General features: G+C 34.7%; 3 protein-coding genes and 1 long non-coding RNA gene across 6 annotated transcripts; 3 read left to right on the plus strand and 1 right to left on the minus strand.

Annotated features, from left to right (window-relative positions):
• Window positions 1-22,593: 22,593 nt before the first annotated feature.
• Window positions 22,594-23,340, plus strand: LOC148942407 (putative E3 ubiquitin-protein ligase makorin-4). Its single transcript, XM_089103315.1, has one exon. It carries the CDS (start codon window positions 22,594-22,596, stop codon window positions 23,338-23,340), a length of 747 nt encoding a protein of 248 aa, XP_088959441.1.
• Window positions 23,341-32,595: 9,255 nt separating this feature from the next.
• On the plus strand, window positions 32,596-100,126 carry scf (Calumenin B scf). The gene is made up of 7 exons (XM_089103732.1): window positions 32,596-32,733; window positions 43,447-43,573; window positions 64,244-64,371; window positions 74,586-74,822; window positions 78,228-78,421; window positions 90,738-90,853; window positions 96,572-100,126. The coding sequence occupies exons 2-7, from the start codon at window positions 43,466-43,468 to the stop codon at window positions 96,758-96,760; spliced, it is 972 nt and encodes a 323-aa protein (XP_088959858.1). The 5' UTR covers window positions 32,596-32,733; window positions 43,447-43,465; the 3' UTR covers window positions 96,761-100,126.
• Window positions 100,127-121,349: 21,223 nt separating this feature from the next.
• LOC148942409 (glycosaminoglycan xylosylkinase) lies at window positions 121,350-188,330 on the plus strand. Of its 3 annotated transcripts, none has more exons than XM_089102957.1 (8): window positions 121,350-121,505; window positions 136,725-136,889; window positions 142,095-142,267; window positions 147,900-148,096; window positions 151,036-151,207; window positions 173,665-173,847; window positions 179,494-179,550; window positions 188,105-188,330. In XM_089102957.1, the coding sequence occupies exons 1-8, from the start codon at window positions 121,350-121,352 to the stop codon at window positions 188,292-188,294; spliced, it is 1,293 nt and encodes a 430-aa protein (XP_088959083.1). In that variant the 3' UTR covers window positions 188,295-188,330. The 3 variants fall into 3 exon arrangements, with proteins under 3 accessions (XP_088959083.1, XP_088959084.1, XP_088959085.1); XM_089102958.1 differs by lacking the exon at window positions 121,350-121,505 and adding an exon at window positions 121,535-121,585; XM_089102959.1 differs by lacking the exon at window positions 121,350-121,505 and adding an exon at window positions 121,627-121,645.
• Window positions 188,331-190,913: 2,583 nt separating this feature from the next.
• On the minus strand, window positions 190,914-235,383 carry LOC148942410 (uncharacterized). Its single transcript, XR_016143131.1, has 3 exons — window positions 235,286-235,383; window positions 230,651-231,322; window positions 190,914-193,310 (listed from the first exon to the last, which is right to left on the minus strand). It is a non-coding gene; the product is annotated as an uncharacterized LOC148942410 (long non-coding RNA).
• Window positions 235,384-284,645: the final 49,262 nt, after the last annotated feature.

A 284,645-nucleotide genomic window follows, 5' to 3' on the forward strand; every position in this document is an offset into this window, starting at 1 on the left:
CGTGGTGGAAATGTGCCAAATGTGGTTGGAACTGTACAGATCCCGTGGTGCTCCAAGATGCACACTAGGTAGTGCATGCTAAGCGAGGGCGAACTTTGTTTTGTGTGTGTGTGTGTGTGTGTAAAACCTATAATTTTCACCTTTTTCTTCATTAAGTATCAATTACTTCAAGAAATTAATTCCACATTTTTGCAGATAGGAGCTTGAAACTTCCGAAGTAGGGATATTAGTTTTTAGAGTTTCTGTTACTATTGAGTCGTGTCGCTCCTTACTTACAGTTCGTTAGCACAAACACAAAAATGTTATCACTCTTAACATTTAAATCCATAGCAAATCCAAAACACTAGTGCAGTGATTTTGCAAGTGCGTTTAGGTGTTAAATTCCAATTAATAGGTGCGTAACGTCAATAAAACCTCTAGTAATCAAAATGTTAACGTCATTTGAATTATTAAAGGTGTAAAAGTAAAACCATTTGTATTTTTTCAGTAAAGCGTAAATTTTGTTCGTGTCTTGGGAAGGCATATGGAGTTTAGCGTCCAACTTATGTTAATTTCTGCTCGTTTTGAGATTGACTCGGTTAATTATTATAGTTTTTGTTCGCTTCGATTTCATTTATACGAGTTGCACTTTACTTTCACCTTGTTTCACAAAAAACTGTTTAAAATTAGGGTTTTTTTTTCTTTTTGTTTTTGCTTTACTGTTCGACTTGATAGGAATTCTGAAACTGGATTTGAATTATTTCAACAAATACACGTTAGCACTGTATAGAGAAATTTGAGTCGTATAAGATTGGGTTATTAAGCGTTTGAATCTGATGAGAAGAAGTTTTAATTTCTTTTAATCCCCAAGATACAGATTCCTCTCCCGTATGATTCTCGTAATAAAACTCAGAAATACTAAGCCTTAATAGCGTGAATCGTGCTTCAAAAATTCCGGCTTGCTACAGGATTAATTAAAAATAGGACGTTAGCCCAATAAGTTTTATCAAATAGTTCATAGTGTTAAATTGTAATGAAGGAGCGACTTAGCTCAATTGTAACCAAAACTCAAAAATGGAATTTTGATAACAATTAACAAGAATTGGATTTTTATGCAGATTGCAATTATATAAATTTCATTACGTTTAATATCTAGCCACCAAATGCTCCGAGCCTCAGAAGAAAAAGGGATTTTGAAAACAGGGAGCCTGATTTTCGAAAAAGGGGGAAACACCCCCCCCCCAAAAAAAGTCAATAAATCTGAATGTAAATCAGACCTTCAGATTCAGCGATGTTTTTCCTTACGCGATAGACTTATTAGAGTGATTTCTGCTCGTTTTGAGTTTGAATCAGTTAATTATTGTAATTTCTGTTCATTTTGGGTTTCATTTATTTATCGATGCGGATTTGTGGCAGTTTCATGATTGGTAGATTATTTGATGTTATTTTTGCTAATTTTTTATTTAATGGAGTTCTTTACTTTTCTTTGAAAAACTTATTTTGTGGTAAAAGTGTTTTTTTTTCTAATTAAGAACGAAAATCCTTTTGTGGGAACAACTTGTGTTTTTGCGAGGAAGGTCACTTTTGTAATGAAACCCAGAAAGCGTTTCAAAAAAAAAATTCTTCCTGGATTTGCCATAAATTCGCTGCTTACGCTGAATAACCAAGTAAGCAAATATATCGAAGAAAAGAAGACGCCTGTAAGGGTATTTCAGTCCTTTACGTACACGTAAAGGAACCAAAAGCTTCCCCAAAAAGAAAATTTTCTAAAATGGTTCACATTTCAACTGGACTCAGAAATACTAAGCTTTAATAGCGTGAATCGTGCTTCAAAAATTCCGGATTGTTACAAGATTAATTAAAAATAGGACGTTAGCCCAATAAGTTTTATCAAATAGTTCAGAGTGTTAAATTGTAATGAAGGAGCGACTTAGCTCAATTGCCCTTTTGTATAAGTTTCAAATATTTTATATTATTATAATGAATACATCGAAGAGTTATTATAATGAAAACATCGAAGAGTCATATTTTGCCTTTTTGTTTTAAAAGGATCCTTGCTAATGGAATTGATCCTAAGCTTTAAATTACTTGATCAGATATCTTTTGATCCTAAGCTTTAAATTACTTGAATAGATATCTTAGCGTTTTAAAGATGAAATTTGAGTTGCATATGCTTGAGTGGGTCGCACATGGTTGAGATATTAGGCGTTTTGAATCCGATAAGAATAAAAATTCTTGTTTTAGATGTTAATGTATTCAGTTTCTTTAGTATATAATGTAGTTTCAATTTGGATTTTTAAACAGTTTTGAATACCCATTCTATCAATATAAGTTCAAAAAGGTATTATTACTTTACTAAAATAAATTATTACTTTACTAAAATAAGTAATTACTCTACTAAAATAAATAATTACTTTACTAAAATAAATTATTACTTTACTAAAATAAATTATTAGTTTACTAAAATAAATTATTACTTTACTAAAATGAATTATTACTTTACTAAAATAAATTATTACTTTACTAAAATAAATTATTACTTTACTAAAATAAATTATTACTTTACTAAAATAAATTATTACTTTAGTAAAATAAACTATTACTTTACTAAAATAAATAATTACTTTACTAAAATAAATTAGTACTTTACTAAAATAAATTATTACTTTACTAAAATAAATTATTACTTTACTAAAATAAATTATTACTTTACTAAAATAAATTATTACTTTACTAAAATAAATTATTACTTTACTAAAATAAATTATTACTTTACTAAAATAAATAATTACTTTACTAAAATAAATTATTACTTTACTAAAATAAATTATTACTTTACTAAAATAAATTATTACTTTACTAAAATAAATTATTACTTTACTAAAATAAATTATTACTATACTAAAATAAATTATTACTTTACTAAAATAAATTATTACTTTACTAAAATAAATTATTACTTTACTAAAATAAATAATTACTTTACTAAAATAAATTATTACTTTACTAAAATAAATTATTACTTTACTAAAATAAATTATTACTTTACTAAAATAAATAATTACTTTACTAAAATAAATTATTACTTTACTAAAATAAATTATTACTTTACTAAAATAAATTATTACTTTACTAAAATAAATTATTACTTTACTAAAATAAATTATTACTTTACTAAAATAAATTATTACTTTACTAAAATGAATTATTACTTTACTAAAATAAATTATTACTTTACTAAAATAAATTATTACTATACTAAAACAAATTATTACTTTACTAAAATAAATTATTACTTTACTAAAATAAATTATTGCTTTACTAAAATAAATTATTACTTTACTAAAATAAATTATTACTATACTAAAATAAATTATTACTTTACTAAAATAAATTATTACTTTACTAAAATAAATTATTACTTTACTAAAATGAATAATTACTTTACTAAAATAAATTATTACTTTGCTAAAATAAATAATTAAAGTTAACAATCTTTATTAACTTAAATTTAATTTCCATTTCAGGAAATACAAAATGACAGAAAGATGTTTCATTAGCCTCGCTTAAATACCTGGAATTCGGAGACAATTGAAGTCCTCTATAGTAGTGATAAACAAACTAACAGAAAGTGATTTAAAGTCCTGTGCTCTGCTGGCATCAGGGCAAAAGCTGAAAAGAAAACTTAGAAACTCTGAGGCTACGGAAACGAAGTGGTCGGTTGAAAAAGGAAAGACAGGTGGTAATGAAGAAGACAGGAGCCCAGTAAAGAAGCTGAGGCTAAAAATAAGTTCCACAAGCGATACAGCTTCAATGGCACATTCTAAAAACTGCATTCCAATATCGGATAACCATGGTGAAACATAACTCTTGCCAGATACTTCTACTTGTATAAGTGAAGTAGATTTGTCTAATATTCGTTCAATCAAAGTTTAACAAGAATGGTAAATTATATTTTTTATATAACGGAAAATGTTGTAGGACTTGGCCAGTGAGACATGGGTTGACTTTGTTTACTTTTTAAGTTTCTTTTGGAAGATATTAAACTTTGTTAAGATTATTTGCTTATGGTTTCTTTTTTCAATTTGAAGTGTTTCTTTTAAAAGAATCTTTTCATAGGTGATGTTTTGCATCAAAAACTCTTCTTAGGAAGTTTCCCGGAGTGTTTAGATAGCATTGAGCTGGTAAACAGTTAAAAGAGCAAGAAAAAAAAAGCTCATATCTTCAAAAATCCGCAACTTTGTATTTTTTGCCAAAAGAAAAATAGTCGAATATAGCAGTTAGTTACGTAAATTAATTTGTAAAGACATCCATTTAGCAAAATAAAATTAAAATTTTTATGCAAATAAAAGCTTTATTAACTAAAAACTATCAGAAATTAAATAAAAAAAAGTTTTTTAAACTGAAAGTATGGAACGTCATTAAAACGAACAGAAATAAAATCTGCAACTTTGTATTTTTTGCCAGAAGAAAAATAGTCGAATATAGAAGTTAGTTACGTAAATTAATTTGTAAAGACATCCATTTAGCAAAAGAAAAGTAAAATTTTTATGCAAATAAAAGCTGCATTAACTAAAAAACGATCAGAAATTAAATAAAAAAAACAAGTTTTTTAAACTGAAAGTATGGAGCGACATTAAAACGAACAGAAATTATTCCCTATATGAAAGGGACTGCCCCCTCCTCAACGCCTTACTAAAATAATTTATTACTTTACTAAAATAAATTATTGCTTTACTAAAATAAATTATTACTTTACTAAAATAATTTATTACTTTGCTAAAATAAATTATTACTTTACTAAAATAAATTATTACTTTACTAAAATAAATAATTACTCTACTAAAATAAATAATTACTTTACTAAAATAAATTATTACTTTACTAAAATAAATTATTACTTTACTAAAATAAATTATTACTTTACTAAAATAAATTATTACTTTAATAAAATAAATAATTACTTACTAAAATAAATAATTACTCTACTAAAATAAATAATTACTTTGCTAAAATAAATTATTACTTTACTAAAATAAATTATTACTTTACTAAAATAAATTATTACTTTACTAAAATAAATTATTACTTTACTAAAATAAATTATTACTTTACTAAAATAAATAATTACTTTACTAAAATAAATTATTACTTTACTAAAATAAATAATTACTCTACTAAAATAAATAATTACTTTACTAAAATAAATTATTACTTTACTAAAATAAATTATTACTTTACTAAAATAAATTATTACTTTACTAAAATAAATTATTACTTTACTAAAATAAATTATTACTTTACTAAAATAAATTATTACTTTACTAAAATAAATTATTACTTTACTAAAATAAATTATTACTTTACTAAAATAAATTATTACTTTACTAAAATAAATAATTACTTTACTAAAATAAATTATTACCTCCAATTCGCTAATCCCATTACCCCTTTTTTTTTGCAAAGGTTAATCAAACATCTCCGATTGTAAAAGCATTAAAAAATTTTCCAATCACTAATTACCCCTTTTTGCAAATGCTAAATAATTCTGATTATAGTGTCCAATTTTTTGTCTGCTTTTCAAAATGTTCGTATTTGTTTAGAATGAAGTGTTTTTTATAGCAGATGCCCTCCGTGCAACTGAACCCCCCATGTAACTGAACCCATGTATAACCGAAACCCCGTACAACTGAACCTCCTTGCTACTCAACCCAATTTAACTAATCCCCGTGTAACTGAATCCGTATGTAACTGAATCCTCGTGCAAGTGAACCCTCGTGCAACTCAACTCCCTCAAAACACTTTTCAGCCATTTCTTGTTAATTTTTTTTATTTCTAAACTATTTAAAATTGACAACACTGTGCAAATCATCACTTGTGTATTATACAATACACATTCATTCCATCTCCTCCAAAACACTTTTCGGTCATTTCTTGTTAAAATTATCCAATCGCTATCTCCGATTGCTTCTTTTTAAATTGACAATACTTTTCAAACGTTACTTATGTATTATACAGACCACATCGGCGAGGTAAAGCTAGGTCAAGTCACAATGTCATTCTATCGTTACTTTTCAATTAAGATATTGAATACTTTCTAACAATGTTTCTTGTAAGCGTCAAATCTATTAAGTATCTGAGCTTATTCTTTGTATTGTTGATGCAAGCACCCCATTCTTTAATTACCCGTGAGGCATTCTTAACCATCGCAATACTTTTACGCAAATATCTTTTCGCAAAAAATTCGCAAATCTCGTAAACTAAAGAAGTAATTACGTTTTTCAAAAATTCTTGTTAAAATTATCCAATTCCTTTTATTCAAATCCTAATCACCAATCAAGTTATACTCGTTCCTCTCAGAAAACCCGTCTGGTAAGGTAAGTATCGTTCATTGTAATAGGCAAATGACCCTGGTAACCCAATGCATTGAAAACCTACACACATATCCATGCCTCAGGCTTTTGAAAGTGCGTGTAAGTTTTCAATGCATTGGGGCTTTACTACTGCTGATTCGACCTCTTAATAGTCTGTATACACATAACTTGTTTCAATTTAATTCTTTATCAGACCCCTCATCATTTTCTGAAGATTTCTCCTTAATACCCTTAGCCTTAGTAGTAGCAGCAGAGTTAGATTTAGTAGCATGCATTTAGTGTCTGTGGTTGGTTTGATGTACTCATCACCACGCACTATAAGTCTCAACCTAATTCTCTAAGTTTTTCCTGAGATTTAGCTGTTGTGCCCTTTTAAAAACATGGTATTCACATATTCTTTCAATTTTTTTCATTAGCCTTCTCGATATTTCATGAAAGTTTCGCCCTAATACTCATGGTTTCTATAGTACTAGCAGTAGTCGTAGTATTTTCTGTAGTAGTGGTTACAGTTATACGAGTGGCTGTAGTAGTAGTATTAGTATATTCATGGTGCCTTTTGGCTAGTTCAAAATCCACCTAAACATACCCAATTGAACCTAATAATCTAAGCAGTTTGTGAGATGTTGTTGGTACAAGCTTTTAAAAATCTATATGCTTATAGTATATTTTGATTTAGTTCAAAATCCCCCTAAACATTCCGTGAAAACTTCGTCTTAAAACTCTTAGCTTCACTATTAGCATTAGTTTAGTGTTAATAGTAGCATTAGTAGAAGTATGCACAAATTACCCTTTTTTTACAATATCTCCCTCAACGAACGCTGAAACTTTCAACCTAATACATTCCCTTAGCTTCACTATAAGCATTAGTATTAGTAGCATTAGTAATGCATTAGTAGTATTAGCATTAGTAGTAGCATTAGTCGCGCTATCCACCTATCACCTTTTTTAACAACATCCCCCACAGCATATGCTGAAACTTTCAATTTAACACCGTAAACGGTTCCTTGGGCATTGCCCACATGCCCTTTTGACAACCTACATGCACATAACGTGTTTGTTTTAATTCAACACTGTTTCAACAGTCCCTAAAATTTTCACCTTGATTCTATTAGCTTCACCATAAGCATTATTTTTAGTATTAGTAGTAGCATTAGTAGCACTATACACATAATATTTTTTTAGCAACATCCCCCACAGCATATGCTCAAACTTTCAATTTATCACCGTAAACGGGTCCTTGGGCATTGCCCACATGCCCTTTTGACAACCTACATGCACATAACGTGTTTGTTTTAATTCAACACTGTTTCAACAGTCCCTAAAATTTTCACCTTGATTCTATTAGCTTCACCATAAGCATTATTTTTAGTATTAGTAGTAGAATTAGTAGCACTATCCACATCATCTTTTTTTAGCAACATCCCCCACAGCATATGCTGAAACTTTCAATTTAACACCGTAAACGGTTCCTTGGGCATTGCCCACATGCCCTTTTGACAACCTACATGCACATAACGTGTTTGTTTTAATTCAACACTGTTTCAACAGTCCCTAAAATTTTCACCTTGATTCTATTAGCTTCACCATAAGCATTATTTTTAGTATTAGTAGTAGCATTAGTAGCACTATCCACATCATATTTTTTTAGCAACATCCCCCACAGCATATGCTCAAACTTTCAATTTAACACCGTAAACGGTTCCTTGGGCATTGCCCACATGCCCTTTCGACAACCTACATGCACATAACGTGTTTCGATTTTATTCAACACTGTCTCAACAGTCCTTAAAATTTTCCCTTTAATTCCCTAAGCTTTAGTAGCGGTAGTAGTAGCAGGAAAGGTAATCGTAGTATTAGCAAGTAAATATTGCGTTTTGGCAAGTTCAATATCCCATACAACAAGCCATGTAAGTTTATACTTCATACTTCAAGCGTTCCTAAGATATTGCTGTTACGCCCTTTTGATAATCTGTATGCACACAGTCCATCTTCCCCCTCAATTTTACCTTAAATGTTAACCTTCATACCTTAGCATTAGTTTTAGTAGTAGTTCCAGTTGCAATAGTAGTAGTAGGGTTAGCAGTAGCACTAATACTAGTAGCAGTAATAGTTTGCACATATTACCTTTTGGTCAGTTGAACATCCTCTTTATCAAACCCTGGAAGTTCCAGCTTAATACTTTCTATTATGACGATGGGATTAAGATCTTATTCATCATGCCCATTTATTTTTTTTTGTAGTTAGTTTTTACTGTTAACTTTAGCCATAATAACAGTTGCGATCCTTAAATCAGTTTCAAATGGTGATTCTTCTTTTTTTTACAGAATTTTTCAAAACAGGCTTTCATTTTCAGTGGTTTTAGGCTAGGGTTTGCTTTTTACTAACTTTTAGCTGTTGGTGCAACAATGATGCCAGAAAGGACTTTCGATATACGTTCTTGCTAAGCGAGAAATCTAGACCGACAAGGGAGCAAATTTTCTAAAGAAACGATTAACTCCATTCTATTAAAACTTTATTTGTTCTTTAGTGGTAAATATTAAGCTAGTAAAAAGAACAAAAATATTTTTGATCAGACTATTTTTCATAAGTAAACCTTTCGTTTTTCTGTGTACCGAGACTTTTGATTGGTACTCGTCGGAAGATATGCCGGTGTAGCAGCAAATAAAGACGATATCTAAGTTCGAGCTTTGCTCACCCTGACTGATCTCTCGAGCCAAGGTATGTCTCAGGATCCTCTATGGAATAGTTCTTGAGCTCAAGAACTTCTCGAACAAACCAAAACTTTGCTCAAATTGTGATCATCTCGAGCAGCTTCTGCGATTCATAAAAACTCATCTCATGGAAAAGGGAAAAGAGGCAGGAATTTCCTCCGGGGTCAAGACTATACCGTAACTCATGCACTTTTTTTATTTACGGCACCTGACCCACACTCTCTCTTCTACTAGTGTCCAAAATAGCAATAAGTAATCTTTACCAGTATTTCGGCCCTTGTTGAGTTGGATTGACGTTAGCAAGACTGTAGAAAGAGGGGGGGAGAGGGCTCATGACCCCTTCCCTCAGCACCTTTCCCATGACAAATGCTATATGCAAGCAATGGATGAATTGCATAGCATAGAGCCCTTGCCCTGAGGGGTGTGGTGGCGACATCCTCAGAGACACAGTTATTGGCCCCTTCAATTATGCTGAACATAATAGCTGTCTCTCAATTTCAATTAGATTTGTTTGAGGAATAAAGTCACTAAAGGGGGGCTGGTTGCCCTCCCATCACCTTTGACTCTTAAAAAGGGCACTAGAACTTCAATCTCCAATCAAATAAGCTCCACCCGAAGTTTCTGCTACGACTCCTTCTATACGAAATGCCTTGGTGAAAAAAATTCATTTTGCCCACTTCTGTCTCTGTTTAGGCAGTGTACTTGTGTTGCCTATGAATAAACACTTATTAAGACACAGAAAATAGCCTTCAGTTTTGTTTTTATTTTATTAGCTGGAACCTAGTAAAGAGCGAACCATGTTCTGAAGGCTATCGCTCCGCATGGTTGTAGCGGCAGCTGCAATCTAATAAAGGACGAATCATGGCACATAGTAACCCAAAACAATTAAGAAGTAAGGATTTCATGGGATCATTCCCGAGTTCTTTCTTGTGTTCGTTACCCAACAGCTCTCTTTGATGTTCCTGTTCCCTGCTAGCAGTGGAGACAAAAGAGAGTGGAGTGGAGCTAGCAGTGGAGTGACGCATCAGTGCTATTCATGCAAAAAAGTAATGTTCCTTTTTGTTCAGGCCAGGAGACTGCAAGTCTCCTGTATTATGTTTTTGGTCGTGGCAGTTCCAGCAGTGTATTTTTTGTTTTTCTAGGGGTTTTAGGCTGTTTATAAAATTCCCATAGGTTTGTTTTAGAAATAATGTAAAGGCAAAACAAGACTAATCGAGATAATAGTTAGGCCCACCATTTCTGAATTAGCTATAAATAGTTATTTTTTTCTCACTAGCCAGTTTTTTTTTTTGGTTACTATGGACCAGAGTTCATTCTTTACTAGGTTGCAGCTACCGTTTTTACCATGATACAATGTAAGAGATACTATGAAAACAAGTTTATGACGACATTTCAAGGAAAAAGATGGTATTTCAGCGAATAAGGCAACAAAATCACTCAAATATGACATAACACCCCAGAGCAGCGACTGTTCAATAGATACCCATGTTAATTTAATCTTGTATGTGAAGGTATAGTTTCGTCAAAAATTGTTCTACAACTCTCTTTTGCAACTTAAAAAAGATGCAAGATACGGAAATTTCTGTTCAGTACGGGGGGCTGTAATTCTCCTATGTGCGGTTTTCTAAAATGAAGATCCTCAATGGTGCATATTTCATCTTTATCCGACACACCTTTTGATGGGTTACAGGCTCTTACAAAATTCTCATTAATTTGGTTTTTCGATTAATTTTTACTGTTAACATTAACCAAAATAACAGTCAAGATCGCTAAATCAGTTTCAAATGAGAATTGTTAATCTTTTAACGTAATTTTTCAAAACGTGGTTTTAATTTTCGGTTATTTTGGGTTAGGATTCGCTTTTGACCAGTTTGTAGCTAATACTGCAACCATGATGATAGAAAGGTCTTTTGATATACGTTCTTGCTAAGCGAGAAATCTAGACCGTTAAGAGAACACATTTTCTAAGAAACAACTATCAATTAGAAACAATTGTTTATAAAGAAACAATTGTTTCTTGTTTTAAATATGCCGAAAAACTTTAGCTTGAAGAGCGAAGTGTTTAGGAGGGAGCAACCCCCCCCCCCCCTCATATACGTAATAATTTCTGTTCGTTTTAAGTTTTAATACTGCTCTTTAGTTTTAGTTGAAAAAACTTTTTTTCATAAAATTGTTCTAAACTATATAGTGCTACTTAAAAAGGCACAAGATTTGGCGATTTCTGTTCGGCATGGGAGATTGTAATTCTCGTATTTAGTGTTTTCTACAATGACGATCCCCAATGTACCTGTTTCGTTTTGATCCGACACAACTTTTGATGGGTTTCAACTATTTTCAAAATCCTGATTAATTTATTCTCGCTGTTAGTTTTTACTGTTAGTATTCGCCAAAATAACAGTTACGATCGCAAAATCAGTTTCAAATGTTGATTCTTCTTCTTTTGACAGAATTTTTCAAAACACATTTTTAATTTTTAGTTATTTTGGGTTCGCTTTTTACCAGGTAGTAGCTATTGCTGCAACCATAATGCCAGAAAGGCCTTTTGATAAACGTTCTTGCTAAGCGAGAAATCTAGACCTACAAGAGAACACAGTTTCTAAGGAAATACTTATCAATTAAAAACAATTGTTTCTAAAGAAACAATTCTATTAAAACTTGATTGATTCTTTAGTGAGAAATATTAAGCTAGTGAAAAGAACAATTGTAAAGTGATGAGAGCTAGTGAAAACAGTAAATATATCTAAATATCTAAAGTGTCTAGTTAAGTGTCATCTTTACTTTTATTGACAGTGGCGTAAAATCTAGATTAGACATTCACTTGTAAGATTGCCCTACTTATTTAGGACTGAGAGTGGTAGCCTATTAAAAAATGAGGCTTTTGGTAAGAATCGGTACTCAAAATTCAGTGACAACTAATATTTATTATTAAATAAAATAAAAGGATAAAATGTTGCAATTCTTATTGCTATAAACCCTTCCAATAGATCTCTTCTGTGTTGGGTAATCATGCATTGTATATGTGTCCGTTGTTCAGGAGATCTCCTCTATAGCCCACGTCGTTCACCGAAAGAAAGGGCTTATTTTAGTTTTAAGGCGATCGAATACTTCTAATTGTATGCGTTACACTTGAATAGCTAGGCAAGGCTTGAGTTCTGGGGTCTTAAGATCATTTAGTTCAAATTATTGTTTCTTGGGTGAGCCAAAAACTAGGAATAACTTTAGCCTACTTGATTAGATATCAATCTATTTGCTTAACCTAAACCAAGATATCCTATGTTTATATTTTGTAAAAGAGATAAGTGTTCCTTGGAATTTTGATAAACCTTAACTTCAGCAGGGAAAACTATTAATTGAGTCATTATGGACAGAAAGGACTTGAAATTCTTAGTTTGACAATAAAATTCCCCTTTCTCCCTACTCTATCTGTATATACATCGAGGTCGCCTTTGTATACACAGTCGGCACGGGTTAACGAAATGAAAGAGTAAATAAAAAGAGGAATAAGGTCCCCTTTTGTATACACGTCAGAGAATAAACAAGGAGGAAGTAATGTTAGTGTCCGATATACCCAATTTTCTTATATGTAAGATTTTTATAAATGCCAGGTTAAGTTCGAAGGGTCACTAGGCTGGAAAAGGGAAGCACAAAAGCTCTCATAACGTTGACTTCTTCGTTAGGGTGTTTTCCCCCTTTCTAAGCCTTTGGTTATTCGAAGCTTCCTCTACAAGTTTAAGTTCTGGGAAGAAATTAATTTTATCTTATTTTAATCTTTAAAATGCTGCCTTTTGTTTAAATGGCCAAAGTCTTGGCTAGTTAGGATATACTAACCGAATTATAAACTAATCACCAAATAGAATAAAATCTTGAGTCCTACGAAGCTATTTACGCGCGTATTTTTCCACTTCTAATCAATTTTAGATTACGCATCCTTTAATTAATAACAAAAGTCCTCAGGGTTACCTCACTAGCAGTAAGAGTCAAAACCCTTTAAAAATATATGAACTACCCTCAAAGGGGATTTTAAGCCCCGACTCAAATTTCAGTTTAAATGCCTCAAACGTAAGTATTAAATTAATTCAAAGTAGGATCTTGATTTAGCCCAAGCGACAGAAATCACTCTGAAGTTTATTACTTTATTTCAGTGTTATTCTCAAAGGAAATTTAACCAGGCTAGTGGAAGCTTTTTATCACAGTTAAAAAGAAATTCACTTACTCAGTTCCTAGGCTCCGAGATAAAACTACCCCGATTTATCTTTGATCCTTACATTTTATTCAATTTAGCACTTGATTCGCTTAGCGACCTTTCCCCCGTCTTTTTAGCCAATCACTAAGCTTTTTGTTAAAAAGTTATTTTTTTCCAGTGTTTCAAAGCCTTGATTCTAAAACTTAAAATGTCGTAACAGTTAGGATGTTCCTCTCTCTCTTATACGAGACTGGTCTAGATTGGGTCTTCAAATATTTATTACGGGTTCAAATGTCGTTCGACGTTTAAACAAAGAAATGTCTTTTCAAGATTTACGATTGCATACAAAGAGAAGGTATTTCCACAATTAAGCTAATTTGAAATAGTCGGTTTACTTATGATCTGTTGGAGCAAAGAAGATTCCAACTTTTACTGAAATTGAGTTACCCAAGCTATACAAAAATAAGGCCTCCTTAAAATCTCCCCCACCTAAAATCTTAGTATAATTTTTGTTTTAAAAGGAATAAAAAAAAGAAACACAACTTTACTAAGATCCATTGTAACTCAGTTTCTCCTTATACTACTTCTAAATGGAACCCCCGAAACTTTTTGTCTTGATAATCTGTCTATAATTTTCTTAATTTTTTTGAATGTCAGTCCTGTTAAACGAAGTCCTATTATAGATATAAAGATTGTAAAAATATTAAAAGTCAATGTCCAATTTGTTGTTAGATCTTTTCCTTTTTCCTTCTTCCAAGGAAACTTGTATTTGCTTAACTTCATCCAGGCCAATGGTTGAAGTAACCTTATTCTGAAAGTAAATAGAAAGTAAATATTCAATTTCGTCTTCCAAAATTCAGTAGACTGTTTAGTCCTTTATCCTGAATATGGTAAAAGTTATTAAAAAATATTTGGGTACAACTAGGTCTTAATAAAAGCTTTCCAAACTATGCTTCAGATGTTTAAGATTTTCCTTTAGCTTTTATAGTTCAATCGTGGTGTCACCAAGTAAAATGACGGCTCAGTCATAACTCTTGTCCTTTATTGACAATCATGACTACTTTGGTGAGGATATTAGACATTTTTCCAAATTATAATGGAATCTTTTAAAGAGTGTTTAAAGATGCCAAAAGGTCCAGCAACAATGGAAGACTTGAAAAACCAAAGGCGATAACAAAATATATTGTACGAGGAAAATATTCTACACCCGTTCTCTATGTGAAAAAATGCGACTTATAAAATTCTTTAGCTTTTTAAGATTCTGAACTCATCTCTTTTGTTAGATAAAGAAAATCGCAAATTATTCCCACTTTAAGTTGGTGTGCGGCTACGTTACAAGGAGTACCTTTGTATAATTTTCATAATCCATATCCTATTTTTGACAGATAATTTAAATCCTTTCGGCAGTGCCTTTTATTTTTAACAATATTCTAAATCCTATGGGCAATGTGATTTAGTCTTATCAATGTTCCTTAGATGGTGCTATTACTATATTTTTACCAATGTGCATTGGTCAACATTCGCCCTAAGTTGCGATTTTCCTCTGGTACCAATTAATCGAATATCAAAAAGGTCACGACTGAAAATATTTTTTCTGTAGGGTAACTACCACTAACATTATCTCCTCTCTAACAGAGGTCATACTTCTTTAGTGCCTCTTCAACCTGTTAGCATTTATTTCCAAAGACGCCATATTGTCTTAAATTATTTAAGGTTTTCACAGCTCCCATCTCTCCACCCCCCTCAAAAAAGGACTTGAATGCAGGAAAAGGATGACTCCATTAACTAGTTTTTTTATAAAATGACCTTAAATTGACGTCTTTTTTTCTTGAAAGAATCGTCCATTGTATACAATTAGCCATTCACGGGAACCAAATGGAGATTTCCTAACCTTTTCCTAAAACAGGGATTTCCTTTCTTTCCAAAATTCAAGATTTCTGGTTCTGATCTCCACCCAAAATGTCAAATTTTGAAAATTTTTCGGTATCCTGATTATTTTACAAACCATTTTAGTAATGTGCTTGCTTTCTTTGTCTCAATTTTTTAGCCTGGGAGACTTCAATCCAGGTTCATTATCATGAACACTCTGTGATCATATACATATGTAACCTTTGCGTGCTGGGATGCAACCCTTTTGTGCATCCCTATGGATGTAACCTTTTTTGCTTCCTTAGGAAGTGGACACAACCCATTTTGCATCCTTAAGAGCTAGACGTAACCCATTTTGCATCAATAAGGGGTAGACGCAACCCTTTTTGCATTTTTAAGAGGGGCCTCATCAACTCCCCTCTGAATTACATGACTCCTTGTCATGACTTGTTCGTGACTCCTAGTCACACTAGGTCTACTCCTAATGATTAAACTATCTCTACAAACTGTGGAATCTGGGCCTGCGCCTTCTGGTGGTTCCCTAACCATTGCCCGGAGGCCACAGTACTTTCGGCAAAAATTGTCCTAAACATTTTTTTGGAGTTGGTTTATAGGTGCTGGAGCTAAACAACATTTTGCTTTGTGTCCTGTTTCACCACAGCGAACACACGTTGGAGGTTTTTGACATTTTGATTGTCTATGTGGACCCCCGCAAGTTCAACATTCTTAGTGAGAGTTTTTTCTTTTAATAAATTTATTCCTGGAATAATTACCCCTAGTTAGTCTGAAATATCTATCCTAAAATAGCAGGACTCTCCACAGTTCAAACATTTCTTTGGGTTGTGATTATAATTTCCTATGTTTTAGAATTCTACTCTAGAGTCGTCTCTTTGATCTTCAGGAAAAGTCTTGTCTCTTGAGTCAACCACCGCTGCTCCCTAGACATGTCTGAAAAGTCCCTATACATTAAATCAATCGATTCAAATCTCTTTGCCAGCGCTAATAATTCATCTTTGTCGTCTGTTGCTTTAGTTTGTTCAAAAACTTTCCTTCCAATTGAAGGGAGCATACCACTTTTAAAAATACAAATAGTTATGTCATCTGCCCTTATACCAGGAGAATTTCTTGCATACTCTAGTGCCTTTCTACTAATTCGGGAGTAAAATTGGTGTACCAGCTCGGATGACCTGTGTTTCACGGAAATGAGTTCTTGTAGTTTTTGCGCAGCTAGTTTTTCACGTAAAAAAGCTTTTTTTGAAAGTCTTTCTAAATGATCTAGATACCTGATTTTAGAAATATCTAAACTTGTTGCAAATCTTTGAATTCCTCCCCGTGTGTAGCAAATAGGTTGATAATCATAGGAACATCTTTTTTTCCTAAACTCCTTTGTATGTGTTTAAGGGTCGTAATCCAGGAGTGGATCTCATTTGGATATGTTAGTAACGAGATGGGAGGTGTCAGTTCTACAAATAGATTTTGAAGCCTATACGTGATAGGGGCGTCTCTATGTTGCTCTTTTAGAGCGTTTATTCTTTTTCCGCTTGTCATAGTGGAATTTCGAATTCTTTGATTTTGTTTTCATTTTAACTCATGATGGCTCTATGTTTTTCAACTCTTAGTGTGGGAAACGTTTAGAACCCTTAATTTTTTTTCAAACACTAAAATGAATTCGTTTATAAATTGTGTGAGAATTAGCTCAATATCTCGATTTAAATTAACCCTCAAGACAGATATTATGATTACACACTCTTAAAGATGATTAACCTGTGGCCCTATCTCTTTTAAAAGGAGTTAAGTAAGTTACAGACGAGACGCTTATTGGAACTTGTAACAAAGAGAAAGAAAAAGAGAAGAAAGAAAAAAGTTCTAGGAAGGTAAAAGCTGTCTAAACTTCCTTTCAAGTCAAGTTATATAAATGTATTGCTTAAATGAACCATTTTTCAAACTTTTCTGTCGCTGCTAAGCTTGAAGATAATCGTCGGACAAACTGAACACACACCTTCTTGGGAGGAACAGAGGAATAAATTTTACCAAAATTTATAATTTTTATTAATCCACCCCCTGAAACGAAAACTGTACTGAACTTGAGTACCGATGACACCAGTTGTAAGATTGCCCTACTTCTTAGGACTAAAATTTGGTAGCGTGATAAAACTGAGGCGTTTGGAAAGAATCGGTACTCAAAATCCAGTGACAACTAATATTTATTATTAAATAAAATAAAAAGAGAAAAATTTGCAATTCTTATTATTATAGACTCTTCCAACAGATCTCTTCAGGGTTAGCTAATCATATATTGCGAGCGTGTCCGTTGTTCAGAAAATTTCCTCGATGGCCCACGTCGTTCACTAAAAAAGGGATTATTTTAGTTTTAAGGCTATCGAATACTTCTAATTAAAAGCGTTACACTTGCATAGCTAGGCAAAGCTTGAGTTTTGGGGTCTTAAGATCGTTTAGGTCAAATTATTGTTTCTCGGGTGAGCCAAAAACTAAGAATAACCGTACTTGATTAGATAGCAATTTATTTTTTTAACCTAAACCAAGATGTTGCTTGGACTTTTGATAAAATTTAACTTCAGCAGGCAAAACTATTAATTGAATATGTCTTGACAGAAAGGACTGGAAATTCTTAGTTTGAAAATATAACTTCCCTTTCTCCCTAACCTATCTGTATACACATCGAGGTCGCCTTTGTACACACAGTCGGCAGGGGTTAACGAAATGAAAGAGTGACTAAAAACCGGAATAAGGTTCCCTTTCTTATGCACGTCAGAGAATGCACAAGGGTGGAGTAATATTAGTGTCCAATAGTCCCAATTTTCTTATATGTAAGATTTTTATAAATGCTAGGTTAAGTTCCAAGGGTCACTAGGTGGAAAAGGGAAGCTCTAAATCTTTGGTCATTCGAAGCTTCCTCTACAAGTTTGAGTTCTAGGAAGAAATTAATGTTATCTTATTTTAATCTTTAAAATGCTGCCTTTTGTTTAAATGGCCAAAGTCTTTGCTGAGTAAAATACACTAATCGAATTATAAAACCAATCACCAAATATAATAAAATCTAGAGTCTAAGTTATTTACACATGCATTTTTCCGCTTTTAATTTATTTTAATTAGATTACACATCCTTTAATTAATAACCAAAGGCCTCAGGGTTACCTCACTATCAGTAAGATTCAAAACCCTTTATAAACCCATGGACAACCCTCAAAGGAGATTTTTCGCCCTGACTCCAATTTCAGTTTAAATGGCTCAAATTTAAGTATTAAATTAATTTAAAGTAGGATCTTGATTTAGCCCAAGCGACAGAAACCTCTCTGATGGTTATTACTTTATTTCAGAGTTATTCTCAAAGGAAATTTACACAGGCTGGTTGAAGCTTTTTATCCTAGTTAAAAAGAACTTCACTTACTTAGTTCCTAGGTTCCCAGGCAAAACTATCCCGATATGTCTCTGATCCGTACATTTTATTCAATTTAGTACTTGATTTGCTTAGCGACCTTTCCCCCGTATTTTTAGCCAATCACCAACCTTTTTGTTAAAAAGTAGTTTTTTTCAGTATTTCTTGATTCTAAAACTTAAAATGTCGTAACACTTAGGACATTCTTTTCTGTCTTATACAACACTGTTCTAGATTGGGTCTTCAATTATTTATTACGGGTTCAAATGTCGTTCGACGTTTAAACAAAGAAATGTCTTTTCAAGATTTACGATAGTATACAAAGAGAAGGTATTTTCACAATTAAGCTAATTTTAAATAGTCGGTTTACTTCTGATCTGTTGGAGCAAAGGGGATTCCAACTTTTACTGAAATTGAGTTACCAAATTTACACAAAAATAAAGCCTCCTTACAATCTCCCCCACCTAATATCTTAGTATAATTTTTGTTTTAAAAGGAATAAAAGAAAAGAAACACAACTTTACTAAGATCCAATTTAACTCAGTTTCTCCTTATACTACTTCTAAATGGAACCCCCAAAAGTTTTTGTCTCGATAGTCTGTCTATAATTCTCTTAATTTTTTGAATATCAGTCCTATTGAAAGAATTTCTACTATAGATATAAAGAGTGTAAAAATATTAAAAGTCAATGTCCAATTTGTATTTCTTGATTCTAAAACTTAAAATGTCGTAACACTTAGGACATTCTTTTCTGTCTTATACAACACTGGTCTAGATTAGGTCTTCAAATATTTATTGCGGCTTTAAATGTCGTTTGATGCTTAAACAAAGAAATGTCTTTTCAAGATTTGTGACTGCATACAAATAGAAGGTATTTTCACAATTAAGGTAATTTGAAATAGTCAGTTTACTTCTGATCTGTTGGAGCAAAGGAGATTCCAACTTTTACTGAAATTGAGTTACCCAAGCTACACAAAAATAAGGCCTCCTTAAAATTTTCAAGATTTACGATTGCATACAAATAGAAGGTATTTTTACAATTAAGCTAATTTGAAATAGTCGGTTTACTTATGATCTGTTGGAGCAAAGAAGATTCCAACTTTTACTCAAATTGAGTTACCCAAGCTACACAAAAATAAGGCCTCCTTACAATCTCCCTCACCTAAAATCTTAGTAAAATTTTTGTTTTAAAAGGAATAAAAGAAAAGATAAAATAAGAATAAAAGAATAAAAGAAAAGAATAAAAGAAAAAATAAGGCCTTACGCACCAGAGTCTAGGTAGTTAAAAAATAGTTTTTCTCTTCGATTGTGGTATGATCGCTTGACAAGTTAATTCCAAATTTACTCGTAAAAGAATATGCCATAAAACTAACCAATGTTTCTACGGATTTGTATGCCATAGTTCAATGTTTATGCAGATTTTAATTTTGTTTATGAAAGCATCTATGGTAAAGAACCGTAAGTACAGAGTGACTTCTGTCAGTAGAATCAGAAGCCATGGTTAAACAGAATCTATTTATTGAAAAAAGTTATGTCTCAAAACTTTCTGTTCTTTTTATTGGCTCATAATTTCATACAGCAAAACCAATGACGTGTATCAATTAAGAACCCATTATGAAGTTTGGTGTCTGCAGTAGAATCAACGGAGATAGATAAATGAATACATCGACAAATACGGATTTATATAAGCGTAAAAGTTTGTGAAAACTGCATAATAATTCGAATAATATAATAAGTTTCTTCTGAACTATTATAATCTTTGAAATGAAAATTTATAATTCTTTATGTAATAGACGTTTTTTTCTTAGCAATTATTAACGCTTCATCTGGGTTGCACTGGTAGCTAGCAACCTAGCAAGAGAAGATCGCGTCCCATAATAAAAATTACGATAACCCATAACTATTAAAAATAGAGTCAGATCAAAAAACAAAGTACACTATTAGAGCCGCCTTGTCCGAAACCCGTATGTGGGAAAATTAGCGTTCCTTGTCTCGACCAACAAAGGAAATATATTGGCTTGAAAACCAAGAAAAGCGGCTGAACGGCTGAAACCACGATATTCTGCATGAACGGTATCTTTTTTCTATCCTTTTTTTCTTTTCCTCGGATAGCTTGGCACTGGAAGACCATAGAAAGTTGTTTAATGGCTCATTTTAAAGAAAATTGATGTGGATAAAAAAATTGTAATTTAAGAAAGTTATTTTTAAAATAAAATCAATTTTTTACGAAAAACTGCATTTTTCTATAACGCTGGTGTAGCTCGTGTTATTATAACACCAGGATATACATAAAAGATCGATACAGTTCATTATAAATAAGGGCATATGCTAGTGTCATCGGATATAGCTGAGACCTAGTAAAAAACAAACCACTGCACATAGTAAATAGAATTTATTTTCTACCAAAAACTACATTTTTGTACAACACTGTAGTGGCAAATGTTAACATCATCATATATATGAAGCTCAAAATAGTGTTTTTAAAATAATCAAAAACATGTAGATATAGTTATATAGAATGCAGTAATCCATTTAGAGTCTTAACAAAATATCTCATTAGTGAATTAAAACTAGAGTAATTCCTAAAAATTTTAAATTGCTCGCTAAAGTTATAATGTAAACTTCAAAAATATTTATGTTGTCTGAGCAATAATTCTATTTTTTAAATTAAAACTATAAAAATACCTGAAAATTTAAAAATTAGTTTTATTTTTTGCTAAGTCCTAATTACTTAATTCCGTTTTTTCTCCTCAGCTAGCTCGGCACTGGAAAATAATAGAGAGATGTTTAATGGCTCATTTGAAAGGAGATTGATTTATTTAATTTTATAATAAAAAAACAAACTCTTGCCTATCTGTGTTGCAGCAGTAGCTAGCAACCTAGGAAGAGACGATCACGTCCCATAGTAAAAACTACAATAACCCATAACTTGTAAAAATAGAGTCAGATAAAAAAAAAAGTACACTATTATAACTGCCTTGTCCGAAACCCCTATATAGGAAAATTACTGTACCTTGGCTTGAATAACAAGGGAAACATATTGGCTTGAAAATCAAGAAAAGTGGCTGAAACCACGATATTCGGCGTAAACGGCATCACTTTTGTTTTCTTTTTTTCTTCAGATAGCTTGGCGCTCGTACATCGTATAGAGCTGTTTAATGGATCATTTGAAAGGAAATTGATGTGGATTTTAAAGGAAATTATTTTTTTAATTTTTTTAAATATAATCAATTGTTACGAAAAATTACATTTTCCTACATCACTGTAGTAGATTGAGTTATTATAACTTCGGGAAATGCATAAAAGATCGATACAGTTTATTATAAATAGGATATATGCTAGTGTCATCGAATATAGCTGAAACCTAGTAAAATACAAACCACTGCACATTGTAAATCGAATCGATTTTTTACTAAAAGCTACATTTTTGTACAACACTGTAATAGCAAATGTTATTAACATCATCTTGCATATGAAGATCAAAATAGTATTTTTAACATAAACAAAAACTAGATATAATTATATAAAATGTAGTAATTCCTTTAGTTTTATCAAAATATCTGATTGATGAATTGAAACCAGAGTAGTCCCTAAAAACTTTAAATGGATCGCTAGAGTTATTATGTAAATTGCACAAAAATATCTATGGTGTCTGAGTAATAATTTTGATTTTTTAACTAAAAAAAGAAAAATATCTAAAAATTTTAAAATCAATTTGATTTTTGATAGGTTTGATAGGTTTTTAAGATTTAACATAATCCACAGCATGTAGATATAGTTATATAAAATGTAGTTGTTCCTTTAGAGTCTTAACAAAATATCTGATTGGTGAACTGAAACTAGAATAATACCTGAAAATTGTAAATAAAACAATTTTATTTCATGGATAGCTGGAGCTATTATGTAAACTGCAAAAATGTTTATGGGGTCTGAGCAATAATTGTAAATTTTTAATTAAAACTAGAAAAATATCTGAAAATTTTAAAACTAGTTTTGATTTTTGATAGGCTCTTGCTACTCGACGCGAGATTTAGGACCACATACTTAATGCAACAGTAGGTGGCTTCTCAAAAGTTTAAAATGTTTGGTATGTGGATGCAACAAAATGAACAAAAACTGGCTTCTCAAAATGTTTCTCAGAACTCTCAATCAAACCATTTTATTCCTAAACATTGTCAATTCACGTACGAAGGAGACAAAAATGATGAAGATGTATCCTTGCATCCGTGCCAAAATAAATATGAATTTCCTGATGAAATAATATTGTGTCCTTTCAATCTTTTGGGGTCTTGTCGTTATGGTGAAGAAAATTGTTTTTATATTCACGGTGAAATATGCAAGTACTGTGACATACCCTGCATACTCCCTGGGAATGAGCAACATAAGGCGAAACATATCCATGAATGTCTAGGGCTGCATGAAAACCATATGAGATTTTCATTCGATGTGGCCGAGTCTGAAGACAAAGTCTGTGGCGTATGTTTGGAAAAAGTTTGGGAAAAACCTTTATCGAGTAGACAGCGCTTTGGACTTTTGCCTAATTGTAGTCACACATTCTGCCTTGACTGCATCAGATCTTGGCGACAAACGCAGACTCTTGATAAAAAAGTGGTAAGATCTTGTCCAGAGTGTCGTGTTCATTCTGACTTTGTTTTTCCAAGCTGTTTTTGGATCGAGTCGAAGGAAGAAAAGAAGAGGCTAATTAGGAAATATAAACAAACTTTAAGAACTAAAACTTGTCGATACTACAAAGAAGGAAGGCGCAAATGTCCGTTTGGTAAAAAATGTTTTTACCTTCATGCCCTTCCTGGTGATAAAACAAATTGATGAGAAAATAAATCTTAATGAGAAACTGAACATTAATGCTTCTGTTCCACTTGATAGTGCCATTAGGGTTTAAGATAAGTTTCATTAAAGTATCATCAGGTATATAAAAAGGAAAACGTAAATGTCAAAATAAAAACAAAAAGATAAATAATATTCGAGTTTAAAATATGTCATTAAGGTTTCATCAGGTATATAAAACGGAAAAGGTAAAAAGGTAATTAGGGTTTAAGATAAATCTTATTAAGGTTTCATCAGGCATATAAAAAAGGAACGTGTCAAAATAAGAAGGAAATGGTGAATGTCATTATGGTTTACGACTTCGAGTATACAATAAAATAAGGGGTATTTTGTGCTCGGATGTGGTTAACAGCAGAAACCACACCGGGGAAATATGTACCCAACCGGGGAAGCATGAAAGAGGAAGATAAAAAACTAGAAAATACTGTTTCAAAGATGACGTCATATCATTTATCATTCATGGCTCTATCATTCATGGCCTTATTATAATTCATGTGACCTTTTGTAAAGTATACACAACTTCTGAAACTAAGAACTTCATATCCAAATTATTGACCAGAATTTTTTAAGAAAAAAGATTAGTTTTATATTATTTTTATTTACTATTTAATTTTTTATTTATTTGCAAACCTACTATAAAAACACAAAGAAACAAGTGGAGTATATAAGAAATAAGAAAACAATTGGACATCATAAATTACTTAAAGAACTATTCACACAAAAAAGAGGCACGATGCGTGACATCGCTGATGCTGATTTATGCTTAGGATGGAGCTCAATACTATCTAAATGATACAAAGGATCCTGGAAATGGAAATTCTGAATTCTTTGGAATTACTGTGCGTAGTAGGAGGATATAGGAAATATTTACAAAGCCTAAATTCATTTTTTCTAAGGCGTGACATATCTCTTCCTGTCAGGTCACCGCAACACAGGGCGAGAAAATCTTTCCAAGATCTATCCAGCGAAATCTACCCCAATTCGGTACAATCGAATCATAACTATATTGGAGACTTTTCATTATTTGACAACATATTGCCTCTCTTGTAAAAAAAAATAGAAACGAAGACCACACTGTTTTGAGTCTTTTTTCCTTTATTTATTTTTGTCTTGCTGAGGACGGCCCTCGGACATATTCATATTCATACAAATTATCTACACTGTCTTACAAAAAGATTTCCCTATAGCTCTTCGCGCTTATGTTGTTTGCCTCTTGTCTGACGTAACTTACAAGCGAACCATGCTCCCAGATTCGGGTTGCAGTAATAGCTAGCAACCTAGTAATACATAAATAAATCAATGAAAGAAATAGCAGAAGTACCGATATAAACAGAAACTGAGTAATCAGAGCTAAACGCTAAAAATTCACAACTATTAATTCGCAGACCAACACTAGAAAAACCCTACAAGAGCCTATCAAGAATTGATTTTGTTAATTCCCGCTTTAATAAAAGAATTAATTGCTTAATGATGATTCATAATTGAAGTATTCTTGTATTATGCACGAACAAGGATATTGGACAGAAGTTGATAGGCATGTTGACAACCAGGACACTTCAAGAAACCGATTTGATTTGCACCGCAGTCTTCAAAAGTGGTAATGGGCATTATTACATACTCGAACGCTGTTCACATTAAAAGCAACTGTGATTTGGCTATATTATTCACAATAATCTGGAGATTTACCTCTCTTTAGCACAGACAATATATGGCCAATTAGAAAACCATTTGGCACGATTCGATTGCATAAAACATTTGAAAAATCAACTGGAGATGAGAATGAAGTTCATTCTGTGCTCTAACAAGGTGTTAGAGCACTGAATGAAAACGAGGGTTTCAACTTCAGTAAACCATTTTGGATGCTAGTGATTGTAACAGCAGGAATATGTGATTGCGTGAATCGAGCAGGCAGTAGTGAATGAACACAAGCAGAAAATTTTGCACTGCTTGAAGGATTCTTATCAAAAAAAGGTTCCTTATAACATTCTTCCCATGCTCTAAGTGAGAGATTGGAAGGTGGTTGGCCGTACAAACCCTGTTTAGCTTTATGAACTTAGCGCCGTGATTTCTGTGAACCAGAGAACTACAAAATTCCTTTCAGGCAAAACTTACGGAGTTGTTTTTGTAGTTACACTTTGTCCAGCACCTCAGGTCAAAAGTATCTCCACGATGTGGTCTTCTGTAGGTAATACACATGCGCAAACAAGACTTGGCGTGCGTTCTGTAATCTCAAAGAATTAGGCAGCTATGTAAGTCAAATATGGCACCGTATTCTAGAAAAATAACTGCTGAAAAGATGAATGTTTCATCTTAGCTTTTAGATACGATATGCCGAATTTTGTTCTTTACTCAGATTCAGCATAACCATGATACAGCTTAAACTTACATAAGGCACATTTATAATGAACTATACAGATCCTTCTTGTACTTTGGTTACTATTGGCTGTGTTCGTCTTTTACTAGGTTTCAACTTCTACTGTAACCATGATGTACCAGCATTTAGTTTTATTTGTAAACAATATATAACATGAACGTACTGTCAGAAATTTTCAGTCATTTACCACTGTTAAAAAATAATCTTGATGACCACGCTATTTGCCATAGTTTGTTTTTTTAATATAATATTTGGCTATGTTTTGTTACTATGGGTAATTAACGTCTCTTACTAGGTTGTACAACCGTGAAAAAATAGTTACAAGTAGGAAATAGCCTATGGCTTTTCCTTAGTTTGAATATTAAGAGAGGAACCACAAAGAACTGGGCAGCTAAGTAAGGCAATTATGGCACTATACCCTAGAAAAGCAACTTTCTACTGGTGAAATCTTCCAATGCCTACGGCTTTTTCTCAGTTGGAATCGTAAAAGACATTTTGGTACCCCGTGAGACCCACCACTTGAGAATTAGCACTAAAATGCAGTTTTTGTAAAATTTTGATTTTTTTTTTGTTAATTGCAAAGGAACTAGATGTAGCAATTCCCTTTAAAATAAGCAATTAAACCACTCTCTATGATGTTCTGCTGACCCGCTTGCCCTGGTAGAAAAAAAAAACAAAGATGCTTTTGATGCAGAATATCGTGTTTGAGGCAACTTTCCTTATTTTTCAAGCCAATGGATTTTCCTTGTTGTTAAAGCCAAGGGACTGTAAGTTTCCTTTATAGGATTTTCGGACAAGGAGTTTGTAATGGTGTGCTTTGTGTTTTAACCTGACACTATTTTTAGGAATCTCGAGCTATTTTTTTTGTTATTACGAGACGAATTCGTCTCTTACTACTGCTAAAATCACAAATTCAAATGGTGAACAAACGCAGGTTTTCGTAGAAAATTGATTCTATTTTGAAATTTATTATTGATAATTACGAAAGATTTTTAAATACATCAATGTCCTTTAAAATTAACCATTAAACAACTCGATATGATTTTCAAGTGCCCTTCTAGCTGAGGAGAAAGAACGGAAAAAAATGCCTCTGACCCTGAATACCATAGTTCAAGCCACTTATCTTGTTTTCAAAGCCAACATATTTTCTTTGTTGTTCAGGCCAAGGGAGAGTTAGTTTCCCTTATAAGAGTTTCGGACAAGGTGGTTCTAATAGTTTACTTTGTGTTTTGATCTGATACTACTTTTAGGAGTTGTGGGTTATTGTATTTCTTAGTATGTTCAGTGTTCGTCTTTACTAGGTTGCTCCCGCTGCAACCATCGTCGATTGTAATTTTTCTATTGTGCATAACATTCGGTTTATTCATCAAGGTTAAGGTCAACAATTATTATTATTATTATTATTTATTGAAAAACCCGTCATACAAAAAAGAAAAAGACGGGGAGCAATAAACGAAAAAAAAGAAGAAGAAATACCCATAAACTTAGCAGTTATACATGATCTAGTGACGAACGCTGGAGCGATGATCTAAATCAGATCTTATAACAAATTACAAAATCACAAAAATTACAAATTACAAAAAATACTTTCACAAGCCTTGAAGAACACATCCTTCAGCTAGTGCATCTTTAAATATATTACCTCGACACGGTTTTTCAAAGATAAACACAAAAAAATACAGTTGAGTAAGTCAACTATGTTGTAATTCCCCAGGAAAGCAACTATTCAAAAAATTACTTTTATTATATTAACCTTTAGTAACTATATGCCTTGGTTTGTTCTTTACTATGTTTCATGTATCTCTAAAAACATAATACCGATGAAACTTACATAATAATCTGCATTTATAATAAGCTGCACCGGTCCTTCATGTAACATTTTCTTAAATTCTGGATCACGTCCTTATGCGTGCTTGAGCCCTCTTCCATTCAGCAGCCTTTCTATCTAATTTAAATATGTTTTTTTTATGTTTTAGAATGCTACCTCAATTTCTTCTGTGGTGATGTTTTCTTGAAATAGACATTTTGGTTGCTTGGCTGGGATACATTTTTCAGTTTTTCTTCCGTTTTTCTCAGTTGTCACTATAATGATGTACTTACTTATACTGGTTAGGCACTGTAATCTAGCACCGATTTGGCTGTATCTAGAATCTAGCACCAGAAATGGCTGTATCTAGAAACATTTTGTTATTAATAAACAAATCATAAAATCAATTTTTAGTTGCATTAAAAAAATATATATTTTTGTAAAACACCAGAGTAGCGAATGTTATTAGCATCATCTTGCGGTCGAAAATCAAAATAGGATTTCATTTTTAATATCATAGGGAGCGCAATAGCGCTGCCTAAGGAAAGAAGGGTGTTCGCACAATGTATTATTTTGTTTTTGTTTTTTATTTGTTTTTTTCCTAGGTCTTAGACCAGGACACTTCGTATCGAAGGAGTTGTCTTAGAAACTTCGAAAAGAGCTCATTCAATTGGAAATTGGAGTGGCTTGTCCTTTTTAATAGCCGAAAGTGATTGGAAGGCAAATAACACCCCTTTCACCCCCACCAATTCCCCAAACACATCCAATCAAAAATTTGAGATAGCCATTTTGTTCAGCATAATTAATTTCAAAATAGAAATTAGATTTTTGAGGAGGACACTCCCCCACAGCCCTCAGGGCAAGGGTTGTAAGTTATGCCCTGGGGGCATACAAGGTTTCTATAGAAAGCTTTGTCGTAGAAACTTCAAAAAGTGCTCAGTCGATTGGAAATTAAAAGGGATAGTGCCCTGTTTAATAGTCAAAAGTGATTGAAGGGCAACTAACCCCCCTCTCACGCCCAAATCTCCCCCAAACAGATCCAATCAACTTTTTAAGATAGCTATTTTGTTCAGCGTAGTTGAAAGGTCCGGAAATTATATCTTTGAGCAGGACGCTCCCCGAAAGCCCTCAGGGCGAGGGTTATAAATTTTGCCCTGGGGACATATAAGGTTTTTATGGAAAGCTTCGTCATAAAAACTTGAAAAAAGGCTCAATCGATTGGAAATTCAAAGGGCTAGTGCCATTTTTAACAGTCGAAAGTGAATTGAGGGCAATTAGCCCCTCCTCTCACGCCCACCTTTTCCCCAAACACATCCAATCAAAATTTTAAATATCCATTTTGTTCAACGTAGTTTAAAGTTTTGAACATTAGGTCTTTAAGGTTGACAACCCCCCCCCCCCCTCCCCATAGCCCTCAGGGCAAGGGTTGTAGGTTATGCCCTGGGGGCATATAAGGTTTTTATAGAAAACGGTGTCGTAGAAACTTCAAAAAGGGCTCATTCGACTGGAAATTGAAAGGGCTAGTAACCTTTTTAGTAGTCGAAAGTGATTGGAGACCAACTCATTCACCTCTCACGCCCACTATTTCCCCAAACACATACAATCAAAATTTTGAGATTGACATTTTCTTCAACGTATTGAAAATTCTGGACATCAGGTCTTTCAGGATGATATAACCCCCTCACACCCCTCAGGACAAGAGTTGTAAGTTATGCCCTGCGGGCATATAAGGTTTTATAGAAAATTCTGTCGTAGAAACTTCAAAATGGGCTCATTCGATTAGAAATTCAAAGGGATAGTGTCCTTTTTAATAGTCACAAGTGAATGGAGAGCAACAAAACCCCCTCTCACACCCACCATTTCCCCAAACACTTTCAATCAAAGTTTAGAGCTTGCCATTTTATTCAGCGTAGTTGAAAGTTCTGGAAATATTTGAGGATGACAAACCCCCGAGAGCCCCCAGGGCAAAGGTTGTAAGTTGTTCCCTGGGGGCATATAAGGTGTTTATAGATAGCGCTGTCGTAGAAACTTCAAAAGGGGCTCATTCAAACACATGCAATCAGAATTTTAACATAGCCATTTTGTTCAACGTAGTTGAAAGGTCCGGAATTGTGTCTTTGAGGATGACACTCCCCCCACAGCCCTCAAGGCAAGGGTTGTAAGTTTTTCCATGGGAGCATATAAGGTTTTATAGAAAGCGTTGTGGTAGAAACTTCAAAAATCGCTCATTTTCTTTTCTAGGCAAAGAAAATATAATTTCTTTGCCTTCCCAAGGGCATAACATAATTTGCACTTTACTGAAAAAAAATGCAAATGAATCTGCATTGTCAGTTTAATATATATACTGATATTTATTAATCAAATTGTTAATATCATTTGATTTATTTAAGTTGTAAAAGGAAAAAAAAATTATATTTTTTTCAGTAAAGTGCAAATTATGTTCTACCCTTGGAAAGGCATAGGGGTTTTAAGTCCTACTTATGTTAATTTCTGCTCGTTTTGAGTTTGACTCGATTATTTATTGTAATTTCTCTTTGTTTTGGGTTTCATTTATTTATCAGTGCTGACTTGTGGTAGTTTCACCGTTGGTAGATTATTCGATTTTATTTTTGTCCATTTTTGGTTTAATGGAGTTCTTTACTTTTCTTTGAAAAACTTATTTTTTGGAAAAAGTTTTTTTTAATTAATTATCATAAAAGGCACTCAGATATAGTTATAAAAAGGATTTCAATTTTAACATTATAAAAGGCACGTAAATATTCTTATATAAAATAAATAGTTTTTTACATTATAAAAAGCTAGTAGACATAAAGTGCAGTAATGTTTTTAGAGTTTTAACAAAAAACCTGATTTTTGAATTAAAACCAGAATCATTCCTGAAATTTTTTAAATAAAATAATTTTCTTACGTCTCTCAGTTCAAAATTACTATATAAAATGCAAAAATATTTATCTTAGCAACAATAATTTTACTTCGTGAACTGAAACTTATAACATAAAAGAAAATTTCAAAATAAATTTTATTTTATTGTAGTTATTATCATAAGGAAGAAAAAGAAATCTCACAACCAAAATTCTCCAGACTTTTTGATTGTGAAGAATTTTTGAATTTTTTGCTATGATCAAGGATATTCTTCTTAATTAATATATAAATGACGATCTAAAGATATCAAATGTCGTATAATTAAGAAGAATGTCCATGATTAAGGTTTTCGCCAACAAAAGTTAAAACTTTGTCCGGGACACATTTTTCTTCTTGTGGTATTTTGACGATGCGCTTCAGTAGTTCAAAGACATAACACCTTTATTGCTCTAAGGCTGTATTATGAACGACTGTGCTAAATCCAGTGATCGAGGCTGATTCCCCCCCTTTCCTTTAGAAAAATCAAACCACGCTTACTATATCTACCAGTAAAGGCTCTGAGAAGTTATTTTGAGTCTCTTGGAAGTTCTTTTCTGACTCACGCTTAAAATATTACCTCAACGGCTCATTAAAATTTCCACTGGAATATTTTTTGTGGGGCCACTATTGGTTCATTAGCATTTACCATGGCTTTCAGATATGAAGTTTTTTTTGAAAACCTGTAGAACTTAGAATAGTTTGTTCATTAAGATTTTAATATTACATTTATCACTCAAACAGTAAGTCATCAAACAGTATCTCAAACAGTAAGCTGTACAAAAAATGTGGGTTGTAAAGAGATTTAACGCCCGGGTCTGTAGAAACAGGAATGGATGGTATCCTAGCCCAGGTAAATTTGGTTTAGGAAAAGAAAACACTAATGGCTACAGACTGCTGCAATTTTGTAAACATAACAATCTAATTTTAACCAAAACGGTGTTTTGTTATAAAATTGCCCATAAGTTAACATGGTACTCGTGTGACGGTAAGACAGCAAACCTTATTGATTGTGTTATTGTAAACCGAAGACTGGCAGGATCAATGCATAATATTAGGGTATATAGGAGCGATGTTATTGATGTTAAAAGAAAAGATCACCATCTAATAGTGTCTAGGGTTGATCTAAAGCTGAAATTTCACAAGGGTAACTACCTCCCGGGGAATTATGATGTTGGTAGACTCCAGGATGACAATTTTAAGAAACTTTCAAGTAAAAGTGGAATACTAAGCAGGAGAGTTTAAAATTTAACAATATAGAAGAGGGATAGAATAATTTTAAGAAAAATAAAGTTTGGAGAAAAACAGGAAGATAAGTCTGCAAACCAAAGTTAGAATTTTGGAAGCTACAGTGACGACAGCGCCAACTATGGCTCTCAAGCATGGGGTCTCCGAAAAGTGGATAAAGATTTGCTAGATGTTTTCCAAAGAAATGGCATACAGATTGTCCTGGGTAACCGGCTGACTGACTGTATTTCAAACATTAGGCTGTATGAAATATGTGGTTCAATCCCACTTTCTATGGCTATAATAAGAGAAAGGTTGAGATGACCAAGGCACGTTTTGCGGATGAAGGATGACAGATTGCCAAAGATTGTCCTTTTCGACCAATAGTCTAGGGTTAAACGAAAAGCATGTCGTCCCTCGTCCGCGGTTGGGGTGGGAGGATGTCATAAAGAAATATTTAAAGGAAATGAAAAATGCCTGGGATAGTATAAAGAGAGAGCCTTTGATTAGATTGGGATGGAAGAGGAGCGTGCTTAGCTGAGTTGGCCTCAGGCGAATTGGTGCTGCGGTGAGTTGTTGGTAGGTTTCAAACAGTGTTGTGGAGCTTTCGGTTTTCTCTTTCTCAAGCCCCTATAAGGTTTGATCTTCTCCCTTCATCCAAAGAAATTACTTAGAGAATGATTCGGCTACTTTCACTGCTGGGCCATTTTTTATGTTTCATTTTCGCAAAACTGTTAAGTTGGGCAGTCAAAGAAAGCTCATGTTTATTAAAATAAAATGGAAATATTTTGGCTAGATTTGCTATCAAAACATCCTTAATGAGCGCATAGCCCACTCGCACCTGGGAACTTAATTAGAACGTTCCATATTATTCAGTTTATTTATGTATAGGCTAGTCACGTTTTCACTATTCAAAAGAAACGCCCTAATTTCTGATTGGCCAAAATTCCAAAGATTGACGTGCTACTGGACGAAATTTCCTCCCTGCTGAGTTGGAACTTGCAAAAAGCATGCAAATAAATCAGTGAAGTTGGCGGATATTTCTAAATAATATTGGTCTCCTTTTCAGGTAGGTACACTTTTTCTTTCAGCCTAGCTCTACTTTTCTAGCTGGACTGATCTTTCCTAGGCTACCCAATTAGGCCTAGGTTATTTACACTTCAATTAGCCTATGTTGTCCATTTTCCATCCGTAATAGATGCATGTTTACTTTTGTTTGTGAAACATTGGTAAAGATAAAATTCTGCTTTAGCTTATTTTGGCTAGGCCTATCTTGGAAAGGGATTAGGTCACAAATGGATTTGATTAGGTCACAAATGGGAATGGTCACAAGGGATTTGTCACAAATGAATTTCATACCCACCCCTATATATACCGATTCAGGGTATATATTTGCGCATTAGGGGGATGGGGGTAAAGTTTATTTCTGATGCAAATGAAATGAGAGGTAAGTTTAAACTTTTTTATGCTCTTTCCCAATATGATGGGCTAATTACTTTACTCAGAATTTGCTTTCCCCATGTAATACATAGAGCAGTCTATATTTCTGATCAACAAATAAATTAGGTAAAATTCTACTTTAGCTGCTTTTGGCTATCTTGGAAAGGAGTTTGGTTAGGAAAATGAAACTTTCAGGGATAGATCTACAGGCTAAAGTATGTCCCAGGAAGGTATTTTGAAGTACCTACCTCCACTCCTTCTCCCTCTAGTGGGGCATGACCTTTAAAAATTGGTGTGTTATAAAAGTGAAACCTTGTAATATAGATCTTCTGCTTAAAATGAAGTCCAACAAAATTGTTTTCAGCTTCAAAACTTTGCTCAATCCTGATTTAGCCTATAGAGTTTTAAAGATATGCAAATACATTTCCTAAATTTTGAAAATTAACATTGATATGGCTTAAAATACCACTCAAATAACAGGAATTGTATTTCCAGAACTAAAGCCAGAGAAAAAGAATCTTACAACTGAAAATTAAGGTAAAATGTTGTTTTGTCAAAATATCAAGAGGTATAGACCTGTCATGTAGGCAAATTTCAGGATCCTCTAAAGGGAGAAGGAGAGGAGATGTGTACTTCAAAATACCTTCCCAGGACATACTTTAGCCTGTAGACCCATCCCTGAAAGTTTCATTTTTCTAGCCTCACCCCTTTCCAAGATAGGTAAAAGTAACTAAAGTAGAATTTTACCATAAATTAAACAAATCCCTCAATGCCTTTTTTTATGCTCTTTTGAATATAATAATTGGTAGCCTATAGATGTATGAGCAGTCCACCACATAAGGAGACATGCTGATAAAACAGTTCTTACTTCACAATATGCACAATAATCTTAGTTAATATATTTTGCAGCAGGATAACCTTTTTATTCAATTCTTTCCTTGTCTTTCCAGTTTTTCTAAGAAATTCATGAATTTCTTAAAACCTATATATTAACAGAGTATATACCTTCTCCCAAGGCTGTACCCAGAACAGGGGGGGGGGTAGGGGGGTTCAAACCCTGATATCCTAATTTGGATATATTTAGGGGTAGGGATAAAGTTCATTTTCAATGCAAATGAAGGTTATATTTAGATTCAGAATGCAATTCTGGTTATATAGGCCTATTTGCACATTAGGGGGGTGGGGTATATAGCCTACTGTGTCAATATAGAGGTTTAAAATATTCAAGAATATCTTAAGAAAATGAGCAAAGGAGTAAAGGTTAAGGTTCACATACTGCAAAATATATTAACTAGGATTATTGTGCATATTTTGAAGTAAGAATTGTTTTCTTAACATGTCTCCTTATGTGGTGGACTGCTCATACATCTGTAGCCTACCTAATAATTGTTTTTTGGAGTAAATTTAAACCTAACATAACCTAAACTTTCTAAGGTAAATCCTTGTTTAGCCTTTCCTATCTTGGAAAAAGGAGAAAATGGAAACTTTCAGCAATGAATCCAAAGCCAAAAACATACTCTAGGAAGGTATTGCCAATCTTTGATGTTAACCCTCTTCTGATTTCTAAGTCTTAGAAATCTGATACAGCATTAGGAATTTGAAACACCTATTGAAGTTTTGGATACCTGTATGATCTACACCCTACCTAATATTTTTCTGACACTCTATCCGAATGAAATATACCCAAGTATGATAAAAATCAAATAAAAAAAATATTAAATTTGTAACCAAAACATTTATTATATTCAGAAAGAGCATAAAAAAAGGCATCAAGTTATATGTTCCCTTTATTCTTAGGTTAGAGACATGGGCTGCTCCATATTTACCAGAAATTCAATCTTAAGCCCTTTACAGGCCCTCAAAGATGATACCTTTTTTTCTTATTTCAACTATGGTTTAAACACCTTTAGGGCTGCTTTTTCACTCATCAATGTGCTAAGATCTTACATCTTTTGTCAGAAAATGCTTAAAAGTGAAATCTTTGAACTAGGATCTTACATCTTTTGTTGTTTTATGCAAGACATCTTTCATCATTCTGCTCTGATCAGTGGTCTGAGAATAATGATGAGTATATCATCAAAGTTTTCTATATGGCAGAACAGTGGCAGTCTTCACACTTTTTGCTAATATCAGTGAGCTGTTAGACCTTAGAACAAAGATGAGTTAAAAAACGATAATCTTTACAGAAAGATGTAAGATCTTAGAGCTAAAAAACAGGCCTTTTGTTAGCATCACTCCTGTTTAAACTGGTTTATCTGTATATTGAATTGACTGCAACAAAATTGAGAATCAGAAAACAGTATAATTCTAGTTATGCTACTTTTTGCTATCTTGGAAAGGGGTTAGGTTAGGAAAATGAAACTTTCAAGGATGGGTCTACAGGCTAAATTATGCCCCAGGAAGGTATTTTGAAGTACCTATCTCCACTCCTTCTCCCTTTAGAGGGTCCTGACCTTTGATGACCTTTAAAGATCTGTGTATTATAAAAGTGAAACCTTGCAAAATAGATCTTCTGCTTAAATGATATACAACAAAATTGTTTTCAGCTTCACAACTTTGCTTAATCCCAATTTATAAGGTTTTAAAGATACACAAATACATTTCAAAATTTTGAAAAAAAGAACATTGATATGGCTCAAATATCCAAATTATATATATTTCCTTTCTATTCTGTCACTTGCCTTGTCTTATGCTAAGCTGAAAGAAACTAACAAAGAAACTAGTTTTTTCTTGAGTTTTAGACAGTATACACTTGAGTGAGTGGCATAAAATACACAAGTACCCAATGAAGTTCATACTTCATGTAGCTACACGTAGTTACATGTAGCTACACATACTTCATGTAGCTTCATGTATCTACAGAAGGAGCTATTTCTATGAATTAGATTATCTTGTTCTTTCTATTGTTGTCTACATTTTTAAAAGCATTTTAAAATATCTAGTAACATTCTAGTTTGGCAGCTCCACAGTTGAAAAATTTTTGATGAAATAAAAATACTACCATTAAATTCCTTATTTTATGCTTTTCCCAAATATCATGGTTGCTTTTCTGATGGTCTCCCTTGATGGTTCCACTTATGAAACTAAGGAAAACAACCATATTATTATTTTATAATATGTTGGATGTTTCTGTTAATCAGATTACTATGTTTCCTTCCAATATTATCTGTTTATCCAAATGATTTCAAATAATATTTTCATTCACAATTCTGTTGTAATCACTAAGACAAAACCATATTTTATCAAGTCAAGAATGCAAAAACCTTTCCTAACATTGAATTCATGAAGTGTCACAAAATTCAAAGTAATGGAGAAATATATAATTAGGGCTATATGTGAGACCATCATGGGGGGAGGGGTAGAGTGATGTTACAGAAAAGCAACCATAGTAATTAGAAAGAGCATAAAGTAAGAAATCTGTTGGTGTTACTTTTATTTTATTTGCATTTTCTTTAGATGTGGTCAACCCAGTAGCCTAGTGGTTTTAGACCTCATAATCTGGGGGGGGGGATGGTGCACAGTAGGAGTGTCAATGTCAGATTTCAGAAAAACGGGGTAGTGGCTGCCCCCTCCCCCAGCATGAACTAAAATTCACCACTGAGTCAGCCACAACAAATTTACTAAAGGGTTTCTTGCTATCTTGGGAGGTAGTTGAGTCATGTGTATGGAACTCTTAGGAATAGATTTAGAGCCTCAGTGATCTTCCAGGAAGGTATTTTCAAGTAACAGACAAAGGATCTAAAGTCTAGCATGCTAACCACTTGGCCAGGATGGCTTCATAATATTTGTTTGTTGTGAACTTCCTCAATTTGTATCTTTGTTCCATCATAAAAGAGATAAACAATACATAATTAGCTTGAGTATGTCATTCATCTCACTGCTAAGAAATCCCTAACTAACAATTTTTTGTTTCATCAAGCTTGATTCCAGTCTGCTTTGAAAGAAAAATAAGTTTAAAATCAAACAAAAAGTCTCAAACAGATTTGCTTCAATCTTGGTAGTCATCCAGCTTCTGCTTTGTTGCAAGTTTTAATCAAGCCTTGAAACAAACCAATAGTAAATTCTTGAATCATGCTTGGTTCAATCCTGTTGTAATGAAAACATTTTTGGAATTGGTAGAATACCCCCCACCCCTGCCTCATCCGCCCACACCATACCTGATGATCTCAGGTATGGCTCTAGATAGGCTATATAAACTAAATGAAAACATTAAAAGAATTATATTCTTAGACTACTTTATAATATGCAGGATGTTTTTATTAATTAGGTTATCATGTTTCCTTTCAGTGTTATCCACTTTTTAAAATCACTTCTAATACTTTTTTATTCAATGTTATAATCAATTGTAGACAAAGCTAGATCACATGGAATTGAGACTGCTGAAACCTATTTTAACAAAGAACCTATGAAATGTCACCAGATTCAGTTACTATGATAACTATTAACTCACTGCAGCCAACACAGTTACACATACTCTAGGTCCATCCCAACTTGCTCAAAGTCTTCGTCCTTATACCCTCCCAGGAGGTTCCCATTTCCCTCAAATGTTTCATTGCAACTTCCTCTCACCCAACCATTGACAACCTGCTTTCTGGTTAGCTCAAGACAGTTGTCCAAAAAAGACAATCTTTGGCAATCCTTCATCCACAGAACCTGCCCTAGCCGTCTCCTCTCATTCTAGCCCTTAAAAAGCAGGATTGAACTGTACTTTTTATACAGCCTACTGTTTGAAATATGTTTAGTGAGTTGGGTGCCCAAAACAATCTCTAGGCAATTTCTCTGAAAAGACCTTTATCAAATCATCTTCAATGACAAGGAAATCCTTGAAGTAAACATGCAACTTTGAAAATATACTAAAAAAACAGTCTGTAACAACTTTCAACAATTCCAACAGCTCTTAATTTCAAAATCTGTTATAGACACAAAATGTTCACATTGGTCAGCATAGCAGGGGCTAGTAATGTGCTGTGTTGGGGACTTGAAAGTAAAAATTGGCCAAAGCATCATCAATTGGAAACAGCTTAGAAAGCTGAGTTGTAGTCTACATATTATTACAACAGCTGTCATAGACACAAAAAATCACTAAACAACTAAAATTGATTACACTATAAAGGACATTTAATTTTAGTCTTTCATAGACGCTTGTTAGAAAAGCAATATAAGAGTTGCTGAATCAGTTTGTGCAGCTTCAGTTTATTTCTTGTAGATGGTCACATAGGCTGACATAGCAGGGGCTAGTAATGTGCAGTATTGTGGACTTGAAAGTAAGAATTGGCCAAAGTATTGTCAACTGAAAATAGCTTATAGACTCTTGGTAAATTTGGAGAGCTGAGTTGTAGTCAACATATTATTCAACATGGATAAACATTAGAGCTTGCTTCTGTACACCCTCCAAATCATTGCTAAAGTACTTAAGACTGTAAACTTGTGGGCCTTTTACAATGCATTCATATTCTAGAGGGGTTCAATATATAAAGTAATACCCTTAGTTTTACATTGAAATGTATCTTCCATAAACATGAACAGTAGGTTCCTAATTTTGGATATGATGTACATAGTCTTAGACAGTTGGGACTTGGCTAATCAGGATTGGCTAACTACAATCTGGGAAGGCCTTTTTTTAAATTCAAACTGTAACAAAAGTCACCCTTCTTTGTTTACATACAACTATTCTGTTTCACAAAAATTGAACTGGCTTGCTACATCCTTAGTAGAGTTTGTTTATGATTTAGATATTTTGTTCTAACTTTAAAATCCCATGTCTAAGATTGGACAGCATTTTCAAAGTGTAAGCTCAGCCTCAAAGTATTTAAAAGTACATTTGAAAATGTTATTGCTGTATATGTTAAAATATTCAAGCTAGTCACATACTTATTAAGGAAATTGAGACACATCCAGTGTAAACAATCCATTTTATAGTCTTTAATCTGTTGAAATGGTGATTAGCTGTCCGACTACTGGGTGTCATACTATCTAAGTTAGGCTGCTCAGATGATAAACCAGAAAATATAAGCAATGCATTGCTATACGTGTCTGCAAAGCCTATTTTCCCTGCTTCTGCTTCCACAGGGTATAACATAAAAACAAAATATGCCACTGGACTTCACAGTCCCTACTTTTGGTACTGATCTTGTTTTTAGGGCTTCAGCCTGGAAGTGCAATGAACGAGAGGGGTAAGAAATCATGTTTTAGAGGGTAGAATCACACAATTTTGAGTTGGTTTCATTGACTTGAAAGATCTTTGCCATGCTTGAAATAGTCAAATAAACTGGTTCAGACTTAGTTGCTGCCTGAGAACCCCCAACAAGATATTTTGGAAGTTCTTGTAGTCAGGGCTGCCACCAAGGTCACTATTTTTGAAAAGGTCTTTATAAAGTCACTATTTTGTTGAAAAGTTCCTAAAAGTCAATTTTTTGAAGAAGAACCTTGAGAAGCACATCAGGCTAATGAACTGCATTCCCCTCATAATGCGTAGTGGTTGGCCATGTGCAAGATTATTTTGTTTTATTCTATGGCACTTGGGCTTTTTTTCATTCCTTTTCCAAATAATGCTTAAACGTGCAAAAACTGGTAATAAAATGTTTTTTTCAGATACACATCTGACACATGTAGACACATAGCACATATATAGTGTAACAAAAACATGATTTGTGTTTTACCTGATCATTTTACAGTTGCAACCATACTATTACTTGTCTTAAGAATGTCCAGGACACAGTTTTGGTTGTTTCAATGGCATGGTAATGAAGGCCATGGTAATATCCACTTTGTAGCACTGTTAGATATTAATGTTTTTTTTTTGCAGATTTTAATGCTATTCAGTGTCAAAGGTTCTGGTAATAGGAAAGTGTAAGTTCAACTCCATTTGGTTAAAAAAAGTCAACAACTTGGGATGATGCGTGGGTGACTATTGTGCATCCACTAAGAGTGATGAAGAGGCTTTTTGTAAAGTTTGATGCAAGACTTTCAGTTGTGTTAAAGGGTGGCAAGCAACGCTACAACATTTCCAAGGAGCAAAGCACGTAGAAAATGTGAGAGCTTTGCTGAATCCCTTGCAGCTAATTCTTCAGCCAAGATTTGCTGCCTGTGAACATTCGACTCTTGCTTCTGGAAAGGATCACCAAGTTGAACTGCAAATGATTGCAAAGAGAGATGCGTCGCTAAAGGCAGAACTGATTTAGGCTCTAAAGAATGTGGTATCAGATATGTCAGCAGCTTTGTGTGATGGTCGTGGTGATGTTTTTAGAGCAATGTTTGGATATCCTGCTGCTAAAGACTTCAGTCTTGGGCAAACCAAGCTCGGTTATATAATAACAGAAGTATTGTATCCCTATTTTAGAAAAAAGGCTCCTTCAAGACATTGGCTCTTCCTTTTTCACATTGCTATATGGTGAAACAACAAACGCCAAAGGTGTGAAAGAACTGAATGTCATGATACAATATTGGTCTTAGTGGGCAGAAAAAGTTTCCTGCTGTCATTTGGAGACTTTCTTTGTTGGAAGAGCCACAGCAGAAGATCTGCTAGTACATTTGCAACAGTCCTTGGCTAATGCTGATGCTAATCTTCTTAGCATCCTTAGCATCTTAGCATTCTTGGCTACCTTCTGCTAATCTTCTGATGTTAGGCAGCAACAGTTCAAATGTCAACAAGAAAGTGTGGTGACTTTTTAATGAAAAGGTTAAGTTGCTACGAACTGACCGAGGCCTCAGTGAAGTTGACACCTGTAATATTCATATGATTCACATTGCTTTTTTGAAAAGCTTAGAAGTTCACGGACAGGCTGTTTCTGACCTTGTAATTCGTGTGTGCTAATTTTTTCACGGGTGGTCCCTACGTGCAGAGGAATACACGAAGATACAATGTTCCCTTGGGCTTCCGGTTCATTGTTTTATGAAACATGTTACCTCCCGGTGGCTTAATCTTGGAGAAGCAGCGAGGAGGCTCCTTGAGCAGTGGGATGGACTTACTGAGTTCTTTTTGAAGTACATTCTGTCAAAACAGAAACAGTCCAGTGGATATACTGAAATCGTTTCGTTGCTGAAATCACCTGCAACAAAAGCTCTGGTTTTGTTTGTCATCTGACTGGCTGACCTGTTTGCTGGCTTCACTGGAATGTTCCAGCTGGAGGATCCTCTGGACCATGTTCTATACGAAGAAATGAGCAGGCTTTTGCTTATCCTGCTGAGTAGGTGCTTGAAACCTGATATTCTAGTGGATATTCACAGGAGACGGAGCGTTGTGGTTGCAGATTTAAACGAGTTTGATAACTTTCTTTCCTTAGAAAATGTAGAGTGTGGCCAAGGAGTTGGAGAATGCCTTACAAATCTATCAGAGTTAGAACGTGCTCAGTTTCGTATCAAGGTCAAAGAAACCTACGTTCCTGCGTCCAAGCATATTTTGCAAAAGATGCCTCCACCTGGATCTGTCTTGAAATATTTTTGTTGCCTTTGCCGTGAAAATCGTAAGCTTCCCAGAAAACCTCTGACTTGTTGAAGATCTATTAAGTGATCCCTTTCACTGTAAATTGTGACAGAGTCGAAGATGAGTGGGCGCTACTACAGCTTGAGCCTGAGCTGACAATTGCCACACATAGTGTTGAAGAATTTTGGAAGTATTTTTTTTTACCTGAAAGACAGTCAAGGTAACCCAAAGTACCCCCAGATCTCTGGGGTAGTATAGGCTAGTTTGTCCCTGTCACATGGCAATGCCGATGTCGAGAGAACCTTCTCAAAGTCAGGTCGTATTTTAACTGAGGATAAAACCTGCATGGGATTGAAGATGGTAAATGTAAGCCTAGTGATTTGTGATGGTATGAAGAGATACGGAAACCGACCTGAATTTTTGCCAATTACGTGAGAGGTGGTTGATCTTGACCGGACTTCAAGTCAGAGTTACAAAGCCCATCTTCAAAATGAGCGTAGGAAAAAAGACGAAATGGAAGCGCGTCGAAATGAGGAAGAAGAGAAACTTGCCAAGCAGAAAGAAAACAAGCAGCTGATAGCAAGCAAGAAGAAGAAGATTGAAGCATTGGAAGAAAATCTCAAAGACATAAAATCGAATCACACTGAACAAAGAAAAGTTACTGATAAGCTGATCGAGGAAGCTAATGAAAAACTAAAGAAGGCGATAAAAGCGAAAGACCTCGTGGAAATTGGGATTGCCCATGCAATGGTTGAAGCAGCAACGAAAAGGCTAAGTGAAGAAAGAGAAACCGCCAAGAAAAACGAGTGCATTCAGCAGAAAGTGTCGAAAAGGCAGGCAAGCTTCATTTCGTTGCTCCTCCCCAAGAAAAAGAAGTGATTTGAAGGCAGTGTTTTCTAAAGTCAGTACTGTGCAATTTTCAGCTTTTGTTTTGTGTTTTCTTTCCTTTTTTTTCATTGTATCCTTGTATATGAATAAAGTCAATGTATCTGAGAAAAAAAAACTAATGATGATCATCTAGACCTGAATTCAGTGTCTAGTTTTCTAGACACTAAAAAAGAGAAACTGCCAAGAATCACGAGTGCATTTAGCAGAAAGTGTCGAAAGGGCAGGCAAGCTTCATTTCGTTGCTCCTCCCCAAGAAAAAGAAGTGATTTGAAGGCAGTGTTTTCTAAAGTCAGGACTGTGCAATTTTCAGCTTTTGTTTTGTGTTTTCTTTCCCTTTTTTTCATTGTATCCTTGTATATGATAAAGTCAATGTTTCTGAAAAAAAAGCTAATAATGATCATCTAGACCTGAATTCAGTGTCTAGTTTTCTGAAGCTAACTTGTAACGGTGCCAAAGCTGGTGATCTTGACCAGTCATTATTATTTGTGGGTCCCTAAATATGGTCACTTTTTTTTTACTTTTGGTTACTATTCGGTCTCTTTTTTACTTCAAAAGTACCTAAAGTTACTATTTTTATGGTCAAGACTTGGTGGCAGCCCTGAGTAGGTCATTTTTGCAGAATTCCAGCACCTTCCCATAGCCAAGTTCAGGCAGCTTATATTCCAAGGTCAGAAATTGGGCAGATTTCCATAGTAATAATTTGGTGGATTGTTTAAAAAACATTAAGTTCATGTGTACATGACGAGTTTTGATTTGCATGGCTTTGCCATATCAGTTATAATTCACCTGAATTTGTTCTGTGTTTTTTTTATGGGGGGGGGGGGAGTCACACCTCTTCCCTTCAGATGGCCCTGGTCATATGACCCATATTGGCAAGAAAAATTATATTTCGGGCTAGAAGGGAGGTTTAAGGCTGGACCACCCAGGATGGTGACTATAACTGTTGCTCTAAATGCCAGAATATTTACTTTATTGAAACTGGCACTTTTCCAAACTTATACATTGCTTTAATAAAAAGCATATATTTTTCAGCCCTCAAAACTTCGAAAGCATGGATAACAAGTTCCTTCTTACTCTAGTCATTCTCATATGTTCAGCTACAGCCTTGGCTTTCACAGTTGCCACAGATGTAGATAACAAGGGTAGAGTCTTAAATAAAGTAAGTGGTTTTTATTTTAATTTATTGATAATATTGAATATGTGTGGTCATTCTTCTTAATGCTGCTATAGAAAAGGGGCCAAGACAAGAAATAGGTGTGTTTTCAAGCTGCATATTTTAGTTCCTCAGGGGGCAGGGGTTCCTTGGACCAATCCTGGGAGGAAGGATCATAGCCTCCTATATTGGTGCTGGTATATTTTGAATAATTTTTTTTTCTATTAAGTCTGGTAGGTTTCCTTGTAAAATTGTATCATAGGCAGCGCTGCCTAAGTAAAGAACGGTGTGGGCACAATGTTTTTTTTTTTTTTTTCTTCTTCAACCAGGTACTTTGTATCAAAGTAGTTGTCGTAGAAACTTCGAAAAGGGCTCATTCGATTGGAAATTGGAGTGGTTAGTACCCTTTTTAATAGTCGAAAGTTATTGGAGGGCAACTAGCCCTCCCCCCCCCCCCACGCCCATCATTCCCCCAAACACATCCAATCAAAATTTTGAGATAGCCATGAACTAAAATGAACTAAAAAGTTTAAAACAAATTTGTATGACCTAAAAATACTATCTAATCTCCGTAAAGATTCATCCATTATTGTAACTAAAGCAGATAAAAGCAATTCTCTGGTTGTCATGGGTAGGACAGATTATGATACAAAAATTTATTCTCATCTAAATGACGAGACAACATATAGAACTACAACCCACAAATTGCTCTTCTTTCCGGGTATTTAAGTGTAATCTGAATCTTAAAGACTTGGGAATAAGATTTTCAATTTTGCAAGATTCTAAGAATTTTTGCTGGTTAATGATATTAGCGTGTTTTTTTTCCTAAATTAATAAAATAAAAGATATCATTGGTCAGTTGCTCCCCATAAGCGAGACGAAAATAGCGACGAAGACCACACTGCATTTCCATAACAAACAAAAGTACGAAGAACAATAGGGAAATCTTTTTGAAAAACAGTGGAGATAATTTGAATGAATATTTCTGCCCTATGGCCAAGGGCCATCCTCAGCAAGAGAAAAATATATGAAAGAAAAAAGACTCACAACAACATGTGACGAATAAAACCAAAAATTAAAACAAATTTCAAAGCAGTCCTAGCATCCTTACTTCAGCAAAGTTCGACCAGTACCGATAAAAAGTGAGTTAAAATAAGGCAATTCAGTGAGATGAAAGAAATAACATTAAAACCCCCGTTTTTATTGCTAATCCAGCTTTTTTAGCAGCTAGCCTTAAACATCTTTTCGTGACCGGTTCTGTGTGAATGTCTATCGGTTTTTTAAAATATTTTGTAAGATCATTTTTAATTAAATTTGTGTATAGAGCATTTAGTGTATATTCCCCCAAGTCCCTATTTAAGGAAATATTATTATTAATCTTAAATCTGATTTCAATTGATTCTCGGACTACCTGCTTTATGCCTAGGTCATAAAGGCTGCCTAATGCAGAATCAGATGAAACAACGGAAATACTAGAATTTAGAGCTTTGACTATATCATTTTTATGCTGTTGTATGCGCTTTTCTAAATTCTGGTGTGTTCTACCTACATAATATTTGCCACAATCGCATGGTATTTGGTAGACCCCTCTTTGGCGAGTAACTGGGGTTTTATCTTTACCAGAATTTAAAAAATTTATGATTTGAAAATTATTTGTGAATACTACATACAGATTATTTTTTGTGCAAACTTTTTTAAGATTTGCAGTGATTTTTGGGATATAGAGGAGGTAAATTATATTTAAGGGCTTGTCAGAAATATCACATGGTAAACTATCATTAATTTTACGGGAATGTCTCTTCAGTCTACAATTAATTACACTATTAATAAATAAATTAGGATAATCATTTCTTAGAAGTATGTCCTTGATAAAGTTTAATTATGCTGTTATGTGGGAATCAGAACAATTGTTTAGGGCACGATCGACGAGGGATATTACAACTGCTCTTTTATCTTGTGGGGGGGGGTTGATTTAAAATGCAAATATCTATTATTTTGTGTTGGTTTTCTATAAATAGTAAAATTGAGTTTATCAAAGCTACAAATAACTAACACATCTAGGAATGGGATTTTATTTGTGATTTCGATTTCTAAAGTAAACTGTAAGTTTCTATCGTATGTATTAAGGTGATCTAAAAAAAACCTTAAGCTCATTTTCCCCATAGTTCCAGAGTGAAATTACATCATCCATGTAACGTCCCCAAAAGACATGTTTTAAAAAATACGAATCTAATGCCCAATTTTCAATGTGTTCCACATAAATATACGCCAGTAACCCGGAGAGGGGCGCGCCCATTGCTAAGCCATTAATTTGCTGGTAAAAAGAATTACGGAATTGGAAATACATTGAGTACTTGTTACAAAGTTTAAAGCAGGGCACTTCATATGGAAGGGGTCGTCGAAGAGACTTCAAAACAGGCTCATTCGACTGGAAATTCAAAGGGCTGGTGCTCTTTTTAATAGTCGAAAGTGATTTGAGGGCAACTAGCACTTCACACCCATCATTCCCCCAAACACATCCAATTAAAATTTTGAGATAGCCATTTTGTTCAGCGTAGTTGATTTCCACATAGAAAATGTGTTTTTGAGGAGGACACTCCCCCACAACCCTCAGGGCAAGGGTTTTAAGTTATGCCCTGGGGGCATATAAAGTTTTTATAGAAGGCGTTGTCGTAGAAACTTCAAACCAGGCTCGTTCGATTGAAAATTCAAAGGGCTAGTGCCATTTTTAATAGTCGAAAGTGATTGGAGGGCAACTAGCCCCCCCTCCCACGCCAATCATTCCCCCAAACACATCCTATCAAAATTGCGAGACAGCAGTTTTGTTCAGTATAGATAATTACTAGGTGGAAAATAGGTTTTTGAGAAGATCATTCTAACAAAATCTTCAAGGCAAGGGATTTAATTTAAGCCCTGGGGGCATATAAGGCTTTTATGGAATGCTGTGCTGTAGAAGCTACACAACGGGGACATTTAATTTGAAATTCAAAGGGCTAGTGCCCTTTTTAACAGTCGAAAGTGATTGGAGGGCAACTAGCCCCCCCCCCACGCCTATCATTCTCCAAAACACATCCAATCAAAATTTTGAGATAACTATTTTGTTCAGCGTAGTTGATTTCCAGGTAGAAAATATGTTTTTAAGGAGGACACTCCCCCACAATCCTCGAGGTAAGGGTTTTAAGTTATGCCCTGAGGGCATATAAGAACAATGTTGGCACAATGTATCCTTTATTATTTTTTGCCTTTACAGCAGGGCACTTCATTTGGAAGGGCTCGTTGTAGAGACTTCAAAACAGGACTGGAAATTCAAAGGGCTAGTGACCTTTTTAATAGTCGAAAGTGATTGGAGGGCAACTAGCACCCCACGACCATCATTCCCCCAAACACATCTAATCAAAATTTTGAGATAGCCTTTTTTTTCAGCGTATATGATATCCTGATAGAAAATATGTTTTTGAGGAGGACGCTCACTAACTGCCTTAATTGCAAGGGGTGTAAGTTTTCAAATTTGGAAATGCAAGGTTTTTATAGAAGGTGTTGTCGTAAAAACTTCAAAAAAGGTTCGTTCGATTGAAAATTCAAAGGCCTAGTGCCTTTTTTAATAGTCGAAAGTGATCGGAGGGCAACTAGCACCCCACGCCCATCATTCCCTCAAACACATCCAATCAAAATTGTGAGATAGCCATTTTGTTCAGCATAGTTGATTTCCAGATAGAAAATATGTTTTTGAGGAGGACACTCCCCCACAACCCTCAGGGCAAGGGTTTTAAGTTTTGCCCTGGGGGCATATAAGGATTTTTTTTTGAAGGCGTTGTTGTAGAAACTTCAAAAAAGGCTCATTCGATTGGAAATTCAAAGGCCTAGTGCTCTTTTTAATAGTCGAAAGTGATTTGAGAACAACTAGCACCCCACGCCCATCATTCCCCCAAACACATCCAATTAAAATTTTGAGATAGCCATTTTGTTCAGCGTAGTTGATTTCCAGATTGAAAATGTGTTTTTGAGGAGGACACTCCCCCACAACCCTCAGGGCAAGTGTTTTAAGTTATGTCCTGGGGGCATATAAAGTTTTTATAGAAGGTGTTGTCGTAGAGACTTCAAAACAGGCTCGTTCGACTGGAAATTCAAAGGGCAGTGCCCTTTTTAATAGTCAAAAGTTATTAGAGGGCTACTAGCCCCCCTCCCACGCCCATCAGTCCCCCAAAGACATCCACTCAAAATTTCGAGATATCCATGTTGTTCAACGGAATTGATTTCAAGATAGAAAATATATTTTTGACAAGGACACTCCCCCAAAATCGTCGGGGCAAAGGTTTTAAGTTCTTCCCCGGTGGCATATAAATATTCTAAAGAAGGTATTGCTATAGGCACTTCAAAAAAGACGCATTCGATTGCAAATTAAAAGGGCTAGTCCCCTGTTTAATAGTCGAAAGTGATTGGAGGGCACATAGCCCCCCCCCCACGCCCATCAGTCCCCCCCGCCCATCCAATCAAAATTTTGAGATAGCCATTTTGTTCAGCGTAGTTGATTTGCAGATAGAAAATATTTTTTTGAGGAGGATACTCCCCCACAAACCTCGGGGCAAGGGTTTTAAGTTATGCCCTGAGGGCATATAAGAACAATGTTTGCACAATGTGTCATATATTATTTTTTTACTTTAGAGCAGGCCACTTCATATGGAAGGGGTCGTTGTAGAGACTTCAAAACAGGACTGGAAATTCAAAGGGCTAGTGACCTTTTTAATAGTCGAAAGTGATTGGAGGGCAACTAGCCCCCAACGCTCATCAGTCCCACAAACACATTCACTCAAAATTTTGAGATAACTTGTTTGTTTAATGTAGTTGATTTCCAGATAGAAAATATGTTTTTGTAAAGGGCACTCCCCCACCGCCCTCAAGGCGAGGGTTCGCGGTTATGCCCTGGGGGCATATAAGGTTTTTATTTAAGGTGTTGTCGTAGAAACATCAATAAAGGCTCATTTGATTGGAAACTAGAAGGGCTCGTGCCCTTTTTAGTATTTAATAGTGACTGGATGGCAACTAGCCCCCCACGCCCATCATTCCCCCAAACACATCTAATCAAAAATGTGAGATAGCCATTTTGTTCAGCATAGTTGATTTCCAGATTGAAAATGTGTTTTTGGGGAGGACACTCCCCCACAACCTATACTCCCCCACAACTCTCCAACCTACACTCCAACCTACACTCCCCCACAACCGCCTTCTATAAAAACCTATAAGGTTTTTATAGAAGGCGTTGTCGTAGAAACTTCAAAAAAGGCTCATTCGATTGGAAATTCAAAGGGCTAGTGCCCTTGTTAATAGTCTAAAGTGATTTGAGGGCAAGTAGCACCCCAAGCCCAGCTTTACCCAAAACACATCAAATCAAAATTGTGATATAGCCGGTTCTAGTGCCCTTTTAATAGTCGAAAGTGATTGGAGGGCACCTAGGCCCCCCCCCCCCCAAGCACATCATTCCCCAAAACACATCCAATCAAAATTTTGAAATAGCCATTTTGTTCAGCGTAGTTGATTTCCAGATAGAAAATATGTTTTTGAGGAGGACACTCCCCCACAACCCTCAGGGCAAGGGTTTTAAGTTGTGCCCTGGGGGCATATAAGGATTTTATTGAAGGAGTTGTCGTAGAAACTTCAAAACTGGCTCATTCGATTGGAAATTCAAAGGCCTAGTGCCCTTTTTAATAGTCGAAAGTGATTTGAGAACAACTAGCACCCCACGCCCATCATTCCCCCAAACACATCCAATTAAAATTTTGAGATAGCCATTTTGTTCAACGTAGTTGATTTCCAGATTGAAAATGTGTTTTTGAGGAGGACACTCCCCCACAACCCTCAGGGCAAGTGTTTTAAGTTATGTCCTGGGGGCATATAAAGTTTTTATAGAAGGTGTTGTCGTAGAGACTTCAAAACAGGCTCGTTCGACTGGAAATTCAAAGGGCAGTGCCATTTTTAATAGTCGAAAGTGATTGGAGGGCAACTAGCCCCCCTCCCACGCCCATCATTCCCCCAAACACATCCAATAAAAATTTTTAGACAGCCATTTTGTTCAGCATAGCTAATTTCAATGTATAAAATATGTTTCTGAGGAGGACACTCCCCCACAACACTTATATCAAGGGTTGGACGTTATACCCTGGGGGCTTATAAGGTTTTTGAATCACGACGTTATTGTAGAAACTTCAAAAAAGGCTCATTTGATGTAAAGTTCAAATGGCTAGTGCCCTTTTTAATATTCGAAAGTGACTGGAGGCCAACTAGCCCCCCCCACGCCCATCAGTCCCCCACACCCCTCCAGTCCAAATTTTGAGATAGCCATTTTGTTAAATGTAGTTGATTTGCCGCTAGAAAATATGTTTTTGCGGAGGACACTCCCCCACAACACTCAGGACAAGGCTTGTAAGTTATGCCCTGAGGACTTATAAAAACGATGTTGGCACAATATGCCATATATTAATTTTTTCTTTAAAGCAGAACACTTCATTTGAAAGGGGTCGTCGTAGAGACTTCAAAAGAGGACTGGAAATTCAAAGGGCTAGTGACCTTTTTAATAGTCGAAAGCGATTGGAGGGCAACTAGCACCCCACGCCCATCATTCCCCCAAACACATCCAATCAAAATTTTGAGATATCTCTTCTGTGCAGTATAACTTAATTTCAAGTTGAAATTATGTTTTTGGAACGAACCTTCCCCCACAGCACTCAGGGCACGTGTTTAAACATATGCTCTGGAAGCATACGAGGTTTTTATTGAGAGCGTAGCTGTAGACACTTCTGATAAGGCTATTATGAGTGGAAATTCAAAGGGCAGGTATGATTTTTCATAGTCGAAAGTGATTGGAGGGCAACTAGCACCCCACGCCCATCATTCCCTCAAACACATCTAATCAAAAATGTGAGATAGCCATTTTGTTCAGCATAGTTGATTTCCAGATTGAAAATGTGTTTTTGGGGAGGACACTCCCCCACAACCTATACTCCCCCACAACTCTCCAACCTACACTCCAACCTACACTCCCCCACAACCGCCTTCTAAAAAAACCTATAAGGTTTTTATAGAAGGCGTTGTCGTAGAAACTTCAAAACAGGCTCATTCGATTGGAAATTCAAAGGCCTAGTGCCATTTTTAATAGTCGAAAGTGATTGGAGGGCAACTAGCACCCCACGCCCATCATTACCCCAAACACATCCAATCAAAATTGTGAGATAGCCGGTTCTAGTGCCCTTTTAATAGTCGAAAGTGATTGGAGGGCAACTAGGCCCCCCCCCCCCAAGCACATCATTCCCCAAAACACATCCAATCAAAATTTTGAAATAGCCATTTTGTTCAGCGTTGTTGATTTCCAGATTGAAAATGTGTTTTTGAGGAGGACACTCCCCCACAACCCTCAGGGCAAGTGTTTTAAGTTATGCCCTGGGGGCATATAAAGTTTTTATAGGTGTTGTCGTAGAAACTTCAAAACAGGCTCATTCGATTGGAAATTCAAAGGTCTAGTGCCATTTTTTAAAGTCGAAAGTGTTTGGTGGGCAACTAGCCCCCCCCCCCCCCCTCCCACGCCCATCATTCCCCCAAACACATCCAATCAACTAAATTTCAATATAAATGAACCTCCAAAGACCACAGCTAATAAACTCAATAAGTTTCTGGCTTCTATTGTCCAGAGTCTGCCACCACTATCTTACGCATTTTCAGATGTTCCTGATCCTTTTTCACTTCTACGTTTTTCTTCGCTTGATGTTGTAAAAAAAATTGAAAAACCAAAACGATCAAGCATTTGCCCTTTAGATATTCTTGATCCTCTGACTAAAGCTTTCAGTGATAACCTCTCAAAATCTTTATCCACCCTGCTTAATGGAATTACCGAATCTGGACAGTTCCCTTAATATTGGAAACAAGACTGTATTACCACAATCAAAAAGAAAAATAGAAAGCCTGGCTTTGATGGCATTCGTCCTATTACCCTCACCTCGATTTTTTCAAAATTGTATGAAAGTTTTCTTGCAGGCTTGCTTAAGATGAAAGTCTTCCCCCTCATTGATCTTAGGCAGTTTGGTAATCTCAAATCCATATCAACCTCTCATCACCTGATCCATTTTATTCATACCATGGGTAAACTACTTGAAACACCCAACACTTGGCTTAATCTGATTTCTGTTGATCTTCCAAAATTTTTTGATTTGATTAACCACAATTTACTCATAGATAAACTTATAAATGAATTCCACATTGAAACTTTCCTTGTTAAGCTCGTTGCCTCTTTTCTTTCTAATAGATCTCAAGCAGTTAAATATCTAAATTGTTTCTCAGATCATCTCCCCATATTTAATGGCCTTCCTCGGGGGACTATTCTTGGCCCTCTCCTTTTTTCTCTTATAATTAACAGCCTTTCAACCCTTTATGACAATAGATGGAAATTTGTCGATGAATTGACAGTTTTAGAGATATGTCATAAAAACATCTTTAGCAACCCAATGGGCATACTCCAAGATATTGCCTGTCAGGCCTCTTCCCTTGACATGACAGTTAACCCTTCTAAATCCGCAACAGTCTCAGTAACTTTCCTTAAATCCCCTCCGCTTTTTCTTGCTTCTATTCCTCCTGAAACCTCTGTCACATCTCTTAAACTCCTTGGTGTTACAACTTCTTCCAATTTGAAATGGGATGCCCATATAAATAATATCCTATGACAAGCAAACTCCTCGCTTTCCCTCTTTAAACTTTTAAATAAATTCAGTTGCCCCCAATCACATTTATTACAAGTATACATTTCTTTTGTGCGTCCCATATTAGAGTACGCTTGTCCTGTGTGGCACCCTTGTCTCTCTAATGAAGCAACACACAAAATTGAAAATGTCCAAAAGAGAGCTCTAAGAATTATATTTAAAGAGGGCATGATACCATGTTTGCATTTGTTAAATATCTCAAACCTAGAGACCCTCGAGAGACGAATAATTAATTTATGCCTCCGTTTTGGTAAGTTGGCACTTTTGAACCACCGTACTGCGTCCCTTTTCCCTGATTACAATGTAACTGATAGAAATCGTCCTCCACGAACTGTGTCCCAGCCTATCCCCACCTTATTTCCCATTCTTTGTACTACCTTGCGGTATAAGAAATCCTTTATCCCTTTTTTTACTGACATAATAAATAGTGGTTAATTTGTACATAAATTTTGTCTTTTCTCTTATATAATAAAAGAAACAGCTCGTTTTTCTTTATACTCTTTTTTTTGTTCCCTATCTCCTTTTTATGTTGTTTTTTAAACATTTGTTAATGTATATATTATTTATTTTTTTCCGTTTTTATCTTTTTAATTAGTTGCCATTTTGCAGTTTTTAATATAAGTGACAAAGGAATTATATAGCATTCCGATGCCTTTATGTATCGCTCTTTTTTTTGTGTATATTCGCTTATTCTCCCCCCCCTTCCTTTTTTTTACGTATTCGTATTTGTGTAAGTTTAGTTTGACCAGTTTTTACCTTTTTAACTTTTTAATTGACTTTTTACAATTTTAATTATTGACTGTTAAATGATTGTTCATAATGATTTTTCTATTTCGTTGTTGTTTTGTGCATTTTGCCAGTTTTAGTGCAACGATTTATAATATCGACTCCGAAGTCCGAATTCGGCCCTTTGTGGGCTTGTGATAGTGATCTTTTTGAAATAAATATCTAAATATCTTATATCTTATATCTCTCAATCAAAATTGCGAGATAGCCATTTTGTTCAACGTAGTAGATTTCCAGATAGAAATTATGTTTTTGAGGAGGACACTCCCCCACAACCCTCAGGGCAAGGGTTTTAGGTTATGCCCTGAGGGCATATAAGAACAATGTTGGCACAATGTACCCTTTATTATTGTTTTTCCTTTAGAGCGGGGTACTTCATATGGAAGGGGTCGTCGTAGAGACTTCAAAACAGGCTCATTGGATTGGAAATTCAAAGGCCTAGTACCCTTTTTAATAGTCGAAAGTGATTGGAGGGCAACTAGCACCCCACGCCCATCATTCCCCCACACACATCCAATCAAAATTGTGAGATAGCCGGTTCTAGTGCCCTTTTAATAGTCGAAAGTGATTGGAGGGCAACTAGCCCCCCCCCAAGCACATCATTCCCCAAAACACATCCAGTCAAAATTTTGAGATAGCCATTTTGTTCAGCGTAGTTGATTTCCAGATTGAAAATGTGTTTTTGAGTAGGACACTCCCCCACAAACCTCAGGGCAAGGGTTTTAAGTTATGCCCTGGGGGTATATAAAGTTTTTATAGAAGGTGTTGTCGTAGAAACTTCAAAACAGGCTCAGTCGATTGGAAATTCAAACTTCTAGTGCCCTTTTTAATAGTCGAAAGTGATTGGAGGTCAACTAGCCCCCCCCCCTCCCACGCCCATCATTCCCCCAAAAACATCCAATCAAAATTGTGAGATAGCCATTTTGTTCAACGTAGTTGATTTCCAGATAGAAATTATGTTTTTGAGGAGGGCACTCCCCCAAAGCGTGGCAAGGGTTGTAAGTTATTCTCTGGGGGGCATATAAAGTTTTTATAGAAGGTGTTGTCGTAGAAACTTCAAAACAGGCTCAGTCGATGGGAAATTCAAACGGCTAGTGCCCTTTTTAATAGTCGAAAGTGATTGGAGGGCAACTAGCCCCCCCACGCCCATCATTCCCCCAAGCACTTCCCATCAAAATTTTGAGATAGCCATTTTTTTCAGCGTAGTTGATTTCCAGATAGAAAACATCTTTTTGAGGAGGACTCTCCCCCACAACCCTCGGGGCAAGGGTTTTAAGTTATGCCCTGAGGGCATATAAGAACAATGTTGGCACAATGTATCATTTATTATTTTTTTCCTTTAAAGCAGGGCACTTCTTCTGGAAGGGGTCGTTGTAGAGACTTCAAAACAGGACTGGAAATTCAAAGGGCTAGTGACCTTTTTAATAGTCGAAAGCGATTGGAGGGCAACTAGCACCCCACGACCATCATTCCCTCAAACACATCGAATCAAAAATGTGAGATAGCCATTCTGTTCAGCATAGTTGATTTCCAGATAAAAATATGTTTTTGAGGAGGATACTCCTCCACAACCCTCAGGGCAAGGGTTTTAAGTTATGCCCTGGGGCCATATAAGGATTTTATAGAAAGCGTTGTCGTAAAAACTTCAAAACAGGCTCATTCGATTGGAAATTCAAAAGGCTAGTGCCCTTTTTAATAGTCGAAAGTGATTTGAGGGCAACTAGCACCCCACGCCCATCATTCCCCCACACACATCCAATCAAAATTGTGAGATAGCCGGTTCTAGTGCCCTTTTAATAGTCGAAAGTGATTGGAGGGCAACTAGCCCCCCCCCCCCCCAAGCACATCATTCCCCAAAACACATCCAATCAAAATTTTGAGATATCCATTTTGTTCAGCGTAGTTGATTTCCAGATGGAAAATATATTTTTGAGGAGGACACTCCCCCACAACCCTCAGGGCAAGTGTTTTAAGTTATGCCCTGGGGGCATATAAGGTTTTTATAGGTGTTGTCGTAGAAACTTCAAAACAGGCTCATTCGATTGAAAATTCAAAGGTCTAGTGCCCTTTTTTAAAGTCGAAAGTGATTGGAGGGCAACTAGCCCCCCCCCCCTCCCACGCCCATCATTCCCCCAAACACATCCAATCAAAATTGCGAGATAGCCATTTGGTTCAACGTAGTAGATTTCCAGATAGAAATTATGTTTTTGAGGAGGACACTCCCCCACAACCCTCAGGGCAAGGGTTTTAGGTTATGCCCTGAGGGCATATAAGAACAATGTTGGCACAATGTATCCTTTATTATTTTTTTTTCTTTAAAGTAGGGCACTTCATATGGAAGGAGTCGTCGTAGAGACTTCAAAACAGGCTCATTCGATTGGAAATTCAAAGGGCTAGTGCCCTTTTTAATAGTTGAAAGTGATTGGAGGGCAACTAGCTTCCCACGCCCATCATTCCCCCAAACACATCCAATCTAAATTGTGACATAGCCATTTTGTTCAGCGTAGTTGATTTCGAGATAGATAATATGATTTTGAGGAGGACACTCCCCCACAACCCTCAGGGCAAGGATTTTTAAGTTATGCCCTGGGGGCATATAAGGTTTTTATAGAAGGCGTTGTCAAAGAAACTTCAAAACAGGCTCATTCGATTGGAAATTCAAAGGGCTAGTACCCTTTTTAATAGTCGAAAGTGATTTGAGGGCAACTAGACCCCCTCACGCCCATCATTCCCCAAACACATCCAATCAGAATTTTGAGATAGCCATTTTGTTCAGCTTAGGCTAGTTGATTTCCAGATAGAAAATATGTTTTTGAGGAGGACACTGCCCCACAACCCTCAGGGCAAAGGTTTTAAGTTATGCCCTTGGGGCATATAAGGTTTTTATAGAAGGCGCTGTCGTAGAAACTTCAAAACAGGCTCATGCGATTGGGCATTCGATGGGCTAGTGCCCTTTTTAATACTCGAAAGTGATTTGAGGGCACCTAGACCCCCTCACGCCCATCATTCCCCAAACACATCCAATCAGAATTTTGAGATAGCCATTTTGTTCAGCTTAGGCTAGTTGATTTCCAGATAGAAAATATTTTTTTGAGGAAGACACGTCCCACAACCCTCAGGGCAAAGGTTTTAAGTTATGCCCTAGGGGCATATAAGGTTTTTATAGAAGGCGTTGTCGCAGAAACTTCAAAACAGGCTCATGCGATTGGGACTTCGATGGGCTAGTGCCCTTTTTAATAGTCGAAAGTGATTTGAGGGCAACTAGCCCCCCCCCCCACACGCCCATCATTCTCCCAAACTCATCCAATCAAAATTTTGAGATAGCCATTTTGTTCAGCGTACTTGATTTCCAGATAGAAAGTATGTTTTTGAGGAGGACACTATCCACAACCGTCAGGGCAAAGGTTTTAAGTTATGCCTTGGGGGCATATAAAGTTTTTATAAAAGGCGTTGTCGTAGAAACTTCAAAACAGGCTCATTCGATTGGAAATTCAAAGGGCTAGTGCCCTTTTTAATCGTCAAAAGTGATTGGAGGGGAACTAGCCCCCCCCCCACGCCAATCATTTACCCCAACACATCCAATAACAATGTTGAGATAGCCAATTTGTTCAGCGTAGTTGATTTCAAGATAGAAAATATGTTTTTGAGGAGGACACTCCCCAACAACCTTCAGGGGTTTTAAGTTATGTCCTGGGGTATATAAGGTTTTTATAGAAGGCGTTGTCGTAAAAACTTCAAAAGGGGCTCATTTGATTGGAAATTCAAAGGGCTAGGGCCCCTTTAATAGTCGAAAGTGATTGGAGGGCAACTCGGCCCCCCCCCCGTGCCCATCATTCCCCCAAACACATCCAATCAAAATTTTGAGATAGTCATTTTGTTCAGCGTAGTTGAGATCCAGATAGAAAATATGTTTTTGAGCAGGACACTTCCCCACAACCCTGAGGGCAACGGTTTTAAGTTATGCCCTGGGGATATATAAGGTTTTTATAGAAGGCGTTGTCGTAGAAACTTCAAAACAGGCTCATTTGATTGGAAATTCAAAGGGCTAGTGCCCTTTTCAATAGTCGAAAGTTATTGGAGGGCACCTAGCCCCCCCCCCCACGCCTATTATTCCCCCAAACACATTCAATCAAAATTTTGAGATAGCCATTTTGTTCAGCGTAGGCTAGTGTATTTCCAGATAGAAAATATGTTTTTTGAGGAGGGCACTCCCCCGCAACCCTCAGGGCAAAGGTTTTAATTTATGCCCTGGGGGCATATAAGGTTTTTATAGAAGGCGTTGTTGTAGAAACTTCAAAACAGGCTCATTCGATTGGAAATTCAAAGGTTTAGTGCCCTTTTTGATAGTCGAAAGTGATTGGAGGGCAACTAGCCCCCCCCCCCCTCACGCCCATAATTCTCCCAAATACATCCAATAAAAATTTCGAGATAGCCATTTTGTTCAGCGTAGTTGATTTCCAGATGGAAAATATGTTTTGAAGGAGGATACTCCGCCACAGGCCTCAGGGCAAGGGTTTTAAGTTATGCCCTGGGGGCATATAAGGTTTCATCAATAAGATTCAGCATCAATCAATCTTCTTGGATTAGAACTACATTGCCAGCAAGTCCTATCATACCTATGTAATCTTTATTAATAAGTACTCACCAAAAATCATAAATCATCAATAAGATTCAGCATCAATCAATCTTCTTGGATTAGAACTACATTGCCAGTAAGTTCTATCATACCTATATAATCTTTATTAATAAGTACTCACCAAAATTCATAAATCATCAATAAGATTCAGCATCAATCAATCTTCTTGGATTAGAACTAAATCTTTCCAAGACATTATGGATATTTACGACTTTTATTCTGTCATTCCAGCAGTTTATTTCCACCTTTTAGACCATCTACTTTTTATCAACTGCTTTTTAGCCATCTACCTTTTTTCGACTGCTTTTTCAACCGTCTGCCTTTTCAGCCATATCAAGTGTCAATTTGAAGTTCTAGGGGGGCAGCTGTCCCCCTCTGCCCCCCTTCTGTGTGCCCATGGGTGAAAGTAAGATCATAAATGAATTGTAGTCAACTGTGCTTTTTATATAATTAAACAAAATGGCGAATGTTTTTCATATTCCCAGGTCAATTACCCTTTTTTTAGAATGAAAAACTGGGGGAGGGAGCAGATCTTTTTTTTAAGACTCAATTCGTAAACAATATCTGAATTTTTTTGCAAATGTGACCATAGGTGCAAATAGCAAAATTATTGTGAGAGGGAGGGAAAGTTGGGAAATTATTAGGGGAGAAAGGGAGGGTTGGGAAATTATAGGGGGAGGGAGGAAAAGTTGGGAAATTATTAGAGGGGGGGTTGGGAAATTATTGGGGAGGGAGGGAGAGCTGGGAATTTATTAGAGGAGGGAAAGAGAGTTGAAAAATTATTAGGGGAGGGAGGAAGAGTTGGGAAACTGCTATTTGGTAAGATATAGTATGCATCTTCGGCCAAGAACCTCACAAATTTAAACACTTCAATAAGTTTTTCACAGCTCTTTTCTTGGGAAGGGAAATCTTGGTAGATTCTTATGTGGATATCCCCTTAGTTTCATTACGTACAAGCTGTTCACAAAGATACTGTCTCAGATAGTTAAGTAAAGGTACCTTTTATTTATTTTATTATATTTTTTTACTTCACTTTAGTTTTGGTGGAAAAGCAAACCAAAATTCATGGGGAGTAAGTAGAGTTCTAAATATTCTTAATTTTTTCTAAATGTTAAACTGAAGTATTAACTGAAATTACATATAATCTGTGGTGGGTCAATGGCCAAGGCTGAAAAGGGTCAGAAATCCCCATCTCTAGAGATATAAAACTGTTTTTTTCTTTGGTGAATTTAATGAATAAGGTTAGTGAAAGTATACTTGCTTCAAATCTGGAATTTCTCTAGGATATTACTTTTTTATTTAGTGGAAGGGTGAATTTGTCAAAAATAATAAGTTGTGTGAAAAAAATTGGAAATCATAAACAGTCGCAATACTTTGAGGAAGTTATTACTGATTATACCTTATTTTGTAGTTTACTTATATGAATGGCTTGTTGGATTGCTAGATGTAAACCCTATTTCATTTGGTAACTATTGTAATGGAAAGCCGCCTGCACCACTTATTGTAATAGAACCAACACTCGCACCACTTATTGGACTGGGAAGCCTCGCGGCTACCACTACTGTAATATAAATATAGGGTATGGTACTACCCTATTACGGCATACCCTGTTCCAGGGTATGGTAACGTCATCGAATGATCAAAAGGGCCAAACTCTAGGCGAAGGTTGCAACCATCTGTATCATTCCTAATATCTCTAGCTATGTCTTTGAGGAGTAATCAGAGCCCCCTATTGTTATACAAATGATGGTATTTCTTGCGAACACTTGTGTCACCCCGTCTGGGTTCGTGGAAAAATAATCTACACGGTTGTAAAAAGTAACTCACTTGTATTCTTCCAATGCTCCAACTCTCAACTCAGACTCTGAAAATGGACTAAAATAAAATCACCACTTCTGTGCATCGAACTTTTTGTTAGGGTGGATCCTGGATTGACCCTGGCCAATCCTATAAATGAAAACTACAAAGTCAAATATCATTAACTATCAGTCCAGGAAGACCAAAATAGAATTCAGCTTGAAATCTTGCTTATTGAAAAATCACGAATGCTTAGCAACGAAACTTTAACTTGTCACTGAAAACCATACTATAGGCAAATCCAAGAAAACGCAATTACGGAAAGGATAACAGGTCATTTATCTTAAAAAGAAAGGAGACAGGGATGGAACCCCATCAGTAACCCTATTATTCTTGCTGATACTGATTTGCACCCTGTTTCATCTGTGTCAATAGCTCTTAAATAATGTTTCAGTTTTGTGTTCTAGAATTTGTCCTTAACATTGAAAAAGGGAAATGAAATTTATAGCCATTTCTATGACTCAGAAAAAGGAATGTGCTGTATTAAAAAAAAAAACAAAAAAAAAAACAGGCATATAGGAGAAGTTAGTATGCCTATTCAAGGAGAATAGTAGCCAACAGTTTGCACTGAATTGCTAGCATCCAACAAATAGTTACAATTTACCAACTTATCTTTGTTAATAAAAAACAAAAAAAAATCATTCCTAGACTGGTTAGGTGATGTGTAACTGCAATCGTAAATTTTTCCGAATTTCTAGACGCTTGTCATTCAGTTTATTAATAATTTTTTTTACTTTTTTAAGTTTTCAGTTTGTTAGATTGCTCAGATTCGTTTATATTTTTACCTTTGCTCAGATTCTTTACAAGAAGAAATAAACCACATTTTGCCATAAGCAACGTTATATGGAGTGCTGACAAATGGATAGCTTTTTGACTTGGTGGCCTGAACAAAATCTTACTACTTTATATCTAAATTAATTATTTTTTTTATGTCTTAATAAATATTTACTTAAATAAGAATTTTATGTCTAAACAATATTTTTACTATAAATTTTAAATAATGTATAATGTATTGAATTTTGAATTATTAAATATTGTATACATTTTGTCCGCGGAATTTGCTTATGTCTTTATCCAGTGCTATTTTTTTGCAGAAATAAAAGAGTGCCTCAAAAAAGGTATCCATTTTCTGGAATTTATTTTGATTAGATTCATTTTAGGACCTCCATCTCATGTGTACACAAATTTTTTAATTGCGCTTTTAATGAATTCAAGTAACAAGGAGAACAAAATGAAGATTGTGACTGCGAGGCCTTTAAAGGCAGCGCAGCAGTTCGAGTTTCATTTCCTGCTTACTGTCAAGGCACTCAGTCTTTTTGGCTGAGTCAAATCCTGAAAAATTTTCTTATGTAATATTTCTGAAAATTTTATTATGAAATATTTTTATCGAAATATTATTGAGATTTTTATCGAGCTATTAAATTAGGTGCTCAAATTGAAGCCCCTTGTTTAGAATCTTGATATTTTAAAGAGTTTGTAAATACAAATTGAGCGTCGATCGCGCAATTTTTTATATACCGATGTGCTTATACTCAAATGGCCAGGAGGTTTGAAGGCTATCATTACAAAAAGCTTGCGTTTCCCGCTAAAATTTGAAGTATTCACACATGGTAAAGTGGTGAAGTACTAAGGTGAAGTATATAAAACTAAAACAACCCATCTAATATATACACAATCAATACTCACATATACAATTAACCAGCTGCTTCATTAAACACACCAAGGAAACTGGCAAAAATAAGATAAATAAAAAATGAGGCAAAAATAAAATTTTTGATTTATTATCTTATTTTTGCCAGTTGCTTGTGTGTGTTCACGGAAGTAGTTGTGTCGTTTCCATATATTTTTTTTGTTATGTCAGGTTAGGTTTTGTTATGTCAGGTTAGGTTTTTTGTTATGTCAGGTTAGGTCAGGTTAGGCTAGTCAGTTTCGATTTAGACCTTTGATTAGTACTGTTGTGCGCTATAAGGTGAAAACAATCAGATGGGAAACCTGGTCAGTCACTTCACCTGTCTGATAAAAAAAATCTTTGAAGTAATTAGTACAAAATTTATCAAATTACACTTACTAAAATATTTATTTTTTGGAGTTTCTCATGGCCTAAAACAAGGTTTGACCTGTGCGTCTGTCTCATCTCAATGTATTGCTTCACATTGTTAATAAATATTATCCATCATTGTGTGTTTAGTAAGTTTATTTGTTATTGACAAAAATCGTTTCTTTGAATCCATCTTGAACTAAAACTAAACGTGTGAACCTTACTAAAAGGCTAGTGTAGTGGGTTTTCTCATGTACAAAGGTTTTTAATATTAAATGACGAACGTTGATACTGTTATATTCTATATCTGTTTCGGGGATTTAGATTGAAACGTTGTGGATCTAAAATTCAGTCTCGAATAATGGGCTAAAAGCAGGGCACTGTGTTAAATTTAAGTCATGTTTTTTATAGAATTTAAGTCACAAGGCCCATTTTGATCATGGAGAGCATAATGAAGATTATGACCACGAGGCCATAATGCTGTATAATAATACTTGAAATTGAAGTTTTTTTTTTTTTTTTTTTTTTTTAGAATTTAAGTCACAAGGCCCATTTTGATCATGGAGAGCATAATGAAGATTATGAGCACGAGGCCATAATGCTGTACAATAATGCTTGAAATTGAAGTTGTGTTTTCTTTTTTTATAGAATTTAAGTCACAAGGCCCATTTTGATAATGGAGAGCATAATGAAGATTATGAGCACGAGGCCATAATGCTGTACAATAATACTTGATATTGAATTTGTGTTTTTTTTTTATAGAATTTCAGTCACGAGGCCCATTTTGATAATGGAGAGCATAATGAAGATTATGAGCACGAGGCCATAATGCTGTACAATAATACTTGAAATTGAAGTTGTGTTTTCTTTTTTTTATAGAATTTAAGTCACAAGGCCCATTTTGATAATGGAGAGCATAATGAAGATTATGAGCACGAGGCCATAATGCTGTACAATAATACTTGAAATTGAAGTTGTGTTTTCTTTTTTTTATAGAATTTAAGTCACTAGGCCCATTTTGATCATGGAGAGCATAATGAAGATTATGAGCACGAGGCCATAATGCTGTATAATAATACTTGAAATTGAAGTTTTTTTTTTTTTTTTTTATAGAATTTAAGTCACAAGGCCCATTTTGATCATGGAGAGCATAATGAAGATTATGAGCACGAGGCCATAATGCTGTACAATAATGCTTGAAATTGAAGTTGTGTTTTCTTTTTTTTATATAATTAAAGTCACAAGGCCCATTTTGATCATGGAGAGCATAATGAAGATTATGAGCACGAGGCCATAATGCTGTACAATAATACTTGAAATTGAAGTTGTGTTTTCTTTTTTTATAGAATTTAAGTCACGAGGCCCATTTTGATCATGGAGATCATAATGAAGATTATGAGCACGAGGCCATAATGCTGTACAATAATACTTGATATTGAAGTTGTGTTTTCTTTTTTTATAGAATTTAAGTCACGAGGCCCATTTTTATCATGGAGAACATAATGAAGATTATGAGCACGAGGCCATAATGCTGTACAATAATACTTGATATTGAAGTTGTGTGTTTTTTTTATAGAATTTAAGTCACGAGGCCCATTTTGATCAGGGAGAGCATAATGAAGATTATGAGCACGAGGCCATAATGCTGTACAATAATACTTGAAATTGAAGTTGTGTTTTTTTTTTTTATAGAATTTCAGTCACTAGGGCCATTTTGATCATGGAGATCATAATGAAGATTATGATCTCGAGGCCATATTTCTGTACAATAATGCTTTTTATTGAATTTGTGTTTTCTTTGTTTATAGAATTTAAGTCACGAGGCCCATTTTTATAATGGAGAACATAATGAAGATTATGAGCACGAGGCCATAATGCTGTACAATAATACTTGATATTGAAGTTGTGTTTTCTTTTTTTATAGAATATAAGTCACAAGGCCCATTTTGATCATGGAGAACATAATGAAGATTATGAGCACGAGGCCATAATGCTGTACAATAATACTTGAAATTGAAGTTGTGTTTTCTTTTTTTATAGAATTTAAGTCACGAGGCCCATTTTAATCATGGAGAGCATAATGAAGATTATGAGCACGAGGCCATAATGCTGTACAATAATACTTGATATTGAATTTTTGTTTTTTTTTTTATAGAATTTAAGTCACCAGGCCCATTTTGATCATGGAGAGCATAATGAAGATTATGAGCACGAGGCCATAATGCTGTACAATAATACTTGAAATTGAAGTTGTGTTTTCTTTTTTTATAGAATTTAAGTCACAAGGCCCATTTTAATAATGGAGAGCATAATGAAGATTATGAGCACGAGGCCATAATGCTTTACAATAATACTTGATATTGAATTTGTGTGTTTTTTTTTATAGAATTTCAGTCACGAGTCCCATTTTTATCATGGAGAGCATAATGAAGATTATGAGCACGAGGCCATAATGCTGTACAATAATACTTGAAATTTAAGTTGTGTTTTCTTTTTTTTTAGAATTTAAGTCACGAGGCCCATTTTGATCATGGAGAACATAATGAAGATTATGAGCACGAGGCCATAATGCTGTACAATAATACTTGAAATTGAAGTTGTGTTTTCTTTTTTTATAGAATTTAAGTCACAAGGCCCATTTTAATCATGGAGAACATAATGAAGAATATGACCACGAGGCTTTCCTGGGAGATGAAGCGAAAGTGTTTGACCATCTTTCACCTGAGGAAAGCAAAAATAGACTTGGGTAAGAATTAAAATTTTTCTTAAATTTTCCCTTAAAATGTCTCCTTAAATAAACGTCCCCTAATTAACAAAATATAGAATGTGCTGATGAAGGCAACATCAACTGATTCTGGAAGTGTGGAAGAATTTAAAAGAAGCAGGAATTGCAAGGGAAAAAGTGAAGAGTGGAACTCTGAATAAAGGGGGTTTTAAGGGTGAATGTGCGCAGCTATGTTGGCCTGTGTGTTGGCTGTGTTGGGCGCTACGATTAGTAACACTACTAATAGCTGTACTTGTTAGAGAATAATATCATTTCAAACATTAAATAGTGTTAAAGAAAATAAATTAATAAAGAATAATAAGAGTAATAATAAAAAAAACTTGAATCGAAAAATACATTTTCTAGCAAAAACTCTTATTGGACTATTAAAAGAGTAAATTAATTTCTGTTTATGTAGGAGAAAACAATGTCCTTGGTCTGCTACATTTTGTTTTAATATATTGGCTAACTAACAGGTTCTTTTTGCTATAAATAATTTCTTAGACCACACTGCTTTTCCATTTACGACAAATTAAGCGAGAAAAACGGGTTTTAATATAAACAAACCAGTGACAAAAACTCAAAAAAAAAAAAAAACACCTTAATTAATAAATAAAATAAAAAGAATTAATTATATTTAAACAATAAATAAATTTGTCTGTTCGTTTTTAATCTTTGTCACTCCTTTGTTTAAATTAAAACCCGTTTTTTTCGCTTAATTTGCCTTTTTGCTATAAAATAGGATGCTTGTCCTGTTTTCTAGTCATGTATATTACGACGCGAAAAAATATATCGTGAAAAAAAATCCACTGATTTTTTTTTCTTCTTTTTTTTATTCGTTTATACAAGTCGGACAAAATTTCGGGGGGAGGGTTCAAATCCCCCACCCCATAGATACGGTCCTGCTTTCATAAGAGCCCTGTGGATTTTTCATGTCAATTGATTTTAACATATTAAGTTAACTTAAAGCTTTAATTGCCTCACGAGTTTTAGGTAGTAGCTTTATATGCTATTATGCCATCTGTTTTCTGTCAGACATAGATGGTGGTGGCAGACCATGATGGGTCATCAATCTGGCCGTCTGCATCTTTTTCTATCAGTAAAATATTTTTGTTAGAAGCAACATGGCATTGTTACTGGAATAGGGAATTATTGTGGGGTTGTTTATTTTCGGATGTGTTTACAAAAAAAAACTTCAAAAAACGCATGCAGTCGTTTATTTGGATTTTTATTAATTTTTTACGATTTGGACAAAAAAATTTGTGGAGGGGGACAACCACTTACCCCAAGCCACGACCTTTCTGTCATAACTCCTTCTTTGGAGGTTTTGTGTGAATTGATTTTAACATATTGAGTTAACTTGAAGTAATTGCCGCACGAGTTCCAGGTTGATCTTGATCTGCTTGATAGCTTGATCTGCAGCTATACCATTTGTTTTTTTCTCGAAGGCGATGGGTGATTACGATCAGTCATCAATTTGTTTCAGAAAAGCTATCTTCGATTCTTGTTATACATAATCGGGATCATATAAAACTATTGCAAATGAGAAATTTCTCTCACTGCTCCAAGATTAGTCTCCCAGAAAAGAATTCGCCTGTCCACCAAATATTGTCCATTTGCACCTATTTAAATCAATATAGTATTCATCTCGGAAGTAACAGGGAATTGTGTTAATCGGTTTTACGTAAATGTGTTCTCCCATCTAGGATTAACAAGGGCGAAGGTAAATAAGCAGTACACTGTCTCTTAAAACATAGTTCTGATTCAATACACAGCACAGAACACTTGTGAAATACACGAGGGACATTAGGGCTCGAAATGAAAACTGTCACATTTCCAATGGGTTTTAGCGGTATTTTAGAATTGGATGTTTATTTTTTTATCAGTTGATTGTATGGTTATATTAAAGGCTATTATATTAAATTTATTATATTATAGTAAATGTACTGTATTATATCGAATTGTATTAAATTATTAGTATATCATATAAACCATTTTATATATTATGTTATGATAATATATTTACATGTTATATAAATTATTAATATATTATGTAATAAACTGAATGTATTATATTATATTAAAGGATATTCTTATGCTTCGAAATTCTTTATCGTTTTTATTTTAGTTTAGTGTGATCTGTACGCCAAAGTAGCAAATTCAAAATTGTGCGCTATTGGGTCACATATTTTTTCTGGGACAGGACCTACTCCTTTTCTACTCCCAACTGCGAGGGAAAAAGATCCTTAGATAGAAATGTTTCTTCAAGAACTCCATTTAGAGTACTTTATATAAATATAAAGTATTATATTATTTAAAAGTAGTATATTATATCAAATACGTTATATAAATATGTATTGCATTCATATCTACGGGAGATGGGATTAGAGATTTAACCTACTAAAACAGAATTCCAAGTGACAGGCAATAACAGTGATTTCCAGCATCACTCAATTAGGGTGAGATCACTTAATATCTTTCATAATGATTCTACTAATTACCATGGCTTGCCTTTTGGCCCAACAATAAAAGCTACGCGGGAGTTGGTATTATCGTCTGCACTGGGAAAACTTAGGAAACTTATGGCCTGCTACTCAGGGTGAAAGATCGTTTTGATAAACAAACACTTGCTATAATTTATAATTCAATGTTTGCACCTCATGTATTTTTCATTGTTCTATTTTTGAAGTTTTTAAGTAAAAGTGATAAAAAGAGTATCCATGTGTAGTTTTTCCGGTTTTGTAAATATTTCCTTGGAATTCAACTGTGGTTCAAAAATAGGTATATTATTCAAAAATTCGGAATATTTGATATTAATGTTAAAATGGATCAATAATACGACCGATTTCTTAGACGATCTAGAGAAAATAGAATAAATTTTCCCCTTATTTGTCTTGTTGAATGGAAAAATAGTTTTGTCACTATTGCTTTAATAAAACAGCTATTTCTGCGTTATGTATTATGAGTTTTTATGCGTTATGTTTTATGAGTGTTTTTAGTGTTATGCACTAATGAGCTATCATAAGCTATGTATTATATATTCATGAATTATTGAGTATTATGAGCTACTTGTTGTCGTCCTTTTTGTTAGAAGTTTAATTTTGTATTTTTTCAGTTTTCTTTTCATTTATTTCCTATACTCCTCTGTGTACATCATGTATGTATAGAGGGCATAAATAAATTATTATTATTATTATATAATGTGTTAAAAACTCCATTTGGTTCTTTAACTCAGTTGAATGCCAAACTAAATATTCGTTTTCAATTGCTTTTGAGTTTCAAAACTAACAAATAGCATGTACGAATTTCCAATTTTACATAACTGTATCAGGGATATCTTTTAGACAGATCTTGGATCTGTCTTGGAGAGTCATACTTACTCTCACCATTATACCCGTGCCATTTAAAAATTTTTGCCAAAAAATGTTTAAATGGGACGGGTAATTGGTGGAAGTGAGTATGAATGACTTAAAATGACTGGTTGTGTCTCCCGGAATTATTTTAAGAATACTAAAGCAAAAATTGAGGACCTACATACAAACATCCATAATTCAAAAAGATTTTGTCCATTTTATTGGCTTAGATTTTTGCAAAAAAGAATCTATCAAATAGAATTTAATTTTTCGTTTTAATACTGGCTTTAAAGTTGAAAGGCGATTTGAAATACCAATCAGGATTTAAAAACAGTTTAGCACTTGATAATACTTGTGTTCTTTTAAACTTGGGCTCATGGGCACTTTTCCGTTAAAGCTCATGGCCACTTAAAAAGGGTTAAACTAAATAGCTGCTCAACTCTTTTTTCTATTTGCTGAAATGATAAACAAGCAGCTGTATTATTAATCTGCTCTTATTAGCATATTAGAAAATGAGGCTAAAGTAAGTTGACACGTAGTTTCTTCTGATTGGCTAGAAGCTTGTATCCCAAAGTCTTTGGCCCTTGGGGTCCCAATGTACAAAAAAACTAGTTCGCCTGAGAATTGAATTCTAAAAAGGGAAAACATTTTCTGGACGGCTTAAAAGTTTCATCTGCAAGTTTCTTTGCTAAAAAAAACCCCTAATGTTCAGAATTTTTTAATTGGGGTATGGACCCCCTCCATCTCCCCCCCCCCCCCACACACACACACACACAAAAAAGAGGGTGAACAAATTATTTTTTCGATTTGTTTGAATTTGTATCTGTGATTTTGCAAAAAAAGAAGAAAATTGGTTCATCTAAAGATAGGTGACTATCAGATGTTGTTGGCAGAAATTCTTTAGTATAAAGACTTCTGAGTATATGTAGAAACTTAAAAAAGGAGAAAATTTTTTATTTTGAGAATGGGTTAGGTTATTTTACTGTCGGCTTCTTAGCTGCATGAGAGTCAATGTTTCCGATTCCATCCCAAACAGGGGACATTCGAGCTTTCAAAAGTTTAGAAAGGCTAGAAAATTCTCTGGTATGCTTGTGAAAGCTGCCGTGAAAATTGCATGTTGCAAGCCCAATAATCGGCATTAGCTCAGAAAACGATACAGAGTTCTAACAGTTTTTATTTTATTGTTGTGTTGTTTTTTTTCAATTTTTTTTTTACCAGCAGATTTCAAACATCTTCTTTTTATCATTACTGCAATTTCTCTTTCAATGCTTGGAAACTTGTTTTTATTTTTCTTTATTTGTCTATATTATTTGTTTATTATTTATATTATTTATATTATTTATTATTTATATTAAAATAATTGACAAAAATTGACTCGCAATCTTGTTATTAGAGCTCTGCTCAATTGAGGATTTCAATATGCATTGAAACAGTTTTTGTAGAAAACTTTACAGAAGGATATGCATAATCCAGAAGTTAAAATCATAAAAAGTTTTAAGATCCTACTATTTGAAGATGACTCGAGGAAAAATGTAGGACAAATAAATACGGAAAAGCTTCAGCCAATGAAAACCAGAAAATGCATGGGCAAGACCTCTGCGTTTTTGGAGTTTCATTTTAGCAGCCAAGACAATTCCAATGGTTACTTTTTGTTTCGATCCGACCCCATTTTTAGGGTGTTTCTAGCTATTTTTTCAAATTCCCTTAGATTTTCTTCAAAATAACATTTTATTATTAAGATTCATTTAAATAGTAGTTACCATTCCTGAATCAGCTAAAATGTAAATTTGTGTCTCACATCCCCTTTTTTAACGCATTTTAATTTTTGGTTACTATGGGCTCATTTTCGTCCTTAGCTAGGTCGCAGCTACCGCTGCAACCACAATGAGAGCTATTATTGAATTTATTCTATTACCAGTTCTTCATTTATCTATTGTATTACCGGACTTTTTTCTATTTGTTTTTGTATTTCAAAATCCGTTATCATTTATCTATTTTTATTTTTGTATTTGAAGGGTTTCATTTTTGCAGTTGGTAGGATCATTTGTTTTTGGTTTCTTTTTATTTCGTTTTCTTGTATTACGTATTCCATGTTAAATGTTTCTCTTTTTTTGTAGTTTTCATTTTTGCGTTTTGTGTTTTTGGGTTTTCATTTTTGCAGTTGGTAGGATTAGGATTAGGTAGGATTTGTTTCTTTGTTTCTTTTTTTTTGTATCTCATATTACAGAATTCAGCGGAAATATTTATATTATTTTCTAGTTTTCATTGGGTGAAAGTTTTTCTTGTTTATTTGCTCTAGCTTTTTCATAACCGTCGATAAAATCAAGTGGTTTATTGATTTTAAAAGTATTTTGGGTGTCAGGGACGACCTATTCTCTTGGCATGTGGTAGGGGGATAAAGACCTTTTTTCTTAGGGCGGGGTCTCATGCATTAAAAAATACGTTTTGAAGTAAGTCTCATGCATTTTGCTGTTGAAATGAAATTATCCTTGGAGGGGGGGGGGGTATCGTCACTAGAGATTTGTCTTGAATGACCTATTCTCTAGACATCGAAGAGGAAGAGGAAGAGGAAGATTGAGATCTTGTTCTGAAGGCAGATCTTGTTCTCCTCCTTTGAAAAGTAAATTTTCCAATTTTCCAAAAAAAGTAAAATATCCAATTTCATCGGATCTTCAAGAGAATTTTCTTGAATGATCTATTCCATTGGTAGAGAGAGGGAATAAAGATTGTTTTATGAGGGTTTATGCTTTAAAAGTGCAAGTAAACCTTGTACATTTTGTTGTTGAATTCATCCTTGGGAAGCGAACTTCGAGAGGGATTCCTGACCCCTCACTTACAAAAAAGGCCTTGTCGTTATGTATTCATTTGCAAGATTAACTTCAACTTTTGCTCTATGCTAAAACTAGACCCCGGCGCCGCGCCGACGGATTGACCGAACGCCGCCGACGAGAGGCCCCGTCGAACGCCGCCGAAGTGTCGTACCGCCACCGGAGTGCCGCAGGCGCACCACCGCTGGCAGAGGTGGCGGCGTTCGGTCGACTTCAAATTAATTTTGCGGCAATTCTTTATTGCGTCAACCGCAAAGTCGGAGCTTTTTCTTCTCGTGTGGTTTAGTATTTCGATTTGCCTGATTAGAAATCAAGCAGGGCTTGCACTATCCCCGAATTTTTGGGTATTTTACCAAAAATCTATGCGTAACCCCGAAAAAAAATTGGTTCCTCGAATCCCCCAAATTCATGCAATCACGGTGTCACCCTTAGCAATTTATCACCCCTGACTTTCCAACCCAAGTATTACTTTGCATTCCATAATTATTTAACTCTATCTTTCTCGGTAGTTTTCGCTTCTTTTGTTACTTGTCAGAAAAAACTGACGGATGCAATATGCAAGTGTCAATAGTGTAATATGTACAGTTCTTCACGCGCTGACAAAAAAAGACTCGTCTTTATGATATGAGTTTAAGTCATTTCGAATGCAGTTTCCTAATCGCTATTTCTTACATCATTCGTAGTCAAGAATTTGATTTTCAAGTTGAACAGAATTATAGAACGCATTCACTATTATACAGCTTCAGCCTTAAGTTGGATTTTGAAATTGACAGCCGCCAGATTGTTTTTACAGCTGAATTGTAAATTTGCAGATTTTTTTTTGCTGTTTTAGTATAAGATTTTCTTAATGTTTAATACTCAATTGTTGAACCCTGATAGAAAATACAATCTTCTTTCTGAAACATTTTACCCCCCGCCCCCCCAAAAAAAAAAAACTTCTATTGAGACAAAATTTTAGCTATAGCCTAAGCTATGTACTAGGTTGGGGAAGTAAAGATTGAACCGGAAGTTACCCCAAAAATATGCTTCATAAATAAATTGTAAATTATTGCCTATAGGGGGGGATATGGGGCTATCATTTTTAAATGATAGTACCTCATTTTTTTGTTGAAAACAGGGGTGCCAAAAAGATAATTATTTTTTTCATTTAAAATGGAGACAGAAGGAAATGATATCAAATTCCCTGGGAAACCATTGAAGTATTTTGATAGAACCAGGGCCCCCCCCCCATTAGGACTTGTTCATTGTCTTGGGTATTTTGCGATTTCTCATAGGCTACTGGCCTAATTTGGCTTTTGTGTGTGCTCCCTTTTAATTAGATTCTTTGGATCTTATTGAATGCCACGGCGAATCTATGACTCAGTTTTTCAGTAATTTGAGGTATATCAGAATAATTTCTGAATAATTATCTGAATAATATACCTGAATAATTTTTGTTGTTGTCTTTGTACCCCTTTGCTCATACCCTCAATTTTTTTTTCAAGGAACACTAAGCTGTTTAACGTTATTTTGCGTGTTTCTTTGAACCATACAGTGACCTAGTTAATTATTAAGTAAATTATTTTTCTAATGAAAGCTGAGACGGTATCCCATCAAGGTGGTATCCAGTGGGGAGGGGGGGGGGGGGGTTTGGCAGGTATTACATTTAAATGATAACATCTCGAATTTTTTTTTTTATTGAAAGCAGGGATCCCAAAAAGTTTTTTTTTTTTTTATTTAAAGCAGAAACGGCAACCTATCAAGGTGGTATCCCGGGGGGGGGGGTAGTGAGCTATCATATTTAAATGACAATACCTCGATTTTTTTGAAAGCAGGGGTGCAAATAAGTTAATTATTTTTTTACTTTATAGCAGAGACGGTATCCTATCAAGATGGTATCACGAGGGGGGGTGCATAGGGAGTTATTATATTTAAGTAATAGTACCTTGATTTTTTTTTTATTGAAAGCAGGGATGCCAAAAAGTTGAAAAGTTGACAAAAATTAACAAGATTTTCGTGAGTTATACTTGATACAGCACTCGAATGATTTTGTCGTCCAAAGGGAAAGGGACATATGCGTCCCACCCGTTTTTTTTAACCTTGTTGAAATGAGTTTACTTTGAAAATTTTCATTCATTTGTACCATACAGATTAACATTAAAACAAATTGGTGGGACAAATTCAATGTAGACATCCCCACCTAACGTTGCGCTCGACTGACAATGGCGCCCTTGGTCCAGTGCCCAAGTTAAATTAAAAGGCCAGGTAAAAGCTTTCAATTTGGGAGGTTCAAGGAGGAGTCTTTGACAGTCTTATGACATCAGGGTACTAGATGTTGCAACGTTCTTAAGTATCTACAGTGGTTTAAAAAATTAGATCACCCGACAAATGATTACCAAAAATATGCACAAATATAACAAATGTAACATTTGGAATATTATAACACTTTTTTCAAAGCTTTGAAGAAAAGCAAAAAAAAGCTAATTACCTCTAACTACGCTTAAAAGCTATTTTAAAAAGAAACTCTTTGGAGATTTCCATGGAAATGACCATAGCAGAAGCTTTGAGCCTGGATGGGAATCAAAAAGGAGTCTTTGACTATTTTGACCACAGGTGACTTATTTTTGTGACTTTCTTAAATTTGGTAATTTTTGTGAGCATTTGGAAATCAAAGCTTAAACTCAATAACTGATACTAAGTGTCCTAACATTTCGCTTGGATTAAAAGTGACGAACTAGGATTAAAATCCCAACATCTTCCTGGAGCTACTTCAGTCTGTATATTATTTCATTTAATTACATTTAAAACGGATGAGATTTTCATTTTTTACCGAAGAAAATAGCTGGCACTTCATTTTTCTTCATACCGAATAAACCATTAAGTGTTTTTTGTTTCATTGTAATTGAAGTGTTCTCATGTGAAGTGTTTATCAATTATTATTCACTTTGATAAATTTACTCCTTTTAGATGCGGTTTATAATTTGACTGATATTAGGTATTTATATGTTTAAAATTTGGAATGAATCCCCGAAAGAAAAAATGAATAATATCCAAAAGAGCAGCCAAAACCAATAAAAAAGCAGCAGTTCAGCCTTAGCCTACGTGAAATACTCTATAAAGAAGCAAAAAAAACTTTAAAATGCATTTTTTTTTAAATAGTTATTAAAAACCAGTTTTTAATACAAGAACGCTTTTTAGAAATCCAAAAGAGCAAAAAAAAAACAATCAGTATCAAAGTCACTCATTTCAACTGTTTTAAAGGTGACAAAATAGATATAGGCAAAGGGTATTATAAAAAAATTCAGCTTCTTAGTTTAATATTATATGCAAAGTTTTTAACCAGGTAACTGATAAATATTGTGATAAGATATTTAACGTTTTGTATGCAGTAATGCTCAATGAAAGAAACTACTAATTTTGATAATTAATTATGTTAAGAATACATAGCTAATAGATACTTCAACTACTCGTATTATGCAAGGGTTCTGAAACGTCACAACCATTTTGTTTCTACCAGATTTCTACTTCTCTTGATGAATAACGAAGAAGTTTCCAGCCAGCGACTTGTGGATTTTTGAACTCATGAATAGGCTCGAATCTGTTGTAAATTTAAGTTGTGATTTGAGAAAGACTAAGGAAAACATTAATGTTTGCGGTCAGCATTGATCGCACCGCCGGCACCTTCCCGGCGGCACGGCTCCCACATCTTGACAGTGGCATGGTGTGACGCGCGGTTTTTTGCCCCCCCGTCGCCGGTATACGTTCCTCGGCATGGCACCGGGGTCTAGCTAAAACCCATTGGTAGAATCATTGAATCTTATGAAGAGAGTAGAAGTAGACCCTTCAGACACATATTTGGGTTTATTCAACCAGTACAACATTTTCCAAGTTCATGAAAAGCTAGTACCCTTGAGGGGGAAGTGAGCACAGGGGGGCTTCTTGAAAACACCCTTTCTATCCCTAATTGGGGCTTTAGAATAATTCCTGGGAGATCAATTAGCCTCTTTCATATTCCTCCACCAACTTTCTTTTCCAGGAAAATCGTTGACAAAATAGACCGAGATAATGACGGTTTTGTGACAGAGGCAGAACTCAAATCCTGGATACAATATACACAGAAAAAATATATTTTAGAAGATGTTGAACGACAATGGAGTCAACATAATGCAAAAGACAAAATTATGTGGGCTGACTATAGGAAAACTGTCTATGGTTTCTTAGACGATATGGACCCCAATGAACTGGAAAAGGACGACGAAGGCTATTCGTACAGGTGCGTTTTATTTCCTATCAACTACTTGCACGGAATAGATAGATATATTATTCAATATATTATTTCTGGTATTGTTCTTCTGAGTATTGTTAATATTATTCCAGGTATACTAAATAATACGATGCTATCTATTTATTGAATGTATAGCGTTTTCATCCAAGGCGGTTCCAATGGTATACTTTTGTTTCGAGTTGACGTCATTTTAAGGGGGTTTCTGGCTATTTTCAAAATTACCTGAGATTTTTTTTTTTTTTTCGAAATAACATTTTACTATTAAGAATAATTTTAGATAGTAGTTACCATCCCCGAATCATCTAGAAGGGCAATTTTTCTCACTTGCCCTTTTTTCAGCGAATTTTAATTTTTGGTAAAAAAAAAAAATTAAGCAAACAAAGTTTAACAAATTTAAGCAACAATTTAACACAAAAAAGAGACAAAATAAAGATACATCACCCATGCAAAGGATAATTGAATTAGAGAAAATAATTAAGCTGCACTATTTAGCCATATGTTGTAATTTTTCATTTTGTTGTTATATTTTAATAATCATTATTATAATGATTTATATAATGATGAGTCCATAACAGCAAATGCTGTTACCGTAGGAAACTTTAAACCTATTCTGTTATTTTCTAAAAGTTTACAAAATTTTGGATTTACCCTTTAATTTCGGGCGTACATTAGTTAGGCTCTTCCTGAAGGAAACTATTACTACTACTAAGAATTCACTGTTGCACTAAGCATCCAAAGGCCATTACAGCTGCACACGCTTCTCATCCGTCCAAATCTACCAAAGCTTCACACTTTCCCTCCTCCCACTCCACTCAGGGACTCAGGGATTGGCTAAAAAATAAATCATTAACAGTCTGTTCTTTGTCAGTGAAACAAAGCCTTTTAACCTTTTTTCACTTGGGATTGAACAACATTTAGTTTTTACAGCTTATTGCAAAGAGTAAAGGTAATGTATAAGAGTGGAAACTGATGCTAGTATCTGCAAAAAAAAAATTTATCAACGCCATCTAACATTTGGCGACACTCGTGATTTTTTCAAGCTTTGTAATCGTTTTCAGTAAGGAACTGAATTCAGACACTTACTACTGCACAAATTTTGCCAACTGCAGTAATCTTGAAAGCTGCGTGCCTACCAACAAAGATGGTCAGCCTCTTTAAAGAACTCTACAGCAGCACAGAAAGCGCCGTCTTTGTTAATGGGAAGCTTTCTTCTTCCTTCCCCATCAAAAACGGTGTACGGCAAGGTTGCGTTGCTGCACCTGAACTATATAACTGTGTCATCGATCACATTTTGAACGAGGCGCACCATTTCCACCCTTTTGGTATTAGTTATGCGGGGAGGGATTTTTCTGATGTTGATTTTTCCGACAATGTAGCCGTCCTTAGCGAAAATCTCGACCAACTTAAGTCTGCACTCGAGACGCTCTCTTCCACTGCCTCCGGATTTGGGCTACAAATCCACTGTAAGAAAACGAAGATCATGCCCATAGAAAAGACTGCATCGGGCATCATCCTTAACTGTTGCGATCAAAGGGCAAGCTGTTGATGTGGTAAGGCAGTTCACTTATCTTGGATCAATTATGTTGTCAAATGGCACACTTGACGCCGAAATCTCAGCTAGATCAGCCAAGTTAAACTCTGTATTCAGATGGCTCCTGAGAGCAGCCTTCTACAAATCGCAAATTAGTCGCCATACAAAAGCCCGAATTTACAACGCCACAGTCTCAAACAGCATGCTGTACTCTTCTGAAACATGGCCGATAACCTAGACACAGCTAAGAAAGGTCGATGCCATCCAAACTAGACACCTGCGTCGACCTGATGTTATAAATCAACGCCTCATCAACCGCAACATCGACCCAAATGAGGCCCCATCCTTAGCCCTGGACAGGCCTGCTTGGAGAAGACTGACAGCGCTTTCAACAAGTTCCCTCTACGCTGGTGACCCTGCTGAGCAAGAGTGTTAAGTCAAGTAAAGTAAGTCAAATTATTGCACTGAACAAAATTTCAATTGCCGCCTTGCGCTAGATGGCGTTGATGTTTTTTGTCGACACTAGTGCCGGTCCCCACTCTTTTAAATTACCCATACTCTTTGGCTTATTGTTTGATATACAGTCAGTCAAACTAGAAGCTAAGGGGCTTTTGGACAATTTTTTTTGTTTCTTTTTCTCTTTATGCCCTACATTTTCCCTTTTTCCCAGAATTCATATAATGTTTGATATTATGTTGTTCTTTATTTTTTTACGTATTTTATTTAGTTATATTATAAAACCTATTTTAAATCAATACTTCATTTCTTTTGTCGAATTTTTTTTTCAACTTTATTTTTGAATTTAATATACTCCTCGATTTTAAGGGAAATAAATAAAAGATTTATTTTAAAGATTTTATTTTAAAGATTTATTTTTAAAGATTTTAAAGATTTATTTACTATGAAAAAAGAAGAGAAAATATCTCTGGAAAACATTTGACAAATCTTCCTAAGGCTTTCAAAGCGTCTCCATCTCTTTCGCTACCTTTCGTCATTATTCCCCACTTTCCTTTCTACTTTTTTTCTATTGCTACCTTTTTTGTTATTCGTTTTATGGGGTTAGTAGATTTGGCAACTGAGTCACTAAGATATTCATATCAAAATCTAACTAATAGATAATCACTTTCAAGGGCAGCTAATTTTATGAATTATAAGTGAAAAACAAAATTCTTAACTTTTTGCTCGACAAAATGATTGGTATATTAAAAGTGAAACAAGCAAAGTATACCTTTCGGTGCCTTACTTATTTCCTAGTTATCTTTCCACTTTTCTCCTTAACATTTTTGCCGCTTTTATTTGTTCTGAAACACTGAATCATTCTTTTTAATGTAACAAATATATAACCAAACAATTAAATGATTCGTTTATTGGGAGTATTATGGCTTTCTTCTGATCCACACAAAAACTCGATTTGGGTGAAGCCCAGACGTCCCCTAATTTTGACATGGTGAGTCCAATGGCATAGTTAAGATATTTCAGTTTCCAATTCTCTCTGTGGTATACTAGCATCTACAAGGGGTAAAAACAAGTTGTTTAATGTTAAAATGTAGAACAGACATTTAGAATCCCAGAGTGAAGTATCTACATCAAGCAGAAAGTGGGTAACAAAGACCTGAATAAACGGATTGGGGGGAAGTTATTGTGATATCCTGTGTCTTTATTTATTTCTCCCTTTCTCAGAACGGGAAAAAGTAGTTTTTTTGCAATTCTCTCAAAAACTTAATAAAAAGGAGGTGCTAGTTTTGGGAGGAAGCGGCTGAAATCACGCCATATTTCTTTTAGCCATTTTCTTTTGCTGCTTGTTTCTTGGAGTTGGTAGATTTGGCGACTGAATCCGTTGATTATTAATCAATTTTTATTAGGGATATGCAACGACGGGATAGACGAAGATGGTCAGTTGCTGATGGCGACGGTGACGATGCTTTGACAAAAGAAGAGTTTGTCAGCTTTTTGCATCCAGAAGATGTTCCTCAAATGCACGACATTGTCATTCTAGAAACTATGGAAGATATTGACAAAGACAAAGATGGGAAAATATCCCAGGAAGAATATATTGGTAATTGGGAAAAGGGTTTTTCTTATCGTTGTTTGATCGCATCACTGAGTGGCGAGACTTCTTCTGGCTGTGCTAACCTGCCGCAAATATTAAAGCTAAAACTAACCTCGAATATTTTTGCAATATAGGGGGAGGGGATTGGTAGTGTAGTTTTGAAAAAAATGTTTTAATTTTTCAAAAAAGTAGCGCAACTTTTTTCCAAGTCTATTAACATTTTACGATTATTCTAAATGTTTGACCTTTTAGATTAATCAAAATAATTAGTTTAGATAAAATTAATTATAATAAGTAATTAAATTGTAATAAGTAAATTAATAACTAAAATTAATTAGTCTTTTTTTTTTACATATTTTGCGGATGACATTGCCATCACCCTTTCTAGTCAAACATTGGAGGATTTTATGGTGAAGTTCAACAGGGTTTTTAAGTCATTTAATCCGTTTACAAGCTTAAGTCTTCTTACAGTTAACGATAATAAACGAATTTAATTGTATATAGGAGAGTTGAAAGTCTGGCAAATATTGATAAAAAGGTGTTTTTAAATGGTAAAGCTTAGGTGAATGAGGTATGTTGCTTAGGTTTCTCCCTTGATGGCAGCATATCATAATTTTAGATAAAATTTAGATTAAATTAGATAAAATTAAATTTTTGATCCATCATAAGAATTTAAAATCTGTAAATTTTGTATTTCGTTCCATGGTCTCGCTATACTGCTAGAGGTGCTCGAGATTTGTATTCTTATTACAGCCATATTACGGATTTTATCCCTTGTGAAGGATGCACTTTTGTGAGAAACCTACAGATTTAGCTTTTACTGAAAGAGCAGGATATTTATATCTTTGAGTTCGCTAGTTTCAGATACATCGAGCAAATGCTAAAGCTCAAATTAACTCGAAATATTTTTTAAGATGTGGTGATGACTGGTGGCGTGGTTTTAGAAGAATGTTTAAATTTTTCAAAAATTAGCAACGCATTTATTTCCAAATGTTGCTGCATTTTACATTTTTGTAAATTTTTATCTTCTAGGGTATTGGAGCTAAAGTCTCCCATAAAAAGAATTTTAAATTTAAAAATTTGATTCGATCCTCGGTACCTCTATACTGCCTGAGGCGCTTGGGTTTTTGTTCTTGTTACACCCATTGTATTGTTTATATTTTCTTTGAAATTCGATGCAGAGGGCATTTTGGCAACAAGTCTATAACTCGCGTGTGCTAAAAGAGCAGTGTTTTGGGGTTTTTGTACTAAAAGAGCAGCATTTATGTTTTTTTGTACTAAAAGAGCAGTATTTTGGGGTTTTTTTTACTAAAGGAGCAGCATTTTTGGGTTTTTGTACTAAAAGAGCAGCATTTTTGGGTTCATATCGGTATCAATATATCGTCATCCCTCTAAGTTGTGCTCTGGTATAAAAATTTGATATCGACAGAAAAAAAATTTCAATATCGATGTATCGACGTTATGTCTCAACAATATACCGTCTTTCAGATATATCGATAGTTTAAGATATATCGAGTGACCGAGCAGAATTGTAATATTACTTCAACTTTCTTCCATAGAATTATATACGCTTACTTAAAAATAAGAAAATTTTCTTGTTTTTTCATTTCTAATGTGTTTTTAATCCAAGAAGATGTAAAGCAAATTTCAAGATATAATTTGGTAGATGGATAAATTATAAACTCGGCTATCGATTGATATCGAAATTGTCCTTCTACATTGCAACATTAAGATATAAGGACATCAGAAAAATAAAACGCCAAGTTGCACAAGGAACAAAAAGTCTTAAAGCGCGATATTGCTCTTCAATATTATATTTTCCATATTATATTATTATATTTTCTATATCTTTGCTGTTTAAAACAATTCGCTCCTTTACCTTAATGCTCATTATATTTTTTTAATGGATATGCATTATATTAAAAAATGCCAAAAAACACCAAACGCTAGATGGTGTTGGTAATTTTTTTTCATTTATTTTTTGTGCATTTAATTTTTGACAATATTATTTTTTTTGCTGCTACAAAATGTGTTGGACCCTTTACCTTAAAGCTCTTTTTATATGATCGTATATCATGTTCTCCTATGTTACAGCACAAACTTTTACATTAACAAGCTTTAACACAAGCTTTCCGATGTCGGTCAATATTATATTTTCTTTGTTCTAATATTTTCCACGCCTTCATCTTAAAGCTCATTATACTTTTAAATGATTATTTTTTCGTTCTCTGATGCTTAGTGTGTTTTTTTTTATTATTTTTATTTTACTTATGACCAAGTTCGTATCCGATTTTCATCATTATTATTGTTCTACTGTATAAAATGTTACACTCGTTTACGTTAACGTAACGTTAACTCGTTACGTTATTATAATGTTTTTAAATTAACATTTTTTATTTCCGCGCACATTCAGTGGATTTTAATTCGAATTTTGTTACGCTCAAGATAAAGTGCTAAATATCAGACAACCTTTAATTTTTCTTTGTCCTGCTATTAGAAGATATGTTGCCTTTTTCCGTTGATGATTTAGGTTCTTGTGAGTTTAAATAGTCCCGAACTGAGATCTTTGTGGATGCGATCTAAATAACTTAGTCAGTTATAAAAATAATCTTAATAATAATAATAATAATAAACTAAATAATGAAGGACGTATGCAACCTTAAATAGGGCGTTCCTTTAATTTTTGAGTAAATAAATATCTAAAGAACTAATTTATATATGGCAGAGATTTTATTTACGAATGTTTAGCACGTCAACGGGGATGTTTAATGACACAGGTTTTGGGGGGCTCATGTGCCATGTTGATGTTCAGAAATTTCAAAGAAAAATTATAGGTTTTTTTGCATTTCCATGAAGAATAACGAAGAGTTTGTCCGATTTATTCTTTTTTTCGAAAAATGCCAAACATTACAAATACTTGAGAAGCAGCAAAAGCATAACGATAGCTTACTTTCATACGTAGCCGTGGGCTAATTACCTGCAAAAAAAGAGTTTATGCTAAGTCTTAATGGGGCGGATATCATCATGGAGCTTAAAATTTCCCTACACTTATCCTTTTTTCGTTTTTATTTAATACACCTTTTATGTACATCCTCTACCTTTAGATTTATCAAAAATTTAAATTGACATGTGGATTAAAAGGAATTTAATTACATTCGTTGTATATTTTTTTTACAGAAAAAATTATAGTTAGAAGAAAAAGGATTATATTCTCTATGTTTATATGTTAATTAAAAAAAAAACTTTACGAAAAATAAGTTTTTCAAAGAAAAGTAAAGGCCATTTTAAACTTAAGCTCAGGAGATACAAATACCTGTTAAAATTCAAACTCAAAATGACAAGAAATTACTATTAAAGAATAAATGATACTCAAAACGAACAGAAATTAAATAAACAAGCATAGCAAAGAAACATACAAGTAATAATATAAATGAATAAATAGATGTTAAAGCAAGGAATGCTTGGACTGAACATGAAGATCAATATTAAAATTAAAAAGGGTATTTCTTTATCAAAGCATAAATGAAACTTAAAGTTGGCATAAATTAAATATATAGCCAATTCCAAAAAGCATGCAATATATATTAATGTAAATTAATAAACAAACCTTAGAACGGGGAAGGCTTGGACTGAATACATAAATCAACTTAGCAACGAATAAAAGTGGCTACAAGCAAGAACTTTGTCATCGTATTACGGCAGAAGCCTCAAACCTACAGCGTCATTGGTGCTTTACTGAAAACAACTCTTTGAAATATTTTCACTTTTATAACTTTAAGAAATCAAAAATTAATTATGATTTTAGGGAATAAATATCAGCATATGTATATTAAATTGACAATGTACATTTTTTTTCAGTAGACTCATTTGAATTTTTTTTCAGTAAAATACAAATTATATCCTGGCTTTTAGAAAGCATGGGGGTTTTGAAACCTACTCATATTAATTTATGCTCTTTTTGAATTTGAGTCTAACGTTTATTTTAATTTTAGTTCGTCTTGGGTTTCATTTATTTATTGAAACTGATTTGGGGTATTTGTATGCTTGGTAGATTATATGATAGTCCGGACGCCAGGTGTTGAAAATGTGAACCATACCACGACGGAATGAGGCTGCTACGAAAATTAGCCGACCCTCCACCCCCTAAATTGACCATGCGAATTCAAAAATACCAATGGCACTTGCTTGCGAGTGGTGGAACACTCCGAAACTTCACATTTTATTATATTTTGGGGCTCCATGCAAGAAAATGCATGTTCCACAAAGTTTGAGGTGCAGTTTTCCGCTCAAATAGAAATGCTTAGAAGCCAGAGAATGTTTTCATAACAAACTAACACGATTAATTACAAAAAATGGCAGAGTTAAAAAAAATGGCAGAACTATATAAGTCTTGAACAGTCTTGGAAAGTATAAACAAAATCAAATTGAATATTAGATATTTAATGATATTAATTGTTGACAGATCCATCAATTCAAGATTGTTTTTCACTGTAATTTTTATTTTCATTTTCAATGCTGTAAGAACTGGAAAATAATAAATTTGTAATATACGAGTAATTCGTTTTCAGTGAAGCACCAGTGACGCAGAAGGCTTTAGGTTTTTACAGTTAAAGAAGGGGGCAGTATCCAAATTTTGCTTGTAGTGAAACTATATTTGTCTTGACTAATCTTGAAAACAACTAATAAATTAAACTGAATATTTGATGCATAATGATATTAACTGCTAAAAGCTCATCAGTTCAAAATTTTACTGTAATTTTAATATTTATTTTCAATATTAAGTACAAAAGAAAACTTTTGTAATATAATTCGTTTTCAGTAAAGCGCCAATGACGCAGTAGGTTTTAGGCCTCTGCAGTGAGACAAGGCCCAAACTCTTGTTTGTAGTTACTTTTATTCGATTCCAAAATCATTTGCATATTCAATTTAAGTTTTACTCGTTTGGAGGTATTTTTATTCATTTATATTAATATATATTGTATGTTTGTTCGCATTGATTGTTATTTAATTTCTGTTTGTTTTAAGTTTCATTTATACTTTAATAGCAAAATATTTGTTTTCGTTTTAAGCTTGATTTTCATATTCAATCTAAGCATTACTCGCTTTCAGATCTATTTATTCATTTATATTATTACTTGTTGTGTGTTTTTTGCTATGATTGTTTATTTAATTTCTGTTCGTTTTGGGTTTCAGTTATTCTTTAATAGTAATTTCTGGTCGTTTTGAGTTTGAATTGTAACAGGTATTTGTATCTCCTGAGCTTAAGTTTAAAATGGCCTTTACTTTTCTTTGAAAAACTTTTTTTTCGGAATTTTTTTTTTTTAATTAATTTATGTTCTTTTTTGATTGCAAAAAGTTTCAGGTTTTTATGACAATGGGGGCGGGGGGGTGCTTACGGGCGAAGTAGGCGGGCCTGTAAAAATCGGATCTAAAACTTTAAATTGATATCGAATGAGACTATTTTTAAACTCTATACGATAACCTCTTGATAAAAACCTAATATGTTAACAATAGACAGCTTGCATAACTTGTGGACAGCGATTGACAACAATGAATGGATTGAAAAAATAGCTCCAATAAGGGGGTTTAGACCATTTCACTTGCTGAAACAAAGGGATCACGATTGTTTGGAATTGACCTTAATAGGAATTTGTGTGCCAAAGCAATTTTGCATCTATCACAGAGTATATATTTTAACGTTATAATTGGATAATTATAATAGATTTCTTATATGTTCTTCCTATACAAAACCCCTTTCCACTAGTTATAAACCCCCCTTAAAAAGATATGCCACAGCGTATAACTTACAATGCCTATCCCTGGGCCCTGGTGGGCTGTGTCCACACCGGAGTTTTTTGTTATCAGAACTTTGAACTATTTTAACAAAATGTATATCTAAAAAGTTTTATCTGATGCATTTAGGGTGTGGAGGAGGGAGAGGGGCTAATTGCCCTTCAATCTCTTTTGACTCTTAAAAAGTGAACAAGAACTTTCAATTTTCAATCAAATGAGCCCTCTCTAAAGTTTATTCGAGCACCCCTGCCATAAGAAATAATATGAGGGATTCGGAGAATCCTTAAATTACAACCCTTGCCCTGGGGGCTTTGGGGGAGTTGTAATCCTCAAAGACATAATTTCCAGAACTTAAAACTACGTTTAATAAAACGGCAGTCTTAAAATTTCGATCGGATATGTTTGGGGAAAAGGTGGACATGATAGCGGGGTTAATTGACCTTAAATCACCTTCGACTATTACAAAGGGCACTAGCCCTCGGAATTTCCAATTGAATGAGCCTTTTTTGAAGTTTCTACGACATCGCCTTCTATAAAAACCTTATATGCCCCCAGGGCATAACTTAAAACCCTTGCCCTGAGGGTTATGGGGAATGATGGGCGTGGGTGGGGGCTAGTTGCCCTCCAATCACTTTCAACTATTAAAAGGGTACTAGCCCTTTGAATTTCCAATTGAATCTGCCTGTTTTGAAGTTTCTACGACAACGCCTTCTATAAAAAACCTTATATGCCCCCAGGGCATAACTTAAAACTCTTGCCCTGACGGTTGTGGGGGAGTGTCCTCTCCCACAACATATTTTCTACCTGAAACTCAACTAAACTGAACAAAATGGCTATATCAAAAGCCTGATTGGATGTGTTTGGGGAAATGATGGGCGTGGAGGGGGGGGCTAGTTGCCCTCCAATCACTTTCGAATATTAAAAAGAGCACTAGCCCTTTAATTTACAATCGAATGAGCCTGTTTTGAAGTTTCTATGACAACGCCTTCTATAAAAACCTTATATGCCCCATGGGCATAACTTAAAACCCTTGCCCTGAGGGTTTTGGGGGAGTTTCCTCCTCAAAAATATATTTTCTAACTGGAAATCAACTAAGCTGAACAAAAATGGCTATCTCAAAATTTTGGTTGGATGTGTTTGGGGAAATGATGGGTGTTGGGGAGGGGGCTAGTAACCCTCCAATCACTTTTGACTATTAAAAAAGGCACTAGCCCTTTGAATTTTCAATCGAATGAGCCTGTTTTGAAGTTTCTACTACAACGCCTTCTATAAAACCTTATATGCCCCCAGAGCATAACTTAAAGCCCTTGCCCTGAAGGCTCTGGGGGAGTGTCCTCCTCAAAAATATATTTTCTATCTGAAAATCAACCACGCTGAACAAAACGGCTATCTCAAAATTTCGGTTGGATGCGCTTGTGGGAATGATGGGCGGCTGGGGGGGGGCCTAGTTGCTCTCCAATCACTTTCGACTATTAAAAAGGGCACTATCCCTTTGAATTTCCAATCGAATGAGCCTTTTTTGAAGTTTCTACGACAACGGCTTCTATAAAAACCTTATATGCCCTCCAGGGCACATCTTAAAACCCTTGCCCTGAAGGTTCTGGTGGAGTGTCCTCCTCAAAAACATATTTTCTATCTGGAAATAAACTACGCTGAACAAAATGGCTATCTCAAAATTTTGATTGGATGTGTGTGGGGAAATCAGGGGCTTGGGGGGGGGCTAGTTGCCCTCCAATCACTTTTGACTATTAAAAAGGGCACTTGTCCTTTAATTTCCAATCGAATGAGCCTGTTTGAAGTTTCTACGACAACGCCTTTTATAAAAACCTTATATGCCCCCAGGGCATAACTTAAAACCCTTGCCCTGAGGGTTTTGGGGGAGTGTTCTCCTCAAAAATATATTTTCTTTCTGGAAATCAACTACGCCGAACAAAATGGCTATCTGAAAATTTTGATTGGATGTGTTTGGGGAAATGATGGCAATCGGGGGGGGGGAGGGGGCTAGTTACACTCCAATCACTTTCGACTGTTAAAAAGGGCACTAGCTCTTTAATTTCCAATCGACTGAGCCTGTTTTGAAGTTTCTACGACAACGCCTTCTATAAAAACCTTATGGGCCCCCAGGGCATAACTTAAAACCCTTGCCCAGAGGGTTGTGGGGGAGTTTCCTCCTTAAAAATGTATTTTCTATCTGGTAATCAACTACACTGAACAAAATGGCTATCTCAAAAGTTTGATTGGATGTGTTAGGGGAAATGTTGGGTTGGGGGGGGGGCTAGTTGCATTCTAATCACTTCCGACTATTAAAAAGGGCAATAGCCCTTTAATTTCCAATCGAATGAGCCTGTTTTGAAGTTTCTACGACAATGCCTTCTATAAAAACCTTATGTGCCCCCAGGGCATAACTTAAAACCCTTGCCCAGAGAGTTGTGGGGGAGTTTCCTCCTTAAAAATATATTTTCTTTCTGGAAATCAACTACGCTGAACAAAATGGCTATCTCAAAATTTTGATTGGATGTGTTTGGAGGAATGATGGGCGTGGGGGGGGGGGCTAGTTGCCATCCAATCACTTTAGACAATTAAAAAGGGAACTAGCTCTTTGAATTTCCAATCGAATGAGCCGTTTTTGAAGTTTCTTCGACAACGTCTTCTATAAAAACTTTATATGCCCCCAGGGCATAACTTAAAACCCTTGCCTTGAGGGTTGTGAGTGAGTGTCCTCCTCAATAATATATTTTATATCTGGAAATAAACTAAGCTGATCAAAATGGTTATTTCAAAATTTTGATTGGATGTGTTTGGGGAAATGATGGGCGTGGGGGGGGGAGGGGGCTAGTTACACTCCAATCACTTTCGACTATTTAAAAGGGCACTAGCCCTTTAATTTCCAATCGAATCAGCCTGTTTTGAAGTTTCTACGACAACGCCTTCTATAAAAACCTTATATGCCCCCAGGGCATAACTTAAAACCCTTGCCCTGAGGGTTGTGGGGGAGCTTCCTCCTCAAAAACATATTTTCTATCTGGAATTTAACTACGCTGAACAAAATGGCTATCTCAAAATTTTGATTGGATGTGTTTTGGGGAATGATGGGCGTTGGGGGGGGGGCTAGTTGCCCTCCAATCATTTTCGACTATTAAAAAGAGCACTAGAACTCTCGATTTCCAATCGAATGAGCCCCCTTTGAAGTTTCTATGACGACCCCTTCTGTATGAAGTGCCTCTGGGAAAAAAATAAATACATAATCAGAGGCAACGCTACAGCGTTGCCCTATAGTAAAGGACATACGGCTCCAATGTTTTATTATTATTTATTTTTATTTTTTTCCCAGAGGCACTTCATATGGAAGAGATCGTCGTAGAAACTTTAAAGGGGGCTCATTCGATGGGAAATCGAGAGTTCTAGTGCCCTTTTTAATAGTCGAAAATGATTGGAGGGCAACTACCCCCCACGCCCACTATTCCCCCAAACACATCCAATCAAAATTTTGAGATAGCGATTTTGTTCAGCGTAGTTGATTTCAAGATAGAAATTATATTTTTGAGGAGGACACTCCCCCGCAACACTCAAGGCAAGGCTTTCAAGTTATACCCTGGGGGCATATAAGGTTTTCAAAGATGGCGTTGTCATCGAAACTTCAAAACAGGCTCTATCGTCTGGAAATTAAAGGGATAGTGCCATTTTTTATAGTTGAAAGGGATCGGAGGGCAACTGCCCCCCCCCCCCACGCCCATCATTTCCCCAAACACATCCAATCAAAATTTTGAGATAGCCATTTTGTTCAGCGTAGTTGATTTCCAGATAGAAAATATGTTTTGGAGGAGGACACTCCCCCAGAACCTTCAGGGCAACTGTTTTAAGATATGCCCTGGGGGCATATAAGGTTTTTATAGAAGGCGTTGTCGTAGAAACTTCAAAACAGGCTCATTCTATTGGAAATTAAAGGGCTAGTGCCCTTTTTAATAGTCGTACGTGTTTGGAGGGCAGCTAGCCCCCCCCCCCCTACGTCCATCACTTCCCCAAACACATCCAATCAAACTTTTCAGATAGCCATTTTGTTCAGTGTAGCTGATTTCCAGATAGAAAATATGTTTATGAGGAGGACACTCCCCCAGAACCCTCGGCAAGAGTTTTAAGTTGTGCACTGGGGGCATATAAGGTTTTTATAGAAGTCGTTGTCGTAGAAACTTCAAAACAGGCATATTCAATTGGAAATTCAAAGGGTTAGTGCCCTTTTTAATAGTCGAAAGGGATTGGAGGGCATCTTGCCCCCCCCCCCCACGCCCATCATTCCCCCAAACACATCCAATCAAAATTTTGAGATAGCCATTTTGTTCAGCGTAGTTGATTTCCAGACAGAAAATATATTTTTTAGGAGAACACTACCCAAAAACCCTCAGGGAAAGTGTTTTACGTTATTCCCTGGGAGCATATAAGGTTTTTATAGAAGGCGTTGCCGTAAAAACTTCAAAAAAGGGTCATTCGACTGGAAATTCCGAGGCCTAGTGCCCTTTGTAATAGTCGAATGTCATTTGAGGGCAACTAACCTCCCTCTCACGCCCACCTTTTCCCCAAACACCTCCAATCAAAATTTTAAAACAGCTATTTTATTAAACGTAGTTTTAAGTTCTGGAAATTAGGTCTTTGAGGAATATAACTCCCCCACAGCCCTCAAGACATCGGTTTTAATTTGAGAGTTTTCCAAATCCTTCACATTATTTCTTATGGAAGGATGCTCGTATAAACTTTAGTGAGGGCTCGTTTGATTTGAAATTGAAAGTTTTTGTTCACTTTTTAAGAGTCAAAAGAGATTGAACGGCAAATAGCCCCTCTCCCTCAGACACGCCCTCAATGCATCATATGCAAATTTTGAGACAGACATTTTGTTAAAATAGTTCAATGTTCTGATGACAATAACTCCGGTGTAAACACAGCCCCCCAGGACCCAAGGGTAGGCGATGCGAGTGATTCTCTGAGGTAAAACTTAATAAAGAGGTTTTATAACTTGTGGCAAGGGATTTTGTATGGGACGCACACATAGGAAATCTATTATAATTATCCAATTATAAGGTTAAATTACATACTCTGTGATACATGCAAAATTACTTTGGCACACAAAATCCTATTAAGGTCAATTCCAAACAGCCGTGATCCCTTTGTGTCAGCAAGTGAAATGGTCTAAACCCCCTTATTGGAGCTATTTTTTCAATCCATTCATTGTTGAGTCGCTGTCCACAAGCTATGCAAGCTGTATATTGTTTATATAAGTTTTTTATAAAAGAGGTAATCGTATAGACTTTGATAATAGCCTCATTCGATATAAATTGAAAGCTCTAGATCCGTTTTTTAAAGTCAAGAATAATCGAACCGTAAGCACCCCCCCCCCCTCCCATGCCAAAAAAATTGAAACTTTTTGCAATCAAAAACGAACAAAAATTAATAAAACCAACAATTCCGAAAACTAATTTTTTAAAATGAATGAAAATGTATTTCTAATCCTCACCCAAGGATAAGCTATTACCTGTTAAAATGCCATCTCTAAACCGTCAAACATTTTTGTTCAATAATAAGCAACTCACAAAACGAACGGAAATTAAGTGAGCATTTACTGCAAAAAACATGCAACAAGTAATAATGTAAATGAATAAATAGATCTTAAAGCGAATAATGCATAGATTGAATATGAAAATATAGCTTAAAACGAAAACAAGTATTTTTCTATTAAAGTAAAAATGAAACTTAAAACGAACAGATATTAAATAAACAATCAATGCGAAAAAAGCATACAATATATATTAATGTAAATGAATAAATAAATCTTAAAACGAGTGAAATTTAAATTGAATATGCAAATCAAGTTTGAATCGAATAAAAATAACTACAAACAAGAGTTTGGGTATCGTCTCACTGCAGAAGCCTAAAACCTACTGCGTCATTGGCGCTTTACTTATATAATTAATATTATATATTTATAATTAATAATAATAAAACATTGGAGCCGTATGGCCTTTACTATAGGCAACGCTACAGCGTTGCCTCTGAAAGTCGTGACCAATAAAATACTCCGTATATTTAGGTTAATCCATCTCCTCAAATGTCTATTTTTTTCTGAAGAGATCCTGCCTTCTCCAGGACTGCTGTGGTTCACCCTTTATAGTTACCTTGGGTTTAAGGACCCTGCCTGCGGTTTGAGTAAGGTTAGTGCCGCAAGTTAAAGTCCCTGAAAGAGCTACCTCTGTTGAAAGTAAAGTCAAGGTTATTGGTAGTTCCTTGTCTTAGGTTGGGTTTTAATGGGTTTTAAATTTGATTTCGTCAGCCAGAATCCTCCTGGCCTGACTAGTATCTGACACTGCCCGACCAGTAAAGGTTTTCCTTCGGGTCAGCGTTTTGTTCGCTTGTTTCTTGGATCAAAGTAGAAAATCGGGTAGTACGGTAGCGGGTAGTACGAGATACCCGCTCCGATCTCTTTGAACCGAATGAGTATTTTTGCTAAATATTAGTGCGAGATCATATGTCCTTTTTTTTTTAGGGGATATGTACCGTGGAACCTCTGAAGAAGACGAACCTGATTGGGTTAAGAGCGAAAGAGAACAGTTCAATGTATATAGAGACCAAAACAAAGATGGTTATTTGGACCAGAATGAGGTACGCTTTCACATTTATTGTAAATTCTTATAATTTGAATTATATAATGATTAATAAATTATTAAAAATTATATAATGTAATTATATGTAAATTCATTGATATAACCTAAATTGTCATGGATATCTGAAAAGTTTATTGAAGAAGAGGGGAAAGGGGGGTGGAGGATACCTGAAAGGTCTTAGAAAAAAGTATGTAATAACACAATAAACGTTCAAATGAGGATAAGTCTATTTATTTAGATAGTGAAATTTGTTTCACTGTTTAAATAAATGGACTTATCCCCGTTTGAATGTTTATTTGTTCGTCATAGAAAGGCAGTGTGGTCTGGGAAAAACATACCTAATTTAAGGTATTGCACCGAGGATGTGTCGTATATATGGGGAGATGAGACCAATCAAATAAACAACTATAAATTCGACATTTCTTTTGTAATTAGAATTATCCCCCTTTGAATGTTTATTTGTTCGTCACAGAAAGGCATTGTGGTCTGGGAAAAGCATACCTAGTTTAAAATCGATAAAATGTCTCTTTTTCGATCAGAAATGGCTTGGATATTTCCTGTTTTTGTATAAAAGCAGTGCTTAACAATGAGCTAAAAAGCATCCAGACCTCTATTTTAAGCAAAATTAGGGACAATACCAAAAACGATACAATTGTTATAATCTTATCAATTATCTTACACTTGAAAGAAGAAAGATGTTGTTTTGGGCCTAACTTTGGCTGAGATGCTGTTGCAAATGGTAACTAGCTGTTGGATGTGGCCTTTCAATAAATAATACAGCCAAACTACCAATGTTGTGTTTCTTTTTCTCTCTGAAATGACATTGGATATTTTCATTCATAAAATTAAAACCATATTTTAATTTTATATGTTAATATCATATTATATTTTAAAATCATATTTTAAGATCATGTTTTAATCCAGTTTTATGTTGTGCCTCCATATGGAATTCCTGATAAGTATTGACCCTAAGCTTCAAGAGCAATTCTGTGTTGATTTCGGTGTCCCTCAAGGGTCTATCCTAGGATCTGTTTTATTCCTTATATTCATCAATGATCTTTTTATTGCTGTATCTAAACAAACTAAACGAAGTTGCTGTAGTATTTGTGATCAAAATTTTGTCCACCTAGTGGCGCAGCTCTAGATCCAGTGCTATTTGTATTTGCAGATGATAGTACTCTCGGGTGTTCAGAAATTAATAATTCTTCCCTTATCAAGAAAGTATATTCTTTTCTAGAAAGAACCTTTGCTTAGTTCGATCCAAATCGCCTTGCCCTAGCTAAATCTAGTCTACTTATTTTTTCCAGATCAGGTACTTCTTGTCCTTTGTTTCAAACTGTTTCTACCACTTATGGTGATACAACTCGTCCCCCTGATAGAAATTCTCAATTCCTAGTTATTTTATTGGACGAAAATCTTTCAAACATCACTGTGCTCTCGTGAAACTTAAGCTCTCCAGAAACCTAGAAGTTCTTTGGAAGCTTCGTCATTGCTTCCTCTTTCACTATCTCATTCAACCTTATATATACTACTGTCCAACAGTATGGCTATCAACATTCTCTTCTTTTACCTTTCCTGTTTTCAAAATATATAACAAAGCAATTAAATTAGTGTCTGAGGTGACAGACCAGCTCAGCATGAATCTATTGGATGGTCTATCCACTTACATCTTTCTTTCCTCTTGTTTTATTTTTAAGTATTTTCATGAACTCCTCCCTAATTTCTTCGAACAATTATATCTTTAAAAGTCCGAATTACGAATTGAATCTTGTATTTCTTTTCCTCTCCGATGTGACATTGATGTTTGCCTTCATAAAACCAAATTCGTAAGATCAAATTTCAATCCAATTTTATTGTGTGCCTCCTTCTACGATAGGATACGAATTTATTATGTCAAATAACAAGAATTTAATGAGACACAAAATGCTGTCGAAAAGACAATCGGTATCGGTTGGTAGCCATGGGCTTACAAGGCTCGGGTTTATTCTGGTGCCTTGTATTACACCCTGTTCTTGCCGGTTCAGGGAGCAAATCTCGATGCTTGCTCGACTCCAAGAGCTTCTTTCCAAAGGCCATTGTAAGCTGGTGTCGCCTGGCATCAAGTCTCTCTAGGCCTAGGATTTTAAGCCTATCATCATAATTCGTGAATTCCGGACCTGACATCACACGGGTAGCTCGTTTCTGCACATTCTCAAGGTTATTTCTTTGCTCTTTGCTTAGCCCCGGATGCCACACAGGGCAAGCATACTCTAAAATACTCCGAATGTGCAGTTTATAAAAATTCAACAGTGAAAATCGAGACTAAAACCGAATCGCCGAATTGTGACTAGATTACGCAACGCTATATTTGCCATCGTGGTACAATTATTTACATGACCCATCCATGACATTTTTGAGTTAAAAGTCACACCTAAAATTTTCATATTATTTACAATTGGCACATTTATATCACTTTGACTAGGAACTTTTTTTTTCAAAAGCGAGACTCAAAAGTTCTGACTTTTTCTTATTAATTGAAAGCCGTTTTTCTTGACAGTCATCCTCAAAACGGCGAATTATGCCATCCATACTAATAATAAATCCTAGCTTATGAAGTATCAGCAATGACCAATCATCTGCAAACTTTGCTCTGTTTTCATGCCAAGTCGCAATTTTGTTACACAGTATTAAAAATAAAACAGGTCCAATTTTGGTACCTTGGGGTATTCCACATAAAACCTCAAGAAAATCTAATTGTACCCTATCAGCACTAACACATTGTTGCCTTCCGTGTAAAAAACTATAAACTATCCGAATTAAAAAAAGCTCTAAAATCAGTCATTGACTCAAGAATATCCGGATGACTTGATTTGTCGAAAGCCTTTTCTAAGTCTGCTTGGAATATTTCTACAAATGCATCTTTATTTACTAGATGCTCCAGGGCTTCTTCCACAATTTTGATGGGATAATGTACTGTGCTAGATTCTTTAATAAACCTATACTGACAGGGATCTATTTTATCACAGAAATCTTCTAGTAACCGTTTCTTTAGAAAATGATCGAAAACTTTAGATACAATAGGGGTCAAAGATACAGGTCGTAGGTCACTCAGCCCTTTTGGATTCGAAACTTTAGGTATTGGCGTTACAACTGCCTTTTTTAAATCATCCGGAAAGGTACCACTCAAAATAGATTGGTTTAAAAAGGCAGTCAGAGGTTCAGCTAGAAAGGCTGCGTTTTCTTTGTACAGGGTTTTTGGAATGTCTCCATGGTAAGTTGCCTTATTGGGGTCAAGTCTCTCAAGAACCTTTGCAACTTCATGAGGGAAAATCACAGGTATTTCAGATGGAACAGCCAAAGGGGGAACACTGGAAATTGGTGGATTGCTTCTGCAAATACTAGCAAAATACTTATTAATAGCGTTTGCGTCGAGCTTATTCCCAGATTTGTCGTATACGCTTACACTTTGCCTTACAGAGAAGCGGTGAGAAGCCGTATTCCTTTATAGTAACCGGCTGGGTTTGTGGTCATGAGCTCGTTCATTTTTGAACCGTAGGACTTCTCAGCCAATCTACATTCATAGACCATTTGATTTCTCAGCTTGGAAGCTTCACCTATCTTCCCCTTTTTATGGAGCCTGTTGGGTTTACGCATCAGTCTTTTCAGGCGCGTGTTGACCCAGGGCTTGTCAGCTGAGTTTACTGTGACTGTCTTCTCTGGAAACTATACATCATAAGCTATCCGTATTTCAGTGGAAAATATTCTATTCATGTCGTTGACATTGCAATTTTCGTAGAAACTTTTCCAGTTTTTCGAAATAGCCATTTAGCGAATAGCTCTTTTCCAGACTCAGTCAGAGGCCGGCTTAAAAAATTTCGCTTGGTTCCTATTCTGTTTTCCTCCCTGGGACACCAGTGCACACAGAAGTGTGTACTTTTACCAAGACTCGACGACGTCACTGGATCACTATAGAAATCGGAAGTATCTGTGAAGATGAGATCAATGACAGAATTTTGAGTTGTCTTTTCACGAACAACTTGCTTCAAGCTTAGCGATCGTTCAATCCAGCTGGGTAGTAGGTCGTTGAAGTCGCCCATAAGAACCATAGAACTGTTTGGGTGTTTCAATATAATCTCATCTAAACATGCTTGTAGATGGGCTATGAATTCCCTACCAGTTTAAATTTGGCTATGTCGTTCTTATGGACAATTGAAAAAAGAGCTAACCGAACATCTCTCATGCCTAGAGAGTTAGTTCTCTCCTCCCTTCTCCCCCCCCCCTATCTTTCCTTTTCATTTTGTTTAATCTGCTTATTTTGATTGGCATGGTATTTTTTGTTGTTATTGTTTAATTTTTTCTTGTCCTTCTGTTTGATTTTAGTGCTTTTATTTAATGTAATGTTTAGTCTCCCACTCAAAGAGCCTTTGTGAGGGGTCCAAAGTTATGTAATTTTTTGCTGTTTCTTTAAATAAGTTCACTGGTTGATTCACAAAAGCTGAAAAATAATCCTACATTATTGCATTCTCCACATTCTCTTACACATACTGCATCCGTAGTCCCTCAAAACTGTTTGTATCCGGACAATTGGGATTCGCTGTATATGCCAATAATATTTTTTCACTTTAATCAATAATATTCAAGCGTTTAGCATCAACATGAAATATACCCTACCAGAAGAAATGAGAAAGTTGTTTAACATTTGTATGTAGATGAAAGAATGTAGCTGATAGTTGGTAGTAGCTAATCTACTACTACTAATAATAACTCACTGCAGTACCAAGTAGCCTGAGACTAACACAGCGGTGCACGATCCTCCTCCATTCCATTCTATTCAAAGCTTCTTCGTGGTTTGAAGGAACTCTTAAACGTCACAAGATATCATGAGAAGAAGTGTAGATCAGGCACAAAGAATGTCAGCTGATATGTCCCTTTTATACTATCGTAATTTATTCATAAATCCTGAATTCCTGCTGAAGTCAGCAATATATTCAGAGAAAGTCTGTGCATCCTAAGAATTCTCGGATTCTTAAAACTCCTGAATTAAATCTTACCGAAGTCCAAAAATCGTTAATTTCAGGATAAATCTTTTAGAGTGGAAACACTGGCAATAACAAAGGCAGTAGCTTCGAGCTATTTTGATAGTTCCTGGCTATTCATATGGGATATGTCTTAAAAGCGTAGAACCTACATAGATGCATGATAGGGAACAAAAACTTGTAACGAAGACACATTTTGTTGACGTGAGGTGCGTCAAATAAGTTATCAAAACATACAGCCAAAAAACGGGTGGCGGCTTCGAGCAAGAGGTTAAACTAAAAAATAATAGGGTATTTTGAATTGGCGCAGGCCCCCCAACCCTCCTCCTTAGGTGATCTGTAGATTCGTCAAAGGGTCAATGCAGAAAACAGAATAGTTGAAAAGGTCACAACTATGCCTATTCAGCGCTTTTGTGAAAGCAGCTATTTTATCTTGCAAAATAAATGCCGAAACTGTGTTTTTCAAAATTCCGGAAGGGGGGCCAATTTTGTTATTTTTTTTTGATAAAAATAGCAATAAAAAGCCATTTCTCAATGAATGCACTTAATAAAGGTATTTTTCAAAATGTAGGAGGAGGAGGGCAAAGAATTTCCCCAAGGCAATGCCAGTGCATATTTATGCTTATCTAATAAATGACAGTTATGCTTGACTTGTATATCTTCATTAGAAAAACAGTAAATAATTCTTTTTTTCCCCTCAGGTTAAAAACTGGATCATTCCACCTGATTTCGACCACGCAATTGCTGAGGCCAAGCACCTAATATATGAATCTGACACCGATGAAGACGCCAAGCTTACAAAAGAAGAAATTTTGGACAAATATGACTTGTTTGTTGGCTCTCAAGCAACTGATTTTGGAGAAGCTTTAACAAGACATGACGAATTTTAGTCCTGTTTTTAATTGCATGCTTCATTATAGTTTTCATAGGAGTTTTTTTTATAAGTTTAATTTTTCCTTGCAAGCGGCCAGTTTTGTATGTGTAAGTGATTATTTCTAAGATTAACAATGCAACTCTGAATTTAATCTTTCATTTCAGCTTCTTCTATGGGCGCAAATTCATTTTCTAGGTAGGAGAAAAATAGCCGTAAAAACTTTTTATATCAGTTTTGCAGGGTTCTATTTTAGGGGGTAGGGTATTATCCTGCTTGCTTTAAAAACGATCTTTGGGCTATTTTTTTGCCCCCCCCCCCATGAATTTATGAACTTTGTAAATCCTTATTTCAAAAAAAGAAATCCTTTTGAATGAATCTGTTAAATCCGGAAATTCTGTTCTTCTGAAAAAAAATATGAGATTTTGACATGTGTTAACTCTTGTATCTTAGATTATTTTGATTATTTTAGATTATATTAATTAAGATTAAATTAAGATTAATTTAAATTAAGAATTCTTAATTTAATGCATTTTTTCAGCTTTGTTTTCTTTTCATCATCTCGGTGGAATCACTATTCTAGAGAGGAGAAGGCTAGCCGTGAAAGCATTTTTTTAGTCAGCTTGGCAGAGGTGCTATTTTAGGGGGGTAGGTTATTACCCTGTTGGCTTTCAAATTTGGCCGGTAGGTTCACTTTGCCAACTTCCCCTTCCCCAAGAGAATTTTTCAAATCCTCTCTTCAAGAAAGGAAATCTTCTTGAATGATTCTGTTAACTCCTAAAATTCACTTTTTATAATATGAGACTTGACATGTGCTAGCTCTTGTATCATAATTGAATTAGATGATGCACCTCTAAATTCACTTTATTTCAGATTTCTTTCCTTTTCATCCTTTTCCTTTTTTCATTTTTCCTTTTTCATTTCTTTCCTTTTCATCATGTCTGTTGAGCCACTGTTCTATAGATGAAAAGGCTAGCTTTAAAAGTGTTTCTTAATCACTTTGGCAGAGTTGATATTTTTTGGGTCAGGTATTTCCTTGCTTGGCTTGAAAATACAGTGTGCAGGCCTACCAAAAAGGAATTTTTAACAAGGATTGAAATACTATAGGCCTTCTTTGCCCCCCCCCCCCTCAAGAATTTGGCAAATACTCGCATTTCAAAAAATAAAAGGACATTCTTTTGGATTTATCTGTTATTTGTTACCCACTAGGGCTTTTTTTTTTAGAAAATACGATATCCGGTGTGGGTAAATTCTTGTATCTTACTCCCTTCTGGGGAGGGGCGGGTTCTGTGGGGAGGGAGGGAAAGTTTTGTTATGAATCTGGTGCCAGCTGTGCTCATCCAAAGATATTAACTTATTGCGTTGCTGAAATGGCACAAATTTGAATATTTAATGAACTTGGTCTAGTTTGCTGCTGCCTTTCCTTTTTGTGTTTTTATGTGTTTATATTCCTTTGAAGTTCTTTATTTGACACCTTTTTTCAATTATAAACACTGAAAGCTGCACTTAAGATTATAATTTATGAATTTATATATAACCCTTTAAGGGAAAACTTGTTCAAAAATGGCATTAATACATCTCTACCCTTATGAATACTGTTCCAATCTTTCCGTGTGTGCTTCTATTACGTTTTGACCTTGCTTTTGCTTTTTATTTATTTATTTTCTTTATTGCTTTTTTTATTTATTTTATTTATATTATTTTATTTGTATTAATGTTATTTGTATTATTTTTTTTTATTTGATCTTGCTTTTTATTCACATCAGATATGTAGAATAAATTTTGTATTGTTAAGTCTTTACTGACAGTTTTCAGAATTAGAACTTAATCTAATTAGAATTGAAAGTCATTCAGAACTTGAACCATTAATTATGTGCCAATTTTTTTCATTTTCTACTTTAATCAGAAGTAAGGTATGATACATACATGGAAACCATTTTGTATTTGTAATATTTTACTGACACTTCTAGAATCTGTGCAGACAAACTCTTCTAGAGTTTTTTCTGATCAGTCTATGTCGAGCTTTTTCTCATGCCAAAGTTTTTTTTAGTTTTTTTTTACTCAGAACTAAGCTATCGAATACGCACAATTTTGCATTGGCAATATTTTACTGATACTCAGTTCTTGGGTATTTAAGCCATTCATTTATATGTGCCAAAAGTCTTGTTTTTTTTAATATGAAGTAATCATCTAGGTCATGGGAATTCTCTTGTATTGTTAATATTTTATTGACAATTGTACAATCTGAACTGCTCCCGCTGACCCTTTCATCTAAATACTTTTTTTGTATATAATTAAAAGACAATCCTTGTAATGTCACCTTGCAAGTTCATTCGCAATTAGATATTTTCTGTGCGAATTTTTGTTCTCTAAACTTCAAACTGATATTATTGTTGGGATCGTGTAACCAGATAATATTGTTATTGTCATTGGCCTTATTTGTAATCAGGCCACAAAAAGCTTTAAGTATCAATTCATCCCCTTTGCCATCCCCAAGTTCAATGGAATTTATTGTAATTAATTGTAGTGTGTTTTACAGTGAAAAGACTTCTGATTTGTTGGAAGTGATCACTTGACATTATTTTCAACCAATGAGGGGCCTTTATAAGGTATAAGCTGCATGTTTCCTTGTTTGTCCTGCCTGAATTAGCTAGGGACGTACATATGGGGGGGGGGGGGCTGGAGACCCAGCTCTCTTCTGAAATCCTAAATTTCATTGAATATTTCAACACTTTATTCAAATTGTCAAAAAAATTTTTTTTTTTTATTACCCCCCCCCCCCCGAAAAAAAATTCCCAAAAAACCGACGAAAGTAATTGCAGTAAGCTCTATTGGACCTGGGTGCAGGCTATATCTCTGAAGGGAGTGGGGAGCTTAACCCCAATTTTCATGACATGTTTTGCTATTTGAATGAAAAAGGGCTTTTCTGGGAAACTTGGCTAATTTTCACTAAATGCTATTTCAAATTGAAATTCTGATATTCTAACTTAATTTTTTCCCAAAATAAAGTTCGGTGTCGAACTTTCCAAACTTGATATCCGATGCTGTTTGGCATATTAAATACAGTATAAGCTGCATGTTCTCTTTTCTGTTCTTCCTAAGTTAGCTAGGGACGTACGGGGGGGGGCGGGTGAAGGGCTTGAGGTCCGGTCCTCTGAATTCTAAGTTGTCCTGAATTTTTTAGTACTTATTATTCTAAATATCAAATAAAATGTCTTTTATTATTACCCCTCCCCCGAAACAAAATGCCGGCGTACGTGCCTGAAGTTTGCATATGCATCTGAAATATATTAGTGTTTGTTTTAATGAATTTTGAAACTGTGTGCCTTTATTGTGTTTTCTAGTTCTGTTTGTTGATTAACTTTTAAATAAATTTTAAAAGAAGTTCCTATTCGCAAGCCAGTATAATTCAAGCAGGAAGTTTTTTCCATATTTCTAAGATTATAATAATAATAGAAACTCGAATATTTCAGCTTGCTACCCGAAAGCCTTTATCAGTATCCGTTGTACCTTTCTAAGATCTTTTAGATACTATGTCTCATTAAAAGTAATTCGTTGAGGAACAATTATTTTCTTAGTTGGTTATTTGAATAAATACGCATTTGAACGAGGTTTCGACGTTTCGATGTTTCGACGCACTATTTCAAACACCTAGGACAAACGGTACACGCAAACAGTAAACCAAAGAGTAAGATCCATGGACATGCAAAATCATAATTAGTAAATATCATAAAATCAAAAATAAAAAGCACCTCTTTCCAATAAGTTATTATCCAGTATTTAATACGAGATCTGAAGCTCTCTTCGTCCATAATAAAGCAATACATGACTATTGTTAAATTGACTGCCTCCCCTGATATGGGCGATTCAGCGATAGCGAACTACGAAGCACCTATTTGTACTGTGATCATTGAAACTATTATTGGAAACTGTGACTATGAACAGGGGCGTCGTTTGGAAGGGGCAGGGGGCTGTTACCCCTCCAATAATGTGGAGGAAAAATTTTTATATAGCCCTTGCTCCTTGAATAGCCGGATATAGACCCCTCTTGCCCCCCCCCCCCCCTAATGAATATACTGTAGGTTCGCCCCTGACTATGAAGTTAACTATAATTTATTTGTTTAGCGAAAAGATATGAAATCTTGACCATTTAAATAAAATGAGACACACAGAAAATTTGTCGTTTTTTCAATTATAAACACTGAAAGCTGCACTTAAGATTATAATTTATGAATTTATATATAACCCTTTAAGGGAAAACTTGTTCAAAAATGGCATTAATACATCTCTACCCTTATGAATACTGTTCCAATCTTTCCGTGTGTGCTTCTATTACGTTTTGACCTTGCTTTTGCTTTTTATTTATTTATTTTCTTTATTGCTTTTTTTATTTATTTTATTTATATTATTTTATTTGTATTAATGTTATTTGTATTATTTTTTTTTATTTGATCTTGTGTACCATTGAAGAATTGATGTGGTAATAGAAAAGATTTGCTCGTGGCGATAGAGATTTCTCCTATAGCGCCACTTGGAGATCAGATTCCTTTGGGAGCATTTACCTTGGAGACTGGCGAACTAGTTACCTATTATCGGACTAGACTCAGACATATAAGAGAAACAAACACATATAAAAAGATAATAGATTTATTAAACTTACATGCTTAGTTGTACAGCAATGGGTCACTTCAAAGACAATAATAATGGTGACCAAAATAATTTCGTACTAAACGTTTCAGATCTCACTTTCATATTAAAATTAAAAACACATTTTCCCTACTCCCAAACGCAGTTCTTTCGTCCTGCGCTCTAGGGGCTGCTTGCCATTGGCTCACGGGCCCCAAGGACGCGAACCCTCGTCCAATAATACGTCTTAAATATTTTTGATGATTTAGGCGTTCACACGGTTCTTATCGTTTAAACTTCCTTAAAAATATTGTGCGTAGCACTTTTCTTATTGCTCACTGTCTTAGCGAAATCCAAAGATTGCAATTTCTTTTCTTTGCTGATTAAAGACTTTTTCATTTTTGAAACTAGATTTAGCTTAATTGTAGGAGTCCGAATTAAAGAAGGAACTTTATTTTGGTATTTCAAATATATCGTGTTTTACTCCCGGTACATATCACCCTTCCCATGAAATAATGACGCCCCGTCATTAGTTACTGCCCATCAGGAGTTTTAAAATTTTTCAATTATTTTTATTTTTTTATTCTACATCCCTATCTAAAATTCATCTACCGGACTAAGATTTTTTTTGGTTCTAGGTTAGCTACTATACTAAGGATTTTTTTTTTTTTTTTTTTTATATATATAACAATGTTTAATTATACTTTTTCAATAAGGTTGGGAATATTCTAATTTTACATTAGTTCTCTTTTTTTTTTTGATTTTGCTGTCTATATGACGTACTACATACTATCTACACAACGTTAAATGAATAACATAATAATATTACACCTAATTCTACTTGTGGTACACACATGAATGATTTATAACATACAATATTTGGTTCAACATATTCACTGATGACATTAAAACACTTTCACTATTGAGATTTTTGCATTGTCAAAGCTGTTAGGAGGTAACACATGTAGCTTCACATCTATTCATCACCTTTCGTGTCCTTAGTGTACTACAGCCTTCTGTTGTAAATTACTGTCCTTCACTCCTTTTGTCCTGGCAAAAATTTCGAAGCACTTACGTTATGGTTTCTTCATGGAACAGTTCGAGTCTAGTTGTCTTTACACGGTAGGTTTTTCCTAATAGTCAACTGGGAAATGACCGTTAAATATCGTTCTAATAGTCAACTGGGAAATGATTCTTCCCACTACAGGTGTTGGTGTTTTTTCTTTTCAGCATATCATTTTTAGGATTTTTGAGGCACATAGAGAATGTATTCTCGCGTAAAATTGTTCATTTGTGCCTTTTGAAACGGGTTGTCGTCATATTATAGTGACTCTCTTAATATATTGTCTTTAAATTCAACTTCGAACCTCTTCAACTATCATCTAACTTCAAATATCGTTAAATATTGTTTATCTTGTCCTGCTCGATGGTGTTCTCAGAGTTAAAGTTCAAATTGTCTTTAATTTCTGCTTCAAATATCCTCAAATGTCTTTAAGTGTCGTTTAACTTCAAATATCGTCTATCGTGTGCTGATTGATGGAGTTCTCATAATTAAACTTCAAATTGTCTTTAATTTCATCTTTAAATATCTTCAAATGTCTTTAAGTATCATTTAACTTTAAATATTGTTTAATATCGTTTAGCTTCAAATATCATCACTATACTGTCAAATTATTATGGGGTCCATAGTGAGTATCGACACGATATCTACGTATTTATATCTTGTACTGGCCGATGGGTTTCTCAGCTTTTATGCGATTATATAGTTCGTTAAAGCACTTGATACTGAGGTTCAAATATAGTGTTACCTGATACATAATATGGTTCATAGTCGAAGAAACGACGGTCGAAGGTAACTGTTGTTTTCGTAGACGAAGCTGGGATGATAGTTGCCTGGAGTTATGGTGAGTACTCTTCGTTGGTTGAGATATGATAAAAATAGATGTTACTGGGTCGTATCTGTACTGGGCAGCTTATTGTAATACTCAATGACCAAAATGTCCATTTACTTTCCTGTAATAAAGACAACGCGGCAGAATCACATGTTCTTTGAAGAAAATACACATACAATAATTCACGAATTAATTGGGTTATAATTTCTTAGCTATGAGACAGAATTAAATAAATACACTAATGTTAGCACTCACAATGAAAATCTAAAACAGAAATGTCTTCAATTTGTTTTGATAACGAAAATATCGATATTAAATAAACATAATTTACCCTACATTATTAAGTTTGAGGTCTGTTTTTACAATATTTTTCGTGCCTGCATTGTTCACGGAAGTCCGTGCTGTATAAAAAATGCCTGTGCAGCGTCATAACCGCACAGTTTTACGCAAACGATACTACAATGAGGGACCAAGACATAACAAGGACGAGTGGAGACCTCTATACCAACTAGTTTTCTGATGTCTTCCCTATTTCTTGGCTTAGACGTTCTTATGGGGCTCCGGGTTTAACGGCTGAAATGCCGAGGTTCTTAGTCTCAGGATTTTCCGTAATTGCAAGTCAACATTGGTGCCTCGTATTCGCCTTTCGAATAAGGTCATTAGATGCAGGATTTCCAAGCTTGCCTCCGTAGATTTCAGTTAATGCTTGGCAAAGGATATAAGCATAATGAAGAACTGACATCAATATCTTTTTAGAATGCTATTGTTTGAGCAAATCCTTCAGCACTAAATAAATAAATATTATATTAAAGTCTTATTAGAATCCGTTAAGCGAGAAACATCTTCACATTGATAGGGAATTCCTTGTGGGTTTTACTTAGTCGCCATTGGACATTCACAGGGTTTCAATCCATGTATCTTAACTGTTCAAATGGTTTTAAGATTTTACATATTATTTTTGAGATATAATTTCACATCCGCCGTGAAATTCTACATATAAACGTACCCATAGGTTGTTTGGTTATAGTTACCAATAGTTGGCTATTAGTACATATATTACTCGAGTAAGAAACACATGAATGAGCATTGTGTAGGCCTAAAATAATTATAATCTGCAATAATACAAAATATTTAATATAATTAGACGCTTCTGTAGTGGTAGTTTTTTTTTGATTTTATAAATCTTTCAGATATAAGGGTCTATCCTACTGAATTTCATAGTTTAAAAACTAAACTTATTTTCAAAATACCCGACGCTCCGAATTAGTCGTGTTTACTTCAGCTAATAAAAACAAGTTCGCTCTATCAAAATATACTGAAAACTGGCTGAGATTTGTACGGGTATAATGGTGGTGAAGAAATATAGGTTTCAAGAGGAAATTTCTTTAGTATTCACTATATCAGAATTGGATAATTTGATATACATGTTGCTCAAATAAATTTCTCATAATCTAAAAAAAGGGGAAACAGGAAAATTTTTTTTTTACAAAAATAAACGTTTTTCGCTAAATGAAGCACAGTCTTTTCAAGTTAAACATAAACCTTAGTCTAACTTAAATAAATTATCAGGTTCTAAATAGTTTATTGAGATAATTAAATTTTAATTAATAACTTATTGATAAATCATATTTTAATAAATAATTAAAGTAAAAATTGAGTACTGATTGATTATTATAATAGTTAAATAAGAAATTGACTGATATTTTAAGCAAGAAAAACGAACAACACTGCGGGTAAAAAGGAAGATTAAACACTAAAAACCTAAAAAGAGATCGAAACACGATTCAGATTAAGCTATATCTAAGATTAGTGTCAGATTATAGAATTTTTAAGTAAAGTTAGGCGGATTTTATTTATTTTTGATTAAATTTTTTTTTTTCAATATTCACGTTGAAGGCAATTTCAGCAGGGATTCTACATCTTAGAAAACTCTTATGCTCGTTGTAGAGAGGAGATTTTGCCTCGACTTAATCCATGTATAAAACCATTAGTAAAGACATCACCGTCATCACCTTGCAGTCTTCTTATTGGTAGAAATTAAACGATAAGTAAAAAAATTTTTGTTTTGTTTTTGATGACATCAATTTTTGTTTGGACCTGGGTCGAATTTTCATAGAAAATTCGAGGGGACCAGAGTCAGTGTAGGTAAGATATAACGTGACTGACTTGAGAAAATCTGCCACAAAAATTAGAGCAAAATATATTTCATAGTTAAACCAATGAAATTAAAGAACATTTTTGTCACAGAACTATAGAACGGTGATCTCTCTGTTATTGTATTACGTCATAGATATAAACTAATGAAATTAAATTTTTTCGTCAAGGAGCTAAAGACATAAACGCCTTTGTTTCTCTTTGAAACTAATGTTTAACACAGCTGTAGGACAGCATACTTCATGGATATAATATAATTAAATTAAAACGCTTTTTTTTTCTCGTAGCTATAAGAAAGTAAACTCACTGTTTCTTTTTCAAGGTATTCTGATTCAAAAACGAAAACTTATGTAGCTCGCTGAAGTTTATATTCAAACTTTAAGTATTGTTTTGACTGGCCCTGGTTGGCATAAAAATACTAATTTCTTACACTTGAAGGACTGAGAAATATCCCTTCCTACGGTCGTTTAAAAAAAAATTAAATAAAAAAAACAAGGGCCATGTGGTCCTCCCCCGGCGTCCCACAACTAGTGGTCCAACGCGAGTTGTCGTTTTCGGTAGACCACTAGCTTCCTACCTTTGGCTATTGTATGTTACAACCTTTCTAGTATCCTTTGAAAGGGCATAGAAATAACACTAACAAAAATAAAACATTCAAAACTTAATCAAATCCTTACTTGGTTAACTCTAAATGCACACTGTTGAATTTATTACGGTGTTAAATTTATTATCTTTGAAATTTGTCTTTACGTTAATTAGGGATATTTACATCTGTCAGGTTTTTTTAACCGTTCTACCTGACTGTGTCGTTATTTTCTCCTCTGTTTCTTGTGGTTTTTTCTTTTTCGGGTTGTCTAGCGAGATAAGGTCAAATTTTTTGTATTGCTTTTTCAAAAACTATTGCCATGCTAATGTCGAGTTTTTCCAGTGTTAGGTTGCTGAGGTAGTCTGAAAGTTCCCTATTTATTTAGCTACGCTATGGCCTGATTCACCATCAGACTCTTCAGAACTGGTTTCCGACGAATCCGGATTAGCACTTTTAGAGGTGTCACCTGCCCTTCCTTCGTAAATTTCGTCTCCTCTGGAAGTAGAAGGTTTATTCTCTAAGTCCTCGCCTTGAGTTCTCAACTCGGGGGATTTGAAAGATTCTTGAGAGTTTTGGGAGGAATCGAGAGTTTGAGCGGGGGTCCTCCAGTGTTGGAAGGCCATGTCTTCATGGGGATGGGGCATTCTTTGAAGGAGAGATTCTCTCCGTGAAGTCCATATCAAGTCGTGTTTAGGTTTTAACTTAGACACCGTTCTATAATGCTATCTACCTTGCTGGTCATCCCTTGGAGTTTTATTCCCGGGCAATGTACTTTGACTCGTTTTTATGGGAAAATCTATTAAATCCATAGCTTCTCTCAGGTTTGTTTTAGTTAAATCTTTGGGGGGAGTTTTCTTTACAGTAATACCGGGGGTTTCTACAGCTCTGTTTAATTCCTCTTGTAAGGACAGGGGCCTTTCTATGGGTGTTGCAGGGGAAACCATATCGTCTGGAAATCTTGTGGGGGGACATGGGGTCGAAATTCTATCGGGGAAGAATTGGGTTTTTGGAGATATTGTATAATCTAAATCTCCCGCGCTCGCCGATGAATAACTTTTTGGGCTTTTTGGAGTCTTTATTTCAGGAAAAAATCCTGGTATTAGGGATTATTTCTTAGGAACAACTAGATTTTCCATTGCTAAAAATTCTTCAAAATTTTGTCCATCACTTTCATTTTCAAAATAATCTTGTTTGAAATTAAAGGGTTTTAGCTCTGCCAGTCTTGACCTAGGGGTCTCATTTTTCGAATCTGACGAATCAGTAGAAGAGGGATGTGACATCCATCTCTCTGGAAATTTTGTTCTTTTTATTCGGCTAACATGCGCCTTGTAAGTTTTTCCACTATCGGGGTTCTCCATTTTAAAGGTATATTCATTATCGTACTTTTTGACTATTCTGTACGGCCCAAAATATTTGTTGGAAAGTTTTTTTCCTTCCGTTTTTGACTAGTTCTTTAGGTAAACGAAGTCTCCTACTTTGAAATCTATATTCACCTTAACTTTGGGTTGGTTTCTTAGCTCTTGGTTTATTTTACATTTTTCCAACTCTTGCCTAACTATTTTATAAGTTTTCCTCATCCTATTTATGAATTCTTGTTTATAATCTTCTGAGTCGTTATAATACTGCTGAGACTCAATAATTTCATCATATGGGACTCTAAAATCACAACCAAAAAGTAAATAAAATGGATTGTCTTTGGTTGCTTTGGAATAAGCAGTGTTGATTATGTTAGTTAAATAAGGTAAGAATTTATCCCAGTCGCTCCTATTGTCTTTTGTATAAATACTTAGAACGTTCGAAAATATTTTATGCCTTATTTATATTTTTACAGTAGCTTGTGGATGGTAAGGCGCTGTCACCATTTTATCTATATTAAGGAAACTCATTAAATATTTTGTTACTTTTGCAACAAAATTGCTCCCGTTGTCGCTCAAAATTTTATTAGGAATGCCAAATTGTAAAAATAATTTTGCTAATGCCTTACTTGTGGCATAAGCACCTTGATTTTTTAATGCTTTTGCAAAAGTAAATCCGGAAAAATGATCTACAACCGAAAGAATACAAGTATGGCCTCTGCTAGAAACAGGTAAGCCTCCATTTGTCCCGTACAGGTCAAATGAGATAATATCGAAGGGGTAATTTGCTACCGGGACCCTTCCCATTGGAGGATTTCGATAAGCTGGGGGGATTTTTCTCAAGTTACATGCTTTGCATGTATTTACAAATTCTTTAAGTTTTGTCAGTGCCGATTGTACGTAAAAGTATTGTTTTAACTTATGGAATGTTTTCATAACTCCTAAATGTCCACCTGTGTCCGAATGAAAATATTCAAATGCTGGCCCTACCAAGTTTTGTGGCAACACAGGTATGATCGAGGTTTGGTTTCTATTTGTCTCAGCAGTCACAATTCTACACAGTATTTCTTCATCAAAGTCGTAGTAAAAATTATCTATCTCTTTTCTAAGAGTTTTGAGTTTATCCGGTAAAGCCTCATCATTCACAAAATAGTCAATTAGTGCTACGAACATTTCGTCCTTTTTTTGCTTTCTTTTTATATTTTCCAAAGACAAGTGACAATAGTTAATCTTATTTTCTTTTACTGCGTCTTTGACTTTGTTTTTCTTATATCCATGTTTGGTTTTATCATTGATAGCATTAACTTCATTTTTTTCAGTTTCCGACGGATCATTTTCTGGATATCTACTCAAAAAGTCGCAAGCTGCGTTTTGTTTTCCATTTAAATGTTCAAATTCATAATCTAAGTCTTGGATTTTCATAATCCATCTAGCTAGAATGCCCGTGGGGTTTTTAAATATGTGCAGGTACTGCAAGCTTTTATGGTCTGATCGTAGTATAAATTTTCTACCAATTAAATAATGTCTAAATTTGTCCAAGTGGTATATAATAGATAGTAATTCTAAGTTTGTGGCGGAATAACTACTTTCGCCTTTTGATAAAGTTTTACTTTAATAGCATATAACTTTTTCTATTTGTTTAGGTGTTCCCTGTAGAGGGTTAGGGTTTTCTACTGGGATTGCTTGCGAAAGGATAGCGCATATGCCCTTTGAGCTAGCATCAGTGGTAACGATGAATTTTCCGTTTTCGAAATCAGGGAGTGATAAAATTGGTTCAGAAGTGAGCGCCTTTTTGAGTTGGTCTAGGGACGTTTGAGCTTCCTGGGACCAGGTAACACTATGGGAGTTTCCTTTCGTTAAGTCCGTGAGAGGTTTCGCAATTTGGGCATAAGTGCGTACGACTTTTCTAAAGTAGCCAGTAAGTCCTAAAATTCCACTTAATTCTTTCATAGTTCTGGGGGGCTTGAGGTTTTCAACACATTTTATTTTATCAGGGTCTGGGGAAATCTTGCCCTGGGTTACTACTACTCCTAAAAATTTAATTTTGGATTGAAATAAATTTACTTTCTCGGACCAGCATTTTAAATTGCCTTGACTGAACATATCGAACACCTTAGCTAAAGTTGCTAAGTGCTGCTCAGTGTTTTCACCCACGCATATAATATCATCGACAAAATGAATTATATTCTTTAATCCTCTTAACAGGTGCAATAGGGGTCGACATAACGCGCTTGAACTTGTTTTAAGCCCAAATGGTGCCCTCAAGTATTCATAAGATCCATATTCGGATGCTGAAAATGCAGTTTTATGGACATCCTTTTCGGCTATTTTCACTTGGTGGTAGCCTTGGGTAAGATCCAAAGAAGTAAACATTTTGTTTTTGCTTGAAATTGAGTCAAGAATTTCGTCTATTCTTGGTAGAGGAAATTTATCGCTAACTACTTGTTTGTTGAGAGCCCTATAATCTACAACGAGTCTAAAATCTCCATTCTTTTTTGGCACTAAGAGTATTGGTGCACTATACGGACTTATACTTGGGCGTATAATCTCGTTCCTTTCTAATTCCTGGATTTTATTTTTTAACCACTCTTTGTGCTTATATGGCACGCGATATGGCTGTTTTGCTACGGGATGACCAGTCGTTAAAATTTAATTCTTGTAAAATTGGATAATACCGATGTAATTTTAAGATGCAGAAAATACATACTTAAAAATACATAAAAAATAGCATAATTTTTTATTAAGGTCCGTATCCTTAATATGATCCATTTTAAATATGAAATAGAACTGATTTTCAGTTAAGGGGTCTTTATTGATTGTGGTTTTGATGATGCTAAAAAGGTTTTGGTTTGAATTGCCATCGTTACTTATATGAATATCCTTTAAATTATGGAGTTTGAATAAAAAAGTCACCTTTTTAATTGTAATTGTATCATTTTCATGGTTATTGGGTACCCAAATAAAACCTTCTCCTTTGTCATAATATATAATCTGGTCCTCGTATAGCAGATTTTCAGGTATTTCAGACGATGTTGCAAACCGTATTTCTGATATTCTAATTATTGGCTCGATCATTTGTGATATTTAAACTTTTTGCATCGTTTTGGGAGGGATTTTTGTTTTCATTATCGCAAATCCGAAATCTTTTTCTTTATTTTCCTTGTTTATTAGATTCATACTGGCGCTATGCTGCGCCATTGCGGCATCTTGTGGCGTCACGTTGGGTTTTACTATGTTTTTCCACAATTCCACTATTTTCTTAATTTCGTTTGATCTGTACTGTCGCGTATCTCCTATTTTTATTATCGCAGATTCAATGTTGTTATTATTTAAATTTACTTCATTTCTGCGATATCTTTCAGGATAATTGAATAAATTTCCAATTATGCCATGTCTTTGCGAGACATGAGGTTCAAAATACTTCGACATTATACCATTAGAAATTTTGTTTACTGTTATGTTATCTTCGTAACCTCTGTTACGATTTCTTAAGGTAGAAATTTTTTCCCCCACCTTAGCTGGGTATACAAACTTCTCGTTGGCTACGTCTAATAGTATTTTATTAGACCTTAGAAAATTTGCCCCTATTATATCATCATATGGGAGATTATCGCATATGATAAAATTTGTCATGAAGGTTCTGTTGTCTCTTTTTACGTTTAGGCAAATTGACCCTTTTGCGTTTAATTTATGGCCTGTAATACTTGTTAAATTGGGATTATTGGGGTTCTTTTGTCGCCTAATGTGCAGAGGCAACGTATTAAATACGCAAGAGTTTATGATATTTACAGTAGCACCACTGTCAACTAAGGCCGTAAAGTAAACGTTTTCTACACAAAAATCATTAAAGATAGGTAACTTGTTAGTAATATCACGACAAGAATTCACTAGGCGTGTTCTGGACCTATTAAATATCTTTGGCACCCTCTGGGTCCAACTTATGTTTCTGATGGGCATGAAGCGAGTCACTGAGACTTTATTCCATTTCTCGGTGCCTGTACTAGGTATTCAGACGTATTAGGTTCCGTAGGCATATTTAAATGATTTACGTCTGCCTGTCTTCGCCATGTATTATTATGGTAGCGTGGATGTCTCGTGTCAGTGCCATTTGCTGGCGCCGTTTGCCAGTGCCGTTGGCTTGTAAAATTTTCATTTCTCATCGGCAAATTTTCATGATGTTTATATTGCATTCTCGCATTATATTGGCCTTGGCGAGTATTTGGGTTTTCAGACCGGTAATTAATGTGCCTGTTCGGGAAAGGGTTATACAGATTTAGTTGGTATGCATTTTAAGGTACTGATTGGCGCAATCCCCCCTTGCTATAGCCTATTGCACGACCGGTACAAAAATTTGTTCTTCTGAACAAATGGTTGACGTAATTTTGCGTATTACTGACAGCATTTCTTGGTATGGGATTGGTGACGTAGTGGCACTCTCTTGCTATGTGGCCAACACGATTGCAGTTATAGCACCTTATTATTGTAGGGTTAATGGGCTGAAAACGTACTGTTTTATGCATAGCGGGTTCTGGCGTTTTTTTTCTTTTTTATACATGGGAGTTATACCTTTGATATAAAATTTGTAATTCATTATATCACTTTTAGAGGAGGGTCGCTTTTGTGTAGCAAAATTTACTTATTTTCTCATTAATATTATTATAGTCAATTTTGTAGACTTAACTTAATATCTCTAAATCTTGGACTTAAAGATTACGTGACTGAATGTTCTTGGATATTACTACTCGATATAGTTTTGGGGGTAGCCCTTGCAAAAAGGTATTTAGTATGACTTTTTCATACAGTTGCCCCGAACCACTTCCGTATTTTGCTTCTACAGAAATGCGTATATTATCCAGATATTCCCTTATATTTTGTGAAAAATCAAAGTTCACTACTCCATGTTTTAATTTATTTATTGAACTAGTTTCTATAAATCTCTCTTTGAATGCTTGTAACAAGTTATCAACCGTATTTATTGGCAAGTTGGCGTTATTTCCAACGGTATGCTCGACCTGTTTTAGAAAGGTTAAGGCCTGGCCTCTTAATCGTAGAAGCAGCATGTCTTTTAACGCTCCAACGTCTGTTTTTGTTAATTTTACAAACTGGGTCAATTGTATATTAAATTCGTAAATATCTTATTGACCATTGTTTTCCGGGATATTTTTAGCAATATATATATTTTTTGCTAATAAATTTTGCAATAACATTAATTAATTTATATCGTCCATGATTTTTTTTTTTTTTCTTTTTTTTTTTCCGTTTAAATAAAAATATAATTTTAATTAAACTATTTTTTGTTTTGCTATTATATACAATTAGATAAAATGGGTTTACAATAGTAGCCGAGCGGTTATAGGCCTAAACAATTTTTTTATATGTCTGTATCTTTCCAAAATTTAAATTTGAATTACAAAGTTTAAACAGCCTAACTAGTTCGCAGTTTTCCTCCAATGTCCGACCGCGCCATTTGTACCATTGAAGAATTGTTGTAGTAATTGAGGGGATTTGCTCGTGGCGATAGAGATTTCTCTTATAGCGCCACTTGGAGATCAGATTCCTTTGGGAGCATTTACCATGGAGACTGGCGAACTAGTTACCTATTATCGGACTAGACTCAGACATATAAGAGAAACAAACACATGTAAAAAGATAATAGATTTATTGAACTTACATGCTTAGTTGTACAGCAACGGGTCACTTCTATGACAATAATAATGGTGACCAAAATAATTTCGTACTAAACGTTTCAGAGCTCACTTTCATATTCAAATTAAAAATACATTTTCCCTACTCCCAAACGCAGTTCTTTCGTCCTGCGCTCTAGGGGCTGCTTGCCATTGGCTCACGGGCCCCAAGGACGCGAACCCTCGTCCAATACTACGTCTTAAATATTTTTGATGATTTAGGCGTTCACACGGTTCTTATCGTTTAAACTTCCTTAAAAATATTGTGCGTAGCACTTTTCTTATTGCTCACTGTCTTAGCGAAATCCAAAGATTGCATGTTCTTTTCTTTGCTGATTAAAGACTTTTTCATTTTTGAAACTAGATTTAGCTTAATTATAGGAGTCCGAACTAAAGAAGGAACTTTATTTTGGTATTTCAAATATATCGTGTTTTACTCCCGGTACACTTGCTTTTTATTCACATCAGATATGTAGAATAAATTTTGTATTGTTAAGTCTTTACTGACAGTTTTCAGAATTAGAACTTAATCTAATTAGAATTGAAAGTCATTCAGAACTTGAACCATTAATTATGTGCCAATTTTTTTCATTTTCTACTTTAATCAGAAGTAAGGTATGATACATACATGGAAACCATTTTGTATTTGTAATATTTTACTGACACTTCTAGAATCTGTGCAGACAAACTCTTCTAGAGTTTTTTCTGATCAGTCTATGTCGAGCTTTTTCTCATGCCAAAGTTTTTTTTAGTTTTTTTTTTACTCAGAACTAAGCTATCGAATACGTACAATTTTGCATTGGCAATATTTTACTGATACTCAGTTCTTGGGTATTTAAGCCATTCATTTATATGTGCCAAAAGTCTTGTGTTTTTTTTAATATGAAGTAATCATCTAGGTCATGGGAATTCTCTTGTATTGTTAATATTTTATTGACAATTGTACAATCTGAACTGCTCCCGCTGACCCTTTCATCTAAATACTTTTTTTGTATATAATTAAAAGACAATCCTTGTAATGTCACCTTGCAAGTTCATTCGCAATTAGATATTTTCTGTGCGAATTTTTGTTCTCTAAACTTCAAACTGATATTATTGTCGGGATCATGTAACCAGATAATATTGTTACTGTCATTGGCCTTATTTGTAATCAGGCCACAAAAAGCTTTAAGTATCAATTCATCCCCTTTGCCATCCCCAACTTCAATGGAATTTACTGTAATTAATTGTAGTGTGTTTTACAGTGAAAAGACCTCTGATTTGTTGGAAGTGATCACTTGACATTATTTTCAACCAATGAGGGGCCTTTATAAGGTATAAGCTGCATGTTTCCTTGTTTGTCCTGCCTGAATTAGCTAGGGACGTACATATGGGGGGGGGCTGGAGACCCAGCTCTCTTCTGAAATCCTAAATTTCATTGAATATTTCAACACTTTATTCAAATTGTCAAAAAATTGTTTTTTTTTTATTACCCCCCCCCCCCCGAAAAAAAATTCCCAAAAAACCTACGAAAGTAATTGCAGTAAGCTCTATTGGACCTGGGTGCAGGCTATATCTCTGAAGGGAGTGGGGAGCTTAACCCCAATTTTCATGACATGTTTTGCTATTTGAATGAAAAAGGGCTTTTCTGGGAAACTTGGCTAATTTTCACTAAATGCTATTTCAAATTGAAATTCTGATATTCTAACTTAATTTTTTCCCAAAATAAAGTTTCGGTGTCGAACTTTCCAAACTTGATATCTGATGCTTTTTGGCATATTAAATACAGTATAAGCTGCATGTTCTCTTTTCTGTTCTTCCTAAGTTAGCTAGGGACGTACGGGGGGGGGGAGGGTGAAGGGCTTGAGGTCCGGTCCTCTGAATTCTAAGTTGTCCTGAATTTTTTAGTACTTATTATTCTAAATATCAAATAAAATGTCTTTTATTATTACCCCTCCCCCGAAACAAAATGCCGGCGTACGTGCCTGAAGTTTGCATATGCATCTGAAATATATTAGTGTGTGTTTTAGAGAATTTTGAAACTGTGTGCCTTTATTGTGTTTTCTAGTTCTGTTTGTTGATTAACTTTTAAATAAATTTTAAAAGAAGTTCCTATTCGCAAGCCAGTTTAATTCAAGCAGGAAGTTTTTTCCATATTTCTAAGATTATAATAATAATAGAAACTCGAATATTTCAGCTTGCTACCCGAAAGCCTTTATCAGTATCCGTTGTACCTTTCTAAGATCTTTTAGATACTATGTCTCATTAAAAGTAATTCGTTGAGGAACAATTATTTTCTTAGTTGGTTATTTGAATAAATACGCATTTGAACGAGGTTTCGACCTTACGCACTATTTCAAACACCTAGGACAAACGGTACACGCAAACAGTAAACCAAAGAGTAAGATCCATGGACATGCAAAATCATAATTAGTAAATATCATAAAATCAAAAATAAAAAGCACCTCTTTCCAATAAGTTATTATCCAGTATTTAATACGAGATCTGAAGCTCTCTTCGTCCATAATAAAGCAATACATGACTATTGTTAAATTGACTGCCTCCCCTGATATGGGCGATTCAGCGATAGCGAACTACGAAGCACCTATTTGTACTGTGATCATTGAAACTATTATTGGAAACTGTGACTATGAACAGGGGCGTCGTTTGGAAGGGGCAGGGGGCTGTTACCCCTCCAATAATGTGGAGGAAAAATTTTTATATAGCCCTTGCTCCTTTAATAGCCGGATATAGACCCCTCTTGCCCCCCCCCCCCCCCTAATGAATATACTGTAGGTTCGCCCCTGACTATGAAGTTAACTATAATTTATTTGTTTAGCGAAAAGATATGAAATCTTGACCATTTAAATAAAATGAGACACACAGAAAATTTTTCTCTATTTGATACAAAATATGACTGAGGAGGCAGGAAAAAAAACGATAAAAAACTAATGATAAGTTTCACCTTGTAACGCCTAATTTCGCCTTAAATTAACATTCGCAAACACGGTAAATACAGAAACGTTAACACGAAATCCAAGTTGTTAATTTTTGGGGATATTTTGAAAAGATCAGTTTTTTCGAGTATGTTTATGGGGGGGGGGGTAATCTGGAAAACTCCAAAAAAGTCGGGGAATGGATAACCACTAAGAGAAAGTATGGTTCGTGTTGGATGCTATAAAATTGAGTCGCTATAACATTTAGTTAACTTCAATTTCAAGATGTAAAACATGGGGTCAGGCAACTTAGAAACAATAAGCTTCAAGTTAAATTTAGTGACATTGTAAAATCCAAAGCCTTTTGAAGGGAGGCTCTGTGAGTTCTTTTTGCAAAATTACCATGTGGTAGCCAAAACAGCATCAAGTGCAACCTTACGGAAGAAAAATCGCTCGCCGTTATAAGAGGACTTTCTGTGTATGTGGATTCTAATGAATTGGCCCAGTATAATCTTACCCTTCTCGAGGGAGCTTTCCGTTTTATAGTATATTTTTATTTAGGAGCATATGCTTTCTGGGCTGAATATTAATTTCTTAAACAGATCCCGGTCTCAATATGTCTTCTTACAACCCGTAAGATGTACGGCAGGGCGTCTGTCTAGAGGTCTGGCAACAGGGGCGTAATTTGCTACGGGGCAGGGGGGTAACTGCCCCTTCCAGACCCAAGTCTGCCCCCCAGCTGAAATTTTGTTTCTGCAAGAAAAAGTTGTCAAAATTAAGATAAGCCTGCATAATTCAAGTATCCAGAGAAACCGCTCAGTTTTCTTTAGTATATCCTTGCCGTTATCGACAACACTTTCAAGAGAAACATTAGAGGCCCTTAGGCTGTAACTTAAAACCTGTGCCCTGTGAATTCGGGGAGCATTGTCCTCCTTCATTGCATAGTGCTCAGAGTTTCAAATTACGTTGAACGAAATGACTATCTCATTGTTGTGATCGGGTATTTTTGGGGAAAAGATGGTTGTGAGAGGGGAGTCAATTACTCTCTGCTCACTTTCAATTATTAAAAAGGCCAATTTCAATTTCCAATCAAATTAGCCCTTTTCGAAATTTCTATAGCAACTTTGTACATAAACCTTATATGCCCCAGGGCATAACTTACAACCCTTGCACTGAGGACTCTGATAGGGTTATCATCCTAAAAGACCTAATTTCCAGAACTTTCGACTACGTTGAACAAAATGGATATCTCAAAATTTTGATTGGATGTGTTTGGGGAAATGTCGGGCGTGAGAGGGGGGTTAGTTGCCCTTGAATCACTTTCGACTATTAAAAGGGGATTAGCCCTTTAAATTTCCTATTGAATGAGCCCTTTTGGATGCTTTTTACATCATCGCTTTCAATAAAAATCTTACATGCCCCCACGGCAGAACTTATAACCCTTGCCCTGAAGACTGTTGGGGGAGTGTCCTGCTCAAAGGTATAATTTCCTGAACTTTAACCTGCGTTTTCAATTGAATGAGCCCTTTTTGATGTTTTTACAAAATCCTGAACTATAATTTCCTGTTCAAACGACGACGCGTTCAGTAAAAACCTAATATGCCCCCAGGGTATAAGTTAAAACCCTTGCCCTGAGGGATGTGGGGGAGTGTCCTCCTCAAAAACATAATTTCTATCTGGAAATCAACAACACTGATTAAAATGGCTATCTAAAAATTTTTATTGGATGTGTTTGGGGAAAAAGTGGGCGAGAGAGGGGGACTAGTTGCCCTCAAAGCACTTTCGACTGTTAAAAAGGGCACTAGACCTTTGAATTTTCAATTGATAGAGCCCTTTTTTCAATTTTTTAGAACAACACTTGCAATGGACACTTGTACGCCCTCAATGCGTACCTTAAAGCCCTTGTCCAATAGACTGTGGAGGGAGCGTGCTGCTGAAAGCTGTGTTTTCCAGAACTTTGAACTACGTCGAACATAATGACTATCTCAAAATCTTTATTGGATGTGTTTGGGGAAATGCTGGGCGTGGAAGGGGTGTTAGTTTCCTTTTAATTACTTTCGACTATTAAAAAGGGCACAAGCCATTTCAATTTTTTAATCGAATGAGCCCTTTTTGAAGTTTCTACGACAATGTGTTGTATAAAAATTTTATATGCCCCCAGGGCATAACTTACAACCCTTGTCCTAATGGCTGTGAGGGGGATGTCATCCTGAAAGACATAATTTCTAGAACCTAAAACTACGTTTAACGAAATGGCTATCTCAAAATTTTGCTTGGATGTGTTTGGGGAAAAGGTGGGCGTGAGAGGAGGGTTAGTTACCGTCCAATTACTTTCAACTATTAAAATGGGCACTAACCCTTTGAATTTCCAATCGAATGAGCCTTTTTTGAAGTTTCTACAACAACACTTTGTATAAAAAGCTTAAATGCCCCCAGGGCATGAATTAAAACCCTTGCCCTGAGGGCGGTGGGCGAGTGTCCTCCTCAAAAAGATATTTTCTATCTGGAAATCAACTACGCTGAACAAAATGGCTATCTCAAAATTTTGATTGGATGTGTTTGGGGGAATGATGGGCGGGGGGGGGCTAGTTACCCTCCAATCACTTTCAACTATTAAAAAGGGCACTAGCCGTTTGAATTTGTAATTGAATGAGCCTTTTTGAAGTTTCACCGACAACGCCTTCTATAAAAAAACCTTATATACCCCCAGGGCATAACTTAAAACCCTTGCCCCGAGGGTTATGGGGGAGTGTCCTCCTCAAAAAGATATTTTCTATCTGGAAATCAACTGCGCTGAACAAAATGGCTATCTCGAAATTTTGATTGGATGTGTTTCGGGAAATGATTGGCGTGGGGGGGGGGGCTAGTTGCCCTCCAATCACTTTCGACTATTAAAAAGGACACTAGCCAATCCAATTTCCAATAGAATGAGCCCTTTTTGAAGTTTCTACGACAGCTCCTTCGATACGAAGTGCCCGGGTATGGAGAAGAGAAAGAAGAAGAAAAAAGAAAAATAAATAATACATTCTGCCCACATCGTTCTTTACTTAGGCAGCGCTATCGCACTGCCTATGATATGACTCAGTTTTCACTTGATTTGGGAAAATCGGCTCCAACTTTGCCCCCCCCCCCCAGGATTTTGACGAAGTTACGACACTGTCTGGCAATATACGCTAGGAAACAATTTTCGGTTAAGCAGTTAGTTAGGAGCAACCTTGTATTGTGTGTCTCTGCAGAATGAACCGAGTTCATCAATGTATACATGCCTACCAACTTAAACAGCTCTGTCTCTCTAATAAAGCTCACAAAAGCAGCAGATGAACTTGGATGACAAATGGAATCTCATGAGCGTAGTTGGAGTAAGTGGCTAATAGCTGTGAACCTCAAGTGTGACTCTACCAAGAACCATATTGTATCTAATGTCTTTCTGAACTGTATCTAAGCCGTTTCAACCCATTTCTCTTTACAGCTCTAAAAACTGGGAGTGAACCACATGACTGTTTGAAATACGGCTAGTCAAAGGAGTACCCTAAACAATCTGCAGGCAATTCATTTGGAAAACATCCAATAAATCCTCCTTCAATATTCCGAAACGTCCACGTTTTAGAACCATGTTTGACCACCTTTAGCATTGTAACTTCCCGTATTCTAACATTGGTTTGCAGACTTGTCTTCCTATTCTCCCAAATTTTTTTCAACTGTAAAAAAAAGAAAGAAAAAAAAACACTTTGCGCCTTGGCTATTCTAATTTTAAGGTCTTCACTGCTTCCACTCTCTTTACTAGTAACACTACCCAGGTAAGTGAGGCCATCCAATCGATCTTCTCGTCACCCAACATCAGCTCTTCACCTGGATTCACTACTCGTCAAAGCGCTCTTCTTGCGCCCTGAACTCTCAAAACCCCCAAAAGATAATTCGAGTTGCTTAACATTTTCATCTATCTAAGTCCAGTCATCTGAATAATTTAAGTCTAGGAAATTCTTATCTTCCCATTTGATTGAATGCTCTTCCATAGCCTTTGCCGTGTTCCTTAAGCGGCGTTGACAAGCGTGTCTAGCTAGAATCCCATGTCTAGACACGTGTCTAGCCAGATTCCAATGTCTAGGCAACGACCGTTTACATGTAAAATTCGGTGCTTAGCTAAAACTACAAATTTAGTTTCAAATTGTCATTTCTAGCCAATCAACAGAGCTTATGCGGGCAAAACTTTCAAAATTGTAATCCCTATTTTTACTGTCACAAGATAATGGATGACATAAGCCAAACAATTGCCTTAGTGTGCTTCACTATTATGTCTAGTGTTGTATATTTGCCTAAAATGAAAAAACAATTAATGAGAAAACAAAAATTAAATTTCAGTTAACAAATGTAAACAAAACTGATGAAAATAGTGGATCTTGACACATTCTGATTGGCTGTAATCGAAAATCCTAGACATTGAGTTCTAGAATCTAGAACCCAATGTCTAGCCAAGCGCTGTGTCTAGTGTGTCTAGCTAAGCGCCGAATTTTACTTGTGAACAGTCGTTGCCTAGACGTTGGATTCTGGCTAGGCACGTATCTAGACAGGGGATTCTAGCTAGATACGCTTGTGAGCGCCGCTTTAGGACTACCTTTATCAAAATCATCCATATACAAGGCAACCTTTCTTAAATCCTGATTCCATACGAAACCAGCCACTAACCTCATTTTCTACCTTAGATGCAGCCATGTTGCTTTGGTACATTTATCTAGTCGCGTCAATGCATTTATCTGTCATTATGGTTGCAGTGATGGCTGCAGCCTAGCAAAGATTGTAGGCCTAAAAAGGTTCAGATTGTAGGCCTAGTAAAGATTACTATAAGCCTAGAAAGGCTTATAGTAATACCAAAAAATGATAGGACGTTTTTTAAAACTATTGTATCAGCTGAATCAAAGACTGGCTCATAACCTAAAAAATTAAAAACCAAAAAATTGGTCTGATGATACCAGTGGCAGATCTGGAGGGGGGGAGAAGGGCGCGTGCTCCCTAACGTAGTGTAATTTATTTAATTACTGCAAATTTACGTTAATTAAACTTGCTCCTAACGCAAGCTTATCGGATCAATCTATTTTGTCCCCCCCCCCTCCCAAAAAAAATCCTGGATCCGCCCCTGGATGACATAGGCACTTCTCAATGTCTGAAAAGTACCGTCATGCTAAGTAACCTGCTTCCTTCAAAAACACATATAAGGCCTGTGTGATCACCGAACTCACTCTTATCTCCTTTCTTATAGAAAATTTAATTGGAATTCTCCTTAAAATTTTTTTGTTTCCCATTTTCTATGATTAGTCCTTCAATCCAGATTGGGATAGTCACGGAAAGTCAAGTGGAAACTAGGGATCCTGGAACGCGGTGTGAAAGCGGTAAAGTTTGAAATGAAAAAGCTTGGGAAATCAATTTTCCTTTTTATTCTGGTGTTAGTGTTTTATGCAGGAAACTTTATCATTATTAAATCCCTGGATTGGACGGAAAATGACGAAGAAAATATTTTCTTTGTGAATACTTCAATTAATAATAGCAAGATGAAAAGAGTAAGTGAGGCTTACTGGCTTAGCCAGGACCTGTTTTTTCCTATTAAATTAAAAAAAGAAAGAAGTTTTTTCAACTCATAGTAAGGAGCATTGGTAAAATTCTACTTACGCTAGTTTTGGCTATTGTGGAAAGGGGTTAGGTTAGTAAAATGAAACTTGTCATGCATAGGTCCACAGGCTAAAGTGTGGTCCAGGAAGTTATTTTGAAGTACCTACCTCCACTCCTTCTCCCTCTAGAAGGTCCTGATCTTTGATGACCTTTAAAAATCTGTGTGTTATAAAAGTAAAACCTAGAAAAATAGATCTGCTTAAATTATTTTCAGTTTCACAACTTTGCTCAATCTCAATTTAGCCTAGGCTATAAGGTTTTAAAGACATGCAAATACATTTCCTAAATTTTGAAGAAAAACAAAACTTAGATTGCTTAAAATTCTACTCAAATTACAAGAATTGCATTTTAAGAAAAATGCATGAGAAAAAGAAACTGATAGGCTAACTGAAAATTAAGATAGAATGTTGTTTTGTCAAAATTTTGGTAAATTTTTTACTTATAAATAAAGTAGACTAAACATACAACTCAATGCCTTTTTATATGCTCTTTCCAAATATAAGCCTAATAATCATTGTTGATGGAAATGAATTCTACCCCACCCCAATATATACCAATGTAGAGTATATATTGGCACATTAAGGGGGGTGGGGAGGGGGAAAGTTTGGTAAACTTCTACTTTAGCTGCTTTTGACTATCTTGGAAAGGGGCTAGGTTAGGAAAAAGAAACTTTCATGCATGGGTCTACAGGCTAAAGTATGTCCTGGGAAGGTATTTTTAAGTATCTACCTCCACTCCCTCTAGAGGGTCCTGACCTTTGATGACCTTTAAAAATCTGTGATTTATAAAAGTGAAACCTTGCAAAATAGATTTTCTGCTTAAACGAAGTACAACAAAATTGTTTTCAGCTTCACAACTTTGCTCAATCCCAATTTATAAGGTTATAAAGATATGCAAATGTATTTCCTAAATTTTGAAAAAAAAACATTGATATGGCTTAAAATTCTTCTCAAATAACAGAAATTGTATTTTCAGAACCAAGTCCAGATAAAAAGAAACTGGTAACTGAAAATTAATGTAAAATGTTGTTTTGTCAAAATTTCAATGGGTATAAACCTGTCATGTAGGCAAATTTCAGGACTCTCTAAAGTTCATTATTTTAGATCACTTAAAAAGGGCACTAGAACTTTTGAATTATGATAAAGTAACCCCTCTTCCAATCTTCTAGGATAACTGTTTTGATACAATCACCCCCAGGAAAAGCAAACAAATAAACACACATCCATGATCTTGCTTTTGGCAAAAAATGCAAAATTCCACATTTTTGAATATAGAATCTTGAAGCCTCTACAGTAGGATTCTCTGACATGCTGAATCTCATGGTGTGATTTTCATTAAGACCACTTGATGTTTTGAGGGTGTTTCCCCTCTTTTTCCAAAATTATTTAAACTTTCTCAGGCTTGTAACTTTTGATAGGTAATATTCAACTTGATGAATTTTAAACATTTTGAATAAGCATCAGCAGTCAATTCTTTTGATGTATTCATTGTCATCAAGACTCTGTTTCTTAGAGTTTCGGTTACTATTGAGCTGCATTGCTCCTTATTTACAGTTCATTACCACAAACTGTTTGATGAAACTGCTAAGATTGTAGGCAAATTTAGAGATGATTATATTGCTTACATAGGACAAGGTAAACACACTACTTGATGCCTTTTTTGTGCTCTTGGTAAATTTGGGGGAGTTTATATTACTGATAAATTATTTTTATCCAGGTTTATGATAGAGCCAATATGGGGGACAATCAGTAGGCTAAAGGGTATAAAATTAAATTTCCAAGTAAAGCAATTATTATATTCAGAAAGAACACAAAAAAGCACTGAGTGGTATGTTTGCTTTAGTTGTAGGTCAGTAACATAAACTGCCCCAAATTTACCATGCTCTTTCTGACTGTGACAATCATTGTTTTACTTCATAATATGCACAGTAATTGTCATTAACAGGTTTCTGTATGGAAACCATTTTGATTTTCTTTTTGAAATTATTTTTGGTAAAGGTGGAGATCTTTTGACCACTGAGCCACAAATAAGGTGAACATTGGCAACCATTGGATGCCTTTTTATTCTCTTTCCAAATATGATCATTGCTTTGCTTGGAAATTTGATTTTAAGTAGGCTATGGTTCTTTAAAAATTATACCCTTTTCTCTTGTTTTTTCCCATAGAAAAGGATTAGAATATTGGTTAAAAATTTAGGCCTATTTAAATATTATTCCATTTTGCTATTTTTTTTATTATTCTAATATTCACGGTGCCAGGTACTTCAAAGTATCTGATATGCCGCCATTCATTTACCTCTTTCAATGGCCTCAAGGTTTTAAATGTCTATTGAACCTTCTTTTGAAGGTGTCGACAGAGGGATTTGCAGGAATAACATCCCCAGGAAGATTTTCCAGATAGAATTGCAACGCCGGATTAAGCTGTTCCTCAAGTACTTGGTTTTTGGTGTATCCTCCTTTAGATAATTGGACCGAGCTGTGTGCCTTTGTGTCTGCCTAGTTGGCTGGACGAAGGGGGGCACAATTTGAGAGAGCTTATCTGAGGGAGGCGAATTCATGTACTTGTAGAAAACAGCCATCAACGCTATATCAAACCTTTCATTTGGAGGTTGGAGCAATTCTTGTGTAGAGGTGCAGCCCGCCCTATTTTCCCTACTCTGGATCTTCTGAAGTGGTGCCAACAGCGTTTTCAGAGCACCAGCAAATAGCAGGCATCCATATTCAGCTATGGGTCTGATGCAAGACTTGTAGAGTGGGATGATTGAGCTTGATGGAAAAAGGTTTTTGCAGCAAAGAGTAACTCCCAGCTTTCTTGTGCAGGAGGTTCTCACCCAATCAAGGTGGTTGTTCCAAGAGAGATCAGTGGAGAAATGAATCCCCAGTAGACAAAGCTCGTCAACTCTCTTTATAGCTTCATTTTTGAAGATGAAACTGGGGTGTTCACGTGGCACCTTTGATTGGGTAATTAGAAGCTCCTTTGTTTTCAATGCATTGAAGTTGATCGTCCATGCATCAGACCACTTTTGAATTTTCAAAAGATCAATCTGTAGGCAAAGGGAGGCTTGTGTTGGGTCTTCATGTTTAGGGACAGCTGAGTGTGTTGTGGTATTGTTGGCAAAGTGATGCAGAGAGTTTGCGAGGTTGTCTCCCATGTCGTTTATGTAGATAAGGAAGAGCATAGGTCCCAAGACACTGCCCTGGGGTACCCCTGCTTTCACTGGATATTTGCAGGAAATAAACCGTCAAGAACAACCCGCAGTGAACAACCGGAAAGAAAGCTCTCAATCACTTTTAACAGACATCCACGAACACCATACACATAGAGTTTCTTTAGCAGGCCACGGTGCCATACTCTGTCAAAAGCTTTCACAATGTTGCAGGATAGTAGCCTGATGTTGTATCCCATTGCCAGTAGTTCTATCCACTCCTGATACTGGGCCACTAGGCAGTTTAATGTTGAGCATTTCTGGCGGAATCCATATTGGTGATCGCCTAGAAGGTCATTTGATTCCAGGTACTGATGAAGTGTTTTATTGGAGACGCTCTCATAGACTTTGCCAACACAGGAGAGAAGGCTAATAGGCCTGTAGGAGCCCATGCTCGTTGGATCGCCTTCTGGCTTTAGAGTAGGTATAACATGGGCAAGGTTTAGAGTAGGTATAGTTTTCGAGGTTGTCTCCCATGTCGTTTATGTAGATAAGGAAGAGCGTAGGTCCCAAGACACTGCCCTGGGGTACCCCTGCTTTCACTGGATATTTGCAGGAAATAAACCATCAAGAACAACCCGCAGTGAACAATTGGAAAGAAAGCTCTCAATCACTTTTGACAGACATCCATGAACACCATACACATAGAGTTTCTTTAGCAGGCCACAGTGCCATACTCTGTTAAAAGCTTTCGCAATGTCAAAGGATAGTAGCCTGATGTCGTATCCCATTGCCAGAAGTTCGATCCACTCCCGATGCTGGGCCACTAGGCAGTCTAATGTTGAGCGTTTCTGGCTGAATCCATATTGGCGATTGCCTAGAAGGTCATTTGATTCCAGGAACTGTTGAAATGTTTTATTGGAGACGCTCTCGTAGACTTTGCCAACTCAGGAGAGAAGGCTAATAGGCCTATAGGAGCCCACACTCGTTGGATCGCCATCTGGCTTTGGAGTAGGTATAACATGGGCGGACTTCCATGTTCGTGGGAAGGTTCCGGAGCAAAAGCACAGCCGGAAAAGCAATGACTCCGGCTAGTTTGGCACTGCAGGACTTGAGGACAACATTTGGTATGTTGTCAGGACCCGTGGCTTTGGTCACATCCAGATGTTGCAGAATGCAAAGGATCTTGGGAGCAGAAAAATTCACGCGTTCCGGGACAGTGTCGGTTCGGTCAGAGAATTTTGGCACTTCTCTACCGTCATCGTCTAGATTCGAGAGTTCGGCAAAAGCCTTAGCAAGAGCTTCAGCCTTTGCCGGTGGATCTTGTACCACTGTCCCAGTACTCTGGAGAGAAGGAATTGCGGTCCCCTTGGACGACGGTAAAGCCTCCTTGACAATTTTCCACCAACTCTTTGCCGAAGCAAGTTGAAGTTTGGTGGCGAATTTCTCCTTATACTGAACCCGGGTCTGCCGAATCGCTCGAACTGCATCTTTGAGCACATTTATGAATGCAATTCTGTCCTCTTTGCTCTTTGAAAGTAGCCATTGCTTGTGTGCCTTTTGCTTTGCTCGGATTGTCTTCTTACACTGGGCGTTGAACCAAGGTTTGTCCTTACTGGACACCTGGATCCACTTTGAAGAAATATGCTTTTTGACAGAGTCAACTATGGCCTGCTGGTACTTATCTGCAGCTTTCTCTGGGCCTTCCAGGAGGAAGGCTCTCCACTGCTGAGAAAAAAGTGTTTCTCAAACCGTCCCAATCACCTCTTTTGTATAGCCAGATTGTTCGTTCATGCTTTACTGGAGGCAGAATACGTAGGTTTCCACGTGCAACGTGGTTATAGTGAAAGCATGAGCGTCTACCTTAAAGGAGTCAGGGTGATCTGTAAGGAATAGGTCAAGACGAGATGATCTACTTGGGCCATGATACGTGTCGAAATTGACAAGTTGTTCCAGCCCGTAAGAGAGAGATAGATCATACACATGCGACACTTCCTTATCAGTACTTTTACTTCGAAGCCACATTATATGATGGACGTGGAAGTCTCCATGGAGGATAATGGCTAACGTAGCGTACTTGCCACGAATATATTCAAGGGAGGCTTCAAGTTAGCTGGTAATCTGGTAAGTTGGAGGGTTATACATGGTGCCGACAATCACGGATTTATTTGGGAAGGTCACCCTGACCCACAGAGCTTCCTCGCCTGCTGAATCTGGTATGTTCAGGCATGAATAAGGGATATGGCTCTTAAGATAAACAGTGACACCTCCTACTCCGTATCTAGTGCCTTCAGTACGCTCTTAATCCCGCCTGAAGAGCATGTATCCGTGTATTGCAACCTCACTGCTCTGAATTTCTTGGTTTAGCTTGGTCTCAGTGATGCACATGATAGATGGCTTGACCGAGTTCACTGAATGTAGGAACTGGTCAAACTTAGATCTGAGACCTCGTACATTGCAGTGGGCTACCGTAAACAGGTCCGTTTGGATGGTCGGTGGACGTGCTACAGGTCGTTGTCTAAATGCTAAAGTTATATAATCCACATACATTGATTCATCATGATCTAAGTGAATAAAGAATTTACGAATCTTTAAAAAATTGTCATGTTTACTTTAAGCTTTTAGTGTCACTCTTGTTTTAAACATGTGTATCTGTACTGTGACTGAGACAAAATCACAAACCAGAAAACACAGGGGAAATATATATGGTTCAGGCTGTTTATTTGTACATTAGGGGGCAGGGGGTAAAGTACAGTGGAGCTGCAGTTGGAATGTTCTAAATAAAATTATTCTACACATAATGAATAAGAATTGCTGTTTTAAGCCCTTTGGTATAGCTAAAAATAATCAAAAATTCTATCATCTTTGAGGGTCCACAAAGAGCTAAAGATTGAATTTCCAATAAAAGCAATTATCATATTTGGAAAAAAGCATTGGCTGGTATGCCTAATAGATCAGTAATGGACAGATCTTCATTTTTACCTTATTTTTGTGGTTGGCCTCTAAAGAAGTAAACATGTTCAATTCTTTAATTGAACATGAATTAAAATAATAATTTAGACTTAAATAACTTGAACAATCATTTTTTTCACAACATGCATAAAAATTATAGTCCAAAAATGTTCTATATGCTTCAAGTTTCATTCACTTTTTCTTATTTATTATAATTTTTTAGTTCTAGTTTAGCTGTTTAACTCTTCAGAAGGAAACACTGTATTTCTGTGAACTACTGTAAAAATTCTAAAATACTTACTAATAGCATTCCCAGAAACACTACACTTCACCAGGGGCGTCCCGAGGGGGGGGGGGGGACGGGGGACGTGGAGGGGCGCCCCCTTCCCGCCCCCTGATTTTTTGGCATTTGGAAATTCCCCCCGAAATTTTGCAAAATTGGCCAAAATTTAGCAAAATTCTTGATTTCCGCAGAAAATTTGGCATAAATCAGCTAGCAATTTGGTAAAATTTACAAAGATCCCTCCCCCCTAGTAAAATGAGCCTCAGGAAGCCCCTGCACTTCACTACTCCTCCCCCTGATGGTGCATGTAGCACAAATTATATATTTTCAATACATTGTTCTTTTCTTCTAATTAATCTAATGGCATAGAATCAAGTAATAGAAAAATTTGCAGAGAATGTATAATTTGGTCTATATACAAGGTCTGTTTTTTAAGCAAGTTCCATTTGAACATAAGTATACAACAAAAAATTATTTCAAAAAAGCAAATTTATTTTCAGAAACTGTATACTTTACTGTATTTTTCGACATAATTGCCAAGTTTGTTCAAACAGTTATCATACCTCTCAACCAATTTTAAAATACCTTCTTCATAAAGACTTGCTGTCTGCTCTGATAACCAAGGAGTTCACTTACGTTTTTACGTCGTCATCATCACTGTAACAGTTGCCACTGAGGTGTTGTTTGAGGTGGAGAAATGGATGGTGATCACTTGGCACAAGATCAGGACTGGAGGGTGGTTGGTCTAAAACTTCCCAGTCAAAACTGTCCAACAAATTGTGAGTCTGACCTGTAGTGTGAGGTCTTACATTGTCATGGAGAAGGACAATTTCCTTTGTCAGCATTCTGTGTCTTTTGGTTTGCATTGCTCTGCAAAGTTTTCTCAGGGTCCGGGAGTAAGGTTCTGCATTAATAGTGGTTCCTTGGTAAACAAAGTTGGCCAACAAAACACCATGCCTATCTCAGAACACCAATGCCGTGATTGTGTGCTTGGACAGAATCTGTTGGCCTTCACCTTTGCAGGCAAGTGTGTGTGTCTCTGTTTCATGCTTTGTTGCAAACCCATGTTTCATTTCCAGTTATAATCTAACCCAAGAAGCCATCACCTTCTTCAGGATAACGGGTTGAGAACTTCATTGCACACTCAAATCTTTGGTTTTTGTGGTCCTCTGTTAAAAGTTTTGGGACCCAACAGGGGTACAATTTCCTAAACTGTAGTTGTGCAGAAACAGTTTTATAAGTACCTGTTCTCACGAATCCTCACTAGAACTGAACTCACCAAATTGTCAGTAATCAAAGAAGGGCAACCAGAGCAGTCCTCATCATGGATGTTGTCATGGCCATCTTTGAATTCTTATACCCACTTACTCATACACTTTGCTTTCACTCATAACAGTATCACTGTACACCCTGAAAATCTCTTGATGAATTTCTGCACCAGACAGGCTCCTTGCTGACAAAAACTGTATCATGGATTTTGTTGAAGAGACAAAAGTCTCTGCTGATGAATGGTGTTTCCTTAATCCAGTCTGATTCTGAGGAGGCCTGTATAATATAGAATCATGCTTTAGGTTGTTTCTGTTTAAAATAGGTAGGAGGGATGAGCACTTCCAGATATTAGGGAATACTGATGTATCTTATGCAAGATTAAGGCAGGTCAAAGATGATATACTTCAGAGTTGGTTTTAGGAGGGGGGGGGGGGGCAGTGGAGACAATTGCCCTGGGCACTACAATTTTATGGGTGCACAATTTCAAATAACTAATCTAACATTTATGATCATTTTTTAATTTTTGAAATTTAATTTTTTATTAGAATAAAGTAGGGGGCAAAGATGGCAGTAAGTATAAGCAAATTGAATCCATAATTTCATTTTTTCCATATCTTTTTCCATATAAAGTAAGAAAAGTCAGATTTGAGTAAATGTTCATAAATGAAAATTTTGTTCACAAATGAAAATATTCTTAAAATGTAGCCTCATAATTTTTGGGAGACAGGGCTGGGACACTAATCAAGATTTATCCCCAGGCGCAAGAGAGGCCAGAACTGCCACTTTAATGCCTTAAGGTTTCTCTTTTGACCCCTTCAAAAGATGGATCAACAGTTATCCAAAACCTCATTATGGAATGATGTGAAAGACTAGTGGCAAATTAGATATTTAAATGTACCTAGCAACACTAATTTGGGAATTAAAAAAAAAGGATAAAGTTTTACAATTTTTTTCAATTAGATTTTCTGGTTTCATGCCTGCACAAGATATTTTTTATGTGCATGTTTTCATTTAATTTCGAATTATGGAAGCATTATTTATTCCTACTTCCTACTTCAATTAAACCTGAGATTGAGGATAAATTTGATATTTTTATTAATAATTTTATTGATACTGATATTATTTTGCTAAACGAACCTTGGCATTTAGCTGATCTTACAATATTGCATAAACTCTTTTTTATTATTTTTTTAAATTACAAACTATATATTCCGCTAACAACTGAGTTCCAACCTATAAAGTTAAGACAATACTAGACAAATAGTAGACAATACTAGGCAAGTGTAGTGTTGCAAATAGTACTTGGTAATTATTTATGAATGACCCTATCTGCATACAGGGGAGATGGGAGATGGGAATTCTTTGCCATGAGATTGGTTTGAAAGACCACTCTCTGCAAAAAAAAAAAAAAAAAAAAAAAAAAAAAAAAAAATGGGAAACGAAATATGCCTTTTTACTTTTATTATTTTGAATCCTTATCTACTCCCCCCCCCCCCTAAGCTCACACATGGGCAGACACGACTAAAAATTATATGATTCCAGCCAAGGGGTAGCACCTGTATGCACCTCCATGGAAGCTGATGTTCCTGGTCCTTTTCTCACTTTGATGCTAGATTCCCTTGCACTTTTATCCTAGATTCCCTATGCACCTCTATAACACCTGTATGCACCTCTATGGAAGCTGATGTTCCTGGCCCCTTTCTCAGTTTTATCCTAGATTCTCTTGCACTTTTATCCTAGATTCCCTATGCACCTCTATAACACCTGTATGCACCTCTATGGAAGCTGATGTTCCTGGTCCTTTTCTCAGTTTTATCCTAGATTCTCTTGCAGTTTTATCCTAGATTCCCTATGCACCTCTTTAACACCTGTATGCACCTCTATGGAAGCTGATGTTCCTGGTCCTTTTCTCACTTTTATCTTAGATTCCCTCTGCACCTCTATAATACCTGTATGCACCTCTATGGAAGCTGATGTTCCTGGTCCTTTTCTCACTTTTATGCTAGATTCCATGTATGCTACAGATATGTTAATCAATAAATAGTTATCACTTTTTTCTTAGTTATAATGTAGCTTAAAACATTTAAATATTTTTTCACTAAAAGCAGAATGTCTTACAATTAAATTTAATTTATCTGTTACAAATTTCCTATTGGTCTTTTTACTGCTTATGTTCAGACCTCTGCTTATGCTCATGTGTTGCCATTAATATCTCCTTAAAAATATATTTTATATCTTCTGTATATGGCATCTCCTGTATGGCACCGTCGAATCTCCCGCAAAGAATAAGAAAACTCTGATCCATCCAAATAAGAGCCCTGTAAATTATTTTTAAAGAAGCTAGGATTCCATACTCTCTTCTTCTAAAAAAATGTGGTACTCTTCTTCTTCTTCTTCTTCTTCTAATTCACAGCTGGCTCTCTTGTTCTTCTAAGCTTCTTCTTATTCTTCTTCTTCTTCTTCTCTCTTCATACTCTCTTCTTCTTCTAAGCTATGAGAGTATACTCATAGCTAGGATTTCATACTCTCTTCTTCTAAAAAAAATGCGATACTCTCTTCTTCTTCTAAGCTTCTTCTTCTTCTTCTTCTTCTTCTTCTTCTTCTTCTTCTTCTCTCTTCATACTCTCTTCTTCTTCTAAGCTATGAGAGTATACTCATAGCTAGGATTCCATACTCTCTTCTTCTAAAAAAAATGTGACACTCTTCTTCTTCTAAGCTTCTTCTTCTTCTTCTTCTCTCTTCATACTCTCTTCTTCTTCTAAGCTATGAGAGTATACTCATAGCTAGGATTCCATACTCTCTTCTTCTAAAAAAAATGTGATAATCTCTTCTTCTTCTAAGCTTCTTCTTCTTCTTCTTCTCTCTTCATACTCTCTTCTTCTTCTAAGCTATGAGAGTATACTCATAGCCAGGATTCCATACTCTCTTCTTCAAAAAAAATGTGATACTCTCTTCTTCTTCTAAGCTTCTTCTTCTTCTTCTTCTCTCTTCATACTCTCTTCTTCTTCTAAGCTATGAGAGTATCCTCATAGCTAGGATTCCATACTCTCTTCTTCTAAAAAAATGTGATACTCTCTTCTTCTTCTAAGCTTCTTCTTCTTCTTCTTCTCTCTTCATACTCTCTTCTTCTTCTAAGCTATGAGAGTATGCTCATAGCTAGGGTTACATACTCTCTTCTTCTAAAAAAAAAACAGATTGGAAACACACAAGAGTTCTTTTGTGTGTTGTTTTTGCAAAAAAAAAAAAAAAAAAATGCAATAGCAAACCCTCACACGGAAAATGTTTTCCCCAATAGACCCCCCCAGCCAGATTCCGACCACTTCGGGTTGTTTCTGAACTCCTTTCTGTCTTGTCCCGCATTTGCTGCTTTACCTCCAGATATAAGAAAACATTTGTCCACTTCATTAAATAAAAATATCCACAAAATATCCCGGTAGTTTTCCCATTGTAATTATTTCATACTGGTGTTGCCCAAGTTTTGTATTTTTTCACTTGTTTTTCCCCCTTTTCTTATATGTCCCTTTAATGTTTTTTTCAATTTTAGGCTGTATATTATCTAATTATTTTTTAGCTTTACCAGTTTTTTTTACCTTTTTAACCTAATCCGACACTGCATTTTAATTACTTTGACTAAGGACTGATTTTTCATTCTGCTATTGTTGTGCTGGCATTGTTTGGCAGTTTTTCAGTTTTCTGTTTTTATTTTTTTTTTGCTTGTTTTGTTTCTTTCTAACTCAGAAATTCGAATTCACCCCTTTGGGGCTTGTGATAGAGATTGTCAAAATAAATATCTTGTATCTTCTTAATGTGTATAATGGATGTGTATTGCAGTATTAGAATACCATATTTAATTACCTTAAATCGCACTTGCTAGGAATACGGACAAATCTGGTGTAGGCTAGTTAGTGATGATGGGGCTGCGGGACATCTGCTGCATCCCATTGTGTGAGCCATGGTTTTGTTGCTCAGTCCTTGTCAAGGTATGATTTGAAGCTATCAATTGGTGTAGATCCCACCGTCCTCTCTCTTAGGCCGTTTCACAGACTTATGATTTGATTGTAGAAGAAACTGTTTCTTTTTCTTGTCTTGCCACGCTTGCTTAACAGCTTTGCTGAATGACCTCTGTTACTTGATGACCGGGCAGGTTCAAACAGATCTTTGTCGTCAGACTTTAGCAACTTATAGGGCAGTATCATATCTCCTCTGCATCGACGGTATGTCAGAGTTGGTAGCTTCAGGCTCTGCAGTCAACATCCATACTCTTTATCTTTGAGACCCTTTACACATTTTGTCGCCCATCTTTGAACAGATTCGAGAGCCATCTGGTCTGTTTTATTAATTGGCGTAGCGCCGCACATTCAAATACTCCAATCTGGACATCACCAGGCTATAATATAATACAACTAAGTTACTTAGACTAGGAATAAATGAAAGTGAAGAGGTTAATTGGGCTACGAGATTCACGAAATGGACAGCTTTACTTAAGTGGATAGTATCATTAGTGAAGATGGCAGAGTTGAAGTGGAAGGTGTGTTTTTTTTTCGTAGTTAAAAAATTTTGAAGAATAGAAAGATATGCCTTTGAACCAAGATTGGAACATTGGATCCTACAGCGATGACATTGGTTAAGTATGGTTTGGAAACAGAGTGCTTTGGAAGGTGGAGGAATAGGCCTATTTGTCAATTCCAAAGGAATTGTCTGTATATAGTCTTAGCTACCTGTCTAACTGACCATATGTCAAGCAACAAGCTGTAGGAAAAATGTGGTTCTTTCCATCTTTCTTGGGCTACAACTAATAAAAAGTTGAGAGGGCTGGGCCATGTGTTATGGATGGAAGACGACAAATTGCGAAAAATTGTTCTTTTCGGCCATTCATATGGGACCAAATGAAAAGCAGGTCATCTCCAAATGTGGCCATAGAGAAGGTAGATCTTCTTTTGACATATTAAAGAGTGGTACTTTGAATAGATTAGGGTGTAGGAGGAGTGTATGGAGTTGTTTTTGCCTCAGGTGACTAGGTAATGCAATGAGTTGTCAGTATCACCAGTAGTAATATCTTCTTGAATTATCTTCTTTTCTCATCAAACAGTTCGTGGTAACGAACCGTAAGTAAGGAGCGACCCAGCTCAATACTAACCGAAACTCTAAAAAACGGAATTCTGATACCATTAGCTATATCAATTTCATTAAGTTTAGTCTTACCCATCAAAGGTTACGAACCTGAGAAAATTTTCCTGATTTTCGAAAAAAGGGGAAAACAGCCTCTAAAAGTCAAGTGATCCTAATGAAAATCACACCATCAGATTCAGCGTATCAGAGAACCCTATTTCAGATGTTTCAAGCTTCTATGTGCAAAAATGTGGAATTTTGCATTTTTTGCCAGAAGAAAGATCACTGATGCATGTTTTTTTTTTTTTTTTTTTTTTTTTTTTTTTTCCCAGGGGTGATCGTATTGACCCGTTGGTCCTAGAATATCGGGAGCGGGCTCATTCGAACGGAAATTAAAAGTTCTAGTGCCCTAAGTGACCAAAAAAATGGAGGGCAACTAGGCCCCCTCCTCCGCCCATTTTTTCCCAAAATTGTCAGATAAAAATTATGAGATAGCGATTTTGTTCATCTTAGTTTAAAGGCCCAATAACTATGCCTTTATGTATAGACCCTTACAGCCCCAGGGGAAAGGTCTTGAAGTTATAAATTTGCGCATTGTTTGTGCATAATATTTGTTAATGGGATGTATGCATACATTTTTGGGTGGGGGGTCAAATTTTCTGCTGAGGGTTTTTCCAAGGGGGAATTTTTGATGGGGAGGGAAGTTTCCAGGGACTGAACTCGTCAGGGGAAATTATACGGTGGAGGAATTTGCCAGAATTCTTACAAAAAATTCTTTTGTATGTCTTGCTTTCTCTTTTCCGTCTCAATTTTACGCGCGGAGTGGTTAACTGTGATTGTCTGGGGGAAATTTGCACCGGGATTGAATTGTGTAGAAAAATTTTCCTTGGAAAGGGATCAGAACTTAAATAAAAAAAAAAAGTTTTTTCAAGTGAAAGTAAGGAGCAACATTAAAACTTAAAACGAACAGAAATTATTACTTATATAAAAGGGGTCGCTTCCTCCTCAACACGCTCCTTACGCTGAAGTTTGATTTTTTTTTCCAATTCTGTAAGAATGACTCCTGAAACACAAGGGCCGTTTAATTAGAACAATAAGATACTTTTTCAAAAGTACTAAAAAACTCTAGCGTAAAGAGCGAGGTGTTGAGGTGGGGGCAACCCCCTTTATATGCGTAATAATTTCAGTTCGTTTTAAGTTTTAATGTTGCTCCTTACTTTCACTTGAAAAAACTTTTTTTTTTTTTTTATTTAATCCTGTTTCTGGAGCCGGATTAGTGTAGTAGTGTGCCTTATGGACCAACTTTAGCTCTATGCCATGCTTCTATTTCTAAAGCAGTTAAAAGTAGAATAGCGTCTAGTTTCGGGGCAATAATTTGTCTTCGCGATCTTCTTTCTCGGAAATCACCGGCTCGGTATATAATACTGTCGCTTTGCCTCAGATTGTTTTTTCATCGCTTCTCCCGTTTTTTAGAATTAGTAATATTGCGCATGTAAAAACCACATGTTTTAATGTTGCCAAGTTCCTTTGCCACTTTTCTAAATCGGAATCAAATACTTTTTTAATGAATATATATAAAATAAAAAACCCTGTTGATGTTTTGGAGAAAAAGCAAAATAATTTTTATCCAAATTACCACTTTTTTCTCATAATTTATATAAAGCTGCGCATGAAGCTTAATTAATTTTTTTTAATTATTTTTTTTTATTTATTAATTAGTGAATGAATTGTTAATTTTAAGTGTTAATTTATTATTTATTGAATGAAGTGTTAATTTGTGTGGTGAGTTTGATTGAAGGCCTTTGCGTACTTGTTGTTACATAGTTTAAAAGAATTTTATGGCCTGTTGATTAGCGTTTTTTTTTTTTTTTATTTTTACTCTTCTTATTCAGAGGAGATAAAAAGATTGAATTGAATTGATTTAAAGCGTTGACGCTTCTAGGCACAAGTGTTTTTTCCTGCTCCGTTTTTGCGAGTTTTTCTTGGAAATCCTCGGAAATTGGGGGATAGTGGAAGCAATGAACAAAACGCAACTGATGAGCCAAACGCAATGAAAGAGAGAGGTGATACCGAAATCTCAGCAGCCATTCTTGGGAGACATCTGACAGTTTATAAGTGGCCATTGAATTTCTTTGTTGTTTTAAAATCACTTTTTTGTGAATAGGTGCAGTGCGTACTACACCTGCCATTCTACTATTAATTACATCAGCCTAGTTTTTGTTAAAAAAAAAAAACTCAGTGATAGTTTATTGCGTCCCCTGGCATTGTGCGCCCATAGGACCGGCCCTAGTCGGCCTATGGATAAATCCAGGCCTACCCGTTACACCTTGATCATTTTATCTTTGTCTTTTAGAAATTTTTAACAATTGATGATGTCAGAGAAGCAATTATGACCTTGAATACGGAGAAACTAGACCAAAAACAACTGAAAAGGTTTCATTTCTTCAGAAGACAGATTTCAGAGGAAGTCAAATCTAAAGGAGTGTCTATGTTGGACTTTTCCAGAGTTCCTGATACAGTAAACTTCTAGTTTTTTTTTTTTTTTTTTACTGCGTATTCTTAGAATGCTCTGTATATGTAACAATAGGTCAGGTACAATGGTCTCTTAAAGGGTTGTATAATTGTGGATGATATTTCTGAAGCCCTTATGACTCACATTGAGACGCAAGCTGAAAGATATTATGCAAAACAGTCTGGGAGTTCTTTTTTGTGCTGTAGCAACATAAAGTTTTACAGACATAGTTATTTGATATGGGATAAGATGACCCTCAGAGAAATAAATTTGCCAGATGAACCCTTTTCATCTTGAGTATTGAAAAGTCGTGACCTATGAAATAATCTTTTGCAGCTTCCCTCCTCCCTCCTCGAAGCATGTTTATATTAGTATTTTATGTTGAATTTATATTCAAAAGTTAAACCGCTTTAAAAAACAGCAAAGTGTGGAGAGGACCTCCCCAAAATAAAACCACTAAAACCAAACAGCTTTTCAGAACAAAAGCTGTTTTTGAAGCCTTTTTCAGAACCAACAGCTGTTTCAGAACCAACAGCTGTTTTTGAAGCCTTTGCAAAGTGCTTAAACTCTTAGATCTGCTCCCTAATACATAGGATAGCTGTTTCTCTTAAATTCAATAAATTAAAAAAAAAGCTTTTGGTACAAAACAAGTTTAAAAAAAGTAAAATGCTAAATTTAAGCCAAGATGAGCAGAAATAAAGTCACATGGTAATTCAAGTTTAAATAACATAAAGCATTATCGATAAATAAGGGAAAGTCAATACAAACAGAAATTACTATAAATAATCCAGTCAAACTTAAAACTGATAGAAACTACCCCAAAAAGAAGTAGGGCCAACGCCCTCTCCACCTTGTAAAAACCCTAGCGTCATTTGCACTTTACTGAAAACAGTTTTTATGTCAAGCTGTGTTTTTTTTATTCGTCTGACGTCAACAATAGAAAAAAAGATACAAAATCAGCATAATAGACAAAATTACTGAAAAAAGCTAATGTAAATTGACATTTTAATATATAAATTGACATTTATTCCTGGAAGTCTTAGGAACTTTGTATTTATTAACCTTGTAACAGAGAAGACGTGTAAATATATTTTGTTTTCAGTAAAGTGCAATTGACTGTCTGGTCTTTAGAAGGCATAGGAAGTGTTAGCCCTACTAGCAGTAGTAGTAGCAGAAGTAGTAGTTGTAGTGGCGGTAGTAGCAGTAGTAGTAGTATAGTGTCTTTTGGTTAGTTCAACATCCTCCTCACCATGCCCTGAAAGTTTCAACTTAATATTCTAAGACGTTTATGAAATTTTGCTGGTACGCCCTTTTGGAACCTGCATCCACATAACGTATTTTGGTTTAATTATACATCCCACTCTGAGTTTTCTGAAGGTTTCGCCTTAATACCCTTCGCCTTAGTAATGGTAGCTGCAGAAGTAACACTAGTAGTAGCAGTAGCAAAAGAGGTAGTAAAAGTAGTAATGGCAGCAGGAGTAGTAACATTGGTAGTAATAGAGTTATGCACGTAGAATTTTCTGGTTATTTCAACATTTCCCTTAACAAGCCCTGAAAGTTTCAGCTTAGTACCCTAAGCCGTCCCTGAGATATTGCTGATACGCCTTTTTGACAACATGCATACAAATAGTGTTTTTTGATTTAGTTCAACAGCCCCCTCAACCTTTCCTGAAAGTTTAACCTTAGTATTCTTGTTCCTTTTGGAAACCCAGGATCAGCCCTCCCCCATGGGCTGTGGGGAGCTGTGTCATCGCTGGAAGCATAATTATTGGACCTTTCAACCTTTCTGAACGAAATTGCTATCTCAAAATTTTGATCTAATATCTTTGAGGGAAGGGGAGTGAGGGGGAGGGCTGGTTGCTTTTCAGTTACTTTGACTTTTAATAAGGCTATTAGAACTTTCAATTTCTGATCCAATGAGCCCCCTCCATACTTTCTATGACAACTCCTTCTCTATGAAGTAGCCCAGAGAAAAGAAAAAAAAGACATACATTGGATCCTTATTGCTATTTACTTAGGCAGCGCTGTAGCGCTACTTGTGATAAAGCTCTCAATTTTTATTCAAAAAATAATTTTTTAGTTTTATTAATATAATTTAAGTTGTTGGTAACACTTAAACTTAGATATTTCCTTTTGGGGATCATAAGTCCCCCTCCAGCTTTGATGCAGGTCATATGATGCAGGCATATGAGTGTAAACTTTTCTTTTTCATTAAATTATTTCTGCAATAAGATGGAAGGAATCACCCAGTTGCACCAATAGAACTTAGTCCAAATATATTCCTCAGAATGAAAGAAGTTTAGGGATTAAATTCTCCCCCCCTCTACCAAATCTTTTCTGGTATTTTCCGGAGGCTCACTAAAGCTTAGACAATCTGGAAATAAAAGCGCGCTTTTGTGGCTTCAGGTGACGTTACCCTCACTCACCCACAGAAAGATCCACATCATTCAGCCTTGAAGTGTAGAGAAGAAAATCCCCATCAACCACTGTCTTTTATGTAGAATTTGAGCATAACAAAGCCGTTTTAGGATAAAAATCCCTGTGGAAACTGATTATCTACTTTTTTTTGAAATTTAATCTTCTGGGTAATAATTTTTACCTCATTGAGGTTGTTTCTTTGGCAAAATCTTACTTTAAGGGAACGTCTTCTGGGAAATTATTTGGTTTGAATAATATTTCTTTTGACTGTATATGATCCCTTGTTCGACGAGTTCACGCCGTGGGAAAAGACAACCATGCTTAACCATCCTTCCTGTGAAAAATTATGTTTTATTGTATATAGTAGCCTTTGGCTTCTCGTACATATTGAATTTCATCCACATTATAAATCCCTTTCGTTGGTGTCTCCGTTTTATAAAACCAATCAAAGAATTTAATCCATCAGTTATCTCAGAAATCTCACTTGACATATTATCGGACCGGAAGTGTTGTTTTGCCTCACAAAATGGCCTAAAACCACATTCTCTTACAGCGCCATCTCTTTTACTACCTCAAAACTGAACTAGTTTTAACGTGTTCAAGAGTAAAAGAAATATCTTATTGTTTTCTCTACAACCAACCGTTTGATATCTCAAAAGCGAAAGGCTCATTATCAAAAACATTTACCTACGGTCATGACAGTAATGAAAAATACATTAGAAATTACAAAATTCGCCCTATTACACCTCGAATTAAAAAAGCCAAAAAGGAGACCATCAGCATCGATGACCAGGAAAAAGAGCAATTCGATACTCCAGAACGAACTGACGGTCTGAATCCAATAATTTACTAAATTGGCAAGTTCATTTAAAAATAAGAGTGAAAAACAGAAAAAACACGGAATGCCGGTGTTAGATTTTTTTTTGGGGGGGGGGGGGGAGCAATGAAAAGCCGGTTTATAATAGGCCATTAAAAAGAGACAAAAGAACAGGTCACTGCTGCCAGTTCTGCAAATAGATTTTTCAAGGTTTTCAAGATGGGGGGTTGTGGCGGAGCCTCTAGTTTATTTTTGACGCTGGGGTTTTTGAATATGTGCTTTATTTTTGAAATTAACTCCATTATGAAAGGGTTTCAGGCTCTATTTAGAATATCTCCAAATTTGGTTTTCTCAGTTATAAATTACTTTAATGTAAGTAATTTCTTAGACCACACTGCCATTCCATTTACAATGAAAACGAAATGAAAATATTGTAAAACGGGTACCGTACAGATTTTCTATAGAATGGGGGAAAAAAACTTGTTGTACAAATAATGATAACATTCCTAATATTTTGGCTTCAAATGTGGTATCAATTATCAATGAAAAAAAAAGAACACAGAAAGATAAAACCTTAGCTTAAACCGACCTATGAAAGACTGAGAAAAAAAGCGCAAAATCTGTAGAAAAATAAAAACAAAAATGAAAGTTTTATTTATATGCGGTTTTTTTTCTTTGTCTTTTTTTTATTTTATGTTTTTTCTTATGTGTTTGTGCGTATACTTTTGTGTTTTTCCCTCTCCCAGTAGAGGATGGGTGGTTTCCAGATATCCAAAAAGTCTGATTAGGAGGTTCACCCCTTGGTCACAAATTTTGATTGAGTTTTGATAGCCCGTTTTAGTAGAAATTCTTTTGAATAGATTAAAAGACCCCCTCCTTAAAAATTATGTCTTAACATAAAATCCTAAGAACTAAAACCGGGATAAGTAGTCCTACTTTTTAAGAGGTTTGGTTTGACAGCTCTCCTGTTTCATGTGGTGAGAGTAATAATTTAGGAGTCACGATTATTTTCCAGTCAGATATCATAAAAGAAATATCTTATTAAATCTCACTTTAAATCTCTTTCTCTCTTTAAATCTCTTTTCTCTCTTTTTATCTCTTTTTATTTCTCTTTTAATTTCTCTCTTTAAATCTCTTTTAGAAATATCTCTTTAAAAAAGTGATGTTTTTCGAATATGAAGAAAAAAAGGATTCTATTGATATGTCAATAACCAACTAAAGTGATAAATACAACAGAATAGGATAGCCTAATTGGCCTTTCTAAAATATTCTCGGTTAGGTAAGTCAATTAACTAATAACTTGAAGTGTTTAATCCTGAAGAGTTTCAGTAATAAAGATACTAATTCATAGCTTAGACTTTTATCTGTTCAATGATATATACAATTCTTTTCAATTCCTATTTGGAAACAAGACGTTAGGGTTATATTCTTGTGAATTTTAATTCACTCAACGTTCTGATTCAATGTTCTTCATTCAGAATTTTAATTCACTGAATGTTCTGAAGTTTTAATTCACTGAATGAGTTTTAATTCATTCACTGATTTTATGGTTTGTTTTACCCTGTCTTTTGCCAATGAATGCCAGAGTGTGTCATCTTCTACAGCAACCAGGAATATTACATCTCTTACATCTGCATGATGGTCTACTTTTCTGCTTAATTTCTGCTGATTTTTCACACACATTCCTTATTTTTAAATTTGATGCCCGCTAAACGTAAAAACTGAATGCCTGCATCCAACATATTTTTTATAAAAAATGGAGTTCCCGGGTTTTCCTACTTTTTTAAGACGTAGTGTGGTTGTTTATGTTTGTATATTTATGTTGCATATGTATATGTTTCCATCTAACAAATTTAAAGAATAAGATTTCATTTTAAGTTTTCTTAGTACTGTAAAAGAACTTTCAAAAAAGTTCTTTTTCAGATATATTGACAGAGTGCTGCACCAAACGCTGACGAAATCTTGTGATTTTTCAGTGGTTCAATGGAGTTCAGGTTGTTCCTAATCCTGTTGATTCCTTGGGAAATGCTTTAGATTACCTGGCAAGTGCTACCATAACTAAAGCTCATGCTACTCCTCGAATCGGTACACAACTAAAAATACTCCTCCAACTGGATGGCAACGTGAAGGCATTATTTAAGCCCAAATGGTAAGCTCACATAGAACTTTTCTTTTGGGTGTTGCTGTAAGGGTCATTAAAGAACCTATATAGACAAATATTTTTATCGATATATTATTCTTATACATAACTATAGATAATAGTAAAATTCTAGACAAGTCAGTTTTCTTAGAAAATAGTTCGGTTAGGAAAATGAAACTTTCAGGGATGGATCTAAAGACTAAAGTATGTCCTTGGAAGGTATGTTTAAGTACCTATCTCCACTCTTTCTCCCTCTAGAAGGTACTGACCTTTGATGAGCTTTAAAAATCAAAAGAGAAACCTTTCAAAATAGATTTTCTGCTTAAATTAATTACAAGAAAAGTATTTTCAGCTCAACAACTTTGCTCAGTCCCAGTTTATGAGGTTTCCAAGATCTACAAATACATTTCCTTAATTTAGAAAAAACCATTGATATGGTTTAAAAGTTAGTCAAATAACAGGGATTGCTTTTTAAGAACTAGAACCAGAGAAAAAGAAATTGAAAATTGAAAATTAAGGTATAATTTTGTTTTGTCTAAATTCCAACCTGTCAAGTAGGCAAATTTCTTTGACTTATAAATCAGAAGAAGGTTAACATAGTAGCTTTGCAATATCTTCCCGGAGTATGTTTCTGGCCCTGGATTCATTACTGAAAGTTTTATTTTCCTAACCTAACGATAATATAGTATAACTGTGCATTATAGATACTATTTGGCATTTAAAGCATAAAATGGAATTTAAAAAGTTGAGCTCTGATATATAGAGAAGTAGATATTAATTTCATGTATATTAACTAATATATTAATTGCTAATTTTATTATTACTAATTATATTATTAACTAATTATATTGTATGAACTGTTATGCTAACCTTATTAACTATTTTATTTATTCTTGCATTATAAAGTGGAAAATGCTCTCTAGAAAAGTAAATTTTGTGCAAGGAGACCGCTTTGTTTTTCAAAAGATCACCATTAAAGATCACCATTATCTTGATCATATAGATCACAAAGATCACATAGATCATCATTTCCAAATACAGTACAATTTTATTTATTTCTAATTTTTTGGTTTATTCTTTTTATTTTTTTCTTTATTATTTAGATTTTTATTAGTGTTTTGATTTACTATTCATTGATATAGTTATTATTTATTTATCACTTTTGTGGATATTGTTCATCTATTTCCTTTTTGTTTAATTCTCAAGATTAGGGTCGCACCGACACACGGAAGAAGTCCTTCTGGCGTTGAAACCCACGGTCTTGCATTTTACTTGTAGACATGTCTACGAGAGGGGTTGAGTTAGGGGTCAAAAGAAACCCTAATCCCAAATCATAATAATGAATCTCCAATATCATCTTGGTCGCATTCAGGTCCATTTCTTTATCTTTATTTGGTCCTTTGTGGTCCTTTGTTATCCTTTCGTCCTATGTGTCATTCCTTGCAGTTCATGGCTGGTTAGAAGTGGATTTTTTTTAGACGGAGTTATTCGTTCTCCAACAAGTGAACCTGAGCCAGGAGAGCCAGTGATGGTGGATGATGGTTTCAAATTCCCTATTAGGTAACTTAAATTTTGACTGACGTGGGTTTCCAAGTTTAGAAAAATAATGATGTTTGTAGTTAATCAAAGCAAACACAAAGATAAAACAAATTTTTCGATAATTGATGATTAATGTTTTTACTGGTTGATTACTTATTACCCTCATTTTTCTTCTTTTTTTTCTGTTTGTTCTGGAAAGCAATAGATTTTATTTGAATTCAATTTTTAAACAAAGACCTTGTCAGCTTGATGATTTCAAAGTTAACAAAACAAACAAAGAAAGACAACTTCCATATCATTGATGAATTTTTGCTTTTACTGGTTGACTACTTTAGCACCCTTTTTTTTTGTTTTTTTTCTTTTTCTTTTACTGTTTGTTTTGGAAAGCAATGGCTTTTATTTGAATATCATATTTAAACAAATACCCTGTCAGCTTTTTGTTATCAAAGTTAAAAAAACAAACAAAAAAAGACAATTTTCATATCATTGATGAATTTTTGCTTTTACTGGTTGACTACTTTAGCACCCTGTTTTTTTTTTCTTTTTCTTTTACTGTTTGTTTTGGAAAGCAATGGATTTTATTTGAATATCATATTTAAACAAATACCCTGTCAGCTTTTTGTTATCAAAGTTAACAAAACAAACAAAAAAAGACAATTTCATGTCATTGATGAACTTTTGCTTTTACTGGTTGACTACTTTAGCACCCTGTTTTTTTTCTTTTTCTTTTACTGTTTGTTTTGGAAAGCAATGGCTTTTATTTGAATATCATATTTAAACAAATACCCTGTCAGCTTTTTGTTATCAAAGTTAAAAAAACAAACAAAAAAAGACAATTTTCATATCATTGATGAACTTTTGCTTTTACTGGTTGACTACTTTAGCACCCTGTTTTTTTTTCTTTTTCTTTCACTGTTTGTTTTGGAAAGCAATGGCTTTTATTTGAATATCATTTTTAAACAAATACCCTGTCAGCTTTTTGTTATCAAAGTTAACAAAACAAACAAAAAAAGACAATTTTTATATCATTGATAAGTTTTTGCTCATACTAGTTGATTACTTTAGCACCCTCGTTTTTTTTCTGTATGTTCTGGTAAGCAATGGTTTTTATTTGGATTTAATATTCGAACAAAGACCCTGTCAGCTTGATAATTTCAAAGTTATTTGAATTTAAGATTAAGGCAAAGAACATGTCAGTTTGACTTTTTGAAGTTAACAATATACATATTTTCAAATCATTGAGGAGTTAATATCTTTTACTGATTGATTACTTCAGCATCCCTATTTTCTTTTTTCCGTCATTTTACTGTTTGTTCTGGACAGTAATGGATCTTGGCTGAGTTAATTTTAAAAAAAATTCCACAAAATAAGGTATTCAAAGAAAAGTAAAGAACTCCATTAAACCGAAAATGAGCAGAAATAAAATCAAATATTCTACCAAGCGTAAAACCACATTAATAAATAAATGAAAAAAATGAAACAAAAAAAAATGAAAAAAATTACAATAAACAACCAATCCAAGCTCAAAACAAGCAGAAATTACCATGAGTAGGGCTGACAACCCCCATGCCTTCTCTAGGCCAGAACATAATTTTCATTTTACTGAAAAAAAAACATTTTAAAGGTTTTCACTCTCATCGCTTCAATAAATAAAAAATTATTAAGGCTTTAAGGAATAAATATCATTATATGTATGTTAAACTGACAATGCACGTTTGTTTGTATTTGTTTTCAGTTTACGTTTGTTTGTATTTGTTTTCAGTTTCTTTAATCATCGATGGGTTAATTTCTTTAGTAGTTGATTACTTTTGCACCCTAACTTTCTTTTTTTACTTCTTTTTTAAGAAAGTAGTTGCTTTTATTTGAAATTAAGATTAAGAAAAAGAGCCTGTCAGCTTGAATTTTTTGAACTTAGAAAAAAAAAAAAAAAAAAACACATTTTTCAATCTTTAATGGGTTAATCTCTTTATTGGTTGACGAATTTAGCATCCCGATTTTTCTTGCTTTTTTTCTACTTGTTCTGGAAAGTAACGGCTTTTATATGGATTTAAGATTAAGACAAAGAGCCTGTACGCTTGACTTTTTCAAAGTGATCAAAAAAAAGTTTCAATCATTAATGAGTTAACATCTTTACTTGTTGATTGCTGTAGTATCCCCCACTTACTTTTTTTGCGAAGGCAACTGCCGTGAACTTTGCCTTCGAAAATAACTTTTGGCAGTTGCAACTTCTCTATCCGGTGAGCGTGGCCCAGATATCTAAGTTGTTGTTTCCGCACTCTCTGGAGTATTTTAGTTTTTCGTTTCAGCTGTTCCCGAAGTAGAGACTGTCGAGGTATATTATACCGGTTGTACGGTGAAGGTATCTTTTTTCGAATGCTGAAATTTTTCGCTTGTCCTCCAGTTTCAAGGTGCACGTCACGCAGGGGTATAGAGCAAAAGGAACTATTAAGGAGTCAAAGAGTCGTAGCTTTAGTTGTGTTGATAGATGTTTATTCTCGAAGAGGTAGAACAGCCTCTTAAAGCTTGCACCTTCTATTTCAAGTCTTTTTTTTGTGTTGTTACTGCAACTATTGTCCGATTTGCAACTGAGACCGAAAAACGTGATTTTTTTTTTGTAATGAAGAATAAAAACAACCTATGATACTTTGTCCATTGACAGGCAAATCTGTGACACAGAGGAGATCCTTTCTGTTCCAGTTTGGCTCTTATCGTCTTTCACCTGAGAATTAGCTGAGCAGTTTGCCTCAACCAAAGTACAACAAACCTGATTTTTCTCGAAAACAGCTGGTAGGAAAGGGAGATGTGGGTGGGGACAGGTGGGGACATTCTTCCCATAATTCAATGCTAAACAAGAATCAACATGCCTACCCTTATGCAAAAAACAGGCGGAAAAGGGGGTGGGGTAATATGCTGGCGGTTCCTTCATACAAATTGGAAATATTTGTATGATTCTGGTCCAAACAAGATGCAATTGGTCATTTCTGCTAAATTATTGCTAATGAGTTATTTAGGGGGAGAGCTATTTAGGGGGCATCGGTAAATTTGGTCCTTGGGCCATGGAGGCTGAAAGTCCTTGAATAGTTTTGGCTCAAAGTAGGTAGAGGTTGATGAGCCTACCTTTGTGCTAAGAATTTAGTAGTTGAAGGGGACGGGGGGAATTCAAATGCTCCAACACAACTTCAGCTCTCCATAGGCTGGTGAACGTCCTTCTACGGTGCAGGTTCTAACATGCCTATTCTTCTGGGAAGAAGACAGTGAGAGGAATGGAGGGAATTTTAGGGACACGGGTCAATTTTCAGCCTCCAATAAAAGTTCAAAATTGTAACTTGATTTCAGTTCAAATCAAGGTTGAAGATGCCTGCCTTTCTGCCCAAAAAATGATGGGAATGGATAAGGGGTGGGTGGGTTGGTGTTAAGGGTCCACTGACCTATGTTGGTTTTTCAAACATACAAGTTGTATTTTGCGTGATTCTCTTTCAAATAAGGCCCATAATTTCTTCCTTTCTGCAAAAATTGGCGTTAGCAGGAGCAGGGTGGGGCCCAATGCCCATTTTTTGCCTCTAGTACAATGCCCAATGTACAATGTACAATGCCCATTTTGTGCCTCTAGTACAATGCCCAATGCCCATTTTGTGCCTTTAGTACAATGCCCAATGTACAATGTCCAATGCCCATTTTGTGCCTCTAGTACAATGCCCAATGTACAATGCTCAATGCCCATTTTGTGCCTCTAGTACAATATCCAATGCCCAATGTACAATGGCCAATGCCCATTTTGTGCCTCAAATACAAAGCGTATTCGTGATTCTGCATCAAATAAGTTGTAACCTGTCTCCCTTTTCTTCCTAAAGTGTTTACTATAAAAGTTTGGGGTTACAGGGTGGGCACGGGTCCATTTTGTGCCCCCAGATTGAATTTTGCTGAATCAGGACTTAGCTCACGACGCTGCTTCAAATGCAATACAACCTTTCTCCTTTTCCTTCTTAAATGTTTATTGTAAGAGAGGGTAGCAGGGTAGATACATTTTGCGCCTAGATTGTTTTTATGCTGAATCAGGACAAAGCTCACAACTTTTGTGCATTGATTTTATTTTATTTTGAAGGTATCCGACCAAAGAAGTCATCCAAGGTGAAGTTTATTCTGGGAAAGACAGGCATACATCAGAAATACTAGGATTTTACATAGGACTCTTGCTTGGTCTAAGACGGTCACCACTTGTTTCAGGAAGAATAGTTGACCTCTCCAAGGAAATACTTCCAGTGGCCTCAACTAGCTTGAAAAATACGTTTTTAAAAAATGGTAACATTCTGGTAGCTATCCTGTGTTACTAGATAACTGTATTTAGATGGACAAAATCTTATCAGTAGTAAGGGCAGTGTGACTTCAAACCATAATTTCTATGCTCTAGTTTTTTTCCTTGAATTTCTTACCTTTAATTTATCTATCGCATTTTTATCACCCCAATATTGCGTCAAATAGGGTTATAAGGAGCACATTTAAGGCCCAGGGTGGACAAATAAATCCTTTTAAAAGATGTGTTTGACCCAAGCTGGATTTCTGTAAAGAGTGATCGTCGGCAATCTGACATCCTTCATCCGCAAAACGTGTCCTAGCCATCTCAACCTTTCTCTCATCATAGCACTAACAAGTGGGATAATTCTGGCTTCCCTATTCTGACTTTTCCAAAGTTCTGGTTTTACTAATAATCTCTCTTATAAACACTAACACGGCTTTGCGCCGTGTTGACCTCAGGTGTGTTTTTAAGTGATCAATTGTTAGTAGCAGTAGTAGAAACCTTTCTAAAGTGCAAAAATTTTTAACCCTTAATACAACTAAAGGCAGTTTAAAATTCGAAGTCCCAAGGAGCGACAGCCCGAGTTCAGGTAAATTAAACGAAGAGTGGCATTTAGGAAGAGGTAATGCTGTCCCTTACCATTCAATCTGTAAGAGGGAAAATGTTTTAGATATGTTTTCAGTAAAGGGCGAAGGTTTGCTTTTATTCTTTAATCCCTCCTATGGTTTTAATGTTTTTTCACTCTGCATTAAAATTTTTAAAATACCCCATCCTTCTAAGAGTCGGTTATAAGATATATATGGCGGTTATTTATATACAGCCGGCTATATATATATATATATATATATATATATATATATATATATATATATATATATATATATATATATATATATATATATATATATATATATATGTATATATATATATACATATATCATATACATATATATATATATATATATATATATATATATATATATATATATATATATATATATATATATATATATATATATGTATATGATATATATATATATATATATATATATATATATATATATATATATATATATATATATATATATATATATATATATATCATTCTCTATTTTATTATTTATTTTCTAGCCTCGTTAAAATGCTACGCTAAATCGTTTGAAATGTCAGGCTTCTTATTTAATATTATTTTTAACTAACTAGAGATATTTTGCCTTTTGGCTCATGATGTGTTTGTGCTATATTGTCAAAACCTTACCCATCTACTCACATTTTCATAGCTGCGAATTTTTATTGTATTCGGCCCCAGAGGACCAGAGTGAAAGAAAACTAGCAAAAAATGTAATGACTCAAACAGTTTGAGGTTTAAGGTTATTGGGTGTGGTTATTCGTGTTTTCGAATAGTAAAATGCATGGATTAATTTTATTTTTCTTCGAATACGGTGTACAAATAATAAGATTTGCCTGTAAGTAAACGTCTCAAAAGTGGGAGTGAAACACGGACAGTTTTTTTAGGGTATTTAGGACAGTTTTTTTTAGGGACAGTTTTTTTAGGGTAGGATTCAGATTTGTCTGGTCCTCTATGATTCAAATATTTCTATTATTTACAGTGATAAATGTAAATAATAGAAATAATGTAATTATTTACAGTGCTTTTTAAATTAAATATAGATGTATTTATCTTTCATGGTGATTTTTTTTAAAAACTCAACATTTTAATTACATGCATATAAGATTTCATTTTTTTTATTATTTTAATATTTTTATGCTTAAATAATATTTAAATTAAATATTTTATATTAATATATATTTAAATATTTATACATATATTTTAAATAATATATAATACATATTTTACATAACATATAATATATATATATATATAATATATATAATATATAATATAATATATATTTAAATATTATTAATTTTATATATTTAAATATTTTAAATATATAAAACCTGTTCTTGTTTGTATGCTTAAGAAAAGCCAGTAAAACAAAATAGGAGTCTTAAGTTTTTAGGCATACCACAAAATGTCAAGGAAAATATAATGTCTGTCAGGCTTAGGCTTAAGCCTGATAGAAAAAAATTGCCTGAATTTGCCTGATGTGGTCTAACACTCTCGTAGGTCAAGCCATCACTGAAAAGGGGGTGTGTTATTAACCTCCTGTTCAAAAGAAAAAGAGGAAGCAAAGGGGAAAGGTAAAGACCTAGATTATATTTTAAAAAATGTAAAAAATCTAAATATTAAAGAAATGCTAGAATATAATGGCTTACCCATGCCCCCGCCATAAAAATTGAATATAGTTAATTTTCTAGCAATAGAGATAGTAAAAATATAATGTCTCATAAATAAAAATATAAATAAATTTAATAGTATATTTTTGTAATTATAGTAAATTTTATTATAGTAATTATACTAATTAATTACTAGAACTAAAAGAAAGATTTAAGGGAAATGGGAACTTCCTGGGAGCGTGTAAAGAGGGAGGCTTTGAATGGATTGGGATGGAGGAGGAGCGTGCGTCGATGTGTTGGCCTCAGGCGACTTCGTGCTGCAGTGAGTTCTTAGTAGTGGTAGTTGTAATTATAGTAAATTTACATAGTATTTATAGTAAGTATTTTCTTATAATAATTATAGTAAAATTAAAAAAAGAATTAGTAGATTTTTGAAATCTTATAGTAAATTATGGTGAAATTTATACTAAATTTTGACCTAGAAAGAGATTACTACAGAAATATCCCCAAGGTACATTATTCTGTCAATGAAGTTTAAATTTTGAATGACGTACTTAATAATTCATGGTAATTTCTATTAACAATTATTTCCTTATTTAACAATTTTATTTGTTTATCAACTATTATTAAATTAAACAAGCAACTGTTTTTCGGCTCAAATGGTTCCGCAGTCTGATACAATTGGTAAATTGATGTTTTATAGGAACTGATATATGCTTTTACGGGGTTTGCTATTACTGCCACAGCAAAGATTTAATTTGTGGCGATGGGTCACAGATGGAAGGTGCAGTTGTTCGTTGGTTGCCGGCATCTGTTAAAATTGGGAAGTTTAGAAGCCCGTGGGCAAGGACTTATTCTAAGAAGAAAAAAGCAAAGTAAGAATTTATTTCAGAAGTTTATGTTTTTTTAGTTTCTGGCTTATTGGTATTGGGTTATTTTTTTGGCCTTTTTTTGATATTTATTAAAGTTTCACTAATTGCTTCGGTATTGAACTTTTTCCACTGCCACTAAAGGGTTGATATTCGTACATTAAATCGTGTAGAATTTTGTGTAGAATTTTGGTATTGAACTTTTTCCACTGCCACTAAAGGGTTGATATTCGTACATTAAATCGTGTAGAATTTTGTGTAGAATTTCGGTATTGAACTTTTTCCACTGCCACTAAAGGGTTGATATTCTTACATTAAATCGTGTATAATTGTGTGTAGAATTTCTGTATTGAACTTTTTAAACTGCCACTAATGGGTTGATATTCGTACATTAAATCGTGTAGAATTTTGTGTAGAATTTCGGTATTGAACTTTTTCCACTGCCACTACAGGGTTGATATTCGTACATTAAATCGTGTAGAATTTTGTGTAGAATTTCGGTATTGAACTTTTTCCACTGCCACTACAGGGTTGATATTCGTACATTAAATCGTGTAGAATTTTGTGTAGAATTTCGGTATTGAACTTTTTCAACTGCCACTAAAGGGTTGGTATTCGTACATTAAATCGTGTAGAATTTTGTGTAGAATTTTGGTATTGAACTTTTTCCACTGCCACTAAAGGGTTGATATTCGTACATTAAATCGTGTAGAATTTTGTGTAGAATTTCGGTATTGAACTTTTTCCACTGCCACTAAAGGGTTGTTATTCGTACATTAAATCGTGTAGAATTTTGTGTAGAATTTCGCTATTGAACTTTTTCCACTGCCACTACAGGGTTGATATTCGTACATTAAATCGTGTAGAATTTTGTGTAGAATTTCGGTATTGAACTTTTTCCACTGCCACTACAGGGTTGATATTCGTACATTAAATCGTGTAGAATTTTGTGTAGAATTTCGGTATTGAACTTTTTCCACTGCCACTACAGGGTTGATATTCGTACATTAAATCGTGTAGAATTTTGCGTAGAATTTCGGTATTGAACTTTTTCCACTGCCACTACAGGGTTGATATTCATACATTAAATCGTGTAGAATTTTGTGTAGAATTTCGGTATTGAACTTTTTCCACTGCCACTAAAGGGTTGATATTCGTACATTAAATCGTGTAGAATTTTGTGTAGAATTTCGGTATTGAACTTTTTCCACTGCCACTAAAGGGTTGATATTCGTACATTAAATCGTGTAGAATTTTGTGTAGAATTTCGGTATTGAACTTTTTCCACTGCCACTAAAGGGTTGATATTCGTACATTAAATCGTGTAGAATTTTGTGTAGAATTTCGGTATTGAACTTTCCACTGCCACTACAGGGTTGATATTCGTACATTAAATCGTGTAGAATTTTGTGTAGAATTTCGGTATTGAACTTTTTCCACTGCCACTAAAGGGTTGATATTCGTACATTAAATCGTGTAGAATTTTGTGTAGAATTTCGGTATTGAACAGGGTTGATATTCGTACATTAAATCGTGTAGAATTTTGTGTAGAATTTCAGTATTGAACTTTTTCCACTGCCACTAAAGGGTTGATATTCGTACATTAAATCGTGTACAATTTTGTGTAGAATTTCGGTATTGAACTTTTTCCACTGCCACTAAAGGGTTGATATTCGTACATTAAATCGTGTAGAATTTTGTGTAGAATTTCGGTATTGAACTTTTTCCACTGCCACTAAAGGGTTGATATTCGTACATTAAATCGTGTAGAATTTTGTGTATTGAACTTTTTCCACTGCCACTAAAGGGTTGATATTCGTACATTAAATCGTGTAGAATTTTGTGTAGAATTTCGGTATTGAACTTTTTCCACTGCCACTACAGGGTTGATATTCGTACATTAAATCGTGTAGAATTTTGGGTAGAATTTCAGTATTGAACTTTTTCCACTGCCACTAAAGGGTTGATATTCGTACATTAAATCGTGTAGAATTTTGTGTAGAATTTCGGTATTGAACTTTTTCCACTGCCACTACAGGGTTGATATTCGTACATTAAATCGTGTAGAATTTTGTGTAGAATTTCGGTATTGAACTTTTTCCACTGCCACTAAAGGGTTGATATTCGTACATTAAATCGTGTACAATTTTGTGTAGAATTTCGGTATTGAACTTTTTCCACTGCCACTAAAGGGTTGATATTCGTACATTAAATCGTGTAGAATTTTGTGTAGAATTTCGGTATTGAACTTTTTCCACTGCCACTAAAGGGTTGATATTCGTACATTAAATCGTGTAGAATTTTGTGTAGAATTTCGGTATTGAACTTTTTCCACTGCCACTAAAGGTTTGATATTCGTACATTAAATCGTGTAGAATTTTGTGTAGAATTTCGGTATTGAACTTTTTCCACTGCCACTAAAGGGTTGATATTCGTACATTAAATCGTGTAGAAATTTGTGTAGAATTTCGGTATTGAACTTTTTCCACTGCCACTAAAGGGTTGATATTCGTACATTAAATCGTGTAGAATTTTGTGTAGAATTTCGGTATTGAACTTTTTCCACTGCCACTAAAGGGTTGATATTCGTTCATTAATTCGTTTATAATTTTGTGTAGAATTTCGGTATTGAACTTTTTCCACTGCCACTACAGGGTTGATATTAGTACATTAAATCGTGTAGAATTTTGTGTAGAATTTCGGTATTGAACTTTTTCCACTGCCACTACAGGGTTGATATTCGTACATTAAATCGTGTAGAATTTTGTGTAGAATTTCGGTATTGAACTTTTTCCACTGCCACTAAAGGGTTGGTATTCGTACATTAAATCGTGTAGACTTTTGTGTAGAATTTCGGTATTGAACTTTTTCCACTGCCACTAAAGGGTTGATATTCGTACATTAAATCGTGTAGAATTTTGTGTAGAATTTCGGTATTGAACTTTTTCCACTGCCACTAAAGGGTTGATATTCGTACATTAAATCGTGTAGAATTTTGTGAAGAATTTCGGTATTGAACTTTTTCCACTGCCACTACAGGGTTGATATTCGTACATTAAATCGTGTAGAATTTTGTGTAGAATTTCGGTATTGAACTTTTTCCACTGCCACTACAGGGTTGATATTCGTACATTAAATCGTGGAGAATTTTGTGTAGAATTTCGGTATTGAACTTTTTCCACTGCCACTACAGGGTTGATATTCGTACATTAAATCGTGTCGAATTTTGTGTAGAATTTCGGTGTTGAACTTTTTCCACTGCCACTACAGGGTTGATATTCGTACATTAAATCGTGTAGAATTTTGCGTAGAATTTCGGTATTGAACTTTTTCCACTGCCACTACAGGGTTGATATTCGTACATTAAATCGTGTAGAATTTTGCGTAGAATTTCGGTATTGAACTTTTTCCACTGCCACTAAAGGGTTGATATTCGTACATTAAATCGTGTAGAATTTTGTGTAGAATTTCGGTATTGAAATTTTTCCACTGCCACTAAAGGGTTGATATTCGTACATTAAATCGTGTAGAATTTTGTGTAGAATTTCGGTATTGAATTTTTTCCACTGCCACTAAAGGGTTGATATTCGTACATTAAATCGTGTAGAATTTTGTGTAGAATTTCGGTATTGAACTTTTTCCACTGCCACTACAGGGTTGATATTCGTACATTAAATCGTGTAGAATTTTGTGTAGAATTTCGGTATTGAACTTTTTCCACTGCCACTAAAGGGTTGATATTCGTACATTAAATCGTGTAGAATTTTGTGTAGAATTTCGGTATTGAACTTTTTCCACTGCCACTGAAGGGTTGATATTCGTACATTAAATCGTGTAGAATTTTGTGTAGAATTTCGGTATTGAACTTTTTCCACTCCCACTAAAGGGTTGATATTCGTACATTAAATCGTGTAGAATTTTGTGTAGAATTTCGGTATTGAACTTTTTCCACTGCCACTAAAGGGTTGATATTCGTACATTAAATCGTGTAGAATTTTGTGTAGAATTTCGGTATTGAACTTTTTCCACTGCCACTACAGGGTTGATATTCGTACATTAAATCGTGTAGAATTTTGTGAAGAATTTCGGTATTGAACTTTTTCCACTGCCACTACAGGGTTGATATTCGTTCATTAAATCGTGTAGAATTTTGTGTAGAATTTCGGTATTGAACTTTTTCCACTGCCACTAAAGGGTTGGTATTCGTACATTAAATCGTGTAGAATTTTGTGTAGAATTTCGGTATTGAACTTTTTCCACTGACACTAAAGGGTTGATATTCGTACATTAAATCGTGTAGAATTTTGTGTAGAATTTCGGTATTGAACTTTTTCAACTGCCACTAAAGGGTTGATATTAGTACATTAAATCGTGTAGAATTTTGTGTAGAATTTCGGTATTGAACTTTTTCCACTGCCACTACAGGGTTGATATTCGTACATTAAATCGTGTAGAATTTTGTGTAGAATTTCGGTATTGAACTTTTTCCTCTGCCACTACAGGGTTGATATTCGTACATTAAATCGTGTAGAATTTTGCGTAGAATTTCGGTATTGAACTTTTTCCACTGCCACTACAGGGTTGATATTCGTACATTAAATCGTGTAGAATTTTGCGTAGAATTTCGGTATTGAACTTTTTCCACTGCCACTACAGGGTTGATATTCATACATTAAATCGTGTAGAATTTTGTGTAGAATTTCGGTATTGAACTTTTTCCACTGCCACTAAAGGGTTGATATTCGTACATTAAATCGTGTAGAATTTTGTGTAGAATTTCGGTATTGAACTTTTTCCACTGCCACTAAAGTGTTGATATTCGTACATTAAATAGTGTAGAATTTTGTGTAGTATTTCGGTATTGAACTTTTTCCACTGCCACTAAAGGGTTGATATTCGTACATTAAATCGTGTAGAATTTTGTGAAGAATTTCGGTATTGAACTTTTTCCACTGCCACTACAGGGTTGATATTCGTTCATTAAATCGTGTAGAATTTTGTGTAGAATTTCGGTATTGAACTTTTTCCACTGCCACTCAAGGGTTGATATTCGTACATTAAATCGTGTAGAATTTTGTGTAGAATTTCGGTATTGAACTTTTTCCACTGCCACTACAGGGTTGATATTCGTACATTAAATCGTGTAGAATTTTGGGTAGAATTTCGGTATTGAACTTTTTCCACTGCCACTAAAGGGTTGATATTCGTACATTAAATCGTGTAGAATTTTGTGTAGAATTTCAGTATTGAACTTTTTCCACTGCCACTACAGGGTTGATATTCGTACATTAAATCGTGTAGAATTTTGTGTAGAATTTCGGTATTGAACTTTTTCCACTGCCACTAAAGGGTTGATATTCGTACATTAAATCGTGTACAATTTTGTGTAGAATTTCGGTATTGAACTTTTTCCACTGCCACTAAAGGGTTGATATTCGTACATTAAATCGTGTAGAATTTTGTGTAGAATTTCGGTATTGAACTTTTTCCACTGCCACTAAAGGGTTGATATTCGTACATTAAATCGTGTAGAATTTTGTGTAGAATTTCGGTATTGAACTTTTTCCACTGCCACTACAGGGTTGATATTCGTACATTAAATCGTGTAGAATTTTGTGTAGAATTTCGGTATTGAACTTTTTCCACTGCCACTAAAGGGTTGATATTCGTACATTAAATCGTGTAGAAATTTATGTAGAATTTCGGTATTGAACTTTTTCCACTGCCACTAAAGGGTTGATATTCGTACATTAAATCGTGTAGAATTTTGTGTAGAATTTCGGTATTGAACTTTTTCCACTGCCACTAAAGGGTTGATATTCGTACATTAAATCGTGTAGAATTTTGTGTAGAATTTCGGGATTGAACTTTTTCCACTGCCACTACAGGGTTGATATTCGTACATTAAATCGTGTAGAATTTTGTGTAGAATTTCGGTATTGAACTTATTCCACTGCCACTACAGGGTTGATATTCGTACATTAAATCGTGTAGAATTTTGTGTAGAATTTCGGTATTGAACTTTTTCCACTGCCACTACAGGGTTGATATTCGTACATTAAATCGTGTAGAATTTTGTGTAGAATTTCGGTATTGAACTTTTTCACTGCCACTAAAGGGTTGATATTCGTACATTAAATCGTGTAGAATTTTGTGTAGAATTTCGGTATTGAACTCTTTCCACTGCCACTAAAGGGTTGATATTCGTACATTAAATCGTGTAGAATTTTGTGTAGAATTTCGGTATTGAACTTTTTCCACTGCCACTAAAGGGTTGATATTCGTACATTAAATCGTGTAGAATTTTGTGTAGAATTTCGTTATTGAACTTTTTCCACTGCCACTACAGGGTTGATATTCGTACATTAAATCGTGTAGAATTTTGTGTAGAATTTCGGTATTGAACTTTTTCCACTGCCACTACAGGGTTGATATTCGTACATTAAATCGTGTAGAATTTTGTGTAGAATTTCGGTGTTGAACTTTTTCCACTGCCACTACAGGGTTGATATTCGTACATTAAATCGTGTAGAATTTTGCGTAGAATTTCGGTATTGAACTTTTTCCACTGCCACTACAGGGTTGATATTCGTACATTAAATCGTGTAGAATTTTGCGTAGAATTTCGGTATTGAACTTTTTCCACTGCCACTAAAGGGTTGATATTCGTACATTAAATCGTGTAGAATTTTGTGTAGAATTTCGGTATTGAACTTTTTCCACTGCCACTAAAGGGTTGATATTCGTACATTAAATCGTGTAGAATTTTGTGTAGAATTTTGGTATTGAACTTTTTCCACTGCCACTAAAGGGTTGATATTCGTACATTAAATCGTGTAGAATTTTGTGTAGAATTTCGGTATTGAACTTTTTCCACTGCCACTACAGGGTTGATATTCGTACATTAAATCGTGTAGAATTTTGGGTAGAATTTCGGTATTGTACTTTTTCCACTGCCACTAAAGGGTTGATATTCGTACATTAAATCGTGTAGAATTTTGTGTAGAATTTCGGTATTGAACTTTTTCCACTGCCACTACAGGGTTGATATTCGTACATTAAATCGTGTAGAATTTTGGGTAGAATTTCGGTATTGAACTTTTTCCACTGCCACTAAAGGGTTGATATTCGTACATTAAATCGTGTAGAATTTTGTGTAGAATTTCGGTATTGAACTTTTTCCACTGCCACTACAGGGTTGATATTCGTACATTAAATCGTGTAGAATTTTGTGTAGAATTTCAGTATTGAACTTTTTCCACTGCCACTAAAGGGTTGATATTCGTACATTAAATCGTGTACAATTTTGTGTAGAATTTCGGTATTCAACTTTTTCCACTGCCACTAAAGGGTTGATATTCGTACTTTAAATCGTGTAGAATTTTGTGTAGAATTTCGGTATTGAACTTTTTCCACTGCCACTAAAGGGTTGATATTCGTACATTAAATCGTGTAGAATTTTGTGTAGAATTTCGGTATTGAACTTTTTCCACTGCCACTAAAGGGTTGATATTCGTACAGTAAATCGTGTAGAATTTTGTGTAGAATTTCGGTATTGAAATTTTTCCACTGCCTCTAAAGGGTTGATATTCGTACATTAAATCGTGTAGAATTTTGTGTAGAATTTCGGTATTGAACTTTTTCCACTGCCACTAAAGGGTTGATATTCGTACATTAAATCGTGTAGAATTTTGTGTAGAATTTCGGTATTGAACTTTCCACTGCCACTACAGGGTTGATATTCGTACATTAAATCGTGTAGAATTTTGTGTAGAATTTCGGTATTGAACTTTTTCCACTGCCACTACAGGGTTGATATTCGTACATTAAATCGTGTAGAATTTTGTGTAGAATTTCGGTATTGAACTTTTTCCACTGCCACTACAGGGTTGATATTCGTACATTAAATCGTGTAGAATTTTGTGTAGAATTTCGGTATTGAATTTTTTCCACTGCCACTAAAGGGTTGATATTCGTACATTAAATCGTGTAGAATTTTGTGTAGAATTTCGGTATTGAACTTTTTCCACTGCCACTAAAGGGTTGATATTCGTACATTAAATCGTGTAGAATTTTGTGTAGAATTTCGGTATTGAACTTTTTCCACTGCCACTACAGGGTTGATATTCGTACATTAAATCGTGTAGAATTTTGTGTAGAATTTCGGTATTGAACTTTTTCCACTGCCACTAAAGGGTTGATATTCGTACATTAAATCGTGTAGAATTTTGTGTAGAATGTCGGTCTTGAACTTGTTCCACTGCCACTACAGGGTTGATATTCGTACATTAAATCGTGTCGAATTTTGTGTAGAATTTCGGTATTGAACTTTTTCCACTGCCACTAAAGGGTTGATATTCGTACATTAAATCGTGTAGAATTTTGTGTAGAATTTCGGTATTGAACTTTTTCCACTGCCACTACAGGGTTGATATTCGTACATTAAATCGTGTAGAATTTTGTGTAGAATTTCGGTATTGAACTTTTTCCACTGCCACTAAAGGGTTGATATTCGTACATTAAATCGTGTAGAATTTTGTGTAGAATTTCGGTATTGAACTTTTTCCACTGCCACTACAGGGTTGATATTCGTACATTAAATCGTGTAGAATTTTGTGTAGAATTTCGGTATTGAACTTTTTCCACTGACACTAAAGGGTTGATATTCGTACATTAAATCGTGTAGAATTTTGTGTAGAATTTCGGTATTGAAATTTTTCCACTGCCACTACAGGGTTGATATTCGTAAATTAAATCGTGTAGAATTTTGTGTAGAATTTCGGTATTGAACTTTTTCCACTGCCACTAAAGGGTTGATATTCGTACATTAAATCGTGTAGAATTTTGTGTAGAATTTCGGTATTGAACTTTTTCCACTGCCACTACAGGGTTGATATTCGTACATTAAATCGTGTAGAATTTTGTGTAGAATTTCGGTATTGAACTTTTTCCACTGCCACTAAAGGGTTGATATTCGTACATTAAATCGTGTAGAATTTTGTTAAGAATTTCGGTATTGAACTTTTTCCACTGCCACTAAAGGGTTGATATTCTCACATTAAATCGTGTAGAATTTTGTGTAGAATTTCGGTATTGAACTTTTTCCACTGCCACTAAAGGGTTGATATTCGTACATTAAATCGTGTAGAATTTTGTGTAGAATTTCGGTATTGAACTTTTTCCACTGCCACTACAGGGTTGATATTCGTACATTAAATCGTGTAGAAATATTTGTAGAATTTCGGTATTGAACTTTTTCCACTGCCACTAAAGGGTTGATATTCGTACATTAAATCGTGTAGAATTTTGTGTAGAATTTCGGTATTGAACTTTTTCCACTGCCACTACAGGGTTGATATTCGTACATTAAATCGTGTAGAATTTTGTGTAGAATTTCGGTATTGAACTTTTTCCACTGCCACTAAAGGGTTGATATTCGTACATTAAATCGTGTAGAATTTTGTGTAGAATTTCGGTATTGAACTTTTTCCACTGCCACTAAAGGGTTGATATTCGTACATTAAATCGTGTAGAATTTTGTGTAGAATTTCGGTATTGAATTTTTTCCACTGCCACTAAAGGGTTGATATTCGTACATTAAATCGTGTAGAATTTTGTGTAGAATTTCGGCATTGAACTTTTTCCACTGCCACTAAAGGGTTGATATTCGTACATTAAATCGTGTAGAATTTTGTGTAGAATTTCGGTATTGAACTTTTTCCACTGCCACTAAAGGGTTGATATTCGTACATTAAATCGTGTACAATTTTGTGTAGAATTTCGGTATTGAACTTTTTCCACTGCCACTAAAGGGTTGATATTCGTACTTTAAATCGTGTAGAATTTTGTGTAGAATTTCGGTATTGAACTTTTTCCACTGCCACTAAAGGGTTGATATTCGTACATTAAATCGTGTAGAATTTTGTGTAGAATTTCGGTATTGAACTTTTTACACTGCCACTAAAGGGTTGATATTCGTACATTAAATCGTGTAGTATTTTGTGTAGAATTTCGGTATTGAACTTTTTCCACTGCCACTATAGGGTTGATATTCGTACATTAAATCGTGTAGAATTTTGTGTAGAATTTCGGTATTGAACTTTTTCCACTGCCACTAAAGGGTTGATATTCGTACATTAAATCGTGTAGAATTTTGTGTAGAATTTCGGTATTGAACTTTCAACTGACACTACAGGGTTGATATTCGTACATTAAATCGTGTAGAATTTTGTGTAGAATTTATGTATTGAACTTTTTCCACTGCCACTAAAGGGTTGATATTCGTACATTAAATCGTGTAGAATTTTGTGTAGATTTTCGGTTTTGAATTTTTTCCACTGCCACTAAAGGGTTGATATTCGTACATTAAATCGTGTAGAATTTTGTGTAGAATTTCGGTATTGAACTTTTTCCACTGCCACTAAAGGGTTGATATTCGTACATTAAATCGTGTAGAATTTTGTGTAGAATTTCGTTATTGAACTTTTTCCACTGCCACTACAGGGTTGATATTCGTACATTAAATCGTGTAGAATTTTGTGTAGAATTTCGGTATTGAACTTTTTCCACTGCCACTAAAGGGTTGATATTCGTACATTAAATCGTGTAGAATTTTGTGTAGAATTTCGGTATTGAACTTTTTCCACTGCCACTACAGGGTTGATATTCGTACATTAAATCGTGTAGAATTTTGTGTAGAATTTCGGTATTGAACTTTTTCCACTGCCACTAAAGGGTTGATATTCGTACATTAAATCGTGTAGAATTTTGTGTAGAATTTCGGTATTGAACTTTTTCCACTGCCACTACAGGGTTGATATTCGTACATTAAATCGTGTAGAATTTTGTGTAGAATTTCGGTATTGAACTTTTTCCACTGCCACTAAAGGGTTGATATTCGTACATTAAATCGTGTAGAATTTTGTGTAGAATTTCGGTATTGAACTTTTTCCACTGCCACTACAGGGTTGATATTCGTACATTAAATCGTGTAGAATTTTGTGTAGAATTTCGGTATTGAACTTTTTCCACTGCCACTAAAGGGTTGATATTCGTACATTAAATCGTGTAGAATTTTGTGTAGAATTTCGGTATTGAACTTTTTCCACTGCCACTACAGGGTTGATATTCGTACATTAAATCGTGTAGAATTTTGTGTAGAATTTCGGTATTGAACTTTTTCCACTGCCACTAAAGGGTTGATATTCGTACATTAAATCGTGTAGAATTTTGTGTAGAATTTCGGTATTGAACTTTTTCCACTGCCACTACAGGGTTGATATTCGTACATTAAATCGTGTAGAATTTTGTGTAGAATTTCGGTATTGAACTTTTTCCACTGCCACTAAAGGGTTGATATTCGTACATTAAATCGTGTAGAATTTTGTTTAGAATTTCGGTATTGAACTTTTTCCACTGCCACTAAAGGGTTGATATTCTCACATTAAATCTTGTAGAATTTTGTGTAGAATTTCGGTATTGAACTTTTTCCACTGCCACTAAAGGGTTGATATTCGTACATTAAATCGTGTAGAATTTTGTGTAGAAGTTCGGTATTGAACTTTTTCCACTGCCACTACAGGGCTGATATTCGTACATTAAATCGTGTAGAATTATGTGTAGAATTTCGGTATTGAACTTTTTCCACTGCCACTAAAGGGTTGATATTCGTACATTAAATCGTGTAGAATTTTGTGTAGAATTTCGGTATTGAACTTTTTCCACTGCCACTACAGGGTTGATATTCGTACATTAAATCGTGTAGAATTTTGTGTAGAATTACGGTATTGAACTTTTTCCACTGCCACTAAAGGGTTGATATTCGTACATTAAATCGTGTAGAATTTTGTGTAGAATTTCGGTATTGAACTTTTTCCACTGCCACTAAAGGGTTGATATTCGTACATTAAATCGTGTAGAATTTTGTGTAGAATTTCGGTATTGAACTTTTTCCACTGCCACTAAAGGGTTGATATTCGTACATTAAATCGTGTAGAATTTTGTGTAGAATTTCGGCATTGAACTTTTTCCACTGCCACTAAAGGGTTGATATTCGTACATTAAATCGTGTAGAATTTTGTGTAGAATTTCGGTATTGAACTTTTTCCACTGCCACTAAAGGGTCGATATTCGTACATTAAATCGTGTAGAATTTTGTGTAGAATTACGGTATTGAATTTTTTCCACTGACACTACAGGGTTGATATTCGTACATTAAATCGTGTAGAATTTTGTGTAGAATTTCGGTATTGAACTTTTTCCACTGCCACTAAAGGGTTGATATTCGTACATTAAATCGTGTAGAATTTTGTGTAGAATTTCGGTATTGAACTTTTTCCACTGCCACTACAGGGTTGATATTCGTACATTAAATCGTGTAGAATTTTGTGTAGAATTTCGGTATTGAACTTTTTCCACTGCCACTAAAGGGTCGATATTCGTACATTAAATCGTGTAGAATTTTGTGTAGAATTTCGGTACTGAACTTTTTCCACTGCCACTACAGGGTTGATATTCGTACATTAAATCGTGTAGAATTTTGTGTAGAATTTCGGTATTGAACTTTTTCCACTGCCACTAAAGGGTTGATATTCGTACATTAAATCGTGTAGAATTTTGTGTAGAATTTCGGTATTGAACTTTTTCCACTGCCACTACAGGGTTGATATTCGTACATTAAATCGTGTAGAATTTTGTGTAGAATTTCGGTATTGAACTTTTTCCACTGCCACTAAAGGGTTGATATTCGTACATTAAATCGTGTAGAATTTCGGTATTGAACTTTTTCCACTGCCACTACAGGGTTGATATTCGTACATTAAATCGTGTAGAATTTTGTGTAGAATTTCGGTATTGAACTTTTTCCACTGCCACTAAAGGGTTGATATTCGTACATTAAATCGTGTAGAATTTTGTGTAGAATTTCGGTATTGAACTTTTTCCACTGCCACTACAGGGTTGATATTCGTACATTAAATCGTGTAGAATTTTGTGTAGAATTTCGGTATTGAACTTTTTCTACTGCCACTAAAGGGTTGATATTTGTACATTAAATCGTGTAGAATTTTGTGTAGAATTTCGGTATTGAACTTTTTCCACTGCCACTACTGGGTTGATATTCGTACATTAAATCGTGTAGAATTTTGTGTAGAATTTCGGTATTGAACTTTTTCCACTGCCACTAAAGGGTTGATATTCGTACATTAAATCTTGTAGAATTTTGTGTAGAATTTCGGTATTGAACTTTTTCCACTGCCACTAAAGGGTTGATATTCGTACATTAAATCGTGTAGAATTTTGTGTAGTATTTAGGTATTGAACTTTTTCCACTGCCACTAAAGGGTTGATATTCGTACATTAAATCGTGTAGAATTTTGTGTAGAATTTCGGTATTGAACTTTTTCCACTGCCACTAAAGGGTTGATATTCGTACATTAAATCGTGTAGAATTTTGTGTAGAATTTCGGTATTGAACTTTTTCCACTGCCACTAAAGGGTTGATATTCGTACATTAAATAGTGTAGAATTTTTTGTAGATTTTCGGTTTTGAACTTTTTCCACTGCCACTAAAGGGTTGATATTCGTACATTAAATCGTGTAGAATTTTGTGTAGAATTTCGGTATTGAACTTTTTCCACTGCCACTAAAGGGTTGATATTCGTACATTAAATCGTGTAGAATTTTGTGTAGAATTTCGGTATTGAACTTTTTCCACTGCCACTAAAGGGTTGATATTCGTACATTAAATCGTGTAGAATTTTGTGTAGAATTTCGGTATTGAACTTTTTCCACTGCCACTACAGGGTTGATATTCGTACATTAAATCGTGTAGAATTTTGTGTAGAATTTCGGTCTTGAACTTTTTCTACTGCCACTAAAGGGTTGATATTCGTACATTAAATCGTGTAGAATTTTGTGTAGAATTTCGGTATTGAACTTTTTCCACTGCCACTACAGGGTTGATATTCGTACATTAAATCGTGTAGAATTTTGTGTAGAATTTCGGTATTGAACTTTTTCCACTGCCACTAAAGGGTTGATATTCGTACATTAAATCGTGTAGAATTTTGTGTAGAATTTCGGTATTGAACTTTTTCCACTGCCACTAAAGGGTTGATATTCGTACATTAAATCGTGTAGAATTTTGTGTAGAATTTCGGTATTGAACTTTTTCCACTGCCACTAAAGGGTTGATATTCGTACATTAAATCGTGTAGAATTTTGTGTAGAATTTCGTTATTGAACTTTTTCCACTGCCACTAAAGGGTTGATATTCGTACATTAAATCGTGTAGAATTTTGTGTAGAATTTCGGTATTGAACTTTTTCCACTGCCACTAAAGGGTTGATATTCGTACATTAAATCGTGTAGAATTTTGTGTAGAATTTCGGTATTGAACTTTTTCCACTGCCACTAAAGGGTTGATATTCGTACATTAAATCGTGTAGAATTTTGTGTAGAATTTCGCTATTGAACTTTTTCCACTGCCACTACAGGGTTGATATTCGTACATTAAATCGTGTAGAATTTTGTGTAGAATTTCGGTATTGAACTTTTTCCACTGCCACTAAAGGGTTGATATTCGTACATTAAATCGTGTAGAATTTTGTGTAGAATTTCGGTATTGAACTTTTTCCACTGCCACTACAGGGTTGATATTCGTACATTAAATCGTGTAGAATTTTGTGTAGAATTTCGGTATTGAACTTTTTCCACTGCCACTAAAGGGTTGATATTCGTACATTAAATCGTGTAGAATTTTGTGTAGAATTTCGGTATTGAACTTTTTCCACTGCCACTAAAGGGTTGATATTCGTACATTAAATCGTGTAGAATTTTGTGTAGAATTTCGGTATTGAACTTTTTCCACTGCCACTAAAGGGTTGATATTCGTACATTAAATCGTGTAGAATTTTGTGTAGAATTTCGGAATTGAACTTTTTCCACTGCCACGAAAGGGTTGATATTCGTACATTAAATCGTGTAGAATTTTGTGTAGAATTTCGGTATTGAACTTTTTCCACTGCCACTAAAGGGTTGATATTCGTACATTAAATCGTGTAGAATTTTGTTTAGAATTTCGGTATTGAACTTTTTCAACTGCCACTAAAGGGTTGATATTCGTACATTAAATCGTGTAGAATTTTGTGTAGAATTTCGGTATTGAACTTTTTCCACTGCCACTAAAGGGTTGATATTCGTACATTAAATCGTGTAGAATTTTGTGTAGAATTTCGGTATTGAACTTTTTCTACTGCCACTAAAGGGTTGATATTCGTACATTAAATCGTGTAGAATTTTGTGTAGAATTTCGGTATTGAACTTTTTCCACTGCCACTACAGGGTGGATATTCGTACATTAAATCGTGTAGAATTTTGTGTAGAATTTCGGTATTGAACTTTTTCCACTGCCACTAAAGGGTTGATATTCGTACATTAAATCGTGTAGAATTTTGTGTAGAATTTCGTTATTGAACTTTTTAAACTGACACTAAAGGGTTGATATTCGTACATTAAATCGTGTAGAATTTTGTGTAGAATTTCGGTATTGAACTTTTTCCACTGCCACTAAAGGGTTGATATTCGTACATTAAATCGTGTAGAATTTTGTGTAGAATTTCGGTATTGAACTTTTTCCACTGCCACTACAGGGTTGATATTCGTACATTAAATCGTGTAGAATTTTGTGTAGAATTTCGGTATTGAACTTTTTCTACTGCCACTAAAGGGTTGATATTCGTACATTAAATCGTGTAGAATTTTGTGTAGAATTTCGGTATTGAACTTTTTCCACAGCCACTACAGGGTTGATATTCGTACATTAAATCGTGTAGAATTTTGTGTAGAATTTCGGTATTGAACTTTTTCCACTGCCACTAAAGGGTTGATATTCGTACAATAAATCGTGTAGAATTTTGTGTAGAATTTCGGTATTGAACTTTTTCCACTGCCACTAAAGGGTTGATATTCGTACATTAAATCGTGTAGAATTTTGTGTAGAATTTCGGTATTGAACTTTTTCCACTGCCACTAAAGGGTTGATATTCGTACATTAAATCGTGTAGAATTTTGTGTAGAATTTCGGTATTGAACTTTTTCCACTGCCACTACAGGGTTGATATTCGTACATTAAATCGTGTAGAATTTTGTGTAGAATTTCGGTATTGAACTTTTTCAACTGCCACTAAAGGGTTGATATTCGTACATTAAATGGTGTAGAATTTTGTGTAGAATTTCGGTATTGAACTTTTTCCACTGCCACTATAGGGTTGATATTCGTACATTAAATCGTGTAGAATTTTGTGTAGAATTTCGGTATTGAACTTTTTCCACTGCCACTAAAGGGTTGATATTCGTACATTAAATCGTGTAGAATTTTGTGTAGAATTTCGGTATTGAACTTTTTCCACTGCCACTACAGGGTTGATATTCGTACATTAAATCGTGTAGAATTTTGTGTAGAATTTCGGTATTGAACTTTTTCTACTGCCACTAAAGGGTTGATATTAGTACATTAAATCGTGTAGAATTTTGTGTATAATTTCGGTATTGAACTTTTTCCACTGCCACTACAGGGTTGATATTCGTACATTAAATCGTGTAGAATTTTGTGTAGAATTTCGGTATTGAACTTTTTCCACTGCCACTAAAGGGTTGATATTCGTACATTAAATCGTGTAGAATTTTGTGTAGAATTTCGGTATTGAACTTTTTACACTGCCACTACAGGGTTGATATTCGTACATTAAATCGTGTAGAATTTTGTGTAGAATTTCGGTATTGAACTTTTTCCACTGCCACTAAAGGGTTGATATTCGTACATTAAATCGTGTAGAATTTTGCCATTTGTGACAAAATTCTACATGCCATTTGTGGCACTCATCAGGAGATACCTTCCAGCGTCATTAGTCACAGAAAAAAGAGGTCACAGAAAAAAGACGATTGATCATCACTGATCGTCATTGATCAATGACGCAAAAATAAATCTTCCCTATTGGATGGAATAGATTTGAGGAGAAATTAAACCCGCGAGTAACATAAGACCTTAGCTTCTAAACTCTCCAAATCACAGAACGTATCACATCTTCATCTTTACTAACATCTTTACTATGGGATGAAAGTGACCATAGAAATGCTAATACGAGACAAAGCTGCAGAGCTACGAAATATTGGCTCTGAAGATATTGTAGACCTATAGCAAAATGTTATGTCACCGACTTTATCCACTGAATGTGTCATCCGGAGCCACCGGAGGGATGTATTCTCCCCCACGTTTATTCAACCTTTTTCTGCATGTCATCGTCTCGGTGACTCCCGCCGAGTACGGGGCAAAATAGGTAGGCTCCTCATTAACAAATAGGCTTATGCTAATGATATTGATCAGTTAGTTTGAAAATGAAAGCTGATATTGAAAGCTGTTTGGAATTCAGTTTAATACAAACCAAAGTAAAGTCATGGTAACTTCCTAACCTAACGTCATTTCAGGCCGCTTCCAACCTACAATTTATAGTAATTTAAGATGAGCAAGTGGAAACAATTGAGCGATTCTCCTATCTCGGTAGTCTGTTAACGATTACGAATTGCCGTACTGATGACGTCAGATGTTTTCTGAGCCTGGACACCTCTAGTTTCAAATGACTTTCAAACTTATTGAAATCCAGCTGCCTTTCTGACTGCCTAAAAATTCACATTTTTAAAGCCAGATTATATTTTTAGAATTGTTCTAGAACTGTCTTGAGTCTAGAATTGTTGCCTATGGCACAGACCATGGACAGCAAAAGTAAAAAACGAAAACACTCACATTCGAAATGAGATGCCGGATAACAAAAATTAGATACACTGACCATGTCACAACCCAAAAGTCAGAATAAGACTAGTGACATCACACACGATCCTGTGAAAAGTTAGAAGACAGCAACTGTGATGGTTTCGGTACGTCAAGAGAATAAATACTGTTCACCTACCTAAGATTTCACTCGAAGGGACAGTTGATCGGGGACATTGATCTGAGGGAAGACGTCTGTGAGGCGGATTAACAGCTTTGACCGACAATAAACCACTTATTTATGCTGAACTACATCTTACAGAGCACTGGTCAAAGAACTTTCAAAAGGGCTGGTTCCAAAACGTCCCATAAAGAGGGATGAGACATGAGGAGGAATGAGGAGGGAGGGAGGTAAGACATGCAAGCGTTGACAACGAGCTAAATCACGCCTGTTTTTGGGATAGTTTAAGTATTCTGTGGTTTTGGATTTTTAGGCTCTATTGACAATATCTGTTCTATATTTACAGTTGGATACTAATAATGCAATGTTCACAAAATGAAAAGTCAGACGACTTTGTTCTTGGGTGTTTATGTGGGTTTTCTACCTTGCAAAGCTAAATAAAAGAAACTTTATTGCCATAATCACAGCGTCAGGTTTTATTGGTATTTTGTTGGTTTTTCTTTTTATTGGTATTTTCCAGCGGGATTTAGTCTACTTCGAACTTTAGAAAAATAGATTTGTTTTCAAAATAATATTTATTATTTTGACTAATTTAGGTAATGGTTACCATTCCAGCTAGAAATCGTAATTTTTTCTATCTTGCCATTTTTTTAAACACGTCTTTTAATTTTCGGTTACTATGGGCCGTGGTTCGTCCTTTACTAGATTGCAGCTACCGCTGCAACCGTAATCGGTCAAAATTTATTCAGCCAAATTAATCTAGCTAAGGAATTTTCAGAGGAAAAGAAAAAATCCTTTTGGATAGTTATTAGTTATTCTACTTTTATATTTTTTAATAATATTAATTTGATGTTTTATGTTTTTGGGTCTTTTTCTCGGGTCTCCCATTTCCTCTTGTTGCCCCATTGCTGGTGGAAAAAATAGAAATTTTTTTTTGCTTATCGTCGGGTGGGATGTCTGCTGTGGCGTGGTGAGTAATTAATATCATGTCTATTATTTTTTTTACCTTTCTTCTTTCTTTGATTGATCATCCATATATTTCGTTATTCATTACTTTAGTTGTTTTATCTGTGTAAAATGTGCTTGTCTCTCTGCCTGATATTGATATACTCAATATGTTATGTATCTATAAGTGAAATAAATATATGTATCTATAAAATAAATGAACCTGAACCTAGGCTAAATGGTATTTTTCATTTATTTTAATTCATGACAAACAGTAAAAACAGTCACAAGACACCTTGACATCCTCGGAATATGTTTTCTAGACTTTTCCACTTCGATATGGGACATTGGCCTCTATACAGTATATTTTCCAGGCTGATCATTCTCTGATATTGTAAGTCACAAATAAACAAACCTGGAAGACTCTTTGATCAGCCTAAAATTATGAGAAAATTCACTCACAAATATTCTCTAACCAAATCAACTAACCTCCTAAAAGCAACAACCAAAAAGATTGACTGAAAATTAATTTTTTGTAAGTTTTTGGAACTCTTTTAGCTGTATTTGTCTTTCACTTGTTTAAAATTTCTCGTAAATACTTGAATAGTCTAAGATCCTTAGACTATAATATAAAAGGCTAAGATCCTTATAATAGACTAAGATCCTTATAATCTTCGGTACCTGAAAGTTGAATAGAAGGTCTGTGCTGAGTTGCGCCCAAGTGGGGGATTGTAGGTATCTTCTGCTTGGTTCTGCACTTCTATCAACAATATTTGGTGTCTTGGAGGCATTTTCCAATGCTACCATAGTCAAAATATATAGGCCTATGATTATGATATTAGGATGGGGAGGCAAACCATAATACGAATGTATAGTTAGAGGAGGGTAGGTATAAAAAACTCGGAAAAAAAAAATTGATATCTCAAATTTCATGGCAATAGGTATTTCCTTATGAAGATCATGGTTGAGTTGTTATTTTTTTCCCCTCTTCTTTTTTATGTGATTTTTTTTTGTTATGATGATTATTTAATTAATTTAATTAGTTGAGCCGCTAATTAGTTGAGGTAACTAGTTACAACCATCCTGTTTTTTCGCACACCATTCCTGTTTACGTTCCCCAAATTTCTCCAGGTAGCCACTTAAAGGTGGGTCGACTGCACAGGTCATACACAGGTCATCAAGGAAGTGTGTATTTATGGTTTTGATAAATTGAAATTGCCAAGGTTCTATAAATATATTGATTCAATTACCTAATTTTAATCGTAATATCAGTTATTTTGCCAGTGTGTTGTTTCTTTACCTTGGCTATAAAGATTTTACAAATCCTTTTTTTGTAATCCAGCAATCAGGGTGCAATATATTAATTGGTATTTAATTTTTTTAATTGGTAATTATGAATTGGTAATTGGCTGAACAAAAATTCAGACCAAAGGAAACAGCTGGTTGGAGTTTGGTGGAGTTTTGCTGTTTATAACAGCTCTAATACAAAATAAAAACCATTAATACCACGACGGTGGGCTCAGCTACTGAGCTCATTCAAAACGCGATTGAAAAAAAAAAATTCAATCGAGAAATGATTACAGGAAAACGTTAATTAGAAACTAAAAGGCAGTAAAGGGTTACATGTATGTGTGAGGAATATACGTCAACTGCTAGTGGGTTAAGGTGTTTCCCAAGAGTCACAATGGGATAGGTTTATGCCTTGTTAAGGAGGCCATGATTAGACAGATGAGGCCAAAACAGTTGCTCAATGAAGGTTGTCACTTGCTAGTTTAGTCCTCATCCTTATTTAGGTCATTTAGCCACTCTTAAGAGCTAGATGCACTATTGTTACTATGGATGGACTCCACAGAATATGGTTAACTTGTGAGAGTAGGAACTGGCGCTAATGTCGATAAAAAAAACTGTAAACACCATCTAGTGTTTGGTGACACTTGGCATTTTTCAGTGCAGATGAGAATAATTAGTATAATTGGTAAAATTAGGGTAGTTATAAGTGTTTGATCACAGTTCCTGACAGAAAAACTATTTTAAAGCTTGAAAAATGCCAAGTGTCGCCAAACGCTAGATGGCTTTAGTGTCGACGCTAGTGTAAGTTCCCACTCTTATAAGTTCACTGTAGTCTATGGGTGGAGTCATAAAACTAAGTGTAAGTTCAGGCCACAAAATAATTTCAGGCCTCTGCGATGCTGTTGGTCCCCCTCGAGCGTAAGCTTGCCCAACTTTTATTCCTCTTTGTAGAAGCCTTTTATAGTGTTAAGGTGTTTTGTCAATTTCCAAAAGACTGTGTCCATTTTCTTAGTTACCTTTATTGAAAGAAAACGCCAGTAACTTTGCTAATGAGCTTGATGAGTAGCTTTGTATATTTTACGTAAAGGTTCAGTATGAGCTCAGTGTGTCTTCTTTAGGAGAAGCTTTGATTTGATCAATCAGTTTCATGAAAAATTTCTGGCTGCTATATTTCAGTAAACCACTACTTGAGTATGAAATAACAGTGGTACGAATAGACGATTGTTACCAATCGAAAAGCCAGAAACCATTGACTGACACCAGAACTTACACCAGAAACCAGAACTAAAACTGACAATCAACTTGTATAAACACTCTGCCTTCTTTATCCTTTTTGCTTGTTCCCTTTCTTTATTTTGTTTTGGTAGCTTAATTGTGTTAATAAGTACAATCAGGCATGTGTCACTTCACTTAAGAAAACATAATTGGCCAATATGGTGTCAAGGTAGAAAAACCTTTCATGCCCTTGAAGCTCAATTACTGTATTGGTTGGCCTCGATGCTGGGTACTTAAGTAAAAAATCTAAATTTGAAAGTTCTCAATAATCCATGGATATTTAAAGTACTTATTACAGTACATGTCGTTTATAGTTGAAATGTATATTGACTTCACAGGGGAGACCAGACGTTAATACCCCAACAAAGCTTCAATAAAATTCTGTCTTGACGACTACCACTTTATGTGTTGTATACCAAACTCAATGTTCGCCCGAATACTGCAGTTGTTGTAGCTTCTTCTTCCCTAAGTTTTAGTGAAAAAATTAGTAGGGCTATAGCTATCCTGTGAATAAGTGTGAAATTTCCTTTGCATTTCCAAAGCAATTTCCTTTGCATTTCGTCATAGGGCTTACACCTTACTTTAGTCCCTTATCATAGTCCCTCTTTCACCTTACATAGTCCCTCCTTCCTACTTTCCTGATATTAAGTATGTAAAACAGTGTTGTCTTTCTTCTGATCAAAGAGTACGGGTAACTTGCAAGAGTGGAAACTGGCTCTAGTGTCGACTAAAAACCTCAACGCCATCTCGCCGTTTGGCGACACTTGTCATTTTTTCATTGCAATAGTAAAAATAATTAATTTAGTTTGTGTAGTGGGTAAAATTAGTGTGGTTCTTGACAGAAAAACTATTACCGAGCTCGAAAAAACTGCCAAGTGTCGCCAAACGCTAGATGGCGTTGATTATGTTGGCCGGCATTAGTGGCAGTTTCCACTCTTGTAAGTTACCCATACTTTTTGGCTTTGATAGTCAACGCTAAATGTTAATTTTCTGCTTCTTTTTTCTAAGGTGGGAAACAAATCCAAATTTTTGTGATTATTACAAATTCAATTCAACATATTCCAAGTGGTTACCAGACATTGTAGACGCGGCAATTTTCGATTTTATCCTTGGAAATGGTGATCGTCACGACATGGAATTTGCCATGGATTATCCAGATGCAAAAATTCTCCTTCTCGATAATGGAAAAGGGTATTCCAGTTTGAACATGCCTTTTTTGAGTGATTTAGATCCTGATTTTTGTTATTTTGTATAAAATATTTGAAGACTTGCTATCCCACTTACGTCTGGAAGGTGAAAGCGACTCATTTTGAACCCTTCTTTTAAAATGTGAGATAAAAAAATATTTTGGTATAGAGGCAAATGAAGAATCTAAAAATAATAAAGTGAAAAAAAAAAATGTTCAACGAAAGAAAAAATGTTCCAACTGATTTTAATCTTTTTCAGAAGTCAGATGCTTTAAGAATTTGGTAAATTCCTTCTCCTTGAAGTTTAAAATCTTCAATTTCAAGAAATTTAAATTAAACACGTTTTTTGTATTATTTAGATCCTGATTTTGTTATTTTGTTTTTAAGGAGAAAATAGGGATATTCCAGTTTGACACGCTTTTTTCGTGTATAATTTAGATCCTGATTTTGTTTTTATTATTTAAAATAATTTGTCAACCCACATAATCAGTGTAATAAATGCAATCATTAACAGGCAAAATGTAGAAGTCCTTTCTTAGATGGAACATAGCAAAGAGCAAAACACTCTTTTTGAAGTCCTTGGACTTTAGTAGGATCTGTATAAATGTATAGTTTATATTTGCTCATTTGTTGTTTCCAATGATTTTGTTTTAATTTCTCCCGATTTTTACTCTTCAAGCGGTCCAAAAGCGTCTCTGAATTGTTCCTAAAAGTACTTCAAGAATCTAGTGAAGAAGGAACTGCATTGTCATCACTTTTACCAAGATGTTCTTTAAAGTATGTTGTTTTGCTTAAAGAACATCTTGGTAAAAGTGATGACAATGCAGTTCCTGATATATATATATATCTAGGTAAGTTTGTAATCAGATATATATCTAGGTAAGGTGTTATCCGTTACTGAAAGAGAGCTCTTATCAGGTTTTTTTATTGTTGCAGCTTGTGACCTTATTTAAAGGCCGTATTTTAACAATCAAAAATGCAATGGTGAACTGATCGGCTCTTTTTTTTTTTAGTAGAACCGAGGGAAGGAAATTGAATGATTATAATGCTGAGGCCAAACTATAGTTGCACTTGTGGATAAAATCAGGGCCACAATCGAGCGAAAGAAATCGGGCCACAGTCTAATTAAACTTGCGGATAAAATAAGGGCCACAATCGAGTGAAGGAAATCGGGCCACTGTATAATTACACTTTTGGATATAGATGGGTCTATTTCGTATCTGGCCATATGTTCTAGCCTATCTGGTCTGTTTGTGGCCTTTGGGGATTACACACATTAATATATAAAACTACATGCTTTTTTATTTAGGTATTTTTTCACTTTCTAAGACTGCAGTGAAAGAAAGGGTAAGACGGTTAGGTCATATTTTAAGGATGAGGAATAATGTGTTGCCCAAAATTGGCAACGTCCTTGGCAACGTCCACGGTCCGTGGTCAGTTAAAAATGAGTCAAATAAGAAGGGATAAAGAGTTAAGCTCTTAACAGATTAGAATGGAGGACGCGCATTCGCAGCTGTGATTTGAAAGCTGAATTTTCTTGATAGGTTTGAATTTTTTTTCCACGTGTTTTTATTTCATTTTGGAGAACCCTGGCTTCTTTAGAAAAGGAGAACTTATTTATTGTATCTTAAATTATTTAAAAAGAACATAATATCAATTATTAACATAAAAAAATAAACAAACACACCCCTTCCTAATGCCACATCATGATATGGAGGGGAGATAGTAAAAAAAATCTCCCCCCCCCAAAAAAATATATATATATATATATATATTAACATCAGAAGGGGTTTAAAAAAAAAACAACGTCATGTACAATAAGAATGTCTCCTTGGTATTTTTTGAAAAGTAAATGCTGAACTGCATAACTATCGTGCTTATTTAACTCTATAATTCAACTAGATTTAATAGTTTGAAATCATTTTACAAAATTTTAGCCTCAGATAGATCTCTAGATCTGCAGCTGTCTCAGTTGGATTGGTGGTGCTAGGACATGTCAGTATTAGTAGTAGTATGCAATATCTGATTTTAAAAAATATTTAAGGAATCTAATAAAAACAAACTGCTCGATTTGATAGTTTTGCCTAAAATTCGGGTTAATAATAAGAAATCAATTTAATTATGATCTCAAACAATATAATATTTTAGAATATACCAGATATCGACCATTTGTGTCGATAGAGGACAAATGATCTAATGTCTTAAATTGAATTATATTTTCTAAGGAATATTTTCTTATTGAATCTAATGGTGAAGTTCGTTATTCGACACTGCTTTCATTTATTACGCTTTTTTTTGTTGATGCGTGGGAGGGGGGGGGGGTTACAAAAAACTTTAAAGTCAAACTCAAAACAAGAAAAAAAACGTGAGTAGGACTGACAGCCCCCCTGCCTTCTCAAGACCAAAATATAAACTGCACTTTGCTGAAAAAAAAGCAAATGAATGTGTATTGTCTGTTTAATATACATACACTGATATTTATTTCTTAAAGTCTTAACAATTTTAGATTTATTCAAGTTAAAAACGTCAAAACATTAAAATGTATACCAGACACGGCCATTCATTTGGGCCTATGGTCTAAAATTGTCATTTCCTTAATTATTCTATTCAGCAATGAATTTTTAACAGTTACGAAGTACAAATGTACTGCATTTTAGCAGAATAGAACAATGCAATTTTAGCAGAACTTTGACAGTACAATTTTAGGAGCATATCAGTACAAATGAACTATTTACAAAAAAAAATAGGCACTTGTAAGAAATACCCCCTACCTAATATTCTTCATCTAAGTAGAACCTAACTTCATCTAAGTATAACCGGTTTTTTCTTGTCGATGTTTTTTTTACAAACAAATTTGAGCTACATATTTGCACATTAGAGGGGGTGGGGGTAAAGTACCCCCGTAGTTTCCACAATTTGGTTAATAAAGTGTTATATTTTCATCCTTTTTTGTATATTTCATTAGGATTGAACGTCAGAGAAACAGTCCCGCTATACTTAACCCCTCCCCCCCCCACCGCCTAATGTGCAAATATATAGCACAAATTTGTTTATAAAGTAGTATGTTTTAATCTTATTTTGGCAGATTTCATTATGATTGAGCCCCAGAGAAACATATATGAAGAATATTAGGTAGACGGTATTTCATACAAGCACCAAAAAATATATTAAACAATACTAAAAATGATAATTCGTCGCTGTTATGTTTAGAGGTCGTATCTAGCATTTTCAAACTTCTAAAATAAATGCCAATAACCGTTTTCTTAGCTGCTTTCAAAGGGATATAAACTACTTAATGGCAATATTGTTGCACTTTTTACACTAAGTTTATAAGTGAAGCTTTGGATCAGGGTGCCAACTTTGACTTCTGAAAAGAGTGCAAATCCAGTCCAATAAAGAGTGATTTTTCCTCAAAAAAGTGCAAGTAAAAAAATCTCGGATGAAAATTGCCAAATTTCCACGGAAAGTGTGCAAGTTGGCAGTCCTTTTCTATGGGTTAATTCCTCTTCTGACGAAGTTGCCAAGTACTATTGACGTATAAAGCGAATGGAAACTTACACCCAAAAAGAGTGCTTTTCACTCTTCCGCATCCACTCTGAGGTAAAAAAGAGTGCATTTCGTAAAAAAGTGTGCAAGTTGGCAACCCTGCTTTGGACTAGCACAATATCAGGAAGGGATATGGCTAAAATCAATAGTTCAAAGAATGATTTTTGCTCTTTAGAAATTTAGAAGCCGTATCTCACATTTTAAAATAATTGCTATTTGCCTGAAATAATGAACAGTATTCAAAGGGATAGTAGGCAGGGCAATGCATATTCAATCACACTTTGATCATTCAATCTATATGATTCTGCTGATCCTATTTTTGAAGGCTGCTTAGTAAAAAGTTTGCGGCAGCTACCTCAAATGTGTGATTATGTCAGATATGACGTTTTTGTGTAATAAGAATGGGTTGGTTGATGGTTTGATGGTAACATCATTGCTATCAATCCTGGGATTTCAGAATTGTTGCGTAATTACAACCCTGTCTAATTTTTGGGTCAATACTCGGCACTTGTTGGTTATTGGCACAACATTCAATAATTTGTAATACTAGACCAATAAGGGCAGCTATTATAAATCAAAATCAACAGACATGTGGGATACGATGGTGTACGCTGGTCAGCATTGCCAACGCTTTGAAATAGACAGTACCAGTTTTCCGACTAAAAGTGTACTACAAGAGGTTATTTGTACCATCTTAACAGCAGGTTCAAAATTCGCCATACAAAGAAGAAATGTTTTATAACCTGTAACACGAACGGATATCCGAGTCAGAAATAAACAAATAAAAACAAAATGTACCAAAAACGGTACGGTTGTACCGCGTTGGCAACGCTGATACTGCTTTTGCTGCGCTGTCATTTGCTCTAGTCGTTTTACATTCAAAGTGCCTCTGCCTTTCGGCTAATAGGACTTAATATTGCAAAGTTTAAAATACGCAACCATTAATTGAAGAAAAAAAAACAACCTATTTTGTCAGAATACCAGCGTGATTTTAAATTGTCAAAGTAAGCTAATACTGTCAACAAATGCTTAGTAAAATAGACTGACAATAAATTGTAGCACAAACTCCATATGCATTGTTTTTTTTCCTTTTTTCGAGCGGTACGCTATGTAGCCTACAAGTTTAAGAAAGAAAATTCTGCTCAACGATGCTTAAAACAAAAGATAAAGCAATTTGCTGTTACAAATATTTTTTCACTTCGGGGAATTACTACTACTACTAACAACTCAACGCAGCACCAAGCCGCCTGAGGCCGACACAGCTACGTACGCTCCTCCTCCATCCCAATCTATACAACGTCAAAACTGAGGATTATAGATATTTGATGAATTGGGTACTTCTCAATTATTATCTAAGAGTGAAAATTGGTTCGACACATCCACTACACTTCCTAAAACTCCACTCAGTTATCGATAACATCAGTTATCGTGGGAATGTAGAATAAATAAAATAAGAAAACTCTAATTCAGTCTTGAGTCCCTAATCTTAAATCTAAGGGTGATCTATTTTACTTCAATGACGCGTGACAATTACGAATCGCTGTTATGTACTGGTAAAACTGTATAAGTTATACGGTTTGGCAACACTGCTTTTTAACTATCTTTGTTAGAACAAAATAAAGCGGGTGATTAGTTTAAGAAAAGCAAAGTACATTCATTTCAATATCAGTTAGACTAAAAACAAGGAATTCCGCAACCTATTGCAGGAAGGGAAAACCAGTCAGTTGTATGCACTAAGGTGATTTCACTATTACAAGGAAGGCCGTATCCGGTGGGTACGGGGTTTGACCCCCCCCCCCCCGAAATTTTTGTCCGATTCGTAAAAACGTAACAAAAATGCCTATAAAATCTTTTTTTATGTATTAAATTTGTTATTTCTGCCCCCTCCCCCTTAAAAATACCCGCAACGAAAATCCTGGATACGTCTCCTATCTTGATTTCTATTCTAACATGAATGACAAAATAATCAAACGCTAGAGTATATCAGAGTAAATACTTTTGGTTTGATTTCTTATGTAATCAGTTATTTGGTTGTAATATTCTTCATTCTTTTTTTTTATTGACATTCTTTTCTTCTTTCTTCATTCTTCATTTTTTTTTGTAGTCTAAGAAACGCAGAAGATCATCTTGACATCCTGGCACCTTTATTCCAGTGTTGCATGTAAGTTTTTTCTGCTTTTATTCAAAGAATATTATAAAGCTTCGTCTTGATTGGCATTCACCCTGCCAGCAGCAGGGTCGGCTTTGACTGGACAGCCAGTCATAACCTTCCAAATTTTGAAGGCTGTTCAATCATATTGGCTGTCAAATCATAGCTTCAGCTGTCCTACAAAAACTGCTGCTGGCAGGGTGAATGATGTTAATCAAGACGAAGCTTAAGTGAAGAGAATATGAATATTAATGCTAAATAGATTAGAGAACATTATCAACAAAAGTATTTAAGAAAAAAACCGTAAAAGACCAAAATTCGGGATTTTTTGGTAGTGGGCACAGTTCTGCGTATCCACCCCCCCCCCCCGGTTTCTCTATGGGTCTGAATAGATACATACTTGATAGTGTATTTGGGAAAGAGGATTGAAGCATTATAGCTTTATTACTTTATTAAATCAGTGTTTCTAAATGTCATTTTTTATTTGAGCACCGTTACTTTAGCACGTCATGCCGGTTTTCAATCTTTTGCCATTCTCGATATCATGGTTGCCATCCTCGATACAACCTCGTAAAGAGCAAACCACGGTCCATGGTAACCAAAAGTTTAAAAACGGGTAAAAAAAACAAGTTGTCCAGTGGGAAAAAATTTCCATTTTCAGCTTATTCAGGAGTGATAATTATTGTTTCGATTAATCTTGATAGTAAAATATTCTTGAAAAAAAAAATTGCTGGAATTTATTAACAACAAGGAAAATCACCTTTTTTGCATGGGTAGCGCTGATATGGCCTTTATTTTTCTTCGCCTCTAGTGGTGGTAAAAAAAGGCACCCAAAAAGCGCTAGCGTTGGGTGCCTTTGACAAGGGTAAATCTCCAAGACAAGGGTACATCTCCATGGTTAAAAACCTAATTCTAAGCTTAAAAATCCTTCCTCGTATATATTCCTCCCTCCCAGCCAACCTTAATATTATTTATAAATACTCTAATGACTTGCTACAGTAACTTAATAGACGCTATAGACGACGAGGGCTGGAACCTCCATGCAACAATATAATAGGCTACAGTAACATAATAGACGGCTGGAGCCTCTATGATACAATATAATAGGTTACAGCAACATAATAGATAACCTAATTTTTATGACTTAGCGTAATTTTTAGCGTGAAGAGCGAGGTATTGACTAGGGGACGAACCCCTTAATATACGTATTAAAAATGTGAATATAGAAGTTCGTTCACGTATATTTATTATAATAAAAACGTTCGCAAATAAAATTAAAGAACTTTTGAGATAGCCATTTACCCCAAAAAAGGTAAAATTAATATGCAAATTTCGTTTTAATTATTCATGTACGGTGAGCCAAAATCAAAACCTGCATTAATTCAAAAACGTTCCGAAATTAAATAAAAAAATAAGTTTTTCCACTGAAAGTAAGGAACAACATTAAAAGTTAAAACGGACAGAAATTATTCCGTATATGAAAGGGGGTTGTCCCCTTCTCAACGCCTCGCTCTTTACGCTAAAGTTTGACTCTTTCTCACGACTCTATTTTTCAAAACAATAAAAAAATTTAGCGTAAAGAGCGAGGCGTTGAGGAGGGGACAGCCCCTTTCATATACGGAATAATTTCTGTTCATTTTAATTTTTAATGTTGCTCCTTACTTTCAGTTAAAAAAACTTGTTTTTTTATTTGATCCATGATAGAAAGGGACATGCTTCCGAAGACAAGACAGTTCGTCTTCATGGTTTATCCATGCGACGTAGAATTTTATTCAGCGGTTGCAGAGTATAATGGAATAATGGCGTAGTATTTCCAAAATTAGTAGATGTATATTGTACAACATTTTGATTCTTAGTAATTATGGATAGCTCCATAATATTAACCAAGTTGTATAAGAATACATTCCAAGTCCTCATCCGTGACGATAGATCTTTAGAAATAATGGATTATATACTTGTACTACCTGGTTTACCGGCCTAATTAGGTAATTAGATTACCTAATTAGATAATTACCTAACTTTTATATCTAATTTTTTTTTTTTTTAAGTCAACTTGATAACGCCATCATAAAGTGCCATATGACGCCAAGAATTGCACTTGAGGCTTTTTTTTACGAAAATACCAAAAAAGGATATTTTCCAATAAAAAGATTCCAAAAAAAGAATTTTTCAAAATATAGGCTGGGGCAAAAACAAGGACGGACTGGCCGTCCTCAAGTGCCGCCAATAGAGCTATTACGCAGGAAGCATTTTAGGAAGATGTTTAAAGGCTGAATTCAAATCTATTGATTATTTCAGGGGGTTTTGTTGATTTACAGTGGAAAGGAGAATTGAAAAGCCGCATCGAGGGGTGGTAAAAATTTTGAGGTCCAATTTGTTAATTTTCTAGCATGTAATAAACCCGCGATTTGAAAATGCAAATAGTATAAAGACGACTTTTATTTATAAGACGGTTTTGTCGTGGTGACGGTGTCGTCTTGGTGACGGTTGTCGTCTCGTCAGGCCGGTGTCGTCTTGTCATGGTGTGTCTAGTGGTGACAGTTCTTCCTTGTGGCTTTGGCAACAGAAGTTTTGTATCTTGGGTAGAACAACACTGGATCGTGGTATTTCCCTACATTTGTAGGATTCTGAAAAATTAGCGCTTTACTGAAAACTAAGCTTCCTTGAGGTTTTGGGAGAGTTAAAATCGTGTCGTATAAGCTATTGACTTATTGGCCAATAACAGAATATTGAGAGCTTTATAAATTATTCTTTTGTTTTCTGCAAACCACTTAAGGCCTGGAAGTCTGCAGGCCACATAAAAAGGTTTACCTGTTTATATTTCCGTTTTGTTGCGTCGGTTTTGTGTTTCTAGTAAAGCGCTACTTTTTTGGAATGCTACAAATATAGAGAAATATCACGAGCCAGTTTTGTTTCAAAAATATGTTGCATAAACAGCGAAACAGTAATTTTTGTTTGTTTTAAGTTTCAACTTCCCTCTTTTCTTTCATAGAAATACTCTGTTTTTTAGTTAATCATAGGATAGTCTCGTCAGTGGTGGCAACGGTATTACGTATCTTTTGCTTCAAGTCACTTGTGTCCATCCTTAGCAAAACATTTTGTTTAGCACGGTATGTATTTTATGAGACTGGTGTGATAAATGTGCCATACTGATACATTCCCCATGTAATAGCCACTCTCATTTGCTCGCATGTTTTCTTAATGATTCCCTAGACCAGGTGTATTTATTGAAATGGGGAACGACGCATATCTTCTGCAGTGTTTGGATGTCTTTCTTTCTTTTCTTTCGCATATCTTTCTTTTATTCCTTAATTCGGGGCACCCAATATCTATAATCAAATTCTGATTTGCCGCTAGTTTTTTATGGAGGATTTTAGATGACTATTGAATTTTCTTTTGAAAGAGTCTACAGAGAAAATTTTAGGTATAACTTCCTCAGAAAGATCATTCCAGATCGAAGTGCAACGTTGGATGAATCTGTTCGTCAAGTACTCTGTCCTTGGCTTGGCAGTCTCAAGATAATTGGACCGAGCTGTGTCTGTCTTGTTGGTTGGACAGTTGAGTGGACATTCCGGGAAAGTTCTAGAGAAGGAGGTTAATTTAAGTACTTGTAGAAAACAGCCATCGACGCTACATCGAACCTCTGTCTAACAGACTGGAGAGAGTCATGGGGAGCGACTAAACCTGCCCTATTAGCCATATTTTGAATCTTTTTGTGTGGTGCCAGCAAAGTTTTTGAAACACCAACATACAGCGGGCATCCAAACTCGGCACTGGGTCTGATGAAAGACTTGTAAAGTGGGATGATCGAGCTGAGCGGTAGAAGATTTTAGCAGCGAAGGGTTATCCCCAGCTTGCTCGCGCCGGAGGTTCCTACCCGGTCGAGGTGGGAGTTCCAAGAGAAATATGTGGAGAAGTGGATTCCAAGGAGACAAAGTTCGTCGACTCTTTTTATAGTTTCGTACAAGAAGATGAAGCTGTGTCACTTTCTGACATCTGGCAGTGACAGAAGAGGTATGTGTGTCACTTTTGATCGGTAGACCATCAACCCTTTTGTTTTTTATGTATTAAATCTGATCGTCCAGGGATCAGACCACTTTTCAGTTTCCAAAAGATCTGTCTGCAGTGGCAGGGGCTGTCTGTTTCGACGATTTTATTATTCTTTTGAAACTGCCTTTCATTTAAATGGCCACTTAAGAAGATATGTTTCCATATCTAAGGTGTCTCTTTATTTCATAACTTTCTGTTTCCTTCGATTTGATATTCTTGTGGTTTGACAACTTTTTCCAAATCTGCCATATCTAAGGTGCCTGTTTATTTCCCTTGACTTGATATTCTTGTGGTAAATTGGACATCATTATTAAGTTCTGGCTTAGGCGTCAGTTGGTTTTCATAAGGCGTCACGCTTCAGTAGGGAGGAGCCTGAAATCCCAGACCTCTCGAGAACTATATAAGCTTGAGTGATGAGTATTTAGGGGGATGTTTCATCCCCCTTTAACCTATTTAACACTTTTAACCCTTCTCCTATTTTACCCTTTTTAACCTATACCATTTGACTCTTCTTTTTGTAACTCCAAATTTTGTAAAAAAATTATTTTAATTATATTTGTAAAAAATATAAAATAAAAATAATAATTTTTGTAACGAATTACTGATTTTTTTTTGTAACTTTAAAACGCAGCGTTTATGCTCAAACTTAAAAAAATTTTATGAATACTTTCATAACTTTTTGGTTATTTATATTTGGAGGTTTCATAACTTTTTTCATAATTGCAAATCATGTAAAAAAATTTACTTTGGACCTTTAGAATGCAAATGCTTATACTTCACCTTAAAAACTTTCTTCTGATATTAAGAACCAACCCCCTCACTCCAACTTCTTATACGTACTAACATGAATTTTTTTTTATCCTTTTATCTTTTAAATATTAATGATTGTTTGCCCCCACCCTAGCCAAAATATTAGAAAATTGCCCTTTTCAGCTACGGGCGAAAACAGAGCTATGCACTTTTCCATATATTTTATTTTCCTTTGGATTTTTATCCAAGAAAAAATTTTATCTTTCAAGACTAATTTAAAATTTTTTTAATTCTTTCATCTTAGCGATGAAGTCGACACATAAAATTTCAGATTTCTGCAACTAAAAATCTTATTTCTCTTTTGCCTCTTTTTAAAAATTAATCATTACTAGCTCTCAAGAGGCGTAACTCACCAGTACAGGCTCTCTCTAACATTTTACTTATAACAATATACAATATATATAAGTATTATAACACATTATGTATATTATATTATTAGTATTATATACTTATATATTATATACTTATATATATATTTTTGGTTTGTATCTATTTTTCTATATAAATATATTGTGATATTTATATCACAATATATGTATATCTATATAAATATAAATTGTGATATACCAAAAATATATTGTGATATTTATTTTTGGTTTGTATCTATTTTTCAAAATAGTGATATCTATTCAAAATAGTCTTTCAAAGACCCCCAAGGCAGATATGGTTTTTTCACTCCTAAATCATAGATTATGATTTCTCTTTTTTTAATGTTAATAATACTTCAGTTTCTCAAGAATATTAGCAGAGGCGGATGTTCCACCATAATAAGCGTATAATTCCTCAATATCTCAATACATTTAAATTTCGTGACTGCACAAAGCCCACTGTAACACAAGCTCTGATGAGACTAAAATCAGATTCATTTTTAAATTTACCTGTGAACATTCAACACGTATATTTTTACAAATGGATAAATTCTCTTGTGAGTCCAACAAAGGCACTAACATGGAGAAAGAAAAAGCCTTTGTTGCTCACTTCCAAAATGAGCCAGATGACAAAATGTTTAGCCAAATAGATTTAGAATAAATGTATGCTGGTCATAATAGTGAATTAGAAGAACCAAAGACCGATGAAGCTGAACCTCTACCTGAGAAAATAAAAATTGACAAAGGTCAGGATAGGAGTGTTCTAGATGGCGCCATTCATCAAATTGTGGGAGGAGAAACTCATCCATAGCGGAGTTTTCACCCAAAATCAGGTTCCAATGCAAGAACAAGATTGTACAATATCAAATGACCAAAGAGACTTTATTTCAGATGATATCAAATTAAAAACTTGGAAAAGAGGCCTTAGTGACGTAAAAAAGGAATGAACCTTGTGAATGCAAGATGGGCACTAAACTATTTCATAAATATTATTATATTTTATAAACATTAAAATTTGAAATATCTATAAATATTGTAGCATTTATTTTTATATATTATAATATAAATTTATAACTATTACTAGTATTATTGTAAATATTTTATAAACTATTTCATACGAAAAAAAACGCATAATTGCAAAATGTGCAGTAAAATGTTTTCTCTCCAAGTTCTAATTTATCCACAAATATGAGAGTTTATACTGGAGAAAAAAAAATTATGCACTAAATTTTTTTCTCAAATTTTCACCTTATCTAGACATAAAAGATTCATACATGAAGCAATATGCCCGTGAATACCCAAATGACTTACTGTAGACCCTAAGTTCAACCAGAAAATGAATGCTTCAACTAGATCATCCAAGTGTTTTGGAGTTCTTTTTTATACAACTACTTACAACTCGCTACAGTACCAAGCCAACTGAAGCCAACGCAGCTACGTACTCTCCTCCTCCACCCCAACCTATTCACAACCTCCCAAGAAGTTTCTATTTTCCTTAAATCTTTCCTTGTGACATCCTTCCACCCCATTTGGGGACAACTTGCTTTTCGTTTAGCCCTAGACGGTTTTGAAAACGTCATCCTTCATCCGCAGAACGTGTCCTAGCCATCTCAATCTTTCTCTCATTATAGCCCTAGAAAGCGGGATTGAACCAGATTTTTCGTACAGCTTAGTGTTTAAGATGCGGTCAGTTAGTCAGGTACATAAAACTGTACTATAATATTACAATATATTTGTTTTGTCACATTTTATCATGTTTCTGGAATATAGCTAGTCTTTCACAATCATTTACCGTGATAGAATGGACTTCTATGCTTGTCTTTTAAGCTTACATTATTTACTTGCGAGAATTTGCACTATTTTTCCTATCTGAAATATAACAGATTAGCTATTATCTTTAAATGATAAAATCTATTAAAGATAATAATAGAATATTGTCTACACAAAACTGAATTTTTTAGCTTATTTTTCTTCACTTGTCTTCTTATTCCACATCGATTTATTCATCGTAAACAATTCCATGGAGTTTTGCAAAAAGGGTCTAAGTCCACTTTTTTCCAAAAATAAGTGAAATATATGGTTCGAAATAGCTCGAAGATATCTTCGATTGGTCGATTCAAAACTGGTATATGTTTAATTCTTACGGAGTTATAAATTGTTCTAAAAGAACGTAGAAAAGAGCGCAAGTCCCTTATCTTCTAACCAACGAACAATTCAGCAGTTTGGACATTTCCAGTGAATTCTGATCGAAAAGTTAACTAGGAATCAGTCTTTAAAGTTTCGAGTTTCTTAAATTCTGATCTGTGAGAAGGATTTTTTTTTATTATGCCTTTTCATTTTCTCACCTTAAAAAATTAGGAAAAGTTGACTTCGGCCCTTTTTGCAAAGCGCCACGGAATTAGAGTTGGTAGAGTATCTAGATTCATATCATGTTTTTCTTGCAGCGAAAAGTCGAGTTCACACTTCTTCCAAGTGTGAACCCATGTTCACACTTCATTCTTGTTATTTCTTTTTGTATAGTCAATGAGACTTACCATTCATGCGTTTAAATTTGCTTGTTTGATGTAATATCACACACTGAAGACATCATTGAATAATCACCATTAGTAGCCAAATAAAAATCTCAGCCAAAGAGGGGGGGGGGGGCTAGTTTTGCCACCCCCCTAGATTTTTCAAAATACATATTCGGAATATTTTTATTGAATATCGCCCCTTTTTATATTTTCCTTGCAAATTTAAAAAGACCTAACAAATTTACCTCCCTCTAGATATTGAAAAAACAATTTGCTCCTCTCCCACCACTAAATATTTGTTAATAGCCTAGTTATGGCCACTGGATGTTAATGGCCACTGGAATAGCCTAGGATTACCAAAGTTTGTAATCGTAAGTCCCATTATCTTCAAGGTAATGACGAAAGAATCGTGCTTTCTTGTTTCTCCATCCCTTAATGACTGATTAACACTTTGCGTAGGATTTTTTTTTTAATCAAGGTAGGAATTAGTTGTTTTGCCATTAGTCACACTTATAATGCCAATGTTCCTTACGCTAAAGTTTAACTTTTTGTCCCAACCCCTTAAGCACGCTCAAGCACAAGAACCATTGAACTAGAATGAGTAGTATTTTAAAAGCACAATAAAACTGGGTTAAAGAGCAGTGGGTTGAAGAAAGGGCAGTCCTCCTCGTATACGGAGTAATTTCTGTTCGTTTTGAGAGTTAAATCCTTACTTTCAGTTGAAAAGACTTGTTGTTTTTATGAATTATGAAATAAAATTGACGTTTTGTAGTTTAAATTCGTAGTATAAAGTGTAAAGCTGGCATTTTTTTTTTTTTTTTACAGTGTGCGAAAATCTACTAAACAGCAGATTCAGATGTTCCAGCGTAATCAATTTTCGCAGCTTTTAATGGAAATTAGCTCACGTGATTCTATCCAACCAACTGCAACTGAAGAACAATATAACGCGTTCGATCGAAGAATAGCTATTGTAATAAAAGTCATTAATATGTGTTACAATATACTAATTGTGTAAATAAAATTTATAAATAATTGTGTAAATAAAATTTTAAAATTATTTCAAGCTATTAGAGAACTGTTAAACTTGACGTGGACTAATCCCTAAAAGATATTCAAAGTCAGACAAGGTAAGATAATGTAGAAACGCCTGTATCGTCAACGAATATTTTTACAAAGCTTACCTTTCTGTTTTTTGTTTAAATAATCTTATATATAAATAATTTGGTGCAAGCAATACGTGGATGGTTGTTGAGAATAATAAATCGTGCTCGAACAAAATTTGTGTGGCAGATTCTTGCAGTCTCTTCCAAAGAGTGGGCAACATAAGAATGGGAACTAGCGCCAGTGTCGATACAAAAAACTGTCAACGCCATCTAGTATTTTGGCGATATTTGGCATTTTTCAATCTTATAATAAAATAATTAATTAAATTTGTGTCGTTGTAAAAATTAGTGTGTTCTCTCAGTTCCTGACAGAAAAACAGTTACGAAGCGTGAAAAAAATGTCGCCAAATGCTAGATGGCGTTGACGTTTTTTCGCTGACACAAGCACGAGTTTCCATTCTTATAAGTTACCTTTACTCTTTGGTATCTTCTCTAATCATACATTGGGTGATTCCCAGAACACAAAGCTGATTACTTTTAAAATTTTACCCTCCTCAACAACATCTTCTGATGTTAAAATGTATGACTGACAAGCATCTGTGGAAATGCATCCTAAGAAGTTCCATGTATAACTCCGTGTCTAACAGAAATTAAAAAGTTGTCACAGCTAAAATCTCAATTTAACGCCTGTAAAATATGACTGCTTGTGAATTTTTAAGATATAAAATTATTCTTGGTGACTTTTTTCAGCTACAAACATCAGCAGCCTTTCATTGCTGTAGCGATAGCTGCAACCTAGTAAAGAGCAAACAATAGCTCACATCAACCACAGGTTTAAAAATGCAAATGAAAAACAGCACTCTTGTGAAAAAATATGCCATTCGCTAAAATGTTATAGTGAATACAAATTTATAAGAAATTCAAAAAAGAGCATTAAACCCCTTGAAAATGGTGCCGAATCCAAAGCAAAATTAATTAATTAGAATCTCCATCTCCAAAAACCCTGTACAAGAAAATATGGTACTTTCCCATTATGTGAGCCTCTACAAGGAAACCAGTCACGAAAAACCCGAGGCATCCTCGACAAAAGCAAAGATTTGACGCTATCTGATGTTGTATAAACAAGTATTCAGAGGTTTCTGACTCTGGGAACTATATTTAAATTGTTGATTTTGGGGGTTTAGGGGGGGGGGGGCGGTACCTAGGGTAGGTCACGTATTTAATATATGCTATGCTATACCCCCCCCCCCTCTAATGTGCAAATATATAGCCAAATTTGTTTCTAAACTATTATATATTCATCGTATTTTATTTCATTAGCATTAACCAAACTTGAATTTTTAGAAAGGCCCACATAATGGGAAAGTACCGAAAATACTACCACCGCAAACTCGCGAAAATGCGAAATATTAAGTAAAAGTGTCTTTTCTAAGGTTATGGTCTGTGAACCGAGGACCCAAGTGGAATTCGGTGACTATAACGGACAGTTGGATTACAAGGGTGTTATAGGCCAATCTTTGTCAAAATGGGTAATAACAAAAAGGGGTAAACTGATGTCTCTTTTGTTCTTCTGCTTTTTTTCTTTGCCGCTAGTGGGGCACTGGAACACCATGTTTTTTAAGGTTTTATTTGAAAGCTAGTTTTCATATCTATTCACTTTTTATAAATTCAATCTGATAACCCAAACACTAAGTGTCATGTGGCACCCGAAAATTGCATATTGGATGGATGTCTAGAGCGGAAAAATTGGGAAGAATGAAAGGAGTACCAGTATAATCTCCACAATGGAAAGCCCTAAACCTGAGATTTACAATCCCCGCTTTTATGTCTCCCTCCCAGCCCCTAAGTATTCTTTTTAAATCGTCCACTGATTAACATAACTAGTCTAGTTATAGTGGGTAGGGTAATCCTAGGCTATTCTAGTGGTTTGAATTTTAAAAAAATTAGTGGTGGGAGCGGAGTAAATTGTCGTTTCAATATCTAGAAGGGGGGGGGGGGGGGTAAATTTGTTATTTTTTCAAGAAAAATACAACAAGGGGATGTTCAATAAAAATGTCCGAAATATATTTTTAGAAATTTAGTAGGGGGGAGGGAGAAGTAGCCCCCCCCCCCCTTTGGCTAGGGTGCACATTACTTTTCTGCAGTTCTTAGCTATAACTAGATTAACATAACTAGGTTAGGTCTAGTGGCTAGGATAATCTTAGGCTATTCTAGTGGTTTCAATTAACAACATCTAGTGATGAGAGCGGAGTAAATTGCCGTTTCAGTATCTAGAAGGGGGGAGGGGGAGGGTAAATTTACTATTTTTTTCAATTTTTCAAGGAAAATACAACAAGGGGATGTTCAATAAAAATATTCCGAAATATATTTTGAGAAATATAGGAGGGGTGAGGAACTAGCCCCCCCCCCCCGGGCTAGGGTGCACATTACTTTTCTGCAGTTCTTAGCTATATTTGTATGAAGACACAAAATACTCACATACGAATCTGTTGATACGAACCTGAAAATTTTAAACAATTAAATGTTAATAACCAAAATATAGGAAAAGCGTGTATGCCAATAATAACATTGTATTGTAAAGCTATTAAGCAATACATAAAAAAGCAGTAAAACACAGGATACTGAAAACATTAAAAATTCAGCAAAAATATGTATCCCCATTGTTCTTTTTTGGTGTTTTGGTTGAAAATATACATCTTTATTGGTTCATTATTTTTATAAATTTATCCAAATTTTAGATTTTTTTGTTATGAACTTCAATCAAATATTTTACAGTGGAAGCTTGGCTTGAATTAACTGTCCCAAAAACTGGGAAAGAAGAGATGGTGACAAAAACTCGTTCAAAAGTCAGCAAAACTGATAAAAGTGCTACGGGGGAACTTCTTCTAAAACTTGATTTCAACAGTTGAGATATTCAGCCATCTGTCTGACAGGCAATTATGGTCCTGAAAGAAAAGGGTTCTGGTTTTGGATCAACCAGATCCAAAACCTTTATGTTATGTTATGTGTATAACATCTATGTTATGTGCCACAACTAGTCTCAAAGTAAAAACAGCTTTTAGCTTAGAGCGGTTTGAATTTATGGGGAATCGTATCCAGACATGGACGAAGGGAGACTAACCCAGTGTCGCTCGGTCAGAATGTCAAATAATTTTCTTTACCAGATTGGCAAGGAAATGGGCATACCGTCTTTGATAATTAATGAAGATTTTCAGCCAAAGAAAAGTTGGATTCCTCCTTCGTTTGCTATTAATAGTAAGGCCACTGTAGATGAGTCTTTGCAAAAAACTTATGAGATAGAAACAGCCAATAAGAGAATAGCTGATGTTATGGAAGCGCTGATTGGATGTTATTTGGTTACCATGGGTAAGTCAATTTTTAACTGTACGATTTTGAGTTTTTTAAACTAAATCACAGAATGCGAAGGCTCTTCACCCTTTTCTAATGATAGCTTCCGTCTAATGTACGTATAAAGATAGTACAGATGCCGCCTGGGAAGAGCCATAAATGTGTTCTATGACTACACTTGTACATGACGTTATAACTAAATATAGACGTTATAAATTATAAATTGAGAAACCAAGAAACAATGGCCATTTTCAGCCACTTCGAAAAAATAAAAGCGAAAATACAAAGCAGATATTTTGCAAGGACCTCCGACAAGCCGTCCTCAGTGCTCAAAAAAAGAAAAAAATCCAAATCAGTCATTTTTGCATGTTCACTATTGATCTTACCACTTTTGGTAAGGGTTTACAACAAAATATAGTAATCAATTTTTTTTTTAAATAAAATTTTAATGAAAATATTTTTGGTATAATTCCAGAGTTTATCAGCTGAAAAAGGCTATGTGTATGTGACCGAAATATCCAGAAATCTTTTTGTGTTTCACTGTCAAAAAAGGGGATTTTGCCTATTGAACTGTTATTTATACGTCATGGAAAGGCAGTGTGGCCTTGAAAATAACTGCGGCAAGTTTCACTAATGGCAGTTTGTCATTTTTAAGCTGCTTGTTATTATTTGTCTTAACTCTTTATTTTAAATTTATGTTATTATTTATCCATATTTATTGATTTTCGTTCAAGGTTTCACTTTTGGGGCCTGAACCTCAGCCAAAAGTCAATAAATCCATCCTGTCATAAAAATTAAAAACAGGGTTATAAAAAATCCAATCATTCATAATAATTTCTGTTCTTTTTGGGTTTTAATTTCGCTGATTGAAAACTATTCTCTTATAAAATAAGTTTTTTCTTGAATTAATAATCTTGAAAGATCGATCAAAAGGAAAATAATTTCAAGTTAACGCCAAAAATAAACTACTAAATAAAAGAAAGTAGTGGCGTCATTTTTTTTTTGGGAGGGGGGGGGGTATTTGCATTGAAAAATATCTTTTTTTGTTTTTTTTTTCACTGAAAAATTAAAAATAAACGATTAATTCCCTCTCCCTATATGTTAAAAAGCATTTTTTCCATCCCCCTATTTTTAGGGGAAATTGAAGCCACCAAAACATAGATCTACCGAAAAATCACTAGAAACAAATCATATATATTCAAGGGAAATCAAAAACTACCGGAATCCCCTTATAAATGCAGATATTCAACGTTATGAAGTTTTTCTACTTCAACGCTGGATCATCTTTAAACAGCCAATTAAACAGTACATAGCTTAAAATGCAATATACAAGTTAAGAATCTTTTATGGCAAGCCTCCAGGCGCCATAGGAGCAACAGCATTGCCAATTAGTTCAATGTCTTTCTTTATCGCAGTCTTTGCTGCAGTCAATCTTGTTAACTTTTTTGTTCGCCTGCATCCATTGTTGGTTAAGACTTCATCACCTGTTTTGTGGCATTTATCCCTGTGGCACTTTGACTGTTCCCTTTTACTCTGGCACTTATATCACAATATGACTATCTTTCTTGGCTTCTGGCTCACTAGAAAAAAAAAAAACCATTTCTTAAGGGTTTAGTCTAGTTAAATAGCTCTAAAAATACTGATAATAGTTAATGTTTTTTAGGGGGGGGACAAAATAGGTTGATCCGGTAAAACAAAATTGGGGGGGGGGGGTAAAATAGGTTGATCGAATAAACTTGCGTTAGGAGAAAGTTTAATTAACGCAAACTTGAGTTAATTAAGTAAATCACACTACTTGAGACTACGCTGGGGGGGGGGGGGGTCGAAGATATTTCGTCGGATCAAAAACGATCATACAAAATTGTTTTCTAATGAGAAGAATCTTATGCGTGATAGAAATAGGCGGTGTGGTGTAACTTAAGACATAAGTGAGTGCCATGATACATCCTATCATAAAAAAGACGTCAGAGATGATGTTAGTCAGGGGGAGTCCATTCCTCATAATCTTCATTGGAAAGTCCCACTGACCCAAGGACAAGTTTCGGATGTTATCTGCCAAAATCTACTATCTACACAAATTTTGAGTTAAGGGGGGACCATCCCTAATCTCGCATGAGGAGGGGTTCAATGGTACAGTCAGAATTTTACAAATGCCAATTCAAGAAAATCAGGAGAGGGGAAATAATATTTTTTTTTAATCTAGAAAGGACGATTTTATTTTTATAGTTTTGCAATGATAATACCAAGGAGTATTAATGAATGAAAACACTAAAAAAATGATTTTTCAAAATCTAGAGAGGGGCCCTTGCTTCCTACCAATGACGCCATGGAGTGCGTCCTAGTGTCTACGCGGGTGAAAACAAATTCATCGGCTTCCGACAACTAACGTTTAATAATTGTCGTGAAAACAAATTCAAAGATTTTGAGTTTTGAAATTCCACAAAAATTTGTGAAAACAAATTCAAAGACACTTTTTTTTGTCGTCAGGTAATATGAACAATGTAATAAAAATATCCGTCAACTTCTTTATCGAAATTCTCTATAGCTTTTTTTTTAAAGCTTTGGTTGCCTCTGGAGGCACAGGCCGATCTAAGGTAAGGTCTGGTTGATTTAACTTAAGACCGTAGGCGGGCGTGCCTTGTTTGCCTCTCATTCCAGGCAATCTAGAGATCCTATGTCAATTTTGAATTATTGGTCAACATGCCAGTAGAGAGGGAGGTGCTACTCCTACGAGAACACATGTGCTGCCACCTACAACTTTTTTACATAGTTTAATGAGGTCAAGGTCAATCGATCTGTTGTTGTTTGACCACGTGTAATGACATGAGGGGTGATTTACATAATCGCTCGGGGAATTATTGATTTAGAACACGTGGTTAATGGGGTCAATGACCTAACACCTGTGCTGTCAGTCATTGATAAAATTGTTTCCGGGCAAAGTTTAATAATGTCTGACAGGTGACGTCAAGTTTATTAATGTCTTTGGAGTTCGACCAGAATTGTTTCCAGGGCAAAGTTTAGATCACACGTAACAGCTAATGTCATGATTGATTGATTTGACACGAAAAGGGAATTAATTTGTTGTTTCTAAGGGAAATTATTGATTCACGAAAGGGGAATGAATTTGTTGTTTCCAAAGAGAATTGTTTCCGAGCGAATGTCTATATTAATGTCTTTGGAGTTCTACCAAGAGAATTGTTTCCGAGCGCATGTTTTGATCTTAGCGATGAATTGTTTTAGCGCGGGAATCAGGTTTCTTAGTAATTTGAAATGTGTCATCGCAGATATGCCAAAAACAAAAGGAACACACTTAAATTACGTTTAGGGATTATTTGGGCGAAACCGTATTAGACATCTTATGGAATTATTTCGGCGAAACAGTTAGAGACATTTTAAAAGATGATTTAAAAGATGATTTTAGAAGAGGATTTGAGGGTGAAACTCTGTGGTCGTTATAATACACAAGTTCCATTTGAACAGTGTCGTGAGGTCCTCCACCCCAACCCCAAAGGGTTCCGATCCCCTGCCCCAACCCCGAAGGAAGCCCCCGGTCCTCAAAGGTTCTCCGGGCTCCCAAAGGGCCCCCGACGCCCCAAAGGCTCCTGAGCCCCCATTTTAATACTTTTTTAAGGCTTTATTATATCTTTTCAGAACAAATTATTATTTTAGGGAATTATTTCGACGAAACAGTTAGAGACATTTTAAGAGATGATTTTTGAAGAGATTTTAGAAGAGGATTTGAGGGTGAAACTCTGTGGTCGTTATAATACACAAGTTCCATTTGAACAGTGTCGTGAGGTCCTCTACCCCAACCCCAAAGGGTTCCGATCCCCCTACCCAAACCCCGAAAGAAGCCTCCGGTTCTCAAAGGTTCCCCGCGTCCCCATAGGACCAGCCTGCCCAAGAGGGCCTCACAGCCCCTCAGAGGCCCTCCCCCGGTCCCGGCTTACGTGGTGGTGTGTTTTCTGAAACCCATGATTTGGTAGATGTAATTGACTCGTTCGAACTTTTCTGAGGTGGATTTCACAGTCTTTCATTGGTGTGTGTTGTCTGAAACCTATGATTTGGGATGGATGGATTGCAATTTTTGACTTTTCTGAGCTGGATTTCTGAGCCGTTCATAGGTGTGTGTTGTCTGAAACTTATGATTTGGGATGGTTAATTGCTATATCCGTCTTTTATTAGCTAGGTTTCGTAGCCTTTCATAGGTGTGTGTTGTCAGAAAATTATGATTTGGGATGTGTAGTTTGCTATTTGGACTTTTCAGAGCTAGGATTCTTAGCCTCTCATAAGTGTTTCTTGTCTGAAACCTATAGTTTGGGATGAGTAGTTTGCTATTTCAGGCTTTAATGAGCTGGGTTTCTTAGCCTTTTGTAAGTGTGTGTTGTCTGAAATTTATGATTTGGGATAAGAAAAATACTATTACGGGCTTTTCTGAGCTGGATTTCTTAGTCTCTCATAGGTGGGTGTTGTCTGAAATATATGATTTGGGACGTGGTGTCTTCTATTTTTGACTTTTATGAGCTGGATTTCTTAGCCTTTCATAGGTGTATGTTGACTGAAACCTATGATTGGGATGAGTGGTTTGCTATTTTCGACTTTTCTGAGATAGATTTCTTAGCCTTTCATAGGCGTGTGCTGTCAGAAAATTATGATTTGGGATATGTAGTTTGCTTTTTGGAATTTTCTGAGCTATGTTTTTTAGTCTCTTATAGGCGTTTGTTGTCTGAAACTTCTAGTTTGGGATGAATAGTTTGCTATTTCAGGCTTTTCTGAGCTAAGGTTTCCTAGTATTTGGTTGGTGAATGTTGTCTGAAACTTATGATTTGGGATATGTAAATTACTATTTCGGGTTTTTCAAAGCTAGATTTCTTAGTCTTTCGTTGGTGTGTGTTGTCTGAAACCTATGATTTGGGATGGTTAATTTGCTATTTTTACTTTTCTGAGCTATGTTTCTTAGCCTTTCATAGGTGTGTGCTGTCAGAAAATTATGATTTGGGATTTGTAGTTTGCTTTTTGGACTTTTCAGAGCTAGGATTCTTAGTCCATCAAAGGTGTTTGTTCCCTGAAATCTATAGTTTAGGATGAGTAGTTTGCTATTTCAGGCTTTTCATAGTCAGATTTCTTAGTATTTCGTAGGTGTGTGTTGTCTGAAACCTATGATTTGGATTGTGTGGGTTGTTTTTTTTTTTATTTTTCATAGCCAGATTTCTTAGTCTTTCGTAGGTGTGTGTTGTCTGAAACCTATGATTTGGATTGTGTGGATTGCTATTTTTTACTTGTCTGAGCTGGATTTCTTAGCCTTTCGTAGGGGTATGTTGACTGAAACCTATGATTTGGGATGAGTGGTTTGGTATTTTTGACTTTTCTGAGCTGGATTTCTTAGCCGTTCATAGGTGAGTGTTGCCTGAAACCTATGATTTGGGATGGTTAATTTGCTATTTTTGACTTTTCTGAGCTAGGTTTCTTAGCCTTTCATAGGTGTGTGTTGTCAGAAAATTATGATTTGGGATGTGTAGTTTGCTTTTTGGACTTTTCAGAGCTAGGATTCTTAGTCCCTCATAGGTGTTTGTTGTCTGAAACCAATAGTTTGGGATGAGTAGTTTGCTATTTCAGGCTTTTATGAGCTAGGTTTCTTAGCCTTTCGTAGGTGTGTGTTGACTGAAACTTATGAATTGGGATATGTAATTTGCTATTTCCGACTTTTCATAACCAGATTTCTTAGCCTTTCGTAGGTGTGTGGTGTCTGAAACCTATGATTTGGGATGTGTGGGTTGCTATTTTTTTTACTTTTCTGAGCTGGATTTCTTAGCCTTTCGTAGGTGTGTGTTGTCTGAAACCGATGATTTGGGAATGAGTGGTTTGCCATTTTTGACTTTTCTGAGCTAGATTTCTTAGCCTTTCATAGGTGTGTGCTTTCAGAAAATTATGATTTGGGAGGTGTAGTTTGCTTTTTGTACTTTTCAGAGCTAGGATTCTTAGTCCCTCATAGGTGTTTGTTGTCTGAAACTTCTAGTTTGGGACTAGTAGTTGACTATTTCAGGTTTTTCTGAGCTAAGGTTTCTTAGTGTTTTGTAGGTTAATGTTGTCTGAAACTTATGATTTGGAATATGTAAATTACTATTTTGGGCTTTTCTGAGTTTGATTTCTTGGTCTTTCATAGTTCTATGTTGTCTGAAAGCCATGATTTGGATGGGTGGTTTGCTATTTTTGACTATTCTGAGCTGGACTTCTTACCCTTTCATATGTGTGTGTTGTCAGAAAATTATGATTTGGGATGTGTAGTTTGCTAGTTGGACTTTTCAGAGGTAGGATTCTTAGTCTCTCATAGACGTTTGTTGTCTGAAACCTATAGTTTGGGATGAATAGTTTGCTATTTCAGACTTTTATGAGCTATGTTTCCTAGTATTTCGTATGTGTGTGTTGTCTGAAACTTATGATTTGGGATATGTAAATCACTATTTCGGGCTTTTCTGAGCTAGATTTCTTAGTCTTTCGTTGATGTGTGTTGTCTGAAACCTATGATTTGGGATGGGTGGATTGCTATTTTTGACTTTTCTGAGCTGGATTTCTTAGCTGTTCATAGGTGAGTTTTGTCTGAAACTTATGATTTGGGATGGTTAATTTGGTATTTCAGGCTTTTATTAGCTAGGTTTCTTAGCCTATCATAGGTGTGTGTTGTCAGAAAATTATGATTTGGGATGTATAGTTTGCTATTTGGACTTTTCAGAGCTAGGATTCTTAGTCCATCACAGGTGTTTGTTGTCAGAAACCAATAGTTTGGGCTGAGTAGTTTGCTAATTCAGGCTTTTATGAGCTAGGTTTCTTAGCCTTTCGTAGGTGTTTGTTGACTGAAACTTATGATTTGGGATATGTAAATTACTATTTCGGGCTTTTCTAAGCTAGATTTCTTAGTCTTTCGTTGGTGTGTGTTGTCTGAAACCTATGATTTGGGATGGGTGGATTGCTATTTTTGACTTTTCTGAGCTGGATTTCTTAGCCTTTCATAGGCGTATGTTGACTGAAACCTATGATTGGGATGAGTGGTTTGCTATTTTTGACTTTTCTGAGCTAGATTTCTTAACCTTTCATAGGTGTATGTTGTCAGAAAATTATGATTTGGGATGTGTAGTTTGCTTTTTTGACTTTTCAGAGCTATGATTCTTAGTCTCTCATAGGCGTTTATTGTCTGAAACTTCTAGTTTGGGATGAATAGTTTACTATTTCAGGCTTTTCTGAACTAAGGTTTCCTAGTATTTCGTAGGTGAATGTTGTCTGAAACTTATGATTTGGGATATGTAAATTACTATTTCGGGCTTATCTAAGCTAGATTTCTTAGTCTTTCGCTGGTGTGTGTTGTATGAAACCTATGATTTGGGATGGGTGGATTGCTATTTTTGACTTTTCTGAGCTGGATTTCTTAGCCATTCGTAGGTGTGTGTTGACTGAAACCTATGATTTGGGATGGTTAATTTGCTATTTTTGACTTTTCTGAGCTAGGTTTCTTAGCCTTTCATAGGTGTGTGCTGTCAGAAAATTATGATTTGGGATTTGTAGTTTGCTTTTTAGACTTTTCAGAGCTAGGATTCTTAGTCCCTCAAAGGTGTTTGTTGTCTGAAACCTATAGTTTGGGATGAGTAGTTTGCTATTTAAGACTTTTCTGAGCTAAGGTTTCTTAGTATTTCGTAGGTCTGTTATCTGAAACCTATGATTTGAGGTGTGTAATTTGCTATTTTTGACTTTTCTGAGCTAGATTTCTTAGTCTTTCGTAGGTGTGTGTTGTCTGAAACCTATGATTTGGATTGTGTGGGTTGCTATTTTTTGACTTTTCTGAGCTGGATTTCTTAGCCTTTCGTAGGGGTGTGTTGACTGAAACCTATGATTTGGGAATGAGTGGTTTGCTATTTTTGACTTTTCTGAGCTAGATTTCTTAGCCTTTCATAGGTGTGTGCTTTCAGAAAATTATGATTTGGGAGGTTTTGTTGCTTTTTGGACTTTTCAGAGCTAGGATTCTTAGTCTCTCAAAGGCGTTTGTTGTCTGAAACTTCTAGTTTGGGATGAGTAGTTGGCTATTTCAGGCTTTTCTGAGCTAAGATTTCTTAGTATTTCGTAAGTGAATGTTGTCTGAAACTTATGATTTGGGATATGTAAATTACTATTTCGGGCTTTTCTAAGCTAGATTTCTTGTCTTTCGTTGGTGTGTATTGTCTGAAACCTATGATTGGGGGTGTGGGTTGCTATTTTTTTTACTTTTCTGAGCTGGATTTCTTAGCCTTTCATAGGTGTGTTTTGACTGAAACCTATGATTTGGGATGAGTGGTTTGCTATTTTTGACTTTTCTGAGCTAGATTTCTTGGCCTTTCATAGGTGTCTGCTGTCAGAAAATTATGATTTGGGATTTGTAGTTTGCTTTTTGGACTTTTCAGAGCTAGGATTCTTAGTCCCTCATAGGTGTTTGTTGTCTGAAACCAACAGTTTGGGATGAGTAGTTGGCTATTTCAGGCTTTTCTGAGCTAAGGTTTCTTAGTATTTCATAGGTGTGTGTTATCTGAAACTTATGATTTGAGGTGTGTAATTTGCTATTTCCGACATGATCAATTCTATTTCCCCAAAATAATATAAAAAGTTTCCACTTCAGTTCAGATTTTTCTCAAAGAGATGAAAAATTTAAAATACTGTTCCAAATTTTTCAAAGAATATAGAAAAGTTCAAGTTCTCTTCTGAATTTTACCAAAGAACACAATTCAATTCTAATTTCTCCAGAGAAAATAAAAAGCTTCCCGTTCAGTTTTAAGTTCACCAAGACATAAAAATTTAAAATTTAGCTCGAATTTTTCTTTAGAAGATAGTAGAATTTATGGTATGATTTGAGATTTTTTTCCATGAAGATAAAAAGTTTCACTTTAATTCTAAACATTCTTATATTGAGTTATGACATGTTTTAAAGAGAAGAAAAAATTTAAAATACTCTTCCAAATTTTTCATAGAAGATAGAAAAGTTCAAGTTCTCTTTTGAATTTTACCAAAGAACACAATTTAATTCTATTTTCTCTAGAGAAAGTAAGAATCTTCCACTTCAGTTTCAATTTCACCAAGACATTAAAAATATAAAGTTCACTTCTAAATTCTTCCGTAGAAGATAGGAAAAGTTATACTATGATTGTGATTATTTTCCATGAAGATAAAAAGTTTCACTTTAATTCTAAATTTTCTTAAATTCAATTCCGACCTTTCTCAAAGAGATGAAAAAATTAAAGTTCTGTTCCAAATATTTTCCCGGAAGAAGAAAAGTTCAACTTCGATTCTGAATTTTCTCAATGAAAATGAAATAAGTTATTGATCAAATCTATTTTCCCAAAATAATATAAAAATTTCCACTTCAGGTCAGATTTTTTTCACAAAGAGATGAAGAAATTTAAAGTTCTGTTCCAAATTTTTCATAGAAGATAGGAAAAGTTATACTTTGATCGTGAATATTCAAGTTCTATTCTGAATTTTACCAAAGAACACAATTCAATTCTAATTTCTCCAATAAAAAATTTAAAGTTCAGTTCTAAATTTTTCCGTAGAAGATAGAAAAAGTTATACTATGATCGTGATTATTTAACAGGAAGAAAAAAATTTGCACTTTAATTCTAAATTCTCTTAACTTAATATACGACTTTTCTCAACGAAGTGAAAAATTTAAAGTTCTGTCCCAAATTTTTTATATCAGATAGAAGAATTTACGATGTTATTGTGAATATTTATCAAAAAGATCTGTAGCTCCGCATTATTTCTGGATACGCTTTAATTCTCACTTTTCGCAAAGAACAACAAAATGTGCAAATTCTCCTCTGAATTTTCTTAGAGAAGAGAAAAAAAATTTAGCTCAATTCTGAAATTTACCAATGAAAATGAATAAGCTTTCATTTCAGTTCCTAATTTCTCAAAGACATAAAAAATTTAAAGTTCAATTCTAAATTTTTCCATAGATGATAGGAATGGATATACTATGATTGTGATTATTTACCATGAAGATAAAAAGTTTCACTTTAACTCTAATTTTTCTTAAATTCAGTTTATTCATCTAATCACCAAAAACAATAGGGTAGGTTAGGTATAAATAAATATTAATAAATAATTAGAAACATTTCTCCATGTTTAAGTTAGGTTAGGTTAACTTATCATGAGCGCTCATGATAAGCTAAGCTAACCTAACATAAACATGATAAAAAGATTAAGTTAGGTTAGGTTAGGCTAGATTAAGTTAGGTTAGGTTAAGTTAGGTTAGATTAAGTTAGGTTAAGTTAGGTTAGATTAAGTTAGGTTAGGTTAAGTTAGATTAAGTTAGGTTAGGTTAAGTTAGGTTAGGTTATGTTAGATTCTGTTAGGTTAGGTTAGGTCTGGTTAGCCTACGTACGCGCGCGTACGTAGGCTAACCAGACCTAACCTAACTTAACCTAACCTAACAGAATCTAACATAACCTAACCTAACTTAACCTAACCTAACTTAATCCAACCTAACCTAACCTAACTTAACCTAACTTAATCTAACCTAACTTAACCTAACCTAACTTAATCTAGCCTAACCTAACCTAATTTAATCTTTTTACAATGTTTAATTTATGTAAGCTTAGCTTACCATGAGCGCTCATGATAAGTTAACCTAACCTAGACTATCATAAACATGGAGAAATGTTTCTAATTATTTATTAATATTTATATATACCTAACCTAGCCTATTGTTTTTGGTGATTAGATGAATAAACTGAATTTAAGAAAAATTAGAGTTAAACTGAAACTTTTTATCTTCATCGTAAATAATCACAATCATAGTATATCCATTACTATCATCTAATGAAAAATTTGGAATTGAACTTATAAATGTTTTATATCTTTGAAAAATTAGGAAGTGAAATGAAAGCCTATTCATTTTAATTGGTAAATTTCAGGATTGAGCTAACTTTTTTTTTTCTTCTCTAATAAAATTCAGAAGAGAATTTGTACATTTTGCAGTTCTTCAAGAAAACTCAGAATTAAAGTGTAGCCAGAATTAAAGTGGAGCTCCATATCTTCATGATGAATATTCACAATCAAAGCGTAACTTTTCCTATCTTCTATTAAAAATTTGGAACAGAACTTTGAATTTTTAATTTCTTTGACAAAAGTCGGAACTGAATTTATGAAAATTTATAATTAAAGTGCAACTTTTTATCTTCATGGAAAATAATCACAATCATAATATAACTTTTTCTATCTTCTACGGAAAAATTTAGAACTGAACTTTAAATTTTTTATTGGAGAAATTAGAATTGAATTGTGTTCTTTGGTAAAATTCAGAATAGAACTTGAATATTCACGATCAAAGTATAACTTTTCCTATCTTCTATGAAAAATTTGGAACAGAACTATAAATTTCTTCATCTCTTTGAAAAAAAACCTGAATTGAAGTTTAACTTTTTATATTATTTTGGGAAAATATATTTGATCAGTAACTTATTTAATTTTCATTGAGAAAAGTCAGAATTGAAGTCGAACTTTTGTTCTTCCGGGAAAATATTTGGAAAAGAACTTTAAATTTTTCATCTCTTTTAGCGAGGTCGGAATTGAATTTAAGAAAATTTAGAATTAAAGTCAAACTTTTTATCTTCATGGAAAATAATAACAATCATAGTATAACTTTTCCTATCTTCTACGGAAAAATTTAGAAGTGAACTTTATATTATTTGTTTCTTGGTGAACTTGAAACTTAAGTGGAAGATTATTATTTTTTCTAGAGAAATTAGAATTGAATTTTGTGCTTTGGTAAAATTCAAAAGAAAACTTGAACTTTTCTATCTTATATGAAAAACTTGGAATAGTACTTTAAATTTTTTCATCTCTTTGAGAAAAGTCGGAACTGTATTTAAGAAAATTTAGAATCAAAGTGAAACTTTTTATCTTTATGGAAAATAATCACAAATCATACTATAACTTTTCCTATATTCTACGGAAAATTTCTAACTAAACTTTAAACTTTTTTTGTCTTGGTGAGCTTAAAACTGAAGTGGAAGCTTTTTATTTTCTCTGGAGAAATTAGAATTGACTTGTTTTCTTTGGTAGAATTAAGAAGAGAACTTGAACTTTTCTATCTTCTTTGAAAAATTTGGAACAGTATTTTAAATTTTTTCATCTCTTTGAGAAAAATCTGAACTGAAGTGGAAACTTTTTATATTATTTTGGAGAAATAGAATTGATCGTGTCGGAAATAGCAAATTACACACCTCAAATCATAAGTTTCAGATAACACACACCTATGAAATACTAAGAAACCTTAGCTCAGAAAAGCCTGAAAACTGTTGGTTTCAGACAACAAACACCTATGAGGGACTAAGAGTCCTAGCACTGAAAAGTCGAAAAAGCAAACTACACATCACAAATCATAATTTTTTGGCAGCACACATCTAGATACTAAATACAGTTAATAAAAGTCAAAAATAGCAAACTTCTCATCACAAATCATAAGTTTCAGTCTACACACACCTATGAAAGGCTAAGACATCCAGCTCAGAAAAGTAAAAAAAAATAGCAATCCACACATCCCAAATCATAGGTTTCAGACAACACACACCAACGAGACTAAGAAATCTAGCTTAGAAAAGCCCGAAATAGTAATTTACATATCCCAAATCATAAGTTTCAGACAACATTCACCTACGAAATACTAAGAAACCTTTGCTCAGAAAAGCCCTGAAATAGCCAACTACTCATCCCAAACTAGAAGTTTCAGACAACAAACACCTATTAGGGACTAAGAATCCTAGCTCTAAAAAGTCCAAAAACCAAACTACACCTCCCAAATCTTAATTTTCTGAAAGCACACACCTTTGAAAGGCAAAAAAATCCATCTCAGAGAAGTCAATAGTGGCGAACCAATCATCCCAAATCATAGGTTTCAGTTAACACACCCCTACAAAAGGCTGTGAAATCCAGCTCAGAAAATTCGAAAACTTGCGGCCCACACAATCTAAATCATAAGTTTCAGACAACACACACCTACGGAAGACTAAGAAATCTAGCTCAGAAAAGTCAAAAATAGCAAATTACACACCTCAAATCATAGGTTTCAGTTAACACACACCTACGAAATACTAAGAAACCTTAGCTCAGAAAAGTCTGAAATAGCAAACTACTCATCCCAAACTATAGGTTTCAGACAACAAACACCTATGAGGGACTAAGAATCCTATCTCTGAAAAGTCTAAAAAGAAAACTACAAATCCCAAATCATAATTTTCTGACAACACAAACATATTAGAGGCTAAGAAATCTAGCTAAGAAAAGTAAAAAATAGCAAATTAACCATCCCAAATCATATGTTTTAGACAACACACACTTATGAAAGTCTAAGAAATCAAGCTCAGAAAAGTCAAAAATAGCAATCCACCCATCCCAAATCATAGGTTTCAGACAACACACACCAGCGAAAGACTAAGAAATCTTGCTTAGAAAAGCCCGAAATAGTAATTTACATATCCCAAATCATAAGTTTCAGACAACATTCATCTACGAAATACTAGGAAACCTTAGCTCAGAAAAGCCTGAAATAGTAAACTATTCATCCCAAACTAGAAGTTTCAGACAACAAACGCATATAAGAGGATATGACTACTATATTTGAAAATTCCAAAAAGTAAAATATACATCCCAAATTATTTTTTTCGGACAACACAAAACTATGAAAGGCTTAAAAATCTAGCTCTTGAGAGTCAAAATAGGAAATCACTCATCCCAATCATAGGTTCCAGACAACACACACCTATGAAAGGCTAAGAAATCCAGCTCAGAAAAGTCAAAAATAGCAACCCACACATCCCAAATCATAGGTTTCAGACAACACACACCAACGAAAGACTAAGAAATCTAGCTTAGAAAAGCCCGAAATAGTAATTGACATATCCCAAATCATAAGTTTCAGTCAACACACACCTACGAAAGGCTAAGAAACCTAGCTCATAAAAGCCTGAAATAGCAAACTACTCATCCCAAACTATTGGTTTCAGACAACAAACACCTATGATGGACTAAGAATCCTAGCTCTGAAAAGTCCAAATAGCAAACTATACATCCCAAATCTTAATTTTCTGACAACACACACCTATGAAAGGCTAAGAAACCTAGCTAATAAAAGCCGGAAATAGCAAATTAACCATCCCAAATCATAAGTTTCAGACAACACTCACCTATGAACGGCTAAGTTATCCAGCTCAGAAAAGTCAAAAATAGCAGTTCACCCAACCCAAATCATATGTTTCAGTCAACACACACCAACGAAAGACTAAGAAATCTAGCTCAGAAAAGCTCGAAATAGTAATTTACATATACCAAATCATAAGTTTCAGACAACACACACCTACGAAATAGTAGGAAACCTATCTGATAAAAGCCTTAAATAATATACTAGTCATCCCAAGCTATGAGGTTCAGACAAAAATCGCCTATGAGAGAATATGAATCCTATCTCTGAAAAGTTCAACTAGCAGGCTGTCCCTCCCAAATCATAATCTTATGACAAACCATAGTTATGAACGACTAAGATATCCAGCTCGAAAAAGTCAAAAATAGCAAACCACCCATCCCAAATCATAGTTTTCAGACAACACATACCTATGAAAGACTAAGAAATCCAACTCCGAAAAGCCCGAAATAGTAATTTACATATCCCAAATCATAAGTTTCAGATAACATTCACCTACGAAATACTAAGAAACCTTAGCTCAGAAAAGCCTGAAATAGCCAACTACTAGTCCCAAACTAGAAGTTTCAGACAACAAACACCTATGAGGGACTAAGAATCCTAGCTCTGAAAAGTCCAAAAAGCAAACTACACCTCCCAAATCATAATTTTCTGAAAGCACACACCTATGAAGGGCTAAGAAATCTAGCTCAGAAAAGTCAAAAATGGCAAACCACTCATTCCCAAATCATCGGTTTCAGTCAACACACACCTACGAAAGGCTAAGAAATCCAGCTCAGAAAAGTAAAAAAAATAGCAACCCACACATCCCAAATCATAGGTTTCAGACACCACACCTACGAAAGACTAAGAAATCTGGTTATGAAAAGTCGGAAATAGCAAATTACATATCCCAATTCATAAGTTTCAGTCAACACACACCTACGAAAGGCTAAGAAACCTAGCTAATAAAAGCCTGAAATAGCAAACTACTCATCCCAAACTATTGTTTTCAGACAACAAACACCTATGATGGACTAAGAATCCTAGCTCTGAAACGTCCAAATAGCAAACTACACATCCCAAATCATAATTTTCTGACAACACGCACCTATGAAAGGCTAAGAAACCTAGCTCAGAAAGGTCAAAAATAGAAAATTAACCATCCCAAATCATAGGTTTCAGACAACACTCACCTATGAACGGCTAAAAAATCCAGCTCAGAAAAGTCAAAAATAGCAAACCACTCATCCCAAATCATAGGTTTCAGTCAACACACCCCTACGAAAGGCCAAGAAATCCAGCTCAGAAAAGTAAAAAATAGCAATCCACACAATCCAAATCATAGGTTTCAGACAACACACACCTACGAAAGACTAAGAAATCTGGCTATGAAAAATAAAAAAAAAAGCAACCCACACAATCCAAATCATAGGTTTCAGACAACACACACCTACGAAATACTAAGAAATCTGACTTTTTAAAAGCCTGAAATAGCAAACTACTCATCCCAAACTATAGGTTTCAGACAATAAACACCTATGAGGGACTATGAACCCTAGCTCTGAAAAGTCCAAAAAGCAAACTACAAATCCCAAATCATAATTTTCTGACAGCACACACCTATGAAAAGCTAAGAAACCTAGCTCAAAAAAGTCAAAAATAGCAAATTAACTTTCCCAAATCATAGGTTTCAGACAACACACACCTATGAAAGGCTAAGAAATCCAGCTCAGAAAAGACAAAAATAGCAATCCACCCATCCCAAATCAAAGGTTTCAGACAACACACACCAACGAAAGACTAAGAAATCTAGCTTTGAAAAGCCCAAAATAGTAATTTACATATCCCTAATCGTAAGTTTCAGACAACATTCACCTACAAAATACTAGGAAACCTAAGCTCAGAAAAGCTTGAAATAGCAAACTATTCATCCCAAACTAGAAGTTTCAGACAACAAACGCCTATGAGAGACTAAAAATCATAGCTCTAAAAATTCCAAAAAGCAAACTACATATCCCAAATTATAATTTTCTGACAAAACAAACCTATGAAAGGATAAGAAATCTAGCTCTGAAAAGTCAAAAATAGCAATTCACTCATCCCAATCATAGGTTTCAGTCAACACACACCTATGAAAGGCTAAGAAATCCAGCTCAGAAAAGTCAAAAATAGCAACCCCCACATCCCAAATCATAGGTTTCAGACAACACATACCTATGAAAGACTAAGAAATCCAACTCAGAAAAGCCCGAAATAGTAATTTACATATCCCAAATCATAGGTTTCAGTCAACACACACCTATGAAAGGCTAAGAAATCTAGCTCAGAAAAGCCTGAAATAGCAAACTATTCATCCCAAACTATAGGTTTCAGACAACAAACACCTATGAGAGACTAAGAATCATAGCTCTGAAAATTCTAAAAAGCCAACTGAAAATCCCAAATCATAATTTTCTGAAAAAACACACTTATAAGAGGCTAAGAAACATAGCTAATTAAAGATAGAAATAGCAGATTAACCATCCCAAATCGTAAGTCTCAGACAACACACACCTATGAACGGCTCAGAAATCCAGCTCAGAAAAGTCAAAAATTGCAATCCACCCATCCCAAATCATAGGTTTCAGACAACACACAACAACGAAAGACTAAGAAATCTAGCTCAGAAAAGTTCGAAATATTAATTTACATATCACAAATCATAAGTTTCAGACAACACACATCAACGAAAGACGGGGTCCGGGGAGGGCCTTTGAGGGTCAGTGGGATCCTTGAGGGCCGGGTGGTCCTTTGGGAGCGCGGGGGACCTTTGAGAACCGGAGGCTTCTTTCGGGGTTTAGGTAGGGGTATCGGAACCCTTGGGGGTTGGGGTAGAGGACCTCACGACACTGTTCAAATGGAACTTGTGTATTATAACGACAACAGAGTTTCACCGTCAAATCCTCTTCTAAAATCTCTTCAAAAATCATCTTTTAAAATGTCTCTAACTGTTTCGTCGAAATAATTCCCTAAAATAATAATTTGTTCTGAAAAGATATAATAAAGCCTTACAAAAGTATTCAAATGGGGGCTCAGGAGCCTTTGGGGCACCGGGGGCCCTTTGGGAGCCCGGAGAACCTTTGAGGACGGGGGGCTGCGTTCGGGGTCGGGGTAGGGGTATCGGAACCCTTGGTGTCGGGGGTAGGGGAGCTCATAACGTTGTTCAAATGGAACTTGTGTATTATAAGGACCGCAGAGTTTCACCCTCAAATTCTCTTCTAAAATCATCTTTTAAAATGTTTCTAACTGTTTCACCGAAATAATTCCATAAAATTGCTAAAACGGTTTCGCCCAAATAACCCTTAAACGTAATTTCAGCGTGTTCCTTTTGTTTTTGGCATCTCTGCGATGACACATTTCAAATTACTAAGAAACCTGATTCCCACGCTAAAACAATTCATCGCTAAGATCAAAACATCCGCTCGGAAACAATTCTCTTGGTAGAACTCCAAAGACATTAATATAGACATTCGCTCGGAAACAATTCTCTTTGGAAACAACAAATTAATTCCCCTTTCGTGAATCAATAATTTCCCTTAGAAACAACAAATTAATTCCCCTTTCCTGTCAAATCAATCAATCATGACATCAGCCGTCACGTGTGATCTAAACTTTGCCCTGGAAACAATTCTGGTCGAACTCCAAAGACATTAATTAACTTGACGTCACCTGTCAGACATTATTAAACTTTGCCCGGAAACAATTTGATTAATGACTGACAGCACAGGTGTTAGGTCATTGACCCCATTAACCACGTGTTCTAAATCAATAATTCCCCGAGCGATTATGTAAATCACCCCTCATGTCATTACACGTGGTCAAACAACAACAGATCGATTGACCTTGACCTCATTAAACTATGTAAAAAAGTTGTAGGTGGCAGCACATGTGTTCTCGTAGGAGTAGCACCTCCCTCTCTACTCATGCCTGAGACTCTAGGCAGGCATGCCTTTCCAAAAACTAACCTGACAAGTATGTGTCCAATAAGAGAGTCATACTTACTCCCGCTATTTACCCGAGCTGCAGCCATTTAAACATTTGCCTCTCAATTACTTGGACTATCTGTCTAAGCTTGTCCCTTTCTACAATTAGCCATGTCTTGATGCAACCTACTGCAAAACACTTGATAACTTCAATTCAAAATCTATGGAGGGGCCCTTGCTTCCTACCAATGACACCACGGAGTGCATCCTAGTGTCTACATGGGTGAAAACAAATTCATCGGCTTCCAACAACTAACGTTTAGTAGGAGTATATTAGAATACGTCCAGCAAAAAGCAGATGTACGAACTTTAAGACCTACTGCCAAATTGATACTATGCACTTATCAAAATAAATAGACCTAGTATAAAATAAGTATTTAGTTCTAATATATTGTTTAATATTCTACTCTAATATATTATATTCTAATCTTACATTTTATCTTATATTCTACTCTAAATCCGACGTCCCTTGATTGACATCCCCGACTCTCGCCACAGCTAGTCTGAAGGCGCAGTCAGAACCTTTCAAAATCTGGGAAGGGGTAAACATTTCAATGACGCCAACGGGTGCGGACTAGTATCTACACGGGTAAAACACATTCAACAGATTTCAACAACTAACATTTAGTAGGAACAAACTAAAATATCTCCAGCAGAAAGCAGATTAGCTGGACAAACTTTAAAACCAAATACCAAAATAGATTAAATTTACTTATTTCTACATATTATGCGTATTATACATATTTCTTTTATGTATTTGTATTTATGTTGTTAAATGTAATATTTCTCTCACTCAGACTATCAGTCTTGGCTTTTTCTCCACTTAGTCATGGCTTGATGGTAACTTGATTTTAATTAAAAAAAAATCAGACTTTGAATTAAAATCAAGTTGCCATCAAGCCATTACTGATCGGAGAAAAATCCAAGACAGATAGTCTGAGCGAAAGGCAAAGCTGGCATAAGGCTTTTTCAGAATTGTATAAAAATGACAGCTCCCTCTTAGAATACAAAGATATTTTCTTTTTATCATAAAAGATTATATTCATAACATACACCAGATCGTCGCAGAATTGCCCAGTAGGGGGGAAGGGGCACGCAAGTGTTACCAGGAGCTTCTTTTTTTCAACGTATAGATGGAACAATTGGGTTGTTTATTTTTTATATATCAGCTACGTGGCAGCAAACTGTAAGCAAGGAGCGACTCGTGCTTACTGCAACAAACTCTATACATTAATATTTAGCAGATTATACCCTAAAAGAATCAAATTTTTGTGGTAATTCTAAAAACTAAACATTCGATAGAATTTAAAGTTATCCGACAAAAGTTACAAAGAAAGGGAAAACCACTTTCGCAACTATGTTTTCCCATTAGCTAATTAAAATCCATTTCAAATTCATCCAAGCTATTTTTCTGTATTTTTTTTCGCACGTATTCCATTACTTTAGTCATTTGTTAAAAGAAATATTACATATAAGAACAAGAGTATAAATACATAAAAGAAATATGAATAATATGTAGAAATATATATAATATGCAGAAACACGTACAATACAGAAAAATATAAATACATAAATACGAAAAAAAAATACCTAAAAGAAATTAAGCATATATTTCCAGATATAGAAATATGAGGCAGAATATGGAAATACTATACATAAATGCCAGAAATATGGAAACATGTAGAAACATGTACAATACAGAAAAGAAAAATATGTAGAAACATGTTATAACACAGAAAAGAAACAGGTATAAATACATAAAAGAAATATATCTATGTGTATATAAATACATAGATACGAAAAGAAATATAAATACCTAAAAGAAGTTAAGTCCCAGAGATATGGAAATATGTGCCAGAACGTGGAAATATTATATTTCCGCTGCAGGAGAATGATTATGAATTAGTAGGGGAAGTGACAAGAGAGGAGGTTAGAGAAGTAGTTAGTAAGATGAAAGGAGGTTCAGCACCAGGTTTGGATGGGATACCAGCCTGGGTGGTTAAGAAATATGTGTCGGTGTTTTTGTCGATATTAGTTATAGCATTTAATAGTATTGTATCTACAGGTAAGTGGCCAGAAGAACAACTGAAGACTTCAGTTGTTATACCGCTTTTTAAGAAGGGTGACCCTAGCTGGAATGATAACTATAGGCCCATAGCTCTAGCACCAGTTTTTAGTAGTGTTGGAAAATTTTTTAGATACGAGGCTAGACAGGTGGTTAGATAAAAATTAGATTATAAATGAAGAGCAAGGAGGATTTAGGAAAGACTATAGTACAGCAGATAGGGCATTTGTGCTTAGAGCTTTAGTCGATAAGTATGGAACAGGGAATAGCCGTCTATATGCAGCTTTTTTAGACCTAAGAAAAGCTTTTGATAATGTTGAGAGGGTGCTTTTGGTAGATATTCTGAGAAGTATAGGTTTACCTAGTATTTTTGTGAGGTTAGTTACTAGCATGTACTGCGGAACTAAGGCGATAGTAAAGGTAATAGATCAGGGTTTTTATAGAGTATATAGAAACCGTAAAGGGGTTAAACAAGGTAGTGCTCTTTCCCCCCGTTTGTTTTCTATTTTTACAAACGATTTAGTTCAGTTTTTGGAAAGAAGGTGGGCTCCGACAGTGGGTCTTGGTTCAAAATTATTTTCAGTTTTGCTTTTCGCTGATGATTGCGTACTTGTAGCTAAGTCTGCCCATGAATTACAGATTTTGTTAGATCTTGTTGCAGATTACTTAGATCTGAAGAAGCTCCAACTTAATGTTAAGAAGACAGAAATAGTTATTTTTGGTAAAAGAAAGGATGAAGAATGTAATAGCAAGTTTATGTTTAATGGAGACGAAATAAAGATAGTTGAAAATTCAAAATATTTAGGTTTTGTATTTCAATATAATGGTAGTTGGTGTGCCCACATTGAAGAGTCAGTAAAAAGGGGGAAAGTGCCTATATCGACGGTTTTTAGGAATGGTAAAGTCATGGGTATTAAGAGTCTGGGAATTGCATCCAAGGATAATTTAATCGAAGGTTTTGCCATTTATTTATTTTACTAGAGAATTATGGGGGATGGACGCGTGGGACCAGCAGGGGACACTTCAGGTAAGTTAATACAAGAGGCTTTTTGGTCGCCATAGGACTACGTATACCCAGTTTTTGAAAGGGGACCTAGGCCTTTTTTCGCTCCGTAAACATAAGCTGGTTCAGATAGTTAGATTTTGGATGAAGATAGTGCAAGTACCACGAGGTAAACTTATTAGAGAGGCCTATGAAGAGCTACTTGCTTCAGGGCGTAAGAAGTCGTGGCCGTTTAGGGTTAAATCCTTAATAGACAGATTAGGATTGTCATATATATGGAATGATGGTAGAGGTCCCGCCTTTAGTCAGATTGATATAATAGGAATAGTTAAACAAAGATTAGAAGATCAAGAGATACAGACATGGGGGAATGAAATTGAGAGATCCGAGACATTAAGCGTTTATAAGGATGTTAAAAAGGTGTTTGGCCAGGAGATTTACTTTAAATTAAATTTGCCAAGTAAGTATTTGTCATATTGGTTGCAGCTGCGGGCCAACTGTTTGCCTTTAAGATGGCGGAGTAAAGTATTTGAGAGAGGTAAGGGGTTCCCGGCGTCTAGGTACACGTGTCCTATTTGTAATATTAAAGAGTACATTCTGAACATTGTTCTTTGTTTATGCCAGGGGCTTACTGATAGAAAGGAGGGTATTTTGGGGGAAAGTAATTTTTCACTTTGGGGAATTGTGTCTGAGAAAGTACCTAGCCTCTTGTGTTGATTATATAGGTATATTGATCAGGCACTAAAGATAAGAAAGGAACTATTGTGAAGAAGATTTGTTATGGTTTGGAATAAAAATGCCGTAGGGAGTTTTACTTCTGTTTTCCTGTTATATTTGACGTATAGTGTATATGGGCCCTGTAGAAAGGCTTTTGAATACACGATTATTATTATTATTATGTGTGTGACATTGTGTGTAATTATGTGAGTTAGTTTTATAGTATTATGTGTGCTTTTGTGTTAAAGTTCAATCATTTTATTATTAACATATACATGTATATAATTGACATAGGCCCATGGGGAGAAAAGCTCGAAAAACTAGGCCTAGAAAAAGATACAATAAAAAATTACGCTACAATACAAAGGTAATTACGACGGCAAAGATACAAGAATACAACAATAATATGAAAGTAACAGCTAGCCCAGGATCCAAATATAAATATATATAAAAAAAGATCAATATTATTAAATATAAATTCATACTAAACGATAGCCGAGAGGCCCACATTCACTTAGAACAACAATCCAAACAAATAACTCAGTAATATTAAAAAGACGCGTAATTAAAAGTAATCGTGAACTAAATGAAATTTAAGATTCATTTTTATTAAATGGATAGAAGAAAGTTTATCAGTAAAATCCTTGTAAGCATCCCAGCACCAGGACATTGACACGAACGGAGTGAATTTAGAACTCTCAGTACTATGCTTGTCAATGTAGATACTCTTTTTTTGTCGCGTGTTATAACGATGTAAATCTTGTGATCAGGAGAACAAACTTTGATTGAGGTAATATGGCGGTAATTTCTTAATGTCATATTTAAATTTGAAAATAATTGCTCCAAAAGTAAATTGTTGAGAAGCTGGAAGTATATCTAAATAAGTATATAAAGATGCTGTAGAAGACTTATTTGGAAGTGAAATAGGCGATGAAATAAACAGTTTGAGGATTCTTACTGCTTTATTTTGTAAAATCTGTATTGGTTTAATAAGGCTTTTAAATGTAGATAAATATACTAGAGAACAATAATTAATATTAGACTGAATCAGAGCAAAATAAATGCTTCGTAAAGCAGAGTAGGGCAAATAATGCTTCAACCTCCGCGCATTAAACCAACATACCTTGAAATCTTTAAGCGTATATTTTGAATGTGTGTTTTAAAAGATAATCTTTCATCAATCATAAGTCCAAGGTACTTTATCACATTCACCCGAGATATTGATAATAGATACTTTGAAGAAGTAACTCGGGTAATACGAGGGCATATATTTGACTTCCTGCTGTAAATTATGAAATTAGTTTTTGATAAATTCAAAGCAATAAAATTTGCAGAACACCATTCAAGAACATTAGAAAATGCAGTATCAAGTTTTGCCTCCAACTCCTCGTCATTCCTCTCAGAAATTGAAACTGCCGTATCATCTGCAAAATGTGTGCTGACACATGGGATTGCCAAAGCGTGGTAAAAATCATTTATATAAACTAGAAAAAGCAGAGGACCTAGGACAGAGCCCTGAGGCACCCCAAGCATCGAGGACTGAGGAATAGGCGAAGAGAGAAGATTACCTCCATCTATTCGTTGCCTTTTCGTATCAAGATAAGATTTAACTAGATCCAACGCCGGTCCGCGCACACCACAATTATCCAATTTACGAAAAAGAATACAATGGGATATTGTATCGAATGCTTTTTTAAAATCCAAGTATATTGCTGCTGGAATTTCACCTCTATCCAAGCATTCATGAATATATTAGATGAGAGCAATGATAGCGTGCTCAGTATTGTGTCCAGACCTAAAACCAAACTGGGAATTTGTGAAAAAATTAAACGATTTAAGAAGGTCATCGAACCTCTTATAAATTGCCTTCTCAAATATAATAGAAAATGCTAATAAAATAGAAATAGGGTGGTAGTTTGATGGGTTTTCAGGAGAGTCACCTTTGTGAAGCGGAATTATCCTCGCTTCTTTAAAAGCAGACGGGAAAACTCCATTTTTAAATGAAAGATTAATTATACGCTGTAATGGCAAAATTACTGCAGACAATATTTCTTTAACAATTATAGAACTAGACCCGTCAATTCCCGCTGAATTACCTGGATTTAGATCACACACTATTTTTGTTATTTCAGACCGAGAAATAGGCCCAAGAAAAATTGAATTACTTTGAGGAGATGGAAGGTATGAAGAAAAGTGTTTATTAATACGTGAATCAAACTGGCTCATTACCGATGAAACAATTTTCTCTCCTATACTAGCGAAATAAGTATTCAAAACATCAGCCACTTTCTCCAATTTGTTAGTAGTCGATCCATTTTCTAAACTAATAACTTCAGACAACTTAGAATTCCTTTTTTTTTTTATAATAGAATAAGTTAAAGACAACGTTTTGCGAGGAGAATCGTGAGCTTTTTCGAAAGACTCTTTATAATACCTATGTTTCGGCAATCGTATCAGTGCGGTTAATTTATTTTTGAAGATTTTAAAATTTTTCATATTATAATCAGTTGGATTCTTTAACTGCTTTTTAAATAATTGGTTTTTTTTTCTTAACTGATATCAAAATTCTAGACGTTATCCACGGCCTTATAGGAAATTTTTCTCTGCAAATTTTCTTCGTAACAAATGGGCAACTAGAATCAAGGCAGCAATTGAAATTTCTTAGGAAAGTATCAGTTGCCACATCTGTATCCTCCGTGGATATTACATCCTGCCAATCCAATAGACCAAGGCTTTCATTCAGGTGCTTTAATGTTATTTTATTTATTAACCGTACTTGACGTTCCTTACTTACCTGCGGTATTTTATAAGTAAAAGCTAAATCTGAAACCAACAGGAAATGATCCGATATATCACTTAAAACAGCAAAACTTGCTTTAATTGGTAAGGATGTAAAAATATTATCAATGAGAGAAACAGAACTAGGTGAAATTCTTGTAGGTATCAGGCAAGTAGGAAGCAGATATGCAGAAAAGCAAGAAGACAATAAATCAACAGAAGCTTCATTTGAAGCTTCTAGAAGGTCAATGTTGAAATCTCCGGAGAGGATAACATCTTTGTTTTGAAAATGAGGTTGATGCAAAAAATCATGGAGTTTAGAGAGGAAAGACGACTGGAGGAGAAGGAGGTCGGTATACTACGCAAAAAACTATATCATTTTTTCCAAGACTAATTTCAGTTACCATTACTTCAAAAAGCATTTCCTCATGAGAACCTTCTAGATTTACAAGGCGTCGAAAAGAGATACCATCTTTAACTAATACTGCCAAACCACCTTGGCGCCTTGTCAGTCGGTTTTTGAAAGTAAATTGATATCCAGGCAAAGCAATATGAGGAGCCGTGTCTATAAGAAAAGTCTCACAGAATCCACCGACATGACAAGATAGCTTATGAACTAAATCGACAAGATCATCCTGCGAACTAAAAAAACCTCTACAATTTAAAAATCCTGTTCTCACAACCCCGGTACTGGGAAGATCAGAAACCTCGGAAGGTAATTTATATTTACATTTTGGAAAGTTAATTAGCCCACCATCATTTATCTCATTTCCAAAAAATTTATCATGGCTCTGGAAAATGGAAAAGTCAAAAGGGTTAGACTCTAGGTCTCTCAGTCTATCCCCAATACAATTATCATCCAATGTAAATAATCAGAATCAAACAGTTCGTGTAACGAACTTTAAGTAAGGAGCGACCCGGCTCAATGGTAACCGAAACTCTAGAAAACGGGTTTTTGATACCAATAGATATATCAAAAGAATCAGATTTCAATTTTGATTTCAAATATATAACTTTCATCAAGTTTAGTGCTACCCATTAAAAGTTAAACGCCTGAGAAAATTTGGCTGATTTTCAAAAAAAGGAGTAAAGACCCCCTAAAGGTTATAGAACCTTAATGAGATTCACATCATCATATTCAGCGTTTCAGAGAACCCTACTGTAGAGGTTTGAAGCTCCTATCTACTAAAATGTGGAATTTTGCATTTTTTTTGCCAGAAGAAAGATCACGGATGCGTGTTTATTTGTTTGTTTGTTTGTTTGTTTTTTTTCCCCCAGGGGTGATCGTATCGACCCAGTGGTCTTAGAACATCGTGGAAGGGCTCATTGGAACGGAAATTAAAAGTTTTAGTGCCCTTTTTAAGTGACCAAAAATAATGGAGGGCAACTAGGCCCCCTCCCACGCTTATTTTTTTCCCAAAGTCACCCGATCAAAATTTTGAGATAGCCATTTTGTTCAGCATGGTCGAAAATATCATAAATATGTCTTTTAGGATGACTTAATCACCCGAAGTTCCCAGAGGGAGGGCTAAAAGTTATGAACTTTACCCAATGTTAACATATAGTATTGGTTATTGGGAAGTATACAGAAGTTTTCAGGAGGTTTTTTTTCTGGTAGTGGGAGGCAAGGGTGGGTCGGTGGTTATGTTGGAGGATCTGTTCATGAAGGAAGTTTTCATGGGGGAAGGGAAATTGCCATTAAGGGGGCGCCGGACTTGCACGCATTATTTATGGGTTATTGTGAATTATACAACCATTTTCAGGATGGATCTTTTCTGGAGGGGGGAGGCTAGAGGAGGGGGTTACTCTGGATAATATTTCCGTGGAGGATGTTTCTTTGGGGTAAGGGACATTTCTATGAAGGGGGCGCCGGATTTCCAAGCATTATTTAAGAAACGAGTCCTGGTTGAACTTCGCTGAAGTAATGATGCTTGGACTGTTTTGAAAAAAAAAATTTCCACTTTTTTGGTTTTTTGGTTTTTATTGATCCCATGTTGTTGTGAGTCTTTTTTCTTATATATATTTTTGTCTTGCTGAGGACGGCCCTTGGACATAGGGCCGAAATATTCATTCAAATTAGCTCCACTGTCTTACAAAAAGATTTCCCTGTTGTTCTTCGTACTTTTGTTGTTTGTAAGAAACATTCAGAAATTAAATAAAAAAAAATAAGTTTTTTCAACTGAAATGTAAGAAGGAATATTAGAACTTAAAACGAACATAAATTATAACGTATGTGAGGGGGTTCTCCCCCAAGTCAATACCTCGCTCTGTACGCTACAGTTTTTTTTAGTGCTTTCAAAAGAGCTATCTATTCTAATTAAACGGCCTTTGTGATTCAGGGGTTTGTGAATCAAAATTTGTTTTAACTTTTAACGTAAAGAGCGTGGTATTGACTAAGGGGAGAACCCCTTCATATAAGTAATAACATATACGTAATAAAAAAAACAATATAAAAACAAGCGATACGGCTCAATAGTAATCGAAAATTTTAAAAACAAAATTTTGATGTCAATAAATGTATCAAAAGAATGTGTTTATAATGCTGATCCTAAATATATAAATTTTATTAAGTTTAGTATTACTCATCAAAGGCTACGAGCCTGAGAAAATTTACTCGATTTTTTAAAGAGGGGGAAACATCCCCTACAAGTGAAAGAATTTTAATGAAAATCACACCGTCAGATTCAGCGTATCAGAAAACAATATTACATAGGTTTCAAGCTCATATCTGCAAAAATCTGCAACTTTGTATTTTTTGCCAGAAGAAAAATATACGAATATAGAAGTTAGTTACGTAAGTTAGTTTGTAAAGACATCCATTTAGCAAAAGAAAAGTAAAATTTTTATGCAAATAAAAGCTGCATTAACTAAAAAACGATCATAAATTAAATAAAAAAAACAAGTTTTTTAAACTGAAAGTAAGGAGCGACATTAAAACTTAAAAAGAACAGAAATTATTCCGTATATGAAAGCGGCTGTGCCCTCCTCAACGCCTCGCTCTTTACGCTAAAGTTTGACTCTGTCTCACAACTTTATTTTTTAAAACAATAAAAAACTTTAGCGTAAAGAGCGAGGCGTTGAGGAGGGGACAGCCCCTTTCATATACGGAATAATTTCTGTTCGTTTTAAGTTTTAATGTCGCTCCTTACTTTCAGTTTAAAAAACTTGTTTTTTTTATTTAATTATGATCAGGACTAGCAGAAACTTTCGCAAAATGCACACCGTCTGAGTCTTAACGTAGCAAAAACAACTAAACCAGCGAGAACTCGAAAATAATGATGAAAGAAAAAGAAACTGCTTGAAAATAAATAGAAACAAGTGAAAGAAACTGAACTTATTCATTATAACATGAAATGCGGATATAGAAAAATTATTGCACTCAATTACTTCATATAAATAGAAACACAAAAAAGACAGAAAATAAACTTATAATAAGATACAGAGGGACAAAAAACCTCACAATAAATAAAAATAATAGAAACACACAAAAAAGACATAAAATTAAATTAAAATAAGTCTACAGAGGGACAAAAAACCTCACAATAAATAAAAATAATAGAAACAAACAAAAAAGACAGAAACTAAACTTATAATAAGTTTACAGAGGGACAAAAAACCTCACAAGAAATAAAAATAATAGATCCTATGAACAGAGAAACATTACATAAAGTAATAAGAATAATCCCACCAAACGAATGTCATTATTAATCACCGTAACTAATCAATCTAAACCCACTGTGTAGATGGAGACTTTGTACACTTGAGCCATAGTTTACTCCCTTTTTGTTTAATACGCGTAAGATGAACCGAACCCGAATCACGCATGTCCTTTCCATTAGACAATAGCTCATTCCGTAGGAAATTTAGCTTTGGTGGGAGATCAGTGCAAATGCGAATTCCACTACCCTTCAACTTATTCACCTCACTGAGAATCTCCTAAATGCTATGATCTATATCTAGCGATATAAAAACAGGGGTCGGTCGAACACTAGTTTTTCCTACTAGTGATGTTTGAACTGCTATTTCTCGCAAGGCGATAACACTTGGTAAGAGAAATGTCCTTGGTAACTTGCAATTTGTCAGAAAGAAGAGACTTTACGTTGCTAGTCACTGATTGGTTATGCTTTTCAGCAAGCAGACCATGAACAATCCAACTCAACTTGCCTTTTCTCACTTCGATGCCCGAAATTTTACTCTCAAATTCGCTCCTTTGGATTTTTCATTGTTCTAGATCATTTCAAAGCTTTTTAGATTCCTCCTACAAATTAGCATTTTCAGATGATGATTGCGGAACATCATTTTGAAGGGAAATTATTGAGACAGAAAAACTTTTCTGGTCTGCTAATATTTCATCCAGCAACGCCTGAAGCCGTTTCATTCCTTCATCAAATTTGGCTTGAGTGACAGCCATAATGAGTGCTATAATCCGCACGCAGAAGTCTACACTTGCATCAAATTACGCAATGGCAAAGTTCAAAACAATATCAAATTTAATCCTTTTAACTTGAAAAAGTAATCCGATTATAGGAGTTCACTCTTCAATAGCTAGATACTGACTGTTGCAATTGTTATATTATTTTATTTTTATTTGCTATGGACTATGTTTAGTTATTGTCATATATGTTATTATCATGTGTTTTGACTTTATATGCAACTGTGTTTGTTCTTGCCATGGCCCAAAGAGGCTTTTGTTTTGCAATAAATATCTATCCATCTATCTATCTATAAAAGTGTCATATGGAAATATTATATATAAGTGCCAGAAATATGGAAAGATGTAGGAACAAGTATAATACAGAAAAGAAATATATCTATGTGTAAATAAATACATAGATACAAAAAGAAATATAAACACATAAAAGAAATAAAGCGGCAGAGAAATTAGTCAGGCAAATTTTTATACTAATCCATCAACGCTGTCAATCAATTTACAAGTAGCCTAAACTGCAAGCACTGGGGGGGGGGGGGGTGCGACAGCCCCCGTAACATGTTAGATCCTTGATATGATTTCAAAAATGATCAGAAATAAAATATATAAAAAGTCTTTTAAAATGCAAGTAAGGAGCGATTTCAAAACTTAAAACGAACAGAAATATTCCATTTAGGAATGGAGGCTGCACCCTCCTCAATCCAGCATTCTTTATGCTAGAGTTAGTCTTTTGCCCCAATTCCATAAGAAGGAATGCTCAAACACAAGGGCCGTTTAATAAGAATAAATAGTATTTCTATTGGACTACACAACTAGCGGAAAGAACTATTTTTTTTTTTTTTGGGGGGGGGGGGGAGGGGAATATTTTGTGTTTGTTTTAAGTTTTAATGTCGCTCCTTATTTCACTTGAAAAAGAACTTGTTTTTTATTCAGCAGATCCTACTATTATCATCAATAAACGTGTCAGAGCTTTTTATGAAAAAAAAAAAACTGAATTAGCTCCTCCTTTGGATGTCACTCCTCTTTTAGCTCCTCCTTCATACTTTAGTATTGAATATTTTGGGCCTGCTGTATGTTACTGTATGAATATTGAATGTTTATCAATGTCTTTTTTCTCTTATTTTAATACTCCGTCTCTCTTATTTTCGTCCCTCCTATTTATAATTCCTATGCTCCTAATTATAATTATTATAAATAATTATTACTTATGTTGAATAAAATGTGGGAAGCGGAAAAGATATTATAAAAACAGTTAGTTTCTGTGGACTGCATATACGAAATGGTGCGGGGGAGGGTGGTTACAAATATATTTCAAAAAATTATGTTAAGGTATGTGGCTGTATGGGCTAGAGTTTAGGAGATACCTGAAAACTTAAAAAGTACTTACAGGAAATTCTACTCGAAGATTGATATCATTTTTGTTTTGGACAACGTATTCAATTTAAAAATCCAGAGTGGCAGCAGTCCGTTTGAAATATTCAAATGGATTCAAATATTAATCATGAGCCAAATTTGGCTCAAATTCTCCTGAGCCAAATTTTAGCAGATTGTTGCAGTGTCGAGGCTGATCGAGTTGAGATCATAACATAGTATACTGAAATTTTTCTTAGTCTGATAAAATGTCAATAAACAAATAGATAGATCAGTCAATATAAATCTTCCAAAGTACTGAAAATAACACAGGGAAAAAAGATCCGAGTGGAATATTTAGAATTAGGGATCAGAGACTATCTGTCTTCTATGTACCATTTACTATTCCTCTACCCCAGCCTCTTGTCAAAGAATGGGTAACAGTAAAAAGTTGGGAGAGAGTTAGCTTAATCACAAATTATGACATTTAGCGATCTTTTTAAATGACGAAACGGATCGGGGCACCCAATTAAATCAAAATACTTAAAAGTCCCTAAAGTACACACTTAGGAGCGACAGGATATCTGCCTGTGAGAGGGGGTGCTAAGTCGTAAGACCACCAATTTGAAAAGTGAGGATTTATTGATACATTCAGAAGAAAGATTGATATCCTGTTTCATTATGAATCAAAATCGTGTCAGAACTGACAGAAATCTACATAGCTTTGGGATAATTGGTAGCACCCTAGGGTCTGCACCCCCAAGCTCCATTTACACAGCCATGTTACACTCGTGAATCACATTACCGATTGAGACTCGGTACCCTTGTTAGTCCCCATGATTCTAGGAGCCAAGTCACCCTCCATGATCCTGGATACAGTAACAATCGATAAATAACATATCTACAACCCTTCTGAGTACGTGAAGAGGAAGGCTATTCCCTTGCTCAACTAAAAATTATGCCGTGTCTGACAGCTCTATAGTTTAGGAGCCTGAACGGGTTCCTAGAGCCATTAACAAACCCTATAACCCCATACAAAATTCTATACTTTTTCAGATTGGGATCAAATAGTATATAGAAAAACAATTTGTTCTGAATCTTAAGGGAAAGATGATATTAAAACTTTAAATGAACTAAATCTCGTTATAGGTAAGGGTTGTCATCCCCCAGGTAGGATTGTAGCACACAAGTCCTGCTTCATGACCCCAAATACATTAAGTATCCCTTGACAATATCTCTTCATGGATACATTAAGGGAAATGCTATACCTTGTTCAGATAAAAACCCTGACAGGATTGACGTATCTATAGTGAGGTATTGTGACGTATGGGTATGGTGGATGACGTATCTATAGAGGGTATTGTGACGTATGATGACGTATGGGTATTGTGACCTGCTTCTCACCCACCTGTTCAGATTCAATAAAATATATGCAGGAATAAATGTATGTTCGTTTTCAGAATAAGATTAAATGATATATACAAAAGCAGTTTGTTTTCACACTAAGGAAAATAGTGATATTGAAACTCAAAACAGACTAAAATCATATTACCAAAATTTGTCATCCTTCCTAACAACCCCCTCTAGTTTACAATAAAGTATAATGCTGTATTAAAAACATTTTAGAATACAAAAAGCTAGTTATTGCAAGTACTTCATATACTGATTGCATTTGAACTGAAAAATTTACTGTTTAAGGAGGTGTGAAGTGGAGGCCATGGATAAAATTGCCTAGGATCTGGAAGATGCAGCTAGACGGGATAATAGTAAAATATTGTACTGGTATGTTAACAAATTGAGAGGGAGTAGTCAATCCAGACTTGGTCCAGTTAAAGATAGGAATGGAGCCGCAATTAGCAATAAGGAAAAAACTAAAGAGAGATGGGCCGAATTTGCTTAACCAAGACAGTTGCAGGAAAAGATATAGAGGAAAATGAAAAAGTTTGTGATACCGTGGATGTGAAGGAAGATTTGTTTTGTGAGGAGGAATTAGCAACAGTACTAAAAGGATTAATAAATTATAAGGCTCCAGATGCTGATAGGGTGGTAAATGAGTTTCTTAAATATGGTGGCTCTGAGGTTAGAAATAATTTACTGAAGATTATGAATAAGATTTTTGAAAAAGGGGAAGTACCTAACGATTTTAGGAAAACCTTCATTAAGCCACTTTATAAGAAAGGTGATTAAAGTGAGCGTGGTAATTATCGAGGCATTAGTATGGTCTCTGTAGGTAGTAAATTACTTAGTAATATGATACTTTTTAGACTGAGAGATGCCGTAGACAAAGTTTTAAGAGAAGAACAGTGCGGTTTTAGAAAAGGTAGAGGATGTGTCGACCAAATTTTCACTCTTAGGCTAATAATTGAGAGGTGCCTGAGATTTCAAACACCTTTGATCCTCAGTTTTATAGATTATGAGCAAGTGTTCAATTCTGTTGATAGAAGAGCTTTAGTAAAGATTTTATCCTTGTATGGTATACCAGACAAATACATTATAGTGATTAGTGCTATGTACGAGAACAACACTGCTGCGGTTAAGGTAGGAAATGAGGTTAGCAGCTGGTTTTGTATTAAATCAGGAGCTAAGCAGGGTTTTGTTCTATCCCCCTTTATATGGATTATTTTGATGAACTTTGTCTTAAGGAGCACAGGAAAGGCAATGGGAGACCACGGAATCAAATGGGGAGGAAAGTCTCCTGGACTTAGATTATGCTGATGATTTAAGCATCCTAGATGAAAGTGTGAGCAAAATGAATGAAGTTTTAGAGGCTTTGCGAGTTCACGGTGCCAGGAAAGGTTTGAAAATTAATGTTAAAAAGACGAAGTCACTAAGGCTAGGAATAAGTGAAGATGAACAGGTGACGTTGGGTAATGAAAAGATTGATCAGGTGGGCAGCTTCCCTTACCTTGGTAGTATTATTAGTAAAGTTGGTGGGAGCAGAGAGGATGTTAAAAGTAGAATAGCCAAGGCTCAGGGTGTTTTACAGTTAAAAAAAGTTTGGAAGAATAGGAAGATAAGTCTGCAAACCGAGATTATAATATTAGAAGCTACAGTGATGACAATGGTCAAATACGGCTCTAAAGCATGGACGCTCCGAAAAGCGGATGAAGATTTGCTAGATGTTTTCCAGAGAAATTGCTTAAGGATTGTTCTGGGTACCCGGCTTACTGACCGTATTTCAAACAATAGGCTATACGAAAAATGTGGTTCAATACCGCTCTCGAGAAAAAGGTTGAGGTGGCTAGGGCACGTTGTGTGGATGAAGGATGATAGATTGCCGAAGATTGTTCTTTTCGGCCAACCATCTAGGGCTAAACGGAAAGCAGGTCGTCCCCGCCTGGGGTGGGAGGACGTCATAAAGAAGGATTTAAAGGAAATGGGAACTTCGTAGGCGGGTGTAAAAAGGGAGGCTTTGATAGATTGGGGGTGGAGGAGGAGCGTACGTAGCTGTCTTGGCCTCAGGCGGCTTGGTGCTGCGGTGAGTTGTTAGTAAGTAAGTATGACGGCAATAGACCCTTAAGGTCCAAACCGGCGGTGCTGATCTCCGTTTTGTGGCCTTCAGCAAGGACGTACATGGGGGGGGGGCTGGGGATCAGCCATCCTGTGCTTTCGCACACCCTTCCTGCTTTCCTTCCCCAGATTTATCCAGGTACCCATTTAGAGCTGGGTCGCCTCTGGCTAAGCTTACAGAGTCACACCACTGACCCTTGTCCCAAACCCAAATAACTGGCCACGCCAGAGATCGAACCCGTACCCCTTGGGACAAAGAATTCTCAACCCAGGGCACGTCCACTTAACCAGGAAGGTTTAGTAGTAGTAGTTAAGTTGTTAGTAGTAGTAGTTAATCGTTTATATATTAATGTGAAATATAACTTTATGATATTTTTAGTTATCAAAGCAGAGCAATGGCAAAATTAAAAATCAGTATTTTCACTACGGAAGGTGTGGAAGAGATTTAGATAAACATTGTTCTTGAAGGATGTCTCCCAACCCTCCCATGTACCTTCCATTTTGTACCCAAAATGCTTCCATAATAATGAGTTATCACATTCTTAGTACCTACTAGATGCTTAACCAATACACATTTCTAGAGATGAAGGAAGCTTCGATGTATCTTCCAACCTCTTCTACATCAATCCATAAGACCTCTAAAGGAAATTTCTAAATTTTGTGTTATGAATTTGAAATTGTGTTAGAATTTTGTGTTACTTTAGTGTTTTGATACCCAGCTCAACAGGAAGACCCATTGAATTAAGTCCCCTCCTTTCCAAAACCAAATCCTATGCCCGAGCCTGGGAAGAAGCTGTGCATAAGTGATCATAAGAGAACTAATCCGTCAAGAATCAACCCCGAGGGGGTATTAACCCCTGGACCTGATATTCTTTGTCCCTAGAGGAAGTAGACAATGTACATTTACAGACAATCCTTACCCTCTTAAGAGAAAACTGCTACCCCTTTTTCTTACCCACCAGACAACATTTAATTAATATTACATACATTTATTGGGGAATAAATATTTGAATAAATTAAAAATGAGGCTGCTTTGAGTATTTTGCTTTTGCCGCCCTGTCAGTGGTCCTGGTAATTTTTTCCCCCGTTAAAGCGATATTAAAGGGTCAAATATTCTTTATGGCTGGATCCAGGACCAGTAAATATCTAACCAACAGTGTGGGACAAAGCTTTTCCATAAGCAAAGTAGATGCCTCTGTCAAAATGCATGCAGTGTGATAAACTGTTTAGCCAATATTTTTATGCAAATAGTCATTTTTACGATTTTGCTTTTGAGACTTTGCGAAATTTAATTAAGAACACTTTCAGTGATTTTATTTTGCCAAAAAAATCTATTTAATTTTTTATCCATTGAGGTTTTTAAATTTTATTTTCTGTTTTTTTTTCTTTATGAATTTTTGTTGAAGAATCTCAGATCAGCTCACCCAATTTAAAAAACTGTCAGGGAAATGTGGAAAGGAAAAAAAAGTAGCCAGATTCGTCCATAAATGTATATGCAATCCATCTCTCTATGAGTTCTAATTTGTAACTAAAATTACCATTGATCTTCAAGAAGAATTATAATTCTAGAAGAACCAGAATAAGAAGAACTTCAGGTTACAATTATTTTGAAATTTAATATAAAAGATGAGAAATGAGGGAGAATATTTATATTTAATAAAATTTCTATAGAAATAGACTTTCAAAATAAGTTCTAATAATCTTCCTATGAATTCAAATTTGTCAATAACAAGGACATTAACCTTAAAAAAGACGCAAGGAATGTTGGAATTATTTTGAACATTAACATAAAAGATGGGCAACCATCTTAAAGTTAATACTCATTTTTAATGAAACTTCTGTAAAAAAAAGTAAATCAATTAATTACTATTAATCCCCTTACAACACGCAAAAAAGCAGACCATAAAAATAAAGCATGCAACAGGATAAAAATAAACAGTTCTATTCTAAAGCACAGGAATAAGCGAAGGCGTCATAACATCTAACCGTCAGGAGCACTAACGTCAGGACACTGACAAAATCCATTATGACCTCAACAAAAAAAAATCCATCAGAACCACTAGCCGTTATAACATCTAAAATTTTGAAACTTTAGTTTTTTGGGGTTTAGGAGGGAAAAGGTACCTAGGTTAGGTTACGTATTTAATATATCCTATGCTTTACCCCCACCCCCCTGATATGCAAATATATAGCCGAAATTTGTTTATAAATTATTATATAGGCTACTTATTACTATTATATAAACTTATAATTTTTTTTAGATGTTATGATGGTTAGTGCTTGTGACGATTATTCGAAATGGTAGCATTCCCAGGAATAATAAATGAAAGTGACTTCGAAGTAATATGAAAATTTACTATACACAGATGTACAAAAAGTACAGTACAAATGAACCGTATGAAAAAAAAATAATCTGCTTTGCTTTTGTGAAGTTTCACTTCCTTATTATTAACTTTCCCTGTTTTTATAATTTGATATATATTTTACATACATGTATTTATCTATATACTTGTTTAATTATATTTTATATTTATTATTGCCTTTATTTATCTCATAATTATTACCTTTCCTTATAATTTTGCTTTCAAATTCTTTCTATGATACTTCTTAGAGGTGAGTTTTCACCTCTAACAAGTTATATAACAAGTTATCTTCTAGGATCTTTATTGTTATTAATGTTTGTGTTATGTTTTTATTCGAATAAATTGAATTGAATTGAATTGAATTGAGTTTGCTAGTTTTAAGTTATAAATGATCAAGATTTGCTGATTAATCTCTTTTTAGAGTTGTTCTGGCCTATTAATTTCTCTGAATAATTGGTTTCAGAGTTGATTGATTTCTAATCTTTCTCATTCATTGTGGCTATTTCCTTCCACTGTTAGGGCCACTAATTCTTGTCCAATCGGTGAAATAATAGGGGGTGACTTCTTAAATCTGGTTTAACTTAACATACATTTGTGATTATTTTTCAAGAATTGCTGAGATCTGGGTTGATTTGGCCATGTGCCAATTTATCTTTAAACTCTTCCCAAAAGTATTATAATGAAAATGAACAGCATGAACTTACTGGGAAGAGGCTAATTAAATTCCAACAGCTTTCAAGCAATGCCCTGCAATAGTCACCTTCACCAACTGTATATTGCTTACCTAATTAGGTCACTATTAGCATATAACATGCAAAAAAGCGGACCATAAAAATAAAGCATGCAACAGGATAAAAATAAAGACTTTTAAAGCACAGGAATAATAAACGAAAATGATTTCGAAGTAATCTGAAAATTTACTATACATAGAAGTACAAAAATCACAGTACAAATGAACCATATAGAAAAAAAATAACCTACTTCGCTTTTGTGAAGTTTTGTTGAAGTTCCCTATTATTAACTTTATTTTTTTTATATTATTATTATTTATTTTTATTATTTTTTTATTATTTTTTTTTATTATTAATTATTCTTTTTTATTATTCTTTTTTCTATCATTTTTTAAATATTTTATAACTATTTTATTTTTTAACTATTTTATTTTTTATTATTTTTTACTTTATTTTTTTATTATTTATTAACTTTATTATTAACTTTATTTATCTATTATTTCCCTATTCGTTTAATCATATTTTATAATATATTTATTATTACCTTTACTTATCTCATAATTATTACCTTTCCTTATAATTTTGCTTTCTAATTATGTATATTGCCTTCTTCTTAAGACCTAAATGAGAATTTATTTAATAAGCTACTGTGACCAATTTAACCATCCAAGGCAAGAAAGATGAAAAATAGCCAATGATTAGAAATTTAAACCTATACAACAGAATAATCAGCACTGGACAGTCAGTATAGGCCTATTAGAATACATAATAAAATACATAACAATAATACATAGCTTATGCAAAGAACACCAATTAGCTGAAGGGTAATTGGTATAAAATACATAACATAAAATAACATAATAAAATACATAACAATAATATATAGCTTATGCAAAGAACCCTGATTAGCTAGAGGGTAGGCTTCTTTGTAGCCTCAAAATGAGAGATTCTTATAATTAAGTAATCAATTCCTGGAGAGTAAGTAAGCATTGACGGTTAATAGTTAGGCTACTTTTTCGAATTAGTAGACAATCAGTAGACATTCTCGTTAGTGGTACATGACTTTGTCTTCTGTTACAAAAAAAAGTGTTTCTGAAATCAATAAAACTAATAAAGGTTGCAAAAAATTATTTTGGATCAAAATGACAGAATTGAACCCACATTTCACTCAATACATTTACTATATATCATAAGCATGACCAGAAAAGGGATTGACATCATCCCTATGGCTCTTCAGTATGAAAAAAAAAAATAATAATTAGGAAAACAAGAAACAGGGGCAATTTTTGTCAGTTAGAAAAAGCAAAAAGACAAAGCATATTTTTCAGCGAAAATCACTGCAAAGCCCTCCTCAGTGCTCAACACACAACACAAAATAAACACTAGCTTTTAAAGGGAACTATAACTATACAAAGGAACTTTTTTCCTGTGTTGGGCACTGAGGACAGCTTGACAGAGGTCCTTGCAAAAATTTCTGCTATATATTTTCGTTTTCATTTTTTCAAAATGGCTGAAAATGACCATTGCTTCTTGTTTTCTTAATTATTATATTTTCTTGTCATGCACAACCCGTGTGGTCTTAGAAAGTTTTTGTGGCCCTTCTCTAGCGGCATCCATGCTATACATATGTTAAATGGAAGCAAGTATCAAGAGAGGTAAAGATCCTTTGCAATCTTTGCTTAAAAAGGATCAAGTCAAACAGTTAAAAACATACAAAAATTGCAAAAAGACGGATAAGATAAATGTGCTTACCAATGGTTACCAAATAACATCCAATCAGCACTTCCATAACATCAGCTGTTCTCTTATTGGCTGTTTTTATCTCATAAATTTTTTGCAAACACTCATCTACAGTAGCCTTAATATTAATAGCAAACAAAGGAGGAATCCAACTTTTCTTTCGTTGGAAATCTTCATTAAAAATCAAAGAGGATATGCCCATTTCCTTGCCAATCTGGTAAAGAAAATTATTTGATATTCTGAGTGAGCAACACTGGGTTAGTCTCCTTTTGTCCATGTCTGGATACTTGAAGAAAAGATGATCACTAGTACAAATTTTTGAAACATATCCCCAACAAGATTAAACTACTCTGAGCTAAAAGCATTGTTTGCTTTGAGACTAGCTGTGGCACGAAACAAAACCCAGACTAGGGCCACGTGGCTCATTTTGATGCCACTTTTTGAATCAATTTCGTTTAGGGGCAGGTAGTGAGACAGTGAGTGGCTTCTCGGAGCAAAAGCCAGAAACCTTCTTTTTCAGGCCATAATTGTGTTAGTATCAAATGGCTGAATATCTGTTGAAATCACGTTTTAGAAGAAGTTCCCCCATAGCACTTTTATTAGTTTTGCTGACTGTTGAACAGGTTTTTGTCACCATCTCTTCTTTCTCAATTTCATGGACAGTTGGATCAGGCCAAGCACAGACTGCAAAATATTCAATAAACACTTTAAGGCCCATTCAAAATGAGATTTTATTAATACTGAAGTTTAACCACTACTAACTTCAACTAATCATTTTTTTTCTAGGATTATTCAACCAATCAGAAAATTCTACAAAAATATGATTAGCCCCAATTAGCGCTAGTTAAATCTCATGGATGATTGCCACATATAAGTAAGCAAATCTATAATGTTTGTTGGAGGAAATATTAACCACAAAGTTAGTGAAAGTAATAGTAAACATAATATTATATATAATAGAACAAAACATAATAGAAGTAATAGAATGTACATAATAATAGAATATAATAACAGAAACATAGTAATAGGAAAAAGATGTTAATGCAGAGACAGGCTAAATTCTAGAATTAGATTTTTCTAACAGTCCTGGTTCTGCTGCAACTACAACCAAGTCAACTTCCAAATTAACTTTGTAATTGTAAGTCAACCACAGCTTAAGATGAGTGGATAATGATAGTAATTCAACAGTGATTCGTCTTTAGACGAGTGAATAGTGACAGTGATTCAACAGTGATTTGGCTTAAGATGAGTGAATAGTAATAGTGAGTCAACAGTGATTTGGCTTAAGATAAGTGAATAGTGACTCAACAGTGTGTTGGCTTAAGGTGTGTCAGTAGCGATTCAACAGTGACTTTGGCTTAAGATGAGTGGATAGTGATTCAGCTTAAGCTAAGTGGATAGTGATAGTGATTTAACAACGATTTGGCTTAAGATGAGTGAATAGTGACAAAACAGTGATTTGGCTTAAGATGAGTGAATAGTGATAGGGATTCAACAGTGATTTGGTTCAAAATGAGTGAGTAGCAATAGTGATTCAACAGTGATTCTGCTAAAGATGAGTAAGTAGTGATATTGATTCAACAGTGATAGTGAACAGTGATAATAATAGCAGTTAAACTATTATTATTAACACTATTATTTGATAGATATTATTACTAGATAAATATTACTATTATTATTAGATATTATTACTAAATAGGGTATCTATTATTATTAGATATTATTACTAAATAGGGTATCTATGGTAAACATGATAATTTTGGGGGCTACTGAGCTTGTAAAAAAAGTACTCCTCAGCTGAAGAAAGTATTTTACAGGTTAAAACAGATGACATTTTAAAAATTAAGAACATTTAACTATATATATATATATATATATATATATATATATATATATATATATATATATATATATATATATATATATATATATATAAGATGAGTAAGTAGTGATATTGATTCAACAGTGATAGTGAACAGTGATAATAATAGCAGTTAAACTATTATTATTAACACTATTATTTGATAGATATTATTACTAGATAAATATTACTATTATTATTAGATATTATTACTAAATAGGGTATCTATTATTATTAGATATTATTACTAAATAGGGTATCTATGGTAAACATGATAATTTTGAGGGCTACTGAGCTTGTAAAAAGTACTCCTCAGCTGAAGAAAGTATTTTACAGGTTAAAACAGATGACATTTAAAAATTAAGAACATTTAACTATATATATATATATATATATATATATATATATATATATATATATATATATATATATATATATATATATATATATATATATATATATATATATATATATATATATATATATATATATATATATATATATATATATATATATATATATATATATATATATATATATATATATATATATATATATATATATATATATATATATATATATATATATATATATATATATATATATATATATATATATATATATATATATATATATATATATATATATATATATATATATATATATATATATATATATATATATATATATATATATATATATATATATATATATATATATATATATATATATATATATATATATATATTTTATATAATAATATGCATTTCATTTATATATATATATATAAATGAAATGCAATAGCTTAAATAGTATATGCATGTGTAAAGAAATGTAAAAAGATCTACCAGAGCCATTGCAGACGCACAGGGCGTCTCAACAGGGCACATAGGGAGTCAGTTGCTGGGTATTTTTTACAGGGACAAGTACTTTTCAAAGTCACATGCAAGTATATATATTAATATATGTGCAAATAGTATATGTCACTATCAGTGCTGCCTCACAACTAAAAACAAGTCCATGACATTTATCTGTGGAATTTTTAACAAGCAGTTTGCACTGCTTGTATTTATTTTCTTATAGGCTATAGACAATACCATCATGAAAGAACAGCATTTCTGCCTTTTAAGACAAGTGAAATGTGATATAGTACAATTTTTAGCTTCAACTTTGGGTGGCCTTTAGAAGCTCTAATATCAAAGATCATGAGTAAATTTGCAGATTAGATGGTAAATGGATAGTCAACTGTCAGAGAATAATATTGGTTTTCTACAGTGATATTTTCCCCAAATCCCAAATTTCTGCTGAAATCAGAAATAAATAGAGGAAGTCTGAAAATCCTGATAAGTCTTGGCTTGTCAATAATCCTGAAATAATTTTTATTCCAAATAAAATAACTTTTATGTGAAAAAATTTAATAATAGGATTTAAGAAAATTATGGATTTGAAAATATCCTTAATTTCAGACTAAACTTGCAAAGTAGAAACAGTGGCTTACAGCAAGGAGTGATAAGGGATTAACAACTCCTGCCTAATGGTGTGAGATAAATCTTAAAGTGTAAAACCCAGATAGATACAAAAAAGGAAATATATATATATATATATATATATATATATATATATATATATATATATATATATATATATATATATATATATATATATATATATATTAATAAGAAGAAGATATATTTCAAAGAAGAATAAAATATATATAGAAGAAGAAAACAGAGAATATTACATAGACTCTTGAAAAATGGAAAAAATAACATTAAGGACCATCAACCATGTTTGAGAATATTTGTTTATGTAAAAAAAAAAGGTGACACAGTTAACAGAGCATTTATACAGCTAGAAAATAAATACTAGAATAATTATCCTTTTATTACCATAACACAGCTCTGCAGCTTTAAATGGATGCTCCCAACAACTTTTAGAAGCATCAAGATGACAACTGAAAAGTGGAAACCTCAACAAAAAGAAGAAAAAACTGTAGTATACAACATACCACCTGAAATCCCTGAAGCTGAACTAAAAGAGGGTTTAATGACTGACAATGGGAAACCATTCCAGTTAAGGCTATCCACTGTCTAGGTGAACCAGGAACAAACACTCTACAAACAAGTAGGACTGTACTTTTCATATTGGATAGACACCCCCAGATCACCCAACAAATATTTGGGCAGCCAAAGGCACATAAAGCATAAAAGGATAAACCAATCCAGTATAAAAAGTGCCATAGACTAGGCCATACCTACAAGCATTGCAAAACCACAATAAACAAATGCATAGTGTGCCAAGAAAAACATGAAAGCAATGACTGTAAAGCCCAACATAAATGCATAAATTGCAGTGGCCCCTATCTGTTTGATAATAGAATAGGCTACCATGTCCTAAGTACAGAGATTGTCTTAACACAATTAGAATAGCTGAAATAAAAAATATACCAATCTCATTTGCTGCCCGACAAGTAAGTAAATACAACCAGCCAGCTATCCCCTCAGAAACCATTCTAAACACACCCCTCTCCCCAACATAGAGCAAGCTTGACATTTCATGCACACCAAGAACATCTAGCACACCACAAAAATCTCCAATACCTGCCAGATTCTCTTCCCTGGTCTCTTCACCAGCAAGCACCAACTCCAGCAATAGGCAAGCAAGCAATAGGCTATGCCTAATTCACGAGATAAAAACATTTTCTTACATATTGTGTGATATTTTCTACTAAATTTTACCTTCATTGTCAGCTTAAGTGATCCCCCTTAGTGTTTTATTCAACTTACCTGGACTTTGGAGTAAGTGAATTTTTGTTTCAAATCCCTTGGGAATTTTAATTCATTTGTCTCCACTTTTGTTTACTTTTTCTATATACAAGCTAATGCAGTGTTACCTCTATGAATTTTCAAAACCTGTGAAAAAATGTCAAAAAACCTGTGAAATTCGTCAAAAAACCTGTGACCATTTTTAGAGCGTGTTCAGGCATTCTTACTACAGTTTACATTTGTTACTCTGAAGTAGCAGCACTAGAATACTAAAACCAAAGATACTTAAATCTGGGAAAATCTGCCTCTGGCCCGAAACCACATCATGGAAAATCGAGAGGCATGCTACCTAGCGGTCTGTTCCCTGCATGAGTTCTGCAGGTATTTCCAGCTTTGAAATTAACGCTACATATAAATTACATGTAGTGCTTTTCAATTTCAATAGATGACAGAAAGATATTGTCATGAGAATGTCAACAGAGCGAAATTTTATATAAATACCGCTACCTATTTTAGTCGGAAAGTAAAGGACCAATCATCAAGACTCATTTTCACTTCGATAATTGCATTAGCCATGCGAAAAAGATGTGAGTCGTTAATTTTCCGTCCCTATTAAGAATCTATGGGTGTGACAAGGCCCGACCGGCTGCAGTAAAGAAATATCTATTTTGACCTACATTGTCTTAAAATTAAAAGTAAAATTGTTCAATCTGCATGGAAAAACGTATGATCACCACTGGACGGTTTTCCGCATCATGAAATGGCACTTTATGTTCAGACACATAGGATTTTCCTTAAAGACCATGTGCAAACCTCACAGAAATCCCGATTCCCAGACTAGAAATCTATTCGCAATACCAGGCTGGAACTATCAATTTTTTGGTTCGTGTATTTTCTTTCAAATTCTGTAAGTTTCGCCCCATAGCGCAACTTATGATGTAAGAAGATAGAATGGCAAATTATGTTGCTTAGATAGAAGTTCACAAAATAATGGAAGGTAAAATAAAAAGATGTAGTTTGTTGCAAAACAGCTTTGTTAAGTTCAGTCTTCATTAACAGATTCCTCCACCAGATTCCGGGATCTAGAACATAAGAAGTCGGTCAACATTAACCACTCAGCCAACTGGTTGGTCAAGTGGTTAAAATTGTTTAACAACTCCTCTATCTTGCCGTTTTCTGAACATTTAGAAGTAGTCCTGAGCTACTAAAGGCAATTGTAGGGCTGAATTATCTAGCGAAAGAGTCTTCACTGCATTTTTTTTTAATTTAAGTTAACATCATGAAGTGTTCCTAAAGTTTGAGCATTTCCAAACCTGACGGACCAGAAATCTGCTTTAAAGAATTGTATTTAACTAATACAAAGCAAAACTTCTTTCAGAAGTAAAATATGTTGGTAGATCATAAAAAAAGAAAAGGGGTATTCGCACCGTAACTTTGCCGAGGTCTAAAGCAATCACTAGACATCAAACTTGGTCACCCACATACATCTCTATACAACTTAGGCTATTATATTCCAGTTTTCAAAAGGGCAACAGGGGAATGAATTTCACGTTCTCACAAATCATATTTTCAAAGCACTCCACCTGTTTTCTTAGAAACCACGCTAAATTTTGATGATCTGAGTACAATTTCTGGCATCTTCTAATCTAAAGCAATAGGTACTGGAAATTAGCCAGCCACGTTCGTCTTGCACACAAGGTTTAAACTAGACTGCTTGCATATGATTCTCAAGCAAATGCTGCGACGTTTTCGAATGAAGAAAAAAACAATTATCACTAATACGGTTCTTCAGGTCTTGGCAAACAAGATTGGCAAAAAAACACAAAAATTTGATTGGTTGATATAATGATATTGGTTGATAAGTCACAACTGATCCGAGTCATGATATTATAAATTCCACCTGTAGCTTAAACCCTGCAAAAGAGACAGATACTATCAACATTTACCTAATGCTAGGATCAAATGTATAAAATTTTCCTTGAAGGTTGAAAGGAAATCTTTAAAAGCTGAAGGGAAATCTGTTCGAAAGTAAAGAGATATTTTTCTCTAATTCCTATTGCAAATCCTAAAGCAAGAATTTTGAAAAAAACTAAAACATGCCCTTAGGCAATGCGGATTCTGGACCAAAACAATTAAATCCGCTTACGCTGCATTTTTTAGATCTGTTCTAGTTGCCTGTCTTTTCTCAATTATTTCCCTAATAATAATAATAATAATAATGTACTTATAACCCATGTTAAACACAAAGTTATGAGTAAGACAAGGAAAAAAAGAGAAAAAATGAAGTAAAATACACTACAATGGAATTAACCGAACAGAACAACCAAAGGATGATGAGGCGAAAAACGACAAAAAAATGAATCCGAAAGCCTTCCTTACAGCACAACCAACTTTGCTGTTACATCGAGAACTTCAAACTTACGAATTACTTTACCACTACTATGCCAAGGGGGGGGGGGAGATAAATTAGAACTTACAATATCTGAAATAAAAAAAGGACATATTTAACGTCTTTCTTTTTTAGAACAGGAGAGAAAAAAAAGTAAAAGGACAGTATTATTACAAAAGGTAGAATGTAGCCGACCCAGTTCTCGTCGGTGATGCTTCCCTCGATCGGCTAACAATCTTTGAAAAAACCATTTAAATTTCCTCTATAATATCACGAACAGTGTACTAGCGAAGGCTAGAAATTGATTTTGTAACAGTGATACCCAACCATTGAAAAACAGGAACAGAGGAAATAGAGAAACTACGAAGAACTAAGGAAAAACTAGAGGAAGTGGAACCATTAAAAACTAGAATCTCACAATTCTCAACATTAAGAAAAAGAGCAATTTTAGAAAATAAACGGGAAAATTTCTGAAATCCTAATAATCTAACAATTTTTTAATAATCTCTTTACAATCTGATTCTTCTTGAAGAAACATCAAGTTTTTTCTTTCGTAATATTGAGAATTCTATCAACCTTATAAGATCGTGTTGAAAAAAAAACAACTCGAAATCCTCTCGCGCTTTAAAGAAAAGCTTATTGGAATCCTGTAACTCCTTAAAGTACATCTTCAAACCTCACTTCTGACAAAAATTATCTTTATTTAATCTATTCTTGAAGCTCATTCCAACGTTTTGGCCTAGTATCTACCGTAAGATAAGTCATTGATTTATTTTTATCAATCAGTAACAATTCCCTCTCATGTCTTTACGATTTAATGAGAAAAGACAATTGTTCTCTTCGAAAGGAAAAAAAGGATGAAGTACCGTTGGTAAGAGGACAAATTACGAGCTGAACTTTTGCACTGGAACTGGAATGCATAGAAGGAACGAAGTACTCACCCCATCTAAATCTTTTGTTCATTCAGTGTCGGAGCGTGAGCTGTCCGGTTCAGCACAACAAGCACCTTGTTTATTAAAAACCTCCTCTCCCCATTTGATAGCCTTATCCAGTAGATCACTTGGAACATTCCAGGAAGAGACTTTACCAACTAACTGTTTAGTCATTATCAATGAACTAACTGTCCCGGGGTTCAGCTTGCTACGCAGTCGCGTTGTCATGTGCGACAGGAAAGAGAACTGTCGCTTTGCAGCAGTGCTTGTATGGGGAAGACAACAGAGGTGCAACATAAAGGCCGACAGATCAGCAAGCTTTTTTTGCCAATACCGTTCTTTAGATGCAAAATACTTTTCGTGAAACCAGATGGTTGGTCGACCAGATCTTGACCAAGATCACCTTGGCTCAACCTGAGTTCTTGCAGTTGACGGTCAATGCTTTCTCTCTTGCGTTTTACAATCATTTCATCGCTTTCCAGAAGCGTAGAAAAGTGCAAGAGAATGCGAATAATGAACACCTCTTCAGGTCCGAGTGCAACACAGGGATTCAAAATCTTAAGATCGGACAAAATTGGATCTTCCCAGCTTATTCTTTGTCTCATATGCTTGCAGAACCAAAGACAGTTGACCTTAAAGGCTTTGAGTAAGTCTTCAGCAATCCTTGATCCGCGTTCCTCCAGGTAACATTCGGTATTGGTGCCTAATTTCATGTCATCCAGTTCAAGATAGTTCGTGGGAACCAGATCTATGGAGAATGGTGATTTCGCTACCAGTAGCATGTGCTTTTTAATAAACATTTGGAGTAATATTGCGTACGCCGTAATGAAGCTGCTCACCAGTCTACGGATTCTTGTGTCACTGCTCTGAAAGTCAATGTTTAGGGAGTTGGTAATCCCAAGAACGTGGGCAAGAAAATCGAGAGAGGCCTTCGTGACAGGATTGTTTAAAGCGTTGTATATTTTGAGTATCTTCTCTTTGCTCGCCTTGTCTGCAGTGCCCTCACCTAACGCGTCACCACAAAACAATAACAAGGCATTCCAGGTTTCTAATAGTCGTCTTTTGGGTGCTTCAAAGCTGAGCCATCTCGAAGAAACCACCGATAGCAACTGTTTCACTTCAATTTTAGCGAACTTCTGGTGGTCATGAAATTCTCCAATCCTCCTTGGACTATGGGTAATCTAGTGTATTGTATCTTGCACAAAAGTCTCTAACCAGTCTGGCAAGACTTTAGATGCTGCTGAAGCAGCAGCTTAAAAGACTTATAAAAGAAGCTTAAAAGACACTTTTTAGAATCTAATAACAGACAGATAATTTCTGTAAATTGGTTTATATAGGGAAAAAATTCAATAATATAAAAGCCTTTTCTCTCCGACCTATCGTCTTTTACAATTCAATTTAAAATGGTTATTTCAAAATGGCCATGGCTGTCATTTGTGATTAATGTGATGAAGCTTTAGATTTAATATACAAAGATGTCGTCTCAAAATCACAAAAAATAGTTTGAAAATCTGAGCTCTACAAAATTCAACTTTTAGCAGAATATTAGGTCATATTAGGAGCCTTTAGCACAGGAAACCTGTGACTGTGGCAACAAAGAGCTAATGTGTATGTGTTAAGCCACCTGTGTATGTGTTTCAGGGTTGCCAAAACTTTTAGGGACAAAAGTGTCCCAATCAGTCAAAAAAGGAGTGTCACTCTAGGAAATTAGCCAAAATACAGGGTTGCCACTATGAATTTTCAAAACCTGTGAAAAAAGTGCCAAAAAACCTATGAAATTTGTCCTTGCTTGTTCTGCTACCTAGTGGTCTGTTACTTGCATGATTTCTGTAGGTATTTCCAGCTTTGACATTAACGCTACCAATAAATGAATGTCAACAGAGTGAAATTTTATATCGATTACCGATACCGCTACCTATCCTAGTCGAAAAGTAAAGAACCAATCATAAAGATTCATTTTCACTTCGGCATTTTCATTAGTTATGCGAAAAAGATGCGAGTCGTCGATCTTCGGTATCTATTAAGGATCTTTGGGTGCGACAAGGTCCAAACGGCTGTAGCAACAAAATGCCTATTTTGACCTATATGGTTTTAAAGTTAAACAAAAGGCGTCGATCTTCTTAACCACTCTGTCAACTGAATGGTCAAGTGATTAAAATCATTTAGCAACTCCTCTATCTTGCTGTTTTCTGAACATTTAGAAGTAGCCCTGTGCATAAATGACGTTTTCGAGAACTAAAAAAGTGAGAAGACAAGGTCGATTGAAATAAATTCGCTTGAGTTATATTCGATGGAAACTGGCGACCAGCGTTTGACAAAAAAAACACAGATGAAAGTATAGAAAATAAAACAGAAACATTCACTAGCGACTATAAATAAAACTGAGCCGCAACACAGCTTTTCTGCGAAACTTCTTTCTTTCTATGGCAGCAGTGTAATAATAGCCATATGTACACGGCTACACGCCACAGGGATTTACGTGGAGCGGTCCAGCAGGGAATGGGCATTCACTTCTTCTTTCGAGACTTCTCAGCGGCCTTGGTGACTTTGCCACCAGCAGTAGGTGGGTCCTTGAATTTGACCGACTTGATGACAAACGTCAACCGTAAGATAGAAGAAAAAGATGGATTCGATAGTTCCAGCTACCACATTGGTTAAGACTTTAGGTCCTATTCTTATTCGGTTGATAAATGGTGTTCGCACAAGTTGCAAAAAACATCTAAGTAAAATCCCCAAGCCGTTACCAAAGCTTAAAAGTAGAGTACAAATTAAAAGCAGTCGTATTTATAAAAAAAGAAGAAAATAAAGACATTTGGTTTTGATTTGGAAAAATGTCCAAAAAGTGTCCTTTTTATCAAAAAGCTGCCTTTCTTGACCCAGTAGTGTTCCGATGTGCCTCAGAGTGAAAAAGTGTCCAAAAGCCACTAAAAGTGCCCTTTTGGCATCCCAGATCTGTTTTTTCTAAATAAGTGAAGTCTGCCAGATTTAGAAGGTGTATTTTGGTACAACAACATACCACATTGATTCAGCCGTTTTTCGCACATTTTCGGCGATATAATTCGGACTACATTTTTCGGAGATAGCCTGTGCAGATGTGAGCAACAATAAACATTCAAGAGGTCGCACAGTAATAGTGAGATTTTTTATCCTTAAACTGCTGGGATAAGGTGATTTGTGGGTTGTATTTCCCACGGGTTTTATCTACCACTAAATCTTTAAAGCTTGTAACGCCGGTGCTGCCAAATTGAACTAAGGATTTGCTGATAAAATCTTTGTTAAAATAAATAACATAAATATGGTAGAACTCTGCCCATGTTGCAATAAAATGTAACAAGAGCTCAAAGAGGAATTTAGTGCCGAGACCGCCTAAAATGGCTCCACTTTGGTTGCGCAGGCCTTGCGTATGATAAGGAAGCTGCTGACAAACTCCGAAGACAATGGAAATGCTATTGTTGCATTCTTCTAGCAATGACCAGTATAAAACAAATCCTCCACCAAAAGCACAAAATACTAAAGAGACTCCGAGAGAAGAATCCATCAACAGCCAAGGTCCCTCGGTAAGCCAGCCTAAGAAGCTCAAAGAGATTCCTTTGAGCACTAGTTTCCCAGATAACAACACAGAAGGCAGCTACTGTCACAAAGATGTCGACATTGCCACCTCTTTCCTCTGTTTTTTTCTGCAACGAGTGGAAGTATGCCTCTTGCCAAGGTATAAATGCTGATCTCATGCTGGTTATGAAGAGAGAAGACAACGAGTGTCTCCTGTTTAAATACAAATGCGATCACACTCGTTGTGAAAGTAGAAAGTAGCACTTCTACAGCTTCAAGTGCGACAGCTAACAGAAGCTCAACCTCACAGACAACATTAGGCAACACCTTCGAATCATAGTGGAAAACCATCACCTTACGACATCCTGCTGACAATAAATGCAATTATTCAGGTAGAAGTAGAAAAGGAACAGAAGAAGAAGTAGAAAAGGTAGAAGTAGAAAGTAGAAAAAGATGAATTTTGTAGTCATGGGGCTACCTGAATCTACCGCTGTCAATGACACTACACAGGTTATCAAATTGAATCAAGAAAATGAGCTTGGTTAAATATCACTGAAGAGGAGATACTAGAAACTGCCCGGATTGGAAGACCAAAAGAAGATGGTAGTCCAAGGACTTTGTTAGTGAAGCTAAAAAAATCACAAGAGGTTGAGATGAAAAGGCCTGTGGACAGCTCCAAATCTAAGAAAATCATCAGATGAGAAACTCGTACCAAAGTATATTTAAACCCAGATCTCACGCCCATGCAGAGACAAATGCTCGCCGTGAAGAGACAACAGAAGAGGAATGCTCCCATCTAGTGCGATTGACCGAACCAACTCTAATCATTGCAGATTACCCTAACATAGATTGGAGCCTGTCACATCTCCTAGAGCATAGCGGGTCACCCTCACAGAGGAAATTTCTGAAGATAGTGAACCATAATTACCTAAAACAGCTTATTAAAAAACCAACAAGAATCCGAGGAAGCGACAAGCCAACACTACTGGACATAGTCCTAAGCAGTAATATGGAAGTAATACAAGAACTTAATATAGGACTTCCCGTTAGAAAACCGGACCACGCTACACTTTACTTAGAGGTGTTTATAAGTTGCGAAACTATGAGGAAAAAAAGAGGTGGATGTTTTCAAAAGGTGATTACAATACCATGCGAATGGAACTAGAAGTTTTTAACTGGACTGAAATACTAAACAACACATATCTAGTAGATGACAGGTACAGAAAGTTCACATCCGTAATCATAGACTTCACAAAGAAGTATGTACCAATAGTCAAAATATTTAAACGACCGCCTCTGAAACGAGAGATCCTTGACCTAATAAAAACCAAGCGGCAAGCCTGGGAGACGATCAAGCAGACCGATACCGAAAGTAATCGTAGAAATTATCACAGAATCGCCAACAAAGTGAAGAAAGCCACTAGACAAGAAGCAAGTGAAAAGGAGAGGGAAGTAGCCGAAAACTCAAAGATCAACCCCAAGGTGTTTTGGTACTTCGTGAATTAAAAAAGAAAAGAAGAGCCGGTTGTTCCTGATCTTAGAAACTCAGCAACAAATTTAAAAATCAGTGACCCAATAGCTAAAGCCAACCTACTAAATCAGCAGTTTTCCACAGTTTTCACAACAGAGAGCGACAAAGATGAAAGTCAAGAGGAATGTCAGCCACTAGTCACAGGCAAATTTGAAGAGATAGAACTGACAATACAAAAAACTAAAAAATCTAAACCCTTACAAATCAGAAGGTCCAATGGCCTACATCCTAAAGTTCTCAGAGAGCTGGCGCAGGAAATTGCAGCGCCTTTGCACTACATTTTTGTCAAGTCGCTACAAAAAAGGGAACCTGCCTGATACATGGAAGCAAGCAATGGTGATACCCCTCTTCAAAAAAGAAGAAAATAAGATGCAAGTAACTACAGACCTATCAGTTTAACCTGTATCAAATGCAAAATACTAGAATCTTTACTCCACGATAATATATTGCAGTACCTACTCAAAAGAAGCCTCATTTCACCCACTCAGTTTTGATTTCTCAAGAAACTGAGCTACTTGTCACTACAAACACCTGGAGAAAATATATGAATAGTGTGATACAGGTAGATATTTTATACTTAGATATCAGAAAAGCCTCTAATAAAGTCTCACAATGTCAACTTCTTCGAAAACTACAGTCTATCGGTGTTGGCGATACTATTCTAAAGTAGGTTCTCAACTTTCTGAAAAGAAAGATCTCAGCGAGGGAGACTGGAAGGATATCTTAGCAGCAATGAGGCAAAAGTCACAAGTGGAATAGTTTAAGATGGTGTTCTGGGGCCCTTACAATTTAATATTTACATAAATGATCTCCCAAATAACATTCTGAGATACTGCTTTATGCAGATGACATGAAAATCTTTCGCGCAATAACTAGCTTTGAAGGTACAGAAATACTACAACAAGGCTTAAACAAAATAGCAGAATGGATGAAAAATTGAGCATGGAAGTGAATACAAATAAAAGTTGATAAAAGTTATCTTGTTCGGCTAGGCCCAAAACATATTTCTCGGCACTACTGCTTTGAAGGACAACAAATACCTATACAAGAAGAAGCGCGAAACTTGGGAATAAGAATAGAAAGTGACATGACTTTCACCAAGCACTACGAGTCAATCATCCCTAAGTTATTAAATGTCTTGGGAATTATTCGAAGAAATTTTTCTCTTGCTGTCTCAACGCTGTTTTAACAATCTTCAAATCGTTAGTGAGACCACTGATCGAATACGGTCACACAACAACCAGACCATTTTTAAAAAAGACAGCAATGCAATAGAAAAAATCCAAATGAGGGCTACTAAATTTGTTCCATAACTTAGAGACTTATCATACCAAGATCATTGAAAAAATGTTGCTCCCAAGTCTCTCATACCAATTTTTGAAAGGAGATCTGATTGAAGAATATAAAATATACAACAGACCAAACCAGGCCATAAAATCAATGCCCATCAACACAGCCAAGGCAATCACCAACCTCATAGCCTACACTATGGCAAGTACTTTCATTTCCCAAGCTAAAATGCCCCAAGGACTTAAAGCAGTCATCTTTAGACAAATAGCAACAAAATACATCTCTAAAAGCTTAGTAGAGACTGCAGAGCTACATCTAATCACCATCCTAAATAACTATCAAATTTACCACTATATGGCCAATGCATAAAGACCAAATCCACAACCATCCATTACAAAACCAGAGTAAAACAACACTAAAGATCCTCCAATAGAACACACGCTCATTATTAAAAGAGAAGCTAGAACAGGCGATTATGTACATTAAAGTACTGGCATCATCGAATGGGCCAGAAACTGATTCTCTGCTCCTCTCAAATGTAAAATCGTGAGAGTGAGAAGAGTTGTATTTTTAAATGTGCTGAGCACGATCATTTTCTGTGAATCTTAAAGACTTCTATTTTCAAAACCTAATGCGGATGCCACTACGATAGAGACCATGGTGGTTATACAGTAGTTATACGGTTATACAGTGAGCCAAGCGGTGGAAGTACAGACACTGGTGGAAGAAAGAAGACAAATTGATTTTGTAAAGTTGAAATTCAGTGTTATGTTTGTAAGGGTGGACCAGCGTGGCGCACGGGAGGTCATTTATTTTACGATGGGAGGTGTTGGGGTTCCACCCTTGTTTCTTTTCTTTTCAGTTGAATGACCTATTTTCTTTTCTGTAATTATATTTTCCAGATATTTTATTTGGGAATGGTTATCCAATTAGTTTAATAAATTCCGGAATTGCAAAACGCATTAAAAGATTATCAGATAGTTCCACAGAAAACACAAATCAAAGGGAAAATTCAGTTTATCTTGGTCTCCCACACGTTAAAGGGGTTCAGACCACATTTCAAAAAATCTAAGGAAAAATAACATTTACACTTATTATAAACCCAGAAAAACTATCAGGTCCCAAATTTATCGAGGTAAAGACCTTATCCCGATAGGTGAAAACTCCGGTATCTACAGAATTCCTTGTTCGTGTGGTCTTTGGTATATCAGAAGAACTGGTCAGTGACTAACGGATAGATTAATTCAGCACTCCAGTTCAATTAATAATACACTTAAAAAGCGGAAAAAACCTGAAAATTTTGACTCTGCCCTTGCAGAGCATATTTTGAAAAACCAGACCATACTCTTTGTTTAATCAAGCTAGCCTTATTTCGCATGACAAAGGTATTGTCCAGCACTACAGAGAAGCTGTTGAAATTTATAAGTACCAACATTTAGGTCTAGCTTTAAACAGAGATTCCGGTGATTTAAGGATAAACGAGTCATATTTCGGTTTTCTCAAAAGAAAAGCCGATACTTTAGTAATCCCTGAAATAAACCTTGAACCACTTTGCCAGTCATCTAATCAAACACGTGAACAACCCCTTAGGTCTCAAAGGGTGTCTGCAAGAAATGCAATAATTAAAATTCGAAGTCCGATGACATAGTTCTCTAACTTATTTAATTGCTGGTTCGTTTTGCTTGTGAGTGAATGAATTGCTTTCTTTTCATTTCTCAGTTGTTCGTGAGTATCCGTCAATGGCAGTTCATAGTTTTTTAGATTCTCTGCAAATCGCAGATATTGGCGAATAACTCGCTTTTATGGTTGTTAGGTATTTGGTTTTAATTCTTTTAATTTTTGGCTTTTATTGAATTTTATTCATCTTTTATGTTTTTGGCTTTTTCTTTGGGTTTTTGATTTTTTTCACATTGAATTTCCGCGTTTGTTTTTTGTTGTTTTCTTCTTCGGCACTTTCCTTGGATACATTATTTTGTTTCTCGCTGAAGAAGAGAGGCGTTTGTACTCTCGAAATATTCGCTTTGTTTTTTCAGTATTTTCATTTGGACTATAAAGACCCCATTTTTGTTCGTTTTTCTTTCTTTATGTTCAATCCTAAGTTAACTCTCGTCGCCAAGGAAGGATTTTGCAAGAGCAAGTAAATTGCTTTGATTATAATTCAGTATATGTCATCGCATGGGCTTGCTAAAATTCAAGTCATTGACTCTGAAAATATGTGTAGGGCGAATTCAATGGAGGGATCTGATACATTTCTTTGGCCCGCGTCACACTGCGTCCCAACCCAAGTGCCAAGATTCTTTGAGTGTCCTCATATTGTTTGGAGTCTACATTAAAACACTGTTTTGGGAAATCTGTTATTTTCAGAGTTGATATATGTGTGTTTTGTTAAGTGACCTTTTGGAAGATTACAAATAAGCTATTTTCTACAGCTGTGTAGACTATTTTTCCAGGAACCCAGACGGGGTAGGAAAAGAGTTGCGAGATACCGTCAATTATTATGTAAACAGGGGGTCCGCTTACCTTCTAAGGAGATAGCTAGAGATTTCAGTGGTGACCCGGGTTGGGTGCACCCTTGGCTTTATAGTTGTGCCATTTGACTGTTTGATCACGCTATCATACCCTGGGGCAGGGTACACCGTAGATTGGGTATTAACAAACCCTATATTTACAGAACTGTTGTAGTAAGCGCGTGCATCCCATTATAATATTTGGCGCCACCAGGGCCTTTCCCTTCCAGTAAGTGGTGCAGCACCATTTTCGCACCATTTAGTGGTGACACCCATACTTTACCACTCGAACACTGGTGGCAGCGTGGCTTACCACCCAAATAATGGGGATACCGTATGGGGATAAACACAGCACGGAGACTAACGCGTATGTATCTCATAAGATTTATCTATCGTGGGGACACCACAATGACTTTCAAATAGTTTGTGGTAACGAACTGTTAGTAAGTAGTGACCCGGCTCACTAATACCTGAAACTAAAAAAAATGAAATTTTGATACCAATAGATATATCAAAAGAATTGGATTTTTATATTATTTTAAATATATAAGTTTTATTAAGTTTAGTTATACCCATCAATGGTTCCGGGCCTGAGAAACTTTGCCCAATTATTGAAAAAGGGGAAAGATCCCCTACAATTCATTGAATATTAATGAAACTTACACTAGCAGGTTCAGCGTGCCAGAGAACCCTATCGTAGAGGTTTCATGCTCCTATCTGCATACATATAGAATTCTTTACTTTTTGCCAGAAGAAAGATCACGGATACGTGTTTATTTGTTTTTTTTCCAGGGGTGGTCGTATTGACCCAGTGGGCCTAGTACACCAGGAGAGGGTCTGTTCTAACGGAAATGAAAGGGTTTAGTGTCCTTTCAAGCAATCAAAAATTGGAGGGCAACTAGGCCTCCTCCTACGCCACTTTTTCCCAAAATTGTCTGGTCAGAATTCTGAGATCGCTTTTTTGTTCAACATAGTTGAAAGGCCGAATAACTATGTCTTTGGAGATAACATGACCCCCCACAGTCCCTGGGGAAATGTCTTTGAGTTAAAGAATGTAACCCGTTGTTTACGTGTAGTATTTGTATAGCATTGTTTTTTTTGGGAAGTATGCATACATTTTACGAGTGGGAAGGAGAAGACAAGTTTTTTGATAGAGGGACTTCGTACGGAGAAAAATTTCCATGGGGAGGGAATTTTCCAGGGGTTAACTTTTTAGGAAAAATTGTATACTGGGGAATTTTCCAGGATTCCTATACGAAATTTCTTTATATGTCTGGCTTTCTCTGACTCAATTGACTCAATCTGCTCAATCAATTTTACACTTGGAGGTGCTCGTTTAAGTTTTAATTTTGCTTCTGAAAAAACTTAGCTGAAAAAACTTGTTTTTTATTTAATTGTATGTTAGGCGCACCAATTTCCGGGTGTCAGGAACTGAAAGATCCAAAACAAGGACTAGAGGTATTTCTCCGGTGATGCCTAAATAATGGTCAGCTCTTTAGAATATTTTATTTAGTACAATATCCTTTTTGTTTGTCGACTTTGTGATGCCTTACACTTTATTATGATGCCTTACTTACTAATTAATTAAAAAAAATTCTAGAAAATACGTTTTCCAAAGAAAAGTAAAGAACTCCATTAACAAAATATGAGCAAAAATAAAATCAAATAATCTACAAAGTGTCAAACTACCACAAATCAGTATCGATAAGTAATTGAAACCCAAAACGAACAGGAATTATAATGAATAACCGAGTCAAACTCAAAACGAGCAGAAATTAACTTAAGTTGGACTTAAAACCCCTATGTCTTCCCTAGGCCAGAACATAATTTTCACTTTACTGAAAAAATATAAATGTTTTTTGTTTTATAATTGTAAAAAATCAAAAAATATTAACATTTTGATTACTAAATATCAGTATGTGTATATTAAACTGACAATGCATGTTGATTTTGAGGTGAAGTTGTTAAGTATTTTGCGGTAGGTTGCTTAGGTTGCATCAAGATATGGCTAATTGTAAACAAGGAAAACCAAGACAGATTGTTCAAGTAATTGGGCAATGGCTATTTTCTTTAACATGGTATGTTTTTCAACTTTTTTTTTACATTTCTTAGCATGATATAAAACATACTTAAAACATAAAAATGATATAGAAATGTTAGTCGTCACTTTTACTATTAGAAAAATAATTTTTTTGGTAGCAATTTTTTTTATGGACTGATTTTTTTGGCACTTAAAAGTTATTCAACTTTTTTAACGTATCTTAAAATGACATGAAATATGCTTGCGTCTGTACAAAAAATTCAAATTTAATACTTTTCGAATTTAAAATGAGAATGATTTAGATATTTCCAACTGTTTGGGCCCCCTCCCCCCATTTTCTTATACTTTTTTTAGTTTTTTTTAAAGTTTTTTTTTATTTTTTTTAACATGGTAATTTTTAAAACTTTTTTTTACATGTCTTAGAATGACAAAACAAAAAAAATTACATTTAATATTTTCCAAATTCAAAATGGGAATGATATACATATGTTAGTCGTGACTTTTACTATTAGAAAAATAATGTTTGTAGTAGTACTTTTTTTGGACTGAGTTTTTTTGGACTTGGAAAATTGTTCAACTTTTTTTTACACATCTTAAAAAGATATCCAATATGGTTGCGGCTGTACCAGTCGTACTCTATGCTTGCTTATAAGCACGACGCAGCTTTCCCAGGGGTGCTCTATGGCTGGCTATCGACAGTAACTAGCTTATTGCATGTAATAAATCAGTAATTCTCACGCAGTGGAAGGATAAACACTTGCATCACATTTAAAAAAAGTGAAGATAAAGTATTTTAAGAAAGTTTGTTCACATGATAGTGTTGTTGTAGCATTGAATGCTGACAAGGAGAAGTATTTGAACTATGAAGCAAGTATAAGTGGTAGCACTATCGGAAACGCATTTGTGTGTTGTCATGACAGTTAGAGTTTAGATTGCTTTGGAGTACCAAAGAATTTCCATTGCACAAATAGTGGATATGCGAGAGTATCATTTCCAGAGATGATTGCACTCAAAGAGAATGCCAACATAAAAATAATAGTTGATAAAGAGGGGTATCTTCTTGCTAATGCTTGCGGTAACATGATACCTGTTGATAAATCCTATCGTCATCTCTTAGGTATTAGCATTTAAATGAAAGCAAAGGGGAAAAGAAAGGCCTACTCTTCTACTAATATCATAAACCATATCTTGTCTACGTGTCTCAACTTTTAACTATGTAAAAAATGTGATAATAGACAGTGATGTTGACGGAAAAATAAAAAGGGCATTAGCAGGAAATATCACTAAGGAATGTAAAGATGAATCGAAGAAAAACAAAGTGCCAACAAACGTTACTACCATTGATCAAACAGTCAATGAGCCAAATAATAGCAAAGATGAAACGCATATTGAAACTGTCGGTGAAACACCAGTAAAATTGTATATGACTCAAAATCGATTAATGATTATTCTACTGAATACGAATTAAGAGAAGAGAATAGTTACTGTATCAAGAGAGAACATGGTGAACTATTTTATGGAACAGATACAAAATGTCTTAAGTTGTTCAATGATATTAACAATGTATAATAATATATTTTTTTTTATTAATATTCTTCATGTTATTATTTCATTAAAAATATATTATGCATTACATTGTTACGTGTTCATTATTTTAATTGTATGCTACCATATCAAACGTTTGAAGTGTCTATTAAAACATTGGGGATGTAAAAAAAGGAATTTTCATACATCATATGTCGGATACATAGGTTAACATGGACAAAATCTAAGTATCAGAACAAATAAATTCTTTATCAACATCTTTTGTCGGATAGGTCAGGATAAAAATGATATAATCCAAGTGTTTGAGTGAATAGATTCTTTATCAACATCCTTTGCGGGATATGTCGGTTAGCTTTATCAAAACCTAACGGTCAGAGTGATACAATTCTGTATCAGCATCTATTGTCAGATACATGGGATAAAATTGACAAAATCTAAGTATCAGAGTGAATAAATTTTTCTATCAATATCTTTGTCAGATATATCGGATAAAATTGACTAAATATAGGCCTAAGTATCTGATTGAATAAATTCTTTATCAGTATCTTTTGTCGGATACGTTGGATAACATTGTCAAAATCTATGTATTAGAGTGAATAAATTCTTTATCAAATTTATTCGTCTGATACATCAGATAACATTCACAAAATATAAGTATCAGGGTGAATAAATTCTTTATCTTCGTCTTGTGTCAGATGTGCCAGATAAAATTGAGAAAATCTAAGTATCAGAGTGAATAAATTCCTTATAAATGTCTTTTGACAGATACGTTTGATAACACTAACCAAATCTAAGTATCACAGTGAATAATTTCTTTATTAGCTTCTTTTGTCGGATACATCAGATAACATTCACGAAATCTAAGTATCAGAGTGAATAAATTCGTTATCATCGTCCTTTGTCAGAAATGCCTGATAAAATTTAGAAAATCTAAGTATCAAAGTGAACAAATTCTTTATCAGTGTCTTTTGACAGATGCTCTTGATAACACTGATAAAATTTAAGTATCAGAGTGAACAAATTATTTATTAACATTATTTATCGATACCATTTGTCAGATACGTCGAATAACATTGACAAAATCTATATATTAGAATGATTAAATTATTTATCAGCATCTTTTGTCGGAAAGGTCGGGATAAACCTGATAAAATCTAAGTATCAGAGCAAATAGATTCTTTATCAATATTTTGCCGGAAATGATAGTTAACATTGTCAAAACCCAAGTGTCAGAGTGATTAAATCGTGTATCATCATTTATTTTCAGATACATGGGATAAGATTGACAAAATCTAAGTATCAGAGGGAATATTTATATTTTCTATCAGCATCATTATCGGATACATAGGATAAAATTTACAAAATCTAAGTATCAGATCGAATAAATTCTATATTAACATCCTTTGTCGGAAAACATTCACAAAATCTAAGTATCAGAGTGAATAAATTCTCTATCAAAGTCTTTTGTCAGATTTGGTGGATGAAATTGAGAAAATCCAAGCATCAGAGTGAATAAATTCTTTATCAATGTCATTTTTCAGATACTTTTGATAGTATGAGAGTGAATAAATACTTTATCATCGTGTTTTGTTAGATATGATTTATAAAATTCAGAAAACCTAAGTATCAGAGAAAATAAATTCCTTATCAATGTCTTTTGACAGATACGTTTGATAACTCTGACCAAATCAAAGTATCATAGAGAATAAATTCTTTATCAACTTCTTTTGTCGGATGCATCAGATAAAATTCACGAAATCTAATTATAAGTGCGAATAAATTCTTTATCATCGTCCTTTATCAGATATGCTTGATAAAATTGAGAAAATCTAAGTATCAGAGTGAATAAATTCGTTATCAATGTCCTTTGACAGATAAGTTTGATAATACTGACAACATTTAAGTATTAAAGTGAAGAAATTCTTTATTAACATTCTTTATCCATATCATTTGTCGGATACGTTGGATAAAATTGACATAATCTATGTATTAGAATGATTAAATTCATTATTTTCATCCTTTGTTGGATACGTCGACAAAATTGAGAAATTCTAAGTATCATAGTGAATAAATTCTTTATCAGCATCATTTGCTGGATATGTTGGTTAATATTATCAAAATCTAAGTATTAGACTGATTAAATTCTATATCAACATCTATTCTCAGATACATGGGATAACATCAACGAAATCTAAGTATAAGAGTGAATAAATGTTTTCTATCAACATCTCTGTCAGTTACATCGAATAAAATCGAGTTACATCGAGAGAGACATGCAAGAAGTTAGGCTAATTTAGGTTCACTTAGAGAGGTGCGCCACTCTAAGTGAAACTAAATCAACCTAACTTTTTGTATGTCTCTCTTTTATCAAGCATATCTGACAAAAGACGAAGATAAAGAATTTTTTCACTCTGATACTTAGATTTTGTGAATGTTTTCTAATGTATCAGCCAAATGAAGTAGAGAAAGAATTTATTCACTCTAATACAAAGATTTTGACAATGTTATCCGACGCATCCGACAAAAGATGTTGATAAAGAATTTATACATTATGATACTTAGATTTATTCAATTATATCCGATGTATTTGACAAAGATGTCAATACAAAAAATTTATTCACTCTGATAGTTAGATTTTTTCAATGTTATCCCATGTATCTGACAATAGATGTTGAAACTGAGTTTGATTACTCTGACACTTAGGTTTTGATAATGTTAACCGACATATCTGGCAAAGGATATTGATAAAGAATCTATTCACTCTGATACTTAGATTTTATCAATTTTATCCTGACCTATCTGACAAAAGATGTTGATAAAGAATTTATTAGATCTGATAGTTAGATTTTGTTAATGTTATCCCATGTATCTGACACTAGATGTTGAAACAGTATTTCATCACTCTGACACTTAGGTTTTGATAATGTAAACCGACATATCCGGCAAAGGATGTTGATAAAGGATCTATTCGCTCTGATACTTAGATTATATCAATTTTATCCTGGCCTATCTGATAAAAGATGTTGATAAAGAATTTATTAGATCTGATACTTAGATTTTGTCCATGTTAACCTATCTATCTGACATATGATGTATGAAAATTCCTTTTCTTAGATCTCCGATGTTTTAATAGACATTCTAAACGTTGATATGCTAACATACTTTAAAAATAATAAACACGTAACGATGTAATGCATAATATATTTATAATGAAATAATGACACGCAGAATATTAATAAAAAAAAATATATTATTACACATTATTAATATCATTGAGCAACTTTGGACATTTTGAATCTGTTCCATAAAATAGTTCAACATGTTCTCTCTTGATATTTCAGCTATTGTCTTCTCTTAGTTCGTAATCAGTAGAATTGTCATTAATCCATTTTGAGTCATACACAATTTTCACTGGTGTGTCACCGAGTGGTTTAACATGCACATTTTGTTACTGGTTTGTCACCGACGGGTTCAATATGCTTTTCATCTTTGCTATTATTTGGTTCATTGACTGTTTGATCAATAGTAGTAAAGTTTGTTGGCAATTTGTTTTTCATCGATTCATCTTTATATTTCTTAGTAATATTTTCTGCTAATGCCTTTTTTATTTTTCCGGCAATTTCACTGTCTATTATAACATTATTTTTACACAAGTAACAGTTCTGAAACGTAGACAAGATACGGTTTGTGATATTAGCAGAAGAGTAAGCCTTTCTTTTCCCCTTTGATTTTATTTGAATGCTAGTACCTAAGAGATAACGATAGGATCTATCAAAAGGTAGCATGTTACCACAAGCATTAGAAAGAAGATTTTCTCTTCATCAACTATTTTTTTTATGTTGGCATTCTCTTTGAGTGCAATCATCTCTGGAAATGATACTTTCGCATAACCACCACTTGTACAAAGGAAATTTTTGAGTACTCCAATGAAATCTAATTCTCACTGTCATGACAACGCACCCATACGTATCCAATAGTTCTACCACTTTTACTTGTTTCATAGTTCAGATACTTCTCCTTGTCAGCATTCAATGCTAAAATAACACTATCATGTGAACTAACTTTCCTAAAATACTTCATCTTCACTGTTTCTTAAATGTTATGCAAGTGTTTATCCTTCCACTGCGTGTGAATTACTGATTTAATACATGCAATAAACTAGGTAGTGTCGATAACCGGCCATAGAGCACCACTGGGAAAGCCGCATCGTGCTTATGAGCAAGGATAGAGTATGACTGGTACAGCCGCAACCATAATTCATATCATTTTAAGATACCTTAAAAAAAAGTTGAACAATTTTATAAGTCCATAAGAAAATTCAGTTCATAAAAAAAGTGCTACTACAAACATTATTTTTCTAATATTAAAAGTCACGACTAACATATCTATGTCATTCTCATTTTGAATTTGGAAAATATTAAATGTGAATTTTTTATGTTTTATCATTCTAAGACATGTAACAAAAAGTTGAAAAAAATTACAATGTTAAAAAAAATACAAAAAGTTAAAAAAAACTTAAAAAGTATAAAAAAGGGAGGAAGGGGCCCAAAAAGTTGGAAATATCTATATAATTCTCGTTTTGAATTTGGGACATATTGAATTTGAATTTTTTATACAGCCGCAAGCATATTTCATGTCATTTTAAGATACATAAAAGCAGTTGAATAATTTCTAAGTCCCCCAAAAAATCAGTCCAAAAAAGTGCTACTACAAACATTATTTTTCTAATAGGAAAACTCACGATTAACATTTCTATATCATTCTCATTTCGAATTTTGAAACAATTAAATGTGAATTTTTTAAGTTTTAAGTATGTTTTGTGTCATTCTAAGACATGTAAAAAAGGTGGAAAAAAATACCAGGGAAAAAATGGGGCGAGGGGCCAAAAAAATTGGATGGAGGGGTCCCCTTGGAGGTTGGGGATAAGGGACCCTTGGCGGTTGAGGACCTTGGTTGTTAGGGTCATTGATGGTTGCGGTCCTTGATGGTTAAAACCCATAATCATCTCAATAGTTGATTTCTAGTGATTTCTAAGGATTGTACTGAATTTCTTTATTAAAATTTTCTTAGCATCTACATCTCTATTAGTATCAACTTTTAAGTATACTACAATGTTAAAGCATATTTTATATTGACAACACTGCTCAAATGGTACTTATGTTTTATACAGAACACAGTCGAGAAGTAAAGCTAGGTCAAGCCACTATGTCACCTTGACACCGATAATTCGATTACTTTCAACTTTTTAGCATACCCCAATGCTAAACCATATTTTATATTGGCAACACTGCCAAAGAAGTAAAGTTAAGTCAAGTCCCATGATTACCTTGTCATCGTTAACCATTTCCATAGATTGATGCAAACGATGTTATTCCAACCCCTTGTTATTCCAGAGTTACCACCCCTTCGGGCTTACCTTAACTGGTAAGCAGTTTCACCCTTTTTACTACTTTCATACAATCCAATTGAAATAATTATCGAGCTCTGTTTTACCCCTATTATTCAATAACCAATTAAGATCATTCAGAGCAGAGTTATGCAAATGCTATAACTTTTTCGCAAACGGATTTAGCTTTACGCAAATGATATAACTTTCAAGTTGAAACAATTACGACTCTACCATACCATTCATCGTTCTGTAATTACCCCTGATGCATTCTTAACCAAACGTGATGAGATGCAAAATGCCTTTGAGTTAGAGTTTATTAATCTATTCGACAAGTTTTGACTCAGAAACATGTTCGACTTGGCTAAATATCTAGTTCCAACATATAACGTGTTAAATCCGATTACTATAGCTATGCTAATCAAGTTACCGTATATGGAGTACCCTCTGTATTCCTTGTCTCTGATTGGGCCAGAAAATGGGTGTTGCCTCAGAAACCTGTCTGGTAAGTCATGTCCTTTCTGTAGTACTAGATACCTGTCCGTGGTAAGTCATATTATGCAATCACTTGTAGTATTGCGTATATGCACACTACTTTGATCCTAAAAGGGATTGATAATATTTTGATTCTATAAAAATTGTCCTTAATTGGTTTGCTTTACTGTACCAAAGCTCCTATATTATTTTGTGTTTTCAGTAAAGCGGTAATTTTGTATAAACATAAAAGCATAGGGAAACATAATTAGTTGGTTTATTTGTACTAGTTATATTAATATATGTAATATGCTGTGAATTAATAATTTTTGTCCGTTTTAAGTTTCAACTTTGCTCTTTACTTTCCTTGGAAATACTTTTTTATTTAAATTAATCTTTTTTCGTTTTGTTTAAATTTAATGCAGAAACAACGCTGCCATGATCTTTTTTATTTATACAGAATAATGTATGCTCGTTTTAAGTTTTAATATCACTTCTTAGTTCCAGTTCAAAACTTATTTTTAACATAATTTCTAATTATCACCGATCTAGGGGAGATAAGACAGCTCTATAATACACTGCTAAAATCCTTAAGAACTACGACAAATTTTAATCTGTAGACAAAGGTTTACTGTTCATACTCCGCAAACCAAAACATGTTTTTCAGTAGGGCTTGATTTCCGATGAGCAAAATGCTGTCTTTACTTGGTTGACCTTACCTAAAAAAACTATAATGAAGAAAGGGCTTTATAAACCACCTACTGACTAGCAGTGACTACAAGGCTACTGTAACAAAAGAAAGCTGTTTAAGGGCTCATTTAAAAGCTTATATTTATACTTAATCTATTTTTATAAATTTGACTTGATAGAACATTCCCACAAAGTTCACTTTCGGTTGTTTCCCCAACTTTTTTAAATGAAATAAGTGCCCTTTCGAATGAAAAGGCAATATTATATTCCAATATTATACGTTTGTAGGTTGTTGAAGGAAATGATTTTTTTGTCCAATTGATCTCAAATCATAACATTCGAAAACAAACTAAGAGACACATTAGGTCTTTGGAGGAGGTTTAGTTGCCCTCCAATCTTTACGGTCTCTTAAAAAGGACACTGGAACAAAAAAAAGAAGCGCATCCGTGATCAGTCTTGTGGCAAAATATAAATTCCATATTTATGCAGATAGGAGATCATAACCCCCACAATAACATTTTCTGATACGCTGAATCTGAAGGTCTAATTTGCGTTAAGATTTATTGAATTTTTGGGGGTGTTTCTCCCTTTTTCGAAAATTAGGCTCCCTGTTTTCAAAATCCCTTAATCCATCAAAATTCCTTTTTCTTTTGAGGCTTGGAGCCTTTGGTGGGTAGATAATAAACGTAATGAAATTTATATATTTGCAATCTGCATAAAAACCATATTCTTATCAAATATTATCAAAATTCCGTTTTTGAGTTTCGGTTACAATTGAGCTGAGTCAATCCTAAATTACAGTTTAACACTATGAACGGTTTGATAAAACTTATTGGGCTAACGTCCTATTTCTAATTAATCCTGTATCAAACCCGAGTTTTTGAAGCACGATTCATGCTATTAAAGTTCAGTATTTCTGAGTCCAGTTGAAATGTGCACCATTTTAGAAAATTCTCATTTTTGGGGAAGCTTTTGGTTCCTTTATGTGTACGTAAAGGACTGAAATACCCTTATAGGCGTCTTCTTTTCTTCGATATATTTGCTTACTTGGTTATTCAGCGTAAGCAGCAAATTTATGGCAAATCCAGGGAAGAATTTTTTTGACACGCTTTTTGGGTCTCATTACAAAAATGACGTTCATCGCAAAAACATAAGTAGTTCCCACAAAAGGATTTTCGTTATTAATTAGAAAAAATTAAATTCAGAAAGCAATATATTTTCACCATTACTGCTGTTAAGGTTAAGATAGCATCTTAAGAAATTTTCTAACTGCAAAAACTCGCCAAAAATGTGTTTAAAAAAAGCGATTGTAAAAGTTAAAAGATAATTTTTGTACATAAATTTCTGCGAGTTCATTTTGCAGACAAGAAAGCTCAAGTTTTTTCAAAGTAAAAATAAATTTCCTTACTTTTATAATTATATTTTTATACTGAAAATTCAATTAGCATTCCCCTTTTTCTGCTATAATGCAAATATTTGAATTGAATTTATACTGAACATATTACGTTCAATGGTTCTATAGTAAAATTTAAAATGATATCAAGAAACTTCAGACTACAGTTGAATTTCAAACCGTGTTGATTGATATAACCTATTTACAGTGAAAATTACATCTTTTTTACTGAAAACTACATAAATCCTAATAATTTCAACAATTTGTTGAAAATCAATAATCAAGTCTCAGTTCCAACAGAAAACTTCGTTTTTTTTGTGACTTGTTTGAATTCAATAAGGAAAGAATAATTGAATTTTTTTGACGCGTTTGAATTCGAGCAAAACATTTTGTTGGAAATAATTTTTTTTTTACTGTGCAGCTTTTTCACTTGAGACACGACACCAAAGGTGCCGTTTTAGTGGCAGTTGAACTTGATGTTGGTGGAATTTATATGAAAGACGTATATACGTGCAAAATCTTTTATATGAGCTATAAAAGATCTGTCAACGATGTTCTGATAGCCTGCTAGTGCCACCCTTTGAGAAATAGCACCTGAAGTGCCATTTAGTGCCACATGACAGTAGAGATGCCCCTATTGACCCGGTACGAACACCCTGCTGCCATCTACAATTTAGTTTAATGCTGACGGGACATAATTTATTCAAGGATTATCGATCGAGTCTAATGGGGGGGTGTGTCAAGGTCAATCGATCTGTTGTTGTTTGGCCACGTGCGAATGACACGAGGTGTGATTTACTTAATGCTGTCGGGACATAATTTATTCAAGGATTATCGTTCGAGTCTAATCGGGGTCAAGGTCAATCGATCTGTTGTTGTTTGGCCACGTGCGAATGACACGAGGGGTGATTTACATAATCGATGGGGGGAATTATTGATTCACGAGCGTGGGGACTTATGAAACAATATGATCATAGAGTCCCTAGGGAGAAAGATTACGTAATCGGTCAATGACCTCTTTTTCCACGATCGATTTATTTGTTGTTTCTATGTGTAATAACTCCGGGACGAAGGTTTCACATGCGCATTGAATTCTAACGGGGACAATGTTATTGATCTAGGACTCGAGGGGGAAGTGAATTTCCGAGAACTTGATTACGTAATCAAAGTGTGTCAACAACAACAACAACATCGACCTTGACATTCGCTGAGAGTGTGCACTTACAACAACAACTACAACATCGACCTTGGAACACCTGTGCTATTGACCTCAATTCACCTATCGTGAATGAATAATTCCCCATAGAAACAACAAATTAATTTCCCCTTTCATGACAGATCAATCAATCAATGACATCATCTGTCAGACTTTAAAAATTTCCGCCTAGAAACGATTCTCCAGGAATAGATCCAAGTCATTAATGTCTTTGACTCGGAAACAACTCTTTGGAGTTCGACCAAAAGGATATTAATAGCCAAAGGCCATGGAAACAATTCTCCAAGAAACATCTTAGCGATGAATTGTTTTAGCGCGCGAAAGGGTTTCTTTTGTAATTTCAAATGTGAAAGCACAGGGATGCCAAACAAAAGGAACACGCTGAAATTGCGTTTAGGGATTATTTGGGCGAAACTGTTTTAGACAGGTTATGGAATTATTTCGGCGAAACAGTTAGAGACATTTTAAAAGATGATTTTTGAAGAGATTTTAGAAGAGAATTTAATGGTGAAACTCTGTGGTCGTTATAATACACAAGTTTCATTTGAACAGTGTTGTGAGGTCCTCTAACCCAACCCCAAAGGGTTACAATCCTCCTACCCCAACCCCGAAGGAAGCCCCCGGTCCTCAAAGGCCACCCAAGCTCCCAAAGGGCCACCGGCGCCCCCAAAGGCCCACCCAGACCTCCAAAGGCCATCCCCGGGCCCCCCAAAGGCCCATCGAGCTCCCAAAGGACCAACGGGGTCCCAAAGGCCCTCCACCGGTCCCCAACTGCCCCCTCGGACCCCCAAAGGCCCTCCCTGTGCTCCAAAGGCCCTCCCTGTGCCTCCAAAGGCCCACCCAGACCCCCAAAGGCCATTCCCGGGCCCTCCAAAGGCCCATCGAGCTCCCAAAGGACCAACGGGGTCCCAAAGGCCCTCCACTGGTCCCCAAATGTCCCCCAGGCCCCCAACTGTCCCCCCGGACCCCCCAAGGCCCTCCCTGTGCCCCCAAGGCCCTCCCAGTGCCCCCAAAGGCCCTCCCCTGGCCCCCCAAGGTCCCCCGGACCAGAGAAGCACCGCCGGGATGCGCCGTGGGTCAGTAAAGCGCTGCAGGATGTGCCGCAGGGATGTGCCGTGGGTCAGGAAAGCGCCGCAGGGGAAGCGCCGCAGGGAGGCATCGCAGGAAAGCGCCGCAGGATGTGCCGCAGGGATGCGCCGCAAAAAAAAGTAAACTAAAAAGTAAAAATTTCGATCACAGAAGGGCACCCTCCCCCAAGGGGCCCCCAAACCTCCACCCCGGGCCCTCCAACGAGTTCCCTATCCATTTTTTTAATACTTTTTATGGATTTATTATATCATTTTTGAACAATTTCCATTCATAATGTCATTTTCAAACCCATTTTCAACCTCAAAGAGTCACCTCCCAGATTCATACATACTTTATTGAATTTTCCAACATGGTATTTTTTTTAAATTTTTAAGTATATTAAAATTACATGAAATATGTGTACGGCTCTACCAATCATACTCTGTGCTTGTTCATGAATACGACGCTGCTTTTCCAATGGTGCTCTATGGCAGGTTTTCGACAATAGCGAGTTTATTGCATGCATTAAATCAGTATTTTTTAAGCAGTGGAAGGATCAACACACAATTCATATCTGTAAAAAGTGAAGATGAATTATTAGACGAAAGTATGTGCACATGAAAAAATCATTGTCGTGTTGAACGCTGGCAAGGAGAAATACCTGAACTATGAAACGAATGCAAGTGGAGATCTTATTGGCAATGTATGCATACGTTGTCATGACAGTGAGGAGTTTTAAATTCCTTTGGTGTACCCAAGAATTTCCATCATGCAAGTGGTGGATATGTAAGAGTAACATTACCAGAGAAATTAGTAGTCAAAGAGAATGCAAACTTAAAAATAATAGTTGATGAAGAGGGACAACTTCTAGCTAATGGTTCTGGTAGCATGTTAGCCGTTGATAGATCTTATCGCAATTCTTCCGGTGTTAGCATTCGAATGAAAGCAAAAGGAAAAAGAAGACAAGCATACAGCTGCATCAACATCATAAATCATATCATGTCAATGTGCCAAAACTTCTATCTATGTAAAAATAATTTGACAATAGACAGTTAAATCGCAGGCAGAATAAAAAGGACAGTAGCAGACAATATCATCAATGAATATAAAGATGAATTGACGGAAAGTGAAGCGCAAGTGTACTAATAATGTATAATAATGTATTTAACATATTTTTATATCATTATTCTACATGTCCTTATTTCATTAAAAATATCTTATGCATTATTTTGTTAAGTGTTCATTATTTTTAGGGTATGCTAGAACGTCAAACGTTCACAATATCTATTAAAAAGGTCAGAGATGTAAGAAAAATAATTTTAGAGATAATGATACTACTAGCAGGCTCAATTTTTCATAGAAGATAGAAAAGTTCAAGTTCTCTTCTGAATTTTACCAAAGAACACAATTCAATTCTAATTTCACCAGAGAAAATAAAAAGCTTACTCTTCACTTTTAAGTTCACCAAGACATAAAAAATTTAAAGTTCACTTCTAAATTTTTCCGTAGAAGATAGGAAAAGTTATACTATGATAGGGATTATTTTCCATGAAGATAAAAAATTTCACTTTAATTCTAAATTTTCTTAAATTCAATTCCGACCTTTCTCAAAGAGATGAAAAAATTTAAATTTCTATTCCAAATATTTCCCCGGAAGAAGAAAAGTTCAACTTCGATTCTTAATTTTCTCAATGAAAATGAAATAAGTTATTGATCAATTCTATTTTCCCAAAATAATATAAACTTTTCCACTTCAATTCAAATTTTTTTCAAAGAGATAAAAAAAGTTAAATATTGTTCCAAATTTTTCTTAGAAGATTGAAAAGATCAAGTTCTAATCTGAATTTTACCAAAGAACACAATTCAATTCTAATTTCTCCAGAGGAAATAAAAAGTTTCCACTTCAGTTTTAATTTTACCAAGACATTAAAAAATTTAAAGTTCATTTATAAATTTTTCCTTAGAAGATAGGACTAGTTATACTTTTTTTGTTATTATTTTATATTAAGATAAAAAGTTTCAATTTAATTATAAAGTTTCTTAAATTAAGTTACGACCTTTCTCAAAGAGATGAAAAAATTTAAAGTTATGTTAAATATATTTTCTCGGAAGAATAAAAGTTCAACTTCGATTCTGAATTTTCTCATTGAAAATGAAATAAGTTATTGATCAATTCTATTTCCCCAAAATAATATAAAAATTTTCCACTTCACTTCAGATTTTTCTCAAAGAGATGAAAAATTTAAAATACTATTCCAAATTTTTCATAGAAGATAGAAAAGTTCAAGTTCTCTTCTGAACTTTACCAACAAACACAATTCAATTCTAATTTCTCCAGAGAAAATAAAAAGCTTCCATTTCAGTTTTAAGTTCACCAAGTCATAAAAAATTTAAAGTTCTGTTCTAAATTTTTCTGTAAAAGATAGGAAAAGTTATACTATGATAGTGATTATTTTCCGTGAAGATAAAAAGTTTCACTTTAATTCTAAATTTTCTTAAATTCAGTTGCGACTTTTCAAATAGAGATGAAAAAAATTTAAAGTTCTGATCCAAATTTTTCATAGAATATTGGAAAAGTTATACTTTGATCGTGAATATTCAAGTTCTCTTCTGAACTTTACCAAAGAACACACTTCAATTCTAATTTCTCCAGAGAAAACAAAAATCTTCCACTTCAATTCATTATTTCACAAAGACATAAAGAAATTTAAAGTTCAATTCTAATTTTTCGGTGGAAGATGGAAAAAGTAATATCATACTTGTGAATATTTTCACGGAAGATAAAAAGTTCTAGTTCAATTTAAAATTTTCTCAACGAAGTCAAGGAAAGTTCAAGTTCTCTTCTGAATTTTCTAAATGAAAAAAAATTAGTCATTAATCATTTCTATTTTTCCAAATAATATAAAATTTTCCACTTTATTTCAGATCTGCCCCGAAGAGATAAAAAATTTTAAACACTGTTCCAAATTTTTTAAGGAAGATAAAAAAGTTCAAGGTCTCGTCGGAATTTTATCAAAGAACACAATTCATTTCTAATTTCTACAGAGAAAATAAAAATCTTCCACTTCAGTTCATTATTTCACAAAGACATAAAGAAATTTTAAGTTCAATTCTAAATTTTTCGGTGGAAGATGGAAAAAGTAATACCATACTTGTAACTATTTTCCCGGAAGATAAAAAGTTCTAGTTCAATTTTAAATTTTCTCAACGAAGCCAAGGAAAGTTCAAGTTTTCTTCTGAACTTTACCAAAGAACACTCTTCAATTCTAATTTATCCAGAGAAAATAAAAATCTTCCACTTCAGTTCTTTATTTGACAAAGACATAAAGCAATTTAAAGTACAATTCTAATTTTTTCGGTGGGAGAGAAAAAGTAATACCATACTTGTGAATATTTTCACGGAAGATAAAAAGTTCTAGTTCAATTTAAAATTTTCTCAACGAAGTCAAGGAAAATTCAAGTTCTCTTCTGAACTTTACCAAAGAACACACTTCAATTCTAATTTCTCCAGAGAAAACTCAAATCTTCCACTTCAGTTCTTTATTTCACATAGACATAAAGAAATTTAAAGTTCAATTCTAAATTTTTCGGTGGGAGATAGAAAATTTAATACCATACTTGTGATTATTTTCACGGAAGATAAAAAGTTCTAGTTCAATTTTAAATTTTCTCAATGAAGTGAAGAAAAGTTCATGTTCTTTACTGAATTTTACCAAAGAACACAATTCAATTCTAATTTCTATAGAGAAAATAAAAATCTTCCACTTAAGTTCTTTATTTCAAAAAGACATAATGAAATTTAAAGTTCAATTCTAAATTTTTCGGTGGAAGATAGAAAAAGTAATACCATACTTGTGATTATTTTCCCGGAAGATAAAAAGTTCTAGTTCAACTTAAAATTTTCTCAACAAAGCGAAGAAAAATTCAAGTTCTCTTCTGAATTTTACCAAAGAACACACTTCAATTCTAATTTCTCCAGAGAAAACAAAAATCTTCCACTTCAGTTCTTTATTTCACAAAGACATAAAGAAATTTAAAGTTCAATTCTAAATTTTTCGGTGGAAGATAGAAAAAGTAATACCATACTTGTGATTATTTTCATGGAAGATAAAAACTTCTAGTTCAATTTAAAATTTTCTCAACGAAGTGAAGAAAAATTCATGTTCTTTACTGAATTTTACCAAAGAACACAATTCAATTCTAATTTCTACAGAGAAAACAAAAATCTTCAACTTCAGTTTTAAGTTCCCCAAAGAAATAAAGAAATTTAAAGTTCAATTCTAAATTTTTCGGTGGACGATAGAAAAAGTAATACCATACTTGTGAATATTTTCCCGGAAGATAAAAAGTTCTATTTCAACTTAAAATTTTCTCAACGAAGTGAAGAAAAGTCCAAGTTCTCTTCTGAATTTTACTAAGGAACACAATTAAATTATAATTTCAACAGAGAAAATAAAAATCAACCACTTCAGTTCTATTTTTCACAAAAAGAAATAAAGAAATTTGAAGTTCAAGTCTAAATTTTTCGTTGGAAGATAGAAAACGTAGTATCATAATTGTTACTATTTTCATGGACGGTAAGAAGTTATAATTCAATTAAAATTTTTCGCATCAAAGTGAATAAAAGTTCAATTTCTCTTCTGACCTCAAACATAGAACACACTTCAATTCTAATTTCTCCAGAAAAAATAAAAATCTTCCACTTAAGTGTTATGTCACCCACAGAAATAAATAAATTTAAAGTTCTATTCTAAATTTTTAGATGGAAGATAGAAAAAGTAATACTATGACTGTGATTGTTTTCCATGAGGATCAAAAGTTTCATTTTATTTATAATTTTTCTTAAATTCAGTTCTGATTTTTCTCAAAGAGATGAAAAATTTAAAGTTCATTTCTAAATTTTTCTCTAGAAGATAGGAAAAGTTATACTACGATTGTGATTATTTTCCAGTGAAGATAAAAAGTTTCACTTTAATTCTAACTTCTTAAGTTCACTTCCGATTTTTTGCAAAGAGATGAAAAATTTAAAGTTCTGTTCCAAATTTTTCATAGAAGATAGAAAAAGTTAGATACGATACGTTAGTTAGATACGAAAGTTAGATACGAAAGTTAGAAGATACGCGCGCGTACGTAGGCTAACCTAGCCTAACCTAACTTAACCTAACCTAACTTAATCTAACCTAATCATACACCTAAGTTTTTACCTGTCTCTCACCTAACCTAAGCTAACCTAAGTGAAGCGTCCGTAGGCTAACCTAACCTAACTTAACCTCACCTAATATAAACGACCTTTAACTAGACTAACCTCACCTAACCCTACCCTCCCGAAACGTATAGTTTAACTAATCCAGATCACTCATGATAAGTTAACCTAACCTAACCTAACTTAAACATGTAGAAATGTTTCTATTTATTTATTAATATTTATTTATACTTAACCTAACCAATTATTTTGGAGGTTAGATGAAGGAGTTTGAACGATTGTCTTTAATAATAGAACGAGTCACTCCTTTTCTAATTTAAAAATTTGATGGTTAAATCCATAAGACAAAGGAACCAAAATTAAATTTAAAATTAGAATAGAACTTTAGATTTTTCATCTCTTTGAGAAAAAAACCAGAGAAGTGGAGCCTTTTTTATTTTCTTGGAAAAATTAAAAGAGAACTTTGAATTTTTTATGTGTTTGAGGAATTAAGAACTGAAGTGGAAGGTTTTTTTAATTTTAATTAGTAAAATTAAGAATTGAGCTAACTTTTTTTACTTATTTAAGAAAATTCAAAAGAGAACTTGAACATTTTGTACTTCTTCGAGAAATCTCAGAATTAAAGTGGTGCTCCTTATCTTCATGTCGAATATTCAACTCAATGTATAACTTTTTCTATCTTCTATGAAAAATTTGGAACAGAACTTTAAATTTTTCAACCCTTTGCAAAAAATTGGAATTGAACTTAAGAAAATTAGAATTAAAGTGAAACTTTTTATCTTCACTGGAAAATAATCACAATCGTAGTATAACTTTTCCTATCTTCTAGAGAAAAAATTAGAAATGAACTTTAAATTTTTCATCTCTTTGAGAAAAATCAGAACTGAATTTAAGAAAAATTATAAATAAAGTGAAACTTTTGATCTTCATGGAAAACAATCACAGTCATAGTATTACTTTTTCTATCTTCCATCTAAAAATTTAGAATAGAACTTTAAATTTCTTTATTTCTTTGGGGAACTTAAAACTGAAGTGGGAGATTTTTATTTATTCTGGAGAAATTAGAATTGAAGTGTGTTCTTTGGTAAAGTTCAGAAGAGAAATTGAACTTTTCTTCACTTCGATGAGAAAATTTTAAATTGAACTAGAACTTTTTATCTTCTGGGAAAATATTCATAATTATTATATTACTTTTTCTATCTTCCTCCGAAAAATTAGAATTGAACATTAAATTTCTTTATGTCTTCTGTGAAAAAAGGAACTGTAATTGAAGATTTTTGTTTTATATTCTGAACTTATAATTTACGTGTGTTCTTTAGTAAAATTCAGAAGAGAATTTGGACTTTTCTTCACTTCGTTGAGAAAATTTTAAGTTGAACTAGAACTTTTTATCTTCCGGGAAAATATTCACAAGTATGGTATTACTTTTTCTATCTTCCACCGAAAAATTTAGAATTGAACTTTAAATTTCTTTATTTCTTTGGGGAACTTAAAACTGAAGTGGAAGATTTTTATTTTCTCTGGAGAAATTAGAATTGAAGTGTGTTCTTTGGTAAAATTCAGTAAAGAACATGAATTTTTCTTCACTTCGTTGAGAAAATTTTAAATTGAACTAGAACTTTTTATCTTCCGTGAAAATATTCACAAGTATGGTATTACTTTTTCTATCTCCCACCGAAAAATTAGAATTGAACTTTAAATTTCTTTATGGCTTTGTGAAATAAAGAACTGAAGTGGAAGATTTTTGTATTCTCTGGAGAAATTAAAATTGAAGTGTGTTCTTTGGTAAAATTCCGAAGAGAACTTGAATTTTTCTTCGCTTCGTTGAGAAAATTTTAAGTTTAACTAGAACTTTTTATCTTCCGGGAAAATAATCACAAGTATGGAATTACTTTTTCTATCTTCCACCGAAAAATTTAGAATTGAACTTTAAATTTCTTTATTTCTTTTTGAAATAAAGAACTTAAGTGGAAGATTTTTATTTTCTCTATAGAAATTAGAATTGAATTGTGTTCTTTGGTAAAATTCAGTAGAGAACATGAACTTTTCTTCACTTCATTGAGAAAATTTTAAATTGAACTATAACTTTTTATCTTCCGTGAAAATAATCACAAGTATGGTATTATAATTTCTATCTCCCACCGAAAAATTTAGAATTGAACTTTAAATTTCTTTATGTCTTTGTGAAATAAAGAACTGAAGTGGTAAATTTTTGTTTTCTCTGGAGAAATTAGAATTGAAGTGTGTTCTTTGGTGAAGTTCAGAAGAGAACTTGAATTTTCCTTGACTTCGTTGAGAAAATTTTAAATTGAACCAGAACTTTTTATCTTCCGTGAAAATATTCACAAGTATGGTATTACTTTTTCTCTCCCACCGAAAAATTTAGAATTGAACTTTAAATTTCTTTATGTCTTTGTGAAATAAAGAACTGAAGTGGAAGATTTTTGTTTTCTCTGGAAAAATTAGAATTGAAGTGTGTTCTTTGGTAAAGTTCAGAAGAGAACTTGAACTTTTCTTCACTTCGTTGAGAAAACTTTAAAATGAACTAGAACTTTTTATCTTCCGGGAAAATATTCACAAGTATGGTATTACTTTTTCTATCTTCCACCGAAAAATTTAGAATTGAACTTTAAATTTCTTTATGTCTTTGTGAAATAAAGAACTGAAGGGGAAGATTTTTATTTTCTCTGTAGAAATTAGAAATGAATTGTGTTCTTTGATAAAATTCCGACGAGAACTTGAACTTTGTTATCTTCCGTAAAAAATTTAGAACAGTATTTTAAATTTTTTATCTCTTCGGGACAGATCTGAAATAAAGTGGAAAATTTTTATATTATTTGGAAAAATAGAAATGATCAATGACTAATTTTTTTTCATTGAGAAAATTCAGAAGAGAACTTGAACTTTCCTTGACTTCGTTGAGAAAATTTTAAATTGAACTAGAACTTTTTATCTTCCGTGAAAATATTCACAAGTATGATATTACTTTTTCCATCTTCCACCGAAAAAATAGAATTGAACTTTAAATTTCTTTATGTCTTTGTGAAATAATGAATTGAAGTGGAAGATTTTTGTTTTCTCTGGAGAAATTAGAATTGAAGTGTGTTCTTTGGTAAAGTTCAGAAGAGAACTTGAATATTCACGATCAAAGTATAACTTTTCCAATATTCTATGAAAAATTTGGATCAGAACTTAAAATTTTTTTCATCTCTATGTGAAAAGTCGGAACTGAATTTACGAAAATTTAGAATTAAAGTGAAACTTTTTATCTTCACGGAAAATAATCACTATCATAGTATAACTTTTCCTATCTTCTACAGAAAAATTTAGAACAGAACTTTAAATTTTTTATGACTTGGTGAACTTAAAACTGAAATGGAAGCTTTTTATTTTCTCTGGAGAAATTAGAATTGAATTGTGTTTGTTGGTAAAATTCAGAAAAGAACTTGAACTTTTCTATCTTCTATGAAAAATTTAGAATAGTATTTTAAATTTTTCATCTCTTTGAGAAAAATCTGAACTAAAGCGGAAAATTTTTATATTATTTTGGGAAAATAGAATTGGTCAATAACTTATTTTATTTTCAATGAGAAAATTCAGAATCGAAGTTGAACTTTTCTTCTTCCGAGAAAATATATTGAACAGGAATTTAAATTTTTTCATCTCTTTGAGAAATGTCGGAACTGAATTTAAGAAAATTTAGAATTAAAGTGAAACTTTTTATCTTCTTAGAAAATAATCACAATCAAAGTATAACTATTCCTATCTTCTAAGGAAAAATTTAGAACTGAACTTTAAATTTTTTAATGTCTTGGTAAACTTAAAACTGAAGTGGAAGCTTTTTATTTCATCTGGAGAAATTAGAATTGAATTATGTTCTTTGGTAAAATTAAGATTATAACTTGATCTTTTCTATCTTCGTAAGGAAAATTTGGAAAAATTTTTAAATTTTTTTATCTCTTTGAAATAAATTTGAATTGAAGAGGAAAATTTTATATTATTTTGGGAAAATAGAATTGATCAATAACTTATTTCATTTTCATTGAGAAAATTCAGAATCGAAGTTGAACTTTTCTTCTTCTGGGAAAATATTTGGAACAGAACTTTAAAATTTTTCATCTCTTTGAGAAAGGTCGGAATTGAATTTATGAAAATTTAGAATTAAAGTGAAATTTTTTATCTTCATGGAAAATAATCCCTATCATAGTATAACTTTTCCTATCTTCTACGTAAAAATTTAGAAGTGAACTTTAAATTTTTTATGTCTTGGTGAACTTAAAAGTGAAGAGTAAGCTTTTTATTTTTTCTGGTGAAATTAGAATTGAATTGTGTTCTTTGGTAAAATTCAGAAGAGAACTTGAACTTTTCTATCTTCTATGAAAAATTGAGCCTGCTAGTAGTATCATTATCTCTAAAATTATTTTTCTTACATCTCTGACCTTTTTAATAGATATTGTGAACGTTTGACGTTCTAGCATACCCTAAAAATAATGAACACTTAACAAAATAATGCATAAGATATTTTTAATGAAATAAGGACATGTAGAATAATGATATAAAAATATGTTAAATACATTATTATACATTATTAGTACACTTGCGCTTCACTTTCCGTCAATTCATCTTTATATTCATTGATGATATTGTCTGCCAATGTCCTTTTTATTCTGCCTGCGATTTCACTGTCTATTGTCACATTATTTTTACATATATAGCAGTTTTGGCACATTGACATGATATGATTTATGATGTTGATGCAGCTGTATGCTTGTCTTCTTTTTCCTTTTGCTTTCATTCGAATGCTAACACCGGAAGAAATGCGATAAGATCTATCAACGGCTAACATGCTACCAGAACCATTAGCTAGAAGTTGTCCCTCTTCATCAACTATTATTTTTAAGTTTGCATTCTCTTTGACTACTAATTTCTCTGGTAATGTTACTCTCGCATATCCACCACTTGCATGATGGAAATTCTTGGGTACACCAAAGGAATTTAACTCCCCACTGTCATGACAACGTATGCATACATTGCCAATAAGATCTCCACTTGCACTCGTTTCATAGTTCAGGTATTTCTCCTTGCCAGCGTTCAACACGACAGTGATTTTTTCATGTGCACATACTTTCGTCGAATAATTCATCTTCACTTTTTACAGAAATGAATTGTGTGTTGATCCTTCCACTGCGTAAAAAATACTGATTTAATGCATGCAATAAACTCGCTAGTGTCGATAACCTGCCATAGAGTACCAGTGGAAAAGCCGCGTCGTGTCCAGGAACAAGCACAGAGTACGATTGGTAGAGCCATACGCATATTTCATGTCATTTTAAGATACGTAAAAAGTTAAAAAAATACCATGTTAAAAAATTCAAGAAAGTATTTATGATTTGGGGGGGGGACTCTTTGAGGTTGAAAATGGGTTTAGGAATGAGATTATGAATGGGACTTGTTCAGAAATGATATAATAAAGCCATAAAAAAGTATTAAAAAAATGGAGAGGGGACTCTTTGGAGGGCCCTGGGAGGGTGTTTGGGGGACCCTTGGGGGAGGGTGCCCTTCTGTGATCGAAATTTTTACTTTTTAGTTTACTTTTCTTTGCGGCGCATCCCTGCGGCACATCCTGCGGCGCTTTCCTGCGATGCCTCCCTGCGGCGCTTCCCCTGCGGCGCTTTCCTGACCCGCGGCACATCCCTGCGGCACATCCTGCAGCGCTTTACTGACCCACGGCGCATCCCGGCGGTGCTTCTCTGGTCCGGGGGACCTTTGGGGGCCAGGGGAGGGCCTTTGGGGGCACAGGGAGGGCCTTTGGAGCACAGGGAGGGCCTTTGGGGGTGCGGGGGGGACAGTGGAGGCCCGGGGGGACATTGGGGGCCCAGTGGAGGGCCTTTGGGACCCCGTTGGTCCTTTGGGAGCTCGATGGGCCTTTGGAGGGCCCGGGGATGGCCTTTGGGGGTCTGGGTGGGCCTTTGGGGCACAGGGAGGGCCTTTGGGGCACAGGGAGGGCCTTTGGGGGTCCGAGGGGGCAGTTGGGGACCGGTGGAGGGCCTTTGGGACCCCGTTGGTCCTTTGGGAGCTCGATGGGCCTTTGGGGGGCCCGGGGATGGCCTTTGGAGGTCTGGGTGGGCCTTTGGGGGCGCCGGTGGCCCTTTGGGAGCTTGGGGGGCCTTTGAGGACCGGGGGCTTCCTTCGGGGTTGGGGTAGGAGGATTGGAACCCTTTGGGGTTGGGTTAGAGGACCTCACAACACTGTTCAAATGAAACTTGTGTATTATAACGACCACAGAGTTTCACCATTAAATTCTCTTCTAAAATCTCTTCAAAAATCATCTTTTAAAATGTCTCTAACTGTTTCGCCGAAATAATTCCATAACCTGTCTAAAACAGTTTCGCCCAAATAATCCCTAAACGCAATTTCAGCGTGTTCCTTTTGTTTGGCATCCCTGTGCTTTCACATTTGAAATTACAAAAGAAACCCTTTCGCGCGCTAAAACAATTCATCGCTAAGATGTTTCTTGGAGAATTGTTTCCATGGCCTGTGGCTATTAATATCCTTTTGGTCGAACTCCAAAGAGTTGTTTCCGAGTCAAAGACATTAATGACTTGGATCTATTCCTGGAGAATCGTTTCTAGGCGGAAATTTTTAATGTCTGACAGATGATGTCATTGATTGATTGATCTGTCATGAAAGGGGAAATTAATTTGTTGTTTCTAAGGGGAATTATTCATTCACGATAGGTGAATTGAGGTCAATAGCACAGGTGTTCCAAGGTCGATGTTGTAGTTGTTGTTGTAAGTGCACACTCTCAGCGAATGTCAAGGTCGATGTTGTTGTTGTTGTTGACACACTTTGATTACGCAATCAAGTTCTCGGAAATTCACTTCCCCCTCGAGTCCTAGATCAATAACAATTTTCCCGTTAGAATTCAATGCGCATGTGAAACCTTCGTCCCCGAGTTATTACACATAGAAACAACAAATAAATCGATCGTGGAAAAAGAGGTCATTGAGCGATTACGTAATCTTTCTCCCTAGGGACTCTATGATCATATTGTTTCATAATTCCCCACGCTCGTGAATCAATAATTCCCCCATCGATTATGTAAATCACCCCGCATGTCATTCGCACGTGGCCAAACAACAACAGATCGATTGACCTTGACACACACCCCCCATTAGACTCGATCGATAATCCTTGAATAAATTATGTCCCGTCAGCATTATGTAAATCACCCCTCGTGTCATTCGCACGTGGCCAAACAACAACAGATCGATTGACCTTGACCCCCATTAGACTCGATCGATAATCCTTGAATAAATTATGTCCCGTCAGCATTAAACTAAATTGTAGATGGCAGCAGGGTGTTCGTACCGGGTCAATAGGGGCATCTCTACTCATGACACTTGCAGATGACATAATTTATAAAAAGCAAGTAGATATCAGAAATAGCCTTTAAATGAGTCATTAAGAATCTCTCTATGATGTTCTGGTAGCCCGCTAGACCTGTTGAAAAAAAAATAAAAAAAAAACAAAAAAACGGGAGACAGTAATACCGATGCAAAAAAGTGATTTTCCTTGTTGTTCAGGAAGGGGGACTGTAAATTCTCTGTACAATATTTTGATCATGTTGATTCCAATGGCAAACTTTTCAATTTCATCTGGCGCCGTTTTCGAGGGGTTTGAGGCTTTTTTTTAAATCACCATAAATTTCTTTTCGCAATAAACTTTTACTTTTAAGACGAATCGAAATAATAGTTAACGTTCCTGAGTCATTGTCAGATGGAATTTTTTTTCACTAGGCAGTTTTTTCAAAACGTATTTTTTTACTTTTGGTTACTATGGGCTATGGTTCGTTCTTTACTAGGTCGCAGCTGCCACTGCAACCATCATACCTTGCCGGGACATGCTTTAAAAAATGAGCCTAGAAAATGACTAAAAAAAAACAACAGCGGATACCGATACCAATATTCCCGACACGATACAAGCGATACCAATACGACACGATACATACCCGACACGATACACGCGATACATATTCCCGACACGATACAAGCGATACATAGTCCCGACACGATACAAGCGATACCAATAGGAGCGAAACCGATACGCCCGATATCAATACGCACGAAACCACATACAGCTCTTCCCCAGGGACTATGGAGGGCCATATCATCATCAAAACCGTATATATTGGACCCTTGAACTATGTTAAACAAAATGGCTATATCAAAATTTTTATAGGACTAGTTTGGGGGGAGTGGGTTTGTAGGGAGGGGGGGGGACTATTTGCCCTCCAATCTTATTGGTTACTTAAAAAGGCACTTACAAATTGAATTCCCTTTCGAATGAGCTACTACAATCCTCTCTATGATGCTCTGGCCATCCCTAAGCCTTTCTAGAAAAAAAAAGAAAAAAAAGGGACAGATCAGTCCTACCCATGCAAAAAAGTCATTTCCCTTGGTGTTCCAGGTGGGGGACTGTAATTATCTTGCAAAAGGTTTTAGACCATGCTGATTCCAATGGTGTACTTTTTATTTCAATTTTACGCCATTGTCAAGGGGTTTCAGGCTCTTTTTCTAAATTACCAAAAATTTATTTTCGCAATAAACTTTTACTTCAAGATTAACCGAAACAAAAATTACCATTCCTGATTCATTGTCAGATGGCAATTTTTTCTCATTAGACTGTTTTTTTAAAAACATTTTTTTCAACTTTTGATTACTATGGGGTGTGGTTCGCTCTTTACTAGGTTGCAGCCGCCGCTGCAACCATGATAAACCAAAACAATAGTTACCATTCCTGATTCTGTGTCAGATGGCAATTTTTCTCATTAGACTGTTTTTCTTTAAACATGTTTTTCAACTCTTAATAACTATGGGCTGTGGTTCGCTCTTTACTAGGTTGCAGCTGCCACTGCAACCATGATAATATGACTAGTTGATTTATGAAACTTACTAAAAGGGTCTGGAGGGGGGAGTATATGTGAGGGGATCTTATAAACCTCCGGTTAAGGGCTTTGGACCGCAATTATTGCCATGGTACTGTTTTATGCTTTCAAACACTTCTACTTAAAAAGTGGTACCAAAAGTTCCGTATTTAGTGCTATATGGCACTATTGGATGGTAAAATTGATAAAAAACACGAAGATATGAATAAAAGGTGGAAAATCTTCCTTCCCAGGATATGCCTTATAAAATGAGTATATCACGCTTACATAAATAGAGGATTACCTGAAAAGTAATCATATGAGGGGATAAACCATGATTGAAAAAAAAATCCAAGCTGGAATCGAACGCAAGATAATCTAATTTGAAGTCCAGTGCTGTACTGACAGAACCACGCCTTTAATAATGTAATTTAATATATTCGTGTTTGTAGGACTTTAATTGTGTAGCATATTAAGGGAGACTGGAGGAGGAATTTGCAGGAGGTGTTCTTGCAAACCTCCAGTAAGGGTTTTGGCCCATAATTATTACAATGATACCGTTTTATGCTTCCAAGATTTTCCACTTAAGAAGTGACACCAAAAATGTTGTTTTCAGTGCTATATCTCACTTATGAATGGTAGAATTGATAAAAAGCACGTAGATATGAGCAAAAGTTTTCAAATGAGCCACTAAACATCACTCTAAAAAGTTCTAGTAGCTCATTCGCCCTAGCTTCTTCACTTGAGACATGGCACCAAAAGTGCCGTTTTTAGTGCTATTTGAAACTTGCAGATAGTGGAATTTATAGGAAGAACGTAAATTTGAGCAATATTTTTTATATGAGCTATAAAAAAATCTATCTATGATGTTCTGGTAGCCCGCTAGCCTACCCCTCGAGAAACGGCATAGAAAGCTCCTTTTTTCGTGCCGTATGGCACTAGCACACGGTGAAATTTATATAAACCACGTACATATGAGAAATAGCTTTTGAATGAGCTCTTAAGCTTCTCTCCATGATGTTCTAGTAACCCGCTAGGCCTGGAATAAAGAAGAAAAAACCACCGTTTTAACATTTATAACTTTGAGCTACTATGCGCTGTGGTTCGCTCTTTACTAGGTTGCAGCTAATGCTTCAACCATGACAAAGAGTTCAATGTAATTTTTCCTCAGAAACTAGTGAACATTAACATTTGTGAAACCTAACAGAAGGTAGAATTTTTAAAAACCTAGTAAATATAAGCAATAGCTTATAATTGAGACATTAAACATCTATCTCTGAAGGTGTGTTAGCTTGCTAATGTTTCAGTAGCCTACTGATGAGTAGACGATTTATGAAACTTACTAAGTGGGCTGGGAGGGGAGTGTACGGGAGGGGCTCTTGTAAACCTCCAGTTAAGGGTTCTGGAACATAACTATTACAGTGATACCTGTTTTGTACTTCATAGCCTTAAAACTTATTGTGCCGCTGAAGTGGAACCATAAGTTTTGTTTTAGTGCTATATCGCACTTACGAATGAAAAATTGAAAAAAAAAACACTTATATAAGAGCAATAGCTTTCAAATGAGTCATTGAACATCACTTTTATAAGTTCTGCTAGCCCAATAGCCCCACACTGTAAAATAAAAATTGTTTGAGATTCAACAAAAATTGTTTATAATGTTTATCAACAACAAAATTGGAATTTCGACAGCTGAAACTGAATATTGGGGATAATTTTGGAATTCCATGGTCATTATGCAATTTCCAATTCGTTGAGAAACAAAATGTTGAATTCCCATACCCGAATTAAATTTTCAATTTGTTGACAGAACAATATGTTGGATTTTAAGATCCTTTTTGGATTTTCATCTTGTTTGCTAGATTTCCCGTTCTCTTATTGGATTTCCATCACTAGTGTTGTTCAATTTCCTAGGTCTAAAGTCTAAAATCTAGTTGTCAGGATTTAGTTTCCCTTTGTTCTTTCTGAAGCATCAATAAATACAAAAAAAAAATAATCTCATTTATTTTACAAGAACAGAAAAGTACAACAAACAATTTCTCCCAGATAATATGACACTTCTTAACGGCTGCTTTTTTCATGGTGGAAATAAGTAAATCAATGGTGTAGTACCAGACCAACAGAAGACACTTGAGTAAGAAATATCTTCCAATCAGGATAAAAGTGACACACGGGCCTGAAATGAAGATGAAATCAAATCGAGGCACAAATAAAAAAAAGACTTCCCCCCTTTTTCTACCTCCAGAGCTGAACGGTTTCAATAATAATGCTACGAATCCTGTCTTTTCTGAATACCTTTGACTTACTCATCAGATCTCATCAAATCTCTTGTTCGCCGCCTTATCAAATCCGTGTGTTATAAAATTGAAACCTTGCAATGTAGATCTTCTGCTTAGATGAAGTACAGTCTTCTGCTCAGAAACAAAATTGTTTTCAGCGTCACAACTTTGCTCAATCCCAGGTTTTAAAGATATGCAAATACATTTACCAAATTTTGAAGAAAAAAACATTAATATGGCTTAAAATTCTACTTAAATAACAGGAATTGCATTTTCGGAACTAAACCTTGAGAAAACGAAACTGATAACTGAAAATTAAGGTAAAATGTTGTTTTGCCAAAATTTCAGAAAGTATGGACCTGTCATGTAGGCAAATTTAAGGACCATCTAAAGGGAGAAGGAGTGGAGGTAGGTACTTCAAAATACCTTCCTGGGACATACTTTGGTACTTATGTACTATCTAGAGCACATGCGCTATATTATATAGGGAAGATAGCCATCCATACATCAACGCACAAAACCATCCATATATGAATCCATACATCAACGCTTATACATTGTGGACTAAATGAATTTACTCAATTTAATGATGCATTAATTGAAAAAAATGACATTGTGATACTGCATTTATCCACTACACAGAAATTCATTTAAGACGGCCATTTTGTAAGACAACAAGAAATAAGTTTTATGTGACGTCACTTGATTACTCCTACTAGAAAACATTCTTTTTAGTGAGTCAGTTTCTTTTTGGCAGTTAAACGCATTGAAAAAATGTTCTACACACGTTCACTATGTTTATATATATTGGGCAGCTGGTCACCATGTGAGAACTTTACTACAATGGAAAGTGTAGAATATGCAATCCGTGTAAATTGCATACGGATAGGCTGTACAAATTAAGGATTATAATAACTGTCTTGAAGAGACTTGTGATTCTCGTCCTAAGGGATATCTCTGAGCCAATTTTAACTTTGATAAGTGTGATCAATGGGAAAATACTTATCCTGGCATAATTGGAAAAAACCCTAAACGTGATCTCAGTTTATTACTAAGAAATTGGTATCGTCTTGGATTTCAATAATTTTGGGAAGAAGAATTTGGAGCACGTTTCAATTGTAAAAAGATGAAGAGAGTATGGTTTCTACGTCATTGCTGTAAGGATAATGTTAATAATGATTATAAACCTACTGATTTTTATTTGGTTGTTACAGAAAGTGATTCTACATATCAGAATATTGTGTGTGACATTACTTCAAATAGTCAGAAGGAAACATGTGAATTTTAAAATATGAATCGTAATAGTATCATTGACTTCACAAAGAGATTTGATAAAAATGAAGTTACATTATATTTTGCAAAATGTGACCTTGTCTTTGCACACTAGGATCAGTAAAGGTTGAGCCCCAATGATCTGCCACCACTAATCATTGTCAACGATGACAATGACGACCTAAATAACTATGAAGAAGAAGAAGAAATCTAAATAATGGAAACAAAATAATTTTTTATAGTACACTTTCTTTAAAATCTTTACCAGCCCCTCGATCATGTAGTGTAGAAGATGCAAAATCCGTGGTAACCGGAAAAATCAATTTTTTAGCCAGAGGTAGTGCAGAGTGAAACAGCTTAGCAAACCAACTGCCAAGACCATATTCTGACATAGAAGGACGGCCTTTATAATAGTTCATCCCATTGTCATGGTTGGAGAGTAGTAACATAGCAATCAATATCAGGACAAACAAATATATTTTTTCTATTAGCCATCTCGTTGTTTAATGGCTCGAAAGTGACAGGTAATCACAGCCCAATTTTTGTTATTGTTAGAGGATCACCTAATTCACTTATCAATGTTAACTGACAGAGTTCCAAATACGAAGTGTTTACAGGAACATAGTGAAGATGCTTTACATATTTGTGATGAACATTCTCAAAGGTGGAACGTGTTCATAGTGTGAAACAGCTTAGCAAACCAACTGTGCAGACCATAGCTTAACATTGACGAAGTAATCCATCCCATGACCCAATTGTCGTGGTTGGAGAGTAGTAAAATAGCAATCAATATCGGGACAAACAAAACTATTTTTACTATTTGCCATCTCCTTATTTTGGTTGGACATGTCGAAAATGACATGTAATCACAGCTAGATCTTTTGTCCTCGTTTTGTACAAGCAAAATTTTTCCATCATTTTGGTTTTTTATCCTTTCGCTACTGGCCGTAGTCTCGTTTCTTTGCTTCTTCATCGAGTTTTCTCTCTTGTTCTTTCTCAAAAAATTTTAGACCATATTTCAGATTAATTTTAAGAAACTTTTTTCCATAAAAAAATTAGTTCAAAGAAAAGTAAAGACTTACTTAAACCAAAATATGAGTAGAAATAATTCAAGTAATTTTTACAGTGGTTTGCTGCTATAAATTACCATGAATAGATACATTTAAATCAAAACGAACACAAATCAGAATAAACAGCAAATTAAAACTCAAAACAAGCATAAACTACCAAGAAAATAGGGCGAATGCCCACGCCATTTAAAACCAGAACATAGTTTGTAGCTTTAAAAACAATTTTGAAAACAATTTAGAAAACAATCGTTATTTTGACCTGTGTTTTTATTTCTGATAAATTCTAAAAAGAAGAAAATAACACCTATCATAACCAAGAAAAAAGAAAAGAAAAAATGGTTGTGGATTGAGAATTAATGTATATAGTGATAATTACTCCTGAAATTTTTAGCAGTTTTGGATTTATTATAGTTAAAAAGAGTAAACGGTTATAATTTGTTTTATTTTCAGTAAAGTGCAAGTTATGTTTTATTCTTTAGATGGCACAGTTAGCGTTAACCTTGCGGTAGTTCGATAATGTCTCTCTTTTTGGTAGTTTCTGCTTTTTTTGGTAATTTCTGGGTTTTTTTTTCAATTTCTGTTCGTGGTATTTTTGTGATGATGATTTGTTGTGATTTGTGGTAAAAATTATTTTGCCTTTTTATTATTTTCTTGGTTAATTTGGCTCATTATTTTTCTTTGAAAAACTTCTTTTATGAAAAATTTTAGTTTCTGTTGCAAAGCAGAAGTAGTCAAAAAGCAAGTAGCTACAGTCATAAATAGTCGTCGTAGCAGCAGCAGCAGCATTACTAGCGCTATTTGGCTGCCTATGGTAGTTTTACTTGCCAAGATACTGTGGAGAGTAATCAAGTTTATGGATGAATTTCCTAATCTATTTTCATAGTTGTATGTTTTTCATAGTTTTTCATAGTTGTATTTCATAGTGTTATGTATGTTTTAAATCATTCTAAGTTAATATGATAGTTCTTAGTTTCATTAATTTAGATTATTTTCAAGTATTCGGGATAAAAATAAGATTACGGCTTGGAGGTTTTCTGACTGCGTGAAAATGAATCTTTTACATGTATTCACGATCCACAAGCCAAAGATTAGGAACAACAATATACTTTTGCATAATTTCTAATGTCCAAAGAACATTGTGACTCTATCTAAAAATTAATTTTAAAAAGTAAAGTTTTTCTGAGTGAAATAAAGAGTGAAGTTGAAACTTAATAGGAACAAAATTATTACTTTGAAGCCTCTCTAACATATATAAATACAACTAGTGCAAATAAATCAAATAATGATATTTCCCTATGTCAGTAGGATTCCAGAAAACTAGCACTTTACTGAAAACACAAAAGCCAAGCATAAAAAAAGAATATTGATTTAGGAGTCAGAAGTAAATGCCAACCTTCACAACAACAAACTAATCTATTACGCTTTTCGTAGTCTTACAGGAGCTATGATAACAGTAACTTTCAATATACAATTAAAATTATCTTAAAAACTTATGCATAAAAGTAACATCTTGGTTTCACCAAGCATAAATCGAAATGAAGAACATTTCAACCATAATTTGGACTCTGTAGATCCAGTTATTTCTCTCTATGAAACGAAGAATTTCAAGTTGGGATACAAATTTTAAAGCGTTACAGTTGTCTAAATACTAATAAGATTCCTTCACTTCGAACTTGTCTACAAAATAATTGTGAAATGTCTTTTTCAGATCCAAAATGACAGTCAATCATTTAGCTGAGCTCATTGTGAAGAAGTGATGGTAAATTAAACGAAAAAATAAATAGAAAAAGCAACAATCTAAAAATATTTACTTTTATACTGTTAAAAGTCTCCTTAAAAGGTTTACTTATACCGTACCAAAACTCCTATAATGTTTTTGTTTTCAGTAAAGCGCTAGTTTTCTGTAATCCTACAAACATGGGAAAATATCACCAGTTGATTTATTTGCACTAGTTTTTTCTATAAATGTTAGATAGGCTGTGAAGTAATAATTTTTGTTCGTTTTAAGTTTCAACTTCGCTCTTTAGTTCCCTCGAGAAAACTTTTTTTTTAAATTAATCTCTGCTAGTTTTTGATTAAAATTTAGTTTAGAAACAACACTGTCAGGATCTTTTTTTGTTTGACGGAATAACTTCTGTTCGTTTTAAGTTTCAATGTTACTCTTTAGTTTCAGTTTAAAACCTTTTTTTTATGTAGTTTCTAATCACCTCCAATCCAGGGAACAATAGTGTCGTTTCTTTTTGTTTTTTTTTTCTAAAGAAGAAATAGACCTTTAATTCTCAGTTAAAAAAAAATTAGTAGCACTTCAAAAGTAGCTCCCGGCAAGTAGCTTCGACACAAAAGCTTAACTAAGCAGACAGGTTTGTATATCGACATGCTTATGGGAAATTTTGCTAGTTCAACAGAAATGTGCCTATGGGCTTAGGGTTATTTGACCTGTCCCTAAATGGAAAAGCCATTCATTACTTATAAATGAATGGAAGTTTCAAAAAAGATCATTATTGTGTAGGTACGAAAAATGGTATAATAAACTAAGTTTGTTTTCATTTCAAAATTTTGGGAAGAACTACCTGAATTCTCCTATAGAACTGTTTTTGTTTGTTTTTCTTTTCCTGTGGATACAAAATCTTGCGTACGGAGAGAATAATGCTGCGGAAATGCAAAGTAAATAATTTGAAGTAAGTATAACACTAAGTAATCCCTCTTTTAATATACAACTTTGAGTGTTTCCAGAACCACATACCACACATCTCCAACCACTAAGTGGCAAGGGCTTGGGGTAAGGAGTGCCATTTCCTATCGAACAGAGGGAGCAACTGCCTCTTGAAGACCGTGGTTTTCCCCCATACCCCAGTCCCCCCCAGGTGAAATTCAGTTTCTCCAAAAATGTTTTCAAAGCTAAAATAAGCCTGCATAATTCAAGCATCCACTGAAATAGGTCAGTTTTCTTTAGTACATCTTTACCTTCTTATTTCTATGTGGCTCGTTTTTAAGTTTTCTCTGTCATTTTCACTTGATTTGGAAAAATTGGCTCCAGATTTTTCACCCCCACACAAGATTTTGATTAAATTACACCATACGTTGGGGTACGGATCTAGGGATCTCCTAAGAATGTAGTTGTAAACCATGAACTGGATGACCTCTATTCCCTTTTCAATCAAAATGCTTGACAAAATACCTTCCCGGGACATAGTTTAAAAGATGAGTGCATCACATTTATAAAAACAGTGAAAGTAACTGAAAATAATCATATAGAAGGGGACAAAACCAAGATTGAATAAACAATTAGGAATCGAACCCAAGACACTCTAATTTGAAGTCTAATTTGAAGTAGCTGTACTAACAGACCCATGCCTCTAATAATCTGATTTGATATATTGGTTTTTGTACCTTAATTGCGTAACGTATTAAGGGAGTTTTGAGAAGGAACATATGGGAGGTGTTCTTGCAAACTTGAAGTTACCGGTTTTGGACCATCATTATTACAATGAAGATATCGTCTTATACATCCAAACTGTCAAACAGTTTTTGGTAAGGAACAACTGTAAGTAAGAGGTGACCCGGCTAAATAGTAACGGAAACTCTAAAAAACAGAATTTTGATATCAATAGATTCACCAAAAGAATTAAATTTTTATGCTGCTTTTAGATATATAAGTTTCATCAAGTTTAGTCCTATTCAGCAAAAGTTACAAGTCTGAGAAAATTTGCCTTATTTTGGAAATAGGAGAATCACCCCCTCAGAGTCATAGAATCTTAATAAGAATCACACCATCAGATTCAGCGTATCAGAAAACCTTACTATAGTGGTTTCAAGGTCTTATCTTCAAAAATGAGGAATTTTGGGTTTTTGCCAGAAGAAAGATTACGGATGCGTGTTTATTTATTCTTTTTTTACTTTTCCCAGGGGTGATCGAATAGAAATTAAAATTTATTATGCCTTTTTGAAGTGACCAAAAAAATCGAAGGGCAACTAGTATCACGTTTTACAAAAACGAATAGAATGCTCATCATTCTGCCATCAGAAACTCTTGACTATTCTGCAGTAGCCTTAGTAAAAAGCACAACTTCATTTCTCGAGGGTGTACCGAACAATGAACAAGTACCATATCATTATTGTATTTTGGTTTTTCTATTTCGCAGCTAGTTAAAGCAAAGAATGAATAGTATAGCTTATAATAATTGAATATTACTAGGAGACCAAAAGTTTGCAATAAAACCTTATTACTTTCCTAGAAACTAGCATCATCCATTTATAAAGAAAAAGTTACACCAGATGAAGTTCGAACTCAAAGTTTGGGATTTCAAGGCGCACGCTCTATGACAGAACCACCAAAGCATGAATATTATGAAAGAATATACAGTTTGAGACAATATCGAACAAGAGTTGCATAAAGGACCAATACAGTTCATTATAAATGGGGCGCTAGTTTCATCGGACATAGCTGAAAACCTAGTAAAGAAAAAACCATGGCACATAGTAACTAAAAGTTAAGATAATTACATAAAAGATCGATGTGAAATTATTTCGATGAATTCGTTTGTAGATTGTATTTATTGTTTTCGATATTTGCATTATCTACTTAAGAAGTGACATCAAAATGGTTGTTTTTTGTCAGGG

The sequence above is a fragment of the Artemia sp. Qi Xiang Cuo genome, chromosome 17 (assembly GCF_049724085.1).
Source record: "Artemia sp. Qi Xiang Cuo chromosome 17, ASM4972408v1, whole genome shotgun sequence".
NCBI classification, from domain to species: Eukaryota; Metazoa; Arthropoda; class Branchiopoda; order Anostraca; family Artemiidae; genus Artemia; species Artemia sp. Qi Xiang Cuo.

Coding starts and splice junctions, on each gene's coding strand:
- LOC148942407 (XM_089103315.1), top strand. CDS start 22,594: ATGTTTGGTATGTGGATGCAACAAAATGAACAAAAACTGGCTTCTCAA.
- scf (XM_089103732.1), top strand. CDS start 43,466: ATGGATAACAAGTTCCTTCTTACTCTAGTCATTCTCATATGTTCAGCT. Junction 64,372..74,585: donor GAAAGCAAAAATAGACTTGG/GTAAGAATTAAA, acceptor TTTCTTTTCCAG/GAAAATCGTTGACAAAATAG. Junction 78,422..90,737: donor ATCCCAGGAAGAATATATTG/GTAATTGGGAAA, acceptor TTTTTTTTTTAG/GGGATATGTACCGTGGAACC.
- LOC148942409 (XM_089102957.1), top strand. CDS start 121,350: ATGAAAAAGCTTGGGAAATCAATTTTCCTTTTTATTCTGGTGTTAGTG. Junction 121,506..136,724: donor ATAATAGCAAGATGAAAAGA/GTAAGTGAGGCT, acceptor TTTGTCTTTTAG/AAATTTTTAACAATTGATGA. Junction 142,268..147,899: donor GCATTATTTAAGCCCAAATG/GTAAGCTCACAT, acceptor TTTATTTTGAAG/GTATCCGACCAAAGAAGTCA.